General features: G+C 39.0%; 1 protein-coding gene and 2 pseudogenes across 9 annotated transcripts; 2 read left to right on the top strand and 1 right to left on the bottom strand.

Moving 5' to 3' along the window:
• The first annotated feature begins 62,826 nt into the window (after positions 1-62,826).
• ZNF148 (zinc finger protein 148) lies at positions 62,827-212,558 on the top strand. 9 transcript variants are annotated; one of them, XM_055110370.3, is made up of 10 exons: positions 62,827-63,297; positions 106,867-106,950; positions 114,729-114,864; positions 123,121-123,237; positions 124,518-124,866; positions 149,941-150,066; positions 158,950-159,073; positions 160,388-160,471; positions 203,906-204,024; positions 204,292-212,558. In XM_055110370.3, the coding sequence occupies exons 5-10, from the start codon at positions 124,534-124,536 to the stop codon at positions 205,888-205,890; spliced, it is 2,385 nt and encodes a 794-aa protein (XP_054966345.1). In that variant the 5' UTR covers positions 62,827-63,297; positions 106,867-106,950; positions 114,729-114,864; positions 123,121-123,237; positions 124,518-124,533; the 3' UTR covers positions 205,891-212,558. The 9 variants fall into 9 exon arrangements, with proteins under 9 accessions (XP_054966345.1, XP_008948784.1, XP_008948782.1 ...); XM_055110372.2 differs by having other exon boundaries at positions 63,044-63,297; positions 106,872-106,950; XM_057301882.2 differs by lacking the exon at positions 62,827-63,297 and adding an exon at positions 63,637-64,172.
• On the top strand, positions 81,129-106,866 carry LOC134729903 (dnaJ homolog subfamily B member 6-like; annotated as a pseudogene).
• On the bottom strand, positions 125,915-133,856 carry LOC117979746 (deoxyuridine 5'-triphosphate nucleotidohydrolase, mitochondrial-like; annotated as a pseudogene).
• Positions 212,559-223,841: the final 11,283 nt, after the last annotated feature.

Raw genomic sequence — 223,841 nt, 5'->3', positions numbered from 1 at the left:
TTATGGAAATAGTGAGAACAGAACTCCATGGCAAACCACTGGAAACAAGCCCATGGGGATATCAAGTTCTTTTTCAATGAGGCTAATAGTTAATAGTTTATTAAACATTTACTATGCACTAGGCACTACATATATGTTAACTCATTTGATTGTTACGACAAACTCCAAAAGTAGATATTATAGTCTCTATTTTAAGATATGGGAATTGAAATTCAGGGAGAGAGGAAGTCTGTCCAACTGGTCACCCTGCTCCTGGGTGAGCAGATCAGGATTCCAACCTCTCAGACTTGGGTTCTGGTCCGGAACCCAAATGGCCAGCCCTGTTCTACAGGAATCTACCACCAGGTGGCGGTAGAGCCAATGGGCCCAGGAACAACCTCTCTGAGATCTGAAATTAGCCACAAAACTGCCCTTTTTTCCTATAAAAAGTAGCGCTGACTTTTATTGACAGTAACTAAAACTAGATTATTCAATAAAATAAATATTAACCTAACAGGCACATTCCTCTGGGTAAAACGATAATAAAGTAAGCAGACCTTTGAACTTGGACCTTTTAAGCCTAGATTTCATCAATATAATTCCTCAGGGGAAAATCTCTTTTTCTAAGTCACCCACACTTGGGCAATTCTCCCTGATTTTCTGCCCATTCTTTGCTGCCTCTGTCCTCTGCACTAGCACACTCCTAGCAGTAATCAAAGCTATAGGAAGACCTTCAACTGGGAAAGCGTATCAGAATTTGAGGCAAGAAATTTAGAGAGTGGGATGTTGGTGGGCAGTCAATGGTCCCCAGGAGATTCGAATATACCCTTCTAGGGGGCATAGGTGGGCATTCCTGGTTCTGGAGAGAATCTCAGATTCACCATCTATCCAGGCACCCTTCAATCTTCCAGCCTGGGAGGAAGGACGTGCCTCTTTCTTTTCTTCAATCTCCCAATCACATTTTGAGATTTTTCTGCTCCACTTTAAAAAAAAAAAAAAAAGAAGGTTTTATTTTTTAAACTCTTCCCCTTTCCTTTTTTTAGCATTCCTGTCTGTACAAACACTGGTGCTTTGCTTGTCCATTTTCCACTCTTGCTGGGCAGCATCTTTTTCAAACCATTTGAACATACATTCAAATTGTTTCACCATGTTGTGGGTATTGTATTTCAATGGAATTGGAATATGAAAAGGCCTTTTTTTTCTTTTTTTGAGACAGCATCTCGCTCTATCATCGAGGCTAGGGTGTGGTGGCAGGATCATAGCTCACTGCAGCCTCCACCTCCTGGGCTCAAGCCATCCTTCAGCCTCAGCTTCCTGAGTAGCTGGGACTACAGGCACGCACCACCACACCTGGCTAGTTTTGTTCATTTTTTGTAGAGATGGGGTTTCACTGTATTGCCCAGGCTGGTCTCGAATTCAAGCAGTCCTCTTCCCCCGGCCTCCCAAAGCGCTGGGATAACAGATGTGAGCCACCGTGCCCAGCAATTGAAAAGGACTTTTAAAACATCCTACCATGTTTTGGTTCTGCCTGGATGGACCAGTGTTTCCCCCTAGCCCTCCCCCAGCAGTGTCCCAGGCATGAGTTGACTGCCTCCCAGTGCCCTGTCCTCACACTGAAGGGAGGGTCCCTCTGCTCCATGCACAAAGGTGAGCTCCTGACTGGCACCAGAGTTAGGGACCTCCAGGTGGGGCTGGTCCTAGAACAGTAGCCAAGACTGAGGATCTAGGCTGCAAATCAGGGGATTCTGAAGTCACATTCAGGCCTGGTTGGACTCCTGGCTCCACCTCTTACAAGTTCCATGACTTGTCAGTTACTTACCTTTACTGAGCCTCAGATCTTCAGGGCAAAGTGTGGATAGCACCTGCTTTGCAGAACTATTATATTAGATACAATTGGCCAGGTATGGTGGCTTATACTTGTAATCCCAGCACTTCGGGAGGCTGAGGCAGGCGGATCACTTGAGGTCAGGAGTTCGAGACCAGCCTGGCCAGCACGGTGAAACCCCATCTCTACTAAAAATACAAAAAATTAGCTGGGCGTGGTGGCGCATGCCTGTAGTCCCAGCTACTCTGGAGGCTGAGGCAGGAGAATCACTTGAATCCGGGAGGTGGAGGTTGCAGTGTGCCAAAATTGCGTCACTGCACTCTAGCCTGGGTGACAGAGCAAGACCCTACCTCAAGAAAAAAAAAAAAAGAAAAAAGAAATGTTATATTAGATACAATAATGACAATAAACGCATGTCAAGTGTGCCTGGTAGGTATGTGCTAGGTAAATAACGTTGGCTATTGTTCAATTGAGTAAGGGATCTGGGACATCTCACAGAATCATGGAATGTTATTGCTGGTGGTCCCATAAGATCATAGGCTAGTTCTCTTAAATAACCAAATAGCTTGCTTTACCCACTTGAATGAAAACAACAAATTATTTTTTAAGGTCTAAAGAAGTGACTCCATGTTCCCAACACACTAATTATTTAAAATGTCCTTTTTACAAGGAGTGGTCTCTGTTAAAAAAAAAAAAAAAAAAAAAAAAAAAAGTCCTCCCTGGAACTCCTCCCATAGTCAATCTAGGGAACCCTGGGTGCTTCCTAGTCATGGTTACTTCACCTCCCTGAGAAGAAACAAAGAGGCCTAAAAGGCCACTCTTTGTCGTGGCTGCAGCCAACAAGCAGTTGGCCAATAGTGCACCATGTCCACTTGGGAACTGTCTTGAGGGCAGGGACCTTGTCTCCGCAGGAAGCTTCCAGGCTACTGAGACCTGCCTCTCATGCCACAGTGGTTTCTCGGGGCTCAAAATGGGGACAAGGACTCCTCTGCACGGTTATAGTTAGCCTAGACCTAGCCTGGGCTCCATGGCCACAGAGTTTTGGAGACTGAGCTCTTTGAATTCATGCACACACAATGGGTCACAAGCCAGGCCCCAACCAGCTTGAGCCAGTTCTCCCCATGATTCAGGAGAAGGAGCTCCAAGAACTCTTGGCATCACCTTGAAGTGAGAGGCTGTCCCTCACTGCAGTTGCCAGCAAAAACCAAAACGGCCACTCAGTGATGCCACAAGTCTCCCTTCTAACTAAACAGGACCAGCTCACCCCAGGCCAGAGCTGGTTCCTGCCCTCCCAGCACCTCCAAGTCCAATTCCCAAAGCCCCAGAGCGGGTCCTTCCTCTCCTGTCCCAAGGGCCGTCTCATTTCCTGTCCTGATTCCTCTTCCCAGCAGGGCCTCCCATTTCCCTGAGGAGAAACCACCCTCCTGTTACCCTCATAGGTATTTAGATGAGAAAACTGAAGCCTGAGAGAGGAAAGGTAACTTTGCCAAATGCATGCAGCTGGTTAGCAGGTGAAACCACATGTCCTGACACCAACTTTAAGCACTTTCCCCAACCATAGTGGGCCCAGATTCAAATAGGGACATTGGGAGGAAGAGGTATGGGTCAGGGGTTAGAGGTCAGGGGTCAGACAGGTGGGTAAAATCAGGGTGTTGAGGAGAGTGGTGCTGGCAGCTGAGTGAGTCTGCAATTGGTAACGGGTGGAAATGAGTAAGGGCCGATGCCCCCGGGATGCTGGGTTTTCATTTTAGAAGGAACTTCCCTTATGAGCTGTGCAATTAGGTTTTCAATGAATCAGAAATACTTTTTTGAGGATTAGAAGGAAATACCCAGTGCTGGCCCACAGGCTGTAGGGCTGTTTAAAAACGAAAACCAAAACCATAAAGCCCGGGGGCTATGAATTTCAGTCATTTGCACGTGAGCTGCCATTAATTTGTAGATTCCCTTTTAGAGCACTAACTAGGTGCACAAAAAATTAAATTAACTAATTAACACAAATGTCTGCAACTGCTCTCAGGGTGATCACTCACGGAGGGAGCACACCTAGCAACTTTCAGACCAGGTTCTCCTTTTCCCAGACAGCTGCATAAATGTGGGGCTACAAAAAGCCCAAAGATGAACATGAACTCAACAATGCCATCCCAGAAGCCCCCATGCAGATGATGGGGCCAACAGAGCAATATGCTATCAGTGCTGACCTTGCTAAGGCCTGACCCCTCACTCCTGGAAAATCTTAGACCCTTTCTTAGGATACTCTTTCCTTATTGGAACGGGGAGCAGAGTAGAATACCTGCATCAAGATGCTTGGATACAGGTGAGCAATGAGGGAATTTACTACGACTTGGAAGTGGAGTGCCTCGGGGTTGCAGGGTCAGGCAATCCAGCTGCCCAGAGCATTTCATCATAGACTCTGAGAGAAGAAATCTAGAGAAGAGAGCTGTTGCTTGAGGTGCCAGCTCCTTCCACCTTCAGGCGGTGAATCTCCAAGTGTGGTACTCCAAGTGTGGTACTGGGCCAGCAGAATCTGCTCCACCTGGGATCTTGTTAGAAAGGTAAATGCTCAGCCCCAACCAGACCTGCTGACTCAGAAATGGGGTGGGGCCCAGCGCTCTGCGTTTTAACAAGCACTCTGGGTGATTTGGATGCAGGCTCCAGTTTGAGAATCTCTGCCCTAAGGCATCCTGGGGCTGTAGTATTAACAATAATAGTTTTGTGGCTAAGGGTGTGGACTTTCTGCAGACAGATCTGTAATCCCAATGCTGGCTTTGCTTTGGGCGGGTCTTGGGTGAGACCAAGGGTGCAGACTGGAAGGAGGCCCATGCTCTCTGGGTCACACAGACAGATGGGCACCCGACAGAGAGGGCCTCACCTGTCTCATCCCAGTCCCAGCCCTGTCTTCCTACTGGAGAGGTGTGTGACCTTGGACCCCACAGAACTAAGGTCTGGTTCTGTTGTTCTGCAGGCGGGGCCTGGGAATGTGCATTTTAAGAGCTCCCCAGTTATTCTGATGGTCCGCCAACCTTGGAAATTGCTGAGTTATCCTCTCTGAATCTCCGTTTTCTAACTTGTAAAAAGGGGTAACGTAAAAAGGGGTATCTGTAAAGCACTAATTGGGAAAAGGAATGAGGCTGGCAGGATCAGGGGAAAGCAAAAAGAAAAAGCAGATAAGCTATGAGTCTGCCTTTCTTCATGGACCAGGACACACAGCCCTCCTGTGCAGATAACTCACAATCTTGCTGCACCCAACTATCACCAGACACCTGCAAGTTAGCTCACTGCAACGTTGGTGTTATCAGCACTGCACAGCCCTCTTCAGCACACAGCACAAGCACCATCCTATAAAGTCTGCAGCAAGCCTTTATCTCCTTGCAGTCAGTTCCTCTCTTGCTAACTTGCCCATTGCTTTCTTGCAATGTATTTTCATACTTTTTCTAATAAATCTGCCTTTCTTTACCTACACCTGACTTGTTAAATTCTTCTTACTGCCCGCACCGCCAGCCCAGATAGTCACTGATCTGCGACAGTAACAACCCCCCGGGAGTTGTTTTGGGGTTAAATAAAATAGTGAATGTACAGCATTTAGCATTATTCCACAGTGATTGCAAGGGAGCAATAACCAGTGGGCTGGGGGAGTCTCCCAAATACTGGTGGGATCTCGCCCCCAGCTAGTGTCTGGGCTGATACCATCATGAGAAGAAATTCAAGGATGAGTCAGAAAATAGTGAAAATACAGAGATATATTGCAAAGTGAAGGTACACACTCAAGAAAGGGGATTGTGGGCAGACTCAAAAGGGTCACACTAGGAGGTTTGGGATTTCTACCTTTATGGGTTTCTTTAACCAAGCGGTGGAATATTCATGAAAATTCTTGGAAAAAGGTGGAGATTTTTTGAAACTGTGGTGCCACCCATTTTTATACTAAATATGGGTGTTCTGGGAACTGTCATGGCACTGGTGGGTGTCTGATTTGTATGTTAATGAGCAGATAATGAGGTTCTAGGAGAAATCTAGGTCAAATCCAGTGCCATGTTGGGTCCAGTCAGTCTTAGTCAGCTTGGTCCACATGCTGGTTTTCAGTGTTTTATCAGTCCCTAGCTTCTGCAGCTATTTCAACAGTTTCCTTTTGGTTAGTCATGTGAAATTGCTGCCTGGAATTTTCTCCTCTCCTGCGACCACCCTGTATTATAACTTTCTCAGGAGGAATTCCCTGGGTTGTAGCGTGGGGCTGCCAAAAGGGCCTGGGTTCATCCCAGCATTTTTGTGATCTTGATCCACCTTAGCCTTTCAGCCTGTGGGCAAGGAGGTGTGAGGGTTTGGCAACCCTTTTCTTACTGGGAATCTGGTTTCAGATTCCTATGGTAGGTGGGATGGTCTGAGGCCTCTCCAGAAGAGAAGCTTCAAGTTGTCTGACCTAATGACATTCTACAGAGGCCTAGGGATACAGTGCAGGCTGTCCACCAAGCCCAAGCAGGAAAGTCAGTGTTGCTGTTGACTTGAAACATGAGTCAAAATGAAAGGAGAGCGAGAGCAAACATTTGTGGAATACCAGCTCAGCACAGATTCACTCACGCTCTTCATTTCATTGAACTCTCCTAACAATCTGTGAAGTAGGTATAATTATTTATTATCATCCTCCACATTTTACAGATGAAGTCACTGAGGTTCAGAGTGGCTCACCTGCTCCAAAGCCAGGTTCTTTGCCTTACACTGGTGGTGTTCAAATCGTGTTCTGCAGAACCCAGGGCATTTATGTCATTTTAGGGGTCACTATGGGAGGCAGGAAACAGTCCCCAGGTCTCTTCAACTGGGGCATAGCCTCTAGCTAGTTTAAGCCTTCAAATAAAATTCTGCCAGGATTTTTCAGTATTGAAAAAAATTTTGAAAAATTATTGCTCTATGCAATATGCCTGAAGTCTAGCCAATTCTGGACTCAGTGTCACGCGATCTGAATGTGAGGTTCTTGGGACTTCAGATTTAACTGAGGACTAATGTGAAAGATATTTGACATCTAAGTGATCATGAAACAGAGTTCCCATACCTCCTACATTTTTTTTTTAATAACTGAGATGAGGTCTTGCTATGTTGCCCAGTCTGGTCTAAAACTCCCGGGCTCAAGTGATCCTCCCACCTTGACCTCCCAAAGTGCTGGGATTACAGGCGTGAGCCACCATGCCCAGCCAATACACCTTAAATTTTAAAAAGAAAATTTAAAGAACCAGTTCCACATCTTTTGTACTTTGCAGGCATATCGGGGATATAAAAAGGCAGTAGACTGTGGAGAGGGAGAATGCCTTGCAAAGAGATTTCCTTGGAGAGATCTGTGGCCATGCTGAATCCCCCGTTCCCCCTAGTGGGAAGGAAGGGAGGTGCTATCTACTGTGCCTAAAACCTAGTGGGAAAGGCTTCCAAGTGTCAACTGAAAAATGGAGATTCATACATTTGGAAAGGAGAATTTCATTTCTCATAAAGTGTTGCAGCCTGCAGGGTGGCCATGTTGACAGGCCGGGAAGTGTAGCCTCCAACCAGAAGCTGGAAACAGACACTTTGAGGGTGGGAAGAATAAGACAGGGATTTATGCTGACCAAGGTGGCCAAATCTACATATTCAATAAGCTATAGGAGGAGTCATGAATATTTATGAAAGGAGAAGTGTATGCATGTTCAATTGAGCTTCATGCCCCTTCATGCGTCCCTTGTACAAAAAATGTCAGCCTTAGCATGACCTGAGGGTGGAGTTTACGGTCCTCTGATATCAAAATGTGAAGCAGAGGACACAAAAACCCTCTGTGCGTGTCCTCTGTAGACTGGCGAGGTTGGGGGTCCCTTATTAAACAGAAAAGGAGGGGCAGTGTCAGGCGGTTGGTTAATATCAGTAGAGGAGCCTTTTTTTTTCTTTCCTCTAGAAAAACCAGAAAAAAATTGATGGAATCTTTTGAAAGGGCTGGCTTCAGTTTAGCCCTTAGGGAAGAAAACCATTAGGCAGTTAGTGGGGAAGTGGATATAACAAGGCGTGTTCAACCTCCCATCCTGCCAGAGCAGGCAACTCAGATTCCAAAGTTTCTCTGGGGTTCCCTTGGCCAAGAGATGGTTCATTCAGTTGGGGGGGCTTGGAATTTTATTTCTTATATGGGGCTACTTGCAGAGCTTACCAAGTGTTTCAGTTACCTGTTGCTGCAAACACACACACACACACAACTACAAAAATTAGTGCCTTAAAACAATAATTATTGGCCAGGTGCAGTGGCTCACGCATGTAATCCCAGCACTTTGGGAGGCCGAGGCAGCGGGAAGATCACCTGAGGTCAAGAGTTCTAGACTAGCCTGACCAACATGGTGAAACCCCATCTCTACTAAAGATACAAAAATTAGCCAGGCATGGTGGCACACCCCTGTAGTCCCAGCTACTTGGGAGGCTGAGGCACAAGAATCACTGGAACCCAGGAGGCAAAGGTTGCAGGGAGCCAAGATTACGCCACTGCACTCCAGCCTGGGCAACAGAGGAAGGCTCCATCTCAAAAAAAGAAAAAAAAAAAAAAAAAAACAACCAACAATTATTGATTTGCTCACAATTTTACAATTGGATTCAGTGGGGACAATTTGTCTCTGCTCCACATGGTGTGGGCTCCACAATGGCTACCTCACATTTGGTGCTGGCTGATGGCTGGAAGGTTGGCTGGGATTGTTGGCTGAGGGGCTTGGCCCTTCCACATGTGGCTGCCTGGGCTTCCTCACAACATGGAGGCTGGCTTCCAACTGGGAGGAGTGAGAAGCTGCCAACCCTCCTGAGAATGAAAACAAACTTTTAATCTGGGGAATGTGAATCTCCTCTAAACTGTCAGGCCCAGAGAGGCATAGGAATGAGGCAGCCGTTGTGTCCCACATCCCCCTTGAGCTAAGCTGCTTGTAGTGTGGGCTCTAAACTGCCTGTCACCAAAAGTAGTTATAAACTTCTTTATCTTTTTTTTTCTTTTTTCTTTTTTTTTTTTGAGAGGGAGTCCCACTCTGTTGCCCAGGCTGGAGTGCAGTCGCACGACCTTGGCTCACTGCAACCTCTGTCTCCCAGGTTCGAACGATTCTCCTGCCTCAGCCTCCTGACTAGCTGGGATCATAGGCATGTGCCACCACGCCTGGCTAATTTTTGTATTTTTAGTAGAGATGGGGTTTTGCCATGTTGGCCAGGCAGGTCTTGAATTCCTGACTTCAGGTGATCCACCCACCTCGGCTTCCCAAAGTGCTGGGATTACAGGCATGAGCCACCCTGCCTGGCCTAAAAGTAGCTATAAATTAATCTAACAATGTGGCACACTGGACACCATCACTCATACTCTATGGCTCAACAATGTATGTCCAAACACCAATCAATCTTATTTCTGTAAACCAATGAGAATTCCTGACAAGCAGCTTTGTATCAGCCCACTCCTTGTCACCTTTTTTTGCCTTTAAAAGCCTGCTTGTAACAAAGGTTGAACAGAGCTCAGCTCCACGGTTTCTTGGGACTGAGTCTTCGAGGTTCTCATCTTAGCTCAAATAAAATAAAAAATCATATTTTGTGCATCAGCCTCTTCCTTTAGGTCAACACTCTTAAAGGCTAGAAGTGGTGCAGACTCACTTCCACCACATGCTGTTGGTTAAGCAGCCACGGGCTAGCTCAGATTCAAGGGGGGGTGTTATAGACTCCACTTCTGGATAGCTGGGTGCCATGCATGTAACAGAGGGAAGAACTGATGGTGGCTGTCTTTGGAAACAGTGATCACACGATCACACCAGGAGGCCTCAGGTGTTGAGGGGGTGCACAGGAGCCTGGGGCCTGATTCCCTTCTCCAGAGTATGACAGACAGATGAGCTGACTTAAGCTTTGTAGGACAGCCAGAAGCTTGCTGGTATCTTAGGATCGTCTCAGATTTCATTTCATTTCATTGGAACAAAGTGTTAAAAGAAAATCCTTAGCCAAATTAAATTTAACAGAATGTAATTGAGCAAAGAATGATTTACAAATCAGGCAGTCCCCTGAGCCAGAGTAGGCTCAGAGAGACTCCAGTGCAACCACGTGGTGGAAGAAGATTTCTGGACAGAAAAAGGAAAGTTACATGCAGAAAACAGATGCGAGGTACAGAAATAGCTGGATTGGTTACAGCTTGGCATTTGCCTTATTTGAACATGGTTTGAACAGTTGGCCCCCTTTGATTTGATTGGTCAAAATTTGGTGATCGGCACAAGAGTAGAATACAGTCTGCTTACACCTTCATTTAGATTATAGTTCACTATGTCCAGAGAAACCTTTAGGCTGAACTTAAAATATGTAACGAGGCAATCTGAGGCTAAACTTGATTGAACAAATCTTCCCTTTTGGTCATCCTTTCAACCGGGAGAGGATGGCCAAAACTTAAGTCATTGATGTCACTATCACTATTGTGACTGTACTTACTTGGTTTTGAAACCTACTGGGAATTAGTAGAACAGTGGGTTTTATAAGGTGGGAACAAGGACTTCAGGCTTTTTTGTAAGACTTAGAGTAGAGGATACCTCCTTGTGCTGGAATGTCCTGTTTATGGGAGAAAAACAAAATCTGGTCTGTTCTAGGATCTATCATGTTTCCTTAAAGTCTTAGTTTGATTATGTCACATTTAGCATGAATAACTCCATTTTGGTTTGATCTGGTCTGATGGGGCCCAGTGCATGAGCTTAGTCCAAAACAATGGCCTCCCATAATTTTGTTTAAAATTTCCCTGCTTTTGGTCAGGTTCTCACTTAGGTGAGAGTGTGACCAAAACTTAGGGCCTTAGCACCACTCTGTGACCAGTCATTCTGGGTTTCTGGTCTCAGCATGTCATTCGTAGGTTACAGTGCCCTCATGGTCACACAGTTATTTCAGCTCTTGTCATTCCAGTTGAAAAGAGACCACTTGACGTTCTACAGATGGCTGCATGCAAACATTTAAAACTTTTGAGAGAATACAACACACCAGGGAAACTACTATTATCACCATCAGGAGGATAATACCAAGAGTTTAGAGTATGCTCCCTAGCCAATGTTCCCATGAACCAAACCAATTAAAATCAAATAGATCAAAGAATGAGCTAGATAAAGAGTCTACTCACTTTAACCAAGCAGCCTGTTCATTAATCCCCTACAACTAAATCTCTGTAATACCTGATTTATTTCTCCATGGGCAACAAGAAATGTCAGTAATGGCACAGATGCTACTCTGTTTGGCTAGTAGGTAATCTGGAGCAATTCTATTATTTAGCAGAACCTTCACAAGATAATTTTTTTAACTTTTAAGTTTGGGGGGTACACACAAGAGAATTTAAAGTCTGGCCACATGGTGGCTCACGCCTGTAATCCCAGCACTTTGGGAGGCCAAGACAGGCAGATCTCTTGAGGCCAAGGAGTTTGAGATCAGCCTGGCCAACATGGTGAAACCCCATCTCTACGAAAAATACAAAAATTAGCCAGGCATGGTGGCACGTGCCTGTAGTCCCAGCTACTCGGGAGCCTGAGGCACAAGGATTGTTTGAACCAGGCAGGCAAAGGTTACAGTGAGCTTAGATCACACCATTGCACTCCAGTCCGGGTGACAGAGTGAGACTCTGTCTCAAAAAAAAAAAAAAAAAAATCTAGTGTGTAACCATAGCTAATATGGTTTGGATTTGTGTCCCTGTCTAAATATCATGTTCGAATTGTAATCCCCAACATTGGAGGAGGGACCTGGCGGGAGGTGGTTGGATCATGGGGGCAGACTTCCCCTTGCTGTTTTCATCATAATGAGTGAGTTCTCATGACATCTGGTTATTTAAAATTGTATGGCAAAAGTCGATGTGCCATACACCTCACCCTTCTCTCTCTCCCTCCTGCTCTGGCCATGTAAGATGTGCCTCCTTCCTCTTCGCCTTCCACCATGATCATAAGATTCCTGAAGTCTCCTAGCCATATTTCCTGTACAGCCTGTGGAACTGTGAGCCAATTAAACCTCTTTTCTTTATAAATTACCCAGTCTCAGGTAGTTCTTTTTTTTTTTTTTTGAGACAGAGTTTCGCTCTGTTGCCCAGGCTGGAGTGCAGTGGCACGATCTTGGCTCACTGCAAGCTCTACCTCCTGGGTTCACGCCATTCTCCTGCCTCAGCCTCCTGGGTAGCTGGGACTACAGGCGTCCGCCACCACACCCGGCTAATTTTTTGTATTTTTAGTAGAGACAGGGTTTCACCATGTTAGCTAGGATGGTCTCGATCTCCTGACCTCGTGATCTGCCCTGCCTCCCAAAGTGCTGGGATTACAGGTGTGAGCCACCGCACCCGGCCTTAGGTAGTTCTTTACAGCAATTCAAGACTGGACTAATACAATAGCCTTTCCAGTAGAATCTGCTATAGAGCCTATCATGAAGGGTAAATTTCTAATCTTTGCTTCATTTACTCTAAACCCTGGGGAAAAGAGACCTAACAAATAATGCCCATCTAGAAAAACAAAGACCTCCTGGCAATGTCCTCTTTAACCCATGGTGTAGGTTAGGAAGAGTGGATCAATGTTATGTTTCTGACTGCTGATGAGGCAACAAATGTACCATTAAAATTTCTCTCTACTTTGGGCCTTCATCTTCCATCTATCGAGGCATAATATTGTGCATGTATAAAGCTGATTGCAAAATCCTTCACAAATAAAAGTATACCCCATGAGTGCACACAATAGACCACCTTTTCACTTTTGTTGTTCATAGATGCAAAGCAAAGGGAAAAATTGACAGATAAGAGCCTCATGATAGCAGAGAAGTCTTGATTCATGATCTTGGGGAAAAGCTGTCCAAGTCAAGGATGCTGTCTTCTTCTGGGGAGAAACTTCCCTGGTTAGCTTTACCTTAAGGTTTCCAATGGGCGTACAGTTCCAAGAGTGTAGAAGGGCCTTTCTGAGTTGTGAGATAATGAATCCAAGGTTCAAGGTCCTGAAGTTTTGCTGCAGTGTAGATGGCAAGGGCGGTTTGTTTCTGATGTTCTCAGAACCTGAACTCATCTTCAGGTCCTATATTGTGAAGAAGTTGATTGTCCTCAGTCGGAGGACCATGAAAAGCTCTCTTTACCTGGTGAAAATACACTTTGGCATAATGAGCTGCTGTTATAACAGCCCTCTTGCATAGGAAAGCTTTAATACAACCAGAAGACATGCATTGAAAATGACAATCAGGCCAGGAACAGTGGCTCACACCTGTAATCCCAGCACTTTGGGAGGCAGGTGGATCACCTGAGGTCAGGAGTTTGAGACCAACCTGGCCAACATGGTAAAATCCTATCTTTACTAAACATACAAAAATTATCCAGTCATGGTGGCACACGCCTGTAATCCCAGTTACTCAGGAGGCTGAGGTGGGAGAATTGCTTGAACCCGGGAGGCAGAGGTTGCAGTGAGCTGAGATCATGCCACTGCACTCCAGCCTGGACCACAGAGTGAAATTCCATCTCGAAAAACAAAGAAGCAAAAAAAGAAAATAACAATCAGACTGGGCGTGGTGGCTCATGCCTGTAATCCTAGCACTTTGAGGGGCTGAGGCAGGCAGACTGCTTGAGCTCAGGAGTTTGAGACCAGCCTGGCCAACACGGTGAAACCCTGTCTCTACAAAAAAAAAAAAAAAAAATTAGCTGGGCGTGGTGGCACATACTTGTAGTCCCAGTTACTCAGCAAGCTGAGGCAGAAGGATTGCTTGAACCTGGGAGGTGGAGGTTGCAGTAAGCTGAAATTGTGCCACTGCCCTCCAGCCTGGGTGACAGGGTAAGAGATCCTGTTAATAATAATAAAAAGAAAATGGCAATTGAATGAAATCCCGCTATAAATGATTAAATGCCCATCAGATAGCAGAAATGTATCTGAAGTTTTGATTGTCTCACCAGGAATGTGGGTTTGCCAAACCAAATATTGGTTATAAACTATTTCTGGAATTTATTTATTCTTTATTTTTTATAGAGACAGGGTCTCACTATGTTGCCCAGGCTGGCCTCGAAGTCCTGGGCCTGTGATAGTTCCACTTTGGCCTCCTAAATTGTTGGGATTACAGGTGTGAGCCACTGTGCCCAGCCTTTTTTAGAAATTTGGAACAGTCACCACACCAATATCTATATTTAATTTGGATCATTTTATCTCTTCCATGATAAGTCACAAAATGCAGAGATTTTAATAACGAAAGCTTTAAGGACTCAGGAAGGACAAGGAAGCTATCCAGAGTCTCCATGAGTCCATACTTAACACCGGACTTAGGTCCTCTTAATTACCAGTTATTTTTCCAATTTAGGTGCATAGCACTGATAACTGGTAGGTTATCATAGGTAATTTGACTTGGACCATGTAGTTCATTCAAATTGTATATCTAAATAATTTCTGATTTAGTGTGAAAATCTGGCAAAGTATTTTCTTGGTATTCAATTAGTTTTTGTCCTGCTTGGTTTGGCAGCTTCATGAACCAGTCACTCTCTTTATTAGAGTTCTGGGAATTCTTACTCAGTCCAAATGATATGATCTAAAGTTATCAGAAATCCGTATTCAAGAGTGCTTTTCACAATCCTTTCCATCCTTTCATGAACCGCCTTAAAGACTCAATACTCAGCCAGGCACAGTGGTTCACACCTGTAATCCCAGCATTTTGTGTGGCCAAGGCAGGTGGATCAGTTGAGGACAGAAGTTTGAGACCAGCCTGGCCAACATAGTGAAATCCCATCTCTACTAAAAAATACCAACATTAGCCAGGTGTGGTGGCTCACACCTGTACTCCCAGCTACTTGGGAGGCTGAGGTTGCAGCGAGCCAAGATCATGCCACTGCATTCCAGCTTAGGCAACAGAGCAAGACCTTGCCTCAAAAAAAAAAAAAAAAAAAAAAAGACTCAGTAGTCTAGGATTTTGCATGCTTCTGAAGTTTTCAGGAAAACTGCACCAGAAGTAAGCAGTTAACTGTGGAAATGACTTTAAATGGTCATAGTTAAAGACACAATTGATACGGAAATTTGGTTATATCTGTGGCCTACAAAAACTTAACATGATGACCATAAGTATGACTGATAGCATATACCCAGACATATCAGAATTTTAGAAATCCCATATAATTTTGGAACAGATATTAATAGCATATTCATTTAAATATAACTTGAAGAAGATTAAACATCTTTTTTTAAACATCATTTCTTATTTGACAGTGCTTCCCATGTAATGTAATATGGAAAATAATCCTGTTTCTCTCTCTTTTGGATATTTCAGGAACCAACTGTAGCATCCCAAAGTTAGAGGTCAAAAAAGACTTAATTTTGAAGCTGATATTTGATTTTGGGAAGCCTATTAAATATGTCAAAGGCTTAAAACACTTGACCAAGATAGCATCACAGGTCACCGTAAAATAATAGTTATTTATTTAGCCAAAGTGATAATTAAAAGATTTCTTAAAAAACCCAAAACCTGTAGTCTTAGATACAGGAGACTCAGTTTTCTGAACAATAAAAAGACCTGAAAAAGACTGTATGAGACAGAATCTGTCTCTTCTCTTCTTTCTTTATTCTTTTTGCAGTTTACTCAAAGGATGAACAAAAATATTTTATTGTCTTATTAATACTACATGACATTTTTGTTCAAAAGAGAAAACAAAATTTTACTTTTGTATTAGTAAACTATCAATACTAAAGCTAATTTTAATACAACCTTACAAATAAATTGATCAAATCTATTATCTTTTAACCATACAAGATTTTCATAAACGTTTTACATTTTACATTGCCCTCCAAACTTTCTTTACTTATTTAGCTTTATCTATTTTTTACTCCTTTAATTGAAACCTTTTTTTTTTTTGGTTGCCCAGGCTGGAGTGTGATTCTCCTGCCTCTGCCTCCCAAGTAGCTGGGATTACAGATGTCCGCCACCATGCCCAGCTAATTTTGCATTTTTAGTAGAGACAGGGTTTCTCCATGTTGGTCAGACTGGTCTCAAACTCCTGACCTCAGGTGATCCACCCGCCTTGGCCCCCCAAAGTGCTGGGATTATAGGCATGAGCCACTGTGCTTGGCCCCTAGAAAGTAATTTTGAACTGTTTTATATCAGTATTTGTAGAGAAAAACCATTTTATAATTTTTTAGAAAGATGCTTCTTTGAATTGTTATTTATTAAGAGATCTAAATTTATATTTCACTTTTCTGTATCATATTAATAATTCATATAATAATTCATATTTTAATATTTTAATGTCACTGCAACATCCGCCTCCCAGGTTCAAGCAATTTTTGTGCCTCTGCCTCCCGAGTAGCTGGGATTAAGGGATTACAGGCGTGAGCCACTGTGTTTGGCCCTTTTTTTTTTTTTTTTTTTTAAGACAGAGTCTTGTTCTGTCACCCAGGCTGGAGTGCAACGGTGCTATCTCTGCTCACTGCAACCTCCTTCTCCTGGGTTCAAGTGATTCTCCTGCCTCAGCCTCCCAAGTAGCTGGGATTACAGGTGCCCGCCACCACCCCTGGCTAATTTTTGTATTTTTTAGTAGAGACAGGATTTCACTGTGTTGGCCAGGCTGGTCTTGAACTCCTGACCTCAAGTGATCTGCCTGTCTTGGTCTCCCAAAATGCTGAGATTACAGGCATGAGGCATCACTTTTGGCTACTATACCTAAGAGATCCAACCTCTCCCAAAATAGCTGGTAAGCAATCAGGGGAAGCAAGGAAGAAGGCGCATACTGGGCTTGCTTCTGACTTGTAGCTGCTGGTCCAGGCACTAAGAGCACCCCTCCAGACCTCAGAATGGCCCCCTATCCAGACTCGTAGAGGCTCTAGACCAGAAACACAAGCTCACAGTCAAATCAAGCATCTAATAATATTTAACTGATCATTTTGAAGCCATTTTTATTTTACCAACAATTTTAAAACTATATTTACCAAATATTATCACATGTACATAACACATCTAGACACACAAACACATAGAAACAGTCTTAGAGCTGTCATAAAGCTGTCTTTTTTTTATTTGCTGGCTTTTAAATAGCTTTTCTTTTCCCCATTCAGACTATCAATCTTCCAATTATCTGTTTCATTGCCCTAAGCAATTACTAACCAGGCAATAAATTTGCATTTCTAAAGAGACAACTGTTAGGTAAAACAAAAAAATTATATTTCATAAGCACAGAGCTAAGATTTTAGGACTAAATATTATATCATCATTTGCTTAAACCAAGGGAAAAAACAGTGCTTATGTAAAAGTTCAATCCAGACAAGATGGCCAGAAAAGCACCTTACACAAAGGTATGACTTATTATGTAAACTTAAAACAATGGTAAGAGTTTCTAATGTACCTAGGCAGACATCCTCAAAAATTGAGATTTCGTTAATAAATGTAATTTTTTTTTACAAAAGGGTTTCATGATAGCCAATTAAATTCCAGAAAGCTGTATTTTATTTTATTTTATTTATTTTTTTGAGACAGTCTCGCTTTGTAACCCAGGCTGGAGTGCAGTGACACCATCTCAGCTCACTGCAGCCACCACCTCCTGGGTTCAAGGGATTCTCATGCCTCAGCCACCCGAGTAGCTGGGATTACAGGTGTGCGCTGCCACACTGGCTAATTTACTTATTTTTAGTAGAGTTGGGGTTTCACCATGTTGGCCAGGCTGGTCTTGAACTCCTAACCTCATGTGATCCACTTGCCTCGGCCTCCCAAAGTGCTGGGATTACAGGTGTGAGCCACCACGCCCGGCCCAGAAAGGTGGATTTTAGTTCAATAAGTGTTCTTTTTAATTTAGCCACTGTTTATTAGCTAAAATTAACTGAGTTCAGGGTGAAGCCCATTAAGGTATAAGGCAAAAAAAAGCATGCTCTATATCTGGACTCAGTGTGAATAAATCTGAAAAAGTAGCCTTGCCTCTTATAAACATTTTATCTAGATTAGCTTTCTTTTCACCTTTGGGGTGGGATGGTAACTAAGCTAACAGATTAGCAGATTTAATTTTTCTTATCAGCTAGTTGTTTAAGCTTGTATTTGCTTTTTATAAAGAGTCTTTAAATACAAATATTAAAATCTCTTTAGAAGCTTTTCGGCTGGGCGAGGTGGCTCATGCTTGTAATCCCAGCACTTTGGGAGGCCGAGGCGGGCAGATCACTTGAGGTCAGGAGTTCGAGACCAGCCTGGCCAACATGGCAAAATCCCATCTCTACTAAAAATACAAAAATTAGCTGGGTGTGGTGGCGTGCAGCTGTAATCACAGCTTCTCGGGAGGCTGAGGCATGAGAATTGCTTGAACCTGGGAGGCAGAGGTTGCAGTGAGCCGAGATTGTGCCATTGTACTCCAGCCTGGGCAACAGAGCGAGAGACTCTGTCTCAAAACAAAACAAAACAAAACAAACAAAAAAAACCCCAACTCTTTAGTAGTTTCTGCATATCAGTAGGCACCCCTAGATGAGACTACTTTGGGAGGCCTCATTTTCAAATGCACTTCTTCCAGTGCAGTGTTGTTCATTTGTTTCTTCTTTTTTGTTTTTTAGAGAGATGGGGTCTCACTATGTTGCCCAGGTTGGTCTCGAACTCCTCGACTCAAGCTATCCTCCCAAAAGTGCTGGGATTACGGCCTGAGCCACCATTCCTGGCCCAGCCTTGTTTATTTGGAATGTTCCACTGTAACTTATCTTTAGCTTAAGATTTCACCATTTCCTAAGCCTTTGTTGCTTTCAGGGCCTAATACTTATGCATGTATAAGCTGGAAGGTACTCAATTCTTCAAAAATTAAGGATCCAATTTTTACCTAAAATATTGGCTTGGCTCTCAGATTCTCTCAACCAACTTTGTCAATGATTTTTCCTTACCTAAGCATGCAAGAAGAAAGAAACATAGGGGGTAGAACACAAAAATCCCCACAAATTTCCAAAAGCTGAAGTTTACACCACATGCAATATTGCCACTTACCACCAGTTTCTTTCTGACCCAGTCAGACGTCTATAAAAGGCCTCTAACTGGATCCAAGCCAGTTATTGACCAGATACAATTCAATCCTAGACCCAGTCCAATTTCTGTCATGACTTCCAAACCCAGTTTGGATCAGAAATTTGCTCAAACTCAGAGAGCTCAAAACACAAGTTCATGGAGCTTCTGAATCCGAGGGAGAACTTACCACAATCCCCAGTTGCTGTGAGAGAGAGCAATGGACATAGTGGGCCCAGGGGGTACCTCGCTTGGTCACTCAGTGCTCCTAGGGGTTGCTGGAAGCTCTACATCAGATCCCACTTCTGACACCCTCTGTTAAAGGAAAATCCTTGGCCAAATTAAATTTAGCAGATTTAATTGAGCAAAGAGCAATTTGCGAATCGGGCAGCCTCTTGAGCTAGACTCAGAAAGACTCCATCGCAGTGATGTGGTGGAAGAAGATTTTGGGACAGAAAAAAGGAAAGTGACATTCTGTACCGAGGTACAGAAATGGCCCAGTTGGTTACAGCTTGGCATTTGCTTTATTTGAACACAGTTTGAACAGTTGGCCCCCTTTGATGGCCAAAACTGGGTGATTGGCACAAGAGTAGAATACATTCTGTTTACACCTTCCTTTAGGTTATTATTCACTATGTACAGAGAAACCTTTAGGCTGAATTTAAAATATGTAAGGAGGCAGCTTTAGGGTAAACTTGGTTTAACAAAAGGGTAGTGTGAATGTTTCTCATGGGTCAAAAAGTGGGCAAAGGCCAGGTCCGGTGGCTCACACCTATAATCCCAGCACTTTGGGAGGCTGAGGTGGGAGGATTGCTTGAGGCCAGGCATTTGAGACCAGCCTTGGCAACATCGCAAGACTCTGTCTCTTCAAAATAAAAAAAATAGCCGGATGTTGTGGCACACACCTATAGTCCCAGCTACTCAGGAAGCTGAGGCGTGAGAATCACTTGAGCCCAAAAATTTTAGGCTGCAGTGAGATATTAATCACGCCATTACACTCCAGCCTGGGCAATAACGTGAGATCAAGCTGAAGAGCAAACCTTTGAGGCCCACGTAGCAAGAAGCTGGGATTAAAGATGTCACAAGAAACTATTCAGAAATGGATGCACCACCCTGGCCAAGGAATTGTGGAAGAAAGATCCCAGGGACGGGAGTCTCTGAGCAATCTACAAAGCATCCAAACAGAAAGTCAGTTTGAATTCTCTGCGAACCCAGAGAGAGCAAAGCCAGCTGGCCAAGTGGCATGTGACCAGCCCCTTACCTCATCTCCTGCCCTTTCCCTCACTTGGTGATGATGGAAACAGTGCTATGGAAGGGAGAGAGGAGGAGATTGGGTTGGAGGAAGAAGCTGATCGTCACCCCTTTCTCAGAGACAGCAGCATCAACTACAAGTGTCTGCAGCAAGAGAGGGAGAAGCCTTTCCTTCACATGAAGACTCAAGAGTTATTTATATGTAACTATTGAATTGAGACTGTCCTTCTGATATAAAGTGACTGAAAGCCTCTCTATGACCTGAAACTGAGCCTGCTGAGCTTTCATTCTGTAGCAGAAGAAACACTTCCCACCCTGACTCACGTTAAAAAGGATAGTGGGAGACCAGGCGTGGTGGCTCACACCTGTAATCCCAGCACTTTGGGAGGCCAAGGTAGGCGGATCACTTGAGGTCAGGAGTTCAAGACCAGCCTGGCCAACATGGCGAAATGCTGTCTCTACTAGAAATACAAAAATTAACCAGGTGCAGTGGCATGTGCCTGTAATCCCAGCTACTCGGTAGGCTAAGGCAGGAGAATCACTTGAACCCAGGAGGCGGAGGTTGCAGTGAGTCGAGATTACACCACTGCACTCCAGCCTGGGTGACAGAGTGAGACTCTGTCTCAAAAAAAAAAAAAAAAAGGTAATGGGAGGCAAGAAATAGTTTTTTATTTCATCACAAGCCATGCTTGTTCAGCATACAGATATGATCAAGGAATGGTACTACTGCAAACTGTAGACCCAGGACAGCGCATTGCACCCCCACGGCTGGGATGCTGCCACCACCCCAGAGGCCCAAAGGCCACAATGTGAAACCCATGAAACCCTAGGATTATGCAGGTCATTCGTTCCTCTGACCCTTCTTTGCTGAGGGCGGAGAGGCTCACCAGAAAGTTCACCAAGATCCTGGGACAGGATTCAAGGTGGAAAGGATTTTAATTTCCCCGAGGGCCTTGTGTCCATCAGATAGAAACGATCTCCAGCCCTCTGGAGTCTCGCCCTGGCCTGGAGGTCTCTTACATTTCTGCCTGCCTGGGTCTCAGGTCTGAAATAACTGCACACCTCCATCTGTGGGCAGCTGCACCCACAGGCCAAGATCTGGATTCCTGGCTGCTGTATTGACAGCTGTGGTTATGGGGTCAAGCAGATTGAGGGTAGTTGGTAGTAAGGAAATGCCAGATATGTTAATAAAATACCCATGAGAGCAGAATCTATTCCTTGGCATGAGGGATAGGGGCAGCTGGAACATGTGGCTCTAACGTGGAGCTGGAACCTTATCCTCTCCCTAGGAGTCTCTCTTCACCAACCCCAGGCTCCCACACCTGCTTCCTGCTTTGATCCTCTGTCCCAAGGGTGAATATATAACCTTTTTTCTTACCATCCAGACAGTGGAGACAAGGCTACCCTACTTAAACAAGGTTTTAACAAAAGCTTAAGACATACAACTGAGAAGAGAACACAGTGATATGAAAGTGGCAGTCTGGGCTGGGCAGTGGCTCACGCCTGTAATCCCAGCAGTTTAGGAGGCTGAGGTGGGAAGATTGCTTGAGCCCAGAAGTTTAAAAGACCAGCTTGGGCAACATAGTGAGACCCCATCTACAAAAAATTAAAAAAATTAGCCAGGTATGGTGGCACACACCTGGTGTCCCAGCTACTTGGGAGGCTGAGGCGGGAGGATCACTTGAGCCCAGAGGATCAAGGCTGCAGTGAGCCATGGCCACATCCCTGCACCCCAGCCTGGGCAACAGAGCAAGAACCTGTCTCAAAAAAAAAAAAAAAAAAAAAAAAAAAGGAAAATCTGGCTCACAAGGCAGGGCTTGCTTTGTGACTCTCTCCAGAGGTCCCTCTCTCTCTTCTGTACCTCCAAAATCCACAGGCTGACACCAACTTGACTCCCTCTACTAAGGCAGTCGAAAGTTGGGACAATGAGGCCAGTAGAGGGAAGTGGATTCCCCACTTGCAACTTGCTGAGGGCCTCATTTAATGATCCAGGTCCTTAGGTGAAGGATCTCCTCTTCCCAGGGTATTAGTCCTGGAATGACATCACTTCAGGGAAGTCCCACGGGTTGGGCTGCCCCTGTTCCCACCCCCAAGGATTTCTGGATGGGGGTTCTGTGGTATAATATAGAGTATCCTTGGTCTTTGCCTAGATTCCTGTCACAGAGCACCTAAAACCCTTGGAGTTTCCTAACAGGAGTGTCTTTTGTTATTCTTTATTTCTTTTCTTTTTCCTTTGTTCTTCTTTTTTTTTTTTTTTTTTTTGAGACAGAGTCTTGCTCTGTTGCCCAGGCTGGAGTGCAGTGGCACAAACGAACATGGCTCACTGCGGCCTCGACCTCCTGGGCTAGAGCAATCCCTCTGCCTCGGTCTCTCGAATAGCTGGAACTACAGGCACACACCACCATGCCTGGTTAATTTTTGTATTTTTGAAGAGATGGGGTTTCTCTATGTTGTCCAGGCTGGTCTCGAACTCCTGAGCTCAAGGGACCCTCCCACCTTGGCCTCCAAAAGCGCTGGGATTATAGGCATAAGCCACTGAGTCTGGCCCCTTTTTTATTCTTAATGAGCCCCTTTTCATCACACCCATGGACAGCACTCTAAAAGTCTTGCTCATGAAGGATGTGACCTCCAATTTCAGGAGAATACATCTTTCCCCAAATGATCTTGTGCCTTCCATCCAACCTTAAACACCTATGGACAGCCTGGCCCAGCCCTAAATCTAGCCAGAGGAGTTGCACACCAGCCCTCTGCCATTTAGAGCTGCCTTAACCCACCCTGGACTTTTGAAAGCCAAAAGTCCTAGCCAGAGAAAGGGCCAACTGAATAGGGCCTGAGTTTCCAGGATAAATGATTCAATGTGCAGAAGTTCCTAGAGATGCTTGCTCTCTCAGGGAACTTGTGGCAAATGGGGGGTTTCAAACCTCTCATTTAGAGCCTTGTGATTGTAGTGAGGTCAGCCCTGCCAAGTGCCTGCCACCCAGACATGCTCTCCCTGGGACTTTAGGTAGGTCATGACCAATCATGAGCCCTAGAGCTTAAAAGACCCTGTAGCTCTTGCCTAATGTGGTCACCCCTGTCTGTACAGGAAGTCCTACTCACAAATGTTCGCAAGGCAATTTCAAAAACACCTGTCAACCAAAGCTTACGTAGACCCTCTTCTCTATATGTTAGAAGAATATATGATGTTCTATTCCAGGACGTATAACATTGGAAAGAAGCAATTTACTCATCTAGACTTGGAGAGTCTGGCTCAACATCAAATTAAAATCATGATATGTCTGTGGAGGGTGGGGATTAGGTGGGGAGGTCCAGGGTAGCTTGCCGAGAGATACTCAAATAGGGTAAATACAGCCCATCCACCCGGAGCACCAATTTTTTAGAAGTTTTAAGGGGGAAAACACATTTTTATCTATAAACACATTATGAAACAGACTGTAAAATTCACATGAATTTTAAATATAAATTGCAAATTTTCAAAGAAATTTTTAGCTTACAGCTGGCCTTTTTGGGCTACAACCTCTTCTCACCCGCCCCCAGCTGGTGTTCACGTGAGGGTGCTTTTGTGCAAAGCTGGAGAAGCACGGGATGTGAAGGGCCTTGCTGGAGGCAGAGCTCTGCAGATGAACCAGAAGACCGCACCCGAACCCCCGTTCAGCTGCGAGGCATAAACGCCTTCCCCTGGTTAGGAGCTGATGCCTCACTGTGAGCTTGGATGGCAAGTTCATAGAGGCCATCCACATGAATGGGTTTAATGGGATTTCTTTATCAATTGTTTAAAGATAGTCTTTAGCGTCCCTCAATACCCTTTCCAGGAGGATACACAGAATAAATTCCTGCTTGACTTTTAGATCCCAGATAAAACTACTCCCGCAGAAGAATTAGAATTTCTTTGTCATATTGGACAATAAAAATTATGTAACTTACTGTGTTTCTTTGTGCTTCATTGCCAGACATCTTAGAAGCAAATCTCTTAGTCTTTTAATATGTTTGGTCCTGGTGCTGGAAAATGCCTGCTTCTTCTGTCACCTTCAGATGGACTCTGCTTTCCCACTCCTGTATGTCATGTCCTGTTCTGGGCTGTAAATAGCCAGCCCAGGAAGCAAGCAGGGCACACATTTTAACATATATATTTTTTCAATCAACTTTTAAATGACCATGACCAATTTACAACCAAAATTCACAAACAAGGCAAAAAACTATTAACACAGACTCTAAGACAAGTTAAGCATTAAAGAGAAACAGCTGATTTATTTATGTATTAATTAATTAATTTATTTATTTGAGATGGAATTTCACTCTTGTTGCCCAGGCTGCAATCCAATGGCGCGATCTTGGCTCACTGCAACTTCTGTCTCCTGGGTTCGAGCGATTCTCCTGCCTCAGCCTCTGGAGTAGCTGGGATTTCAGGTGCCCACCACCACGCCCAGCTAATTTTTTTTTTTTTTTGTATTTTTAGTAGAGACGGGGTGTCACCATGTTGGCCAGGCTGGTCTCGAACTCCTAACCTCAGATGATCCACCCACCTCGACCTTCCAAAGTGCTGGGATTACAGGTGTGAGCCACTGCGCCCGGCCAGTATTTTTTAAGAAAGGAAAATCTATGCAAATTTACATTGTTTTACTATTTTTAAAAAATGCCGGCTGGAGGAGGTTCACACTCTAATCCAAGCACTTTGGGAGGCTGAGTTGGGAGGATCACTTGAGCCCAGGAGTTCGAGACCAGCCTGGGCAACATAGTGAGACCACCATCTTTACAAAAAATAAAAAATTGAGGTGAACGTGGTGGCTCGAGCCACCTGCAGTCCCAGCTGCTTGGGAGGCTGAGGCAGGAGGATTGCTTGAGCTGAGGATGTTGAGGCTGCAATGAGCTGTGATTGTGTCACTGAACTCCAGCCTGGGTGACAGAGTGGAAAAAAACTTTTTTAATGCTGCAGTGAGTACCTATGTGCATAATTTTCTGATTGGCTCTTTAAGATATATTTCTGGAAGTGAAATTATTGCCCATGTGGTGTGACTATTTTCAAGGACAAATTAATTTTCCATGTCTGTTATGATGCTGTGAGTTGCAAGAAAGGCAGCGTAGCACAGTAGCTAGAATCTGTGGACTCTGGACTGCCTGGATGCAAATTCTGGTTCCACTACTGAGTAGATTTAAAAGCAGACTGTCTACCCTCGAATTCACCTCAGGAGCTAATGGTAAATATAAGAATCTACTCAGCAAAACATAGAATAGAAAAGAAAGAGCAAGGGAATATAAAAACTAGAAAGCATAAAAGAAAATGAAAGAAGCAAACCCAAATAAAACCATTATGAATATAAATGTAGATGAGTTAAACTTGCCTAGTAAAAGACAATGATTCTCAAACTGGGTCAAAAGTCAAATGAGACTGAATGCTTTCTCACCTTCAGTTAACTCACTCTTTATGGCTAGGTGCAGTTGGGCACATCTGTAATCCCAGCACTTTGGGAAGCTTGGGGCGGACCACTTGAGCCCATGAGTTCGAGACCAGCCCTCCCTGGCACCGTAGCAAGAACCTGTCTCTACAAAAATCAAAAGAAAATAGTAAAACAAATAGCCAGGTGTGGTGGTGCATGGCTGTAGACCCAGCTCTCAGGAGGCTGAGGCAGGAGGATCCCTTGAGCCCAGGCGTTTGAGGCTGTGATGAGCTATGATCATGTCATTGCTCCATCCTGGGCAATAGAGTGAGACCTTGTGTCTAAAAAATACAAACAAAACCCCCTAATTATTTACCATAATATCTGGTCACCACGGCCACTCACTGCTTTTATCATGGTGACCAAGGTCATTTAGGTGGTCACTAAATCTAGTAGAATCTTTTCAGCCCTTGTCTTTCTTAACCTCTTGGAAAATATTTGATGCTATTAGCCACACCTTTCCTCTTAACGCAAGCCATTCTCCTGGCTTCTTCTTCTTCTTCTTTTTTTTTTTTTTTGAGATGGAGTGTTGTTTTGTCACCCAGGCTAGAGTGCAGTGGCGTAATCTTGACTCACTGCAACCTCTGCCTCCCGGGTTCAAGTGATTCTCCTGCCTCAGCCTCCCAAGTAGCTGGGACTACAGGCACCACACCTGGCTAATTTTTGTATTTTTAGTAGAGATGGGGTTTCACCATGTTGGCCAGGCTGGTCTCCAACTCCTGGTCTCAAGTAATTGGCCTGCCTCGGTCTCCCAAAGTGCTGGGATTATAGGTATGAACCACTGTACTCAGCCTTACTGGCTTCTTAAAGTTGCATGCTCTCTGGATTTCTTTTCTCTGGAAAAGAAGCAATTGGAAAGAAGCAATTTACTCGTCTAGACTTGGAGAGTCTTTTAAAAGTCTTTTTCCTTTGCCCATCCCTTAAATGTTAGTGCTGCTCCTCAGGGTTCTCTCCTAGGTGCTTTTCTGTCTCCCTGTATATATGCTTTCTGGAAGCTCTCAACCATTCTCAAAGTTTCCATTATAACCCATATACTGATGTATCCCAAGTCTAGAATTCCAGCCCAGACCTCTCTCCTGGGCTCCAGATCTGTATAGCCAAATGCATAATGGATATTTTCATTTAGGAGTTTTGTAGGAACCTCAAACTCAGCATTACCCAGCTGAACTCATAATTTCTTCTATATGTTTCTGCCGTTACTAGTAAATGGCACCACCTGGTTTTCTAAAGTCAGAAACCAGAGAGCCAGCTTTGACTCCCCTCTCCCCTGCCACCCACGTCAAATGAATCAGCCTCTCCTAAATATATTTTTCTAGTCTATTTGCTTCTTTACATTCTCATTGCCAATACCCTCTTCTTGCCCACCACCCTTCCACGCCTGGGCTATTGACTCACTTCCTAATGGTTTCCCTACCTTTAATTATGCTAGGCTATAATCCAACGTCCATTGTGCTCCAGAGATCTATCACAAAAAAACTTGACCATGACCCTCCCATGCTGAAAATCCTTCAGTGGCAAGGCCCTTTCTGAGCTGCCACTGAATTTCTTTCATCTTGAGTGTGCCTTGCTCTCTCTCACATTCAGGTCTTTGAACATGCTGTTCTCCCTCCTTAAAATATTGTTCTGCTTTTTCTTTTCTTAGCTTAACTCCTCTCGTTTTCAGGTTTCAGATTAAATGTCACTTTCTTAGGTTAGGTTTCCTGGCCATGTGCTTCCTTATCACCTGTATTTCTTTTCTCTACCACCCATCACAAAAGTATTGAAATTTCATACTTAATTGTCTTTCCCTGTTAGACCACAAGGGCCATGTAGATGGGAACTGTGTCCATCTTTTTCATCACCATGTACCTTGGCACCTAGTGCTGTGCCTGGTAATCATTAAGTGCTCAATAAACAGTTATTGAATTTGGGCTGGGCACGGTGGCTTATGGGTGTAGTCCCAGCACTTCGGGAGGCCAAGTTGTGCGGACGGCTTGAGCCCAGCCAGGAGTTCGAGGGAAACATGGCAAAAGCCCCTCTCTACCAAAGCAAAAAAACCAAAAAGTTAGCCATACAGGTGCACGTGCCTGTAGTCTCAACTACTTGGGAGGCTGAAGTGGGAGGATTGCTTAAGCCTGGGAGGTGAAGGCTGCAGGGGGCCATGATTGCATCACTGCACTCCAGCCTGGGTGACAGAGTGAGACCCTGTCTCAAAAAAAAAAAAAAAAAGAAAAAAAAGTTATTGAATTCATGGGCACATGCACAAGGATGCACCCTTTTCACATTGCTCATAATGGCAAAAAAGAAAAAAGTCTGGAAAATGCTTAACTTTCTAACAAGAGGGTGTATATAGTAAGTGAAGAGTGATCCTTCATATGTTGAATTATCCATGCAGTCCAGTCATAGAAATATCATGAAAACAGATAGTTAATGACGTGTAGAAAGACGTTTCTCATCTATTGCTGGGAGAAAACAACAGTATTGTATATAAAAATGTATATGTATAATTTCGTTCTATTTTTGCTCTTGCGTTTTGAATTTCCCTTAGAATTCTTCATCTTATCCATCTACTACTGTTCGATTTATTTTGTTCTTTTTCTTCTCTGCTTGTTTTCTTCATATGGCTGACTGCTCATGTTTTATGAAAGACATCTCTTCTTCCATTCTGTTGAAGATGTCAAACAATTTTCCAACATTTTCTTGTATCCTGCAGTAGTCTGCATTTTCAGGAATTATCCCCTTCCTCTTGCTCTTCAAGGAGGAAGGGATTTGTCCTTTCTCCTATTCAGTAGCATTTTGTCGTGGGCTCAATTTTTTTTCTCTTTTTACTTACTTGGCATGAATGAAACAAAATTGTCCAGCTTGGCCCCTCACTCTCTGCTTGGGAGATAATAGCATCCTTTTCTTAGATCGACAGCTTGAGAGGAGGTTGGTGTAAATGGTTCCCAGTCAAACTCTGAGTTCTAGAGGACTCTAATACAGCTTTGCTCGCAGAGGTGGCATCTCCTTCGACACCTACTGCCTGGCTCTTTGATTCTGTGACCCCATATCGTGCATAACAACTTCAACTCCTTTTCCATTAAGAGGAATCAGGGCTTCTAGGGGAAATGGCTGATTCCAGGTCTGGGTAGGAAATACACAACATAAACCTGAATGTCTTTGAATACCAGATAGTGAGGATTATTCATCAAAATGACTCAGGAACCAACTTGAAGGGCTTCCACTGGCCAATGACAGATAATTTGAGTGTCAGTGAGATAATTGCAATGGATTGAAACATAAAATAATTAAGTCTATGCATTCATCATTATTCCCTTCCCAAAACAAAAGCCCTAGTTAGGTTCTGTGAGAACATGTTAGAGGCCAACTCATTATTTTGAAAATTGATAGATAAAGGTAAGAAAGCAAGTGTTTACATTGCCTTTCCTATGTGAACTTTATCACTGAGAAGCCATATACAGATTGTGGGGAAATTTCTCCTTATGGAAGTATTACAGGTGACAAATGAAGAAGGAAGGATAGCGTTAGAACCGTTTTGCAACCCCTAATGTATAATGAATCTAGGCTTTGATCATGAACAGCTACCATCATCACGAAAAAGAGACATAACTAGACATTAAGGGACTCCTGGTGGAAGAAAACAGCAGCATCTATGAAGTAGTCTTGCCAAAAATATCTGACAAACCTGATCAAGCCCCTAGATTCAACTCCCATTTTACAGGAAATTCAGAGGTAGAGGAACATGTTAAACATTTCACCACTAGCAATATGAGTATGCAGTCATCAAAATCCAGACTGTGGGAAACTCTACAGGACAAACAACTTGCTCTCTTTAACAAATAATTTGCCAGGAGAAAAAATAACTCTCTCTCTATATATGAGAGAAATGGTAGAAGGGGAATGTATAGAGACTTAAAAGATTCTCAGGCACAGTGGCTCACACCTGTAATCCCAGCACTTTGGAAGGCCAAGGCAGTCAGATCACTTGAGCCCAGGAGTTCGAGACCAGCCTGGGCAATATGGTAAAACTCCATCTCTACAAAAATACAAAAAATTAGCCAGGTGTGGTGATGCGCACTTGTGGTCCCAGCTACCCAGGAGGCCGAGGTCAGAGGATCTCCTGAGCCTGGGATATTGGGGCTGCAGTGAGTGGAGATCGTGTAGCACACTCCAGCCTGGGCAACAGAGCGAGACTCTTTAAAAAAAAAAAAGATTCTCAATGTATGAAACTTATTTAGATTCTGATTCAAGCGATTAAAAAGTATAGTTATTAAATGAGTGAAAAATTTGAGCACTGACTGGATTTTTTTTCTTTTTTTAAAAAATTAACCTAGTGCTAGCTCGTGTTTTTTTGTTTGTTTTTTTTTTTTTAAATAATATTAAGAAATGTGGCTGGGTGCAGTGGCTCACACCTGTAACCTCAGCACTTCGGGAGGCTGAGGCCGGTGGATCGCCTGAGCTGAGAAGTTTGAGACCAGCCTGGGCAACATGGCAAGACCCTGTCTCTATAAAAAAAAAAAAAAAATAGAAAAAAAAAGAAATTATGTTAACTATTGGGGTGATAAAGGTATTGTATAATGTAAAAAAAATTTTAAAGATAACTGCAAAACTATTTACAGATGAAATAAATGGTACAATGTTTGCAGTATGTTTCAAATTGAACGGGGAGTACTAACTGGATTTAAAAGAAATCAGATTGGCCATGAGTTGATAATTGTTGAATGGGGTGATGGCAGCATAGAGGATCATTATACTATTCTGCTCATTTTGTATATCTGATATTCTCTATAATAAAAAGTTTTAAAAATTGAATTTATAAAAAAAAATACAATAAACCCTTAACACCTGACTCCCGATGAAACACTGCTTCTGTCCCTTTAGTACTATGGAATCCTGCTTACATTCCATGTCCTCAGTGGGTTCGGTTCCCATTTGACCACAGTTTCGTTCTTCATTCAGCGCTTCAATTGCCTTGAAAATCCTTTATATTTCCCATGAAAGAAGTAATTAAGATATTATGTATTTACCTTGTAGAGTGATTCTTACATACATTAGCATTTGAATAACACTTAGATAAACTAAAGGAAGATGCAATACCTTGGAATACTTTCTCCACTTGTTTTCCTGGCACCATTTTTTCTGTTTTCATTAGTAGTATTTTTTTGTAGAGACCGAGTCTCACTATGCTGTTCAGGCTGGTCCCAAACTCCTGGGCTCAAGGGATCCTCCCGTCTTGGCCTCCCAAAGTGCTGGGATTACAGGCATAAGCCACCATGCCAGGCCAACTTTTTCTTGATTCTCCTCTTACCTATTGGCCACTTCTTCACTGCTGGAGTGTCCCAGGGTTTAATCCTAGGAGTCCCAGATTTAAACTGATGAGTCCCAGATTTATATCTTTAGCCCAGACTCAATCCATGAACTGCGGTCTCATTTATCTAACTGCTTACTTGACATGTCCACTTGGGATTCTAATAGGCTCTCAAATTAACACATTTGAAGGAATTCCTAATTTCTGCACATTCCCCAACTTGCCCCTCCCTGAGTGTTTCTTTTTCCTATAAATGCTCTGTCGCCCAGACTGGAGTGCAATGGTAGGAACACAGCTCGCTGCAGCCTCAGCCTCCTGGGCTCAATCAATCCTTCTGCCTTAGCCTCCTGAGTAGCTGGGACCACAGGTGTACGCTCCCATGCCTGGCTAATTTTTAAATTTTTTGTAGAGGCAGGGTCTTGCCACGTTGCCCAGGCTGGTCGTGAACTCCTGAGCTAATGCAATACGCCTGCCTTGGCCTCCCAAAGTGCTGGGATTACAGGCTTGAACTACCGTGCTTGGCGTTGGCCTTGAATTTTTTCAATAGTTTTCAACTAAGTTTGGACAACTTGGTGAGATCCCATCTCTGAAAAAAAAAAAAAAAAATGAGCCAGGCATGGTGGCATGCACTTGTGGTCCTAGCTACTCAGGAAGCTAAGGTGGGAGGATCACTTGAGTCCAGGAGGTTGAGGCTGCAGTGAGCTGTGATTGTGCTGCTGCACTCCAGCCTGGGTGACAGAGTAAGACCCTGTCTCAGACAAACAAAAAAACCCACACACAAAACAACAGTTTTCAAGTGGTCTCCTGGGCTTTCCTTGTTGCCTCCACTGACAGTCACTCAAACCTAGCAACCCAGGTGTGGTGGTTCACACCTTTAATCCCAGCAATTTGGGAGGCTGAAGTGCGAGAATCACTTGAGACCAGGAGTTTGAGACCAGCCTGGAACACAGTGAGATTCTGTCTGTAAAAAATTAGCTGGGCATGGTGGTGTGAGCCTGTAGTACCAGCTACTCAGGAGGCTCAAGCTACTTAGGGGCTGAAAATCCCTTTAGGTCAGGAGTTCAAGGCTGCAGGGAGCTACGACTATGCCATGGCACTGCAGCCTCTGTAACAGAGGGAGATCTCATCTCGAAAAAAAAAAACAAAACACCAAAACCACCCTCCCACAACCAAAAAAAAAAAAAAACCTAGCAACAAATGTGATCTTACATCACATTATGTTGCTCCTCTTCTCCAAATCTGCCCATGTAGATTTTTACTCTATCTTAAAGTAAAATTCAAAGTCTTAAAATGATTTACAAAGCCCTTCAACTTATTGTGCAGTGAACCCCATTGCCCTCAACAAACTACCCCTGTCACCATGTGCCTTGCTATTCTCTGCTTCACTGACTTTCCTCAGCTCCACTGACTTTACTGCTGTTCCTTGAACATGCCAAGAACACTCCCACCCCAAGACCTCTATTTTCTTCACTCCTCTGCTCAAACGTCACCTTATAACCTCCCATCGCCCACAACTACACTTACACCTACACATACACACACACACACACACACACAGTTCTCAGCCCTTCCCCTCCCATTTACCTTGCCTTATTTTTTTCTGTAACGCTTATCCTCTGCTATACTCTACGTTTCTTATTTATTTATTATCTTTTTTCTCTACTGTAGTGTAAAGTCCTTAAGAATAGGAAATTTGTTTTGTTCACTGCCGTATTCCCACTACCCAAAATAGTGCTTGGCATGTAGAGAGAGCCCCAAAATATTTATTGAATGGGTAAATTGATGAAGGAAGTGATATGGTTTGTCTGTGTCCCTACCTAAATCTCATCTTGAATTGTAGCTCCTGTAATCCCCACGTGTCGAGGGAGGGACCCAGTGGGAAGTCACTGAATCATGGGGGCAGGTTTTTCCCATGCTGTTCTTGTGATAGTGAATAAGTCTCACGAGATCTGATGGTTTTATAAAGGATAGTTCATGAGCACACACTGTCTTGCCTGCTGCCATGTAAGACATGCCTTTGCTCCTCCTTCACCTTCCTCAATGATTGTGAGGCCTCCCCAGCCATGTAGAACTGTGAGTCTATTAAACCTCTATTTCTTTATAAATTACCCAGTTTCAGGTATGTCTTTATTAGCAGCGTGAGAATAGACGAATACAGGAAGGAACAAGAAGAAAGCCTAAATGCAAATGGGTAGCTACTAAACATTTAAGATACCCACTGAATCGCAGCAGTGATGGGTGATGGGTGGGAAGTTTGGAAGTGTTCTTGCTCATCTGCAGGTTGAAGCTGCCATGTTGTGGTACTTTCTATGGGGAAGTCCACACTGCAAGAAACAAGGGATACTCACCCCAACCCTTGCACAACTGAATCTTACCAACAACCACCTGAGTGAGGGAGGAAGACGTGTCCTTCCTAGTTGAGTTTTGAGATGACTACAGCTTTTTGAGAAATTCATTTGGGAGACTCACCTGCTCTGTACCTGGATTCCTGTCCCCTGGAAATTGGAGATAATAAATGTATGTTTTTTGTTGTTGTTGTTGTTGTTATTGTTGTTGTTGTTGTTTTAGATGGAGTTTCACTCTTGTTGCCCAGGCTGGAGTGTGCAATGGCACGAACTCAGCTCACTGAAACCTCCGCCTCCTGGGTTCAAGCGATTCTCCTGCCTCAGCCTCCCGAGTAGCTGGGATTACAGGCATGCACCACCAAGCCCGGCTAATTTTGTATCTTTTTTTTTTTTAGTAGAGACGGGGTTTCTCCATGTTGGTCAGGCTGGTCTTGAACTCCTGACCTCAGGTGATCCACCCGCCTCGGCCTCTCAAAGTGCTGAGATTACGGATGTGAGCCACTGTGTCCGGCCTGTATGTTGTTTTAAGCCACTAAGTTTTGGGGTAATTTGTTAGGTAGCAATACTTAATTAATACAGAATTTGGTCTACTGACTGGACCATAAGTTCCTTGCAAGCAGTAACTGTTTACTCAGCACTTGTCAGATGAATATGTTTTAAGTATTTGAATGACTTAGAGTTTTCAATACTCTGCGTCTGCTAGGGGGAGGTTGAGAAAAGCTGCCTCAGGCGGCTGCTAACCAGATGCTACTTTAAATGTACTGTCTGTCTCTCAGCCTTGCCTCTCAGTCCCTAATCTATCATCCCATTGGATTGAACTTCCCAGGGGTTGTGATAATGTGGAACACATTGAAGTTTCCTAAATAAGTGATCACTTTCCACCCCACGTAGGATGTGGATTTCAGAGCTAGGGATAAGCAGGGAGGGAATAATCATACCAATAACAATGGCCCCTTGATTAGAAATTTGAATGCTGTTCCTCTTAAAACATTAACTTGCAGTTAACAATCACAGGTTATTGTTGGAAATCAAGCTGATTGAATATTTCCCTCTTCAATCAAGATGCATATCCCTAGAGGTGTGATCCATAGGGAAACAATCTTCCTAGTTGAATTAATGCATGGATGGGACTTTTCTAGAGCCACCCACGAGGCTAGCATTCAGGTCTCCAGCATTTAATTCCTCATTTTGAATCTCGGGCAGAGATTGTGATAAATATAAGAGACTGAACACATTAACTATTGGGTCCTAGCATCTCATCTTTCCATGTGCACACTGACACAGGCAATACTTACACTGAGCCGTAGTGAATTCCTTTCATCAGAAAGCTGACTTAGCCTCAAAGTAAAAATTCCTTATTGTACCAGTCAGAGACTCACGGAGAACTGCTCAGCTCTGCCCAGTCACACAGTTAGTGCCAGGCTACAGGGGGAGCTACAATTCACTGGGTGTAGCTTCCCCTTTTGTAACCAGGCCCCTCTAGGCGGGTGATGTGACAGCTGAGGAGAAAGAGGACCAAGGCAGAATCTTGTCATCAAAGCCCACATTCTATATTCTAGAAAGGATTTCTACTCTTCATGGGGTGTGTTCTAGGGCCCTGGGGATTGGGAGAATGCAGCTGCTTGGCTTTTTTTAAACTCAAATTTGTATGCTTCTCCAGCAGATGATTGCTAATACTGCTAAGGCTGGACAAGCCTCGTTCTAATTTTTTGAGTTACCAATAGAATGTTTTTGCCGAGCTGCCTTCTTTGAGGATAAGAGGGGCTTGATGATGCCTTACCCAGCTGGGCAGAGCAGGGTGCTATATGACCGGTAAAACTGGAATTGTGCAAGGAGAGGGGGCTTGGCCTTGAAACCTGGGCAAAATAAATGTATTAGAGAGGGGCTCTCCCTGGAGGGAAGTTGGTTAGTAGGGACATTAATATGGTTAGTAGCAGCGAATTCCTGGGTTCTGGGAGGCAGCTCTGCAGAAGGGGACTTTGATGATGCTCAGGCTGAAGGGAGTGGAGGTTGGAGGACTCTGCCAATGAGAGAGGCTGGTAACTTAGAAGGAGATCCAAGGCTTCTTATAGATTGACTTGTCTTTGTTCTGGCCACCTTGTTCCTCCCAGGGTCAATGTGTGAAGATGTCTGCAAGGCCTTCCGCTGGTATCTGAGCTCTTCTTCGAAGCTCTGGGGAAACCAGAATGTGGACATAAATCTTTTAGTTAGTTGTTAAGTGATCTTGATAGTCACTGGAGTTCTATCTGGGCCCTGAGTATCATTTCATTCATTTACTCATTTATTCATCCAATGAATACATTTATCGAGCATCCACTTTGTGTCAGGCATTTTTCTGAGCTTTGAAATTAGAAAGATGAACAAGATCCATGAGGCCTCTGTCTTCATGGGTTTTTTTTTTGTGGGGGGTGACAAGGGTCTAGCAGCATGCAAAATGGTGAATCTGCTGGCTCATGGGTTCCTGCGGGCAGTTATATTTCAATAGTCATGTGGGTGTGATTTTCCCGGTTGACAGCTCTTCTGGAATATAAGCAGCTGCAATCAGCATATCAAAAAGCCTCCCTAATGGAGTGCTGCCTCTTGGCTGAGACTTTGAAAGCTTCAGAGAAAGATGTTTTTGTCTAGGCAGAGGGAAACTGTGTCTTGGCAAGGGGCATCCAAGGGAAACTCAAAACACCTGCAGTTGATTTTAGCTTGAGCAGAAAATCCTACTTTTGTCATTAGAGATGTAAAAACATCCCTCAAACTCCACCCCACTCTCATCCCACTGTGAGAGTTGGGTCCAGTAGACCTGAGACACAAGGTTCACTGAGGATCAAAACAACAGGTTATCAAGAATTCATCCGTTTGTTCCGGAACGATCTTTTGGAATATGATATTACTATGAATCCTCTAGAAACCAAGTAAACTGGCTTGATCTGAAATAGTTTCTGAGAGGAACATGGGGTATATTTGACTATTGCGACTCTTAATTCCTCAAGAACAGTTTCTCACCCCTGGCTCCACATTGGAATGACCCATGGCATTTAAAAAATTATTGATGGCCGGGTGCGGTGGCTCACTCCTGTAATCCCAGCACTTTGGGAGGCTGAGGTGGGTGGATTGCTTTAGTCCAGGAGTTCGAGACCAGCCTGAGCAACATGGTAGAACCCCGTCTCTACTGAAAATACAAAAATTAGCCTGGCATGGTGGCATGCGCCTGTAGTCCCAGCTACTTGGGAGGCTGAGGTAGGAGGATCACCTGAGCCTGGGAGGTCAAGGCCACAGTGAGCCATGATTGCGCCAGTGCACTCCAGCCTGGGTGACAGAGTGAGACCCTGTCTCAAAAAAAAAAAAAAAAAAAAGAAATTATGCAGGAGTCCAATCCCGGACCAATTAAATCAGTGCGTATGAGTGTGAGGCCTGGGCAATTATCTTATTTTTTTCGGAGGCTGTTTGATGCTGATGTGCATCTAGAGTGGGGAACTGCTGCTCCAGACAACTCTAGATTGGAGGCAGGCCTTTTTATTTCCGAGAACAAAGGTAAGTTAAACAGGCGCTTGTCCATGTTGAGAGGACTCTCAATCTAACCAGTAAATTGGTCAATAGGTCTACATTTCAAAAACAAATTTCCAAAGTGCAAGTCATTTTTCCTATGGCTAGAAATCTTTAAAATTGTCAAAGCAAACCTTTATGTCCAAAGCAGCTTTGAAGTTTGAAATTGAAAGCTGGCAGGCTATGTCACCCTGCAGAAGGGAATATTTTAAATTCCTGGAGAGCATGTCAGAATTTCAAAGGATAATAATAATAATAGTTGAAAGCTGACTGATGTCTAGAGCCAAGCAAGCAGCGAGGCTTAACAGGATCATAGTCACCAAAAAATTCCAGACCCTCTCTGTGTCTTCTTCATAGAAATAGGCAATTATGCAGTTGGAAGGCCAGCCTCCTAACCAACAAAAGAATTCCTTCTGGAACATCTCTGCTGGAGGGCCAGATAATCTCTGCTAGAACAGTTTAGGTAAAGAGGCACTTACCATTTTCCTAGAACAGTCTGCACTACTTTAGTGTAGCTGGGTTAGTAAAAGAAAGGTATCCCTTCTGTTGAGTTGAAAACAACACATGTATCTCACCAGTCCTTGTTCTGCCCTAATCCAGAGTTGGAGCTTCTACAACAACCATGTCTAGCCATGTCCACTCACCAATTCTCTCTTCTCTAGCTTGTGTCCTCAGTTTCTCTAACCATTCTTGGCATAAGATGGTTTCCAGATTCCTCACCAGCTGGGTGTTCTCCTAAATCTGTCAATGTCCTTCTTAAATATGATACCCAGAACCAAACACTGAGTATGAAATATCAAATGCATCAAGAAGGGCTGGGACAAGATTCAGACACAGAAGAACCCAGGCTAGCTGCTCTGTAATTAGAAAGGGATCTGGGCCCTGGCCAGGTCAGCATGGGGACCCTGGCATGGGCTAAGATAGACCTCACAGAGGCACAAATCACCCGTGACCATAACCATGTGGTCAGAAAAGGACAGACAAGTTTTAGCACCAATTTGATTATGTTTAACCAAGGATTGGACACAAATGCAACCTTGTAATTTTAGTGCTCTGGCAGGAAGAGCCCCATTGGCCACTTGAGGATGCTGGCTGAGAAGTTGGAGGCTCTCATGTCAAACATAAGTGATATGGGGGCCCTGGGTTGTTTCCAGACAGATGTTAGTGGAATAATCTGGAAGGCAGGGTGGGATTGAGACCAAAAGTGGTGCCCTGTTTCCTTGCCCAGAACATTGGGAAACTCGGTGTTCTTAGGAGAATAGAAAAGAGGCAGAGGTAGTGACCCAAATATATTCATCAAAAGCCGCCCCACTTGGAGAAGGAAGGGGATAGTTGTCTCAGCTCCCTTGCACACCTGCTCTTTTCTTGTGTTATAGAGTCAGGGCTTTAGAGAACGCTCTACAGAATACCGTGTCTGGAAAGAGACAAGTTCAGAGAGATTTCCAAGGGTAGCAGACCAGAGGCAGCTTTGCCCTTCAGAAGGTGAAGGCTACTTGGAGAGCTGGCATCTGAAGGTGAGGATAAAAGCAAGCACATCACTTCCTCATGTTGAGGCCAGAAAATAAGAATCATAATTAGAAGTGATGTAATCATTTTGCTCGAAAATCATTTCTGTGTGTCTGACCAGCAGAATAGGCTTCTTTCAGCAAGAAGCTCAGGGGAGGGTCAAGGTTGCAAGTTGTCACAGGGAGGGGACTCTCTCACGAGAGGGGGCCTTTGTGCCTATGTGGCAGCAGCCGCTAGCTCTTTGTTATTTGGTTTGTCTAGTCCTCAGCACATCACCACATACAATGACTATGATAAAAGACTTCCTGGCTGGGCATGATAGCTCATGCCTATAATCTGAACACTTAGGAAGGCCAAGGCAGGAGGATGGCTTAAGGCCAGGAGTTCAAGACCAGCTTGGGCAACAAAGTGAGATAATGCTGTCTCTAAAAAAAAAAATCCTGATTTTGTGGGTGGTTGATGGCTGATCTGATCTTCTCCTTCCAATGTCACCATCTTCTCTGGAAATGATCTGAAATGCAGAGCAGACATGAGAAGCAACTACAAAAACTGAGGGCTGGAAGTGGAGGTGAGGGGAGGTTGTTTTGTTTTCTTGGTCTGAAATATCTGGATTCTTGAGTTCTCTCATGGCTTGCCTGGCATCTGAAATGATGTGACATTATGGCAGTTGGAAACAAATACACACGAAGGACTTCCATGAATGAATATTTTCCTTTTAGAGAGAAAAAAAAACCAACCTATTAGTGATGCTATTTTTTTTAAACTGGAGGAAGTCAACATTTAGCTTGAGTGGATCCCTACAAGCTCCTCTGACAACTCAAAACAGAAGATCCAGCCATTGCCTAGTAAAATCCACATCTCAGAAATTCCAGGGAACACATAATTCTCATGTTTTAGAGAAGAAGGAAGCAGGTTTGGAAATGGAATCAGTTGAAATGAATGTCAGCCTTCAGGGAATTGTACTGCTCAAGAGAAATTTTAATGTTCTGAACATGTGCAACTATCCAAAATCATGGAGTAGGAAATGTGTTGGTTCATTCATTCATGCATTCATTCACATAACAAATATTTATTGAGGGCCAACTCTGTGCCCACAGTGTCTCTTTGGCTTCCCAGGTTAGAGGCAGCTCTGTCAGGTGTTCTAACTCTGTAGGAGGGAGATATTGCATATTCATTAACCTCCTCCTGGGAGGCAGAGTGCCCCCAGGCGATCAGATGCTAGTGAGGCAGATGGAGCCTCATTCTTAGATTTCATAAGCTCTCAGCAGCCTTCACATTTGGAAACACAGTTTATGGAGGGAGATGATCTCACCTACATGGCAGGGATTGAGGACACCTGAATCCAGGTTTCTTCAACTTTCCTACTCTCTCTCTCTCTCTTTTTTTTTTTTTTTTGAGACAGGTCACCCACACTGGAGTGCAGTGGTGCAATCATAGCTCACTGTGGCCTCAACCTCTGCACCTGGCCAGCTTTCCTACTTTTCACATAAAAATGTCTTTGTATCTTTACTCATTGCCTTCTTCTCTCTTGTTTCAAGAAAGAAATGCCTAAGGCTGACCAAGCATGGTGGCTCATGCCTATAATCTCAGCACTTTGGGAGGCTGAGGCAGGAGCATCACTTGAGGCCGGCAGTTCAAGACCAGCCTGTGCAACATAGTGAGACCCCCGTCTTTACAAAAAAGTGAAAAAATTAGCTGGGCATTGTGGCACACGCCTGTAGTCCTGGCTACTTTTGGAGGTTGAGGCAGGAGGATGCCTTGAGCCTAGGGGTTTGAGTCTGCAGTGAGCCATGAACGTGCCACTGCACCCCAGCATGAGTGACAGAGCAAGACCCTGTCCCAAAGAAAAAAAAGAAGTGCCCAAGGCTAACTTCTCCAACTGAACCTCAATCCCTTCTCACCCAATATCCTTGAAGCCTTGCCCCATCGACTGTCCTCACCTCTCCAGCATCACCTCTTATTTTTTCCTGCTCTCCACAAACAAACCTGCTTCCCTGTTTCTCTTGTACAAACTAACTCTCTATTCTGTTACTTCTTAAACTATCCTGAGTTTCTCTATTTCCAGCAACACCAGCCTTCTCAGATGGTACTTCTTCCCCCTTATTCACTCCATCATCTCCCTGCAAACTTTATAGGTTCACACAAAACTGTAACTCCAAAGGTGACCAATGACCTTCGTGACAGAGAGTTATGTCCCAACATCTGTCATCTTCTTTTAGAAATAGAACCCATTATTTTTAGCTGCATACCAGACTGCCCAGTTAAAGATTGCATTTGCAAGTTTTCCTTGCAGCTAAGTGTTACCATGTATGTAACTTCTGGGATGTCCCCTGAAAAGAAAGGGGGCATGCTATTCACTTTTGCTTTTCACCTGCACCCTGGCTAGAATGTAGAAGGATGTCAGGGACAGTCATTTTTGACCTGAAATAGCAACCCCATGTGCTGAAGATAGTAGAGCAACAAGATAGAAGGAGTACGGGTCCCCATCAATGTGGCGCTTCCACATTATCCCTGAACTATTTATGCTGGGCTCTTGTGTGAGGAAGATATACTGTACACTGTTATTTTGGTCTTTATTACAGCAGCCAAATCTGTATCATTATAGAGTAACCCATATCTTCAACATAAGCTTCTGATTGCCTGTTGCAATGACCATTTCTTAGGCCCTCCTGTCCCTGCAGCACTTGACACTGTGGATTCCCTTCCTCTTCCTGCTGCTCTCCTGATATTGCATAATCCGATTCCCTTCAGTGGCTACCCCAGTGCCATCCCTCCTTTATCCATGGCCCTCTTTGGTAAGCTGATCCCAACTCATTATTTGTTCTTCTTCTTCTTCTTTTTTTTTTTTTTTTTTTTTGAGACAGAGTCTCACTTTGTCACTCAGGCTGGAGTGCAGTGGTGCGATCTTGGCTCACTGCAACCTCTACCTCCTGGGTTATAGTGATTCTCCTGCCTCAGCCTCCCAAGAAGCTAGGATTACAGGTGTGCATGCCACCCCGCCCAGCTAATCTTTTCTATTTTTAGTAGAGATGGGGTTTTGCCATGTTGGCCAGGCTAGTCTCGAACTCCTGACCTCAGGTGATCCACCCGCCTCGGTCTCCCAAAGTGCTGGGATTACAGGCATGAACCACTGTGCCCGGCCTCAACTTATCATTTCAATCCTTTCTTCAGACCTCATTAGCACTACTCCTGGACCAGTGCAAAGACCAGAGCAGTATGGCCTGATGGCAAAGAGCACAGACCGCCCTGCTTGAATCCCGGCTCTGCCACCTAACCACTGTGGGATCTTGGGCAAGTTACTTAACCTCTCCTTGTCCCAGTTTTCTCATCTATAAAGGGAGGATAATAAGAGTACTAATCTCAAATGGCTGTTGTAAAGAGTAAATTAGTTAATGGATATACAGTTTTCAGAACAGAGCCTGGCACCTGGAAAGTTCTATGTAAAGTGTTAGCTCTTGCTATTGTTGGTGTTCACACCTGAGGACGCAGGTCCCAGTCCCTGAACGTGGCTGGCCCAGACGTTACCTTGGAGGCACAGTCATGTCATGGTGCTTTGGCGGCTAGAAATGAGATTGGATTTCTCAGCCTGCCTGATTCCTGATCTCTTCGCTGCTCTGGCCTCTGGCAATTACAAGATGCTTTTCCTCCCCTCTGTTTCAATGACTTTTGGATGCCTCAGTGTTTGTAGTTGCTTCTCATGTCTACTCTGTATTTCAGATCATTTCCAGAGACGATGGTGATATTGGAAGGAGACGATTACCCATCTCTAGTCCTGACCCTTCACTCAAGCCCCACTGCTGCCTCAAACAATCCATGGCCATGGCACCTCAAACCTCTCCTTTGCATCACTGTCAGAGCTGTCCAGATGGGTTCTGCTTGGTTGGTGGATTCGCAGGCCTTGGACTGTGGGGCTGACTCGAGATAATTTCCACACGCCACTGAGCATTTTTACTGGGAAGCATTTCTTTCCTTCTCCTGGATGATCGTGTTATCGGACTTGTATAGATTAGGAGGGAGACCTTTGGTTTCAGAATCAGACTGACCTTAATTCAAGTCCAAGCTACCCACTAGTATTGGGCAAATTATTGTACTCAGAGTCTCATAACACACAACTCACAAATATGTTAGCAAAAATTAGATACACGTAGATAATGCACACAGGAAACGTGGCACATAGGAGGCATTAAATAAATTTTTTCTCTTCTATTAAAAAGTAATGTTTGTTCTGTTTACATTTACTTATATTTTGCATTTTTTTTTCCTCTAAAACTTACACGTGGGGCCAGAGGGTTCCAATTTGCTTGTTGCCCGTACCTGTAGGGGAAGTGAACCTTAGCAGGTTTGGTATACAGTGCAGCAACCCAAAACTATTGAAATTAAATGAATGAATTTATATCAAATTGACTCCAGAAATGAGTTTTTAAATTTTAATTTAATTTAATTTTCGTAGAGATGACCTGGGGGTGGGGGTGGGTGGGTGTGGTCTTGCTATGTTGCCCAGGCTGGTTTCGAACTCCTGGCCTCAAGCTATCCTCCCATCTTAGCCTCCCAAAACGCTGGGCAGAAATGAGCTGAAGTGGCCCTTTAATTTATTTTTATTTTATTTATTTATTTTTGAGACGGAGTAGTGCTCTGTCGCCAGGCTGGAGTGCAGTGGCACAATCTCAGCTCACTGCAACCTCTGCCTCCTGGGTTCAAGCAATTCTCCTGCCTCAGCCTCCCGAGTAGCTGGGATTACAGGTGTGTGCCACCACACCCAGCTAATTTTGTATTTTTATTAGAGACAGGGTTTCACCACGTTGGTCAGGCTGGTCTCGAACTCCTGACTTCAGGTGATTCACCCGCCTCGGCCTATCAAAGTGCTGGGATTACAGGCTTGAGCCACTGCACCTGGCTGGTAGTCAGTTTTTCATATGGTTATACAGAGCCAGCCCAGAAAGAGCTTTGCTTTTTTCATTGTTTTTTTTTAATAGGGATTGTTCCTGAAAGGTAGGTCACTGTCATCTAGCTCTGTTTCTTCATGCTTCTGAAGTCTCATGACCGATGCTTCAGTGGGGAAAGTAAGCAGTTGCCTCTGAAAACAACCACGCATAGATCCAAAAGAAGTCAAACAGGTTCTTGTCTCTTTCACCAAATAAGTGCATGACTTCCTTAATAAAAATAAACTAGCTCCCTCTACACTGGCAGTGGAGGTAGCCTCCAAATATTGTACAAGGTGTACTTATACCAAAAAAAATTTATTGTTGATGTCAAATTCAATTTTAACTGGACATCCTGCATTTTATCTGGCAACTATAACTAGGAAGCAAGGAAAAGTGGTGGTGGTGATAGGTTCTGTGTGAGAAGAAGGGAGAGGAAAACGTGGACGACGTGGGCAGGGCCAGTGCCCACTTGTGAAATAAACAGGATTTTTGTGGACAGACGATTTTAGTAAGTGAAGCAGTGCACTCTTGCTGGGTTTGAGTCCAAGACTCTGTGCCATTGAGGGCTGGTGGATTTTGAGTTCTCTTCTTTTCTGCTTTTGAGATCGTGCCTGACAGAGGTCCCTTTCACCCCACTGTCCTCAGAGAATGAGACTTTTCATGCCAGCCCAGATCTATTTGTTCTCTGAAGAACAAACATTCTGAGAAATGGAACATTGAGAGGAAAAAGAAGAGATATGCAGTGAAATGCCTAAAGTATAACCTAATCTGGGCCAAATGTAGCCCACAGGATCCTAAAATGAGACACGTGGGCACCTCCAGCCTCTAATTACACAGGGAGGATGACGCAGATTGGCTACAGCTTGGGTTGCTAGAGAGTACACAAAACCAGACATTTCTTTTCTTATGGGAAGTGGGGAAGCAGTCACTTTGGAGATGATGGGGTGGAGAGAAGGCACACATTTAATTCTTATCAGCATGAACATGTTTATTTCTACCTAATACAGTTTTAGAGATTTAAAGCATCCAAAATGTCCTGTATTTTATGAAACGAAATAAAGATGAAAGAGCTTAACATTGCTAGTTATTAGGGATAATGCAAATTTAAAACACAACAAGATACCACTATCTGCCTTCTACAGTGGCTAAAATTAAAGTATGAAACAAACAAACAAAAAACCAGACAGCACCAAGTGCTGACGAGGATTTGGATCAATAATGCAAAATGATAGCTACTTTGGGAAAGGGGTTTGGCAATTTCTTACAAAGTTAAACATACAGTTAGCATAGGACCCAGAAATCCCACCCCTGTTGGATGAATAACCCAGAAGTACATCAACTCAACTAGTGAATTGATAAACAAATTGTGGTATCTCTAAACAATGGAATACTACTCAAATGAAAAGGAACAAAGCTACTGATACATGCAACAACTTGGGTGAGTCTCAAAAGTATCACGTGAATGAAAGAAGCCAGACATAAAAGGCGATATTTCATTTACACAATATTTTGAAAAAGGCAAAAAACTATAGGGGCAGAAAGCAGATTAGTGGTTGTCTGTGGCTGGGTGTGGGCGAGAATTTTCTACAAAGGGGTATGAGGGAATTTTGTGGGGTGATGAAACTTTGATATCTTGATTGTGGTGGTGGTTATAGAACGGTATCCTCCAAAACTCATTGAATGCATGCTGTAAAAAGATAAATTATATTCTGTGTAAATTATACTTCAATAAACCTGACTTTTTTTTTTTTTTTTTTTTTTTGAGATAGAGTCTTGCCCTGTTGCCCAGGCTGGAGTGCAGTGGCCTGATCTCGCCTCACTGCAACCACTGCCTCCCAGGTTCAAGCGATTCTCATACCTCAGCCTCCCGAGTAGCTGGGACTGCAGGCATGCACCACCATGCCCTACTAATTTTTGTATTTTTAGTACAGATGGGGTTTTGCCACTTTGGCCAGCCTGGTCTCGAACTCCTGACTTCAAGGGATCTGCCTGTCTTGGCCTCACAAAGTGTTGGGATTACAGGCATGAGCCACCGTGCCCAGCCAATAAACTCAACTTAAAAAACAAAAAACAAAACAAAACAAAAAAAACTAAGGTATTATTTATTTGAGACAGGGTCTTGCTCTGTTGCCCAGGCTGGAGTGCAGTGGTGCAATCATAGCTCACTGAAGCCTTGATCTCCCTGACCCCAGCAATCCTCCCACCTTCCAAGTAGCTGGGACTGCAGGCTTGTGCCACCACGCCCAGCAAATATTTTTTATTTTTAGTGGAGACGGGGGTCTCATTATTTTGCCCAGATTGGTCTTGAACTCCTGAGCTCAAGCAATTCTCCTGCCTCGGCCTCCCAAAGTGCTGTGATTTCAGGTGTGAGCCACCATGCCTGGCCCTAAGTTTTTTTTTTATATATAATATTGTTGTCACCTATATTAATGTCAGCTAATATTTATTGAGTATTTAATACGTACTAGTCATTGGGCAGCATATAACACAGACACATGTGTGTGTCTTTACACATAAGATGATTTAAAATATGTTAGATGATTATTATGTATATTAGATTATTTTATATACACATGGATAGATATTACACTGATTAGCAGATGAAACTAAGGCCCAGAAAGGTGGAGTAACTTGCTCCGGGTCACAGAGGCAGTAAGTGACAGTGCTGGGATTTGAGCCCAGTCTCTCTGATTTCAGAGCCATCACAGCTTGCTGCCTTAGTTCAAAGTGTAAGCATAGACAACTCACATATAGCTAGTCAGGGTTTCTCAGCCTTGGCACTATTGACATTTTGGGCTGGATAATTTTTTGTATGGGGGGTATTCTGTGCATTGTAGGATGTTTAGCAGCATCCCTGGCCTCCACCCACTAGATGCCAGTAATGCCCCTTATGTAACAACCAAAAATATCTCCAGACATTGCCAAATATACGATGGGGCAAAGCAGTCTCCACACCCAATTAAAAACACTGAGATTTTAGTGTGCAGGACTTCCCAAGAGAAGACTCGCATGGAACCACTGAGAATACAGAAGATCCAGATAATAAATATGGTATATTTGGGTAGCTGGGTTGATGACTTAATTGTAGCGCTTGGGTCCTTGGTAAATCCCTAGAAGTTAATTAACTCTGTGTAAAGCTTATGTGAATAAATATTTATGCACATGGACATAGAAACACAAAGATGAAACTATAATGTTTCATGAAAAATACCCATGCCAAAATGCATGTTTTTTCCTCTTTTGCAGTCACCCTGGGAGGCTTTATGCTTCTGCCAGAGGTACCTCATTCCCCAGGATGGTGCCAGGCCTGCCTTTGGGACCAACCTCTGCTTTGAATTCTCTACCTGTGACAAGTCTTCATCCTTTTGGAAACAACTAGAAGTTACCAAGGAGATGAGCAAGGTGGACAATCAAATTAGGTGATCATGTTACGGTTTTTCCCCCAAAGAAGACATGACCGTGAAGAAGTAAGATTGATCTTTCTGTGAAGTTTATTCAATGATTATTGTACATTGGTGATTTCCTTAAACAAATCATACAATAATAATACTAACTACCAGTCCCTGAGCACTTACAATGTGCCCTGTAGTCTGCAATATTCATCTCATGGAATCATAAGAATTATCTGACCTATCACCATACACAAAAATTAACTCAAAATCATGAACTTCCTAAATGTAAGAGCTAAAATCATAAAACTCTTAGAAGAAAAATCAGTGTAGATCTTTTTGACCTTGGATTAGGCAATAATTTCTTAGATACGACACTCAGAGCATAAGCAATTAAAAACATATAAATTGGGACCAGGAACAGTGGCTCACGCCTGTAATCCCAACACTTTGGGAGGCCAAGGCGGGCGCATCACCTGAGGTCAGGAGTTCAAGACCAGCCTGGACAACATGGCAAAACCTCGTCTCTACTAAAAATACAAAAAAATAGCCAGGTGTGGTGGTAGGCGCCTGTAATCCCAGCTACTTGGGAGGGTGAGGCAGGGAGAATTGCTTGAATCTGGGAGGTGGAAGTTGCAGTGAGCCAGATAGTGCCACTGCACTCCAGCCTGGGTGACAGAGCAAGACTCTATCTCAAAAATAAAATAAAATAAATAAAAAAGAAACTACATAAGTTGCTGAAGGTCGTATAGTAAATAAGAGGGGTAACATTTGAAATCAACCTCTAGGCCACTGGGTCTCAACCAGCAACAAGCAGCATCAGCAATGCCTGGAAATTTGACAGAAATTCACATTATCAGATCCTATCCAAGACTTACTGAATCAGATATTCTGGGGTTCTCGAATTGGGGTGGGGCCTAGAATTTGTGTTTCAATATGCCTTGCAGATAACTGAAGCAGCCAAAGTTTGAGAAGCACTGCGCTGTGCTAGGTGATACTGCCACTCAGAGCCTAAACTAAGGCAGGTGTGTTAAAGATGAACGCAGAAGACAGATCGGAGAATTATTTAGAAAGTTAAGAGCTCTGGGGCCAGGTGCGGTGACTCACGCCTGTAATCCCAGAACTTTGGGAGGCCAAGGCGGGTGGATCACCTGAGGTCAGGAGTTCGAGACTAGCCTGGCCAACATGGTGAAACCCCATCTCTACTAAAAATACAAAAATTAGCCAGGCGTAGTGGCAGATACCTGTAATCCCAGCTACTCTGTAGGTTGAGGCAAGAGAATTGCTTGAACCCAGGAGACAGAGGTTGCAGTGAGCTGAGGTCACGCCATTACACTTCAGCCTGGGCAACAAGAGCGAAACTCTGTCTCAAAAAAAAAAAAGAAAAGAAAAGAAGAAGAAGAAAAAAAAAGAGATCTGGGCATGCCATAATCGCAGCACTTTGGGAAGCCAAGGCAGGTAGATCACTTGAGGTCAGGAGTTTAAGACCAGCCTGACCAACATGGTGAAACCCCATCTCTACTAAAACTACAAAAATTAGCCAGGCTTGGTGGTGGGTACCTGTAATCCCAGCTACTCAGGAGGCTGAGACAGAAGAATTGCTTGAACCCGGGAGACGGAGGTTGCAGTGAGCCAAGATTGTGTTACTGTACTCCTGCCTGGCCAACAGAGCAAAAACTTCAACTCAAAAAAAGAAAGTTAAGGGTTCTGTTTAAAAGGCAGCTGGGATTACAGGCATGTGCCACCATGCCTGGCTAATTTTTGTATTTTTAATAGAGATGGGATTTCACCATGTTGGCCAGGCTAACTCCTGACCTCAAGTGATCCGCCTACCTTGGCCTCCCAAAGTGCTGGGATTACAGACGTGAGCCACTGCGCCTAGCCAAGTATGCAGTTTCTCTTGGCCTGTTTCCTCTTCTGTATAATGCTGATACAAGCCTTACCTTTGAGAGTTGTATTACATGAGATTATACAGGTAAAGCTTTTAGCATGTTAAGCCTGGACAAGTAGGGGCTTAATAAAGGGTAGTTTTTTAGGCCCACATCATCTCTTTCCTGGGCTCACTACTGGTCTTCTCCATCCCTGATCATCCCATCCAAGTGATTCGTTTCTATCTCTGACCCCAACTATCTAACTTTCAGCTCTCTTACTTCATTTTGCTCACTGTGCCTGGTTTTCAGTTGTATTGAGGTTTTGGCCCTTTTATTATCTCCCGTTAGCCCCATCTGCTCCCGCACTCTGAATGGGATTTCTCTCCTCTCTGGCTAGACCACAGGTCTGTCCCTTTTGCCAGTGCCATTGATTTCCTTGACCCATATTCTTTGCAGTGCTGACCTTAGGAAACCTTGAGCTTATTGCGGGTATTTGTTGGCCTTCCCATATTCCACCTGAGCTGCTGGATGCTGCTGGAGAAAGTGACGTAACAAGCTGCTCCTTATGGGTCTAATCTCAGAGTCCTCGAGCTGCTCTTAATCTCTTTATTTTCCCTTTTGAATGCAGCCATTTCAAATCTTCTCCAAACTCTTCCGACTTCCTACCACAGCACCTTCCCACTTCCTCTCAGCAGGTGATCTCGTGGTTTACAGAGGAAATAAAAGCGTCTATTGACTTCCTGCCACTTCTTCCATGGATTGACCTCTATCTAGTCTTGTCCTCTCTTCTGCCCCTTTGCCTAATACTTCTATTGTGCTTGGGGCCCCTTTTTCAGTCCTGTGACCGTCCCATACAGCTTTTTTTTTTTTTTTTTGAGACAAGGTCCACCCAGTCACCTAGGCTGCAGTGCAGTGGCGTGATCATAGCTTACTGCAGCCTTGACCTCTTGGGATCAAGCCATCCTCCCACCTCAGCCTCTCAAGCAGCTGGAACTACAGGCTCACATCACCATGCCCCACTAATTTTTTATTGTTTTGTGGAAATGGGGTCCCACTATGTTGACAGGCTGGTCCCGAACTCCTGAGCTCAAGTGATCCTCCCTCCTCAGCCTTCCATAGTGCTAGGATTACAAGTATGAGCCACCACACCCAGCCGGGCCTAGTAGGGGGTGTGCAAATCTTTTCTGTATTGTTCCAATTTTAGTATATGTGCTGCTGAAGTGCGCACTCTACTGCCTTTTAAAAATATTATTATTATTATTATACTTTAAATTCTAGGGTACAAGTGCACAATGTGCAGGTTTGTTACCTAGGTATACATGTGCCATGGTGGTTTGCTGCACCCATCAACTCGTAATTTACATTAGGTATTTCTCCTAATGCTATCTCTCCCTCAGCCCCCCATACCCGACAGGCACCAGTGTGTGATGTTCCCTGCCCTGTGTCCATGTGTTCCCATTGTTCAACTCCCACCTATGAGTGAGAGCATTCGGTGTTTGGTTTTCTGTCCTTGTGATAGTTTGCTTAGAATGATGGTTTTCAGCTTCATCCATGTGCCTGCAAAGGACATTAACTCATCCTTTTTTATGGCTGCATAGTATTCCATGGTGTATATGTGCCACATTTTCTTAACCAGTCTATCATTGATGGACATTTGGGTTGGTTCCATGTCTTTGCTATTGTGAATAGTGCAGCAATAAACATACGTGGGCATGTGTCTTTATTGTACAATGATTTATAATCCTTTGGGCATATGCCCAGTAATGGGATTGCTGGGTCAAATGGTGTTTCTAGTTCTAGATCCTTGAGGAATTGCCACACTGTCTTCCACAATGGTTGAACTAATTTACACTCCCACCAACAGTGTAAAAGCATTTCTATTTGTCCACATCCTCTCCAGCATCTGTCGTTTCCTAACTTTTTAATGATTGCCATTCTAACTGGCGTGAGATGGTATCTCATTGTGGTTCTGATTTGCATTTCACTGATGACCAATGATGATGAGCATTTTTGCATATGTCTGTTGGCTGCATAAATGTCTTCTTTTGAGAAGTGTCTGTTCATATCCTTTGCCCACTTTTTGATGGGGTTGTTTATTTTTTTCTTGTAAATCTGTTTAAGTTCTTTGTAGATTCTGGATATTAGCCCTTTGTCAGATGGGTAGATTACAAAAATTTTCTCCCATTCTGTAGGTTGCCTGTTCACTCTGATGATAATTTCCTTTGCTGTGCAGAAGCTCTTTAGTTTAATTATATCCCATTTGTCTATTTTGGCTTTTGTTGCTATTGCTTTTGGTGTTTTAGTCATGAAGTCTTTGCCCATGCCTATGTCCTGAATGGTATTGACTAGGTTTTCTTCTAGGGTTTTTATGGTGTTAGGTCTTACATTTAAGTCTTTAATCCATCTTGAGTTAATTTTTGTATACGGTGTAAGGAAGGGATCCAGTTTCTTTCTTTAATCTCTTTTTTCTATACATGCCTATCCAATAACTTTTATTTATTCTTATTTTTATTATTTTCTTTAGAGATAGGGTCTCACTCTGTCTCCTGGGCTGGAGTGCAGTGGCACAATCTTGGCTTACTGCATCCTCCACCTCCCGGGCTCAAGTGATCCTCCCACTCCAGACTGCCAAGTAGCTGGGACTACAGGTGGGCATCACTATTCCTGGCTACTTTTTTTTAACTTTTTGTAGTGACAAGGTTCTTGCTAAGTTGCCCAGGCAGGTCTCAAACTCCTGGCCTCAAGTGATCCTCCCTCCTTGGCCTCCCAAACTGCTGGGAGGCATGAGCTACCACACCCGGCCCCTGATAACTTTTAAATGCATTTAAATATCTTTCAAATAATAATAATAATAATAATAAACCGCTATCTGGTTTTGAGTCCATTCCTTCCTGCAGCCACTCTATCACTATCCTTCCCTTTATATTTAAGCCTCTTGAAAGAATTGTCTGTGCTTGCCACCTCTACTTCTTCCATTCTGATTCACTCTTCAGACCTTCATCATCTGGCTTTGCCTCCACCCTCTGCTAAGCCAGCTGTCTCTAAAATAACAAACGCTGCTCCTTGTTGCCAAATGTCCTGGACGCTTGACCACTCTATGACTTTTAACACTACTGACACATCCTCTGTAGGAGGCTGTTTCGAAAGCAGCTCACAGTGATCCCCACCTCCTGGTATTCACTCCCTTTTTTAATCCCTTCCTTTTGTGTGGGCTGAGCCTAGTATCTTGCTTCTAATGACTAGAATAAGACAAAAGTGAGATGGAATGACATAGCACTTACAAGATGAGGTTATAGAAGACTTGCTCACACTTTTCGTGGATTCTCCTTTCAGGTTTGCTCTGGTGAATGAAGCAAGCTCCCATGTTGTGAGGTGCCCTATAGAGAAATCCCCATGAGAAAGATCTGAGGCCCTCAGTCCAGCAGTCCTTAGAAAACTGAATCCTGTCAACAACTGAAACAGTTTGCCAACAGTTTGAAAGAGGATCACTATCTAGAGAAGCCTGCAGATGGGACCACAGCCTTGAGTGACACTTTGATTACAGCCTTGTAAGAGACCCTAAAACAGAGGACCCAGTTAGGTAGCGCAGGACCCTGTACCCACAGAAATAGCATGTGGTGTAACAAGAAATGTATTTGGTCTTGGTCTCTGATTCTTGGCACAGAGCTTCTAAAGCCCTTGGTATTTCATGAGTTTCTTTTGTTATTCATAATGAACACTTTTTGGTCACATCTGAGTTTATATTAATGAGGTAACTTGCCCCTAATAGCCTCAGGATGGGGCTGGTCACCAGAAAGACCAAGTGATTACAAGGTTAGAACTTTCGGGCCTACCAACAGACTTCCTGGAAGAGGCTAGAGATTAAGCTCTTTGAAAACTCTTGCACAACAATAATAGTAGGATGACAGGAGGGTGGTGGACCCCAACTCCACAGGGACAGAGCTCCTGTTCTTGGGATCCTTCCAGACTACACCCCATGTATCCCTTCATCTGGCTGTTCATCTGTTCTGATAAAAAACAAACAAACAAACAAAAAACAACAACAAAAAAGTATAACTTCATGTAGTGAGGCAAGATTGTGTTACTGCACTCCAACCTGGGCCGCACAGCGAGACTCCATCTCAAAAACAACAACAACAACAACAACAACAACAACAACAACAACAACAAAAACTTCAGCCAAATTAAATTTAAAGGAGTTCAATTGAGCAATGAACGATTCATCAATCGAGCAGTCCCCAGAATCACAGCAGATTCACAGAGACTCCAGTGCAGCCACATGGTGGAAGAAGATTTATAGACAAAACAAACAAATAAACAAACAAAAACAAAGGAAATGACATACAGAAATCGGCAGTGAGGTACAGAAACAGCTGGATTGATTACAGGTTGGCGTTTGCCTTATTGGAACCCAGTTTGAACACTTAGTCTATGAATGAAGTATGGCCACTGGGATTGGCCAAGACTCAGTTATTGTAACAGGCACATACTCCTAAGTTAGGTTTTCTTCTTTTTTTTTTTTGAGATGGAGTCTTGCCACGATGCCCAGACTGGAGTGCAATGGAGCAATCTCGGCTCACTGCAACCTCTGCCTCCCCGGTTCAAGTAATTCTCCTGCCTCAACCTCCCGAGTAGCTGGGACTACAGGCACACGCCACCATGCTCAGCTAATTTTTGTATTTTTAGTACAGATGGGGTTTCACCATATTGGCCAGGCTGGTCTCAAACTCCTGACCTTAAGTAATCTGCCCACCTCAGCCTCCCAAAGTTCTGGGATTACAGGCGTGAGCCACCACGGCTGGCCACTCCTAAGTTAGGTTTTCAATTTTGTCTGACTATTAATCTAGGTTACAGTTCATCCACAAGGACTCAAATATAGAAGTATGGAATCTTTCTCAGGCCATATTTAGTTTGCTTTAACAGTACCCTTTATGATAAACCATAAACGTAAATAAAGTGTTTTTCTGAGTTCTGTGCCCCATTTTAGAAAATTATTGCACATGAGGAGAGGGTCATGGGAAACCCCAACTTATAGTGGGTGGATCAGAAGTACAAGAGGCCTGGACTTGAGATTGGCATTTTAGGTGGGAGCAGTCTTGTGGGATTGAGCCCTTAACTTGTGGGATCTGACCCAAACTCCAGGTAGATAGTGTCAGAATTGAATTGTAGGACACCCAACTGGTGTCAGAGAATTTTCAGTGTGGAAAAAACCCTGTACACCTGGTGTTAGCAGTGTTCTGTGTGACAGTGTAGAGAGACAGAGTTTGTTTTATCAGACAGTGAGATAATAAATGTTTTTGCTTTCAGCCACTAAATTTTGGGGTAATTATTTTAAATTTATTTATTTTTGAGACACAGTCTTTCTCCGTCACTCAGGCTGGAGTGCAGTGGCATGATCTTGGCTCACTGCAACCTCCGCCTCCCAGGTTCAAGCGATTCTCTTGCCTCAGTCTCCTGAGTAGCTGGGATTACAGGTGCCCGCCACCATGCCTGGCTAATTTTTGTATTTTTAGTAGAGTTGGGGTTTCGCCATGTTGGTCACGCTGGTCTCGAGCTCCTGACTTCAAGTGATCCTCTCACCTCAGCCTCCCAAAGTGCTGGGATTACAGGCATGAGCCACCACGCCTGGCCTTAAAATGTATTTTTAACTGACACATAATAATTATATATAGTTATGAGGCTGGAATAAGTTTTATACAGGAATAGATAATAAATATACCTCCCTTCTTAAAACTACTCTCCCATGAATTTGCACAACTGCTTTTCATTCTAACTCCATCACTTGCTCTCTTTCCTTTGTGGGCTCTTCTACTATTGCTGTTTTTCAGCTCCTGCTGTTTCCCCAAGGTCTTCTCTTCATCTCTGTATACATTTTCTTGCTGGTCTCATCCATTCAAATGCCATCTATAAGCCAGTAATCCCTCAAGTTTATATCTGTGGCTCTTTGGAGGACCAGACCCATATATTCAACTGCCTAAAGAGAATTCCCACCTGGACATTGCTCTCACAAGATACGGACTCAGCATGTCAAAAAAGGAACTTGTCACTTCCCATCGGACTCTGTATCCTTCTGTGTTTCTTGCCTCAGTAAGCCACAATCACCCGGTTGCTCAAACCAGAAACCTGAGAGTTGTCTTTGTTTTTTCAACAAATATTGATGGAGCACCTACAATGTGCCAAACTGCTTTAGGCTCATGGATAGTGACATTCCTGTGGGAGACAGACAATGAGGATAATCGACTATAATAGTATGTTAGAGTGCTGCACACACACACACACACACACACCCATACACACGTCTCACAGTAAGTGCTGTGGGGAAAAACTGAGCAGGCAGAAGAATGTATGTCACGGTACATGAGTTGTAACATTACGTGGTTGTAACATTAGACCTCTCCAAGAAGGAGACACTTGAAGAAAGAGAGGTCTATGCTATGTGAATATTTGGGAGAAGAGCATTTCAAGAGGGGACAGTGAGTGCAAATGCCTTGACCAGTGCCTTAACTGGGGGTTTGGGGAACAGCAAGGTGGCCAGTGTGGCTGGAACAGAGCGAGACAGAGGGAGATTTTTAGTGATGAGGTTAGTGATGCACCCAAGCCCAGGTCATGGACAGCATTCCTGGCCATTGTAAGGAGCCTGGGCTTTACTCCGAGTACAATAGGAAGCTGTGGAGGGTTTGCAATGGAGAAATCACATGATCACTCTGGTTACTATCTTTAGAGTAGGTTGTAGAGAAACTATTCCTCTTATTTTTATCTCTTAACCCCCAAATCCTACTTTTCTCACTAAACCCCATTTATTTTACCTCTTAAATATATCTTGAATCCATCTAGTTCTCTTAATTTCTATTTTAACTACCTAAGTCAAGCCAACAGCTGCCTTCATTGAATGATTCATTCATTCAGTCATTCAACAAATACTTACTGAGCAGCTATTATGTTCTAAGCACTATTCCTATTCTCTATGCTTGGAACACAGCAATGAAAAAAAATAAAAAAGAAAAGAAAAAAGAAGAGACCAGCCTATGTGGAGCCTACATTTCTCCCTCAGATTTATTGCTTTTTAAAGAACTTCACTTAAGTTGTCTTAGGAACTTATTTGGTTACTTGCTCATTGTATCCTCTCCTCACCAAAGTGTAAATGTTGTGAGATCAGGCACATTATCAATTTTGTTCACCAGCCATATTCTCAGTGCGTAGAATAGCACCTGTTACATAACATGTACTCAATAAACACTAATTGAATGAACAAAATACTGCAACAGACTCCTAATTGGTCTGTTTCCAGTGACTTTTAAACTTTCTTTGACTTTGACCCACAGTAAGAAAAATATTTTGTGCTGTAACCTAGTAACACTTACACACATGCATACATGCTTATAGATGCATATGTAAAATTAAAAGTATTGTTACATGTGATGCCATCTGATTGTATGTGAAGCCGTCTGATAATATTTATTGTATCCTATTATGTTTTACTGAAAAAAAACTCTGCCAGTTACAACTTAAAGAAAATTAAAAACAAATTTTTTTTGAGATGGGGTCTCACTGTGTTGCCCAGGCTGCTCTTGAACTCCTGGGCTCAAGTAATCTTCCCACCTCAGCTTTCCCAGTAGCTGGGATTGCAGGTTGCACAACTGCACCCAGCACAACTTTAAATTTGATTTCAGAATCCACTCATGTGACTTAACCAGAAGTTTGGCAAATACTGTCCTTATCTATTCTCCACAACCAGAGTGCTCTTTCTAACCTAGAAGTATTCTTATGTGACTTCCCTACATAAAAGCTTTCCATGGCAATCTGTCAGCCTCAGGCATTTTTGCCCAAACATCAGTCATTCATGGTTGTTCATGTACCAACTATAATCTAGGTAGTATTCTGTCAGTTGAATTACTTTTGTCAGTCAACCTCATCCTAAGCAAAAATATAAGATAAGCAATGTGTTGCATGCATGAAATAGATCTATCTATCTATATATTTTCTATGCGTGTTCACCCCATTAACTACGAAAATAAAAAAAAAATAGTATTCTGTGTACCATCTAAGATCTTCTTATCATCCAGCCACACTTTGGGAAAGACTGTTCTTGGGATAAAGGAAGGTCAGATACCTCAACTAAGTCCACAAGGCACTCTGGAGCTTGCTGGTGCTTTCCACTGCAGTATCATTTTTTTTTCTTTTTTACCACTTCCTGCATGCATTCATTCGGAACGACTCGCAGGTCCCTGAACACACTGAGCTCCTTTTGGCACTAGGACTCTGCACATGCCATCTCCTTCCTCTGCTCAGGACTCCACCAATACCACCCCTTTCATGTCTCAGCTAAAATGTCATGTTGGGGAAGCTGTCCTGGCCCGGGGCTGCACAGGTCCTCTTCCAGTGTCCTCCTCCAGCGTCCGGTGCTCATCTCTATATTAGAATGTATCACCCTGCAGTGAAGCAGTTTATTCACCTGTTTTACTCCACCAACTGATGGTTGTAAGCTTCTGGCCTAGAAGAGTATTTTATTTACCACAGTATTTCTGGTATTTAGTATAGTCCCAGACATTCAATAACAATTTGTTTGATGAATAAAAGAACAGATGTACGGATTTCTCAATGGACTGAATATCCCTGACACTCAGCTCATTGCCTGACACATACTAGGTATTCAAAAACCATGATTGAGCAATTGAAAGAAGTGAGGGCTCATTCTCACCCTAGCTACATTATCTATTTACTTATTTATTTATTTTTTGAGATAGAGTCTTGCTCTGTCACCTAGGCTGGAGTGCAATGGTGATCATAGCTCACTGCAGCCTCAACTGCCCAGACTCAAGCAACCCTCCTACCTCAGCCCACCAAGTAGCTGGGACCACAGGCATGCATCACCACACCCGGCTAATTTCATTTTTAAAATTTTTCTTGACACAGGGTCTCACTCTGTATGCCCAGGCTGGAGTGCAATGGTGTGATCATAGCTCATTGCAGCCTTGACTTCCCAGGCCCAAGTGATCCTCCCACCTCAGCCTCCCAAATAGCTGGGACTACAGCCATGTGCCACCATGCCCAGCTAATTTTTTGATTTTTTGTAGAGATGGCATCTCACTATGTTGCTCAGGCTGGCCTCAAACTCTTGGGCTCAAGCGATCCTCCCACCTCCCAAGGTGCTGTGATCACAGGCATGAGCCACTGCGCCCGGCCTCCTCCATTAGTTTACAGCTTCTCATGAACTTAGAACATGTCTTAGTCTTCTTTGAACCTTAACACTGTGTTCTTACACAGCTACATACTTTTCTTCAGGAAGTGTAAAATGGTTGCCTTCGTGAAAAATCAAGTAGGAAAGAAAAGGTAAAACAGAGTTAACCCCAATGCTTAATTCTTGTGTCTTTGCCTGTTTTGACCTTTTCCCCATATCTTCCCCTGTGTCCCTCCAAACCATAGTTATTGCACAGCTGATAGGCTTTAGTGCAATCCTGTATCTGTTTTATCCCTTTTGTGGTGCCATTTGTAGCTCTTGGCATGTGGGTTTTAAATAAATATTTAAGCCGAATATTGGCAAGTTAGAAAGATAGTAATGGAGGGAAAATGAACGCTTTTTCTCTGTGTTGAATTACTACATATAACAGGGTAGTTTTGATATACTTTGATGAGCCCAGAATTCTCACATGCTTTTTAATTCAAATCATATTGAGAGTAAAAACAAGAAATAAAAAAATCATTTCTGCATTATATTGCACCATCTTGGCAATAAGCAAATTGTGAGATCTCTGAACACTCCGGGATGGTAAAAATTGTTATTATTTCTCTCTTATGAAAACCCACAACTTTAATACATGAATAGTTAACTTGTCTTCATTCTGGTTAAACTTTGGGAAAGAAGAGGTAGGCACTTGATTCACTGGTGTTGGCTGGATAGAAAGTAGCAAGCATCCTTAAAACAGACCAATGTCATCAGCCTTATAAAATTGTTGAGGCAAAGATTATGCTCAGAAATAAAATATCTGAATAATGGAAGTTTTTTTTGCAGGTTAATTTTTTTCCTAGTGCCATCTACCTATTGCATACCCTTTTTATTCCCCATGGTAAACATTCTGAAAGGTATTTTCCCACCTAAATCACCTCTCTCATCATGTTCTTTTTTTTTTTTTTTTGTCCTTGTGTAGTTTCTATTCTTTTCCTCACCCCAATCCACTTGTAGAAACTGATGTCTTTTCTCTATTGAATTTTATTTTTAGGAAATTTGGTTCAGTGTTACCTTTAGGTTATTTTAAATAGTAATAATAGCAACTACAATATCAACACCACATAGAACATTTAACTATGTGTCAGTTATTGTTCTAACTGCTTTACATTGCCAGGTGTGGTGGTTCATGCCTGTAATCCCAGTATTTAGGGAGGCCGAGCTGGGAGGCTTGCTTTGAGGCCAGGAGTTTGAGATCAGCCTGGGCAATACTGCCAGATCCTATTGCTACAAAAATACAAAAATCAGCCAGACATGGTGGTGCACACTTGTAGTCCCAGGTACTCAGGAGGCTGAGGTGGGAGGATCACTTGAGCCTGGGAGTTTGAGGCTGCAGTGAACTACGATTGTACCACTGCCTTCCAGCCTGGGCAACAGAGACCCTGTCTCTAAAATAAATAAATAAATAAACACTAAACTACTCTATGTTAATATTTAATAGCCATAATATCCCTAAAAAGAAGGTACTATTCTTAGCTCCATTTGCTAGATGGGGCACTTGACAGCACAGAGAGGTTAAGTAACTTAAGATTGCAAAGCCAGTAAGTGGTAGAGTCAGGATTCAAACCCTGACTTCACTTGGCTTCAGCTGCAGAATCTGTGGACTTAATCACCAGACTAACCTCTAGGCACTAGTAGATATTATCCTCATATTATTTATTTTTTCCTTACCCACTAATATCATCCTGGCCCAAGACCTCATTTTCATTCATTCTTATGTATCTTGGGCCTTTCAGTGGTGTCTTCCCTTGTGCCCCTCTAAACCATAGTTATCTCACAACTGATGAACTTTAGTGCAACCTAGTACCTTCTTTAGATGTTTCTAAGAGGTGCAGGGTTTTTTGTCTCAAACTCAAGAAATTACCTACACTCTATATCCTAAGCAGGAGACAGTAGACTATTCATTAGTTTTAGAATATATCAGTTATCTGGGATGCCCTTTGCCCTCCAGCGGAGGGCTAGGTAAGAGAGAATAAACAAAAAAGCTAAGAAATTTCTGGCAAATAACCTTTCACCTAGGTCCCCAACCCTTCCACTTCCCCAGGCCTGAAGCATATCTGAAGCAGGAATTCAGGGGGTCCCAGGATGTCCCAGGAAAAGAACTCCTTTAGGAACAGGAAAAGCCATATTTTTCTGGGTACAGTAGGAGTGACGCAGTAGAGGCAGGTTCTTGTGGATTAATCTGTAGCAAAGCTATGAATTTAGAGTTTTGCAAAGAAAAGGACAAGTTTATCCTTAAGGTAGAACCAGCTTTGACGAATGGCTAGTGCTGCAGGGAGCCATAAGGATAGAGAAGACAGAACTTCCATCTAGTCTTGAGTCTGAGAATACTAGAAAAAAGGAAGGAAAGAGATTACTAGAGGAGGGTCTGAAGACCTGGTGAAGCAGGAAAGAGATGGAAGTACATTCTTCTCCTGGAAGGAGTGCAAAGACCAAGCCTCAGAACTAATTCCAGAGCCAGAAGAGAGGAAAGAGGCCTTGGGAGTCCCTGAGAATCTCACCCATCAGAACAGCGGTGCCAGCCTCTATGGGTTAGGTCACATCAGAGAAGATATACTGGGGGCTATGGGCTTAATCTGGCCCACAGGCATGTTTTGTCTGACATGCTTTTGTGTTCTTAAAAAAAAACAGAATGAGTTGTCAACATTTAATATTTGTGAGATTTCACCCCAAAACTCAGATTCCTGACTTCTCTTGATTTCCTAAATATTACATTCCCCCTTGGAAACCATCAGCTGGAAGTGTCTGTGCCCTTTAGATTTGCTTGAGCTGTGGACCTTTATGTTTAGGTTAAAACATCAATCTCAAAAGTTTACATGCTGTATGATTCCACTTAGATAACATTTTTGAAATGACAAAAGTATAGAGATGGAGAATAGTTTAGTGGTTACTAGAGGACAGGCATGGAGTTGGGAGAGCGGTTGCAGTGCAGAAGGGGATTTGTGAATACAAAAAGGTAGTATGAGGGAGTTCTTTTGTGGTGATGGAACAGTTCTATGTCTTCATTATAGGAGTGGTTACAAGGATCTGTAAGTGAGGTAAAGTTGCATTGAACCACACACACACACACACACACAAAACAGAACACAGGTTAAGAAAATGGCAAGTAATAAGTTCTGAAGTCTATAGTAAACAGTAATGTACTGTTGTCGATTTCCTGGTGTGAAAGTTGTCACAATCAAAATGGAGTTACTAATGTTAAGAAACCCTGACAAACAGAGCTAGGGAAGGCTGCCTACGAAGAGAGGGTTCTTACATTTGTATACCTGATAACAAAAACTATCAAAAAAAGACTGCAAAACCCACAACCTTGCACAAAGGCCATCACAACCTTACATAAAAAAATACTTCTGCAAGGACATCTCCCCAGCAAATGCCTGTCCAACCTCGGACTGGCGTCACCCTTGTTATTGATCTTTGTAGTCAAGGATAATTATTTCAAAACAATTATGTAATCCTTTCCATTTTTTTCCTTTAAACACCTTTGTCTTCCTTTACATCCCTGAATATGCAGTTAACTGTGATGTGTATATTTTCATTGCCATGCTCTATTCCCAAATAAACATTATTTTCTTTTAGAAAGCCTCTCTGTTATTTAGGTTGACACTGATTTTGATGTCTTACTAGAGCTTTGTAAGATGTCACCATTGGGGAAAGCATGGGACTCTGGACTATTTTTGCAACTTCTTGTGAGTCTATAATTATTTCAAAATAAAAAGTTAAAAAAAAAAAAAAGGAAAAGTAAGTAGGCTGAGTACCTACGGGTGGTGTTTAGGGAAGTGAGCAAGAGGAGCATGGAGAGCCAACCTGAAGCTGAGAAGTTTTTCCAGTTTAACTTATAAAGGACCTAAGCTTGCTCCTCACCATCGCTTTTGCTGTTACTATCCCTGTAGTGCTCTTCGTTCTGCCCATTTTAGACAGCTGTTTCTCTATCGCTTGTTAGGCTGCTGAGCAAAGAACTAGATCTATTCCTAATAGCAAACCAATCAATCCTAGCCCATTGGATGTAACCTCCAGGCCTTGAGCCCTTTTCAGTTATTAGTTTTCCCACTGCCTAATACTGAGAGTCGGCTTTCTTGCTGCCAGAGGTGTTTTTCATTATGACGTCTGAATTTGATGCCACTGCAGGTGCTAGAAGTTGCCAGAAGGCTGTCCTCCAGATAACTGTCCCTTGGCTCTAACTTGTGTCATTGTTTTGTTGCAATTAACATTCAGAATATGTGCAGTCATCTTATTAAAATTTATATTTTTTAATGGAGAAAGCACACAGAGAAAGTTGATTGTGGAGCTGTGGTTTACTCTTGCTCTTAGTTACCTGTGTCTAAATTAAGCTGAACCTCTGGGCCTTAGCTATTTCTAAACAGGCATCATGATTTACTAAGGTTAATGCCTGAGGGAACATTAACCTTGCAGACACTAATCTAATTCAGTGTCATCACAAGTGCATAATGCAGGAGTTTGGAATTTTGCCAAAAAGCACTATTCAAATGAACATTTAGTTGGCAAGGGGTGGGAAGGCGGGTGTGGAAAAGGGAAGGAGAACACCAGAAATGGCTCTATAGATATTTTCATGCCTTTTCTTTTCCCTCTCCCCTCAAAGGTTACGTTTAAGTATTGCAGAGAGGAGCTAAATGGAATTTTCATATTATTATGAAGAAATCCCAATGAACGCGTTTTATCCCACGGCAAGTTCCAGATGCTCACAATTACTCAACATTCACTGAGCATCTTTTATGTTATATGGCTGACCTTGTGCTAGGGTGTGTACACAAAGATGAGTAATTGTAAACGATGGCAGTATGCAGAAGCACCTCAGGGCGCCTAATGTTAGCTGACGAAGGCACCATTAAGGAGGTCACAGTTTGGCTAAAGGGCCCCCAAAGGATGAGACAACTGTGTAATCCTAGCTCTATAGAGATCATTACCAAGTCTTTGCCATACAGACAAAGTTTGGGCTTCAGGTGAAATGAGAAGGGCAAGGTTCTGCCCAAGAGGGTCCAGGGCCGGATCTCTTGATCTGTGTCTATGCCCACACCCTGCATCTCAGCTTGCAGACACTAATAGGGTTTGCCAGTTTCAAGGGCGCAGGGCAACATCTTCCGGAAAAGGTGGCATTTGAAGGTGGTAAGAGGCCAACGACTGGAGGTGGCGGCGAAGGGCTAGGTAAGACAGAATAAATGAAAAAGCCAAGACATTTCTGGCAAATAACCTTTCACCTAGGTCCCCGACCCTTCCATTTCCCCAGGCCTGAAACGCTCCCGAATCCCCGAGTCCTCGACTTTCCAAGCGCTGGGCATTGGTTAAGGCTGTAGGAGCAGGGAGTCCCCCGCTCTAAGAGAGTTCCTCAGTTCCGATCTTTTTCAAACGGCTTTCCTCCCAGGCCCAGCCTGGGGGGCCTGCGGCTCGGGTCCAGCTTCCACGGCCACCCTGGGCTGGTGACACGCAGGCGCCGGAATCGAAGCCACGCTGTGTCTTTCCAGCCAGGTCTCTGCGCCAGACGAGGGCGGGCGTCGCGGAGCGCTTCCCGTGTGCGGGGCTTCCCACAATGCACCGGGCCGGCAGTGGCGGCGACCGCGGCGGCGCTCTAGCTGCGGCATGTCTGCGTCTCTACTGCTCTGGGAGGAGGAAGAGAAGGAGGAAGAGGAGGAGGAGGAGGAGGGGGAGGAAGAGGAGAAAGGCGCAGGGGTGGGAGCTGTTGCCGAAGCTGCCACAGCAAAAGTTCTCCCCCCTCCCCCCTTCCCCTCCTCTCAAGGCCCCTAGAAAGGTTGGAGCTGCCGCCGCCTGCAGTCGGTGACCGCGCGACTCGGCGCCCGCCCGCGGTAAAGCGCTCGGCCTGGCAGGCCCGGGCCCGGGGGAGGGCGGGGGAGGGGGAGGGGGCGGCGCGCGGGGGGAGCGCACGGCGGTAACGGCCTGACCCCGGGGGGAGCGAGCCGTGGCGAGGCTGGGGGTGGCCAGGGGGCCAGCCGAGGCCGAGGGAAACGCTGGGGCTGGCTGGGGGACGTGAGGAAGCAGGGCGCGGAGGGTGGGTTGGGGGGTTGAGGAGGGATAATGACGGGGGTGGCGGAGGCGAGAAGGCGGCCTCCGAGGCTGGAGGCGGGTGTCAGAGGTAGGGGAGGAGGTGGGATGTTTGCACGGGGAGGCCGGAGGGTGCTGGGTGTGGGTGTGAAAAGGCTAGGGAGACACCAGGGCTCTGTCCACCGTGCCTGGTGCAGTGCTTTATGCACCGCAGGCCTCAGTCACTGTTGCTGCCGGAGTGTGCTCTTTGGGAGAAGGGAAGGGCAGGGGTTGGAGAAAAGGGAATGCTTGCAGGAAACGTAGTGGGAGTGCGAACAGGGAGAGGGGCCGGAGGAAAGATGCCGGAGAGGTGGAGGAATGCGGGGAGGTGGCTGTGGAGGAGTCTTGAGGATTCTGGGGGGTGTTCATTGTGCAGATACGTTAGGTATTTCATTATGGAAAGAACTGAAGCGTTTCTCAGGGAAGGAAAGAAGGGAGATAGGAGTTCCCGTGAATAGAAAGGATCGCGTTTGAAGCAAGAGGGAGTGCTAAATAGTAGAGAAGATGCAGGGAATGCATAATAGAATAGACAGATGTAGTATAATTAATAAATATTGGCCTAAGTACTGAAGAGTTATTCCAGATGGGCCGGGATGGCCTAGTTCCGAACCTGTGTGGGCTGTTCAGTAGATGACATCTGGTAAGTGTGGGTCTGGGCCGTGGTTGGGGTCACTGAGAATTAGATTTTAGTCTGTAGTTTGGTCTGTGACATTTTAGACGTGCACCAATGAGTATGAGAACCTCTGAAGCAGACCTTGAGAAAGGGCCTGGCCTGTGGGGATTCCTTAGGCTATGGAGCTTCGATTCTAGAAAATTTGAAGTATTAACACTTACCCGAGGTTGGGTAAATACTATCCTGGCAAACGCTGGAATGGAAATTAATTGACTTGGTGGTTTTCTTCACTGCCCAGTTTATCTGATCCAGGAGAATTGGTGCCGTATTATTCAGCCTGGATTGCAGTACACAAGATTATAATTAATGGTGGGGGGGAAGACATGCTTGCTGGCTCTTCTTTAGATACTTCATTTGTAGCTCAAATTAGTTGGCTGGATTGGTTCCATAAATCTGTGGCTGGTGGGAGATCTTCTGCCATTCACAGTTCCTGATGTGAACTGTGAGGGAGTTCTCCAGTGAGAGAATACTCTCATTCAGGCATGATGGTATTGAAGAAAACGTATCAGCCAGCAAAGTGTGGGCCTGCAGAATGGAGGATCTAGAATATCTGTTTTGGTTTTAGGTTGCAAGGAGGTCAGGACTAGTTATCAGAAGGTCTAGGGGAACCTAGGAGACTGGACGACTCTAGAGCCAGGTTGGAGGGAGGATTAGCATCTCTATGTCAGGAAATGAACCAAGCTCTCTCTGGATTTGCTGAGCTCACACCAGACCAGATTTCCAAGAGGGAACTCTGGGCTAGAACCATACTCTTAAAAACTACCCGGATATTATTCACCTTTTATTAAGAAAAAACTATATACAGCTGGGCGCGGTGGCTCATGCCTGTAATCCCAGCACTTTGGGAGGCCGAGGCGAGCGGATCACCTGAGGTCAGGAGTTTAAGATCAGCCTCGCCAACATGGTGAAACCCCATCACTATGTGAAACCCCACCATGCCAGGCTGGTGTCGAACTCCTGGCCTCAAGTGATCCGCCCGCCTTGGCCTCTCAAAGTGCTGGGATTACGGGTGTGAACCCCCATGCCTGGCCAGGTCTTTTTTAAACATAGTATGCTGTACTCAATTTTATTGTCATCATGGCATGAGAAGGCTAGTCTTCCTTCCCTTTTCCCTCACCAGCACTGTATATTATCTGTTCTTTTAATTTTTGTAAGCAGAATGCACTTAAATATGTCATTATTGTCTTTCTACCCTTTTTTTTAAAAATTGTTATTTATTTATTTTTTTGAGACGGAGTTTCACTCTTGTTGCCCAGACTGGAGTGCAATGGCGTGATCTCGGCTCACTGCAACCTCCACCTCCCGGGTTCAAGCAATTCTCCTGCCTCAGCCTCCCAAGTAGCTGGGACTAAAGGTGCCTGCTGCCACCCCTGGCTAATTTTGTATTTTTAGTAGAGATGGAGTTTCTCCATGTTGGTGAGGCTGGTCTCGAACTCCTGACCTCAAGTGATCCACCCGCCTTGGCCTCCAAAGTGCTGGGATTACAGGCATGAGCCACTGTGCTCGGCCTCTACTCTTTTATTATAAAATTGTTCTGAGGGAACTTATAATGAAAAACAGCAGCCCCTGTCTCACCTGCCTATTGCAGTTCCACTTTACTGAGGCTGCTACTTTTAAGCATTAATTTTGTATTTCTTACCATGCTTTTTTCCATGTCTCCAAGTAATGGGCATATAATATTATTTCTTGATTTATCAAAATGACATTATCGGAGTCAGAAGATGTTTATGAATGTGTCATTGACATTATCCCCTTTCTCCTCCTTTCTGACCTTTGATATTTATTTTAGTTATTTTATTCAGTGTGTTTATATTTTTAAATAATATGCTTAAACCTTGATTTTAGAATCCAACAATCTTAGGCTGTATCTCTTGATTTCCCCATTGTATTTTAGGGATTTAGCCTAGGTATGGCTTTCCTGGAGTAGAAAGAACATTGACAATTAGACTAAAAATGCTGGATGAGATGATAAAGAGAAGTTAGGATGGACCTATCAGAAAGACCATGTTGTAGGAACCATCTTTGCAGTGTAAGATTTGCTTGTTAGAGATGAAGAGGAGTTGCTTGACAATGATAGTTGTTCATCTTGGAATTAGTTACCAGATTGCAGTATTTTTTTTTTTTTTTTTTTTGAGACGGAGTCTCGCTCTGTCACCCAGGCTAGAGTGCAGTGGTGTGATCTCGGCTCACTGCAAGCTCTGCCTCCCAGGTTCACGCCATTCTCCTGCCTCAGCCTCCCGAGTAGCTGGGACTACAGGCTCCCACCACCACGCCCGGCTAATTTTCTGTATTTTTAGTAGAGACGGGGTTTCACCGTGTTAGCCAGGATGATCTCGATCTCCTGACCTCGTGATCTACCCGCCTCTGCCTCCCAAAGTGCTGGGATTACACGCATGAGTCTCCGCGCCCGGCCTGATTGCAGTATTCTTTGACAGTCTTCTGGAGAGTTTTAGTGTGGGAAATCTGGAAATGCATTAAAATGACCCTTGAATGTTTTTTGTAGGGTTCTGTGGCAATTCTTTTTTTTTTTTTTTTTTTGAGACGGAGTCTAGCTTTGTCGCTCAGGCTGAAGTGCAGTGGCACAATCTCGGCTCACTGCAACCTCTGCCTCCTGGGTTCAAGCAATTCTCCTGCCTCAGCCTCCTGAGTAGCTGAGATTACGGGTGCCCGCTACCACACCTGGCTAATTTTTTTGTGTTTTTAGTAGAGACAGGGTTTCACTGTAGATGGTCTCGATCTCCTGACCTCATGATCTGTCCGCTTCGGCTTCCCAAAATGCTGGGATTACAGGCGTGAGCCACTTCGCCCTGCCCCCCCCCCTTTTTTTTTTTTTTTTTTGAAACAGGGTCTCACTTTGTCACCCAGGCTGAAGTGCAGTGCGCATGTTCCCGGCTCACTGCAGCCTCCACCTCCTGGGCTCAAGCAATCCTCTCACCTCAGCCCCACAAGTAGCCGGGAATACAGGCATGAGCCACCACTCCCGGCTAACTTTTTTTGTATTTTTTATAGAGACGGGGTTTCGTCATGTTGCCCAGGCTGGTCTTGCACTCTTGGGCTCAAGTGATCTGCTTGCCTCAGCCTCCCAAAGTGCTAGGATTACAGGCGTGAGCCACCGTGCCCGGCCACAATTCTTATGTTTTTATTTTTAGGAGGTAATGGATTGGCATATACATGTGTTTTTTGGGGGGATGTAGTAGGGAGAGATGGGAAATGTGGTAAGAGGAGGATGAGGATGAGGAACAGGGTCTGATGGAGGTGGTGATACATTTTGAGGAGGCTGAAGAAAAGGTAAAGAATTTTGAGGGGGATTTGGATATAGTTAATGTGAAGGAGGTTTACCTTATGGTGATGAGACTAAAATTTTTGTCATTTTTAAGGAAATTAGCATGTTTAAGTCACTAATATGTTGGGAATGTGGTAGGAAAAAACTATACTGGGCCCAATCTCCTCTGTTAGGTTAGAGTCATAAAATATTAGTGTTTTTGAAATTTGTGTATGAGGTGCAAATCACTATGGTGGATGTTGGGAGATTAGAAAGATAATTACTCCACTTCTTTTTGGGAGTCTAAGTAATGGCAACTCTTGAGAGTCTTCCTTACTTTCAGTAGTAACAGTATTCACATGTAGTTTATGTATTGCTAAATTTTGTATTTGTGACAATTATTCTCTTTGTTTTGCAAATGGTACATTGTAACCTGTTCTAGAGCAGAGACTTCCTGTAGTCTCTAGGGAAACTAACAGCAGGTTGATTCTTAAGTGCTTAATAAATACCTGTTGAATGACTGATAGAAAGTAGTGTTCACTGTTAGCGATAATAGTGGGATTGTATGAAATTGCTGAGTACTTTGGGGGTATTGTAGACAAAACTGTGTGTGTGTGTGTTTGACAGCGTGAAGGACAAAAGGGATATCTGGAGAGGACCTTTAGATTTAAGGGAAGAAGACAGACTGGATTAGAATGGAATTGCAGTGGTTCTGTAACAACTTGGAAGAGGTGGGACCAAGGGGTCTCTTCTAAATTTGAAGCTAGTTTAATCTGGAGTAAAATCTGGTCTGTAGCAGGGTGCTGGTTTAATTTAGATTTTTTTTTTTACCTCAGGCATAAATGACTGTTTTAGGACTGTCTGATTTAATTCTTTTTTAGGATAGTAAAAATAACAGATAAGCTTCTTCTCTCAAGGAATTTATAGTATTTACAATTTTTTTTTTTTTGAGACGGGGTCTTGCTCTGTTGCCCAGGCTGGGGAGCAGTGGTGCGATCTCAGCTCACTGCAGCCTCCGCCTCCTGGGTTCAAACAATTCTCCTGCCTCAGCCTCCCAAGTAGCTGGGATTACAGGAGCGTGCCACCATGCTCAGCTAATTTTTGTATTTTTAGTAGAGATGGGGTTTCACCATTCTGGCCAGGCTGGTCTTGAACTCCTGACCTCAAGTGATCCTCCCACCTTGGCATCCCAAAGTAGTATTTACATTCTTTTGAGAGAGAAAGACAGTTGTGAAATAATTCAGTAATGGTATAAGATTTCAGAAAATTGATTTTTAAAAACAAATATCAAAATTATATCTCCAGATAAGAACTTTTATATTTTGGTGGTCATTTTCAGTAGCAGTGTTCAGAATGTTTTTAGAACACCTTTTCTGAATTAACTTCTGAGTACAATTCTATAGAATTTTCCTATTTATTGAGTATCTAGTGTGTGCTGTTGGGGGAAGGGGTCTATAAAGGTGAGTGAAACATGGTCCCTGTTTGCTAGGAGTTCATAATCCCTTCAAGAGGCACACTTTTTTTTTTTTTTTTTTTGAGGTTGCAGTATTCTTTGTCTTCTGGAGAGTTTTAGTGTGGGAAATCTGGAAATGTATTAAAATGACCCTAGAATGTTCTTTCTAGGCTTCTATGGCCTTTCTTTTTTTTTTTTTTTTTTTTTTTTTGAGGCAGGATCTCACTCTGTCACTCAGGCTGGAGTCCGGTGGTGCGATCTTGGCTCACTGCAACCTCCGCCTCCTGAGTTCAACTGATTCTCGTGCCTCAGCCTACCAAGTAGCTGGGACTAGAGGCACATACCAGCATACCCAGCTAATTTTTGTATTTTAAGTAGAGACACGGTTTCACCATGTTGGCCAGGCTGGTCTCGAACTCCTGGCCTCAGGTGATCTGCCTGCCTTAGCCTCTCAAAGTGCTGGGATTACAGGTGTGAGCCACTGCGCCCAGCCCAAGAGGCACACTTTTGTTTGTTTGTTTGTTTGTTTTTTGAGATGGAGCCTCTCTCTGTCACCCAGGCTGGAGTGCAGTGGCGCCATCTTGGCTCACTGCAACCTCTGCCTCCCAGGTTCAAGCGATTCTCCTGCCTCAGTCTCAGAGTAGCTGGGACTACAGGTGTGCACCACCACTTCTGGCAATTTTTTGTATTTTTTAGTAGAGATGGGGTTTCGCCGTGTTGGCCAGGCTGGTGTCGAACTCCTGGCCTCAAGTGATCCACTCACCTTGGCCTCCCAAAGTGCTGTGATTTCAGGCATGAGTCATCACACCCGGCCAAGAGGCACACTTTTAAATAATACATGGTATAATCTTATTCTGAATGGTCTTATTGATGACAGATCTTTTTACTTTGAAATTTTGATTTTTAGAAATGCTGAAGGTTAGTCAATATGAAATAGAGTGAATCAAGAATAGTTTTGCCTTAAATCCAGTTAATCACAGAAACGGGAATAATTTTCTTGGTTGACTTATTAGCGGATTTTGAAAACACTCCCAAGGAGGAAGTTGGAAATATTTTGAACAGGGGTGATAGCTTCACATGTAGTTAGTTAGGCACTACATAAATGTTGGTTGAGTGCATCAGATGGTTGGATGGATGGAGTGAATAAATGAGTAAGTGGTAGCCTTCCAAAGTAACATATTTTAAAGAGGACCATACTGATTTGAATGTGTAAATAAATTTTTTAAAAAACTCATTTTTCTCAGATGAAATAAATTCTGAGTATGTTTGTTAATAATTTTATTACCTTGAGCAAGATAGTTTAAGTTCACAAATGAGTTTTACAGACAGTAAGTGCTGTAGGAGTTCAGGGAATGGAGAAATGAACATTGGCTAAGGTTTGGTGAAATGATTTAAGTGAACCATACTTATATTTGAAAAGATTCCTTAGGGATCTCAGAGAGGAACTAAATAACTCCAAATTCCTCTTGCAGCCCTAAAGTGAACCTAGAGTCTGGATCTATTTTTGTCTGAATGCTTTCTGCCTGTTTCATTTTAGCTACTCCTACTGGTTTGTTCCTTTCAGATTCACATTTGTTGGTAGATGTTGAGCCCCCTGAAACAACTATGGGGTCTGTTTTCCATCTTCGTATAGTGTAACTTTTAGTTGTTCTTTTATGAGCCTGTACCCCACAAATTACTTGGCCTTCATGAGAGAAGAGCATGAGTCAACTTGGCCCTGTTATCCTGGCATTTTCCTGCATGCTTTTCTCACAGCTGCTTTCTGAATTACGGAATAGAATAGACAGAACTGAGGGCATGTGTCCAGTAGACACGAGCTTGTTGAATGAATGAATGAATGAGATATTTGAGATAATTTAGGAGATCTGAATTGTCTATATGTTTTATGTTTCTTTTTCATTTATTCATAACCTGCCTTTTTCTACAAAGGACTTAACAGGGCTGCCAAACTATATGCACTAGCAATGAATTGAAATAATTCAATAAATCTGGTTAAAGAGATGATGAAGAAAAGAAAAATCTGTTTAAAGAATATAGATCAATGTGTATCGGTGTTAGAGAATTAGGAATAAGGTAGAAGATAAGCAGATGGGGAAGGAAAGGTGGTATCTGATAGAAAGCGTGATTCTGAAGGAGGGAAAAGATTACTGAAATATGACAGGCTATCTTTGGAGGAAAGCATGAGAAGATGGAAGGTAAAGAGGATTATTTGAGAGGGCTGTTTTGAGGAGGAAGATGGTAAGGCTATTTGAAGGATAAGAGTCAACAGAAGTTTGGAATATAGTAGAAGTTATTAAATTATGTTGATTTATAACAAGGTTTCAGAAAATGATGGGATGAGCTTTATTTAACAGATAATGCACATTTGTTATATGCAAAAGCATATAATGCTTTGCTGTCAGGAATAAAACCTTTGGGATTTATATTGTGGTAGGGCAGCTGGACTTGTGCACAAATACCTGTACTATAATCACGAATATATCTGTGAGTCACAAATATACCAAATATTACTGAATTTAAAAGGCAGAAAATGCATTTGATTAGGAGAAAACCTGAGACAGAATTTTAAAGGCATAAAAGTGGAATTTTAGCTAGTCTTTGAAGGGATTGATAAGATTTTTTTTTTTTTAAGTTTTGGATTGATAAGATTTTGATTGGCAAAGATTACTGAAAGAGAGCATTCCTGCCTGAGAGATTAGCGTAAGCAAAGGCTTGGAGGTGAGAAGCCCAGGAGATGTGGGGAATGGTGAGTTAGGTTTTAATTTTTAAACTATGACCTATAGTAAGAAATACATGTCACACTTCTATCTAATATATGCATGTATGAATGTTTGTGTGTGGGTAAAACAAGAAGTTTCATAATACAGTAACTGTCCTTAACAGTGGCAGGTGCAGTTGGATGTTATCTATTTTGTTTGACTAAAAAGAAAAAAAGCTGGCCAAGGGGGAAGAAAAAAAAGCTGATTGTCACTCATTAAACTGATTTCATGACCGACAAAATAATTAATCACAATCTATAGTTTGGAACGCAGAGAGTTCATGAATAAGGTATAATACAAGGTAGGAGAGTCAGTTGGGGTTGGGTTGAAAATGGATGGCCTTGAAAGCTAAGCTAAGTAGTTTGTATTTGATATGATGTAGTGTTGTGCTTGGTAAGCAAACAGAAGCTGGGTTTTAGTCTTGGCTCTTCTGTTTATCCACTGTATGATTATGGAGAATTATTTCCTTTCTGAGTTTCCATTTTCTCATAAAATTGATAATCATACTTTCCTGGCAAGGGTTATGGTGAGGATGTGAGAATTAAAGTATGTTAACATATGATTAAAGTATGTTAGCAGAAATCATTAGTGTATAGCTGTTGAACTTTTCTGAGTAGAGAATTGAGCCAAGGACCGTATATTAGATAGCTGGCAATAGCTATACCTTACTGGATAGATTGCGGGTAATGTGGTGGTAGAGTAAGATTGTATGTGAAAAGACCAGTTAGAAAACAAAAAGACCAGTTAGGTGGCTACTGGAGATATTAAGAAGGGCTTGAATTAGTTTGATAGCAGTAGGATTAGAATATGGGAGTGGAATGCAGTTGGAGGTAGGAAAGAGGGGAAGATGACTAGAAATATTCTATTTATTTATTTATTATTGAATGAACGAACGTGAGGCTCTTGATCTGTTGCCCAGGCTGGAATGCAGTTGTGTGAACGCAGCAGCTCACTGCAGCCTCTACCTCATGGATTCAAGTGATCCTCTTGCCTCAGCCTTCCGAGTACCTGGGACCACAGGCATGTACCACCACGCCTGGCTAATTTTCAATTTTTTTTGTAGAGATGTGGTCTCACCATGTTGCCTGGGCTGATCTCAAACTCTTGGGCTCCAGTGATCCCCTCCCTCAGCTTCCCAAAGTGTTGGGATTACAGGTGTGAGCCACCATGCCTGGCTGACTGGAAATTTAGAGTTGTAGAAATATTCAAATGGCAACAGCTGAAATTGGATTATATTTTTGGGTAGTTTAGTGCAGTACATTAGAGTATAGTTTTAGTTTCTTTCATGTAGTAGGTGCTCAATTATTTGTTGAATGATAGAAACTAAATACGTGAACTGTGGGATGAATTGTGAGTAGAAGCAGTGATGGGTGGATATGAGAAGGAGGGTTAGACTGGAGGATACTTTGATGGACTGCCAGAATTTATTCATTCAGGGTATATTTTTATATTTACTGTATGCAATGGACTGCCAGAATTTATTCATTCAGGGTATATTTTTATATTTACCATGTGCAAGGTTCTATGGTAGGGAGTGTGAAGGATACATGTTTATATATGACACAGTCCGTGTTCTTCAGGAATTTATCCAGGGACAAAACATACACATCCATCTATGACACAAGTACTGTGGCAGGTTTGTTCAAGGTTGGCTTTGTGGAGAAATTGGTGCGAAGCTTAGACCTTGAAGGATAAATAAGATAATAGGCAAGAAGGTGAGGGTTGGCTTTCCTAGAAGAAGGAGTGATATGAGTGACAGTGAGCAAAGTTCAGGACATGTTTAGGGGTTGGTGGTCTAGATTAGCTATAATTTAGGGTTCATGTTGAGGAATGGAGGGAAATAAAGCTGGGAAGTAGGCAGACTATCTCAAAAATTCAGGCTAACTTGGATTTTGAAAATGTATTTATTGAGATAAATACAGTAAAGTGCTCCAATCTTAAGGGCACTTAGGTATAAATTTATGTAGCCACCACCCAGTTCAATATACAGGACATTTCCAACTTCCAGAAGGATGCCTCATGTGCCATTTCCAAGCTGATATCTCATCCAACCAAAAATAACTATTATTCTGACTTTTGTCATAACAGAGTAGTGTTGTGTGTTTTTGAATTTTGTATAAGTGGAACCCAATTTCTGTGTCTAGTTCCTTTTTCTCAAGGAGCATGTCTGTGAGTTTTATCCATGTTATGTTTGGCTGTTTATTCTTTTTTCATTGCTGTGTGGTATTCTATCATATGAATATACCACAGTGTATTTATCTATTCCATGATTATTGGATGGTTTCAAGTTTTTTGAAGTCTGAGGAGTTTTGTTTGTTTTTTTCAGGCAGAGTCTCACTCACCCAGGCTGGAGTGGTGCGATGTCTGCTCACTGCAACCTCCGCCTTCTGGGTTCAAGCTATTCTCCTACCTTAGCCGCCCTAGTAGCCAGGATTACAGGCATGTGACACCACGCCCAGCTAATTTTTGCATTTTTAGTAGAGACAGGGTTTTGCCATATTGGCCAGGCTGTTCTCAAACTCCTCACCTCAAGTGATCTGCCCACCTCGGTCTCCCAGAGTGCTGGGATTACAGGCATGAGCCACCATACCTGGCTGAAGTCTGAGGAGTTTTAACTTAAGTCAGTATGCAGTGGAGAACCAGTGTTGATTTTTGAATGGGTAAATAAGAGACTATTTAAGAATACTAATCTGGTGACCTTTCTCTTTTTGTAATGAAGAGAACCTGGTGACTGGGAGACAAAGTTAGGAAAAAGTGTGAAGTAGGCTGGACACAGTGGCTTATGCCTGTAATCTCAGCATTTTGGGAGGCTGAGGCAGGCAGATTGCTTGAGCTCAGGAGTTTGAGACCAGCCTAGGCAACATGGCGAAACCTTGTCTCTACAAAGATAAAAAAATTAGCGGGGCATGGTGGCACATGCCTGTAGTTCCAGCTGCACGGGAGGCTGAGGCAGGAGAATCACTTGAACCCAGAAGGCAGAGGTTGCAGTGAGCTGAAATCTACACTCCAGCCTGGGTGACAGAGGGAGACCCTGTCTCAAAAAAAAAAAAAAAAAAAGTGTGAAGTATTGAGGGTATAAGTTGGGTAGTCATAGTGGGAATAAAAGGAGAGGGATAGCTATAAGAAATACCTCAAAGAAAGAATGGGAAGGTTTGATGGCAGATAGGCTTTTGGGAAACAGTAGAGAAAAAGAAAACTGAAGAAAAGCTCTAGGGCTTTTAATCTGGGTGACTGAGATTGATGGTGCCATTAATAGAAATTATTAGATCACTTAGCAGAACTGTTTTGGGGTTTTAAGACACATTGACCTGTGTGTGAGGCATCAGTACTGGATTGGAGCTAAGAAAAGAAGTCCAATATAGAGTTGGGAATACATACATAGAGTTGATAATTATATAGCTACTAATTCTGGATTTAGTTAGGGCACTGACGGTTATGAAATTATTTGGACTGATAATTGAAGTGTTAATTGAAGTAATAGTTGAAGAATCTAGTTAAAAAGAAATCATTATGCATTCCAATTCTAGTTAAAAAGAAATCATTATATATTCTAATTCCTCAGGAGTAAATTGGATTGTAGGAGAGGGTGATGGTTTAAAGATTATTTTGGGTAGCTGGGGGAAGATAGCCATATGAAGAATGAAAATGTAGAAACAGTGGTGAGGGATGAGACCCTCAGTGGCTGAGAATTATAGGAGGCTCCAGGTCAGACCTTGGGAAAATATCCACATTTGGGCTAGGAAGAGCAGCAGTGATTTCAGATAGAAGAAACAACCAGAGAAGTCAGAGTAGAATCATTACAGTGACATAAAGCAAGGTGGGTAGCTTAAGTGTCATTGCCAAAAAGAGGGTAAGGACTGGCCGAGCATGGTGGCTCATACCTGTTATTTCAGCACTTCAGGAGGCTGAGGTGGGCATATTGCTTGAGCTCAGGAGTTCGAGACCATGCTGGGCAACATGACGAAACCTCATCTCTACAAAAGATAACAAACTTTGCTGGGTGTGGTGGCGTGCACTTGTAGTCCCAGCTACTTGGGGGGCTGAGGTGGGAGGATCACTTGAGCTTGGGAGGTGGAGGTTGCAGTGAGCTGGTATTGCACCACTGCACTCCAGCCTGGGTGACAGAGTAAGAGCCCGTCTCAAAACAAAAACAAAAACAAAAAACGGGTAAGGACTTTGGTGGGGGATCATACGATTTGGAACATAGATTTTTTAGTTTTTTTTTTTTTTTTTTTTTGTGGTCTTCAAGAGAGCAGTTCAGAGACCAGGGTGCATGGTGGTTTACTGAGTGGGTTGGAAGAATATGGAAGCAATAAATACAGGAATTGATTAAAGAAGTTTAGTTTGAGAAGGAAGAACAACAACTCTTACTCTAAAACTGGAGGCAAGAAGTAACAGATGGATGAAGTTACAGCATTTTAGAAGCTGTGAAGAGGATTTGATTACAGGTGGAGAAGGTGTGATTTGAGGGAATTTTATAGAAGGGTTCGAGTATTTGTTGGGATTAGGGATTTAAATATGAAAATGATTTGGATTAGTCAATGAGATGGAGAGTTGTATTTAGAATAAATCTGTTGTGGAAGATTTCATAGCTTTCTGGTGGTGCTTAACACCCAGTGCGTGGGCATGGAGAAAACAGATGGTGAGGATTGTCTATCACTGGGGAGATGCATAGTGAGAATAATGGAAGGTCATGATATTCTGGAGAGGACAGTGTTAAAATGGCTGTTGGACAGGTTTAAATTATATAGGGAGACAATAAAGCCAAGTGGAGGTAAAGAGCAGGTCTACAACTAGAATATAAAGTAGTTGTGGATAAAGAAAAGGGGGGTGGTCTCTGAAGTTACAATCCATTTTTTTTTTTTTTTGAGACAGGGTCTCGCTCTGTCACCCAGGCTGCAGTACAGTGGCATAATCTTGGCTCACTGCAGCCTCTGCTTCCCAGATTCAAGTGATTCTCCTGCCTCAACCACCCAAGTAGCTGGGATTAAGGCATGAGCCGCCATGTCCGGCTAATTTTCTGTACTTTTAATGGAGACAGGGTTTCACCATGTTGGCCAGGCCTGGTGTCGAACTCCTGACCTCAAGTGATCCACCTGCTTTGGCCTCCTAAAGTGTTGGGATTACAGACGTGAGCCACCACACCCGGCCTAGCACTTTTCAGTTGATGGCTCTGTTTTGTTTCTTTGTGGCTAGCTGAAGTGCAGATGAAGGTCTTAGGAGTTTTTGAAGGTCAGGGTGTAGAAAGTTCTTGAGCATCTTTGTTGAAGTCATTGAGAATAATGGCTGAATTTGGGAGCAAGTAGAATTGAAGTTATTGGGTAGGGGAAATAGGAGGGTGTTCTGGAGGTTGGTAGATGTTGCAGAAGGAATGGTTTCAGTGAGTAATGTGACTCCCAAGCGATTTTTTAGTGATAGGATAACAGGGAGTGGTCCTGGGGAGCAAGAAGCAGCAAGTCCTTTTTTATGAAGCTGAAGGAGTAGGAGAATGATATAGCTAGTCATGAGAGAAGCAGATTGTCCAGGAAAAGCCAGGTAAGATGAGACAGGTGGTCACAATAATTGGGCAAGAGTTGATAGTGATTAGAATCATTGAGCCACGGGAATTGAGAAAAATAGCTAGATTTGTTACATTTACCAGTTCTCTTATTATTGTTATTTTTTAATTTTTCAGACAGGGTCTTCTCTGTTACCCAGGCTGGAGTGCAGTGGTCCAGTCATGGCTCACTGCAGCCTTGCCTCCTGGGCTCAAGCAATTCTTCTGCCTCAGCCTTCTGAGTAGTTGGGATTACATATGTGTACCACCATACCTGGCTTTTCTTTTCTATATATATGTATATATATATTTTTTAATTTTTTAATTTTAATTTTTTTTTTTTTTTTTTTTTTAAAGAGATGTGGTCTTCCTATGTTGCCCAGGCTGGTCTTAAACTTCTGGTCTCAAGCGATCTTCCCTCCTGGCCTCCCAACAGTTTGTTTATAAAATAAATAATACTTGCAAAATCATAACCATTCATGTGTAATATACTGATATAAATTTAGCTGAAAGATATTTGTGGGTTAAGAAATGAGACATTGGAAACAAAAGATGAGGTGGAGGTGTATTAAAGATAAGGTAAGCTGAGTATGATGGCTCACACCTGTAATCCCAGTGATTTGGGAGGCAGGGGCAGGAGGATCACTTGAGCTCAGGAGTTCGAGACCAGCCTGGGCAACATAGGGAAACCCTGTCTCTACACAAAAATAAAAAATTAGCTGGGCATGGTGGTGCACACCTATAGTTCCAGTTACTCAGGAGGCTGAGGTGGGAGAATCACTTGAGCCCTGGAAGTCAAGGCTGCAGTGAGCCATGATTGCACCACTGTGCTCAGCCTGGGCCACAGAGTGAGACCCTGTCTAAAAAAATCAAAAAAATACAAAAACCCTGTCTAAAAAAAAAAGACGAAGGTAAAAGACAAAAGATGTTCTATTGTTTGTTGACAATAGAACATGGAGAAGCTGATAGGATCTGGTAAATAGATGGACTGGAAATGAATGAGGAAGTTGAAGTTGTAGGCATAAGAGAGGAGGGAGTAGCTTGCAGCAGAGAAAATATGGAGAGAACATATGGAAAGGGGTTTAAACAGGCCATGGTTTGTAGGGGCGAGGATATTGACAAGCATCATTAAGTGTAATATTTTTATTAAACTGGGAAGTAGGGAGCCCTCGTATTCCCTGGGCTTTTGCAGCCCAGGCCCAGTTGTGCCAGCTGCATGGGCGGGCCTGTGCTGGCGGTGCACTTAGCAGCTGGCGGAGCAGCGTGGAGCTGCATGGTGGCGGGTGGGCTGCCGCCCACTTGGGTCTGTGTGCTCTTGGCCCATGGCAGGGCAGGCAGGTGGGCGCTCGCTGAAGTGAGCAGGAAATAACTGATGTCAGAAACCTATTCTTTCTCTGTGCAAATAAGAACAGTCTATGCCACCCATGATAAAAGGTGGCAGTATGTCATGCCAGCTTTTAAAAAAATATTGTCAGTGATAGAGACATTGAGATCTCTATTTGTGTGCTTGAAAACCACATCATGTTTTCTGTTTGCAAAAACTGGCAAAAACTTGCATAAGTAAAGAGATTCGGGTAAAATGTGGAAGAATGGGGCACATGGTAAGAATGAGATGTCCTAAGGGAACTAAAGTGGACTCTTTACTTTCTTTTTTGTCTATAATGACTTTAATAATCCTGAAGTGCTGGGATTATAGACATGAGCCACTGTGCATGGCCCATATCAGAGTTTTTGATGTTCATGTTTCAGAGAGAGAGAGAGAAAGCATATTTAATGTAGAAACATGAAATGGCAGTGAGAAAAATATGACAAGGCACAAAATACGTAGTATTGGTGTTCCATCCTAGTGTAGCTTTGCTTCAGGATTAGTTCCAGGATTTAGCCCTGGGCTTTCATCACTTTCTTCCTGCCTTAACTTCTACATCTATTTAGCCACCAAATTTAATAATGAAAGATCTCTGGAGACTCAGAGTGTTGAAGGCCTGAGAGGGCCCAGGGTTCTCACTTTGCTCAACTCATGAAACTTGGCTGTACCATCATGTAGCAGCCCTGCCTGATTCAGTCTAGAGTTGTTTCTAGGATGTGCCTCAGACTGGACCTTGTTGAGGGAGAGCATATTCTGAATATTTGGGTGGATTGTGTGGGTTAGGCCAATGATGAGTATCTTAAAGAAGGTGTTGGGAAGGATTATAGTAGACATGGAGAGAAGTGTGTTTTAAATGATAACTATATTAATTCAACATAGATAAATGTCTTCACAATACAGGGGTTTGACCTTTGAACATCTAGGGTGGCATGGAGAAGTTTTCCCTGTAAAATTGAGAAGAGCCAATATCCAAGAGATTAGAATGAAATGCACACTTGCTGTTCTGCAGGCCCCTGTATATGTGTGCTTGTCATATGTACACACCTGTATGTGTAGATACATATAATATTAAAATTTGTTTATTTGATTAGGTTATATAATTAGTTTTAAGGGAAGTGGGACTAGTAGTGGAACTAGTTTTGAGTTATGAATGAGTTAAATGAATTGTTACAGAATATTTGGAAAGGTCATTTTCAAGGTTTTGGAGACGAGCCTAGGAAATAGATTTTTCTGTAGCCATAGGGGCTTCTGGAATAGATGCACAAACTTTGATGGCAGTTTGGGGCAAATTTGTGTAAGTTGGAGAGTGTTAGCTTTGAGGAAATGAGAACAGACAAGAAAAACGCAGTGTTTGAGAAAGTTATTTATGTATTGATTTGGTAGGAGCTGATAAAAATTATAAAAGTTGTGGAGAGATTTTGAATAGCTAAAGTGGGAGATATCATGGAAGTGATTTATGAAGCTTTTTTTTTTCTTTTTCTTTTTTGAGATGGCATCTTGCTCTGTTGCCCAGAGTTGGAGTGCAGTGGCGTTATCACGCCTCACTGCAACCTCTGCCTTTTGGGTTCAAGCGATTCTCCTGTCTCAGCCTCCTGAATAACTGGGATTACAGGTGCCCGCCACCACACCCGGCTAATTTTTTGTATTTTTAGTAGAGATGAGGTTTCACCATTTTGGATAGGCTGGTCTTGAACTCCTGACTTCACGTGATCCGCTCGCCTCAGCCTCCCAAAGTGCTGGGATTACAGGCCTGAGTCCCCGTGCCGGTCCGATTTATGAAGCTTGTTACTTCAAGTATTAGAAAAGTAAAATGGAAAGATGGTTTAGAGAAGATTTCTTTTGGGAACAATATAAAACAGCAAGGCAAGAAAAAACTAAAATGAGTAAATTAGGGTGTGGAAAAGTTAGAGTAAGAGGAAGGATTAAGGCGGAGGCTACTGAAAGAGATTTCTTACTGTCAGGCTGTGTGATAATACAAAGCTGTGTTCTGCAGCGTTTTGTTGGATACTATTGATAACTGGTTCTTTAAGGAAAGGGGCTTAAACAGGCCTTGGTTTGTAGAGGTGAGGATATTGACAAGCATCATTAAATGTAATATTTTTATTAAAGAAACTTGGAAGTAGGGAGCCCTCATATTTCCTGGGCTTTTGCAGCCCAGGCCCGATTGGGCCAGCTGCGCGGGCGGGACTGTGCGGGCTGTGCGGTTGGTGGCTGTGGAACAGCGAAGTGGAGCTGCGTGGTGGCGGGTGGGCTGCCGCCCGCCTGGGTCCGTGCGCTCTTGGCCCGTGGCTGGGCGAGTGGGCGCTCCCTGAAGTGAGCAGGCCCTGGAAGCGGGGGAGGACGGGCTTTTGCCCACCGTCTGGCGAACCCCGCACGCCTCTTTTTGGGGGGGTGTGTGTGTGTGTCCCGCACGAGTGTGCCTGTATGCAGGGACCAGCACCTTCCATGACTTCCTTTTGTGTGTAAGTGCGTGCGTGCGTGCGTCTGTGCGCGTGCGCCCCTCTGCAGGGAGGAGGAGGAGGAGGAGGAGGAGGAGGAGGAGGAGGAGGAGGAGGAGGAGGAGGAGGCGGAGGCGGAGGAGGCGGAGGAGGCGGAGGGGCGCGGAGAAGCTGGCGCACTTGGGGCCTCGGCGGAGTCGTCTGCGGCGGCCGGACCTCCCAGATACCGCGCCTTCTGGGCCTGCCCCGCTGGCGCAGTCAGGACCCCTTCCCTCAGCGGGATGGGAAACTTTGTGAGTGGCTTCTCCGCAGCCACTAACAAGTGTCCGCCAGACAGCGGGGGGGCCGCCGAAGGCTGATGATGGACACCCGTTTTTCTTCTTATTCCTCTTTTACAAATCTTCTGTTGAACTGCATTGTGTTTACAGTTTCATGTCTGTGAAAAGGTCAGCAGGTAACTTGCTTTACTAGACAGCTTTTTACTGGGTATTAAGAGCAAAAAATGTACACCTGTATCCTTATATTTAAAAACCCTGCCTGTCTAGTGGTAAGAACAATCCTAAGACCTTTCCAGAATTGGGCTGTGGGGCAAACTTTTGCTCTCCAGACTTTGTGAAACACCTTTTACGATGCCAGGAAAGAACTACTTGTGCAGTAGAATGAAAGCTAGAGTTGGAAATGCAAAAGTTGAAGTTCTTTCCAACAGCTTGCATTTAAAACAGCTTTTTGTTTTATATAATAATTGTGATTTGTTGAGTTTGCATGAAGAATTTTGCAAAATTAGGCATGGTGTGATTAAACAAGAGCGTTTCTTAATTTTATAGAGGGCAGTGGTAAAGGCACCACTCAGTTTGGAAATTTCAAGTATGTTGAAATGTTGCTATAAATAAAATCCTGTTCAGATATTTAGATTTAATAAATCTAAAAATATATTTGCAGTTGTCCTTTGGGTGCAGGAGGAAGTCCTGGGTTTCTCTGTGCTTGTTTCTGGGCAGATTTTCAGTATTGTTAGCATGATACAGGTATAGAACCTTAACCTGAGTAAATAATTTGCTTGAGATTACCAGTCTGTTTTGGAGCTGGAATAGACTCTGGGTCTCTTATGCCCAGTCTGGTGACCAATCCCAGAATAGACTAAGGAAACTGGGTGTTTGTCTGTTTGGTGGAAAATATGGCTAAGCCAAAAAGTGAACGTGTGAACGTTTACTTTTCTGTTAAAACATTTAAAAGTAATTTCTCCACACTGGATTTCTTTGGCCTTTCTTTAAAAACAGAGGACTTGAGGATATTACCCAGTGGTACTTCTAGTGGGATTTGTACCACATTTACATTTGATTACAACAGGCAGATGCTTATGGTTTTTAACGGGGGGAAGATATGTTTTTCATGCGAGTGTTCTCAGTGGTTAGAATAGGGAGTAAGTAACTTGAGCACTTTTAGCCTCCTTGAAATGCTAGGGAGAAGAGGAATTAAGTTAATGTCATTAATCTCTGTTGAAAACGTTTGGACCTCTTTATTGAGGATTCTTTACAAGGCATGGATGGAATACCTATGGATTTCCCCATAGCTTATATACTTTTATTCTCATTGTTACTACATTAGCCACACACAACAATATTTAATTAATGTTTTCATTAGGCCTCATACAAGAGGGTACCTTTTTCTAGTATGTGAGTTGCAATTTTTTTTTTTTTAAATAGAGACTGGGGTCTCACTGTGTTGAGCAGGCTGGTCTCAAACACCTGGCCTCAAGCTATCCTCCTGCCTCGGCCTCCCAAAGTGCTAGGATTACACATGTGAGCCACTGTGCCCAGCCCGACCTTTTGTTTTGCTGGAAAACATTCCTGTCTTTTCTTATGCCATTCCTCCTATATCACAAAACAAAAACAGTCTTCTTCTTTTTCCCTTGTCTGGAAACCCTGGACATTTTAAATCGAATGCAATAGTTCTCAAACCAGAGGTGATTTTGTCAAACGTCTGGAGACATTTTTGGTCAGCACGCCGAGGGGGTTCCACTGGCATCTAGTGGGTAGATAAACCTCCTACAATGCATATGACAGTCCCCATGACAAAGAAATTATCCACTGCAAAATGTCAGTAGTGCTGATGTTGACAAAACCCTGATCTGATGTACTGAGAATAACATTCTCCCAAATGATTTAAACCTATGAAAGTTATTTGTAATCTAATTGATATCTCTATATCATGTATATTATAAATCTTTTTCCAATGTTGTCATTAGAATGATCATGGGTCAAAGGTTATGAAGTATATATTAGAACATTAGAACACAGGATTGTGGAGCTGGAAGATTAACAAGTGTAACTCCTTCAGTATGTAGATGAAGACATTGAGTTATGGAGAGATGGTGACTTACCCAAGGTTGGACAGATAATGCAGAGCTCAGGTCTCTTATTACCTCTACTTCTTAGTTTAAATCATTGCTGAGGGAAAGGGTGTGGCATCACTTTTGCTTGATACAGATAAATTTAATCAAATTACAATGTTAAATAATCGCATTGTGAGAAATATTGTCTTTCAGTGAATTAGTTACTTTTTCAGATTCACACATATTTTTGAATTCTTCAGCATGGTGTTGTTACCACTGTAAACTTTTCAGTGGTTGCTTTTTAAGAAAATGTCTGAAAAATTTAAAAAGACCACATACAATTTTTAAAACAAAACAATTAAAGTTAGTTATGATAGCTTAGGCAAAATTTTGAATGCAAACTCAACCAGAATTACTGAAACATCTTAGGGTATCTTGAACTTAACACATTTGTTCTGTTGTGTGAGGATCACTAAAGTGGTGAATTATTGTGCTGATTGTAAACCTGTTATAGCAAGACCCCCTAGTTAATTTTAGAAAAAGATAACTGGAACCTTCAGGTGAAATGTAATTGGGGAAATACAAATTGGATATTTACATGAAATATTTTCAGATTGCTTAAGCAGTATCAATGGGGTTCTTTTTTAAATTAATTTTTTAAAGAATTGGGCAACAATTCCATAAAATAGAATAAGTGTTCCCTCAATGGGGTTCTTTTATATTTAATTTTTTTTCCTAAAAACAAAACAAAAAAAGTGAACTGAGTTTTCCAGGCTCTGAATGTCTGAGTATGATTTGTGTGGCCCCAGGAGCAGTGAACATCTCCAAAAAGACAATATGAGCAAAGATTTCCTTAAAAATTTATATATGACATTGAAATTTAAAAAAATTTTGAAATTTAATATTTAAATTTTATGTAAGAAATTTATTTAATAGAAAAAACTTAAAATGCATATTAGCATAAAGAAAAATGGAATCAAGAGAAACTGCTTTTAATATTTTGGTATATGGCTTTCTTATATTTTTATTAACCTTTTATGATGGAAAAACATAAATGATGAAAAATAGAATATTATGAACTCTCATATAGCAATTAATGGCTAAGCTTATGTCATCTGTACCTCCACTTTACCCCTCTCTCCTCTCTCTTTTTTTAGTTTCTATATAGAGATGGGGTCTTGCTATGTTGCCCAGGCTGGTCTCAAACTCCTAGGCTCACGTGATCTTCCCGCTTTGGCCTCCCAAAGTGCTGGGATTACAAGCATGAACCACTGAACCTGGCCTCACATGTTAATTTTTTTTTTTTTAACTTTATTCTGGGCTGTGCACAGTGGCTCATGCCTGTAATCCCTACACTATGGGAGACCAAGGCAGGTGAATCTGTTGAACTCAGGAGTTCAAGAACAGCCTAGGAAACATGGCGAAACTCTGTCCCTACTATATAAAAAAAGGAAAAAACCTTTATTTTGAAAAAATTATAGACTCACAGGAAGTGGCAAAATTAGTACATAGTCCTGTGTACCCTTCACCCAGACATCTTAATAAAGTTCTAGTAAGACATCAAAACTAGGAAATTGACATTGGTATATTACTGTTAACCACACTACAGAATTTATATCATTTTCACTGCTTTTTAAACCTGCACTTATTTTTGTGTGTTCACAGTTCTAGCAATTTTATCCCATATATAAATTCATGTAACTACCACCAAGACCAAGATCCAGAACTATTGCATCATCACAAAGGAAACTCCTCTTGCTATCCCTTTATATTCCCACCCCATTCCAACACTCCTCCTTGTACCCTGGCAAACTGTTTACTATCTATAGTTTTGTTCTTTCCAGAATGACATAGTTTGTTTATGTATGTATACTTTGTATACATACTTTGTTTAGCCATTCACTTGTTAAAGAACTTTTAGTATGTTGCAGTATTTTGTTATTATGAATAAAGAGGTTATGGACATTTGTGTACAGCGTTTTTTGTAAACAAAAGTTTTCCTTTCTTTGAGATAAATGCCCAAGAGTGGGATTGCTGGGTTGTATGGCAAGTACAGGTTTAGTTATTTAAAAAACTTCCAAACTGCTCAAAAATCAGTTGAACATATTTGTATTGGTCTGTTTTGGGGTTCTGTATTCTCTTCCATTGATAAGTGTGTCTGCCTTCCCTCCAGTACCACGCTGTCTTGATTATTATAGCTTTATAGTGAGTCTTATCGAGTAGAGTGCCTCCTCTCACTTCATTCTTCTCTGTCAAGATTGTTTTAGCTCTTCTGGTTTTGTTGCCTTTCCATATAAATTTTAGAATAATCACATCTGTATCTACAAAAAAAATCTTGCTGGGAGTTTGATAGGAATTGAATAAACCTATAGTTGAATTCGAGAAGATCTTTTTTTTTTTTTAATATAGAGGTCCTTCAGTCCATGACCACAGGATATTTCTCCGTTTACTTAGATCTTCCATGTTATTTTGAAGCAAATTCCAGCCATCATATAGTTTTCCTTAAACAGTGTTATTGAGGTATAACTTATATACCATACAATTCACCCACTTAAGCTATACAGTTCAGTTGTTTTCAGCGTACAGAGGCATACAGCCATCAGCATAATCAATTTTAGAACAGTTTCATCACCCTAAAAAGAAACTACCCATTAGCAGTCAATTTCCATTCCCTCTTCCTCCCCGTCCCTGGCAACTACTAGTCTACTTTCAGTCTCTAGGACTTTGCCTGTTCTGGACATTTCATATGAATTGAATCATAAAGTAGATGATCTTTTTTGTCTGGCTTCTTTTACTTAGTGTAATGTTACATGATGTAGCATGTGTCAGCAGTTCATTCCTTTTTATTGCTGAATAGTAATCTATTATATGGGTTTACCACTTTTTTTTGTATTCATTCATCAGTTGTTGGGTTGTTTCCACTTTGTTTTTTTTTTTGGCCATTGTGAATAATGCTGCTGTGAACGTCCATGTGCAAGTTTTTATGTGAACATTTGTTTTCATTTCTTTTGTGTATGTGTATGTAAGAGTGAAAAATTGCTGAGTCATGTGGTACCTCTGTTTAACCATTTGAGTAACTTCCAGACTATGTTTCAAAGCAGCTTTACCATTTTACATTTCTATCAGCAGTATATGAGGGTTCCAGTTTCCCCATATCCTTGATAACACTTCATACTGTCTTTTTGATTATAGCTATGCTGGTGGGTGTGAAGCAATATTTCATGGTTTGATTAGCATGTCTCTGTTGGCTAATGCTGTGGAGCATCATTTCATCTGCTTATTGGCCATTTGTATGTATTTTTTGGAGAAATGTCTTCTGATCTTTTGCCTGTTTTTTAGTTGGGTTGTCTTTTTATTGTTGGGTTTTAAGAGTTCTTTATATGTTCTGGATGTTAGACTTATCAGGTAAATGATTTGCATATATCTTCTCCAATTCTGTGGGTTGTTTTCACTTTCTTGATAGTGTCTTTTGAAGCATAACAGTTAAAATTTTCTTATTGTAATAAAAAATACATAATATGAGACCTATCCTTTTAACAAATTTCTAAGTGTGCAATACAGTATTGTTAATTATAAGCACAATGTTGTACAGCAGATCTCTAGAACGTTTTCATTTTGGATAGCTTAAACAATACCCATTGAATAGCAACTGCGCTTTTTTTTTTTTTTTTTTGAGAAACAAGGTCTCACTCTGTGGCCCAGGCCGGAGTGTGGTGGCACGGTAACAGATTGCAGTCTCAACCTTCTGGGCTTAAACAAGCTTCTCGCCTCAGCCTTCTGAGTAGCTAGGACTACAGGCACCTGCCACCACACCTGGCTAATTTTAAATTTTTAAATTATTTTTGTAGAGACTGGGTCTCATTCTGTTGCCCAGGCTGGAGTGCAGTGGTGCAATCACAGCTCACTGTAGTCTCGACCTCTTGGCTTCAAGCGATCCTCCCATCTTGGTCACTCAGAGTGCCGGGATTACAGGTGTGGGCCACCACACCCAGCCTCAACTCCTCATTTCTACCTCCCCTCATCCCCTGGCAACCATTGTTTTACTTTCTGCTCCTATGAGATTGACTACTTTATCTTAAATCCCTCATAAAAGTGGAATCATACAGTATTTGGCCTCCTGTGACTGGCTTGTTTCACTTATAATGTTCTTAAGGTTCATCCATGTTGTCAACGTTATAGAATTTCCTTCTTTAAGGATGAATAATGTTCCATTGTGTGTGTGTGTATATATATGGACTGCTGCCAGTCAGAGGCCTGTTACAGATTGGGCTGCACAGCAGGAAGTGAGTGGCAGGTGAGTGAGCATTACTGCCTGAGCTCTGCCTACTGTCAAATCAGCAGTGGCATTAGATTCTCTTACATTCTCTTAGGAGCGTGAAGCCTATTTTTAACAGCACAGGTGAGGAATCTGTTTTACATGCTCCTTTTGAGAATCTAATGCCTGATGATCTAAGGTGGAACAGTTTCATCCTGAAACCATCCTTGACCCATTGAAAAATTGTCTTCCATGAAACCAGTCCCTGGTGCTAAAAAGGTTGGGGACTACTGCTGTAGTTAACATGAGTGCAAATATTTCCTCAAAAATCCATGGTGGTGGCTCACGCCTGTTATCCCAGCACTTGGGGAGGCCGAGGCCAAGGCAGGTGGGTCATTTGAGGTCAGGAGTTTGAGACCCACCTGGCCAACATGGTGAAACCCTGTCTCTAATAAAAATACAAAAAAAAATTAGATGGGCCTGGTGACACATGCCTGTAGTCTCAGCTACTTGGGAGGCTGAGTTGGGAGAATCACTTGAACCCAGGAGACGGGAGATTGCAGTAAGCCGAGATTGCACCACTGCACTGTAGTCTGGGTGACAGAATGAGACTCTGTCTCAAAAAACAAAACAAAAAAACCCAAAACCCATTATCAATTCTTTTGGATAAATATGCACAAGTGGGATTTCTGGAACATACAGTAGTTCTATTTTTAGTTTTGTGAGGAACCTCTGAACTTAAAAAAAAAATTATGCACCATTTTGCATTCCTATGAACAGTACACAGGGTTTACAATTTCTCCATCCTTGCCAATACTTGTTATTGTTATTTTTGGATAATGGTTGTTCATACAAGTTCATGTATCTTTTTGGTATAATGATTTCTTTCTTTTGGATATACATCCAGTAATGGGATTGTGGGGTCAAATAGTAGCTCTGTTTTAAGTCTGTTTGTTTTTTGAGACAGGGTCTGGCTCTGTCATCTGAGCTGTAGTGCAGTGGTGAGATCATAGCTCACTGCAACCTCAAACTCCTGGACTCAAGTGATCCTCCTGCCTCAGCCTCCTGAAGTGCTGGGATTACAGGTGTAAACCACCACATCTGGCCTGTTTTAAGTTTTTTGAGAAATCTTGAAGTTGTTTTCCACAGTGGCTGAACTAATTTACATTTCCACCAGCAATATTTAAGTGTTCCCTTCTCTTCACAGCCTCACCAACATCTGTTAGTTTATGATTTTTAATAATAGCCATTCTTACTGGTGTGAGATGGTATCTCATTGTGGTTTTGATTTGCATATTCCTGATGATTACTGATGGTGAGCATCTGCTTATATACCTGTTGGCCTTGTGTATGTTGTCTTTGAATAAATATTTTTTCAGGTCCTTTGCCCATTTGAAAAGCAGGCTATTTGTTATTTTTTGCTATTGAGTTGTAGGAGTTCCTTGTATATTGTGGATTTTAGCCCCTTAGCAGATGTGTAGTTGCAAATATTTTTTCCCATTTCATAAGTTGCCTGGTTGCTCTGTTGATTGATCTGTTTGCTCTGCGAAGCTTTTTAGCTTGATGTAATCTCACTTGTCTGTTTTTACGCTTGTTGCCCGTGCTTTTGGTGTCAAATCCTAGAAATCATGGCTGTGCCATGAAGCTTTTCTCCCATGTTTTCTTCTAGGAGTTTTACAGTTTCAGGCCTTATTAAAGTTTCTAATCTATTTTGAGTTGACTTTTATGTATGGTGTAAAATGAGGGTCAAACTTCAATTCTTTTTCATATAGCTGCCCAGATTTCCCAGTACCATTTATTGAAGAGACTGTTCTTTTCCTGTTGTGGATTCTTGGCACCTTTCTTGAAGATCAGTTGCCTCTGTATGCCTGGGTTTATTTCTGGGCTTTCTGTTCTGTTCCATTGGTCTGTATGTTTTGTTTTTATGCCAGTACCATACTGTTTTAATGTGTTTTGAAATCAGGAAGTGTGAGGCCTTTAGCTTTGTTGTTCTTTTTCAAGATTGTTTTGGCTACATTCGGGGGCTTTTGTGGTTCTGTTTGGGTTTTAGGATTGTTTTTGTATTCCTGTAAAAAATGCCATTGGGATTTTCATTGAGATCGTATTGAATCTGTACATCGCTGTGAGTAGTATGGACATTTTAACATTAAGTCTTCTAATCCATGAACATGGGATGTGTTTCCATTTATTTGTGTCGTCAATTTCTTTCATCAGTGTTTTGTAGTTTTCAGTGCATACAAGTCTTTGCCTCCTTAGTTAAGTTTAAGTATTGTTTTTGATGCTGTTGCTGTTGTATAGCTTTTTTTTTTTTTTTTTTTTTTTTTTGAGACAGGGTCTTGCTTTTTTTCCTGGGCTGGAGTGCAGTGGTGCTATCACAGCTCACTGCAACCTTGGCGTCTCGGGCCCGAGTGATCCTCCTGTCTCAGCCTCCTGAGTAGCTGGGACTATAGGTATGCGCCACCACACTAGACTTTTCTTCTGACACTTTTGAAGCTTCAGCTGTTACTTATAGGTCTTTAATTCATTTAACTAATTTTTTTTTTTTCTTGGAAACAAGGTCTTGCTCTGTCACCCAGGCTGGAGTGCAGTGGCACGATCAAGGCTCACTGCAGCCTTGATCTCCCAGGCTCAAGCAATCCTCCAGCTACAGCCTCCCGAGTAGCTGGGACTATGGCACATGCCACCACGCCCAGCTAATTTTTGTATTTTTTTTTTGGTAGAAATGACGTTTTGCCATGTTGCCCAGGCTGGTCTCAAGCTCCTGGGCTCAAATGATCCACCTGCGTTTGCTGGGATAACAGGCATGAGCCACTGAGCCAGGTCTTTAATCCATTTAGAGTTAATATTTGTATATGGAATGATGAAGGTATCCAGTTTCATTCTTTTGCATGTAGATATTCCTTGGTTCTAGCACTGGTTTGTTGAAAAGACTTCTTTCTCTACTGAATTGTCTTGGTGTCAAAAAATTGGTTCACTTAGCCTGGTGCAATGGGCACACTCCTGTAGTCTCAGCTGTTTGGGAGGCTGAGATAGGAGGATCTTTGAGCCCAGGAGTTCGAGTCCAGCCTGGGCAACATAATGAGACCCCACCTCTATAAAAAGAATACATAAAATTAGGAGGCTGAGTCAGGAGAATCACTTGAACCCAGGAGGTGGAGTTTGCAGTGAGCTGAGATCGTGCCACTGCACTCCAGCCTGGGTGACAGAGTGGGACCCTGTCTCAGAAAAAAAAAAAAAAAAAAAAAATACATAAAATTTAACAAAAAAGATTGACCATAAATTTAGTTATTTAAGTCTGGACTCCAAATTCTATTCCTTGATCTATATGTTTATCTTCATGCCAGTACCACAGTGTCTTGATTACTGTAGCTTTGTTAGTTTTAAAATCAGAATGTATGCATCCTTTAACTTTGTTCTTTTCTTTCAAGATTGTTTTGGATTTTCTTGGTCCTTTGCAATTCCATATGAATTTTAGCATTAGTTTGTCCATTGCTGCAAAGAAAGGTTCTGGGGTTTTGATATGAGTTGCACTGAATCAGTAGGTGATTTGGTGAAGTATTTTCCTCTTAACAATATGAAATTTTTCAATCCATGAACATTAGATGTTTGTTTAGGTCTTTGTTAATTTCTTTCAGGGATGTTTTGTAGTTTTCAGTGTACATGTCTTGTACCTGTTTTGTTAAATTTATTACCAAGTACTTTATTTTTTCCTGCTATTATAAGTGCTTATGATTTTCTTAATTTTATTTTTGAATTGTTCATTGCTTGTGTACAGAAATATAATTGATTTTTGTAAATTTTGCATCCTTGGTGAACTTGTTTATTCTAGTAGCTTTAGTGGATTCCATAGGGTTTTCTATATATATGATCATGTCATTTGGAAATAGAGACAGTTTTTTTTCCCAATATTAATGGCATTTAATTCAGTTTTTTGCTTAATTTACTGTAAATTAAGCAAAATTTACAGTAAGTTTTGGGGATTAGTTCATTCTCACACTGCTATAAAGAAATACCCAAGACTGGGTAATTTATAAAGAGGTTTAATTGGCTGGGGAGGCCTGAAGAAACTTACAAATATGGCAGAAGATGAAGGGGAAATAAGGACCTTCTTCACATGTTGGCTGAAGAGAGAAATGCAAGTAGTGGAAATGCCAGTTGCTTATAAAACCATCACATCTTTTGAGAACTCATTCACTATCATGAGAATAGCATGGGGGAACTGCTCGTGTGATCCAATCATCTTCCTCCCTTGACATGTGGGGATTACAGGTCCCTGTCTTGATATGTGGGGATTACAATTTGAGATCAAATTTGGGTGGGGTACAGAACCAAATCATATCATTTACCTTGCTAGAACCTCTACTGTAGTGTTGAATAGAAGTAGTAGCAAGAGTAGACATCCTTGTCTTCTTTCTGATCTTAGGGGGAAGCACTTATTATTTTACTTTTGAATATGATATTAGCTTTGATTTTTCATAGATGGCCTTTATCAGGTTGAGGAAGTTCCCTTTCCTAGTTGGGTGTTTTTATTGTGTAAATGGTGTTGTATTTCATCAAATGTTTTTCTTCATCTAAGATGATCTGCCAAAAATAAAAGTTTTTGGACTTTGTTCTATTGATGTGGTGTATTATATTGATTTTCAAATCTTAAGCCAACCTTGCATTTCTGAGATAAATCCTACATGGTCATGCATAATCCTTTCTATGTGTTGGTAGATTTGGTTAGTATTTTGTTGAGGATTTTTGCAGCTACATTTGTAAGAGTTATAGGCTTGTCATTTTCTTTTCTTGTGATGTCTTTGTCTTGTGTTGGTAACAGTAATGCTGATCTCATAAAATGAGTTGAAGAATATTCTCCCCAAGTTTTGGGAAGAGTTTGTGAACAGTTGGTATTAATTCTTCATTAAATGTTTGGTAGAATTCACCAGTGAAGCCATCTGAGCCTGCAGGGTTTTTTTTGTTTTTTGTTTTTTGGCAGCAGTTGGGGGGGGGCTTTTAAATTAAGAAGTCAGTTTTATTTAATGGCTATGGGGTTATTTATATTCTCTGTTTCATCTTGGTTGTGTTTTGCTAATGTGGTTTTGTGAAGTTGGTGTCAAATTTAAGAGCATAAAATTGTTTGTAGTATTCCCTTATATTCTTTTAAAACTGCTATAGGATCTGTACTGATGTCCTGTTTCATACCTGATGTTTTGTGTCTTCTGTTTGTCTTTTGTTGTTGTTGTTGTTGTTGTTGGTTTTGATAGAGGCTTACAAATTTTTTGCTTAATTGATTTTCTCTATTTTCCTCTTTTATTTCTTTTAATAATTCCTTCCTTCTTGCTTTGGCTTCATTTTGCTCTTTTTTAGTTTCTTTTGGTAATTCAATTACTGGTTCGACATCTTTCCTCATTTCTAATGTAAGCGTTTAGTGCGTCTGATTGTTGTTAGCTGCATCCCATGTATTTTGATGTGTGTTATGTTTTTATTTTCATTTATTTTTATGTATATTTAAAAATTTTGAGACTTCTGTTTTCATCCATGGACTTTTTAAAAGTGTGTTGTTTATTGCTCTATTTAGAGATTTTCCTGTTGTCTTTCTGTTACTGATTTCTAGTTACTGGTTAGAAAATACACTGTTACCATTTCAGTTCTTTTAAGTTTTTTGAGGTTTGTTTTATGGCCTTGGTGAATGTTCCATGGGTACTTGAAAAAAATGTGTATTCTGCTGTTATTGAGTGGAATATTCTCTACATATGTCAAGAAGACCATGTTGGTTGATTGTGTTATTAATGTAGCCACTCTGCTTTAAAAAATTTATTGTCATGTCTTTCCATTCTTGTGCTTTTAACTTGTTATGTTGCTGAATTTAAATTTCTTGCAAGCAACATATAATTGGGCCATTAAAAAAAAAATCTACTCAGGCTAGCTGAGAGGAGATCCAGAGCCCAGAGCATCCAGGCCATTGCCCCACTTCCCCTGTGTCCCATCGCCTGCCACCTGCATCCTCAGTCCTCTTCCAACTATCTGCTAAAACATGATGGATTACTATGAAGTTCTAGGTGTGCAGAGACATACCTCACCCAAGGATATTAAAAAAGCATAATGGAAACTGGCACTGAAGTGGCACCCAGATACCTGAGAATAAAGAAGAAGCAGAGAGAAAATCAAAACAAGTGGCTGAGGCATGTGAGGTGCTGTAAGATGCTAAAAGATGGTACATCTATGACAGCATTAAATGGTGGCAAAGAAGGATTAAATGGTGGAGGAGGAGGTGGAAGTCATTTTGACAGTCCATTTGAGTTTGGCTTCACATTTTGTAACCCAGATGATGTCTTCAGGGAATTTTTTTGGTGGAAGGGACCCATTTTTATTTGACTTCTTTGAAGACCCTTTTGAGGACTTTTTTTTGGAATGGGGTCCCTGAGGAGGCCAAGGGACAGAGTCATTTTTTCCACATTCAGTGGATTTCCATCTTTTGGAAGTGGATTTTCTTCTTTTGATACAAGATTTGTTTCATTCAGGTCACTAGGTCATGGGGGCTTCACTTCATTCTCTTCCGTGTCATTTGGTGGTAGTGGGATGGGCACTTCCAAATTGATATCAGGTTCTTCTAAAATGGCTAATGGCAGAAAAATCACTACAAAGAGAATTGTTGAGAATGGTCAGGAAGGAATAGAATTTGAGGAAGATGGCCAGTTAAAGTCCTTAACCATACAGGGTTAGGAGCAGCTGCTGCACTTGGGTAACTCAAGTAATTTAATGCGTGCATTTAACAGAACTGTTAAACTATAACAAGCACCATTTGAAGATTAACAGGAACATTTTTTTTTGAACATTTCAAATGAACTCAACTTTCAGTATAATTGTACCAAATCTAAAGTATTTATAGACAGCTCAACAGAGTCCCCATTTGTCATAGACTTCTCAGTTTATTGTTGGTGTGTCCGGAGTTGGTTCCTGTCGGTGGGTTCGTGGTCTCTCTAACTTCAAGAATGAAGCCATGGACCTTCGCGTTCAGTGAGTGTTACAGCTCTTAAAGATGGCACGGACCCAAAGAGTGAGCAGTAGCAAGGTTTATTGTGAAGAAAGGACAAAGCTTCCACAGTGTGGAAGGGGACCCGAGCGGATTGCTGCTGCTGGCTGGCGTGGCTAGCTTTTATTCCCTTATTTGTCCCTGCCCATGTTCTGTTTCTGTGCTATCAGAATGCCCTTTTTTCAATCCTCCCTGCAATTGGCTGCTTTTAGGATTCTGCTGATTGGTGCGTTTTACAGAGCGCTGATTAGTGCATTTTGCAGAGCGCTGATTGGTGTGTTTTACAGAGCGCTGATTGGTGCATTTTACAATCCTCTTGCTAGCTACAGAGTGCTCATTGGTGAGTTTTTACAGAGCGCTGATTGGTGCATTTTACAATCCTCTTGCTAGCTACAGAGCACTGGTTGGTGCATTTTACAATCCTCTTGTAAGACAGAAAAGTTCTCCAAGTCCCTAGTCCCCAGGAAGTCCAGCTGGCTTCACCTCTCATTGGGACCACATAATAGGACCTTTTTTTTTGTCTTTAAAATTGTAAATCTCTATGTGTACTTTGCATTTTTATTAAATGTACTCCAAGGTGAGCCTTGACACGTCAGTGGTAGGAAAAGATTGCATACTAAAAAAAACACGTAAAAGCATGGATCTACTTTTCCATCGTGTTTAAAATGTGAGTCATGTAGTGTTAGTCTGCTGTGAAGTTAGCATAGCCAGGATGAATCTTCTACAGAAATCGTTACATTTCTGGTTTAATATAAATTAAGAATTTTTCTGGTAGTGCGTGAATGTTTGTTTCCTGTCTTCTTGCAGATTACTAGAACCTTTATTTAGGATTCCATCTTGACTTATTTATAATGTTGTTTTGAGTCTATCTCAGCTTTGTAGTGGCTGCTTTGGTTATTATATGCATACATGACTTAGTCTACTAGTATCAACTTTTATACTTCAGCAGAAGTGTGGAAACCTCACTTTTATTTTACCTTTCACCTTCTCCAATTTTAAATATAATTGTCTTGAGTATCAGATGGTGTTATAACTTTTGTTTCCATCATGTAATATGATTTATAAAACTAACCAAGAAAAAGTCTTGTTTATACCTATATTTCTGTTCTTTCTGTTGTTTCTTCTTTGATATTTCAACATTCCTTTTTAAAAAAATCATTTTCTTTATGTTCAGCAAATTTTCTTCAGCCAGTCTTTTATGGATAGGTGTGCTAGAGACTTTTTTTTTTTTTAACTTCATTTGAGAATGTACTTTTATTTCCTTATTATTTCTGAAGGGCAGTTTCACTGGATATAGAATTCCCAGTTGGCAGTTGCATTTTTTCCAATATTTGAAAAATACTGTGCCACTTTTATTTTTGGCCTCTGTGGTTTGAGATGAGAAATCTGGTGTCATTTGAATTGGTGTTCCCTTATGGGTAATGTGTTGTTTCTCTCTGGCTGCTTTCAAGGTTTTTTTTTTGTCTTTAGTTTTTGAATGTTTAATTATGATGTTAGAATGAATTTCGTTAGGCTTATCCTCTTTGTATTTGCTTAGCTATTTGGATCTGCAAGTTAGTGTTCCTAAATTTGAGTACGTTTCAGTTATCATTTCTTCAAGTAGTGTTTGAGCCCCACTCCCTTTCTTCCTTCTTTATGAAACTTTGATGGTGTGAATGTTGGATTTTTTTTTTTTATTGCCCTGTAGTTCCCTAAAGCTACTACTTTTTTCAATTTATTTTCTTCTCTTGTTCAGATTGGGTGAATTCTACTTTTCTGTCCTCAAGTTCAATGATTCTCTTCCCCATGATTTCCATTTTCCCCCCCCCGAAACAGAGTGTGGCTCTGTCACCCAGGCTGGAGTTAGTGGCACGATCTTGGCTCACTGCAGCCACCACCTCCCAGGCTCAAGTCATTCCCCTACCTTAGCGTCCTGAGTAGCTGGGACTACAGGTGTAAAGCCACCATGTCTGGCTAATTTTTATATTTTTTGTAGAGATGGTGTTTCGCCATGTTGCCCAGGCTGGTCTTGAACTCCTAAGCTCACGTAATCCACCTGCCTTGGCCTTCCACAGTGCTGGGATTACAGGCACGAGCCACCATGCCTAGCCCATCTCTGTGTTTTTATTGAGCCCACCTTAAAAATTTATTGTACTTTTTAGTTGTCTTAATTTTTTTCTTTTTAGTTTTTATTTATTTGCTTATTTATTTTATTTACTTTTTTTTCTAGGCAGGAGTGCAGTGGTGTGATCACAGCTCACTACTGCTCTGACCTCCCAGGCTCAAGCAATCTTCTTACCTTAGCCTGGCAAGTAGCTGGGACTACAGGTGTGTGCCACCATGCCCAGTTAATTTGTAAATTTTTTTTGTACAGATGGGGTCTCACTGTGTTGCCCACGCTGATCTTACCCTCCTGAGCAGAAGTGATCCTCCTGCTTCATCTTCCCAAAGTGCTGAAATTACAGGTGTGAGCTACTGCAGCTGGCTTTGCTTTTTTTTTTTTTTTTTCAAATTTTTCTGTAGTAGGTATCTGAAGACTATGCTTCTTTTTTTAATAACTTCTGTTTCTTTGCTGAGATTTTCCATTTTTTCACTTATTTCTGGATAATGTATAATTGTGGAAACATTTTTATTATGGCTGTTTTTTTTTCACTTGTTGCAGTAGAATTTGTTAATATATTGTTGAAACTTTTGCTTAAAAATTCTTGTCAAATTCCAACATCTGATTTACCTCTACTTTGGCTTTGGTTGATTTTCTTTTCTCATTTATGGTATGATTTTCTTAGGTGTTTTTTGTTACATCATGGACATTTTATCTGTTACCTTAGGAGGCTCTGGGCCCTATTTAAATTTTTATTTTAGGAGTGGGCTGTGGTTCTAGTGGCAGTTTAATTTTTAGAGACTTTGCAGTCTACTTGGTTTGTTTGATCCTACTGGAGCTCCCACTGGAAGGGGTTTCCCCATGCTGGGTTTCTGATTGTCTACAGATGGGAGAGGATTATGGTGGGACCCACCTACTGGTCTCTTCTTTTCTCGCCTGTCCTGGTAACTTTGGGCAAGTGAAGAGGTTCTTGGCCCAACCTGAGCCACTTGCTATGGCTAGGTCCCTGAATTTCGCCTACTTGCCTCTCTATCTCTAGGTGGAAAACAGCCTCAGGCCAAATAGGGAAGAAGAGTGCTTCCTGTGGTCTTTATTGTCATTTGGGCTTCCAGTTGATCTCCTTCTCCTGATGTTTTCAGGACAACATCAGAGAGTTGTTGCCATTTGTTTTGGCGGAGGAATGTGACTATCTGAGCTGCTTTCTGTTGCTAGATTGGTGGTTGGGAAATGCCAGGTCTGGATTGTCTTCTTCTATTGGGTGTGAGGACATGAAACACTCTGCTGCTCTTTTGTTTCTCCGTTCCTTGGGTCCCAAATTGGTTTACTGCCTTTTTACCACTTTTGGATTTTCCTTTGCTTGTTATTTCAGTGGTTTACAGTTGTGCTTCGTGAGTAGGGGCAGTAGGAGAACAGATCTAGGCTATTTTATCTGAACTGGAAGTTGAAGTCCCTGTATCATCTCAATCCAGGCAGTTATTTCAGCATTGAAAATAATGGTATATATTGTCTACGGCCATACCACCCTGAACGCACCAGATCTCGTCTGAAAATAATGGTATATAATTATGTGCTTTGTGAACTTAAAATTTATTTTTAATTTTTAATTTTTGTAGGTACATAGTAGGTGTATATGTTTATGGGGTACATGAGATATTTTGATACAGGCATAATATGGTTATGGGGCATCCATCTCCTCAAGCATTTATCCTTTGTATTACCAACAATCCAATTATATTATTTTAGTTATTTAAAAATGTACAGCCTTGTTTACTTCTAAGCATTATATAAAATGTGTGCTTCACTTATAAACCACACTATCTGACACTCAGAAGGTTTTTGTGAGGTCAGTCATATCCAGCTCAAGAGGTTGCTAGGGAATAGATGCATACTGTTTTACTGTGTGTCTACACATAAACAGAATTTTGTTATTTAGTTAATTAAAGTGAGTTTTTGAATTCTGAGCATTTTCTTCAAAGATGTGTTTAATAGATTGTACTTAAGATGTTTCAACTATTCCCGTAATACGTTACTGCATTTTAGCACTCTTAAACATTTTTCAAAAAAAGACTGAAAATCTTGTATTATGCAACTGATTTATTCTAGTTAATAGATTGGAAAAGGTAAGATAAATTGTCGTGCTTTTACATTGCCTAGTTTTCCAATGGAGAATAAATTGGCCCAAAATAAGAACATGTTCACCATACATTAATAGAAGCTAGTGTTTCTGGCTGGGGATGGCGGCTCACACCTGTAATCTCAGCAACTTGGGAGGCTGAGGTGGGAGGATCACTTGAGGGTCAGGAGTTTGAGATCAGCCTGGGGAAATGTAGTGAGACTGCATCACTAACAACAACAACAACGGAATCACTGGGCTCCTTTGCAGCTACTTCTTAGTATTCTCTAATTGATTCTTATGGCAAATCTCAGTTTTCCTAATCAGATTAAAAATGATTCCCTTTGCTCAGTGACTGTATGATTTCTTTTATGTTTAGGCACACCTCTACATTGTGTTCAGTGCCTAGTGTAATTCTGGGCATGTATTCTAGACAGAGTAGATCCGATTGGTTCTGGCATTGAATAAGGTGAAAAATATCAAAAGATGGACTGGAAATGGAGTATGGCTTTTTGTGGCCCACTTACAAGTTTTTAAATGACCATATTTAATTATATTTCATATTAAAACTAGTAATTCCATTCCTTCTTGTTATTTTTGACTTGTGATAGTTTTTTTTTTTTTTTTTTTTGAGACAGGGTCTCACTCTGTCACTCAGTCTGGAGTGCAGTGGCACAATGTCGGCTCACTGTGACCTTTGCCCCCCAGGCTAAAACGATTCTCATGCCTCAGCCTTCCAAGTAGCTGGGATTACAGGCGTGTACCACCATGCCTGGCTAATTACTTGTAATAGTATTTTAACATGTTTTTGATCACAAAGAATTGACACTTTAAAAATCAAAGTTAAATGAAGTGTTAAACTTTAATTTTTAAGTGGGCATTTCTATATTCTTTTCTAGGGTTCCCTTCATTATTACAGTAACTTTATGTAATAAAAATGATGAGTTTTCTGATTGTGTACATATGTACCTATCATTGTAAATAGCATCTTCATTTCAAAATTTATGTCTATTGGTGTTACATTGAACTTTGAAGATGTTTACTTTTTTTTCTGACTCCTAGAATATTGCTAAGAGTAACGTTAAATATATCTTAATTTGAAAATGACCTTACCTGTGGTGTTATGTTAGAGTAGACATTTATTAGGAGGTGGAGGATCTGGTTGATGGCTTTTGTTTTTGATTTGGAGACAGGGTCTCACTCTGTTGCTCAGGCTGGAGTGCAGTGGTGCAATCCTAGCTCACTGCAGCCTCAAACTCCTTGGCTCAAGTAATCCTCCCACCTCAGCCTTCCTAGTGTCTGGGTGGCATGCACCACCATGCCTGACTAACTAAAAAAAAATTTTTTTTTTGTAGAGCTGGGGTCTCACTATGTTCTCCAGGCTGGTCTCAAACTCCTGGGCTCAAGTGATCCTCTCACCTTGGCCTCCCAAAGTGTTGGGATTATAGGCATGAACTGCTGTGCCTGGCCTTAGTTGAAGTCCTTGTCTTGCCACTAAGATGGTGTGTAATCTTCGTTACTTAACCTCTTGAACCTGTTTCATCATCTAAAGAACTGAGACAAACAATAATACTTGCTCAGGTAGTTGTGTGTGAGTGTTTAGGGGGTGGGGAATGAAATGTCGCATGTGAAAGCGCTTTGTAAACTCTAAAGTACTTTATCAGAATATGGTGGTTTCATCTTTGAGAAGATTGTTTCAGAGTTTGCCTGGGTGATCTTGATCATCATAGTACAAAGTGTATCATGATTATTTACAAAATTAATGTTTATTCAGTAAAAACTTATGTAAGAATTAAACAGCTTTTCCTTAAGTTTGGTGGCTTACTAACCTTAAAAACTCATTTACATTATCTGGGGAAGGATTACATAGTTGCTTGTTAGTGCAGCAGCCTCACTGTGATAGGTTAGTTTTGGAATGTTTCTTCTGGAAGCAGGTGATTTAGATTTAAAAGTTCTATCTCTTTAGTAGTTTAAAGTTTATAAAATGCTTATTTTTGTAGCATTGTTTATAACAATGCTTTTGTAGCATCACTTTTTCTAACATAGATGGACAGTTGGTTTCTTGTTTGACAAATGTGTATTTGTTAGTTGATTTGAAAAGGTCAAGGGTAGGTGAAAATTTTCACTTGATGGCTTTATTTTACTCATTTTGCTCAGCCAGCTTCTATATATCTGAGTGCTCCTTTGTAGGATTTTCTTTTTCAGCTAAGTGCAGTAACCACACTAATTGCAAAGTTTTAAAGATTTTTGGCTTGATTTTTTTTTTTTTTTTTTTTTGTGAGAGTAGAAATGGAAAATGGCTTAAGAAGGGTGATTTCTGGCTGGGTGCAGTGGCTCACACTGGTAATACCAGCACTTTGGGAGGCCACGGCGGGTGGATCATGAGGTCAGGAGATCGAGAACATCCTGGCCAACATGGTGAAACCCCATCTCTACTAAAATACAAAAAATTAGCTGAGCATGGAGGCATGCGCCTGTAGTCCCAGCTATGTGGGAGGCTGAGGCAGGGGAATCACTTGAACCTGGGAGGTGGAGGTTGTGGTGAGCTGAGATCGTACCACCGCACTCCAGCCTGGTGACAGAGCAAGACTACATCTCAAAAAAAAAAAAAAAAAAAAGTGATTTCTGGGGTGGTTGGTTTGAGTTTATTGGTTGGTTATCCTTGGGATAGATATGGTTATGAAAAATATACTATTAGGCCATTCAGATATCATTTAGTTCAAAATATATAAAGTATAACTCCTTAGAGGGAATCTTAATAACTTTAAATTTGAAAGCAGTTACTATAAATTTAAAGAACACATACGTCTGTTCTTTGCATTGTCACTCTATAGAGATTCAAACCAAATTCATAGAAATCTCTTGCCTGGAACAAGTTTTTATTCTTTTTAAAACATCATTCAGAAAGGCTCATTAAATCATAAAAGTAAGAACTAATTTAAAAATATAACTTGACTAATGTGTAAATGTATAATGTGTAAAATGTGCTCTAGTTAAAAGATGCTAAAGGACTGTAAGCATTTTTAGTTTCAGATTCTTATGCCATGTGTGCTGTAATTTATCCTTTCATTGCTTTGGGCTTTTGATTTAAAGGGCAGAGGTAGCCTTTTTATTTGGTAGTGCTCATGGGAGCATAAACAGTTAAAAATGTGTAAGCATTACACGTTTCATTGAAACTTTAAAAATGATTTTCTAGAAAGATTACCTTAATTAACCAAGAACTATGTTCTTTATCAATGAATGGCTTTTCAAAGGATGATCATACTTAGGAGTAACATTAAGGTTTTATTTATTGCTTCAGAAATTTATATTCTTGACAGAATTTTTGTGGGAGTTTCTTCTAACACATCTCTTATCTGGATCTTGCTACGTTAATTCATAAAACTTCATCTTTAGCAATCTTACTTTTCTAGGCAAAGATGACAGTTAAAACATAATTTGGTGGGCTAAAAGTATACTCTGCAAACAACATAAAGATATACTTTGAAAATACTGTATCAGTAGAAACTGTCTACATGAAATGTGAAATATTTGAAAACATGAAATGTGAAATATTTGAAAATATGAAAGAAGCTCTTCCTATCTGTTGCAACGTGCATGCAGTTTTTGTAGCTTTTCTGAAGGAGTACTTCTGAAATTTGTTACTAGCATTATTTTTAAACACAGAATGGAAATTAAGTTAGATTGGACTAACCTATTTATGTTGCTAAGAATTACCATGGTGCATTTGATACAGTGTTTGATAAAGTTTATAGTGGACTTATCAATAGGTTGAATCTCTTTATTGTTGAGACAGTCAAGTCTTTTTCTGGAAATTCTAGGTAAGGTAATGTTGCCAAACCCCATTTAGGCTGGTTTTGAGACCAAGTTTCGCCATTTTATTAGGTTTATGTGACCTTGGGTGACTTTTCTACATGCCTTTGTTTTGTTATCTGTGATTCCATAATTAGAAAGAGAGTGTTGTATGGTGGTTAAGCTTCTAGAGCCTGATTTCCTGGGAGGAAATTCCAGCTTTACTAATAATTAAAAAAATACTGAGTCTCTTATGTGTAAGGCACTGTTTTAGGCACTGGGATATGTCAGTGGATAAAACAGACAAAAATTTCTTCTCTTGTGGAGCTTATAGTTAGGGCAGAAAAAAACATGAATAAGTCGGTTGTGTAATATGTTAGGAGGTGGGCAGTACTGTGCAAAATGTATAACAGAATAAAAGGGGGATTGAGTGTATGTGGTGGGATGTTGCAATTTCAAATGGTGTGACTGGAAGAGACCTCATTAACAAGACTTTAGCTAGACTTGTAGTAGCTAAAGGATTTAGTTACGAGGATCTCTCAAGGAAGAGTGTTCCAGACAGAGGAACAGCCACTGCAGTAGATTCTGCTGTATGCTGGAGATTCTGCGACAATAAGGAGGTCAGGTCACTGCTGCTGGAGTGGAGTGAACAAGGGGAGAGGCTAGAAAATGAGGTCTGAAAGATGAGGGTGGGTGGTGGTGGAGGTGGTCGTTGATGGGTGGGGGATAAGCACAGGAGTGCATGTAAGGCCTTGTAGACCCTTATAAGGAGTTCAGGTCTGCCTCTTACTACTTTTGTATTCTTTGGGAAATTATATAACCTTTTAGTTTTGTCATCTGTAAAATGTGAATAATAACAATACTATCTCATAGGTTTGTTGTTTTGATTAAGTGATTTAATACCTGTAGTGTCCTAGGAACACTACTGAGCAGAGTCCAAAGCATATATTCATTGCTTACATATTGCATATATTCTTACATGTGGAATCAACATTAAGAGATCACCTTCTTCCTTTTCTTTTGAAAAGGTAGCAAAGGGAGAGTTAATTGCTCCCTGCTTTGATTTTTCTATGATAAATTTCTTATGCTTCAATTATATCACATTATTATCACAAACATTTACTCTGTATGTGCTTATCATCCTTGCTAAATTATGAATGCCTTTGGACAGAGACCAGGGTATTTTATTATGTCTTAGGAATCTTAATGTGTTGTAAAAATATATCATGTGATAAAAAATGTTGACTGAGTTAATGACAAAAATGTTGGCTTAATTAATAAATTGGACCACCTGCTAGTAAGTATATTGGAACATTGCCAGTCTATCAAAACTAAATAGCGGAAGGGTGGTAGCTAACGACTTCTGCAAAATACTTGTGCATTTTATTTCTGTGCCATAATTATTCAAATTGGTATTAGTAGAAAATTTCCTTAAATATTATATAGGTATACAAGTTTGTACCATGTAAAATGAAAAGTCTTTATGTATATTATTGTGTATCTATTAACATTTGCTGTCATTGGTTGATAGGAAACAAATACTACCTTGATTGATAGCATAGATACAATAAAACTCCTACCTTAAAATACAATAGTTCCCTACTTAACAGTGGTTTGATTTAGGATATTTTGACTTTATGATGATGCAAAAGGCATAGGCGTTTAGCTATAGGCATAAACTTGTGACCTATTGGGACATAACCTCATCATAAGTCAAGGAATATCTGTATATTTTTAGTCTTAATCTGTTTATATCTGCCCAAGTGTTTATAATCAAAGATTATTTAGCCAGAAAAATGTTAAAAGAATTGCTAAGGAGGAATATTCACTGACTGCTGAAGTGGGGGAGTAGGGCAAGGAAAGAGGAAGATCTGAACTGACTTGGGTGGTTGTCCAAGTAATTTTCTATCTGTCTTTTTGTATTTGCATGGTTTCCGTTTCCATCTTAGTAGGTTCTCTTCTCCCCATTCTTGGTTGAGAGGAGTGGAAGAGAAGAAAGGGGGATAGAGGCTTGAAGAAATGAAATTAGTAGATGATGCTAAATGAATTACGGTTCCAGAGACAGACTATGTGACAGGTGACTTGGGGGAAATTGTGGGTTTCCATGGTAGAGGAGTGGTTGTGTGGGAAAGACATTCCAGAATTTCTGTTTATAAATTTATACTTTGAGATTATATTATTTTGTGTGTATGCACATTTCCTTTTCCTTCTTGCTTCACTATTTTATTTTTGTTTTCTTTTTACATATCTAAGTTATATTCTGTGATGTGTAGCTGCAGTAATTTAGTGCTTTCAATAAAATGTGATGCAAGAAGGTGAGTATGCTTTTTGTGAAAATGTTTTCAACGGAATGTTAAGATTTCAAAAACATTTGTCCAGTCTATAGATGTTACTAGCTTATGATGAGATGTGTAATAATATCCTGATTGTGGATTAGATACATCACATCAACTTTTAAAGACTCACAATGTTAAAATGCATAATGTGAAGACATTTTTTTCCCTGTCTATAGGCTTTGCAGTGTCCTTTTCTATTCAATTTTATTCTTGTAATTAGCAATTCTAAAAGTTGAATATAGTAATGTATGTAGCAATATGTGTACAGAATATATAATATTCTAATAGAATAGTGAACAAGCAGTGTAATGCAGAAACAGTTGTTAAAAGAAGAATTTTAGACAAATTAAATTTAGCAGAGTGTATCTGTGCAAAGAACTATTCATGAATCAGGCAGCACTCTGAACCAGAAGAGGTTTGGAGAGCTCCACCCAGCAACATAGGCAGGCAGTATTTATACACAGAAAAAGCAAGTGACAAGCAGAAATAGCTTGATTGGTTACCGCTTGGCATTTGCCTTATATGGACATGGTCTTATCAGGTGGCAGTCTGTAATTGGTTGAGGCTTGGCTACTGTGATTTGCTGAGACTCAGCTACTTGTTACAAAAATATACTCTTAAATTAGGTAGCAGTTTGTTTACATAGTAAGTTAGGTTTAATTGGCTACCTAGAGAAGCAACTTTAAACCTAATTTAATTTAACATAATTTAGCTTTACTTTACCCATTTTTAATAGTGTCTAACAGTAGTATAGTTTTATAGCTTTTATTATCCTTTTGGTACTATTGCTATAGGAGTATGTACTTAAAATAACTTTGCATAGTTGAGAGGAATGACATGTATATGCTTTTGAATGCTTGGCTGCAAAACATTGAGGCAGGCAATTAGGAGCTTAGTAGAAATCAAGTATTTTAAAATAGATTTTTTTTGTTTGTAACTACCTCAATAACAAAGCTACTGACTAGCTAAGTACTGGAAAATTCTAAATTATCAGAAAGACTGTACTGTTTGTAGTTCTTGATAAAGCATATGTAAATACAGCCTTGAATTGATGTACTTGGTTATTTTCTAGAGATTATCAATTTCTAGAAAATATTCTGCTTTTACATTTATGGCTTTTATTGATGTGCAAGGTATTTATGGATCCCTAAACTTGTATTAGGACTGTTACATAAAATGCTTTATCTATTGTTTCTGAATAAAATTATATTTGGCTTGTTCTTTATTTCTGATAATTCAACTTTCAGTCTTCATTACTTTCATTTAATATACCTCGGAAAAATCCCAGTTACATGAATAAAGTGATCTGTGGTCGGCATCAATGCAGTACCAATGTGGAATGTTAATTTTCTGTGTTAGTCTCTGCTAAAAGGTTAGTTATAGCATGATGTTTAAAAAATATCGATGGACCATTTTAGCATTATTAAATACCTTTTGCTTTGAACTTTTAAAATGCTGTTTGTGTTTTCAAAAACTGCATCCTTAATATATTTAGATTTTTTCAGCTGAGGGAAATGTTACTGTAAGAGTTTATCAAGAAATAGTGCTATATGAGTGTTGGAGAGTATCAAAATATGATTTTAGTGAAACACATTTGTGCTTTCCTTCCTATGTTATGATATTTAAGATGATAGTCAAGTTTATTGTCCTGACTTCAAAGAAATCTTAATCCTTCACTGGAAGTTAAGTTTGAAAAAGTCCAATTTGTATGTGAGTCATTGTTGTGATATCATTTAGCATTTGATGGCTCATTGCACTCAGACTAAGTGTTAGTTGTTACTAATTTTATTTACTCTAACGTATCTACCATGGAAAGAATTTTGGTAGACTTAGGACACTTAAATGTAACAGTTTTACCTGACTTCTTTAAGACTATGTTTAATCCTGATTCTTTTGGGGGTTAACCTGTATTTGTGTACTTTTGTAGGATAGAGGGAGGAGGAATCAGCAGCTTGGAAATTCAAGCACGTGATCTGGCGGGATGGGCGTTTGCCTGACGTATTTAATGGAGGTAATTCAGCATTCTTTGAGTCAATCTTTAATTTTTACCTGTAATGGATGCCCATGTTACTACACATACTTACAGTAACTGTTGGGTATAAGTGTGCATTTATGGCCAATATCTTTTCTTTTTATATTCATATAAATAACATGGTATCACTATTATAAATATTATAAATAATATGTAGATATGGACATATGTACATAGAAAAGAACATTATTAATTTTATAAGATGAAGTCAATTATCTTCTCTTAAGATTACTTGCATATCTTCTTTTAGGCCTCATTTCCTTTATGTTAGGAAGGCAAATGATGTTGGTGCATATATTAAACCTATGCTTTTATCTTTCACACAACATGAAAGAAGATATCTAACAGTTTTCAAGGAGTTTACATATATGTCAGTGGCACATACTCATGTCAGTTATTAATGATCATAAAAATTCTTCTGTTTGTTGTATTTTTAATTTTTAATTTTTTAATAGAGACAGGGTCTTGACTATGTTGCCCAGGCTGGTCCTCAACCCCTGAACTCAAGTAGTCCTCTTACCTCAGCCTCCCAAAGTGCTAGGATTACAGGTGTGAGCCACTGTACCCAGCCTGATCATAAAAATTCTAAAATTTCTCTGTGCATTTTAAAATTTGTTTTTTGAGAATTTTTTTTTTTTTTTTGAGATAGGGTTTTGCCCTGTTGCCCAGGCTGGAGTGCAGTGGTGTGATCTTGGCTCACTGCACCCTCTACCTGCGGGGCTCAAGTGATCCACCCACCTCAGGCCTCTCAAGTAGCTGGGACCACAGGCACATGCCACCACACCTGGCTAACTTTTGTGTTTTTTCTTGAGATAGGGTTTTGCCATGTTGCCCAGGCGGGTCTTGAACTCCTGAGCTCAAGCAATCCATCTGCCTTGGCCTCCCAAAGCGCTGGGATTATAGACCTGAGCCACTGCGCTCAGCCTGAGAATTCTTTTTCACCTTGTGGATTGAAATTATTTGGAGTTTCAGCAGCCATATTTTAGGATTTTCCTGTTTTTTCCATATCTTCTGATAATTGTCATGTTCAACATTTTTCACTTCTTTACCCACGTTTATTATAATAGGTGTATACACTTAGGCAATAGAGAATGTTATAACATCGAAAAAAGGCTTTCCAACCCTTCCCCATTCAGTATAATCATTGTATATCCTTCCAGACAATTTCTATACATATACAAGCATTTATATGTGTGCTTATATTTACACATTTTTTTACACAAATGAGATCACACCATATTATTCAGTAATATTAAAAAATAAACTTCCACATTTTTGCAAATCATTCCTTTTCACTTTATGCTGCATAGTATTCTGATATTTGGACATACCATAATTTGTCTAGTTAGTCATCTACTTATGGATATTTAGGCTTTTTTTTGCTATTATAAATGATGATGTAGTGAATATTCTTGGGTACACCTTTGCACATATTTAAAAATATATCTGGCTAGGCGCGATCGCTCATGCCTGTAATCCCAGCACTTTGGGAGGCCAAGGCAGGTGGATCACTTGAGGTCAGGAGTTCGAGACTAGCTTGGCCAACATGGTGAAACCCCAGCTATACTAAAAATACAAAAATTAGCCAGACAGGTGGGTGCCTGTTACCCCATCTACTCGGGAGGCTGAGGCAGAAGAATCGCTTAAACCCAGGAGGCAGAGGTTGCGTTGAGCCAAGATGCCACCACTGCACTCCAGCCTGGGCGACAGAGCGAGACTCTGTCTTTTAAAAAAAAAAAAAAATTTTTTATATATGTAAAATTTTATATATATATAAAAAATTATATATATATATCTGTAGTATGAATATACATATATACATATACATATAAATATACATTCATATGTATATACTACAGATATATATATCTATACATATATTTATACTACAGATATATATGTGTTTTTCCATATCTTCTGATAATTGTCATGTTCAACATTTTTCACTTCTTTACTCATGTTTATTATGATAGGTGTATACACTTAGGCAATAGAGAATGTTATAACATCGAAAAAAGGCTTTCCAACCCTTCCCCATTCAGTATAATCATTGTATATCCTTCCAGACAATTTCTATACATATACAGATATATATATATATATATATCAGTAGTATAAATTCCGAAGGGAAAAATTATTGGACCAAAGATTATGTACATTTAACAATTTGGTGGATAAATTGCCTAACTCTAAAAAGAAGGCCAAATATCAGTAGTCTATGAGAGAGGGGATCTCTCTATCTCTTTGACAACACTAGCTAGTATCAAACTTTTTAATATTTGTCAGTTTTTTGTTGATTAGCTTTTCTTATGAGTGAGTTTGAGGATTTTCTCCATTATTATTGGCCATAATGTGTGTTTTCAGTTACCAATTTGGTCATGTGCTTTGCCCTTTTATGGAGCTCTTTATATATTTGTATATTAAGGAAAGGAGCCTCTTGTCATTTTTTTTTTAAGTTTTCCAATTGACAGTTGTATATACTTATGAGGGTATAATGTTTTTTATTTTTGCTTGACACATACATAGTGTATATTTATGGTAACATACATAGTGTATATTTAAATTTTACACACTATTAAAATTACTGTATATTCAAAATAAACACTATATATTTTGATACATGCTTACATTGTGTAATGATCAAATCTGGCTAATTAGAGTATTTTCATCACTTCAAATATTTACCATTTCTTTGTGAGCCTCTTGTCATTTATTAGACAAATTACTTTTGCTCATCTTTTGATTTTATTATTTTGCCCAACGGAAGTTTTCATTTTTTATTGTTGAATATAGTAATCTCAGCTTCCATGGCTGAGGTGGGCAGTGAAGAACAGTTCTCTGTTAGATTTAAAGGTCTTTATCATTGATTATAGGGGCTCACTTTTCGCTCCAGGTTGTAGCATCTCTGAATGACATGAGTCTCTAACTTATACTTTGACTTTTGCTTCTTTTTCTTTTTTTTCTTAAATTAGTTTGGCCAGGTGTCTTTAGGAAGAAAAAGAGTATACATAAATAATTATCTTTTAAAATATAAATAATAGGTATTGGGACTCATGATGGAAGAATAGGTATACATTCATAATGACAACTACAAAGATAAAATGCCTGAGAGCATATTACTTAAAAAAAAATTTGAAACTGTATGGAAGAATAAGAAAGAGTATTTGAATCAGTTACATTTTTTGATAGGAGGATACATATGAGACTCTTCTTCAAATATATATTTAAAGCTGTATATTTTAAGTATTGCGTTTGCTGCATCCTGTAAATTTTGATATTTGTTTTCATTTTCATTCAGTTAAAAATATTTTCTAATTTCCCTTTACATTTTGTCATTGTTATTTAGAAGTTTGAAGTTTAATTTCCAAATGTTTGTGGATTTCCCAGTTTTTTAGTTGATATCAAATTCAATTCTGGTATGGTTAGAGAACATATAAATGTATTTGTTTGTAAGACAGGGTCATGCTGTGTTGCCCAGGCTGGTCTTGAACTCCAGGGCTTAAGCAATCCATCCACCTCAGGCTCCCGAAGTGCTGGGGTTACAGGCGTGGGCCACGTTGTGCGGCTCAGACAACATATTTTTATGACTTCAATCCATTTAAGTTTAGTGAGACTTATTTTATGGCCCCGCGTGTGGCCTGTCCTAGAGAATGTTTTAAAACTGTATGTATTCTAGTATTGTTTGGTAGTGTTTTCTATATATGCCACTTAGGTATAGTTGGTTGATAGTGTGGTTCAGGTCTTCTCTGTCTTTGCTAATTTTCTGTCTAATTATTCTGTCACTTATTTAGAGTGGGACATTGAGATCTCCAAATATAATTGTTGAATTTTTAATTTTTCCTTTTAATAATGTTAGTTACTGCTTCATTATTTTGGGACTCTTTTTAGGTGCATACACAGTTATTATATCTTCCTGATGTTTTGACTGTTTATTATTATGAAATGTCTTTCTTTGTCTCTATAGTCTTAAAGTCTGTTTTGTCTGATGTTAATATAGCCATTCTGTCTCTTACGGTTACTGCTTCTATAGTATATCCTTTTTTTCCCATCCTTTTACTTTCAGTTTTGAATGTAGGATATGTCTTGTTGACAGCATATAGTTGGAATTTGTGTTTTTATCCTTTCCGACAGTCGCTGCCTTTCCACTGGACTATTTAGACCATTCATATTTAATTAGGGATATGGTTGGATTTACATTTGCCATTTTGGTATCTGCTACACACACACACTATATATATATATATATCTTTATATACATATATATCTATATACATATATAAAAAGATATATATCTTTACATATATAAAAAGATATCTTGATGTATGTATATAAAAAGATATATCTTTATATACATATATAAAAAGATATATATACATATATAAAGCAAGTATATATATATACTCATATATATAGTGTCATTTCACTATGGTTTATATATGATATGATCCTTTATATATATGTATCTTTACATATATACATATATAAAAAGATATATATACATATATAAAAAGATATATATACATATATAAAGCAAGTATATATATATATACTCATATATATAGTGTCATTTTACTATGGTTTATATATGATATGATCCTTTATATATATATGTATCTTTACATAGATATAGGTAGATATCACCTATGTTTTTGTTCCTTTGTTTCCTCTATTGCCTTTTGTGTTAAATACTTTTTAGTGTGCCATTTTAATTTCTCCATTGATTTTTTTAACTATATTTTTAAAGATATTTTCTTTGTGGTTGCTGTCAGGATTATGCATTTTAACAGGCTGCTTATTATCAGTAAGCTAAACTTTCTTCCAATGTAGGTCCATTTTCTCTTCTTTATTGTACTGCTATTGTAATATACATCTGTATATATTATAAACCCAGTAGTACAGTGTCGTGATCATTGCTTTATACATTCTTAGGTCTTTTAAAGGGAGGAAGAAATGAGAAAAATATGTTTATGGAGTGTTTTTTGAATTAATCCACATATTTGCCATTTCTGGTGCTCTTCAATTCTTTCTGTGGATTTAAGTCTGATGTGTTTTCCTTTCAGTTTAATGGGCTTCCTTTAGTGTTTGTTTAAGGCAGGTCTACTAGCAAAAAAAATTTTCTCAATATTTGGTTATCTGGGAATATTTTTTCATTTTTGAAGGATAGTTTTGCTGTCTTCTTGGTTGACAGCTGTATCTTTCAGCTTTTTGAATATGTGATTTCACTGTCTTTCTTGCCTCTATTGTTTCTAACTGGAAGTTAGCCACTAATCTCTGCATATGCTGAATCATTATTCTCTTCCTGCTTTCAAGATTTTTCTCCTTGGGTTTGCTTTCAACAAGTTTGACTTTATATTTTCCTACTTGAAATTCATTGTGCTTCTTAGATCTGTAGATTTATTTTCCTTAGAAAAATTAAATTTGGGGCCAGGTGTGGTGGCTCATACCTATAATCCCAGCACAGGTGGGGATTTGGGAGGCCAAGATGGTCAGATCACCTGAGGTCAGGAGTTCGAGACCAGCTTGGCTAACATGGTGAAACCCTGTCTCTAGAAAAATACAAAAATTAGCCAGGCATGATGGAGGGTTCCTGTAATCCCAGCTACTTGGGAGGCTGAGGCAGGAGAATTGCTTGAACCGGGGAGGCAGAGGTTGCACTGAGCCGAGATTGTACTATCGCACTCCAGCCTGGGCAACTCAGTGAGACTCTGTCTCAAAAAAAAAGTAAAAGTAAATTTGGCAAGTTTTTGGCCAATATTTTATTAATTTTTTTTTTTCTGCTCTTTCTCTTCTTTCCTGGTACTTAAAATGTTGGTAAGCTGAATGTTGTTCCATACATCTTTGAGGCTCTGTTCATTTTACTTCCATCTTTTTCCACTCTGTTTTTCAGAGTGGATGGTTTCTATTGATGTATCTTAAAAGTCACTGATTTTCTTTTGCCATAAATCTGTTGAGCCCTTCTGATGAATTTTTTATTTCTGTTACTGTATTCTTAAACTTCAGGATTTCCATTTGGTTCTTTTACATAATTTCTGCATCTTTGTTGAAGATCTCTTATTTGTTGATTGCAGTTTTTCATAATTAAAAAACTTTAAAACATGAGTTCCTTTTAACATATTTAACATATGTATAATAGATATTTTACATAATATATTGTAACAACTCTGGATTGTGATGAGCCCCTCCCCTCTTATTGTTACTGTTGTCATTTCACTATAGTTTATATATGATACAATCCTACTGAGAAAAATAAATTTTATTTTGCACAAAAGTGTATCTGGAAAAAGAGATATACATGAATATCCAGGAAAATTCTGAAATGCAGGAGTACTGAGAGGTGAATAGTTCTACAAGAATTTGAGCTTTTAAAAAAATATATAAACTGTTGAAATGTTTTTTAAAAAATGAATTAATATTATACTTTCTGAAGTTCAAAGAGGAAATCATTAGTGATATGGATGTAGGTGGGAAAGACTATTTATTCTTTTTGCCTTTGTACCATCATAAGCTAATGTAAAATCATAGGATCTTTCATGTATCATCTGGTCTCCACACTTCTTGTGAAGGAGTGTATGTGAACTATTCTTGATAGATAGGAATCTAATATTTTAAGAACCTCCAGGGTAGGAAATTCCATAAAATCTTTAGTCTGTTAACTATGCTCAGAATACTTACTGTCAGGAATTTTTTTTCCTGTGTATAGCCTATACTCTGTTTTTGTTTTGAATGTGCTAAAAATGTTCCATATGATTTTATCTATCTTTTTGTCAGCTTTTCTCTGTCACTGGTAATCTTGCTGGGAATCTTGCTGATTTTATAACCATAGTCGTTTCTGTTGTTTTTGGCCACTAGAATTTTATGTTGAATTTATATAATAGTTTCTTTTAAGTTTTGGCATGCGTTAGTTCTGTTTGTTTGTAAGGCCTGCCATTGTGTTTCTTCTCTCTTCACTTCATAGACTTTAACAAAGCAGATATGATTACTGTTTGTAAGTAGTTTCTTTTTATTTTTTTTATTATTATACTTTAAGTTTTAGGGTACATGTGCACAATGTGCAGGTTAGTTACATATGTATACATGTGCCATGCTGGTGCACTGCACCCTGTAAGTAGTTTCTTCAGTTTTGTTTTTTCTAACCTTTTAGGTTTGTAATTATCTGAATTTCCTTGAATATCCTGTATCTTTGAGGCTGTAGACTCCACATCTAGGCAATTGTTCTTTTTTCCTTTTTTTTTTTTTTTTTTTTGAGACAGAGTCTCGCTCTGTCGCCCAGGCTGGAGTGCAGTGGCGCGATCTCGGCTCACTGCAAGCTCTGCCTCCTGGGTTCACGCCATTCTCCTGCCTCAGTCTCCGAGTAGCTGGGATTATAGGCGCCGGCTGCCACGCCTGGCTAATTTTTTGTATTTTTAGTAGAGACGGGGTTTCATCATGTTAGCCAGGATGGTCTCAATCTCCTGACCTCGTGATCCGCCTGCCTCGGCCTCCCAAAGTGCTGGGATTACAGGCGTGAGCAACTGCGACTGGCCGGCAATTGTTCTTTATAAGGCCAAGTTTATTTCTCATTTACTGTCTACTTACCACTATTGTATTTTCCCAATTTCAAACATAAAAACAAGTCAGTACATTGGTCATTCAGTCATAACTTACTGTATTTAGAAAGAATTTTCACTTCAGTATTCATACCAATTTGCACATATTATATTTGTATAGTATCTTTTCCTACCATAAATAATGTTTGTTGTGTGTGTGTTTTATTGTAGGAATCGGGTGGCATAAGTGATTAAGGTGGTATTGAGGATTTCTGAAGCCTATGAAAGGTAGAAACTCAACCATGATTTCTTTTTCAACTCTACAGCATTCCTTTCCTTGAAGTCTTCGTTTTTACCTTAGTCTCGGGTAATTTTAATACTTATTTTTCATAATCTTGAATAAATAAGTTTTTTCAAATATAAAGTCATTGTGTTCAGCTGCTAGAATTTTATACTGAATTTATATAATAGTTTCTTAAAGTTTTGGTATTTATATTTGGAAGAAACTAGTTTTTTTCCTGAGAAAAGAAATTTAAATGATGAATAATGATGTCATTTTAGACTCTAACACAACAAAAATGTGTAGTCTTAAGTGAAATTTAATTGAGAGTTATTTTCTTGGTTTAACACTTTTTCTCAACAGGGTATAGCATTTTTTACCCCCTATCCTGAACACATATACACGCATTAAGTTTCCCAGAATTTTCAGAGAAACTGTTTTCACACCGAGGAAAGTTAGACATGTTAGTCAAATTTAATGATGTTTGCTATATAATTTTTAAAATGTGAGAAAACATATCAGTTTTTATACATCTATACATGTTGTATGTATGCCTGCACTAATATAAGGAAGCAGTCTTATAGATAATTCAGTAATCACTTAAGTTTGATATATTAGTATATAGACTTGGCTACTGTGACAGAGGCTTATAAAGGTAGAAATATGTTTATATTTACTTGAAAAGTCTGTGTAAACTATCTTGAGATTAAATGGAGGCTGCAAAATCACTGTGTCCCAGGGCTCCTTTGTCTTGCTCTGCTCTTCTTCTATGCAGTTTCTGTATTGTGGGCGAGGATGGTTACCATTGTGTCTGCTAATAAGAAGAAAAAGAGAAGGGCATTCTCTTTACCTTTAAGAGGAGTTTGTGTATATCACTTTCACTCAGATCCCTCTGGCTCTAACTTTGTCACATGTCACAACCAGTTGCAAAGGAGGCTGGGAAGTGAGTGACTCTGACCTAGGCAGCCATATGTTGCACTTAATTTTTATTACTGCATAAGAAGGAGAGAACAGATTCTGGGGAGATAGCCAGCTATCTGTCACATTAAGGTTTGAGTCAGATTTATTTTCATTAAAAAAAAAAAAATTGCCTCAGGCCTGTAATCCCAGCAGGCTGGCAGGCTGAGGCTGGTGGATCACGAAGTCAGGACATCGAGACCATCCTGGCTCACACAGTGAAACCCTGTCTCTACTGAAAAATACAAAAAAAATTAGCCGTGCGAGGTGGTGGGCCCCTGTAGTCCTGGCTACTCGGGAGGCTGAGGGAGGAGAATGGCGGGAACCTGGGAGGCATAGCTTGCAGTGAGCCGAGATGGCACCACTGCACTCCAGCCTGGGTGAGAGCGAGACTCTCTCTCAAAAAAAAAAAAAGCCTTAAACAGTTAACTTTTTTGTTGTTGTTCTGGAATGAGTCTTGGTTACTGTATAGTATGTATTAAAAATAACCATTAGCAATCTAGGCATAGTGGTATGTGCACAGTCCCATCTCATGTAATTAAAAAAAAAAATTAGGTGTTTAACATTTGTTCATAGTATACAGGGAAATTTTGTTTTAAGAAGTTTTTTAAAAATATTTCTTTATTATGTAAGATTACAGAAACTATAGTTTGAATATTAATGTTTGAATTATTGATATTGGCATAAAATGTAATGGATGCAATGACTAGATCCAACAGAATGTCAGATTCTGCTTTGCGTGAACTTTTTTTTTACCTTTTCCCTCCCCCTCTCCTTGTTAAGATAAATTATAGCTGTTTCTTAAACTGTTTGGATTTCCGTAAATTTGATGTTTTAGTATTTCTAAATACTACTATCTTCTTGATGTTACATTGTTTTACAAAACAGATGATAAGTATTTGGAATGCAGAATATGCCTAGATTCTGTTTTATTTGAGAGGGGCTTCAGTGTGGTATAGAAATGCCTGTTAACTTTGACTTACTCAAATATTTATAAATTATTTTTCTGTGGTGAAAAAATAGAGTTTTTTTTTTAAAGCTTTTAGGTTTTTAAAGTCATATAAAATGATTATTGTTAACGTGTAAGTTTTCTGATTAATACTTGTGTTAGCAGCTGTTTAAATAGATATTTGTTTAAACATCCTTTCTTGTTAGCACTGATCAGAGACCATTTTGTCCAGTTACCATTATTATAAATGATGTTCCTATTAGGATATTTTGAAATAGTAGTACTTTAAAAATTAACATGGTTTAGAAGATACGTTTTATAGATACAAAATGGTAGTTATACAGAGGTATATCTGAAGAGGTCTTTGAATGTACTTAGACAAGAAATAGATTTTGTTTTATTAATAAGAGATGAAGTAGTTTCTGCTCAGATCAAAACTATACTTTTCAAGGATGAAAGCAAATACAAAACTTCTTCAGAATAACAAATAGCAAATTTGTTAAAGGTTCTGGTATTAATCATGGGTTTCATCTCACCAAATGATCTGGAGGCCGGTTGATATTTGTATTTCTAATGCTGATATTTTTAAGGTATAATTTCTCACGGTTAGAAACATAGGTTAGAAATGTTAATATCCAAGTTAATGTAGCTGGCATTCTCCAAATAACAGAGTGCTTTGGATCAGAAGTAATTTGTGAAATCTAGCTTTTTTCTTTTACCTGTTTTCAGAACAAGTTCCTTTGAGTGCTTCTCTTTTGGCTTACAAGTGAAGTTTCATTTTAGATTGAATGGGTTCTGTTACAAAGTCAGGGGAAGAGGTATTACTGAATTTGTGAGAATATTTTAAGTTGGGAATTACTCTTTTTATACAAAAGACGATGATGATTAGGTTCAGAAGCTTGCCTATTATAACCTGCTTTGACTCATAGTTGAAGTTCCATATTATTCAAAAAAGTTTATGGAAAATAATATTACTACCAAACTCAATAAATGAAACAGAAACGTAGGATCTCTAAGTGAGAAATATTTATTTCTTTCGTGCTCAAATGCAGATTAATTAAAGGTAATAAGTGACACATGGATGTTCATGTACATTCGGAAAGGGAACTTGGTGCTTTAAAAAATTTTAGAGCATATAGCACAAGCCTTCAAATCTGTTTTCATTTTAAAATGTACAGCCTTCTTTTTTTGATACAGGTGTATCATTAGGACTGACTGGTTTTACATTTATTAGCCATATTTAGGATTATTTTTAAATTTTCAATTGGAATGGGAAGGTAGAGAGATGTTCCTGGTAAGGCTTTGAGAAAACAGAGGAAGGAAGGTGGCTTAAGAAGATACATTTAAACACATGAAAAAGAAAGAATGGCTGAGGAGAAATTCACTGAGATATGAGTAACAGGTAGAAAATTGGAAAATAGAAAACGTGGAAAGTGTTGAATCCTCCCACAGGAGAAAAGGGGATTCTGTGTCGGAAAGTTCTCCTGTAGTAGCCATGAGGTGGAGTAGTCAGCTAAGGACAGTTTGATTGCTTTGCCAAGCCAAGCAATGATGACAGAAGGCCTTAAGAGCAGGTGGTGAGAGGACAATGAGAGTTCAACTACTTCCTAATGTGTCCAGGGCCTTTTAAAGTCAGGAAATAGTGTGATAAGGTAAAAAGTGCATTGAGTCAGGTAAGTCTGGTTTGAAATCCCAGTTTCCTTCTGAGCTATGTATCCTTGGGTAAGCCCCAATTTGTCTGTTAAATGGGGATATGCTGTTACTGTCTTGAGGGTTATTGTAAATATTAAGTAAGGTAATATATTTAAAGGTGCCCAGCACAGTGTCTTACATCTCAGCACACATTAGTTGTCTTTCCTCTCCAGGTTTTCATAATTTCTGAATTTTAGAATACAGACATAAACATATTAATTTGGAAAGACCTCATTAATTGTATAAAACTCCCATTACAAAAAACCTCAGCAAGCATTTTTTCCCCCAGTTTTTAATTGACCCTTGTAGAACAAGCAAGCATTTTTAAGAGCCTTGTATATTTGATTAAAAATGAGTAGTAGTGCCCAACTTGTCCATTTGTAATGCTTCTGTTAACTTTGTCCTCTGAAGACGAGCCCAGACAGTTCCCCGAGTTTTGGACATAATTGTCAAAAACATTTGTATTAAAAGCCTATGTATTTAATTCCTTATTAAAAGCCCCGACCCAAAACTGTTTACTCTGTTTCAACTTAATATAAATCTATAAAGCTTAGTTTTTAATTACTTACACATAATTGATTAGAAACATTAAATTAGAAGATGACCACAAGAAGAGTCAGCTATTTCTTCTGGTAGACAGGAGAAAGGTAATGGCAGATAATTTACGTTCTTTTTAAGTAGCCCTCTGCCACTAGGCTTAAATGACTAGAGGGTTACCTAAGCCACTGCAGTTAGGCTTTTACACAGCTGAACTAAACACGTGTCAATAGGAAGGATGTTAGGTGTGTGTGGGGGTTGGGAGTGGGAGCCGGGAGGGGAAATTTAATGGAACTGGAAGTTGTGTTGTGGCCCCCTAGATACCCCTGTAGACAGTTTCTCTCGCAGAGGGATGGTGATGAGGGAAGAATAAATCATGGAAGCGGGGGAAGAATGCAGAATTTGAAGTAATCTGCGAAAGGGAGATTTAGGAGAAATTGGCCTGAGTTGGTCTCCTTCCTTTCTCTTTCCTGCTCCGTTGTAGTTTTCATCATTCTCTGCTCTGGGTAACTTGCAGTGCAGAGGAAGGATTGCCTCTCACTCTTAGCTGAATTAGCCCTTGGACATCATTTTCCAGCCTGTCTTGGTTCTTAACAGCGCTGCCATTTTGTACTCTGCGGTGTCAGCTGCCTAAGGTCTCTACAAGATAAAGGGTCTTCACAGGGAGCTCAGAGTGGCTTATTACTCCACGTATTTTCTTTTCTTTCCAGTTGGATAGAGGTTCCTTGAAGCTGAAATTAATTGTTTAGTTTTTTTTCCCCTTCCAAATCAGTCTTCCATGTGAGTAATAAGATTTAAAGGGAGCATTATTTCTTTCCTCCTCTCTTCTGTGTAGTATCCCTAGCCCCTGACTTTCCATTAATTATACACACATTTGGATTAGAAAGCAGTTGGCTTTTTGAGGAGTTAACAGGAAGAGACAGTTAATTATTTACATATTAGTGTGGCTTGATTACCTCAGTTTTCTTTCTTTACACTTGGCTGATCCTCCCTAAAAATAATGAAATTAGAGGAGGGATATGGCATGTGTTAGCTTTTGAGCATGGGACCTTTTGTTGTATTTGGATTTTTGAATATGCAGTGAGGCACATGAGAGCTTTGACTGAGACCACTTAAGAGTTTAAGTGGGAAAGGTTAAAACCATAATGGCATAGAAGGGAGGTGCAAGGACAATAAAAATGTATTTTTTTTGTACTTTTATCTTTCATTATTAAGTGTAGCTTTGTCCTATTCCCTTTTTCCATGGGCCTGGTAAAATTTCCTGGCCAGAGACAGGTTGAGGTATATGATAGAGGTATGACTCACTTTGTCTTTGAAACATATTTTAAAATAACACTAAGTCTTTGTTTTAAAATAAAGAAGAAAAACAAGACCTAGAGTCAATTCTGTTACTCATACCCTGTTAGCTTGCCGTAACATTAAAGAAAGAAAAGATGTTGGTACATGAAAAAGGAATAATAAAAAGTCAAAATTAGTCTTCTTCATGAAGATCCTTTCTTATTTCATTTTCCAAATTCCAGGTAAGTTTCTTACCAGAAAAAAAAAAAATATATATATATATATATATGTGTGTGTGTGTATATGTATCTCTCTCTCTCTCTCTATATATATATATATAAAAGATCTTACTATCTACATAGTTCTCCTTGATTTTTTTTCACTTAATTTATCTTGGAGAACCAGCACATAATGCTAACGTCATTCCTTTTAATGGCTGCATGTGTTCCATTGTATGGTTGAGTCATAATTAATGTAACAAGTCACCTGTCTGTGGATGCTTAAATTTGTTTCCAGTCTTTTCCCATTGAAGGGTTGTAGCAAACATCCTTATACTTACTTCTTTGGTGAATGTCTATGAATAAACCCATAAGGTTGTATACTGTATATCCCTAGCAGTGAGATTGCTGGATCAAGAGTACATACAGTTTTCATTTTGATAAGATATTTCCAAAGCTCATTTTAAAACTTTGTCTTATTTAAAACCTTGTGTCCATTGATATTGGAGTCTGTTTTGGTATCTTAGTACTTGCTGGTATTTTGGGGAAATTTCAGGGTATTTCAAAAACAGTTTCCAGGCCAGACAGTTTAACTCCAAATATATGCCTTAATTTGGGGCCATAGGAATAAGGAACTTAGTAAAAAGGAAGAGAGATTTCTTTTTCTTTGCATGTGGTTGGTTTTCGGGAAGATTTTTGAAGAGGTCATTTGTTTTTCATTTGGAGTATTTCCACTTTGTCTTCACTTTACTACTTCTGTATCAAGGTGTGCTCTCTTCCTGTTCCAGGTCTCTCACTCTAGCACTTTATGCCTTTTTTCCAAAATATTATCTGTCCCCAGAGTACTACTACTTCCTCAATATTTATTGTTTTGGCTTGATGCTAGGCATAAGATTAATTTAAAAAAATCACATCGAGCTAAAAATCTTCTGCACAGGAAAGGATACAGTCAATAAAGTGAAGAGACAACCCACAGAATGGGGGAAAATATTTGCAAACTACCCATCTGACAAGGGATTAATAACCAGAATATATAAGGAGCTCAAACAACTCTATAGGAAAAAAAATCTAGTAATTCAATCAAAAAATGGGCAAAAGATTTCAATAGACATTTCTCAAAAGAAGAGATATAAATGGCAGACAGGCATATGAAAAGGTGCTCAACATCGTTGATCATCAGAGAAATGGAGATCAAAACTGCAATGAGATGTCATCTCACTCCAGTTAAAATGGCTTATATCCAAAAGACAGGCAATTACCAATGCTGGTGAGGATGTGGAGAAAAGGGAACCCTTCTATGCTGTTGGTGGGAATGTAAATTAGTACAACCACTGTGGAGAAAAGTTTGGTGGTTCCTCAAAAAACTAAAAATTGAGCTAGCATACAATCTAGCAATCGCACTGCTGGGTATATTTCCCCCAAAAAGGAAATCAGTATATTAAAAGATAGTTGCACTCCTGTATTTGTTGCAGCACTGTTTACAATAGCTAAGACTTGGAAGCCACCTAAGTGTCTGTGAACAGATGAGTGGATAAAGAAAATGTACATATGCACAATGGAGTAGTATTCAGCCATAAAAAAAGAATGAGATCCAGTCATTTGCAACAACATGGGTGAAACTGGAGATCATTATGTTAAATGAAATAAGCCAGGCACAGAAAGACAAATGCATGTTCTCATTTATTTGTGGGATCTAAAAATCAAAACAGTTGAACTCATGGATATAGAGAGTAAAAGGGCATAGTTACTAGAGGCTGAGAAGGGGAAGGTGGGGATGGTTAATGGGCACACAAAAAAAATAGAAAAAATGAATAAGACCTACTATTTGATAGCACAATAGGATGACTATAGTCAATAACAACTTGATTGTGCATTTAAAAATAAAGAGTGTAATTGGGTTGTTTGTAACTCAAAGGGTAAATTATTGAGGGGATGGATACCCCATTCTCCATGATTTGCTTATTTCACGTTGCATGCTTGTATCAAAATATCTCATGTACCCCATAAATGTATATACTTATGTATATATTTACTCCCTCCAATTTTTTTTTTTTTTTTGAGATGGAGTCCTGCTCTGTCACCAGGTTGGAGTGCAGTGGCTCGATCTCGGCTCACTGCACCCTTCGCCTCCTGGGTTCAAATGATTGTCCTGCCTCAGCCTCCTGAGTAGCTGGGACTACAGGCATGCACCATCATGCCCAGCTAATTTTTTTGTATTTTTAGTAGAGACAGGGTTTCACCATGTTGGCCAGGATGGTCTCGATCTCCTGACCTCCTGATGTGCCCACCTCGGCCTCCCAAAGTGTTGGGATGACAGACGTGAGCCACTGCACCCGGCCAATGTTTTATATATTTAAAACATAAAAATATAGTTATTTTATATATTTAATGGTTGTTTCTAAGTTTTCTTTAGTGATTTGTCTGATAGTGTTCCTGTCAGTTTATTGATCTCTTCTAATTTTTAAGGTATTTTAATATATTAAGGATATGGAGTTTTTGACTGATGTTACAAATACTTTTCACCAATTGATTCTTAAGGATTTCCAAATAAATGGACAGAATAATGAAATTTTAGCCTTAAGAGACTTGTTTCATTTAGTTTTAGTTTGTTTTCTAAGAAATGTGATAAATGAAATTTTTGAAGAGAGCAGCTATTTGGTGATGTATGTAACATCTTTGACCTTTATTTTTATTTGTTTATTTTTGAGACAGGGTCTTGTTCTGTCACCCAGGTGGAGTGCAGTAGTACAGTCACAGCTCACTGCAGCCCCAACCTCTTGGGCTCAAGCCATCCTCCTGCCTCAGCCTCCCAAGTAGCTGGGACCACAGGTGCGTGCCACCATGCCCAGCTCATTATTGTATTTTTATTTTGTAGAGATGGGGTTTTGCCTTGTTGCCCTAGCTGGTCTCAAACCCCTGGGCTCAAGCGATACGCCCGCCTCGGCCTCCTAGAGTGTTGGAATTACAGGCGTGAGCTACCATACCCAGCAATCTTTGACCTTTAGATTTTAACTTTACTACCTAAAGATTTTGAAAAGTGAAATCAGATGTTTTGTACAGATATACTGTATATATTCTAGGTTGATAATACCTGGTACCAGGGAAGAAAGATTAGCAAGTTATGAATTATACATTTGTGGATTTTGCTGTTTATAAGGTTTTTTTGAGCTGTTCATTTCAGTAAAGTTTTCTCTGTTAATGATAACCTTAGTAAAGGAAAGAGTATTTTGATTTCAGTAGTGTGTTGGAATTTAACTTAGGTATTTGACTGCTGAAAACTATGATCAAAGTTGGTCATTGCTTAGGTGATTAATTTGGGAAAGAAGTGACTAAACTGAAATATACTTAACATTTTCATTATGGTATTGACTACTGTAGTGATTTTCTGTGTCTACCTTTGTTTACATTTTTTATTTCATCAAGATAAATTCCAAAATGTAGAATTCCTTGTTCAAAGAATATGTACATTTTTATAGCTTTTGATACGTTTCATAGCATTTGATACCAAATGGCTTTTGAAAATAGTTGATCTAATACATACTTTTATTATCAGTAGATGAGTGTCTTTTTTTAATACTTCAACATTGGATGTATTTTTTAAGAGTCATTATCAGTTTGGTAGATGAAATATGATAGTGCTGTTTAATGGTAATTTCTTGGATTACTGCTGAGACTCTTTTTTATATGCTTAATGACTATTTCTAAATTTTTAAAAATGATTTGCTTGATGATGTTCTGTCAGTTTATTCCTTACTGAATTCATCTCTATTTTTAACACATTTCAATATATTATTAATATATTAAAGAATATGGATCCCTTGACTGATGTTACAAATACTTTTCCCTAATTTGCTTTTATGTCAGGCTTATTTTTCAATAATAAAGTAGTTAGGATTTGATGCCTTTATATGAAAATGAAAATTTGTGTTTTATTCTACCAGCCTTTGGAAACCGATATTGGTATTATAATTTTAAAATTGGAGGCAGTTCCAAAGTACATCAATAAAATCTTTGTATTTGAATGTTCAAATTCTTAATTTGAAAATTTAAAATGAAGTAGTCATATAAAACTAATTTACTATGTTTTGTTGCCAAACTTGGTTTTCTAGGCAGTTATACTTAAGCATGAACATTGACGACAAACTGGAAGGATTGTTTCTTAAATGTGGCGGCATAGACGAAATGCAGTCTTCCAGGACAATGGTTGTAATGGGTGGAGTGTCTGGCCAGTCTACTGTGTCTGGAGAGCTACAGGATTCAGTACTTCAAGATCGAAGTATGCCTCACCAGGAGATCCTTGCTGCCGATGAAGTGTTACAAGAAAGTGAAATGAGACAACAGGATATGATATCACATGATGAACTCATGGTCCATGAGGAGACAGTGAAAAATGATGAAGAGCAGATGGAAACACATGAAAGACTTCCTCAAGGACTACAGTATGCACTTAATGTACCTGTAAGTAATTCCTTTATAAGATATTAAACTTAGAAACATAATTTTTTGTTACGTAATACTGCAAGTCATCGAAGAAATTTCAGAAAATGTTTCAGGGCTAAATAGTGTTCTTGAATAGATATACTAAAATATTGACATAAATCATATTTGAAAGGCAAAATTAAGTTCTTGTATTATATTATTTTAGAAGCTTATTTCTTTCAGGATAACAATATTTCTCAGGATTATTTTGGTATTAAATTTTAAATGCTTAATTTTAAAAGATATTTTATTTAACTTCTAGGTTTCTCCTTAAAGAGTAAAACATTTGAATCTTCAGCGTAACTAGAAAAATATCACACATTCAAGGGTTTTTCCTTCAAATTCTGTAATTCTTGCCTTCTTAAATTTTTCTAATATGCTCCTATTCTCTGTTCTCTTTGTATCCTCCGCTTGCTTGATCTGTTTATCTTTTTAAAGTATATCAGCCCTTTACTCTTTCCTATCTACCCAGACGTCATTTAAGATGTTTCATAAGCACCCATATGTTTTTCCTTCTTCTACCTTTATTTTTACCCAATAATCAGTGAAACCACAACCATCATGTAAATTCTTGTCTCTTCTTTCTATGATATCAAACCTGGGTTCCTTTCAGTTCATCTAACATGTACTTTTTCTTTTGCTTTAGGACTTTAATATATCCTGCTTGAGATATTACCCTCAGTCATACTTCATACCTGTTTTATAACCTCTAGATAGTGCTCCATCATCATCAGCCTGTCACTTCTCTTGACTCTAGGTTGAGTCCCTGTGATAAGGACTTGTGATTTACTTGTACGATGTTTCTCTGATGGATTGTAGACTCCATAAGGACAGGAGTTTTGTCTTACTTTTCACTGTAGTCCAGGTGTTGGCACATGGTGTGAATGAGTGGATAACTACTTGTAGTTGTGCTCTGATACATACATTCACCAGCTTTACCTAGCCCATTGCAGTAACTTTTTCCTCTTTAGCCTGTTGATGTAATGGATTACATTAGTTGATTTTTGAATATGGAAGCAACTTTCATACCTGGAATAAATCCTGCTTGTTTGTGGTATATAGTTCTTTTTAGATGTGGTTGGATTTGATTTGATCATATTTTGAGGATTTTTACATTTGTGTTCATGAGAAATACTAGTCTATAGTTTTCTTGATGTCTTTGTCTGTTTTTGATATTAGGGTAATGCTGGTCTCATAGAATAAATTAGCAAGTATTCCCTCTGCTTATATCTTCTGGAAGAGATTGTAGAGAACTGATGTAATTTCTTCCTTAAATGTTTGGTAGAATTCACCAGTGAACTGCTTTGGGTCTGGTGCTTTCTGTTTTGGAAAGTTATTGTTGATTTGATTTCTCCTATAAATATGGGTCTCTTCAGATTATCTGATTCTTCTTGTGTGAGTTTTGACAGATTGTGTCTTCCAAGGAATTGGTCTATTTTGATAAAGTTGTCAAATTTGTGGGAACAAAGTTCATAGTATTGTTTTATTATCCTTTTAATGTCCAGGGGTTTATAGTGATGTCCTCTCTTTGATTTCTGATATTAGTAATTTGTGTTTTCTCTTTTTTTCTTTTTTTCTTGTCTTAAGACAGTAATTTAAAAAAAATTACTGTCTTAACAATTCCCTTTTTTTTGGTGTATCATTTACTAAGTTAAATTATATAGGGTTTTTTGGGGTCTGTAATTGATGTACATTTGATTTTAAAAAGACACTGTCTTATATCAGGACAAAGCAGATTTACATACAACTGTCAGCAGAAAAACAAAATTTCTGTGTGATCTGAACAGAGGTACTCTTTTCTTTGATCATAAGAAAATGCAGTATTTTTAGAAGGTAAAGCTATTAAGATTACAGAAGTTTTACCAAAATGCTTTAAGCAAAAACTCTTTAAGAAAAAGGTATGAGTTCTCATTTTCTATTCTTGGCATAAATTTTAATTCTTTCTAGTAGAACCTAACTCTTCTGAATGCCTTTTAGCATCATCCAAAGCTTGAACTTCTATTTCTGGATTAAACATTCATTCACAAATGAGCTGTGCAATACGATCACTTTTTCTGACTTTAAACTTTTCTTTGCCAAAATTAAACAGTACAGCACCAACATTTCCTCAGTAATCTTCGTCTATCAATAAAGTGTTTTGCAGCTAAGCCAAACCATGGAGCTACTCTTCTGTAACATCCAGAAGGAAGAGCTATCTGAATGTCCATTTTCCCTAGAGCTTTCTCCATAGGTGGTATTGTATCATCATAGGCACCGTTGAGGTCATAGCCTGTGGCCTGTGTGGATCCCTGAGTCAGGGTTGTGGCCTGCTCAGAGAATGGGGCAAAACGGAGCTGCATGCTGCCTTCCTCTGCAAACCAGCCTGTTTGCTGGGGGTAACGGTGGGTGTCTCTTCAGAGCAGGGCATGGCAGAGTGAAAATGCGAGCAGAGGAGAGAGCAACAATTTTTAAGTGTCCATTTTAGTAGTGCAAACTATATTGACATTGTCGTACAACAGATCTCTAGAACTTTTTCATCTTGCAAAACTGAAACTGAAACTCATGTTCGAACAACTCTGCATTTCCCCCTGCCCAGTGGTAGAGGCTTGCTTATTTTATTGATATTTTCAAAGAAACAGCTTTTGATTTTCTTGATTTTTTTTCCTCTATTTCCTATTTTCAGTTTCATTTATTTCTGCTCTAATTTTTATAATTTTTTTCTGCTTGTTTCGGATTTAATTTGCTCTTCTTTTTCTACTTTCCTAAAGTGGAAGCGTATTCATTTTAGATTTTTTGTTTCTAATATATGCATTCATACTATAAATTTTCCTCTAAGCACTGCTTTAGCTACATTGCATAGATTTTGATAATTGTATTTTTATTTTCATTTAGTTCAATATATTTTAAAATTTCTGTTAAGATTTCTTCTTTGGACTGGGTGTGGTGCCTCACGCCTATAATCTCAGCACTTTGGGAGGCTAAAGTGGGCGGATTACTTGAGCTCAGGAGTTTGAGACCAGCTTGGGCAACATGACAAAACCCCATCTCTACTAAAAATACAAAAATTAGCCAGGCATGGTGGCATGCACCTGTAATCCCAGCTATGTGGGAGGCTGAGGCATAAGAATCACTTGAACTCCAGAGGCAGAGGTTGCAGTGAGCCAAGATTGTGCCACTGCACTCCAGCCTGGGTGACAGAGTGAAACTCTGTCTTAAAAAAAAAAAAAAAAAAAAATTCTTTGAACCATTATTGTTTAGAAGTGTGTTGTTTAATATCCAAGTATTTTGAGATATTTTCTAGCTACCATTCTGTTATTAGTTGTAGTTTAATTCTGTTGTGGTCTTAGAGCAGACGCCATATGATTGCTATTCTCTTAAGTTTGTTAGATTGTATTTTATGGCCCAGAATGTTGTCCACCTTGGTGAAATGTTACGTGCGAGCTTGAAAAGAATGTGCATTCTGTTTTTGTTGGATGAGGTAGTCTATAGATTGCAATAGACTGACATTTTTATTGGACTGACAGTAGCCTGCGCCTTCTCCAGTGTATCTTTCAGATAGTTTCTATAGTGATCTTTCCAAATGAGATGTATACATGTCATTCCCTTACTGAAACTTCCCCAGTGGTTCCTCATTACTAAACAGCTAAAATGTACTTTTTTGCATGGGCAGAAATAGCCGTCATAATCCCGTCCCTTATCCAACTTTTTTTTTTAACTGTAGTTCAGCCCCTTTCCCCACCATTTTATGCTTTAAGCATATCAAATTAATTTAGTTGCCTAGGTCCACTGTGGTTTTTTTCTGTTACTTTTGTTCATGTCGTATATGCCTATAATATTATTTATTTGGCAATTTACTGTTATTCATGTTTCACCTTAAAAGATGTCTCTTTCTTGTGATTTTTCATTATGGTAACTATAATAACTTTGCATTTCTTTGCTTGCAAGACTGTCTTGTCATTATACTTTAAGGTATTTTTTTCTGTATCCTGCCTTTAAATTTTGTGTTCTCAATACCTGGGTTGTAGTAGGCAATCAGATTTTTTTTGAGTGAAAATATACATTCTGTTTTTAATTGAGGAAAAGTTTAAAGTGAAATGTTCAGATTCTGAGTTTGTAGTTCAGAGTTTTGACAACTGCATAAACTTGTATAATCCATAATCCATCAAGATACCAAATGTTTTAGTCATCCTGGGAAGTTTTTTTGTAATTCTTCCCAGTCAATTCCTCCACAACAGTTGTTCTGATATTTTTTCTTCATAGATTGTCATTGTCCTTGAGAACGTCATGTAAATGGAGTTACATGTAACTCTTGTGTCTGGCTGCTTTTGCACAACATGTTTTGGGATTCATCCATGTTGGTTGAATGTATCAACAGTTCATTCTTTTTCCCTATTGATTAATGTTTAGTCATTTTAATTAATATCAAAATTTGTTTATTCATTCTCCTTTTTGTGGTTACTTGTGTTGTCTCTTGCTTTCAATTACTATGAATAAAGTGGTTAGGAAAATTGTTGTACAAGTCTTTTTTCATTTCTCTTGGTACGTGTTTGTGTAAGTCTTATTTCTTGTGGGTTTTCATTGATGGACCTAGTGTCTGTCTTTAAATCAGTGTCACACTGTTTTGATTGCTGTATCTTTTATAGTAAATCTTGAAATCAAGTTGTGTAAGTCCTCCAATTTTGTTGTTCTTTTGTAATACTGTAGTGACTATGTTAGGTCCTTTGCATTTTCATATAAAGTATGGAATCCACCTTTTAGGTTTTTTTTTTTTTTTTTTTTTTAGAAAAGTCAACTGATTCTGATTGAGATTGCATTGATTCTGTATATTGACTTGATTGACAAACCAACATCTAAACAATAATGGCTCCCAGTCCATGAACATAGTACACCTTTACTTTTATTTAGGTTTTCTTTATTTCAGCATTGTTCTGTATTTTTCAGTGTAAAGTTATTGGGCACATTTTGTTAATTTTATCCTTAAGTATTTCATGGTTTTGGTTGGACGCTATCATAAATGGTATGTTTTAAAATGTCAAATTCTAATTGTTACTTTCTAGAATATAGAAATGCAGTTGATTCTTTTTATATTGACTATGTATTCTGTGACTTTGTTATCTTTACTGATTAGTTATAGTAGTTATGTTGTAGATTCCTTAGGTTTCTTCACTATTGTATTGTCCATATGTTTTACTTACTTTCCAATCTGTATCTCTTTTATTTCTTTTTCTTATTGCACTGTCTGGGGCCTACAAAACAATGATGAATAGAAGCGATGCAAGTAGACATGTTTGCTTTGTTCCAGATCTTAAGGGGACTGCATTTACTCTTTCATCATTAAGAATTATGTTAGGGGCTGGGTGCAGTGGCTAATGCCTGTAATCTCAGCACTTTAGGGGGCTGAGGCAGGCAAGGGATTGCTTGAGTTAAGAACTTCAAGACCAGTCTGCACAACATGGGGAAACCCCATCTCTGCCAAAAAAAAAAAAAAATTATCTGGGCATGGTGGCGTGCACCTGTAGTCTCAGCTGCTTGGGAGGCTGAATTGGGAGGATCACCTGAGTCCAGGAGGCGGAGGTTGCAGTGAGCCAACATCACACCATTGTACTCCAGCCTGGGTGACAGAGTGAGACTGTTTCAAAAAAAGAATTAGGTGTAGGTTTTTCATAGATTACTTTTATTAAGTTAAAGTGTTCTTCCTAGTTTGCTGAGACTTTGTTTAAAAAACGTGAGTGGTTTGGGAGGCCGAAGCGGGCGGATCACGAGGTCAGGAGATTGAGACAATCCTGGCTAACAAGGTGAAACCCCGTCTCAACTAAAAAAAATACAAAAAATTAGCCGGGCGTGGTAGCAAGCACCTGTGGTCCCAGCTACTCGGAGGCTGAGGCAGGAGAATGGCGTGAATGCAGGAGGCGGAGCTTGCAGTGAGCTGAGATCGCGCCACTGCACTCCAGCCTGGGCGACAGAGCGAGACTCCGTCTCAAAAAAAAAAAAAACATGAATGGATATTTAACTTCATCAAGTACTTCTTCTGCATCGATTGAAATGATCATATGAATATCCTGTCATTATTCTCTTAATATGGTGAATTATGCTGATTTTCAAATATTAAACAGCTCTTGCATTCCTGGGATAAATCACACTTGGTCATGATGTGTCGTCCTTTTTTCTTGTTGAATTCAGTTTGCTAATTTAAACATTTGTATGTTTATGAGAGATATTAGTCCATGGTTTTCTTTTTTTTTTTTTGGAATAGCTATGTCGTTTTTAGGTATATTGGCCTCATTGTAAATGGGTTAGGAAGTGTTTCCTTCTCTGTTTTCTGAAAGAGTTTGTGTAAGATTGATATTTTTATCATACATATTTGATAGGCTTTACCAGTAAAGCTAATCTAGAGTTGAGTTTTCTTTGTGGGAAGGGTTTTTTGTTGTTCTTTGGAGACAAGGTCTTGCTCTGTTGCCCAGGCTGGAGTGCAGAGTGCAGGTGCACAGTCACAGCTCACTGTAATCTCAACCTCTTAGGCTTAAATGATCCTCCCACCTCAGCTTCCCAAGTAGTTGGGACTATACACACATGTCATCACATCAGGCTAATTAGAAAAAAATTTTTTTGTAGAGACAGGGTCTCACTATGTTTTCCAGACTTGTCTTGAACTCCTGGGCTCAAGTGGCCTCCCACCTCAGCCTGTGGGAAGGTTTTAAATTACAAATTTTATTTAAAAAACATAAGTAGGCTATTCATACTAAACATTTTTTCTTGAATAAGTTTTGGTAAATTGTATTTTCTTAATTGTTTAATTGACCAAAGTTCTATTAATATTTTCTTTTGTTGTTTTAAGGATCAATGGTGATTTCTTTTTTCTCATTCCTGATATTGGTATAATAATTTTTCTTTTTCATAATTAGACGGGGTAGAGATTTACTTGTTTTCATTGTCTGTTCAAATAGTGAAGTTTCGGTTTTATCGATTTTCACTATTCACTTTAACTTTTGTTCATTTTTACTTTTTATTATTTCTTTCTACTACTTTGGTTTTCATTTGCTCTTCTTATCTTAGCTTTTTAAAGTAGAAAGTTTGGTGACTGATTTTAGATATTCATTTTTGACCTAAACGTGTGAAGCTCCAAACTTTTTTCTCAGCATAGCTTTTGATATATTTTTTTCATTTTAATTCAATTAAAGATACTTCTAACTTCCTTTATTTCTTTTTGATTCATGAGTTAATTAGAAGTGTTTTGCTTAATTTCTGAATATTTTGAAGTTTTCCAGATATCTTTTCATCATTAATATCTAGTAAGTGTGGGTAGAAAATATATGCTGTATGATTTCTGCCCTTTTAAATTTATTGAGACTTGTTTCAGTGCTTGGCATATGATCTATTTGGTGAGTGTTCTATGTGTACTTGAAAAGAATGTGTATTCTGGCTATTGTTGGTTGGATTATTTTATAAATGTCAGTTAGGTCAAGTTGTTTAGTTGTATTCACTGTTTCTTTTTTCTTTTTTTTTTTTTTTGCCCATGCTGGTGTGCAGTGGTGTGATCATGGCTTAATGTAGCCTTCACCTCCTGAGCTCAAGTAATCCTCACAACTCAGTCTCCTGAGCTACCTGGTCTACGGGCACACACCACCATGCCAGGCTTATTTTAAAATTTTTTTGTAGAGACAGAGTCTCACTATGTTGCCCAGGCTAGTCTCACACTCCTGGGTTCGAGCGATCCTCCTGCTTTCACCTCCCAAAGTACTGGGATTACAGGTGTGAGCCACAACGCCCGGCCACTAATTGTATTCTTTAACTCTTTTATGTACTCACTGAACTACATGTTCTGTTAGTTACTGGGAGAGAGCTGCTAAAGTCCAGCAGTTAAAGTTTGTTAGCCAAAAGACTCAGTTCAAAATTACATGTTGCATTTAATTGTCATGTTCTTCAGTTTTTGTTAGTCTGGGTTAATTCATCACTTTTGGAATTTATATTTTACATTTATTTAGTAGAATGTCCCTCAGGCCTTACCTGATTTTTTTCCCTCCTTAGGATATTTAAGTTAAGCATCTTTGGCAGGAATACTGTAGAAATAATGCTGTGTTTTCTCACCATTGCATTCTGACAGGCAGCACCTGAGTTTTATTTGCCGTCATTCAGATGATGGTTCACTTTGATCAATTGATACCTTCCAGGCTTTGCTGCTATAAAGTTATTCCTTATCACACTTTATTTATCAATATGGAATTAGGGTTTTTAAAAATTTGCTGGGTTAAAATCTATTACTGTGATTATTTTAATACTCAGTTTGTTTAAGATTTGGGTAACAGAAGCCTTTTCAAGCAGGTTTTATGTTCTTGGACATATCTCGTCAGTCGTTGAGTACTTCTTTGCTTTTTGGCACATTATGTTCTAGGCTTATCTTGTCCTTTTTCTGCTTCAGTTCTGGAGTCAGCCATTTCTCCAAGGACCCCCTAGTTCATTTTAGTGGAGAATGGTATTTAGAAGCCAAGGTCTGGGTGCTGAACATGCTGCTCCTTGCAGTTGGGATATAGCTGCTCCTAGGCCTCTCAGTGGACAGAGCTAGAGAATGTATGTATGTATATAATGATATACATTTACATATAGTGCACATATTCCTTTCTATAATTTCCATATCTATCAATATTGAAAACCATAAGTTCCTACTGCTACCTCCCATTACAAGTCCAGCAGAGTACATTAGACGGTGAGAAACCTGGCTTGTTATCTCAGCATATTTACTTATTTTCTTATTATCCTAACCCCTAATGCAGATGCTCCTAGGCTTGTAAGCCTCACAGGAGTACTTGCTACCCCTGTCCTGCGTGGATACCTTTCTCCTCCTACATGTGCTTTGACAACTTGAACTAGACCTTAGCACCAAGCAGACCCCCTCCTTATGGCACTCTTACTTAGATACATTGCACTGGTCTACATCCACTCTTTGATACTTTCTTCACCCCACTTAGCTTTTGACATGGTGGTCCAGGCTGCCCTTTTCCCACAATCTAGACTCTTCCTTATGCTGCTTGGGCTCCAGCACCTCATGTTGAGCTGCCCTTCTATATGGAGAATCACCTCACCCCGCTTGGTCTTTGACATCTTATATTGGGCCATCCTCCCATGTAGAAGCCCTCTTCCTTCTGTCTGGTATCTGACACCTTGTTTGGCCCCAGCTTATGGCTTTAGACCTGACTGGTTCCTGGAGGATAAGAGGATAGGCAAGAGCAGGAAGGGGAAAAGGACAAAAATCTATCCTTTTACTTAAAAATTTTTTTATTTTAAAATTATATAGATTTATGGAAGGTGGCAAAAATGGTACAGAGAAGACCCCCTGCATCCCTCATCCAATTTCTCCCAGTTGTTACATTTTATATAAATATACTGCAATGTCAAAATCAAGAAATTCACATTGCTACAGTGTATCCCATGTTGAGTACTTTATGCAGCAACCCCTAACCGTTTTTGGCACCAGGGACCAGTTTTGTGGAAGACAGTTTTTCCACGAATGGGGTGGGGGTGGAGATGGTTTCAGGATGATTCAAGAGCATTACATGTATTGTGCACTTTATTTCTATTATTATTATATTATAATATATAATGAAGTAATTATACAACTCACCATAATGTAGAGTCAGTAGGAGCCCTGGGCTTGTTTTCCTGCAACTAGACCATCCCACGTGGGAGTGATGGGAGACAGTGACAGATCATCATTAGGCATTAGGTTCTCATAAAGGAGCAGGCAACCTAGATCCCTTGCATGTGCAGTTCACAATAGGGTTTGAGCTCCTATGAGAATTTAATGCTGCCGGTGACCTAACAGGAGGCAGAGCTCAGGCATTAATGCAAGCAGTGGGGACAGTGTGTAAATACAGATGAAGCTTTGCTTGCTCACTGGCCACTCACCTCCTGATGTGCAGCCGGGTTCCTAACAGGTCACAGCCTGGTGCTGGTCCACGGCCTGGGAGTTGGGGACCCTTGCAGCATGTGTAGATTTGTGTAACCACCAAAGCAATCAAGATTCAGAACTAAGCCAGGATAACAAAGATCTCTCTGGTGCTACCCCCTATAGTCACACCTCTTCTCTTCCTTCCATCATTCCTAACCCCTGAATATCCTTAATCTGTTGTTTATTTCTAGAACTGTGTCATTTTTGAGAATGTTGTATCAATGGAATCCTACAGGATGTGACCTTTTGGAATTGACTATTTTTTTCACTCAACGTAATGCTCTTGAGAGTTGTCCAGGTTGTTGCATGTATCAGTAATTTCTTACTGTTTGTTTTGTAGTAGTGTTGCATAGCATCAATGTACCGCAGTTTACCATTCACTTATTGAGGGACATTTTAGTTGTCTCCAGGTTTTGGTTATTAAAAATAAAGCTGCTATTAACATTTGTGTGCAGGTTTTTCTGTGAATATAGGTATTCATCTCTAGAATAAATACCCTACCATACCCCTATCACCCAGATATAGTCACTCATAACATTTTAATGTATGTGCTTTATGATTTTTTGATAAGCATGCCATACATAAGATCATATTGCTTTTTATGTAGTCTTTTCACTTAACAGTATATTTTGAATTTTTCTCAATTGTGTGTTCTTCTAAAACAACTTCAATGTCTGCTTGATAATTCCATTTTTATGGTAACCCATAATTCAGTCCTTTTATTCCTAATAGATAATGATAAATTTGAGTCCATTCTGAAAATGAATCAATGAAAAGCTGTATTATGCCATATACCAGATGGGCAGAATTTGCAAAGTGTTTGCATAACATTGGTTTATAGTAGAACATAAGAGACATGAGAAATTCTATCCCTTACTTCTTACTTATGGGTTCCTGTTGATAAGGCAGGGAGGTAAAGGGCAGGTCTGGGTTTCATTAATGTACTTTTTTTTTCTTTTCTTTTCTTTTTTTTTTTTTTTTGAGACAGGGTCTTGTTCTGTCACCCAGGCTGGAGTGCAGTGGCATGATCATGGCTCATGGCAGACTTGATCTCTTTGGGTCAAGTGATCCTCTCACTGTTGCCTCCAAAGTTGCTGGCACCACAGTTGTGTGCCACCTTGCCTGGCTAATGTTTACAATTTTTTTCAGAGATGGGATCTCAGTATGTTGTCCAGACTGCTCTTGAACTCCTGGGCTCAAGCGATCCTCCCACCTTGGCTTCCCAAAGTGCTGGGATTACTGGTGTGAGCCACCACAACTGGCCATGAATGTACTTTTATTTATTTATTTTTTTGAGATGGAGTCTCGCCCTGTCACCCAGGCTGGAGTGCAGTGGCGTGGTCTTGGCTCAGTGCAACCTCCACCTCCTGGGTTCAAGCATTTCTCCCTGCCTCAGCCTCCCGAGTAACTGGGATTCCAGATGCCCGCCACCATGCCTGGCTAATTTTTGTATTTTTAATAGAGACAGTGTTTCACCATGTTGACCAGGCTGGTCTTGAACTCCTGACCTCAGGTGATCCACCCACCTCGGCCTCCCAGAGTGGTGGGATTATAGGTGTGAGCCACTGCACCTGGCCGAATGTACATTTTTGAATTGAAGAGAGAACATTGATCTAGAATAGTATGATACAGGTCCCCAAAACTGTAGAAACTTAACAGTCCTTTACTCAAGTGTTTTTCTAGATTGTGCTAAATAAAGCCTTTTAAAAATTGATATTGAGCATGTTAATGATTTTCTTCTTTGATTTGCTCATTCATGTGGAAGGTACAAAGAACTTTATGTTAACTTATTTTGGTTAGTTCAAAGCAAAAAATTGAGTTTTTAGTGTTTTAAAATTATTTAAGTTCTGTAGCCTATGTAAACTCGCTAGTGTTTGGTGACATTTGAAGTATAAGTCATCATGTGTGATAACTGCCAATTTTCAGGATTTATTTTGGCTCTCTAAGTCAGTCACTCAGATTTAGCTCAATGGCACTATGTTTTCAACAGCAAAATATAGGCCAGCTGTTTCTTATTTTAATAAATTTTATTAATAGTGATGGGGTCTCGCTGTGTTACCCAGGCTGGTCTCAAACTCCTGGCCTCAAAAGTGATCCTGCTGGGATTACAGGCATGAGCTGCCATACCTGGCCTAGGCCAACTTTTGAACGTCTACATCTTTCTCATTAGAACTTTGTTTTTTAATATTTTAGACATTTAAATTATATTTTAATAAAATTAATTTTTCAGTTCCTTGGTCACACTAGTCACATTTCAAGTGTTCAGTAGTCACATGTAGCTAATGGCTTCTGTATTGGATAGCATAAAGGATATTTTCATCATTTCAAAATATTTTATTAGATAGCACTATATTAGAAAGCCTCTCAACTCAGAAACAAAATTTATTTCAGCAATTAAAAAAAACTATTTGGCTTATCCATTTTACACTTATCAGACCCATTCAGGAGGATTTAGCAAATCATAAATTTTTATGGTCTTTATTTTTTCAGTTTGGTGGCAAGCATGTTAAGAGGAAGGACTTATGTTCTGTATTAGCAAAACAGAGCAAATTGTAATTCACAGTGATGTATGCTGCATTCATCTTCTAGAAAACTATTGCTTTGTATCACTTGAGTGAAAAGATTTTACAAAGTAGGAACTATCTAAAAAATCATGCTCTAGTCACATAATGATGTAATAAAATATGAAATATTTCAGGCATGTGTAATTCCTTAAAAAATGCTTTAGCATTCATGTAACATTGTTAGTCATGAATTTTTGTGCTATAAAGCAGCATGTATAAAATTGCAGGCATACTGTTGTGCATTTTCGTGTTTATGATTAATTCAGTTAATGACCCAGGAAACTCAAAACATATTTGGCCATTGGTATAAGACCTCTGTTTTGGTTTTTAGTTTTTAAATTTCCTTGAATCCTATCGTTAGTTATACCCAATTCTTAATTACCATTGCATTTCTTTTAAAGTTTATTTGAGGGATTCAGTAGTAGTTTTGGTTTTTGCACTGGCTGTTGGGTCCTTACCTTTTGAAGTGGTTGCATTGTCTTTTATTGGGGATATATGTTTCAAGAGGTGCTTCAAAAAATACATTCAGGCCAGGCATGGTGGCTCTTACCTCTAATCTCAGCACTTTGGGAGGCTGAGGTGGGCACATCATTTGAGGTCAGGAGTTCCAAGTCCAGCCTGGCCAACATGGTGAAACCCTGTCTCTACTAAAAATACAAAAATTAGGCAGGCATGGTGGTGGGCGCCTGTAATCCCAGCTACTCAGGAGGCTGAGGCACGAGAATTGCTTGAACCTGGGAGGTGGAGGTTGCAGTGAGCCGAGATGGCACCACTGCCCTCCAGCTTGGGTGACAGAGTGGGACCCTGCCTCAGAAACAACAACAACAAAACAAACATTCAAATCCTTTTTACCTTAGTGTATTATTTGAATATCATTTTCACAAGTAGTTTAATTGAGCTTGTTTTAAGGAGAATAGATGGTAACTAACTTCAACTCTAGTTTTTTCACAAGATTTTACTCTCATACCACATGGCTCTTTAAAAAAGTGTATTATCTAACAGCAATCATTATTTGGGCAGAAAGCATGGACTGAGTGCTATTCCTTTCCTGGTGAGAGTCGTGTTTATTGCTTATTATTAATGATTTCAACTCAACAGGCAAGTAGATGAATCAGATTATCTCTTCCAGTAGATTGTTTTAGGGAGTTGACCCAACATGGTCTATTTTTCAGTATCCTCACTTGTTCTTAAGGTTGTTTGACCCAGTTTATATCCTTTTTTTCCCCCTTAAGTGGACATGAATTGTTGGTAGAAGATTTCTTTATAGATGACTTTATTATTTTTATTTTTAAATTTTTTACAGAGATAGAAACTTGCTAGGTTGCCCAGTCTGGCCTTGAACTCCTGGCTTCAAGCCAGCCTTTTGCCTCAGCCTCTCAAAGTGTTGGGATTACAGGTGTAAGCCACCACAGCTGGTTTCCAGCTGACTTTAATAACATAACCAGTCTCCTAACACTCTTAATATAGTTCTGTCTGACCTTTGATGTCTAATTGCTTCATCTGGAATTGTGAGACAGTGGTACTGAAGGAGAGTTATGCTCTTAAACTAGTAGTACACCAACTGGAAATCATTTAGGACAGGGTATGTAGAGTCAGCCTAGCTACATCAGTTTCAGAGAGGTCTACTTTGGTGTTTTTATATTTGTATTTTATTATAAAAGGACTACATAGTCATTGTAAATATTAAAACAAGGTAGAAGAAATAATAAAGTGAAAAGTAAAATTTCCTTCTTTCCGATGTCTGTCTACTACTCTAATTCCAAAGAAATAGCTACTAATATTGATACCTTTCTGGAAGTTTTACATTTATAAAGAAACATATTGTGTGCATGCATTTATGTCTAATACATTTTGGATATATAATACATACATTTGGCTGGGTGCAGTGGCTCACGCCTGTAATCCCAGCACTTTGGGAGGCCGAGGTGGACGGATCACGAGGTCAGGAGATTGAGACCATCCTGGCTAACATGGTGAAACCCTGTCTCTACTAAAAATACAAAAAAAAATTAGCTGGGCATGGTGGCACGCGCCTGTAGTCCCAGCTACTTGGGAGGCTGAGGCAGGAGAATGGCATGAACCTGGGAGGTGGGGCTTGCAGTGAGCTGAGATCGCGCCACTGCACTCCAGCATGGGCGACAGAGTGAGACTCTGTCTCAAAAACAAAAACAAAAACAAAAAAACCATATTTAATATAAATGTACAATATTTTGTTTTATTACATAAATTGGATAATGCTATTTGTATGCATTTGAAATTTACATTATTCATTTAATGACGCATCTTGTGGAGATTTCCATGTTATTGCATGTAAAACTGCCCTATTTTAATGAGTGATTAAAGGATATGCCATAATTTATTTAATCACACTCCTCTGTTGATTGACATTTGTTATTACTGGGTTTGTTTAAATGAAATAATTGGAAAGGAGCGTGTGTGTGTGTGTGTGTGTGTGTGTATGCACATTTATAACATTGCTCTAGGTATATGTCTTTTTATTGAAATGTAACATTTATACAGAAAAGCGCACAAATCATAAGAGTACATCTTGATTAAATTTCTCTGAAGTGAACATCTCGTGTAACTGCTATCAAGATCAAGATATAGAATCCCTTTTGGTCACAGCACTCCTCTAGTTCCTAAAGATTACTACCACCCCAACACTTTTGTCATAGTCTATTAGTTTTACCTGACTTTGAATTCGAAATAAGCAGAATCATAGGCACTATATACTAGGTATCTGGTTTCTTTATTTTCATTGTTTATGAGATATACCCATGTTATTGCATGTAATTTCTGTAGAATCATCAGTTGGGTGAATTTCATTTATTCTAGTCTAATAGTCATTTAGATTGTTTCTAGATGTTTGGTATTAAGTGCTGCTGTGAATATTCTTGGATGTCACTTGTGTGTGTATGTACTCATTTCTGTTGGTTATATACTTAGAATTGAATTTACTGGATATGCCTATGTTCAGCTTTAGTACATACTGACAGAAGTTTTTTAAATTGGTTTTGCCAATTTATAATAATTGTTCTATATCCTTGCTATTTGATCTTGTCAGTCCTTTTAAGTTTAGCTGTTTTGGTGGTATGATAGTGGAATTGCAATATGACTTAATGTTTCATTTCACTAGTAACTAATGAAATTGATTATCTTTTCATGTTTATTGACAATTTAAATATTATTTTTTAGTAAGGTAGATGTTCATCTTTTGCTTAATTTTCTAGTAGGTTGTTTCTTTCTCTTACAGATTTGTAGTAGTTCTTTATCCACTGGTTGGATGCATGTATTGCAGTGATCATTTCTGACTCTGGTGGGTCTTTTTACTTTTTTGGTAAACAGGAGTTAATAAGGTTCGATTTATTGTATAAGTCTTTTCCTTTTGGTATTTTTTGTGTCCTTCTTAAGAAATTTTTGCCTGTCCCAACATTGTGAAGATATTTTCCTTTTTTAACTTGTGGAGGCTTTATGGTTTTCCGTTCCCATTTAGATCAGTAATCCACTGGGAATTGATTTTTGCTGGTTATGTGAATTGTGGAGATTAAGATTTAGTTGATAGTTCTGGTTTCTTTCTCAAACTTACCCATAGAGATTTCCTTTCACTTTACTTTGCTGGGTTAGTGTTTCAGTTTTTAGAACAACTTAGTATATTAAGATAATAATATATTTTTTTAATTAATGGTAAGGATTTGTACTAGGACTAGATTTAATATCTTTTTAAGATTGAAAAATGTATAAATTTTAAAACTATAAAGAAGAGAATAAAAATTGTTATAATCTTACTACTTTAGGAAAACTGCTCTTGACATACCATTGCTAGCATTTTAATGTTTCTTTTTTTGTTTTTTTTTTCTACGTAGGTAGTTGTGTGTTTGCATAAAGTTTGCTGTGTCTATATTTGTGTTTGTATAAAATTGTGAAAATGTATTTATCTACATGCCTATTTATATTTATTACTTTACCTTAAACCGTGAGCATTTCATCTTGGTCATTAAAAGTCAGATTTCTAATATTTGTATAATGCCATATAGCTGTATTATAATTTATCTCCCTATTTCTTTATTATTGGGTATTAGACATTTGCACCCTTTTCTTACTGTTATAAATAATACTGTGGTGTTGTATATGTGCTTTTTTGTCATGAGAAAGTATTTCTTCAGTATAGGTCTCTTAAGGCTTTTATTGTATATTGGCCAAATTGTAGTCTACAAAAGATGACCCTCTAGTAGTGTATGAGAGTCCCAACTTAGTATCATTATAAATAATCTAAAGAAGGAAATATGAAGTATAATTTCTAGATTTGTATATTATATTTAGGAAGAACAGCAACAACTGGACTTTGTCCTGGGTGGAAGGTAGAAAAGAAAACTAAAAAATAGCATTGGCTGGGCATGGTGGCTCACGCCTGTAATCCCAGCACTTTGGGAGGCCGAGGCGGGTGGATCTCTTGAGGCCAGGAATTTGAGACCAGCTTGGCCAACACGGCCAACCCTGTCTCTACTAAAAATACAAAATAATTAGCTGGGCGTGGTGGTACATATCTGTAGTCCCAGATACTCGAAAGGCTGAGGCATGAGAATTGCTTGAACTTGGGAGGCGGAGGTTGCAGTGAGGCGAGATTGCACCACTGCACTCCAATCTGGGTGATAGAGCGAGACTCTGTCTTAAAAAAAAAAAAAAGAATCTTTAGATAGGATACTGGGATGATATATTGAAAGGCAGGGAATTTAGAAGGAGGATCTAATGTGTAAGGAAAGATTTTTTTTTTAGGCATATTGAGTTTTAGATATCAAGATGTCTACGTAGAGATATTTTATAGAAATTGCTAATCCTTTGTGTATCCAAGCAATTACACACCTATTAATTGTATGATAATTAATAACTGTATATTCGTTTAGTGCTTTAAGGTGTTCAAGGTGCTTTTCATGTAATCTCTTTTGATTTTCTGATGTAAGATGCATATTATTACTACTGCCAATTAACAGATGAGTTTATTATGATACTAAGTAGCATCAAGAACTATTTCATACTGCTCTGTACTGTAGTTAGTACTTTACAGAGTTATCTTATTTAACTCTGTAAAAATCCTATGAGATTTTCCCCTCCAGGTTACAGGTGAGCAAAGTTCGGCATGATCCCAATTTTAGTTGTTCAACCTCACACACTGTTAGTATTACTCTTTGAAACTGGATTTTATTTCTTTGAATTCCCAAGCCTGTGCTTTTCTTGTTTTGCCATACTACTTCTGGAAGCCAAGTTCACCTAGCTAATAATTGGAAGAGATAGTATTGAAACCCAAGTCTTCTAATGTTTCATCTAAATATTCTTGGCATTTTGTCTTTTTTTTTTTTTGAGATGGAGTCTCACTCTGTCGCCCAGGCTGGAGTGCAGTGGCACGATCCTGGCTCGCTGCAACCTCTGCCAGCTGGGTTCAAGCTATTTTCCTGCCTCAGCCTCCCAAGTAGCTGGGATTACAGGAGTCTGCCACTGTGCCCAGCTAATTTTTGTAGTTTTAGTAGAGACGGGGTTTCACCATCTTGGCCAGCTGGTCTTGAATTTCTGACCTCGTGATCCACCCACCTCGGCCTCCCAAAGTGCTGGGATTACAGGCATGAGCCTCTGTGCCTGGCATTTTATTTTCCTTTAGTAATAATCACTAGGTGTTCTAAAACCACTAGAAGTTTTTTTCTTATTTTGAAAGCAACCAAACTATAGTTCATATATGGAAAAATACAGTATGTTTCTATAAAAAGCATTTTTAAATAAGTTTGAATAATTTAGATTTATTGAAAAGCAGTCCTGGACTGAAAAGTATTTGATCTTAAGTCCTAGTTTTACAACTTAATAACTTGGGTAAGACACTTACCTCCCTGAAATTTTAGTTTGTTTATTGGTAACATGAGGATAAGAAAGAATTCACAGATCACAATCATTAGGATCTTAGTCACTGGATTCAGAAGACTTTGGTTTAAATTTTGTCTTTCTGTCTTAATTACTGTGCTTTTAGGCAAGTAACTCAACCTTCCTGGGCCTTAGTTTTCTATTTTTTTAATGAAAATTCTTAATGTAGTGTTACTGTAGGATTTAATGCAATAGACTATACAGGCTAGAGACCATGTCTTCCCCATGTATTGTATTAATATCTTCAGCACTTAGGACAGTGCATGATAGTGAATGTCTGATAAATCTTAGTATATGCTGAGGAGGCAGAATCACAAACTCATAAAAATGCCATGTAAATGCTGAGTATTTTTGTAGTTAGAAAAATCAGAGTCTAGTTTAACTTTTCATTTTGAAATAATTTTATACTTAAAGTTGCAGAAATAGTAGAGTTTGCATAAACTTTTCACACAGCTTCCCCTAATGTTAAAACTTATGTAACCATATGGTACAGTTGTCAAGACCAAGAATTTAACATTGGTGAAATAGTATTAAACTACAGACCTTGTTTGAATTTTATGTTTCCCTCCAAATACCCTTTTTCTGTTTGAGGATTCAATTCAGGACCCACATTTCATTGAGTTATCCTGTTTTTTTAGCCACCTCCAATCTGTTTCAGTTGAACGCAGACTTTTCCTCATCTTTTATGACCTTTATACTTTGATGAGTGTTGGTCAGTTGTGTTGTAGACTGTTTCTTAATTTGAGCTTCTCTGGTGTTTTCTCATGGTTAGATTGATGCTCTACATTTTTGACTACCCACAGAAGTGATGTTGTATCCCCCTCAGTGCATCATATCGGGGGCACATAATGTGGATAGGTCTTAAAACTGGTGATAGTAACCTTGATCCTTCTTTACTGTGATTATCTGCCAGGTTTCCCCACTGTAGAGTTACTGTTTTTTTCTTTATAATTGACAGATATCTTGGAGGAGATACTTTGAGACCGTTTAAATATCCTCTCTCTCAAAATTTTGCCTACTAACTTTAGCATCTATTGGTGGGCCTTGCCTGTAATGGTTATTACCATGATGTTTACCTAATTGTGATTTTGTCTTTTCCTCATTCCTTCTATATTGATGTTCCTTGTAGCTGTCCCATTTCCTCCATTTATTTATTGTTTTTACTGTTTCATTTTGTATCTGTGGATATGCATTTTATTCTGTGGGTTATAATCCAGTACTGTTGTTGCTTACGTTCTTGCTCAGATTCCATCTTTGGCCATTAGGAGCTCTTTCAGTCTGGGTCTTATGTCCTTTTGACATCCTCTGATCCTTTTTTGAACACTTTAGCTTCTGACATTATGATTTTCTAGAGTCATCTTATATTTTTCCCCGACCCAGCTCTGGGCTCAGCCACTTCTCAGAGAACTCTGGTTCTTTTTTGTTTGGATAATGGCATTTAGAAACTAAGTTCTGGATGCTAGGTGTGTTGGGTGTCGTTGCTTTTCAGTGACCTCAGCAAACAAGCTAGGAAAATACATGTATGTCTACTAACCCACACATGCACACAACATCTATAGTAATTTCTTTATATTGGTAGGGCCCGGGCATCTGTATTAAAAGAGATTGAGTGAAAGAGAGAAAGGGATTGTATAGTTAAGATGTATCTAGATTAGCAGCTCTCAAATGTTCTGGCCGTGGGGTCCCTTTATACTCTTAAAAAACACTGAGGACTCCTCAGAGCTTTTGCTTATGTTGGTTATATATATCAGTATTTACCATATTCAAAACTAAAGCTGAGAAATTTAAAGTTTTATGTATTAATTTGTCACAATAAAACTACTACATGTTAGCATGTAACATTTGTAAATAAAAAATAACTGTTTTCCAAAACAAAAAATTTAGTGAGAAGAGGGAAATTGTTTTACATTTTTTTGATATCTCTTTATTATCTGGCTTAATATAACTGGATATAATGCATATCTGTGGTGACATATATTAAGTCTGTGATGATATCACATTTTAATTAGCCTCTGTAAAATGCCACTGTATACTTTTAAGGGAAAGAGAGTTTTTAAAAGCAGGTACTATTGTGAAAGTAGTTTTGATGTCATGAATGACCTGAAAGGGCATAAGGAACCTTCAGGAGTCCCCATGCTATGCTGGCTGTTTCTTGCAAGTTCTAAAACATCTCTTAATTACCCTGACCTTTTTCTCATTTTCAGTCTTTCCTTTTTTATTCTCCCGACTTTAAACATAAAGAGTTAAGAACCACTGATGTAGATTTACTGAAACTGTTACAAAATACAGGCACATATTACTGGAAGGATGGATCCAGAAGAACTGCTATGAAGAAAAGGAGAGAACTTAAATTAGGTGATTTTATGGAACTTGGAAGACTAGAATTTCCAAGTAGGGTAGGGATGGTCAGCACTGTTTCAGGTAAGGTAACTTGATTTGATCAGTTCATCTAGTTAATCTTTAATTATATAAACTATAAGATGCTGATATAGTAACCAGAGTTTACATTTATAGTGAGAAATGTAATAGGGAAATAGATCAGAATGTTTGTTTCCAACTGTGGCTCTCTGAACCTTTTCGAAAATCAAAGGATAGCTGTGGACTTTCCCCTAACAAATGTAGCTCCTTTCAAAATTTTGCATGCAGTCATGGATCAGGCAAACGGGACAGATATAGTTCGTGATTCACACAGGCCTATCCATCAGTGTACTGCTTCACCTCCCTGTCCTGTTCTGTGACTTTGTGAGCTTGGAATTTGAAGTCTTCCTGTTGTCTGGTTACATCAAACTGTTCTTGCAGTTCTATCTTGGAAATATACATGCAAATTAAATTTAAATCTTAAATTTCTCCTTTTCTGGACTCCATGAATACCCCCAAATATTGCTGACATTCGTTAGACAGTACGTTTACAGTACAGTTAATTGTGTTATACCTTTCCTTTTACATTTAAACTAGTTATACTTTTAGTCACCTTGATTTAACTTGGGTGTTGCCTAGGCAATATTTTGGAACAGGTTCCTTCTAGTGATAGTTAAACACATCTTTTTTTATACGGCTGTGTATACTACTTTTACTCTCAGAACAACCATTTCTCTAAATTTGGGCACAGTTATTTTATCTCTGTATGCTGACTACAGATTATTCTTTTAAAATGTTTGGCCAAAAGAAGGAATATAGTAGCTGGAAAAATTTTGGTCCACAAGAACTTATAGGGGAAATTTCAGTGTGCTTTTAAGAAGAGAAGAAGTAGCTAGTAGTGTCAGGGAGACTATAAAATAGATAGTGAAGCAGCAGAGCTATGAAAATGGGTGGGAATGGAATCAGGAGTATAGGGGAAAACAGAAAGACCACCTTCCTTTTACTCTACTGGGTTGGAAGATGAGTGAGAACACCAAAATTTGAAATTGAAAATTGATAGGAACATGTGACTTCAGAAGTGGAGAGGAGTGAGGGTAAGGTCATATCCTTCTGCCAAGTACCTTAGGTCTTTTCTGTAAAGTGGATCATATAGAATTTTGAAAGCTGAGCTGGGGAGCTGATAATGAATACTATAGGCAACAGTCTGTTGCCAATTCCTCACTGAGGAAATGTTAAGGAAATAGTTTTATATTAATTTATTTGTAGAAGAATACATTGGGAGATGATAATGCTCTAAGTCAGTGAGGTTGGTATGGTTAATTGGAGGGAAGTGGATGTCACTGGGTATGGGTGCAGGATGTTGAGAATGAAGAGAAGAGTCTAAAATGATTCCAAGGAGTCAGTCATCTTGTTTGGAAGGTGGGGAGAGGGGGTAGACCAAAATTTGCAACTGTAGTGAAACATTTATTCATCACATTGTGTCTGGCAACATTATTTTAGGTACAATTTATATTTGTTACATCGCTTATTATCATTATTGAGACTAGGTGAAGTTAAGAAGAGTAGCAAATTTGCAAGAAAAAGTTAAAAGGGGGGATATATGTGCTAAACTTGCAGCTGTCATTGTCTGTTGTTTCATCCCCAAAGCCTGATGCAGTTATTTCACGTTGTCTTTATTTCTCCCTTTGAATTTCTACCCTTATTCTCTGTTCTGTTCAGTTAGAGTATGACACATGTGCTGTCTGTATTAGGTTTTTTTTTGGTAATGCATCAGAACCCTGCACGTACATTTTAAGACCTTTGAAAAGGAAATCTGATATTTAGAATGTGCTTAGTATCTAGAATGGCACTTTGCACATATTACAATCTCAGTAAATGTTTTTGTTATAGTATTTTAGCCTGACAGAGCAGGCACTTAATAGCTGTTGAATGAGAAAATGAATGACAGCTATTATAAGAAATACCAACAAAGAGTATCTTACTTTAAAATATCAAAACAGTATACATGTACATGAAATAGTTAAATATAAAAGTAAGACTTTATTTTGGGGTGAGAAATAAGTCTTGATAAAGCAAGTCATTCTGGAGTTGAGTTAATGATTAGAATCAAAGGAAGAATATTTTCAGTATAGGGAGGACTCTTTAAAGTCAGGAAAATAAAGAGGGAAAGATTGAAAATGAGAAAAAGGGTAATTAAGAGATATTTTAGAACTTGCAAGAAAGAACCGGCATAGGGAGTGGCAAGAGGAGAGGAAGCATGACACTATAGGTCTCTACTTCTGTCTTAACCTGGGGAAGAAGTTAGATGAGTATAGAAGGGAGATATGAAAAGGAAATCATGTCTGACTGCTTCTGTAGTATCAAAGTGGGAAGCCCAGAGGGAGACTGACTCAGTGGATGAGCAGGGGCTTTAGAGTTTTAGGAGAAATGTCTGAGTTTAGTCAAATCTGAAGAAAGAAGGGCAGGTAGAGTGGTGGTGGATGGTGGTGGATGGTGGTGGTGGTGGCATATCTGGACTGGTAATAAGAACAGCATTGAAATTCAGGCCTGCAAATAAGCATGAGGGTACTAATGGGACTAGGTGAAAATCACAGTATTAATATAATCACTTTCCATATATGTGGAAATAACAGGTTCAGATATATGTGTTAATCTTTTTTACTGTTTGCATATAAAGGCTCTTGTTTGGTTTGGGAATGGCAGTTAACAGCAGAACTTATTTATGAATTTATCTTACACTCTTCTTGACACTTGCTAAAAAGAGTTCCTCTTTTTTATTGCCACATGCTACATTTCCATGGTTTATTTGGAATTTACACGCTGACAGAAATGTTTGTACTACTTTTTGGTACTCCTTCAAAGTAGGGCAGAGAAATTCCACAGCTGCTTACATAGTCTGTTATCTTTTCTTGTCTCATACCCATTCCCAGTTATTGTTTTTCAGTAAATACCACTTCAGAGGTGATAAGAGGTCTGTATTCCCAAGTCTTGTAGGTGGTGATTTTACCATCGTATTTTGTAGTCAAAATAATTGATACCAATGAAGCCAGAAGAGTGGTCACTGTACCCTTCTGTAACTTGGTAGAATTACTAGCTAAATAAATAATCATTTACATCATGTTTTTGTGCCAGGGTTCTTGATTTGTGATTCTCACATGGCCTGCATTTCAGGAATTCATGAGAACTTCCACTTTTTATTTTGTCAGTCTGAAATTCCTGGCTTAGGTTGCATTTTTCTCGTGAACCTCTTCTACATAGCTGTTTTCCACCTTTACACTGAATCTGTAAGATGTTCATCATCTTTTGCACCATGCTTTTTAGTGTGTTTCTTGAAAATGTAGCCATTAGCACGTTGTACTTACTGAATTATTCTCAAGGATCTTTACTGTATTTTATAGCCTGAGTTGAAAGTTTCCTAGTTTTAAGGTTCTTGTTTTACTTCAAGGATAGATTGAAAATGTAGCAGTGAGGAGGGGATGACTGAACACCATCAAATCTGATGAGAACTGACGACGGTACTGTTAGTGATCTTAGAACCTTGGTTTTTCTTTTCTTTCTTTAAGGACAAGTAACTCAGAATTAAGATCTGAAAATTGAAGAACATTGTTGAAATCTTAATGTTTCTTCTAGTATTTCTCTATTATGTAGTTAGCATCATGTCTTGTACAGTGTAGCAGCCTAAAATTATAATTGCTTCTATAAACACATATTTGGTGATGGTCTGTTGTAGAGCCCAGGAAAGTACTGGCTGAGATCTTGAGTCATATGACAAAACTGTTGAGCATGAAGATAATTAGATTTTCATTGTTAATTTGTCTTTCTTTTGACAAATTATCTTTTAGAATTTGTGTGGTTTACTTGATATTTTATAAATACAGAGCCCATCTAGAAGTCTAAATACCTCTTTCATTCCCTAGTATTGTGTTGAATTTTGGACCTTAACCTTTTTTGTGCGCTTTTAACTTCAGTATCAGTTTCCTTAAATGTGGGAATGAAATTGATGTTACGATTTCTTGACTTCTGCTTGGTCTTATGATCATCTTTTCCCAGGACGTCTTTGATCTTTTTTCTCAGGTAGATTAAAAAAAAATCTGTTTATCCCTCAATTTATGTACTCTCAATTCTTATTACCCACTGCCTATTAATGAATTCTATAGCACTGTATATAGTTAGCACACACACACATAGATCATCATTCTGGAAGCACCTGTATGTGGGTTTAGCAAAGGATTAAACATAAAATGGCCTTTTGTCACAATGAACTTTTTATTTATGTCTAAAATTGGCTTTTCTTTTTTTAAACAGATAAGCGTAAAGCAGGAAATTACTTTTACTGATGTATCTGAGCAACTGATGAGAGACAAAAAACAAATCAGAGAGCCAGTAGACTTACAGAAAAAGAAGAAGCGGAAACAACGTTCTCCCGCAAAAGTAAGACAATGTATTAAGGTGGTAATCACAACCTCTTAATTCCAACTGTTGGTTAATTCTATAGGCAAGAACCTGGCTGGACCCTAAGGCAGATGTAGAAGTCTTGTGTGGTTTAGTAGGAGGGGGTGCATGCCTGCATGGAGGTGGTGGGCCTTGCTTTCAATTTTTCTGCTTCTCTTTCACCATGTTCCTGACTTGTCTAAAAGTGAACTTTTCTTTTTCCATATCTCTATCGGATGGCATGCATTGCCCTTTCTTCTCATTTGTATTAGTTTTCCTTATCTTTATATTAAGGTTTCAGGAAAATGTAATACCAGTTATTCATCAGGAAAAGATATAGGATCCCTGTTAATAGGATGTAAACTTCATGAGGGCAGGGACTTCATTTTGTTCACAGCTGTATCCTAAGAGCCTGGAATAGGAGACATAATAGATCCTCAGTAAATATTTTATGGGTTAATGAATGGGTTAGTAAATAAACAAGTAACCCAGGCTGAGTGCAGTGGCATGATCATGGCTCACTGCAGCCTCAGTCTCCCAGTCTCAAGGGATCCTCCTGCCTCAGCCTCCTGAGTAGCTGGGACCACAGGCATGTGCCAACATGCCTGGCTAATTTTTGAATTTCTTACAGAAATGGGGTCTTGCTATGTTGGCCAGGCTAGTCTCAAACTCCTGGTCTCAAGCCATCCTCCCACTTCAGCCTCCCAAAGTATTAGGATTACAGGCGTGAGCCACCACTCCTGGCCTGTTTTTTTCTCTTTAGTATAGTGATAGCTGAATGTATACAGCATTTTTGGTATTCCTAGAAATTCTCTGAACTCTCTGCAGCATATTTGCATTTTTATAGTTAACTCTTATTTTTTTCTTCCCTCATGTGGTGAGAAAGTCCTTTTTAAAAAGATCATACTGTAATATGATTTTTTTGATGGCTTTTTAAAAATCTGTGATTTGAAATCATAATCATCATTATTATTTATATTTTTGTATACTTTTGGACTTATTAGTGTGTTGGAGCCAGCTTGAGCTGGCTTGCAAGATTTCATTTGCAAATTAGTTGCCAAAACCATTGGTAGCTTATAATTAGCTATGGTGGGAATATTTACACCCTGGAAATCAGCAAATGTTTCTATACCCCCGATTCCTTAGTTGGTGGTTAAATATTTGCCAGCATACCACTATTTTGGGGACATATAAATATGCCTACAATAGCAAATTTTGAAAAACATAGAGACTAAAATAACCCATAGTTACATTTCCTAGAGATAACTACTTGGATTTTCTGCCATATTCCCTTTCTTTTTTCAAATTTGTGCAGATAGATATGGAGGTATAATATAGAATAAATTAGCTGATTTTTAACACTTGAAATGTAAGCAACTTTTGTGCTTAAAGTTTTTAATGTTTTTTGTAATCATTTATTAGCTACATAATCTATTTCTTAATAGATCATGTTATATTTAATGGTTGTTTTATTGGACATTATTATGTTGTTTGAAAGTTGTAGTCCTTTTGTTTCTGTTTTAAATCATGCTGCACTTAAAATGTTTGAGTATGTATCTTTGTGCACTATTGATCAAAGGGTGTGAACTTTTGGAAAGATTTCTTGATAATGTTACTCTTTTCAGAAATGTTATACCAGTTACATTTCTACCTGCAGTGGACCTGAGGTGTATCTGTCTGCATTCTCACTGGTCTTGAGTGTCTGACTTTGCTTAAGATGGGAGCCTCATTATAGTTTAAATTTGAATTTCTTTAGTTTCTGGTCACACTAAACTTCTAAAATTTTTGTTGGCATTTTATATTTCATGTTTTGTGAAATTCTCCCTTCTTCTTTTCTTCCCTCTCCCTCCACTTCTTTTTTTGGGGCTTTAATGTTTTTCTCAGTAATTTATATCATTTTTGGGGGTTCTTTACATTAATGAACAAATCAAGTTCTTCAGATATAGAATAATACTAGGTTTTATGTAAAAAATTATTTCTAAAATCGTTTGTGATAGTGATTGCTTGTTACTTTGGATTCATTGCTGATCTATGGGGTATCTATTTCAAGTGTACTCTCTTCTTGAAATTCTGACTAAAACCCAGATTATCTTCTTATTGGGTGTTGGACTCTGTATTTGGTGATATGTTCTAGGTATTTGTAAATATAGATTAGGTATTTACAGGCTTTAAGCTATTTTGCTTGTCTAATTTGCGATAAACTCATTATAATGTATCATTTTAGAATATTTCTAAAGGTATTATTTAAGTATTTATATACCTCTGTAGTGGCCAGATGACAGAGTTGTCCTATTCTAAGTATAGTGCGTATAAGAGAATGTTTTAGGGTAGCCCTTTAGAGAATTCTTAGGAAGATGAAGTGACTAGAAACAATATATAGCAGACAGAGGTGTAAGAATAACAAACAGGCCAGGTACAGTGGCTCACACTTGTAATCCTAGCACTTTGGGAGGCTGAGACGGAAGAATTGCTTGACCCCAGGAGTTCAAGACCATCCTGGGCAACATTGTGGAACCCTGTCTCTGGTTTTGTTTTGTTTTGTTTTTTTAAATAAAGAACAAACAATTATTTTTCAATTGTCCTGGCATGTTACATGTAATGGGACAGGGAATGGTTTTGGACTGTTTTTTAACCACTGGTCTGCCATCTCCAGGTGAATGGGTTTTTTGTGTCTGGAGTCTTAGAACTTTAAGATATAACCAGTGAGTAATTTTACATTTTCTCAGGAGTGTATATAAAAATTTATACTTCAGAACTTCTGTTAAAATAATTCATTCTGCTCTTTGGTATGAAGAGAAAGAGAAACTTACCCATGTTTGTAAATCAGTAAGTGTTACTTGTTTTAAATTCCTTAAAAACAATTTTAAGTTCCTCAAAGAATTATGATTTATTATGCCTAGAGGACTCCACTCTCCCCCAGCATCTTTTCAAAATCTTCAAATCTTGCCATTGTGAATATTTTGAGTTTGTGTCACCATTGTGTAGTATTAGATTGGGGATCTGCACAAGAAGTATAACTAATGTGATAGAGTTTTAGTAAAAACATCAGAGCTTATAAACATCCATGTAACTATGGCTGCCTTAAAGTCCTGTGTTGTTATGCCATCTTTAGCTGCCATGGATTTTAAGCAATAATTGCCTTCTGAACTTTTCTCATATGGCAAAGCTGAGTCTTTTTTTTTTTTTTTTTTGGAAAACTTAAATGCAATGGGAAAGCCTGATCATCTTAAGGTAGGTTTTGACACTTGAAATTTGCCTAAATACACTTGGCAGCATGCCTGATGAAGAGGGTAACTGAGCTAGGGAACATCATCTAGGTCAAGCTATTTGCATCTGTTGTGGAATTAGCTGTTTTAAGAAAGTAAGTTTTCTACATAGTAGAAGCTTACACCTTTTAAATATCAAATTTCATTTTATTTTCACCATTTTTTTGGGGAAATCTTTAAGGTGTTGTTTTCCTTTTAAATATAGTGTATTTGAACATAATTCAGCTTTTAATGTCTTGAAGCTGACATAAACATTTTTTTAAATTGCGTATTGCAGTTGAAGCCCTCTAGGAGAACAGAGATTTTAGGGCTCTCCCCCATCCACCTGACCCTGCAAATCCTCACTGCTAGACTTTAAGTGTTATACTGCTTATAATCACTTCACTTCTCATTCCTTGGTGACGTGCTATTCATTTTTACATTGCTGTATATCTGGGTGGCCACTTAACATCACTTTCCTTTGCCCCTTTGAGTCTGTTTTTGGTGACTGTTATACTCTTAAGCTTGAAAACTTCAAATCTTGACACTAGAAGTTTCTGAATAAATGAGGTATTACTACTGGACTTTGGTATTCACTTGTTACATGAATTAGAAGGTAACAGTTTCCATCTCAGAAGGGTTTTAGGAGGATTGTTGGGTTAACATTAATGAAATCTAAGAATTTTTTTCAGTAAAATATAACAATATTATCTAAATCCCATGTTGTATATATTATATAGGTCTTTTCCAACTCCTTAGTAACTGAATGAGAGAGAGGATATTTTTAATTCCTTCTCTTTATTCTGAAATGTATCTCTCTTTTCATTTATTCAACAAATAATTTGAGTGCCTGTTATGTGCCAGGATCTCTCATCAGGTACTGAAAAAAGGAACTGGGTTGTTTGTTGTAACACTTTAGGTGATCTGAATAAAAATTCATTATTCAAAGTTATGCTGAACTGAGGAAGAGCACTTTTCACACATCAGATAGATTATATAGAGAATCCTTTCCCAGCAATTTATTATATATTGTTGGTTCCCAGAAAAGATTTTAGACTTTGGTATCAGAAAGATTGAATTACGTAAAATAAGGAAAATTTAATGAAAAGAAACAGAGAAGTAGATATACCAGACATTTGTCATGCTTTCTTCTACATGTTACCTTGATTTAGGAAGAAGTAGCTTTAAAGATGAACTGATTATAAGACTGAGGATGCAAACAGGAAGTATGGAATAGTAAGAAAATGAAGGAAGAAGATTGGCAAAATAATAGAGTTTTATTTATCTAATTTTCCCAGGAAATTGTGTGTCTTGGATAAATTGTTTTTCCATAGAACTGAACCCTAACTTTGAAAAAAAATCTGATGTAAATCTTTCTTTAGAAAATATCACCTACTTCTTTGCCTAATATTCAGGAAACAGGGAAGAAACAGCCTTTTTCTAAAACCCAGGGTCATTTTGCTGAACATAGTTGTTGTGCCATGCTTATGATACAGTGAATTTCTTGTTCTGGTGCTGTCAAAAGCTTACCATTTAAAAAGGAAATTTGGTTATGAGAAAAATCTAGTACTGAGAAACAATAAAAAATCTTGATGAATGAAAGAAAGTGACAATGTTAGAGTAGGTTATTAACGATGACCAGGACAGTCAAGTTGTCATGATGGGTATTACTCAGGGTGACTTTGTTATTTGTATATCTTTGGACTTGCACTATTTTCCATTTCTCATTGGATTTGGAGAGTAAAGAGAATTGTCACAGCTGTCATTCTCCATCCCCAGTTGCAGTAGAACGTCTCATAATAGGTGAGAAATGTAAACTCTCTTATCTAAGTTGTCTTTTGAGTTTTGGTGGCTTCAAAGTTGATTTTGATTGATTCAGGAATATATGATAAAAACCTATAGTGTTTAGTTTAAAATATGCTTTAATAATTTTAGTAGTACACATTTGAATGTGAAAAATCATGTCTGCCTTTTAAGAAAACAGAACTTTTTCTCAGTGAGGGGTGTCAGGTTTCATTTATTCAGTGGCAGTGATCCTTATGGAGTGAAAAATCTCTGAATTTGAATAGGCAGACCTTAGGGCTTTGCCTGATGAAAATGGGTATATTATTTAAGATAACCTTTACCATATGTGTATATTTAGGTAGCTGGCTGGTAATAGATTTGTCTAAAACAGAAAATATGTCATAATGGATATGAGATTAAGAAAGCAGATTAACTGAGAAATTCCATTTGATACTCAATTTTTTTCTATAAAGTCTTGTTTTAAATTTACTAAACAGATAAGAAAAAAAAATGTAGTGTGTTGAGAATTAGAGTATTACTAATTTCTCCACTTGCTAAAACCTGATTGCTTGGTCTATGTAATATACCATATTTCTCCTGAAGTAGCAATGACAAGGGGCAAGATAAAGCATCTGAAGATGTCTAGCAGGCATCTTAGAATTTAAAATTTTAAACATAAAATTCTTCAGTTGTAATGGTGTCCATATGTTGGGGAAAAAAGAAAAGCAAAGATGTTTTATGGAACCAGTTGCAGGTAAGACTGCTAATCTCTAAGGCAAACACACTCAGCTGGTAGATCACATTCTACTAAAAGATCTTGAAAAGGTGTGAGCAAGAAAAGAAGGCAAGTCTATACCGGGGAAGAAAATTTTGCCTGCGTTAGTGTGCTATTTGTGTTCTGCTAAGGGATTTTATTCTTTGCCTACCCGCTTCTCTCACTACTCAGTTATCTGAAGACTAAAAAATTGAAAAGTAAAGTATTGCTTTTAGCAACAAATTTAAAAAACAATAAAGTGGTAAGCTAGGAGGAGTAATTGTTATGGACAGCAGGCAGCCAGGTCCTTTGACAGGTATAGAGTCTCCACTATGCTCCAGATACCATTTTGAACACTGAGATTATAAGGGTGAATAAAAATCAGTTGGATATATTTAAAACAGGTTACAAATTGGAAGGGCCATTGATGCTCATCTGAGTCAAGATGAGTTTACTCTATGTCCTTTATTACTCTGGCCTAAAGAAAGTAAGGAAAATATAAAATGTCCAAGAATTTGGTGTTTCTGTCTTTGAACTTTAAAAAAGCTAGATTTTCCTGTGTGTTTATCCACAAGGCAGTGGTAGCTGTTTCATCCATAAAATTCACCTTGAATTAAGGCTTAAATCTACAATGAAAGGCAGCAGTACCTCCAGTGCCAGAAAACAATGACCTAGAACTCCTTAACTCTTCATAAAAGGGCTTTGTACAGTCAAGGATTACATCCGTTTCACATTAAGCAACTTGGGCCAGATTTGTTCTTTACAAAGCCTTTCCTTGCAGTTGCTATGCCACAGAAAGCTATTGAAGTGCCATGGTTTTTGGCAGTTGGATTTTCTTATTTGTTATCAACATACATGAAAAAAAAATACCTGGTGCTGTCTTGTTTTTAGTTCCATTTTATATAAGTATTTAACATCTTTTTGTTTGTTTTATGTATAAAATATTTTGAGTCATATTTTAAAAGATTTTGTGTGTTTTCCTTTTGCACAGTGTTAACTTGCTTATTATTATGTGACTTGGAGGGGTTGAAAAAATTCAAAACTGACTGGCCCAGAGATGAAGCTTTCCACTTTCTTTGACTCTCCTCAGGAAGCTGTGACACCCACTTCCATTCTCCTGCCAAATGTTTCCCTTCCATGACTTTGGTGCATAGACTTTGAAGCATTGTTGACCACATTGGCTGTTTGCCCAGAATCCAAATGCCCTGTATAATTTGCATAATAATTACCACTGATCTGCATATAGTATAGGCTGAACTGTCTTCTTGAATTTAAAGTAAAAATGTTTTAAGGATTAAAGCCTTTTTCCCTTACGTACTGCCCTTTTCCCCTTACGTACTGCCCTTTTCTAGGTTTGAGAAGGGGTCATAGCTGTGTGTTTGCAGGCCCTAATCAGTTTCCACAGTTCTTTATATTTATTTCCCAGATTTCTCTACCTTTGTTGGACAGTTTCTTAGCCCCATTCTGTATGCCCACACCTACAGCATTGTTTCCCTCTCACTGGCCATACCCCTCCTGATCAGATCTTCTAGTTTTCTTTGCTGTTTCAGCATAATATTGTGCCTTTTTTTTTTTTTTTGTGCTTTCGTCAATAATGAAAAAGGAATCATTATTTTCACTCTTCCACATGTCTGATGAAAGGCAATTTTTTTTTTTTTTTTTGAGATGGGTATTACTGTATTGCCCAGGCTGGAGTGCAGTGGCATGATGATGGCTCATTGCAGCCTTGACCTCCTGGCCCAAGTGATCCTCCCATCCTCAGCCTCCCAAGTAGCTGAGAGTACAGGTGTGTGGCACCACACCTGGCTAATTTTTGTATTTTAGTGGAGATGGGGTTTCCTCATTTTGCCCAGGCTGGTCTCGAACTCCTGAACTGAAGTGAGCCACCCACCTCAGCCACCCAAAGTGCTGGGATTACAGGCTTGAGCCACCATGCCTGGCCAAAAGGCAGCTTAATGTTGCACATTGAACAAGTTGTTGATAAATTGGAATACATGCAGCCTAAGGTGAGTTTCTCTGTGGTACCATCCAAACCAGGCTCGCAATACTCTTAATCTCAATAAGCCCAGAAAGACAAGGTTGCTTTGTCTCTTGTCTTCCTTCTTTTTACCCACTTCTATTTTTAAAAAAACTGAATTTATAAGTGCTGAATAATTTTCTTATTCAGTACTTATGCCCCAGATGGACCCCATACCCACTTCTAATTTATTTATTTGACAAATATTCTTAGGAATATGTTTAATAATAATTTAGTAGTTGTAGAATAACCATAGTGATCCTAGACTGAAACAGACCATAAATTCTACCATATTGTAACTTGAAAACTTAGTGTTCTCTTTTTTTTTAGTAATAGGTAACCACTTACATGGTTCAAAAAAATGTGTTAAGTGGACAGTGTAAAACTTCCCTCCCATTTTATCTCTTGTCTGCCCAGTTCCCCAGCCATCACAATCAAGGTTATATACTTATGTATATATATCCTTCTCAAGTAGTTTTTATGCCTATGCAAATATATATTCCTATATGTACCTTTTATATACAAAAGTTAGCAAAACTATACACTGGGTTCTAAACTTTGCCTTTTTTTTTTTTTAACTTAACAAATCCTGACACGCTTTTCATATAAGTATATAGAGAGCTTTGTCATTTTATTTCACAACCACATAATATTAAATTGTATTCATTTTCCATGATTTATTTAATTAGCCCCATACTGATTGATATTAGATCATGTCTAAAGGCTTTTTTCCTGCATATATGAGAATTTGAAATTGAAAATATACCTGTGTTCACCCTAACTGAAGACTTAGGAACTCCATCACGCATAAGCATTACAGAGGAGAAGGCCGTGATGAGATCTTACTTAACCAGCTTCCAAGGTTTTATTAGTGATTTTTGCTCATTCTGAGTCACATTGTACTTTCCTACAGTTAATGATAACATTATTCTAATAGTCTTTTCAAGATCATTTAAGAACAAAATATTTCATAATCTGTGGCGACTGTTGTTTGCATTATCTTTTTTTTAAAATTACTATTTAATTACGTTTTAAAAACTTATTTCTTTTGTTTTTGCCTTTTTTTTTTTTTTTTGAACTAGATCCTTACAATAAATGAGGATGGATCACTTGGTTTGAAAACCCCTAAATCTCACGTTTGTGAGCACTGCAATGCTGCCTTTAGAACGAACTATCACTTACAGAGACATGTCTTCATTCATACAGGTATTTCTTGAATTAAAATGGGCTTGTGGCCATTAAAGTTATTATCTTTGTTATTTTCATCTTCGTGTAACTGTCATTCATTCCTAAGACCATAGCTAATCTGGCATTCCAAATCAGAGATTTTATAGGCCAGAATGTCAGAAGGAAACCAGGAAAAACTCTGAAGTGAGAAAACAATTAGCATGGATGTGTAAAATTAATTAAATAGTCTTAATTGGACACCTGTTTGGCTTAATGTGCTCCATTTAGCTAGAGAAATGATTAAAGAATGTATTATTAAAAGCCTGTTTATCAGTGTTCATTTTTTGTATGTGCAAAATGTCCAGGCAGAGTTTAAAACATGGATTTGGAAATCAAATATAAATAAATGATAGCTAAGATAATGAAATTGTAGAGAACAGTATTAAAGATGACAGACCTTTGGGTAAACAAACTAGACATGTAAGATGAAATGAGGAAGAAAAACAGTTATAAGGGAGATTCATTGAACTAGGAAAATAGTGTCCCAGAAGCTAGTAGAAGATAGAATTCCAAGCAGGATGTGACCAACAGTGCCAGTGCCCTAGGAGGATAGAGGTTAGAGAACCAAGAAAAAATCTTTGGAATAAATAGCAAGGAGATCACAAGTAGCTTTTCAGAAAGCAGAGTATAAGGGTTAAACCGCAAGTGGGCAGTGAAGAATTTGACTTAGAGTAGACTACTCTTTTAAGGAGGTGTAGTGAAAGAGAAGGAGAGAAAGTACTAAGGTAGAAGTGTTTCAGGACTGAAACAAGGTTTCTCAGCATAGAGCAGGCCAGAGAATACTTTCCTTAAAAGGAAAAGCCCCAGCAGAGAGAGAAAGTTTGAAGAGACAGGGTCTTTTAAAAAAGGGATGTTTAGAAAGTTCTGAAGGTTCTGAAGAAAATGTGTAAAAGGGCATAAATGGATGGTTAACTAGGGAGAAAACAGGATGGGCGCACCTTCTTCCAGATAAAAAGGAAGAAAAGATGTTTAGGACACGTGAGAACCTGTATTTCTTTCTCACCCCATGATGTTAAAATTCAATTTTAAATTGTTTTATTTATTTCCTTCCCCCCCTTGAATATATAGATCAAATTTAATCTCATTTTTCTGTGATTGTGAGAATATGAATTTTTAAATCCTGGGAAAAAAATTGAGAGGACATAAAATTCTGTTAATAACATTAAAAATTTGTATGGCTATTTTGTAATTTTCCAAAATTTGGGCATCTAAGATTTTTCTTTCCTCAGAAACAGTAACTAAAAACCATTGTTTTATTCAGTAACTAATTTGTGGATGTGAAATTATTTTAAGGTGAAAAACCATTTCAATGTAGTCAATGTGACATGCGTTTCATACAGAAGTACCTGCTACAGAGACATGAGAAGATTCATACTGGTGAGTGTTAACCACCCTTACTAGGTTCATGAAAATGATTATTTCAAATGGAGGGAAGAATTTTTAATAAGTGGCAGTGACTTGCTGCCATTTCCATTGGTTTAGACTATAAATCACAGATTATCTTTTTTCTCCCTTCAATAAATCAATGTTAACTGTTAAGACTTAACTTTAATGTCCAAGCCCAAGAAATTACTTTGAAATAGAGTTGCATAATAACCTAAAATATATGTTTAAAGTCACAAAAGGAAGGAAGATTTTCTGAAATTGCTATTTCCTTAGGTGTTTACTGAACTCAAAATTATCATTAATTAGTCTGGGGTAGGAAGCAAATTCCTGACTCCTAAAGCAGCAGTACAATTCATTCTCTTTCTTTCCCTTTCATGTATATACCTTACCCTTAGACATGTAATCTTAAAAAGTTGAGAACTGCCAATTTCTCAGTCAAGTTATTAATGATTTAGAAATTAAATATTCTAGAGGATTACTATAAAGGAACACATACCGTAAAAACCTAAGTCTCATTTTAGAGCAAATATTTATTTGCATCTATTTTTGCCAATGGTAAAACCAACTTTTATAAGTAACTTTGATTTAGTAGTCTGTTGACTTTGCCTCTGTTGCCTCTAAGCATGTTGAAAAGTGTTTCTTTAGAATTGATTTCCAGTGTTTTGCTTTTTGTGATGGAATAAAAGCAGAGTTGGTAAATTTGTATAACTTTGAATTTTACATTTGAATAGAATTGAGAATTGTGATAATATGAGAATATTGAAAATATTTAAGTTCTTCGTATTTTTCTGTTTTAAGTACTCAAGCAAGTACCTGCCCAGTGTTGTTATTTCGATGTGTTCTCATGGGACCTGCAGTATTTGTGAAAGGACAGTTTGTCATATAGAAACAACCTTTTCTGTCTGATAACTTTTTTTTCAATTTTCTTTGCCCCCAAAAAGAAGCCTGAATGTGTCTGGTCTGCTTAAATAAAACTTTAACTGGGCTGGGCTCAGTGGCTCATGCCTGTAATCTCAGCACTTTGGGAGGCTGAGGTGGGCGGATCACTTGAGGTCGGGAGTTCGATACCAGCCTGACCAACATGGAAGAAACCCCGTCTCTACTAAAAATACAAAATTAGCCAGGCGTGGTAGCACATGCCTGTAATCCCAGCTACTCGGGAGGCTGAGGCAGGAGAATTGCTTGAACCCGGGAGGCGGAGGTTGCGGTGAGTCGAGATCGCGCCATTGCACTCCAGCCTGGGCAATAAGAGTGAAACTCCGTCTCAAAAATAAATAAAATAAATAAATAAATAAATAAATAAATAAAACTTTAACTGTGCAACATGTCTGTATGCTTGGATGTTCTACTTTTTAACAATCATTTTGCACATTACTAGTTTCAGTTTTTTAAGTAAACATATTCATCTCTTTTTATTAGAAGGGGCTATACTAGGCACTGTGGGAGAAAAAACTTTATAGATTTTGTGTGACTTATAGCTAAATTTAAATTCCTATATAACAATAAAACCTGATCAGATACAAATGAAAGTGATTATTTTTGTGTGTTCTTAATACCTAATAGGTTTTGATATTTTACTCATTCATTCAACAAAAATTTATTGAGCATCCAGTGTTTTTCAAGCACCAGAAATAGATAACATAAGGCAGTTTCTTTCTTTGGAGTTTACGTTCTTGTGGAAAAACAGACGTGGAAAAACACACATATAAGCAGGCACAGTGCAGTTAAGTGTTGTAGAATTTTATACAAAATTCTCAAGATACTATTGTGCCCTGAGGAAGAGACACATGTGCTGTCCGTTCTTAGGGAAGGTGTCACAGAAAAGCCACATGAGGCTAAGTTAAGAATATATGTGCGTGGGTGGGTGTGTATCTGAAAAACATATTTTTGAAACAATACTTACCTTCATTGCACTGTGATATTTTGTGTGTGAGTATGAATTCTTTTTTTAAAAAAGTGCTGGTCACAATCCTGTAATCAACTGCACTAGACCATGGGGAATCTTGGATTTAAGCAGAGTATAATGGGTTGTTAATGTTTGTTTAGAATTTACTAAGTACCAGAAAACTGTGTTAAATATCTCATTTAGTCCTCACATTAATCTTGAAAGGCAGGAGTTATTACTATCCCCATTTTATAGATGAGGAGGTAGTAAGAAGTGCACATAAGTCAAGGAACTTTCCCAAATGTATATATCTAATAAATGATGGAACCAAGATTTCAGCTCAAGCCTCTGTGAGTCCAGAGTACACATGTGAAATCACTGGCTATGCAGAATGGGACTAGAAGCAGAAAGTTATATTTGGGCCTTTTTGAGTTTTTCTTGCTCTGTCACTAAGCCAATTATGGCTTAGCCTTCCTATAGGTATAGTAGCATCTAAAAGTGGTAGAAGCAAAGGCTGGAGTTCTCATGTTAGAGAGAACAGTGTAGAAGAAGATAAGGAGTTGAGAGGAACCAGGGCAAAGCAATCACTAGGGTTCCTTAACAAAGAAAAGTTCTTTTGAAGAGAGAATCAATTCTGCCCTATTGTTCCCTCCCTACTAGGTGGAACTGATATAAGGGGATAGTTTTCCCTTCTTTACTTCGTATTCTTGATTCTTTTTATAGATTCCTTTTAAAGACAGTAAAATGTTTTTTGTTAAACCTATTTGGGAATATATATCTAGAACCACAAATAGGTCTCCATCATTTATTATTCTGTTCTTACTGTTCTTCCTTTCATTTTCTAAGTGACTTTTATTTTTGGAGGAGGGTAGTGCCCTGAAGTTTGCCCATGTGAAGGCTTTCTTTATTTGTAGGCCCTTAGTTTAGAAGAATGCATTTAAATAGTTACGGCATTAAAAAAGATTTTCCATATTTTTATCCATTTTTAAATTGTCAAATGAGTAATGAGTCACCTAACCGACCCTCAAAGGTTGGTGAAAACCATCTGCCCTTAAAGGCTCCATTTTCCATACATCCTTCCTTCTCCCTTTAGGTCTCATTATACTGTCTTCTCCTGTTCCCTCAGGCCTCCAAGCCCATTCTCTGTCCCTTTGCAACATAGTTAAAAATCATTACTTGCTTGGTAGCTGTGGCCAACAATAAAGAAACCTGTGTCTTATTAAAACCAAGAACATAGTTGATTTGGTTTCAAAAGGAAAAATTTTTAATGTGCTCTAGACAGGCTATTATTTAATTCCATTTCCTACATTTGGGCTTGTCTATGAAACACCATTTTAGGGGAGAGTACTTTTTCATCCAGAGGCTGATCCCTGAAATTCTGGTTTAAGCTTTATTCCTTTAGACTATGGCACTGAAAACTGCCACATTGTAAATATCCTCAGGACTGCTATTTTTGGCAGTTATGGGAGATTTACCTTTTTTGTGAATATTATATTTTTTGTGAATATTACAGATCCTTTATTTAGGTGATGTTTTGGATGTGAGAGAGAAGATGAGGATTTGAGGCTAAGGTCGAAGATAATTATAATTGATCATTTTGTTTAGGGCCAGGATTACTGATCAAGCGCATATCAAGGTTAAACATTTATCATCATTGGCAGATTTCCTTGTGGATCAAGTACTTTTGTCTGACGTGCCCTTTCCTTGTCTAAGGTGCCTATTTTAAAAATGCATATATAGAATAAATGTTAGAATGGCATATATCCATAGTTGTGTTATTTTCTTCTCACCCCATGAGCATTTTACTCTAAGAAACTGCCAGTCTTATCACCAAGAGGGATTGAGGAGTAAAAAACTTAAGTACAATTTTTAATTTTATTTTTGTAAATTCCTCTAAATAGTAAGCCACAGAATACCTATCCTGATGTTCTGTTATACAAATTATGGTAGCTTTTTAGTTATGCCAGTTTTCATAATTTATTTTTTATTTCAATTAGTAAAAATGTTACGAAGCTATTTCTATAGGGAAGTTTTTATAAATGATTCTCCTCCCGGCCGGGTGCGGTGGCTCACGCTGTAATCCCAGCACTTTGGGAGGCCACGGCAGGCGGATCACGAGGTCAGGAGTTTGAGAACATAGTGAAACCCAATCTCTACTAAAAATACAAAAATTAGCCAGGCGTGGTGGCACATGCCTTTAGTCCTAGCTACTCGGGAGGCTGAGGCAGGAGAATCGCTTGAACCTGGGAGGCGGAGGTTGTGGTGAGCCGAGCATGCCATTGCACTCCAGCCTGGGCAGCAGAGCAAGACTCCGTCTCAAAAAAAAAAAAGATTCTCTTCCCAAAAAAAAGAGATTTTTGAAAAAACTAAATCACTCAGAATTATATATGTTCACTAGGTTTCTTTTTCCATAAGGTTCTTTTTTAAGCCTTTAGTTCTTAGATGTATCCAGTTCTCTCTGTAAAAATATAAAAACACTGGAAAACCTGTCATCTAAGTTAGTGTTCTTCATGCCTGAAAACACAGCAGTCCTCTTTTTCTCTTTACTATGACTTTTATTCACAACTGTATTAAATAGCTGTATTAAATAGCTGAATAATAACAGCATCTTATTTTTGTAAACCAGTTGGGCTAATGGGGTGGGGTTAGAGAGAATGTTGATTTACTCTTGACTAACTTAGCTTAACCCTTTATATTTCCCTTAGTATGGTTCAGTTATCGATAAAAATTAGTTTTCTGCTCACATTTTTCAAGCCCTAATTTATAGTTAATTAGCTCTAATAGAGAAGTCTTATGAAAGAAAATGTTAAAGACCTACTTAGAGTTTAACTCTTAATTTGTGAGGATGAAGGAAATGAATACTGTTTGTGTAACTGAGAATGTTGTGTGCACTACAAGCTCCTGGCATTGTGATTGCTGAAGCCCAGACTGCACTGGCATGGACAGAGCTTGCCAAGGAAGTATTAAGCAGAGAAGTATGGATTGCTGGGACTGACATTTTCTGCTTTATCAAAGCTTTTAGAAACCAATTTTTTTTTATTTGCAAAGCTGTTAATAATTCATACTAAAAGATTGGTTATACATAAAACATATAAAAGCTTAACACTATATATCAAAATATCCCAATAAAGACATAAAAGAGATCATTTATATGTGTGTATATATGTATATAATTAAAGTATGGTGTAATTAAATATATAAATTGATAAAAACCTGATATATATAAAAATATTAAACCATACTTAAAATTTTTTTTGTTTAGGAGGATAGGGGAAGTCATCCAGAAGATTGATTCCATTTTATTATTATGTCTTACAACAGAAATATGGCAAATCAGAGGCTTTATAATGAAAGTTGCCCAGTTTTCAATTAAGTGTATGTATTTTATGTATGAGTATCCCTACCCCTCAAATCTATATAGAATGTTTTTGTTAGTTCATAGCAGCTATATTTAAAAAAGATGTGTAGCATTTGTTTTAACAAGTCTTTAACAAATTGAGACTTGGTTGAAGTGGTCTCATTCTTACATATAGTCATTGAATGAATGAACATGTGAATCATGTGACTCACAATTTGATGAAGCATATGTCAGATTTCCAACACAATGATGCAGACAACCTGTGCTTTAGAATTTCATTGAAATAGACCAGACAATTCAGATTGGTGTCTTCATGGAAGAGATAGAACTTAAGTGATCTCAAGAGTGAATTTGATTTAGGCTTTGTAATCCATGTGTTGCATGGGAGTCAAGTGTCATCACAGGAACCATAGGTAGTAAAGCAAAGGCATGATGGAAGCCAGGACCAGAAAGAAAATCTACAGTGTACTGAAGGAAGTTGGGAATCGTTGGGCGAGAAGAGGTAAACAGATACTCAGATAATCGATTCAGAAACACACACAGGGTAGCAAGTTAAAACTGAGGCAGACAGGCAAACACCCAGACAGTTGCAGATGCTGGACAAGAGGCCAAGCAGTGTGTCATATATCCTGGCTTAAAAGAACCGGAAGGAGGCAGGTACTTCATTGCAGTTTTAAAAAACCTAGCAATTCCTAAGAATTCATGATTATCATAAACCTAGTGATACTCAAGTAAATTTATTGAGTACCTGTTCTCCACCAAGCACTGTAACCCAATACATAAGTTATCTCACTTTATCCACACAGCAGTCCTGTGAGGGAGGGTACTGGTATTCCTGTTTTACAGATAAGGTTCAAAATGATTAAGTCACCTCCCTCAGTGCGTATAACTGGTAAATAACAATCTAGCTCTTCAAAGTTTGTGCCCTTAACCAATATGCTGTTGAAAGGGTAGATCAAGCACCAAGGAAATTTCGAAGTGACATCAACTTTTGGTTTTAACTAGGGAGATTTTTATTTTGTTCAGGTAAGGGTAAAGCCAGTCCTGAACCTGGCCTGTAGCCTGTATGTATGTAGCCTTCTATGCTTCACTGAAACGAAGTCTGTGGGTGTAGGGGTAAGACCGGATTTCACAACGGAGTGGGCAGAGGCAAGATGTGCATGTAAATGGCCATTCTGAGGAAAGCAGGAAGGACGGGGAGAGTGGGGGTGAGGAGATAAGTCTAGAAAGCTTGATTTTGGAATTGCATTGTCTAGCCTTGATGCTAAGCTAAGGAATGTCAGATTTATCTTGTAAAGCATTATAAGATACCAAGGCATTTAACTGCCATGTTAAAAAAAAATACTGTTTTGTGAGGAAAGTTGGAAATTTGGAAAATAAGTTACTGTTAATCATAACTAATATGAAGAAAATTGTATAATATTTAATATTTTTATGCTAAAATATTTACTCATAATTACAAATGTATTAATCAAATTTAGGTATTTAAATTTTTTTAAAACAAATGGAACAACATAGTTAAGCTTTAAGGAATGTAATATTACTTTAGCTTTGGTCAGTTTGAGAAGTAGGCAAAACTTAAATACTTTTTTTGTTTTCAGAGATGAAGTCTCCCTCTGTTGCCTAGGCTGGAGTGCAGTGGCATGATCATAGCTCACTGCAGCCTCCACCTCCTGGGCTCAAGCAATCCTCCTGCCTTAGCTTCCTTGAGTTTCTGGGACTACAGGTGTGCACCAGCATGCCTGGCTAAAGTTATTTTTCACAGTAGTTTCTTATTTTTCTTATTTGTCCATAGTATGGTTTGGTTTGCCTTTTTAAAATATTTTCAAAAACTGTAGAAAATGTACTCTGAAACAAGATAAGTTTCTCTACTCTTTGACTTGTTAACCTGCCTTCCTTTAATGTAGGGCCCCCTGAAAAATTATTTTACATTCTACAGAAGATGAAACATTCATTCAGTTGGGTCTAGACATAATGCTTTGTTTTACAAATTATTTCACACCATGTTCTTTTGGAAAAATACTCAATTACTTCTTTAAACTCAAACTCCTGAAGACCTCAGGATTTTTGAATATTGGAAGCACACCACCATGCCTGGGTAATCTTTTTTAATTTTTTGTATTTTTTTTTTTTTAGAGATGGAGTCTCCCTATGTATCCCAGGCTGGTCTGGAACTCCTGGGCTCAAGTGATCCTCCGATTTTGGCCTCCCAGAGTGCTGAGATTATAGGCCTGAGCCACTGTGCCTAGCTTCAGTGTGCGTTTTTAATTATTCCAGAAAATATACTCAGTTTACTCTTAATTACCTAGGAGTGAATTGATGAGGTCATAGGTTAATTATTAAACTTTTTTTAATTAAAATTTTTACTTTAGATTCAGGGGGTACGTATGCAAGTTTCTTACAAGGGGATATTGCATGATTCTGAGATTTGGGCTTCTATTAATCCTGTCACCCAGACAGTGAACATAGTACCCAATAGGAAGTTTTTCAGGCCTTTCCCCCATTCCTTCTCTTCTTCCTTTTGGAGTCCCTAGTGTCTATGTCTATTGTTCCCATTTTTTACGTCTGTGTGTACCCAAGATTTAACTCCCACTTATAAGTGGGAACATGTGTTTTTTGGTTTTCTGTTTTTTATGTTAATTCACTTAGGGTGATTGACTCCAGCTGCATCCATGTTTCTGCAACAGACATGATTTTGCTCTTTTTATGGCTGTGTAGTATTCCATGGTGTATATGTACCACATTTTCTTTATCTAGTCCACTGCTGATGGTTACCTGTGTTGATTTTGTGTCTTTGCTTTTGTGAATAGTGCTGCCATAAACATATGAGTGCATGTGTCATTTGGTAGAATTTTTTTTTTCCTTTGGGTATGTACCCAGTAATGGGATCGCTGGGTCAAATGGTAGTTTTGTTTTTACTTCCTTGAGAAATCTCCAGACTGTTTTTCACAGTCGCTGAAATAATTCACGTCTACCAATAATGTATAAGTGTTCCCTTTTCTCTGTAGCTTCGCCAACATGTTTTTTTTTTTTTTTGACATTTTAATAATAGCCCTTCTTAGGGGTGTGAGATAGTATCTCATTGTGGTGTTCATTGTTTTTTTTTTTTAAAGATGGTGTTGCTGTGTCACTTAGGCTGGTGTGCGATGGCATGATCTGGACTCACTGTGGCCTCAACCTCCCGGGCTCAAGCGATCCTCCCACCTCAGGCTTCTGAGTAGCTGGGACTGCAGGTGCACACCACCACTTGCAGCTAATTTTTGCTTTTTTTTTTTTTTTTTTTTTTTTTGGTAGAGACCGGGCTTCACCATGTTGCCCAGGCTGGTCTCAAATTGCTGGGCTCAAGCGATCCACCTGCCTTAGCCTCCTAAAGTACTGGGATTACAGGAATAAGCCACTGTGCCTGACCTTTTTCATATGTTGACTGCTTGTATGTCTTATTTTGAGAAGTGTCTGTTCTCATGTCCTTTGACCAGTTTTTAATGGGGTTGTTTTTTGCTTGTTGATTTAACTGCCTTACAGGTTCTGGATATTAGTTTCTTGTTGAATGCATAGTTTGTAAATATTCTCTCCCATTCTGTAGGTTGTCTGTTTACTCTGCTGATTCTTTTGCTATGCAGAAACTCTAGTTTCTTTAAGTCCCACTTGTCAATTTTTGTTTTTGTTGCAGTTTTTTTTGTAGAGATCAGGTCTTGCCATGTTGCCCAGGCTGGTCTTGAACTCCTGGCCTCAAGCAGTCCTCTTACTTTGGCCTCCCAAAGTGCTAGGATTGCAGGTATGAACCACTATGTCCTGCCTGTCAGTTTTCATTGTTGTTGCAATTGCGGGACTTAGTCATAAATTCTTCGCCAAGGCTTATGTCTGGAAGGGTATTTCCTAGGTTTTCTTCCAGGATTTTTATAGTTTTTGTTTTACATTTAAGTCTTTAATTTGTCTTGCATTAATTTTTGCATATGGTGATAGGTAGAAGTCTACTTTCATTCTTTTGGATATGGTTAGCTAGTTTCCACTGCACCATTTATTAGGGGTCTTTTCCCCATTGATTATTTTTTGCCAACTTTCTTGAATATCAATTGGTTGTAGGTGTGCAGCTTTTTTTTCTGGGTTCTCTATTCTGTTCCATTGGTTTGTGTATCTATTTTTGTACCAGTACCATGCTGTTTTGGTTACTGTAGCCTGTAGTATAGTTTGAAGTCCTGGTTTTGTTCTTTTTTGGCTAGGATTGCTTTGGCTTTTGGGGCTGGTTTTTTTTTTTTTTTTTTTTTTGGTTCTATATAAATTTTAGAATAGTTTTTTCTATGTCTGTGAAAAATGATATTAGTAGTTCGATAGGAATGGTGGTGAATCTGTAGATTGCTTTGGGAAGTATGGACAATTTTAATGTTATTGATTCTTCTAGTTCGTTAACATGGAACTTTTTTTCGTTTGTTTATGTCATCTATGATTTCCTTCAGCAGTGTTTTTTAGTTCTTCTTATAGAGATCTTTCACCTTCTTGGTTAGATGTATTCCTAGGGTATGAGTATGTGTGTGTGCATCTAGTGTAAATGGGATTATGTTCTTGATTTGCCTCTCAGCTGAATGTTATTGGTGTATAGAAACGCTGTTGATTTTGTATCCTGAAACTTTACTGAAATTGTTTATCATGTCTAGGAGCCTTTTGGCAGAGTCTTTAGGGCTTTCTAGATACTGAATCATATGGTCAGCAAAGAGAGATAATTTGAGTGTCTCTTTTCCTATTTGGATGTCTTTTATTTCTTTCTCTTGCCTGATTACTCTGGCTAGGACTTCCAGTACTATGTTGAAGAGGAGTGATGAGAATAGGCGTCCTTGTCTTGTTCCAGTTCTTAGGGGGAATGTGTCCAGCTTTTGCCTGTTCAGCATAGTGTTGATTGTGGTTTGTCATAGATGGCTCTTATTATTGTGAGGTATGTTCCTTTGATGCCTAGTTTTTTGAGGGTTTTTATAATGAAGGGATGTTGGATTTTATCAAAAGCTGTTCCTGTGTCTATTGAGATGATCATATGATTATGTGATTTTTGTTTTTAATTCTGTTTATTTGGTGAATCACATTCATTGATTTGCATATGGTGAACCAGCATTGCATCCCGGGAATAAAGCATACTTGATCAAACTGAATTAACTTTTTGGTGTGCTCCTAGATTCAGTTTGCTAGTATTTTGTTCAGGATTTTTGCATCTATTTCCATCAGGGATGTTGGCCTTTAGTTTTGTTTTTTTTTCCCCCGTTGTGTCTTTGCCAGATTTTGGTATCAGGATGATACTGGTTTCATAGAATGAGTTAGGGAGGAATCCCTTCTCCTTGATTTTTTGGAATGGTTTCAGTAGGATTGGTACCAGCTGTCTTTTGTACATTTGGTAGAATTCAGCTGTGAATCCATCTGGTCCAGGGCTTTTTTTTTTTTTTTTCTTTCCTGGTTGGTGTGTTTTTTATTAGTGATTTAATTTTGGAACTCGTTATTGATCTGTTCAAGGTTTGAATTTTTTCCTGATTCAATCTTGGGAGGTGTGTGTTTATAAGAATTTAACTATATTCTCTAGATTTTCTAGTTTGTGTGTATAGGGGTGTTCATAATAATCTCACTGGAGCTTTTGTATTTCTGTGGGATTAGTTATAATGTCACTTTTGTTGTTTCTGATTGTGCTTATTTGAATCTTTTTCTTTGTTAATCTAGCTAGTGGTCTGTCAATCTTGTTTATCCTTTCAAAGAACCAACTTTTTGTTTTGATTCTTTGTATGGTTTTTGGGTCTCAGTTTCATTTCTACTCTGTTTTCTTTTATTCCGTTAGCCTTGGGATTAGTTTGTTCTTGTTTTTCTAGTTCCTTTAGGTGTGATGTTACATGATTAATTTGAAATCTTTCTGTCCTCTTGATGTGGGAGTTTAGTGCTATAAACTTTCCTCTTAACACTGCTTTTGCTGCATTCTATAGATTTTGGTAGGTTGTGTCTCTGTTTTCGTTTGTTTCAAAGAATATTTTGATTTCTGCCTTGATTTCATTGTTTATCCAAAAGTCATTCAGGAGCAAGTTGTTTAGTTTCTAGTAATTGTATGGTTTTGAGGGTTCTTCTTGGTATTGATACCTATTTTTATTCCAGTGTGGTCTGAGAATGTGCTTGGTATGACTTCCATTTTTTTGAATTTATTGAGACTTGATTTATGGCCCAGCAAGAGGTTGATCTTAGAATATGTTCTGTGTGCAAATGAGAAAAATGTATTTTCTATGGTTGTTGGGTAGAGTATACTGTAGAGCTCTATTAGGTCCAGTTGGTCAAGTGAGAAATTAGACACTTGTCCAGAATTTCTGTGTTAGTTTTCTGCCTCAATAATCTATTTAAGGCTGTCAGTGGGATGTTGAAGTCTCCCATTATTGTATGGCTGTATACATCTTTTCCTAGGTTTAGACGTATTTGCTTTATGAATCTAGGTGCTCCAATTTTGGGTGCATATATATTTAGGATAGTTAAGTCTTCTTGTTGAATTGAACCCTTTATCATTATAAAATGACCTTCTTTGTCTTTTTTTACTGTTGGTTTAAAGTCTGTTTTATCTGATACAAGAATAATGACCCCTACTCTTTCTTGTTTTACATTTGTGTGATTAGTTAAAATTAAAGAGACAAATGCATTCATTAAAAAAACAAAATGACTGCAAACACAAAAAGAACAACCTATTTGTTGCTGTTTGAAGACACACAGTATTCTATATGGGCCTATTGTACTTACATAATGGAGGAACTCTACCTTAAAAATCAATCATATATATTCTTTCCCACTTCATCTCTCTTCACCTTAAAAATCAATCATATATGGTCTTGCCCACTTCATCTAACTTTTAGTTCTTTATCAATGGATAGAGGGGGAGGACGTGGAGTTTGATCCACTCTAACTCTAGAGTCCTGAGAAAGTCTAACTTTATCCCAATAGAAAAATCTTGTTGTGCTCTACCTGTTCTTCAGACATTTTGTTTTCTTAAATGATATTTAGGAGAAATAGACAATGGACTTATAGGAACCTGAAAGGTATTATTTTAAAATGTTAGGATTCCGTGACAAATCCAAGGGAGTTTGGCTTATGCAGAAGCCTTTGACAAAAATGCTAGAGACTGGCTGGGAAACTTTTGAGGTGCTGTTATTAAGGAGATGCGATGCCAGGCAAGGCTGAAGAAGCTCTTGATTGTTACAGGGTGAGTGGAGGCTAGCTACTAAAAGCAATACTTGATACTATGCTTTAATCATCCAGACTTCAGCTAGATTATTTAGTAGGAGAATTTGCTCAGTGTCTAACATTATCTAGGCCTTTTCTGATATTAAAAAGTAAAAGATTGCAGTGAAAAAATAAGCAGTAGTAACAGACTATCTTAGCAGAATAAAAGTATTTTTGTTCATTTTCCACCTTGTATTTTATGTGGTATTTTGTATTCGAAAGCTGTTCTTGGAATATTGTGTATAAACTTGAAGTTTACATGAAATCATTACTCTTTTGAACTGAGAGTTAAAGCTACTTACTCTATAACAGCCTGGATATATTCACTCAGCAGCGTTTGGGTTGTAGATCTAATTAATTAGCCATTAAATTTTTTTCCCCTGAAGGAAACTAACTTCTGAAACTAATCTCAGTCTCTCTTTCCCCTGCCTCATTGAAATGATTGTTTAATGATGAGATTTCTTAGGAATACTACTATCATACTCTAGCAAAGTATATTTTATTAAGTGATGAGGTTCTGAAAAAGACCTGAAGACTGAAAATTGAATGAAATGGACATGAAAGGCATTTCAGAGGAAAAATAATTACAGATGAAATTTAATAGTAGTTTAAACAGAAGAAATTGGAGTGAAACTAATATAGGAGAATGGCTTTTAAACTTTTTTTGATGGAACTCTGATTCTCAAATGAAATCCTACATGGTATCAACATCAATAGTCAATTAAAAAACAAGGCAGATGATTTCAAGTGGTTTTCCTTGGCCATTGATGAGTTGACAGATGGTACCAATTACTATGATCTGTTTCTATCCACTTCTGACACCAAGTGTGTGGGTTTTTCCTCATACCAACAAACACTTCTCCAACTCTTTGGACACCAGCCGGCTGTCCTATTATACAGTTTAATTAAATGCTGACACTAACTACTTGGAGTTAGCATCAGATCCTGCAAATTAAGGGCTCAGTCCCACAGGGCTGCCCCCTCTTCGGATGCCAATCACAAGTTTAGGCCTCTTGTACTTCTGACCAACTGGCTATAAATCATGGGGGGAGGGAGTTTGGATAATTTGCTATAACAGTTTACAGAACCCAGGAAAGCGCTTTACTTACATTTACCATTTTATTACAAAGGATTCAGATGTACAGCCAGATGAAGAGGGTCCACAGGACAAGGTCTGGAAGGGTCCCAAGTACCGGAGCTTCTGTCTTGTGGATTTAGGGTGTGCCACCATCCTGGCACTTGGATGTGTTCACCAACCCAGAAGCTCTCAGAACCTCATTACTTAGGGGCTTTTATGGAGGTTAGTAATGTAGGCATGATGGATTGATTATTAACTCAGTTTCTAGCCCTTCTTCCCTTCCTGGAGGTTGAGGAGAATGGGGCTGAAATTTCTAGGCTTCTACTCAAGGCCTTGTCTTTCTGGTGACCAGCCCCTATCCTGAAGCTATCTAGGGTCCCAGAAAGAGTTGCCTCATTAGAACGAAAGAGGCTTCTATCACCCAGGAAATCCCTAGGGTTTCAGGAGTTCTGTGTCAGGAATAAAAGACACTGCTATCACTCAGGAAATTGAAAGGATTTTAGGAGCTCTGTCAGGAATCAGGGACAAAGACCAAATATTAGAACAAAAGATGCTTTTATCACCCCGATCACTCAGGAAATTACTAGAGTTTTAGGAGCTCTTTGTCTGGACCTGGGGACAAAAATTGAATGTATATTTCTTTTTTTTTTTTTGAGACAGAGTCTTACTCTATTTCCTAGGCTGGAGTGCAGTGGCACAATCTTGGCTCACTGCAACCTCAGTCTCCCGGGTTCAAGTGATTCTCCTGCCCCAGCCTCCTGAGTACCTGGGATTACAGGTGCATGCCACCACACCCGGCTAATTTTTGTATTTGTAGTAGAGACAGGGTTCCACCATGTTGGCCAGGCTGGTCTCGAACTCCTCACCTCAGATGACCCACCCGTCTTGGCTTCCCAAAGTCCTGGGATTACAGGCTCGTGAGCCACCGTGCCCAGCCTAAATATATATTTCTTATACTACAATATTACCCTGTTATTTACTCAAGAAGTCAATACTAGGTTTGAAGTGACTGAAGAATTCGTCTCTGTGCAACAACTATAGGCAAGAATAGTTTCAAAATGGAATTATACACTTTAAATGGATGAATGGAATGGTATGCAACTTAAATGTCAAGGTGTTTTCAAAAAAATGAGTAAAGAACTTGACAAAACATTTTAATATAAACTGAAGTGGATCTGCTAAGTTGTGTTACAGCGAATGGTGGGGAAAAAAATACATGTGGAACAGAATAGTTTAGTTGAACTAATTTACAAAGCTTGAGAAATACAAAGCATTTAAAGTTTATGGCCTTTCATGTTAGTATTTGTGACCAGTACTTTGTGAGAAACATTTGAATACATTATGTGTCATTGAACCAATAGTGTCAATAGTGAACTTCATTTGCTCTGGTGGGCTTAACTGTTATCAGTGTTCTGTGAATTTCTGTCAGCTATGGAAGCTGAATGTTCTGATTTACTCTATTATATAGCAGTTTAATATCTTAGAAGTGGTAAAGTCTTATTGGGAGCTTTTGAATGTAAAGCCAAAATTAAACTTTTTCTGAATTAATATCACCAATCTCAATCACTGAAGAATAGCTTTAGAAATTAGCTTCTGCTGAAGACTTGAAAATGTTTCGTAATAAATTCAGCCTGTTATTACAAGGGAAACCAGTGTTTATATGTGAAATTTCTCCCATGATAAAGTTATCTTGACAGCACCTAATATTGAATCACAAAATGCTGTTTTATGTACTTCCTATGCTATCAGAACAAGAAGCAAAATCTCCACTCTCACACAAATAGGCAGTGGATATATTTTCCAAGCTCAAACTACAATTTCGTCAGATTTTGGACCTTGATGCAAGTGCAAAGAAAGTTTTCATATTTCAGAATCCACTTAATTGTGCAACTCTGCCTACTCTTTAATTGGAAGTAGTTAATGTCCAGTGTAATACATGATAAAAGGCAAATATCAGGGATCTAATAAAATTTTCTGTAAATGCCTTCCAAGTGGTGAATAATGCTTGATAAAATCACATTTTCATGGATTGATATCAGTATCTGTCTTTGTGACAAGACGGTTTCAAAGATGAAATGCATAAAATCTCATTGCAGATCAGCATTAACATACATTTACAATTGACTTTAATGATAGGGAATGCTAATTTTGAAGCCCTATAAAAGAGAATTCCAGCGTTTTCATTAGTAGAACTGTATGGTGAAAAGTTATGCATTATTATTATTATCATAGTTTGAATTTCATTAATAAAATTTTTGTGGAAATTGTTTTCTCTCTTATATGAGTTTGTATACAGTATCCTTGATTTTACCTTTTGGTCTACAAAGCTTAATATTATTTACTCTGTGGCCCTTTGTGTTAAAAAAAAAAAAAAAAAAGCTTGTCAACCCCTGTCAGGTTATTTTGAATGCCCCACCCTCTCAGTTCTTAGACCTCTGTTTTCTTGGTGACACTGTCATTTATTCTTCCTCTGTCATGGTCATGTTAGACTAGTGCTCATCAAGCTTTAGTCTTCCTGTGACTGTAGTTTCTTATTTCCCAGGCACTCTCTCCTATCAGTCCTCCTCATGTCGTTTAGTACTTAGGTTTCAACAGTCCTTTGTCTTCACGAGGACCCACAATCCAGTGATTCTACCTCCTTTTCACTATCCCTCATTTTCCTCATATCTTCATTTTCCTTATTTAATTTAAATTGTCATCATTTATCATATTCACTACCTTGCTTACATTCATACCCTTGCCCTCTCATACATAGTACTTACGTTGGCTAAATTACAGCCATAAGTAAATTTAATGATCTTTTTATTCACCTGACTGTGTTACTCCAACAGAAAGCCACAGTGAATTAGGGTCACTTTAGATTTTAAGAGGGCCCATAATGACTTCTGGAAATGATTTCCTTAGTCCTTTCATTCTCCTGCTCATCCAGATTGGGTCTTTAGTTCAAACAATCGGCCAGCTCCACCTGTCTATTGTCGTAATTAAAATTTTATTGGAACAGAGCCTTACCAGTTCCTTAATGTATTATCTATGGCTACGCAGCAAAGCTGAGTAGCTGTGACAGAGATCATATGGCCCCTGAAAGCCTAAAATATTTGCTTTGTGGCCCTTTTAAAAGCTTGTCAGTCTTTCTCCTAAACAGGTGTTTCATACATTCTCCTTTCCATAAACCTCCAACACTTCCCCCACCCTGTATCAATCACTGAGCAAATTGAAGTAATCAGACGAGAAATTCAGTAAGTTTGTAGTACTTCTGCTTATCAATAAATCAGGAAGTTTTGATCTTTTGGAGAAAGATGGGCAAATAGTGATTTATTTTATTTTGCAAAAAAGCTCAGGATTTTTTCCAATGTTTTGTTTAAGTATGTTTAGGTATGTATAGGTAGTTTAAATCTTCGTTTTCCATGAAGGGAAATATGTGTTGTTGACCTCAGACTTCTTTTAATGTACAATTTACATACAATAAGCTTTACCATTTTTAGTGTATAGTTCTGTGCGTGTTGACAGTTTTGTAACTACTACCATAGTCAAGATACAGACTAGTTCGGTCACTCCCCAAGGGTCCCTTGCACTTTTTGAAGTGAGCCCCTCTCCTACCAACACCCCATGACAAACACTGATAAGATTTTTGTCTCTGTAGTTTTGCCTCTTCCAGAACATCGTATAAATTGAATTATATGGTATGTAGCCTTTTGAATCTGACTTACTTCACTTAGTATAGTGCATTTGAAAGTCATCTGTGTTGATGCACCAATAATTCATTGCTTTTTATTGCTGAGTAGTATTCCATTGGGAAAATACCTTGGAGTGATATTGCTGGGTCATATGATAAATGGACAGGCATACCTCATTTTATTGCACTTCACTTTACTACACTTCGCAAATTACAGTGTTTTTTTTTTTAATTGAAGGTTTATGGCAACCCTGTGTTGAGCGTCTGTCAGCATCATGTTTCCAGCAGCGTGCACTCACTTTCTATCTCTGTGTCACATTTTGATAATTCTTTCAATATTTCAGATCTTTTCAGTATTACCTGTTGTGGTGATTTGTGATCGGTGATCTTTGATGTTACTATTGTAATTGTTTTGGGGCACCACAAACTGCACCCACATAAGAGAGTGAACTTAATCGATAAGTGTTGTGTATGTTCCAACTGCTCCACCAACTGGCTGTTCCCTCATTTCTCTGCCTCTACTGTGACCCCATTTCCTGAGACACTACAATATTGAAATTAAGCCAGTTAACCCTGCAGTGGCCTCTAAGTGTGCAAGTGAAAGGAAAATTTGCACACCTCTCACTTTAAGTCAAAAGCTAGAAATGATTAAGCTTAGTGAGGAAGATACGTTGAAAGCCAAGAGAGGCTGAAAAGCTAGGTCTCTTGTGCCAGTAAGCCAAGTTGTGAATGCAAAGGAAAAAGTTCTTAAAGGAAATTAAAAGTACTACTGTAGCCCCCTGACCTCAAGTGGTCTGCCTTCCTCAGCCTCCCAAAGTGCTGAGATTGCAGGTATGAGCCACCGCACCCAGTGCAATAAAGTATTTTTAAATTGTGATAATGTACATTGGTTTTTTTTAGACGTAATGCTATTTTACAGTTAATAGGCTATAGTATAATGTAAACATAACTTTTACATGTTTTACATGCACTGAGAAAAAAATTTGTGTGACTTGCTTTATTGTGATGTTAGCTTTATTGTGGTTGTCTGGAACTGAACCTGCAATATCTCCAAGGTATGCCTGTATGTTTAATGTTATGAAAAATCACCATAGCATTTTCCAAAGCAACTATGCCATTTTACATCTCCACAGTATCTTATGAGATTTCTGGTTGATCTGTGTCCTTGACAGCACTTGGCACTGCTATATTTCATTTTAGTCATTCTAATAAGTGTGTACTAGTATCTCACTGTGGTTTTACTATAAGGACCTAACATGTTGAGCATTTTTTCATGTGTTTATTTGTATATTGGGTAGAGGAATAATGTGTCTGTTCAGCTATTTTACGCATTTAAAAAATTGGATTGTTTCTTTCCTTATTGTTGATTTTTGAGAGTTTTTCATTTATTGGATATGTGATTTGCAATTTTTTTCCCATAGATTGTTTTTCAAATTGATGAAGTATTTTTTTCTCAAAAGGCCTCTTAGTACTTTCCAAGATATAACATCATGCTTAATTTTATTTTTCTGTGCAATATACAATTAACTTCATATTTCTAACTGTAATACAAAATAAAAAGTAAAAGGGTAATGAGTTTACATTAACATATTTTTTTGAAATAGGCAGAAATCCAAAACCAAAAATGTGGCATATCAGTTAGATTTGATTTTTCTTTGTTGAGTTTGGAGCCTAAGTTTTATTATATATTTTAAAGAACATTATGAATTTTTAAATATTCAGTGGGTAATGTAAGTATTCTTACATAACATCTATTTCTTAAAAAATGGGTTAGACTGTTTTAAGTAAAATAAGTTACTTAAAATAAAAGTTTACTACCAAACTGAAGCACTAAAAGATTTAACTTATATCATATGGGTAATAAATTACATTTGGAAAATATTTTAACATATGATTAATTTGTATTTATTCTTACTAATTTTCAGATTCATGCTTTGCTTGTAACAATTAAAATGTAGTTACAGCCAGGTGCAGTGGTGCACACCTGTAGACCCAGCTACTTGGGAGGATAAGGTGGGAGAATCACATCATGAGCCCAGGAGTTTGAGCCCAGCCTGGGTAACATAGGAAGACGCTATCCCCCTTTTTTTTTTTTGAGATGGAGTCTCACTGTCTCCCAGGCTGGAGTGCAGTGGCGCAATCTCGGCTCACTGCAAGCTCTGCCTCCCGGGTTCACGCCATTCTCCTGCCTCAGCCTCCCGAGTAGCTGGGAATACAGGCACCTGCCACCACGCCCGGCTAATTTTTTTTGTATTTTTTAGTAGAGATGGGGTTTCACCGTGTTAGCCAGGATGGTTTCGATCTCCTGACCTCGTGATCCGCCCACCTTGGCCTCCCAAAGTGCTGGGATTACAGGCATGAGCCACTGCACCCGGCCGGAAGATGCTATCTCTTTAAAAAAAATGCAGTTACCACAGTATATATGAAATTAACAGTATGATCTCAGTAAGTGAAGACCCTCATTCACATTAAATAATCTAAAAGTCCATAGTAAAATTAAGGGACCTGATGCTATTAGAGAGAATAGGTTATATAAAATCTTAGAACTACTGTTGTAATTGTATTACAGTTTTTGGTACTTTGCTTGTCACTGACTAGAAGGAACACCATAAAGGTAGGGAAGGTGAAGGAGGCAGAATAGGAAATGAGTAACAAGACAAGAGCAGTTTTCAGAAGAGGAGGAAACAGTTGAGATGAAAAAACAATGAGTATAATACTTATGCAAATATTTCAGGGATTTATGAAGTCATGGTGAACATTAGACATCCGGAAGCAGTTTTTATTAAAAATAAAAATTTTTGAGGGTAGAGAGAAATGGGAAGGAAATGAAGCATTTTCTTATTTTGAAAAACCACAGAGTTGTGGATTTGCCACAAATAACCTAGTCTGAAATTGGCGTAATCCCCTGTATGTGCTCTGGAGAAGAAAGGGTGAACTTTTTTTTTTTTTTTTTTTAATGGAGACAGAGTCTCACTCTGTTGCCCAGGCTGGAGTGCAGTGGCGTGATCTCAGCTCACCACCAACCTCCGCAGCCCGAGTTCAAGCGATTCTCGTCTCAGCCTCCCACGTAGCTGGGACTACAGGTGCACGCCACCACGTCCAGCTAATTTTTTTGTATTTTTAGTAGAGACGGGGTTTCGCCATGTTCAGGCCAGGCTGTTCTCAAACTCCTGACCTCAGGTGATCTGCCCACCTTGGCCTCCCAAAGTGCTGGGATTGCAGGCGTGAGCCACCGTGCCCAGCCAAACCTATTTTAAAAGAAGAAATTATAATCCAGTCCCTGTAATTTTTCATATACAGTGTTTCTCATCCAATAAAAGTTACAGTTCATGCTAAGTGACAGAACAGAATGACAGAAAGCCAAGAGAAAAATAGATAATAAAAACAAACTCATGGGTGATTCAGAGATTAGAGTTATCAGAGTAGAGTTTTTAAACTGTTACTGACATTTAAGAAAATAGTGGAAAAGGTATGGAAAATAGATGAAAAGAGAAATAATTTTACCAGAGAATTGCAGTTTGTAAAAAAAAAAAAAAAAAAAAAAACAAAACTGGAAGTTCTGGAACTGAAAACATAATAACTGATATAAGAAACATTGCACATAAGTTTAATGGAAGATTAGAGACAACAAAAGAGAAGATTAATGAATTGAAAGACATCAGTAGGAAATATCACAGAGAAAATGAAAACAGAGAAAGAGACATAGGACACAGTCTTTACTGGGATTCCTCACTTCTCTCAAGGATAGTACATGACTAGTAGGAAAGGATAATTTACTGCATAGAATGGATGTCTTAGAGCATTAGGGCTTAATTTTTTGTTTTTTTTTTTTGTTTTTTTTTTTTGTTTTTTTTTTTTTGAGATGGAGTCTCGCTCTGTTGCCCAGGCTGGAGTGTAGTGGCACGATCTCAGCTCACTGCAGCCACTGCCTCCTGGGTTCAAGTGATTCTTCTGCCTTAGCCTCCCGAGTAGCTGGGATTACAGGCATTTGCCATCATGGCTGGCTAATTTTTGTATTTTTGTAGAGACGGGGTTTCACCATATTGGCCAGGTTGGTCTTGAGCTCCTGAGCTCAGGTGATCCGCCCGCCTTGACCTCCCAAAGTGCTGGGATTACAGGCATGAGCCACCACACCTAGCCAGGGCTTAATTTTTTTTTTTTTTTTGGAAATGGAGTCTCGCTCTTTGACCCAGGCCACACTGCAGTGGTGCTGTCTCGGCTCACTGCAAGCTCCACCTCCTGGGTTCACACCATTCTCCCGCCTCAGCCTCCCGAGTAGCTGGGACTACAGGCACCTGCCACCGTGCCCGGCTAATTTTTTTTTTTTCTGTATTTTCAGTAGAGACAGGGTTTTGCTGTGTTAGCCAGGATGGGCTCGATCTCCTGACCTTGTGATCCACCCGCCTCGGCCTCCCAAAGTGCTGGAATTACACTGCGCCCCGCCGATTTTTTTTTTTAATGGAATTCTAATTGAGGAAAGCTGGGCATATTTATAATTGGAATCGCAGATAAATACGAGAAAGAACAGTGGCTGAACTTTACAAAATTGATGAAGAATATCAAGCCATGTCTATTAATCCCAAGCAGGTTAAATTTTTTTTAAAAAAACAACCAAGGAGGCACATCATTTGAAACAGCTGAAAACTAAAGACCAAGAAGATTTTAAAGACAGGCAGGGAAAAAAAAGACAAATTATCCTCAAAGAACCAGTAAGAAGAGTGGCTGCTTTTTCATCAGAAATGAAAAAAATGGAATGTCAGAGAAAAATGGAATGACATCTTTAAAATGCTGAAAGCTAACCTAGAATTCTGTACCTTTATGACTAGTTCCCTAACTAGTCATAAAAAACGAAGGTAAAATTAAAATGTTTTCAGGTGAAGAAAAACTGAGTAAATTTGTTCCCAGCAGTCTCACACTAAAAGAAACCATAGTTCCTTAGGTTGAAAAAAAAAGATCCCATATGAAAACATGGAAATGTAGTCAAGAGTGGGCCAGGCATGGTGGCTTATGCCTGTAATCCCAGCACTTTGTGAGGTGGAGGCAGGTGGATCACTTGAGGTCAGGAGTTCGAGACCAGCCTGGCCAACATGGCGAAACCCCGTCTCTACTAAAAATACAAAAATTAGCTAGGCATGGTGGTGCATGCCTATAATCCTAGCTACTTGGGAGGCTGAGGCAGGAGAATCGCTTGAACCTGGGAGGCAGAGGTTACAGTGAGCCAAGATTGTGCCACTGCACTCCAGCCTGGGCAACAGAGCCAGACACCGTCTCAAAAAAAAAAAAAAAAAAAAAAAAAAGCAGGTGGAGACATTAAATCACTAAATATGTGGCTAAACGTAAATGAATATTTACAGACCAGACATTGATAATGTTATTGTGGGGCTTAAAATATTTGTAGTCTGAAAATGTGTAACACCAATAGCAAAAATAGTGAGGCGGGTAAACGGAATTAATGCTCCAAGATCCTAGTATTGTCATGGAAGTGGTAATAGTAATCATTGAAATTAGAAATTAATAATTCATTTCTGTATAATCACTAAAAGGATTATAAAATCTAACAAGATCAAATGGCAGAAAAATGGAAAAATAAATACATGATTGAGTCTTAAAGCAGTAAAGAAAAATAAAAAGAACAAAGAACAGATGGGACAAACAGAAAACAAATAAAGATTTAATCCAAAACAGATTAGAAAGTACATTAAATGCAAATAATCTAAATACTTTCATGTAAAGAGTTAGATTCATATCAAAACAGAACCGTATGGCATGCTTCTTACAAGAGACACACTTTATATGTAAGGATTAGTAAGGCAGAACATAAAATAATTTTTAAAAAATGCTGTGTATGAAACAACCACAAAAAGCAAGTGTTGCTAAGCTAATGTCAGACAGAAGAGAATAAGGCAAGAAGCATTATTAGAAATGAAGGAAACATTTAATAATGATAAAGGGTTGTCTTCATCAGAAGATTTTTCAAAAAATTTTAAACGTGTGTCTGTTAAGCAGAAATGGACAGAACAAAATGAAGTAGACAGATTCACATAGTGGTTACCTATGATAATGTGTTCATCAATAATCAATAGTACAAGAGACCAAAGTATCTGTGAGATAGAATAATCTGTGAGATCTGAATAACACAACCATGACCTGAGTGACATATATAGCCCATGTACCCAACAGTAACCAAGTACACATTATTTTCAAGTGTACATGGTAGGTACATTTGTCAAAAGAGATCATGCATTTGGCCATAAAGCAAACCTCAGCCCACTATCAAATATAAATGGTAATTATTAGGAACATAAATGTGTACATCACTTAGATCTACATAGTCATAAGAAAGGGGAGAGAGATTAAAACTTTGTTTCAAAAATTGAAAAATAAGGTAAATGGACATTCCTAAAATAATACAGTTTACCAAAAGTGAAATAATTCTGTGACTAATTCTGTATATACTAAATGCATTGAATCTAAATTTAAATTTTTTTCACATATCTCCAGGCTCAGGTGGCTTCCCTGGTGAATTCTTCTAGATATTTAAGGAAAAAATAATGCTAGTCTTACTCTCCCAGAAAACAGAAAGAGAGGAAGCACTTTTCAGTTTGTTTTATGAAACCATCATAACTTGACCCAAACCCCAAGAAAGAAATGACAGGAAAAGAAAATTGCAGACCTATTTCTGTCTTATCAACATGGGTTTAAGAGTTCTATGTAGAGTATTAACTGTCAGATCCAGCAGTATTTAAATATAATTTATCATGACAACATCAACTTTTCAAGTATCAAAACTGGTTTAATATTCACATATCAGCAAATCAAATTCACCCTTAATTAACAAATTAAGGAGGGAAATTTTATCTCAGTAGGTAGGTAGAAAACATTTGGTGAAATTTAACGTCTTCCGATTAGTAACATCTTAACTAGAATAATAGGGGACTTATTTTATCTGACTATGTAGCAAACATCTATAACAACTATTGAATTATTTAATGGTGAAATACTAAAATTTTTCCCCCTGAGATTGATGCCGGTATCACCACTTCTGTTCAACATGGTATTGGAGGTCCTAGTCAGTGCAGTAAGGCCAGAACAAAAAAAAAAGTAAAGAAAGGAAACTATCACTCACAAATTATTTTAAATACATAGAAAATTCAAAATAACTTGCAGATAATTTATAGTAAATTCATCAGTTATCACTGTATACAAGGTCAGTATTCAAAAATTAATTGTGTTTTTATGTATACCAATGAATAGAACATGAACATGTTATGATGATACCACTTAAAATAACTTAAAAGGATCAGATAGCCAGGAATAAATCTGACCTGATGTGCAAGACTTCTAAATTAACATTATAAAGAGATATGAAAAAACTTAATGGAATGATATAATGTATTCATTGATTATGAGACTAATGTTAGTCTATCCTACTAACTGATCTATGAATTAAATGCAATTTCAGTTAAAATATCAAATACCAGCAGATGCGTATGTGTCAGAGAGAGAGGGGAGAGAATGGGAGGGGAGAGCTTTCAAACTGATTTTAAAACATATATGGAAAAGCATGGAGCTAAGCTGGATATCAAGATATATTATAAAGCTATAATCATTTGAAACATTGTATAATTGGCACAGGGAGAAACAGAGATCAGTTGCTCCAGAAACAGACCTACATATATTACATTCACTTGATGTACAGTAAAGATGACACTGGAGTGTGGCTGAGAAAGGATGATGTGTTTTTTTGTGGGTTTTTTTTTTTTTTTTTTTTGAGACAGAGTCTTGCTCTGTCGCCAGGCTGGAGTGCAGGGGCACAATCTCGGCTCACTGCAACCTCCGACTCCCTGGTTCAAGTGATTCTCCTGCCTCAGCCTCCTGATTAGCTGGGATTACAGGCATGCGCCACCACCCCCAGCTAATTTTTGTATTTTTAGTAGAGACGGGGTTTCATCATGTTGGCCAAGAGGGTCTCGATCTCCTGACCTCGTGATCCACCTGCCTCGTGCAGGGATTACAGGTGTGAGCCACCAGGCCTGGCAGGATGATGTTTTAATGAATGTTGCTAGGTCTAGGGGGAAAAATTAATCTTGACTTTTATCTTACACCATATACAAAAACCATTTCTGGATGAATTGTAGATCTAAATATGAGGGTAAAATAATGAAACTTCTTTTTTTTTAAATAATGAAACTTCTATTAGAAAACTTTAGAGAATAATGTCATAACTTGGAATGGGGGGAAAATCCTAAACAGGATATAGAAAGTACTAATCATAATGGAAAAATTGGTAATTTGGGTCACATTATTGTTAAGACCTTTTGTTCATTAAAGACACCATCAAGAAGGTGAAAAACCAAGCCTGATGAATATGTACAGAATTTCTACAAATCTGTTAAAGGACAAGCTAGTAGAAAAGTGGGCAGAGTGCTTGAATAGACACTTCACAGAAACACAAAAAGGATATCTAAATGGTTAGATGTATGAAAAGGTATTCAGCTTCATTAACCATCAGGAAAATTACATAAAACTGTACTCTGAGGCCACTTGCATATACCCTGGAATGGCCAAAATGAAAAATACAGGTGGTACAAAGTACTCACAAGGATGTGGAACAGTTGGAACTCTCATACTGCTGGCAAGTCTGTAAATTGGTGCATCCACTTCGGTAATCTGTGGAGACTGAACATACACAAACCCTATGATCTGCCATTTCCACTCCTAGCTACATACCTTATATAATTGCATACATATTTTCACCAAAGGATAAGAACATTTAAGCAGCCTTGTTAGTGGTCACCAAAAACTGAGGAAACAACCCAGATTTCCATCAAGAATCTACCACAATGAATCAATTGTGGTATATGAATGGAATGAATATTGGACCCATCATTGTGGGTTAATCTTACAAGCATAACATTGACTAAAAGACACAAAAGAATATATACTATATAATTCCATTCATGTGAAGTTCATAAGGCAAAATTAATTGTGTTAGAAATTAGGATAGTGATCACTGATGGAGAAAAGGGGTGGAGGTGCTTCTGCAGTGTCTAACGTTCCCTTTCTTTATTGGGCTACTAATTACACTGGTGTGTTCACTTTGAGAAAATTCCTCAAACGGCACTTACGGTTTGTATACTTTTCTGTACATCTATTACAGTTCAGTATGTTTACTTTTAAAATATAGTGAGGGTACCTTCTGTGTACTTTCTATATGCTTTAAATTTTCCTTGATAAAAAGGTAGTTAAAAGAGAAAACTAATTTGTGGTATTAGAAGCCTGGATAGTGGTTATTTTTGAGAAGTTAGACATGCTGATCAGGTGAGACTTCAAGAGGCACTTAGGAAGTGCTCATAATGTTCTATTTCTTGATTATGAGTGCTGGTTACGTGAGTTGATGGACTTTGTGGAAATTTAATGAGCTATGATTATGATTTATTTACTTTTCTCTATGACTGTTACACTCTAGTAAAAAGTTTGCCTAAAATAAGAAAGTAGCGAAGAAAGAAATAATGAGAAGGGTTAGACGAAATAAAATTTGCTGATTATTGGTAATTATTGAAGCTGGGTGATAAGCGAGGGATCTTTATGTGTTCTCTACTTTTGTGTATGTTTGAAAAGATCCATAATGATAATTAAGATAAACTATAGGAATAGAAAGCAGACAATTTGTTCCTGGAGGGGGATGACAGAGAGGAGCAGGAGAAAGGAAATATAGAGAATAAAAGGAAATTTTGTGGTTTAAGATAAATATATTGTCTTGATTGTGATGATGCTTTCAGAACTAACCAAATAGTCAAATAATGCAAAAAACAAAAGCAAACAAAAAACCCCAGAAAACTTAGGTTCAACTTATTCCAACTGCTGTCATCTACCTGGAAGAAGACCAGACACTAGTAACAACTTAATACTTGCTAAATGAATTAATGACTGGGGTGCCATTTGGCATATTATTGGTCTACATTTTTTTTTAACTATAGAAAATATTGAGCATGAGTTTCTTACAGGTAAGTTACAGATTATTTGAAAGAAGTATGTACATGTAATCAGAGGTCCACACTCAGGGATGCTCTGAGATAAGCTATGTCAGATGAATAAGGCACTGAAGCAGCTTTTCTGGAGATGAAAGGCAGCCAGCCAGCGTTGATTCCCAGGCTTGGTTTATTAGCATCATGACCTGGGCAAAACTTTCATCACCTGGTGAGGATAATTTATTCCTCTCCCTAGCCTCATCAAGGTATAATTGACAAATGGAAATTGTATATATTTAAGGTATACAACATGATATATGTATACATTGTGAAGTGATTGCCACAGTCAAACTAATGAACATAACCATCACTTCACATAACGATCTTTTGTGTGTGTGGTGAGAACGCTTAAGATTTACCCTCAACAATTCCATGTTTACAAATTATTAACTATAGATCCCATGCTATATATCTCCAGAACTAACTCATCTTACAACTGAAAGTTTGTAACCTTTGACCAAAATCCTCCCATTCCCCCTTACCATAGCTCCTGGTGACTATTATTCTACTCTGTTTTTTAAATTCTGCCTCTTTAGATTCCACCTATAAATGAGATCATGCATGTTTGTCTCTCTGTGTCTGGCTTATTTCAACTAATATAATGTCCTCCAGATTCATCCACATTGTCACAAATGACAGGCTTTCCTTTTTTAAGCTGAATAATATTTCATTATGTACACACACACCCCCCACATTTTCTTTATCCATTCATCCATTGACAGATGCTTGGGTTGTTTCTATATCTTGGCTATTGTGAATAATGCTACAGTGAATGTTCAGATATCTCTTTAAGATAATGATTTCAGTTCCTTTGGATATATAGCCAGAAATGAAATTACTGGATCATATGGTAGTTCTATTTTTAGTTTTTTTGTTTTTTTAGAAACCTCCATACTGTTTTCCATAATGGCTCTGTCAGTTTACAATCTCGGCAGCAGTGTGCAGTGGTTTCTTTTCTTCACAGCTTCACCAACACTTGTTATCATTTGACTTGTTGATAATAGCCATCCTAACAGGTGTGAGATGACATCTCATGCTTTTGACTTGCATTTCCCTGATGATTTGTGATGTTGAGTATATTTTTATATGCCTGTTGGAAAAATGTGTGGTCTTCTTTGGAAAAATGTATATTCAGGTCCTTTGCCCATTTTAAAAGTAGGCTATTTGTAGGTTTTTGCTATTGAGTTGTATGAGTTCCTTTTGCATTTTGGATATTAGCTTTTCTTGATGGATATATGGCTTGCAAATGTTTTTTCCCATTCCATAGGTTATCTTTTCATTTTGTTGAGCGTGTTGAAACTTTTCAGTTTGACGTCCTACTCATTTATTTTTGCTTTATTTGCTTATGGTTTTGTTGTCATATCTACGAAATCATTACCAAGACCCATGTCAAGGAGCTTTCTCCCATGCTTTCTTCAAGGATTTTTATGGTTTCAGGTCTTACGTTTAAGTCTTTAATCCTTTTTGAGTTGTTTTTTCGTGTATGGTGTACAAGAATAGAGATTTAAGCTTTAAAGAGAGAAATAAGGCAGGTATTCTAGATTGAAATGCAAATTACACCTGCATTTTTAAGATGATACTTTAAGAAATAGACCTCTTGCAGCAGAACACTTCGTGTTCCTGGAACCTGTAGTGCTTGTTTATTCTTTTTAGATATTTAATTGACAGCCAAATCCAGAAGAGATAGCTGCTGAATTTGTCACTAATTCTGAGTCTGATTCTCTCGTTTCTTTGCATAAAAGTAGTGTTAATGCTGTGTGCTCAAATTAGAGCACCTAAACCATGTTTCTGAAATACAGTGTATATGAAATTAAAGTGTAAGTTGCAGCTAGTATAAAAAAAGCAAATCATTTTATTGTGGCAGAATAATAGTGACATCGTATGGGTGGGCAAAAAGCCACAGGACCCTGATTAGGAAAATGATTTTAGTCATGAAAAAAGTATGCTTTCTGAGAGAATGGTCCTTCATCTTTTATACCCTAGTTAATTTTTTTAAAGGGAAGAAAGCCGATGTGCATTTTTACAGTTTTATATGAAGAGTAAGCTGATGATGGGTTTCTTTTAAGGGGACTCAACATAGAGTCATCTGATTTGGTAAGTCCATTATGGGCTTAATGTAGCCTTCACTGCTGAGCTCTTATTATAGGGCACTTGTTTTCAGGAGGTAGCTGGAAATTGGGGGGCTTATATCAAGTTCAGAAATAGACATGACTAATTTAAAATGTTAGAAGTCAGGATACTTTTTAGTAAACGTTTTTAAAAATCTGTTGTACGTTTTGGGATTCTAACTCATTTGTGTTTGGTAAGAATTCACTGGTGCCTACATATCCAGCCATTTTACTAATTTTACATACGTCATATTTAGATGGTGTTTACAGTAACTGCTATTGCTTTAATTTAGGTCTTGTACTGCATAGGTGCCATCATTGGAACATCAATTATTTAGTGTTAATATGCTTAGATGCTAGTACCAGTTGTGTACCGAGTGTATAACTGGCTGATAGAAAAGTGAGATGTGGAAGTGTCATAAATGTATGGTGTTCAGCTTATTTTGGAATTAGGACAATGGTTTTTTTGTTTTGTTTTGTATTTTTCATGTATACTTCCTAGACCAACTCTCAGATCTTTAATTTGTGCATAGGGCTTCCTGAGGATGTTGCTCTTACTAGAGGTAATTGATCAGTTTTCATTGATGGCTCCCTCATAAAGTGGAAGTTTAAAACCTAATCTATGGAAGCCACGAAACAGTTTCCCTCAGCCAGTCATGGTGGCTCACACATGTAATCCCAGCACTTTGGGAGGGCGAGACAGGCAGATCACCTGAGGTCAGGAGTTTGAGACCAGCTGGGCAACATGGTGAAACCCTGTCTCTACTAAAAATACAAAAAAATTAGCCTGGCCTGGTGGTACGTGCCTGTAATCCCAGCTACTCAGGAGGCTGAGGCATGAGAATCGCTTGAACCTCAGGAGGCAGAGGTTGTGGTGAGCTGAGGTTGCGCCACTGCACTCTAGCCTGGTTGACAGAGTGAGACTCTGTCTCAAAAAAAAAAAGTTTTCCTGCTCTCATTTGCTGTTTCATCCTAAGAAACTTGAGAAATAGACTACTTTAAATATTACAGTGTATATAAATGTGTAATTTCATAACTCTGCAAAAGAAAACCCAGAAAAAAGAATTTTTTAAACTTTCTTTTTGGGGAGGGAGGAGTTAGTGACCCCAATCTGTTATTTTACAAAATGGGCAAACATTGCCAATCTTTCTGAAGTTTGAAATGCAGAATTTGAAGTTTCTCACTGCCCTGCATTCTAGGGAAAGAAAACCATTCTATACTAGAAAGGTGTTATTTAAAAAGTTTGATACCCAGAAAAATTAATTATTTCATTAGTTACCATAATGCCTGTGAGTTTTTTGCCACTTTGATTTAACTGACATTGACATGTCTTTGTGTTAGTGTTGCAGCTTCTCAGTTTTTATATTCTACTTCATTGGTTGTAATTTAGTCTCAGATGATTTCCTATAGGATGTAATTTCCTGCATAGTATATGGGTTCTACTTAGCCTGATAAATGATCTTTCCAACCTCCTGGAAGCACTATATGCCAAAGATATTCTGATATTTTCTAAAGTTTTAAGGAAAATTATTGGGTATGTAGTTATTAGTCCATGGATTTATTTTAGTAATTGTCATTGTTTCACCTTTTCTCAAGTTTATTGTTCAGCTTAAGGATATTTTCATTTAGGATATATAGCCCAGACACTGGGTTATAATTATAATCAATATGTAAGTATGGTTATAATTATAATCAATATGTATGTATAATCAATATCTAAGTAATCATTTGTTATCAACCTCCTCATTCCTGTTCTTAATAGCTAACATTTTTTTGAGCTGTTATACTACTGTGCTAGGCTTCTTTCTTAAATTCCTACTTCACATTAATTATCTCATTTAACATTTGGCTCTGAGGTATATTCTATTAATATTTCCATTTTGCAGATGAGAATATAAAGTCGTAGAAGTTTAAATACATGCTTATTTCTCACAGTAAGAAATGCTGAGACCAGCATTAAAACTCAGCTCATCTGGCTGTAGAACCTGTACTCTTAAGTACTATTTTATGTTGCATCACATAATGGTACATGATCTTTTTTTGGTTAGTGTAATAGTTATGATGCTTGTAAATTTTATTGTCTACCCTTTGTAATTTATTAAATATGGATGTTTCCTTGTGTTGTCAAGTATGTTTATTATGCCATGTTAACTTTGTCATAGTCTCATCATTATTTTTCACCCAGATTTTATGAAGACCCTTTATTATTAAAATAATTTTCACATACATTCTGATTAATACAACAGTGGATACCATTTTTTGAGTATTAAGTGCTTTACATTTGCTGTCATAACAAAGAATTGATTTGGGGAAATTTTGTAGAAAAAAATCAGCAGAAAATGATTATGGAGGTAAGAAAAAAGCATGGTAGTTTAGGAATAGAAAGAAAGCCACTTTGATTAGAGCTCAGAAAGCAGAGTGGGGAATTGCGAAGACAGGTCAGACACAAGAAAGGTAGGGGCCAGATGAATAGAGGACCCTGTTTTAATTTTTATTCTTAGAACAGCAGAAGGCCAATAGTATGCTTTAAACATGATCAGATTTACTTAAATAAACAGAGGCTGGCTGTAATGTGGAATTAGAAGAAGATAATAGATCCCAGAGAAACTACTCCTTAGGAGGATGTTATGTGATAGGCTAGACCACAGGATGATGGTGTCTTGACCTTTGGGTGATGACAGTGGAAAGTGGAGAAAAGTGAACAGATTTGATAGGTATTTAGTAGGCTGAATCAGTAGGGCCTGTCAATTGTCCAAATATGGAGAGAGGATAAAGAAAAAAGCTGTACAGTTCTCTCGTTTGTGCAGTTTAGAGGGGAGAGGAGTGCCATTTGTGGCATAAGCTGTAAGTTGAAGATTGTATTAGTCCATTCTCACATTGCTGTAAGGACATACCCAAGACTGGTAATTTATAAAGAAAAGAGGTTTAATTGACTCACAGTTCCACATGGCTGGGGAGGCATCAGGAAACTTGCAATCATGGTGGAAGGGGAAGAGGCAAGTCTTACGTGGTGGCAGGTGAGAGAAAGCGAGCAAGAGCAGGGAAATTGTTTTAGAAAGCCGTCAGATCTCGTGAGAACTCACTATCAGGAGAACGGCATGAGGGGAAATGCCCCCATGATCCAGTCACCTCTCACCTGGTCCCTCTTTGACACATGGGGATTATGGGGATTACAATTTGAGATGAAATTTGGGTGCGGAACAGAGCCAAACCATGTCACAGTCCCTAAGTTTATTGTGGGATATGATGTATTTGAGATTCTTAAGTGTTACAGAAGTGGATATATTATATAAGCAGTTTGGATATGTGGTTTTGGAGGTCTTGAGAGTAATTAAAGCTATGGATAGATGGGCTTCCCTTCATGCCAAAGAGAAAAATATAGAATGAGATAAGCAGAAAGCTTGTTTTGAAGAACTAAAACATTTCACATTTGGAAGGAAGAGGGTGAGCTGGAAAGACCACTGAGAAGGAGCAGTTGGAGAGGTTGAAGGAGTATGGATGTCATAGATGCCAAGGCAAAAGTGAGTTTCAGGAAAAAGAAAGGGATCACTTGAGTTGAATGCTGTTGAGAGGACTAGTAAGATTTCTGGGCCAGATGCGATGGCTCATGCCTGTAATCCCAGCACTTTGGGAGGGCAAGGTGGGTAGATCACTTGAGGTCAGGAGTTCAAGACCAGCCTGGCCAACATGGTGAAACCCCATCTCTACTAGTAATACAAAAATAAGCTGGGCATGGTGGTGCATGCCTGTAATGCCAGCTACTCAGGAGGCTGAGGCAGGAGAATCACTTAAACCAGGGAGGTGGAGGTTGCAGTGAGCCGAGATGGCACCATTGCCCTCCAGCCTGGGGGACAAGAGCGAAACTCCGTCTCAGAAAAAAAAAAAAAAGATTTCTGAAGAGACTTGGTTGTATTGGTGACCTGAGTGTGATTTACAAGAACCATTTTGATATGGTGGGTCATTGCAGCAGCCGGATGGAATGGTTTGAAGAGGGAAAGGAAGGTTTGCAGTTGCCAAAAATCAGATTAGTATGTCAAACCATAGGGAGCTAGATTATACATAAATCTTATGTCTTTATAACTCTCTCATATATAGTTTACCTTAACAGTTACCCATATATTATAGTAAAAATTTTTATCCATAAACAGCTGATTGTGTGCAGTGTCAAAGTTACCAGGGAGAAACATCACATTGGGGAAACAGTCTCACTGGATAACTGTTAGAAGAGAAACTTTAGGGCCCTTGGGTAGGGGAAAATCATCATTTTGTGGGACACCTGGAGATTGTTTTTTTCCTTACCGTGTTATTGCTTTCCTGGATGTAAAAAACATTTAAAATTTCTTGATACTTTTCAGATAAGCTTTTTGTGTCATTCTTGAAATCACTCAAGTGCTGTATAGATTTATCTTCCTTTTCCAGTAGAGAGGCTTTAGCCTTCAAGGGGAAAAATGATAAAGGGATTTTCTCAATAAGGGAATTTTTCATTTAAGTGTTTTTATTTTTCTCAGGAAAAATAGATATCAGTCATTTTATTCTTATTTCAAGAATCAAGAAACAGGTCAGACGTGGTAGTTCATGTCTGTAATCACAATACTTTGGGAGGCTGAGTTGGGAGGATCACTTGAGGCCAGGAATTCGAGACCAGTCTGGACACCATAACAAGACCCTGTCTCTATAAAAAAAATTTTCTTAATTAGCTGGGCATGGTGGTGCATGCCTGTGGTCCTGGCTACTTGGGAGGCTGAAGTTGGGGAGGATCACTTGAGCCCAGGAGTTCACGGCTGCAGTGAGCTATGATTGTGTCACTCCACTCCAGCCTGGGTGCCAGAGTGAGACTCTGCTCTTCAAAAAAAACGAAAAAAGAAAAAAAAAAAAGAATCAGAAACATACGAAAGTACACACATCAGGAATAAGATGTAGAGCCCATTATCACTACTTCTTTTTAATTGTTTGAGAATAATGGATGAGAAAAATAAGTTAAAAAATATTTTTTGCAAGCAATATGATTATAAACTTGGAAAACCCAAGAGGTTCAACTGAAAAATTACTGCAAATAAGTAAATTCATTAAAATAGCAGAAAACCATACCCTTTGTATAGCCACACACACATACGCAGGGAATAGAAGATATAACAGAAGAAAACACTCTTTTCACAATATCAACGAGAAGACAAGCCCAGGAATGAATTTAAGAAGATGTAGAAAATCCCATATGAAGAAATCATTCAAAGCACTACGGAGGATACAAAGGTTTGTGAAATGGGAAGACGTATCTTTTTTCTTCCTAGGTGAAAAGAGTAAACATAGTAAATAATATCAAATTGTTCATAAGTTAACATAAACACTTCAGAGAACTCTCCTCCCTCTAATTCTAGATGAGCTAATTCTGAAATTTATATGGAAAGTGGTCCAGCAGGACAAACGAGAAGAATGCAGAAAAAGCAATGAGGAAGATTAGCCTTACCAACAATAAAGGATATTATAAAGGCTTATGAATTGAAACATTTTGGTTCTGGCTTATGAACAGTCACACTAGTGGAACAGATGAGCAGGTCTAGGGATAGACCCATGGAACTTAATTAGTGTGTGATTATGATAAAGGAATGGTAAGTGTGATCAAGAAAAGCTGAACTTTTCAACAAATGGTGTTGGGGAAACTGGATAGCCATCTGAAAAAACAAAAGTTTTGTCCATACCTCACATTCTGCCTCAAGATAAGCTCCAAATATATGAGGATTTGTTTTTCATTTTTGTTTTTTTTGTTTTTGTTTTTGTTTTTGAGACAGAGTCTCACCCCTTTGCCAGGCTGGAGTGCAGTGGCGCAGTCTCAGCTCACTGTAACCTCTGCCTGCTCCCCGACACCAGATTCAAGCAATTCTCCTGCTTCAGCCTCCCAAGTAGCTGGGATTAGGTGTGTGCCACCACGCTTGGCTAAGTTTTGTATTTTTAGTAGAGACGGGAAATTTTGTCATGTTGGCCAAGCTGGTCTCAAACTCCTGACCTCAGGTGATCCACCTGCCTCGGCCTCCCAAAGTGCTGGGATTATAGGCATGAGCCACTGCACCCGGCCATATGAGAGATTTAATGTAAAAAATGAAACTTAACAGTTTAAACTTATGTGTCTGAAAATATGAGCAGATCGGAGTGGAGAAGTCTTTTCTAAATAACACTCAAAATCCAGTATCCATAAAAGAAAAGATTGATACATTCAACTACATAAAAATGAAAATCTCTACTAGCAAACAACTCTACCCCTACCATTCAAGGGCAGGGGAAAGGCCAGGAAAAAATCCTGAAACTCATTATAGACAAAAGACCAACCTTCTTAATAAAGCTATTTTAAGTCATCAAGCAAAAAACCTGGAACTACAAAAAAGTAGGTGGAAGATATGAGCAGACAGTTCGCAGAAAATGAAATATAAGATGGCTCCATCCACCTCCTGCTGAGATAATGTTTTTTCACCTATTAGATATGTAGTCATCAGAAAGTTTGACAACATAGTGAGTTATAGGGAAATTGTAACACATCCATGGCTGGTGTGGGAGTACAGATTCATAGCATCTCCTGTGGAGATCAGTTTAGTAATACATTTCAAAATCATGAACATATATTTTATTTGTCCAGAAATTCTTTTTATGGGTGTTTATTCCACAAATATACCTGCATATATGTGAATTAATACATTTACAAGTTATCCAATACAAAATCATAATAGCAAATGTTGGGAAATAATAGAGGATTGATTAAATAAATTGTAGTATGTCTTTCCATCAGTGAAAATTAAATAACATCCGCTGTCAGAAAGAATGAGCTAATTCTCTTTCTGCTGCTAAGATCTCCAAAATACGTTGTTGACTGAAGGAAAAAGAAAAGATAAGAACAGTGAATTAAATATGCTATCTTTGTAAAAGAATGAGGGAAAAGTAGAAAAGATTATGTATTCATTTTTACTTATGTTGTGTCAAGAAACCTGGCCAGGTGCATGCCTGTAATCCCAGCTACTTAGAAGGTGGGAATATCACTTGAGCCCCTGAATTCGAGACCAGCCTAGGCAATATAGCGAGACCCTGTCTTTTTAAAAAAAAAAAAAAAAAGAAAGAAACTCTGTAAAGAAACTCGCACAAACAAATAAATGTAGTTACCTTTGTCGGGGCCAAAGATAGGAGGAAGACATTTTCCTGTATACTCTTTTTAAGTGTTTTGATTTTTTTTAACTCTGTAAATACATTCCCTAATCCATAAATAGGGATCCTTAAGTGGCAAAACTTAAATTTTAAAAATATCTAGAATGGCTAGTTTTAAAAGAAAGGAATGGAGATGAGTATAAGAATGGGAGGGAGGAAAAGGGATATGAAAAAAGATGGTACAGTAAAAAAGGAAGGAAATATGTACTAAAGGAGAACAAAAGACAGGAATAAAAAATGAGAACCAATCAAAAAATAATAAATGACCATGGAAGGTGAATTTATGTTTGCATTCATTTTTGACTGAGTTAGCCATCATAATTGCTCTATTTAGTTGGGAGGAGGATTGTTTTTAGCAACAAAAGAACATTTGTACAAATTACTTTTAAGGCGTTAATGTTTCTGGTTTTGTTTTGGTTTTTGGTTTTTGGTTTTTTTTTTTTTTTTGCAGACAGGATCTTGCACTTGTCACCCAGGCTGGAATGCAGTGGCGCAATCACAGCTCACTGCAGCCTCAACCTCCCAGGCTCAAGTAATCCTGCTGCCTGCACCTCTGAGTAGCTGGGACCACAGACGCGTGCCACCACACCCTGCTAATTTAAAAAAATTTTTTGTAGATACAGGGTCCACTGTGTCACCCAGACTGGTCCTGAACTTCTAGACTCAAGTGATCCTCCCGCCTGAACCTCTCAAAGTGCTGGGATCAGTGGCTTGAGGCACCACACCTGGTTGACTTTTTTGTTAAAGGAAATGCCGTAGTGTTGCTTTTAGTTAAATAAACTGTTAATTATTGGTTCATCTATTAGAATGTAGCAAGTAATTTAAACATGGGTTTTCTCCAGTTTATGTATGTATGTGTGTATTTATTCATTCAGAGACGGTGGGTTGGGGGTGTTTCGCCATGTTAGCCAGGCTGGTCTTGAACTCCTGGCTTTAAGTGATCCGCCTGCCTCATCCTCCCAAAGTGCTGAGATGACAGACGTGAGGCACTGCACTCGGCTTTCTCCAGTTAATTTCTTTTTAATTAATCTTGAGCTCCTTGAGGGAAAAAAATAACTTCTCACTTTGCATAGTATCAATTGTATTACCATGCATATTTAAAAATAACGTTACTGAAATATAATTCACAATTTCAGAAAACCCACCCATTTAAAATGTATAATTCATTAGTTTTTAGTATGTTCACAGAGTTGTACAACTATCACCACTATCTGGTGTTTAGAATATTTTTGTCACCCCACAGAAGAAAACCCATACCTGTTAGTAGTCACTCCCCATTCTCCACTCCCTTCCAGCCCTGGGTCACCATTAATCACTTTCTGTCACTGTGGATTTGCCTATTTGGGGCATGTGTGTAGCCTGCACTTTCTTTCTTTTTATAGTTGAGTAATATTCCATTCCATTTTTATAGTTGGATATGTCACATTTTCATTCATTTATTGGTTGAGGGACATTTGGGCCGTTTCCTCTTTTGGCCATTGTGAATAATGCCGCTATGAATACTTGTGCATGAGTTTTTGTGTGAACTTAACATTTTTAGTTGTCTTGGGTATGTGCTTAGGGGTGAAATTGCTGGGTCATATTTAACATTTTCATGGTCTGCAAAACTGTTTTCCAAAGCACTTAATACCATTTTACAGTTCTACCAGCCATGTATGAGGGTTTCAATTCTCTACATCCATGCTTTTGTTATTATTATTTTAGCCATCCTCGTGGGTGTGAAGTGGTGAAATCAAGTGAAATCTTGTGGTTTTGATTTATATTTCCCTGATGATCATGATGGTGAGCATCTTTTCATGTGCTGATTGGTCATTTGTATATCTTCTTTGGAGAAATGCCCATTCAGATCCATTGCCTATTTTTAAATTAGTTGTGTGTTTCCCATTGAGTTGTAAGAGTTCTCTTTATATTCTGGATACACGTTCCTTATCTGATACATGATTTGTAAATATTTTTTATTCCATTCTGGAGTTATGTCTTCACTTTTTTACAACCATACCATGAAGTTTATCATAAGTGTACAATTCAGTGACATGAAGTACATATATAATGTTGTGTAACCGAATAGAAACTCTGTACCCATTAAGCAATAACTCTCTTTTCCCCTCTTCTTCAGTCCTGATAACCACTGTTCTACTTTCTATCACTCTGAATTTTCCTGTTCTAGATACCGCATACAAGCAGAATCATTCCACATTTGCCCTTTTGTATCTGGCTTCTACATTTAGCGTAATGTCTTCAAGATTCACTCATGTTGTAGTATGTATCATAATTTCATTTTTCTAGGTGAATAATACTTCATTCTTTGTATGTGTCACATATTTCTATCCATTCATCTGTTGATGGACACTTGGGTTACTTCTGCCTTTTGTCTATTTTGAATAATTCTGTGATCAGTGTTGGCATACAAGCATCTGTTTGAATCCATGTTTTCAATTCTTTTAGATATGTACCTAGGAATGGAATTGCTGGGTCATGTGATAATTCTGTTAAACTTTTCGAGGAAGTGCCAAACTCTTCCTCAGTCCCAACAGCAGACATATTTCCTAAATGTCATTTCATTTGTGTGTGCGTTTTTTTTCCTTTAGACAGAGTCTTTTTCTGTCGCCCAGACTAGAGTACAGTGGTGTGATCTCGGCTCACTGCAACCACTGCTTCCCAGGTTCAGGTGATTCTCCTGCCTCAGCCTCCTGAGTAGCTGGGATTACAGGAGTGTGCCACCATGCCTGGCTAATTTTTGTATTTTTAGTAGAGACAGGGTTTCACCATGTTGGCCAGACCGGTCTTGAACTCCTGACCTCAAGTGATCCACCTGCCTCTGCCTCCCAAAGTGTTGAGATTACAGGTGTGAGCCACAGTGCCTGGCCTATCTTTTCATTTTTTTGATAGTGTCCTTTGAAGCATGAAAGTTTTAAATTTTGATTAAGTCCAATTTATTTATTTTTTGTTTGCTTGTGCTGCTTTTGATTTTGTATAGGAAACCATTGCCTAACTAAGGTCATAAGGATTTATTCCTATATTATATTCTAACATTTTTATAGTTTTAGGTCTCACATTCAGGCCTCTAATCCATTTTCAGTTAACTTTTGTTTATGGTGTGAGAGGTGTGGGAGTTGGTTGGGGGGTCTAACTTCATTCTTTTGTATGTGGGTATCAAATTTGTTGAAAAGACTATTCTTTCCCCATTACCTTGGCAACTTTTTAGAAAATCAGTTGACCATAAATGTAAGGATTTACTTTTGGACTCTGAATTTTATTCCTTGATATGTATGTCTTGTCCCTAAGCTATTATCACGATATCTTGGTTATTGTGGTTTTGTAGTAAATTTTGAAATCTGGAAGTATAAGTCCTCCTGCTTCATTCTTCTTTTTCAAGATAGTTTTGGCTCTTTTAGATGCGAATTTTAAGATTAGTTCGTCAATTTCTGTTTTAAATCTGTAGATCAGTTTGAGGAGTTTTGCCATCTTAATGTTAAGTCTTCCAATCCACAAATATATAGAATGAATTGAATTGTAATCAACTTACTGATTTTTCTCTTTCATTATCACTTTTGATAAATAACTAACTTCTGACGTTAATGAGCTCTATCATCTACATTCTTTTTTAAATTTAGTTTAATTTTTTTTGAGATGGGGTCTCACTCTGTCACCCAGGTTGGAGAACAGTGGCTGGATCTTGGCTCTCTACAACCTTCACCTCCCAGGCTTAAACGATCCTTCCACCTCAGCCTCCCGAGTAGCTGGAACCATAAACGCACACCATCACACATGGCTAAATTTTTGTATTTTTAGTAGAAACAGGTTTCCCCATGTTGCCCAAGCTGGTCTTGAACTCCTGAGCTCAAGCAGTTCACCCACCACAGCCTCCCAAAGTGCTGGGATTACAGGCATGAGCCACTGCACCCAGCTTTACCAGTTCTATTTCAAAATTTGCACGTATTCTTTCTTCCCCTGTCCAACAACATTACCTGTAATCTCCTTCCCTTCCCATCTTGGTTCCTCTGGATTTTGTTCTTCTGATTGTGCACCATTTCAGCGGTATTCAGTATTGATAATCAGTTTCTCTTCACTGGCTCCTCTGCCTTCAGTCAATTCAGTCTCCCTGTCCTAAACAGTGCTTATTCTGGAATGGATTGCCTCTTAACTATTATTTCCCATCTCCATCTTCTCATTTCTTTCACTTCCAAACTTCCTTTATAAGTGACTTTCTCTCCCAGCTTCCATTGCTTCATTAGTTAATGCATTCATTACCCCTTGACCAAGTGCCTTAACTTTTCGGCCTTCAATATTTCCTTTCTGTAAAATGAGTGAATTGGTCTGGATTCATTGTAGTAAGCCGTCTTTCTAGTCTCTGAATCTTTGGAACCCTTACTTGGAGCCCCATTGTATACAAGTGAGCTATTCTGTACTAATTTTGAGTGGTAAGCTTTGAGCCTGTTGCCACATCAGCAGCCGTCCGTGTGGGCCTCTGGAGCTTGAAAGAGCACAGCTCAAAAGCCACTGGAAACCCTTCAGCTCTAAAATTTGGTAGCTCTGCAGTAATTACTGAAGTTACATTCCTGAAAGTTTTAAACAATTTACTTGTGGCCAAATTAAATTCTCTTCTTAGACACCATTTCTCCTGCACATTTTATAGTATCTAAACACTTAGAGTACTGTTATTTCCCTCCCCACCCCCAACATTTTTTTCCCCTTGGCTTTAATCTCTCTGCTACTGAGCTTAAATTTCAACACTTCTAAGAAACCATTCCAAATTATACTAGCTCATAGTAACATTTTCCCCTTAATAATCCACTGTAATGGTCACTATTTATGCCTTTCATTTGGCACTTAAAATTATCACAAGGGGCAAGGCGCAGTGGCTCATGCCTGTAACCCCAACACTCTGTGAGGGCAAGGCAGGAGGAGGATTGCTTGAGCCTGGAGTTCGAGACAGGCCTTGGGCAACATAGTGAGATCCCATCTGTACAAGAAAAAAAAATTTTTTTAATTGTGTAAGGTACTTTGAACTACATCAGTATAATTTAGGCCTGGATTCTGACCTAAAGAAATATAATCTAGTAGAAGAATAGAGATATGCAAAATAATTAAATATAATTATTTCTTTTTTTTTTAATACTTTAAGTTTTAGGATACATGTGCACAATGTGCAGGTTTGTTACATATGTATACATGTGCCATGTTGGTGCGCTGCACCCATTAACTCGTCGTTTACATTAGGTATATCTCCTAATGCTATCCCTCCCCCCTCCCCCCACCCCACAACAGTCCCTGGTTTATGATGTTCCTCTTCCTTTGTCCAGGTGTTTTCGTTGTTCAATTCCCACCTATGAGTGAGAACATGCAGTGTTTGGTTTTTTGTCCTTGTGATAGTTTGCTGAGAATGATGGTTTCCAGCTTCATCCATGTCCCTACAAAGGACATGAACTCATCCTTTTTATGGCTGCATAGTATTCCATGGTGTATATGTGCCACATTTTCTTAATCCAGTCTATCGTTGTTGGACATTTGGGTTGGTTCCAAGTCTTTGCTATTGTGAATAGTGCAGCAGTAAACAACTCAGTAATTTGAAATTTAAAAAAAGTTTAACTCAATGATTATTGAGTTGAAAGTAATGAGTGCCATAGAAGAGGTACAGATAGAATTCTGTGGAAACTTAAAGATACCTTTCACCTTGGAGAAAAGGACAGAGTATCCCAAAGGAGATGGGTTGGGTCTCAAAGGGAATATAGTATTTGAACACCCAAAGGTGGACATTCCCAATCGAAGGAGCAGCGTGAATCAGGGCAAAAGTAGGAAAGCATGAGATGGTAGGTATTTTGGTTTGTCTGAAAGGGTTACCAAGAGAAAGAGTGAAATATAAAGATGTAAAAGTAAATCAGAATAGACATAGTGTTGTTAGTTGTCTTTTTAAAATGTGTGTATCTTGTTTTCCCAATTATGTTATAAACTTTGAAGACAAGTAGTATGTCTTATACTTTTAACCTCCTACAACAAGGGGTTTGGATATAGTAGTAGTATTTGGTAAAAATTTTGTTAAATGTATGAAAGGGAGAAACAGTAGTTTCCCCAACAAGCATTATTCAAGGTAACTTCTTGTCATACCCTTCTGTTTACTTAGACTGTGGTTTTATCAGTAAAAACTATTTTAGAGCTTCATAGTAGTGGTTCTTTACAGCTTAGAAATCATTGCGGGGGCCAGTGGCACAATGGATAACACACCTGACTATGAATCAGAAGATTCTAGGAGTCATTAGGGGATTTTCAAAAATGGGGGTTATGTGTTATGTGTCCAATTAACAATACTCAGTTTAATTCATTCCCTAAATGATATGGGAAGTGCTGGCTTGAGTTGAGGAAAAGAATAAATATAAACAAACTTAAGACTCTTTAAGTTCTTTTTGTATTTTATTAAATTAGATTTTTAAGGATATTTTCAGGATTCAGATTTTATTTAACCACAAATGTTTTAAAAAAGGAATTGAGTTAAAAAACTGTCTCCAGGAATTGTGTTGTATTGTGCATGGGTAACTTTTTGTTTTTTACTGTTATACAATATTTTATATGATTGAAAAAAAGATTAGAAACATCAGCTAGTCTGTTCATATTGCTATAAATTCCTGGCACTGCTGTTCTTCTTGGAAAGAGGGTATTACATACGCACATAACAAAAAGACAGGAAAATGGACTGTGCCTGTATTCATCCTTTTCTTTCCAATAGCATATGCTAATCCTTTTCATTTTTATAAAGCAAAATATATTTGGCAAATGAAATTGGAAGTTACAACTTTCAAAAGCCATTTATTTTAGAGATTCTTATGGCAAAGCAATTCATTATTTTACAATATTTGTTTTGTTTTAAACTTTCTATATTATGTGCTAGGTGAAAAACCATTTCGCTGTGATGAATGTGGTATGAGATTCATACAAAAATATCATATGGAAAGGCATAAGAGAACTCATAGTGGAGAAAAACCTTACCAGTGTGAATACTGTTTACAGGTAAGAGAGATGGCTTGAAATTCTTCTACTGTAATTAAATTATACAATAATTATAAATTAGATTAGAAAATATTACAACTTAGAGCTATTTGAGGGGCCTTCTAACTCTTACAGATTAGATTTATAATAGAAAATTGGCTCAGTGAATTTGTTTGGAATTATGTATGTTATTGCATTAATATATCTTTATATTAATTGTTTTGTTTCACTTTTTCTTTTCTTGGTTGACCAAAACCACAACCCACTACCATCCTCTGAATTCAACAGTATTTTTCCAGAACAGATCGTGTATTGAAACATAAACGTATGTGCCATGAAAATCATGACAAAAAACTAAATAGATGTGCCATCAAAGGTGGCCTTCTGACATCTGAGGAAGATTCTGGCTTTTCTACATCACCAAAAGACAACTCACTGCCAAAAAAGAAAAGGCAGAAAACGGAGAAAAAATCATCTGGAATGGACAAAGAGAGTGCTTTGGACAAATCTGACCTGAAAAAAGACAAAAATGATTACTTGCCTCTTTATTCTTCAAGTACTAAAGTAAAAGATGAGTATATGGTTGCAGAATATGCTGTTGAAATGCCACATTCTTCAGTTGGGGGCTCGCATTTAGAAGATGCGTCAGGAGAAATACACCCACCTAAGTTAGTTCTCAAAAAAATTAATAGTAAGAGAAGTCTGAAACAGCCACTGGAGCAAAATCAAACAATTTCACCTTTATCCACATATGAAGAGAGCAAAGTTTCAAAGTATGCTTTTGAACTTGTGGATAAACAGGCTTTACTGGACTCAGAAGGCAATGCTGACATTGATCAGGTTGATAATTTGCAGGAGGGGCCCAGTAAACCTGTGCATAGTAGTACTAATTATGATGATGCCATGCAGTTTTTGAAGAAGAAGCGGTATCTTCAAGCAGCAAGTAACAACAGCAGGGAATATGCGCTGAATGTGGGTACCATAGCTTCTCAGCCTTCTGTAACACAAGCAGCTGTGGCAAGTGTCATTGATGAAAGTACCACGGCATCCATATTAGAGTCACAGGCACTGAATGTGGAGATTAAGAGTAATCATGACAAAAATGTTATTCCAGATGAGGTACTGCAGACTCTGTTGGATCATTATTCCCACAAAGCTAATGGACAGCATGAGATATCCTTCAGTGTTGCAGATACTGAAGTGACTTCTAGCATATCAATAAATTCTTCAGAAGTACCAGAGGTCACCCCGTCAGAGAATGTTGGATCAAGCTCCCAAGCATCCTCATCAGATAAAGCCAACATGTTGCAGGAATACTCCAAGTTTCTGCAGCAGGCTTTGGACAGAACTAGCCAAAATGATGCCTATTTGAATAGCCCGAGCCTTAACTTTGTGACTGATAACCAGACCCTCCCAAATCAGCCAGCATTCTCTTCCATAGACAAGCAGGTCTATGCCACCATGCCCATCAATAGCTTTCGATCAGGAATGAATTCTCCACTAAGAACAACTCCAGATAAGTCCCACTTTGGACTAATAGTTGGTGATTCACAGCACTCATTTCCCTTTTCAGGTGATGAGACAAACCATGCTTCTGCCACATCAACACAGGACTTTCTGGATCAAGTGACTTCTCAGAAGAAAGCTGAGGCCCAGCCTGTCCACCAAGCTTACCAAATGAGCTCCTTTGAACAGCCCTTCCGTGCTCCCTATCATGGATCAAGAGCTGGAATAGCTACTCAATTTAGCACTGCCAATGGACAGGTGAACCTTCGGGGACCAGGGACAAGTGCTGAATTTTCAGAATTTCCCTTGGTGAATGTAAATGATAATAGAGCTGGGATGACATCTTCACCTGATGCCACAACTGGCCAGACTTTTGGCTAAAAAAAAAAAAAAAGTGTAAATAATACTGGCACTTTAGAACAGATTAATCAAGAGTGGGGTTACTCTGTGTAAATGGAGTGCTGTACAGATTTAAGAGCAATGCGTAATAACAAGTTAAGCTGATATGAATAGCAAGATAATCCAATAACTGCATTTCGTTTGGTTAGTCAGCATTCTTTGAACTGCCTTACATGTTGTCACCTTTATAGAAGCAATGCATTACTTGTTTTAGATCAGAAACTTGCTATTCCACCCACACCAAGTTAAAAAGGAAAAAAAAAAGACTTTCGCACAATTGTTTCCTAACTGATAACATTGTACATTCTTAGGAGATTAGTAATTGTGTGAAATTTACTCATACTGTTTCTAAGTTTTTCAGCATAGTCATTGCACTTCAGCAGGGAATCTGAGTATACTTTACAGACAGAGTGAACTTAAAAGTTTAATGTCAAGAGATTATGGCTTAAATAAATTAGTGTGTCCTATAGGGGGAAAAAAACCAAGAAACCACCTTTTAAAAAGAATGATATGCCATATACCCTTGATTTTCATTTTGCATTATATTGACGTGTTTTTTTGAAGGAAAAAAAGTAATAAAAATCTGATAGTCTAAGACTCCACTATTTAAAAGCCTAATTACTTTAAAAATATGCATACTTTCAAAACTTTTACCAAAACACACAACTGTTGAAGCAGTCACTTCTCTATGGAAGTATGCATATTGGTGTCAGTTTCTTTGTACAGTTGTACTTAGATATTTTTTATGATTTTTCATGTGCAGGTATCAAGGTTTTGAAGTTTTAGTAAAAGAAATTCTGTAGATTACATTCCCAAGAACATAATGCTTACACAAAATGTATATTCCACGTTTTAAAGCTTAATTGTATTTTACTTTACATATACACTTCAGTTAACATAGAGCACTTAGAATCTATTTGGTATTTTTGATTTCTCAAAGTAAAAAAAAAAATTAGATTTTTAGGTTTGATATGGTTGTGTCATAATCATCTCATAATTGACAATTTTAACTTTTGGCAATAAAAGGAAATTGGGATATCTTTGGAACTGTAAAACCTGGTTTAATCTTTTTCTTTCTAGACTCTTGATAGATTGAATAATTAAACAGTATCCAGAGAAACTAAAGAAATGGGCATTTTAATTGCATATTTTATCTTGAGTTACTTTTTAATGAACACTGCTCATTACAACTTTACAAACCAAAAGTGTTTACTAATTCCAGTAACTACCATTTCTTTTTCAGCTAGATGAGTGATCGGAAAATTTTTGTTGCATTTCAAAATCTAAATAAACTACAGACTTTATCCTTATACCATGAATGTTTTTTTTTAATACTCTGTCTTAAAATAATACAGCATGGTACAATAAATAGTGCTTTTATGTATATATACACACACACACTTTTCTGAAGAATGATGGTTTGAGTTATGTGTTGGGCAGTTTTGATTTTTGGAAGTTATATTAGTTATTGACTCTTTGTTACAACTTTTTCATTTTTACATTTTAAATTTCTGCCATCGTTGTCACAATGCACATCCTGATATAGCACCAGTGAAAATCTAAAATTAATACCCTTGGAAAATGAAAATATTCTTAATTTCCATTTTGACTCTTATACTGGCCCTATAGCTCTGCAGTCTTTGTTTCAATATAGAATATGTTATCCATTTAAATTATTTTTTCTTTTATTTAATGTTATCCGAAGACTGTTCTCATAAAGAAAGGGAAGAAATAACTATCCACCCTTAACATCCTTCATTTATTTTGAATATATTGGTGTTTTTATGATAAGGAATATAAATTATATTTAATGTGGTTTCCTGTATACTTTGGTTATTAAGTTTTGCTTGAAATAGTAGTTTTCCCGTTTGACAGCTTTCTTTGCTGCCAAAGTTTTCAAGAATTTAAGACTTCTTTGAAGTAAATATTTAAGTTCTGCCATTATTGACTCTTAAGATTGTGTGTGTTGTGTTGTGCATTACATAATTACAAAAAGGCTTCATTCAGGTGATATGTTAAAAATGGAACTGTGCTCACCCTAAATAGGCATTGGTATTTTTCTCTTTTGGTGAGAGTAGGCATTTATTTCTTGAGTTGTTTTGGAGCCTGATCAAAAATTTTGTTCATGGAGAACTTGATGCAATTTTGATACAGTGGAGAGGTTTTTTTCGGTTGTTTTAACATCACCAGCATAGTTTTTAGAATGTGACTCTTGCTGAGCATTTAGGGTGAGCTTGGGAAGGAAGGCCTTTGAAAATGGTAGTTATGCAAGCAGACTTTCAGGTGTTGCATTCCTGTTTTCAACACATTTCTTTAAATCTACATAATGGCAGACTTTTCTACCAGGTTATAAGCATTTTTTAGATAAGTGATACTCAGCCAGCATAACTTATTGACTTACCATTTACGTATAGTCATCACTCTCTTACTGTGAAATTCCAAATGCCTACCAGAGTTACCTTGTTCTATCATAATATGACAAACATCTCAACAGTTTTGGATTTCCCCACTTTGGTTCAGAAGGTTATTTAATTTCTATCTGGGCATTAATGGAGAACATAAGTAGCCTTGTGTGCTGCTTCAGATTGAAACATGGAGGATATGAGATATTCTTTTGCAATTCATGTTTCTCATTTCTCAAAGTGAGCACATTGTTCTATAAAAACATGCTGGTACACCCTTAAACTTTTGATCAATCTGAGTGAGGTGTGCTTTTCCTCTTGGGACCTACTCACGTTTGAAGATTGGAAACATCACATTAGGCGAGGTAATATCTCTTGAACATCTTCTAAAGGGTTTTTTAAAACCTTATTCTCACATATTTCATTTGTCTTGAATATTTAAGTGGCTCTTAAACGTTTTGGGTCTACATGCAAATGTGGTACTTAATAAGGTAGGAATCCATCTTCTTAGCTCTGGCTGAGGGTGCCAGCCATCGGTCAGGTCATTTTTATCTCAAGAGGCAGAAGGCAGTTATGTCAAGAATTGTGCTCAGGGCAGGATTTCGTTTCCACAGAGGAGAGACACTTGCAGAGTGCCAGCTAGGTTAGATCTTTTGCCGCTTCTTTCATTTGATTAATTTGGGTTTTTAAAGGGCTGTTTAAAAAAAAAAAAAAAAGGCCGGGAAACTTTAAAAGTAGGCATTACTGTAGTACTGCATTTCTTAGAACATTTTAAACTAGAACTCATTTTTTTTCACAGTATATTTACTTGAAGAAGCACTATAATAATCATTGAGAAGTATTTTGAGTCTGAAATTTAATTTAATTTTCCGTTTCAAATTGCTTTATTTCAGGGAAATAATTTTCCAGTTGTTTTGCTATATTCTGCAAATAAAAACCGTGTTTCCTTTTTTCACTTAAACTTTGGTAGGAAACAAACTAAAGCAGACAAACATTTCTTGTTATGTTTGTTGCTTTCTTTAATCCAATGGATAAAAAAGTAAAACCCTGTAAACATTATTTTATTTTTTTATGCAATACCATGCTGTAAATATGGTTCATCAAATAAGGATGTACCTATGATTGAATCTTTAATTCTGCACAGTTAGAGTTTATATATAAACGTGTCTTGACAATCAAGGACTTTTATGTGAGTCTTCCTTTATGATGTTTATTAATGTTATGCATTCCATTTGTTTTGAAGTGAGTACCAATGTGCTAATTTGTATTGTCTGAAAGTATGTAATGTTTTTACAGCTTGTTTTTAAGAATCTGTAAATATGTACAAACAAATCACAGTACTGCTTTATGTTAGAAGGCATATGATGTTGTACTGTATGTAAGCAATAATACATAGCAGTGCTAACTTTACAAGTAGCATCAGGAAAGTTCTAAAAACATTTCAGAGTTATTAATTATCCTTATTTCATTTAATAATGATTATCTTTAATCAGTTTTTATAAGCAAATTCCATTGTTCCTCCTATTGGAACGTAACACTGTTTACACAGCATAATTGAAGTTGCAGGGGAGACAGGCTAAATCTGACTTCATCTGTACTCACTTTCACTAAGCATTGAATGGCCTTACCACTCTTCTGCAAGATGGAGGAAGACCGCAAAACTTAGTGCCCATCACACTGAAGGAAGGGATGTGGTTTTTTTTCCTGCTTCTGTACTGCTACCTAACTTTGTGATTTGCTTTGGATTTTAATATTTGTTTCTGTTTTAGATTCAAGCCCGTAAGTTTTGAGGTGACTTCAGCTCCATTGTGAAATAGATAGTTCTCTTCATATTTCATAACTACATTTCAATAATTCTAAACTTTCTACATTGATTTTTAGATACTTATTTTTCAAGCTTGGTTTCTCAGCTGATCAGATGAATTTATTCAACTTCAATACAAAGAAAGACAAACCTATTATAGTTTCAAGTGAGTAGACATTATACTGTACAGGACAGCTATTTGAACACACATCACTGCTTTAGAAATAAAACCGCCAATTTATAAATGTATATGACCTACATTTTATAGGAAAAAATGTTTTTAAATGCTAGTCATTTATATAATGTGCTTTGAAGGATTTGCTAGTCCACTTCTGTCACTTTTTAGTACACTGGTATCTTTTATATGTAATGTATGCTTTTTATTATTGTAGCAAAGCATTTCAGTAGAAAGAATTTTGCAACAATATGGGGGAAATTTTTCATTGTTGGATTTGAATTATACTGGATTTTATCTGTGTAGTCTTACTTGTCTTTATTTTAATGCTGTCTGAAGGGAACTTGGTATCCAAATAAAGCAGGTAACCTCATTTTACTTCAAGGGCATACTGTGTAGTGCTGAATTTAATCTGAAAATCTGATGATTTTGAAAAGAAAAACAAGTTTATAAACATTGTACAGAAGAAATTAAATGTGTGATGGAAATCCTGATGGTGGAGCACGTTGAATTTTCTGATATATAGTGTTATTTTCCTGGGATCCCCTATGCCTTCTTTGTATTTCAACTAATAAAGGAAAAACCCTGTCATTAAAACTGGTAAGATAATAGGATATTCTGATTATACAGTATTACTATTCCTATCCCATTTTCTGACCTTTTCTCAATCACTGTAAATTTTTATTTTCTATTTCCTATTGATAATTAAATATGTACATAATATAGACACTGTTGTATAGAACTAAATGAATTGGGTTGCTATGCTTGAGTGGGTAGTGAAATGGAAATATTTGATGAATACTGAGAGTTCCTAAAATGCTAGAGCAAATTTCCGAGGGAAAGGGGGGCATCGTGTGTCTTGGGAAGGTTGCAGCAGGTTGTTTCTTCAACTCCCTAAGAAATCATTGTGAAGGACTCAACTGCAAACTCGGGATCAGATACAAAATGGGTCTTTCCTTCCCCTCTCCCCCAAAAAATAGGAGCACTAAATTTTAAAATCTACTCAGGTGACAGTTGCTTTGCAATGAAACTTATCACATTGAAATTTTCAGTGTTAAATAAAAAGAGATTTGTGATATTTTTAAATATAAACTTTTACATCAGTAGTCAGCAGCCTGACAATTGAAATTTGGTAAGTCGATATATTTTAAAATATTTCGCTCTCCAAATAGAATTGTTTTTAAACAATTGGAAGGATTTTTTGTTTCTTTAAATATGTTTTAATTGTCATTGTAAAAACAAAATCTTGCTTGACCCTATATTATGCCATGAATGAATTGCTGAGCCTTTATAATACAGTGACAGCTTGTTTCATGCATAGTCATGGAACATAGAGATGTTCTTTAAACTGACCTATTGATAAGAGGTTTAATGAGTTTCACGGCTTTCAACACTATTGTCATATAGTTATCTTTGCCATTTGGAGTTTATAAAACCATTTTATGTATTGTGATACTAAAGGAAGTTGTTTTGCTTTACTTTAAATTGAATTATTAGACTAATATTTGCAAATTCTGCATTTTAAATGTGGACACTGGCTGTTTGAAAAATAAAATATAGAATACAGTTTTATGGATAATTTTCGAGCTGAATTTTTCACAATATTCTGAACCAAATAACGAATGGTAAATATGCAAAAATCATGGTGCATAGATACAACCGTAAAGAGAAAAGAATTTCTGTGTGGAATTAACAGTTACACAAATTGGGTAACAATTATCAGGGCCTTTATTATAGCTTTATGTGGAATGTTATTCTAAAATGCAAGAGTCAAATGTTACTGTCATTGAATATTTTAGACTTGAAACGTGTTTATCATAGGGCTAAGAAAATATGTGTTTTTTTCTTTACAGATAAGACTCTGTTAACCCACTGTCAGCATACGTGGGATTTCTTTTCTTTTTTCTTTCATTAGTGGAGATTTGTTTTCATCCATCTACCACCTTGCCAGTACCCTAGCTTGTGACCAGCGGGATGCATTGTAAGAAAGTTGTCTGTGGTTAGGAGTGCAGTCTGGGTCCATGGAACAAATTTAAACTAATTGGCCCTCGCAATGATCAGTCCTAGGACCCTGGCCTTATTATTAGCATGGTGCTTTAACCAATTGTACATAATAATACCACTGATAGTCTACTAATGCATTTCCTAGATCCCAGTTTTTCTTGAATGATTAGGAATGGTGGGGAGAGGGGAGGGGAGATATTCTACATGATACTTCTCCAATCTTCTAAAGATTATAAGAAAAAATAAAAAATTGAAGTCACTTGAATTAATGTGTTGTCATTGAGTCTTACTCGACAATTTATCATGCACAAAGTGATTATGAAGATTTTCCTGATTATATGTTTGGATTGAATTTAAAAATTTTTTTTTTCAGAATGCTGGCTGTTCTGTTTTATTTCTTCTCTGGTGAACCTGATAGGATATAAATTATATTCATATGATGCATAAAGAATGAATGGAGGTGAAAAGTTTTAAGTGAACTAAAGCTAAAATTTGGGTCTCATAATTTTCTTTCTTTTGTCATTTTCAAGTGTAATTAAAAGGAACATTTTACCCAGACATTCACACAGCTGCATATGCATATGTGTAAGAGCTGGGATGTGAAATGTGATATTGTAAATTAGAATGACATTTCAAAGTGATTTTCAAGTGACTGGGAAAACTCAAGTTTAGAAATGGACTTGAATTGTTAGAGAACATTTGAGCATTTGCATATTTACCTACTAATACAGATGAACTTTTAAAGTTGTAACCTTAATTTTCCCTAGCTTCTCATTCTTAATAAGGTTCTGAAAATAAGATGTTGTGTCAAGGTGGGGAAGGGAGCCAAAGAAATGCCTTGCCCAAGGTAGGAACTGTGTTTTCTATTGATTTGAGTCTTACTGGGGCCGACTTCTTTGACCCTGCGTTCATTCAGCACCAATCATCTATTTAATAACAGGCATTGTGCTCCATGCAAATAATAGATGGTTGAGGCCATTAGCATCTTTATTTGACCATGTGAAAGGTATTTATAGTGTTATCAATTGCAGGTTGCAGTATTGTACTTTAGATTATTCAAGCAAACAATGAGTGTTAAGATGTGTTGAGTGCTATGCTGAGTAATCTCATCCCTCAAACTTGTAAGTACATTTATTCCCTTTGTTAGGATAGGATTAGAAAATATAATCTTAATAAATTTCACAAGATAGAAAATATATACAGACTAAAAAAGTGGAAATAGGGAACATTGTTAAAAATTATACTCTACCTAAAATAACAAAGTTAGGGATAGGATTCAAGCCTGGACTGTGGAAATGAGAAACAGACTTTGTTTTGAAGGAACTGACCTACCACAGGACTGAGGTTCACACACGTTAGAGTGAAAATACACTAGAGGGTCACCTGTACCCCACTGCGGGGTTGGAAATGGGTGGTGAGAGATGGTTTCCTGGAAGTGGAGAAATAACGAAACCAAGGCTGATTCGTCATTCTAGCAGTCTTCATGGAAAGGTATTAATATTTTAAACACCTTGAAGTCATATGCTACTTGTTCAATCCTCCCAGACTACGATTATGTTTATGGTACTTCATGTTAAATAACTTCCAGCTGTCCCTTTGTATGATTCTCTTTCTCTTCCTTGGCCATTTCCTTCAAGGTATTTTGGCCTCTGCCAAACTTACCTTTTAAACTTCCGATATGGTAGTTTTCCCTATGGGAAAACTATGGAAGTTTCAGCACCATCACCCTAACGCAACTTTTGTGAAGACAGTATGAGGGTTAAGCCTGATTGCTAGATCACGAAATGGCTGAAAGAGGACACAGCAGAGTAAACGCATGCAGAGTAATTTGAGACTTCACAGAAGATGGCTGAGAGCAGTTTTGTGCATTGTCGGGGGTGGGGGGGAAGGGGAGAGTATACACAGAGTCTAGTAATATGTGTGTAAAAAATAGGGTTTCCTTTTTTTGTGGATTGTTTTATGTTTTTTTCGGGGGGAGGGGGATGGAGTATTGCTCTGTGGCCCAGGCTGGAATGCAATGGCATGATCATAGTTCACTGCAGCCTTGTACTCCTGGGCTCAAGTGATCCTCTTGCTTCAGCCTCCTGAGTAGGTGGGACTACAGGCATGTGCCACCATGCCCCGTTATGTTTATTATGTTGTGTAGAGACAGGGTCTTGGTATGTTTCCCAGGCTTGCTGTTGAACTCCTGGTCTCAAGTGATCACCCTACCTCGGACTAAAAATATCCTTCAAGAAAATACTTCCAAGGCAGCATATCCAATGCTGCATGGGACAGCTTTAAATGAGCTATGCATGTTTTTTGTTGAGGATGATTGTGAGACAGTAGAGCTGTAGTTTGATAATATTCTATAGGCTGCATGGGCAAATAAGGGGCAGTGAAATAAGCAGAGGACTTAAGAGGATTAAATCACTGTTCTGCCTTGATCTATCTGTGTAGCCTCGTTCAAGTCACATATTTTTCTGAGCCTCAACTTTTTCATCTGCAAATTAAGGGTAAAGAATGCCTATATGAATTGCTGTGAATGTCAAATCACTTGAGATAATTTGTAAACTGTAAAGTGCTAAATACATACCCTATTCAGATTTTATGTATTTATTTTCTTAAGGAGGTCTCGCTCTGTTGCCCAGGTGGAGTGTAGTGGCATGATCATAGCTCACTGTATCCTCGAACTCCTGGGCTCTAGAGATCCTCTTGCCTCAGCCTTCTGAATAGCTGAGGCTTCAGGCTTGCTCCACTACGTCTAGCTAATCTTTGTTTTATTTTTTATAGAGACAGGGTTTTTTTGTTTGTTTGTTTGTTTATGTTACCCAGGCTGATCTCGAACTCCTGGACTGAAGCAGTCCTCCCTTCTTGGCCTCCCAAAGTGTTGGGATTACAGGTGTGATTACACTGTGCCCAGCCTATCCAGATTTTGAAGCAGCACAAAAGCAAGATAGAGCAGAGTTGGACAAGTGTATTTACTGTATTTACTGTATTCAGTAAATACAGATTCCAAAGTATTTGGAATCTGGAGGGGGTGGGGTGGGAGATGAATAAGAAAATTAAAAAACAATGTGGAGTAGATTGTATTTCCCATATGCTCTTCTTACAACATGATGTTGGGATTCCTTCAAAAGGACAGTCTATGTTACCTCCCATTGAGCCTGAGTGGACTTTTTAAGTGCCCCAACCAATAGGAGAAATGGTAGAAATGACACTACATGACTTTGTGGGCTAGGTCCTAAAGGCAATAGAGAGCCTGGCTTCCTCACAATTGGAAGCTTCATCTCATGTAAAGCAGAACATGTAATAACTTTCACTTGCAGACAATATTATCTTTCAAAAGACTGAAGAAGATATGAGAGTCTGTCTGGATTTAATTGACCAACAAGGAATAACTAGTTAGTGAGGCAGAAGTGATAGGAATTTTGTAAATAAGTGATTACTTATCTCATAATTTGTGTTCACTGGGAAATGGAGTACAGCGTATTATTTTATAGCACATGCCCTAAACCTTAGAAACACATAATCAAAAAACTTCATTAAAAAACTATGACTCCAGCCTGGGCAACATAGCAGAGACCCCCATCTCTCAAAAAAACTTTTAACACCCAGGTGTGGTGGTGCACACCTGAAGTCCCAGCAACTCAGGAGGCCGAGATGGGAGGATCATGTGCTCAGGAGGTTGGGGCTGCAGTGAGCCGTGATTGTGCCACTGCACTCCACTCTGGGTGTCAGAGTGAGACCCTGTCTCAAAAAAAGTATGATTTCATTATCACATACACTGAACGGGATGGAACATTCTGGACGAAGTCTAAACAACACTGACATACATTGCCACAAATGAGAAACGATAAGCAGAAGTGTCATCCTACAAAAGTAAGGGAATATACTGAGGTGGAAGTCCCCACTTTCTCACTCCTAAGCTATTGGTTAGTCAGGAACGGGAACCTGGCTGACCCATGAGGCAAAAGCAAAATTATGGACAATGAGGTTAGGATGTTGGAACCCCTTTTTTCTCTCTTCCTTTTTTTCTCTTACATTATTTTTCTTTCACTATTTCTGTCCCTTCTTTGCTATTATTTTTATTTCTTTCTCCTGAGTGTCTATACCGTAATCACAGGTATACATTGAATAGAAACAACCAGCAGATGCTATGTGATGAGTTTTGAAGCCCTGCCTCTCATGCAGGTTAGGTTTATTTGTTTTTTTTTTTTTTAAGTATTCATATTTCAGGAACATTCAAAACTAAATTGATCATCAGGAGAAGATTGTGAGACCCCTTGGATTAGATTGTAAGCTTCTTAAAGGCATTAAGTTCAGAGAGCATAAAGCTACCTCACACAATGAGCAAGTGTGAATGAATGAACAATGCTAGGGGGTACAGGAGGCATTCGGAGGGCTATTTGAAGGTATTAGAAGTATGGTGGAAATTCAGTGGCATTAAGGTGATGCTGTCATCCAGGAGCCTGGAAATGCCAGAATTCTGCACTCAACTACAACTTGCACTTGCCATAACCTTCAAAAAAAAATTCCGTAAAGTGGCACACAAGAATCAAAGGCCAGTGGGAAACAAGGCACCCTCTTAATACAATATGTGCTATGCCCATTTCCCAAACCCTAGTATAGAAATGAGCTAGAGGATGTGGCTGGAACTATAAGGCCTCTAGAGCCACTTCCTTCCCCTTGGCACCTTACCACCTGGTGCTGACCGGGGCATCTCAGTATATGAGAATCGAATGAATAAGGAGTAGGATGGCCAGGACTCATCAGTGAGCAGGTGGGCCCCAGCCCTTTTCTCACTGCTGCAGTTGCATAGGAGCAAAGAAAAGAAGAAGCAAAAAAGAGACATGTCCACATGTGAGGCTTAGTAATGGAAAATGCTCACTGCTGGATGGGGTTCAGTAAGTATTCTATGATCTAATCAATCAGGCCACTCCTGGAGGGCAGGGCTTGTGAATATTTCTCAAATTCTTTGGAACCCTCCCTCCCTTTTCTACTACCACAGCCCAAACCACCTTCAGGTCTTGCCTGGGTTTCTGTAAGTTCCTGTACATGCACTCTTCTTGGCCTCTGGTTCTTGCTCCACATAACAGCCATGCGTCAGAAGCTTCCCAGTTGTTACTTGGAGAAACATGGCATTCCTTACCTTGGCCCTGTGAGGTCATCTGCTGCCCGTAGCCCCCGCCTTCCCTACAGTAAGGCTCTCATTCTCTCTCCTCTTTCACCACTGGACTGCTTTCAGCTTCGGATACTTGGTCATGTCCTCTTGGGCTACAAAGGCACTATTTTCTCTCTACACTCCATTAAACCTCCTACTCCCACCCCATGCATCCCTTGGATTTCAGCCCTAGCATCACTTTCCCAGAAAAGCGTATCCTGATTTTCCTGATTAGGTCACATTAACCATTTCAGAATCTCTCTCATCACTCTGTACAGTTTCTCTAGCCTCTAGATGGCTGTTTGTAATGTGTGAGCATTTGATGAATGTCTGTCTTGCCCGCCTGCCTGGAGTGGTCTTGCTTCCCACTCTGTGTTCTGTGTTGGCCACAGTCAGTGAGCAACAGATGTTTGGTGAATGTGGTTGAAGGAGGGGATGCAGGCCCCTGAGTTATATCCAAGGATGGAAAGAGAAGCTTGCCAGTCCGGCAGAAGAATCACTCGCAGGGAGTTTGAGGCTCTGGATAACTGCCATAAGACCAGAAAACTGGACATGTGATTTTCAAAATGGGAGGGAAAATAGTGGATTGTGAAAACGAGATAGCTGATCTGGATTTCAGTCCCCAGTAAAATTCTAGAATGTTCATAACCACTCTGCCAGGTAGGCTCGGCAGGTCTTAATCATTAACTCCATGCTACAAGTAAGAAAATGGAAGCTTAGACACATTGGAGACCGTGGGCAAGGTCATAGAGTGAAGAGGGAGAATCAGGTCTCAGATCCAGACCTGACTTCTCTCATCTACACTCTAGACAGCCTGTCACTGGGTCTGCCGTAGATGGTATTTGAGGAAAAGCTAATGCTAATCACTTTGTTGTCACAGTCTAGTGAGGCTGCCACTGTCATCATAAAATAATCTGGACCCTGTTTCTCTGGCTCTTTTCTGCATCTACATTTTGTTTTGTGCTCCCACCAGGTCCCAGCCCATGACAGATGCCAGGTGGCTGATAGAGGCAGAATGACTTTCTCTTGTCAGGGCAAACCCCCAGAATCAACAAATAGCCTAGATCCTGGAGGAGAGACCTGTCCAACAGGAGCTGAACACCCGACACCAGGAAAGCTGCGGCCCCTCCCTCTCCACTCAGTCTTACCAGGGAAGCCAGAGGAGGAGACTGGCCTGCCCCAACTTCCCTGGGAGCCAGGCTCTCTCAGCCTGTGTGAGGGCTTGTGCTTTGTTCCGGCCTGCATCTCCCGAGTCACCCCCTCCCAGCTCCCCGGAATGCTGGGTGGCCCTCTGGCAGGACACCCTCTTGGACCTGGGGCTCTTGGAATTGCATTTCAAAGTCCGTGAAGAAGGAAAACTTTTTTCTGTTTTATCTCTTCACCTGGATTAAAGAGGTTGCATTGTGCAGAGGAGAGAGCCTGGCATTGGAATGAGACCTATGTTCCAATCTCGGCTCCACCCTCAGAGCCGGCAAACCCTTGTGAGTGTGTGCAGAATTCCTGTGATTTTTTTAAATACGCAGGCTTGCCCTAGGGAGGTGCATCACAATGACCAACTAAAACATATATATGCAGTTTATATAATTACTCTCTTTAAATAGTAAATTACTTGTGCTGCCTTAGTGATATATCCACCTTCTCCCTGTCATTGAAAATTGTAACTACAATAAGACACCACTGCCAACAAGATGTATTCCATCTCTCAGGTGTTTTGAAGAGGGGAAAAAATACTATCGGGCTAGAAATCTCATGATTTTCAAACCTTGGCTGAGCATTAGAATCATCTGAGAAGTTTAAAGAAAATGCTGATTTCTAGGCCCCACCCCAGACCAATTAAGTAATTAAGTCAGAATATCTGGAGGTGGATCCCCCAGGTATTGGTATTTTCTGAAACCACCCCTAGGTGATTGTAAAATGTGCACCACACTAGGTGAGCCACCTCTCGAGGCACTTTTGACTGTGGTTCCAGGGCCTAGGCTGTGAGATAGATATGTTTTTGTGTACATACCTATTCACATCATGACTTAACGTTTTCAACCCGCTTTCCCATTCCTATTCTGGTTGACCTTTTCGGAGCCCTGATCTCCCTCCAGGGTTCAGACTTTCTGACAAATGACGCTATCTTTCAGGTTATGATTTTGTTGCCAGCCTTCACACAGATGGCATTTCTCAGCGCCAGCCACTGGAAGGAAAGAGGTGAGGGAGCATCTGGCCTCTCGAAGTGCTGGGATTACAGGCCTAAGCCACCACACCCGGCCTTAAATTCACCTTTTCTTCTATTCAGTAACAACTCAAGGTCAAGGTGAAGCACACAGTAGTGAGCCTATTGCTTTGTGTGTCTCACCCAGCTCAGGCAGGTGGATCACCTGAGCTTGGGAGTTCAAGACCAGCCTGGCCAACATGGTGAAACCCCATCTTTACTAAAAATACAAGATTACCTGGGCATGGTGGTGCATGCCTGTAATTCCAGCTACTCGGGAGGCTGAGGCAGGGGAATCACTTGAACCCAGGAGGTGGAGGTTGCCATGAGCCAAGATTGTGCCATTGCACTCCAGCCTGGGCAACAAAAGCGAAACTCCGTCTCAAAAAAAAAAAGTGAGTTTTAATAGCAATATTATTATTTATATATATATAACCGGGCTTCAAAAACAGTGAATTCAAACAATGAAATAAATAGAAATACTTTGAAGGGAAATAAAGTGTTTTTTTTTTTTTTAACCTTGGTTGGATGCTCTAGGTATTCACTATCACTGCGTAACAGATTACCCCAAACCTTAGTGGCTTACAACAACAACAATGATTTATTTTCTCTTCTGGGTTCTGTGAGTCAGGAATTCAGACAGAGCCCAGCAAGCACAGCTTGTCTTTGCTCTACAATGCCTGGAGCCTCCGCGGGCGGCTGGAATCATCTGCAGGCTTGTTTCACTCACATGTCCAGTGGTTGACACTGGCTATTGGCTGGAACACCAACATGTGGCCTCTCCATGTGGCTTCCTCACGACATGGTGGCTGAATCCCAAGGGTAAGTGCACTGACAGTGAGGAAGCCAGGCTCCGTATTGCCTTTAGGACCTAGCCCACAAAGTCATGTAGTGTCATTTCTGCCATTTCTCCTGTTGGCTGGGGCACTTAAAAAGGTCCACTCAGGCTCAGTGGGAGGTAACATAGACCCTAACTCCTTTTGAAGGAATCCCAACATCATATTGTAGGAAGAGCATATGGGAAATACAATCTACCCCACATTGTTTGTTTTTTAATTTTCTTATTCACCTCCCACCCCACCCCCTCCAGATTCCAAAGTAACGTATGCTCATTGCAAGAAAAAATAAATAAATAAAAATCCAGAATTGACTGGTTTGGTGGCTCATGCCTATAATCCCAGCACTTTGGGGGGCTGAGGCAGGAGAATTGCCTGAGACCAGCCTGGGCAACAGAGACCCTGTCTCTACCAGAACAACAACAACAAAAATTCAGAATTTATACACGAAAGTCTATACTCACTATCTCAATCTCTCCCTGGAGATAACCACTATTAACAGATTGATGTGTTTTTTTTTTCTTTTCTTTCTTTCTTTCTTTTTTTGTTTTTTGAGATGGAGTTTTGTTCTTGTTGCCCAGGCTGGAGTGCAATGGCGCAATCTCGGCTCACCGCAACCTCCGCCTCCCTGGTTCAAACGATTCTCCTGCCTCAGCCTCCAGAGTAGCTGGAATTACAGGCATGTGCCACCATGCCCGGCTAGTGTTTTTGTATTTTTAGTAAAGACGGAGTTTTTCCATGTTGGTCAGGCTGGTCTTGAACTCCCGACCTCAGGTAATCCAACCGCCTCAGCCTCCCAAAGTGCTGGGATTACAGACATGAGCCACCGCGCCCGGCCATATTTTTCTATACAAACCACATATATATGTGTGTGTGTGTGTGTGTGTGTGTACACTGCTTTTTAAAAAAACAACACTATACATTATTCTTCGACTTGCTGTGTTTGTTCATTATTATGTGATGAACAGAGTTCCATGTTAGCATGTATAGAAACATTTAATTCTTTGCTTCTTTTTTTTTTTTGAGATGGAGTCTCGCTCTGCCACCCAGGCTGGAGTGCAGTGGCACCATCTCAGCCCACTGCAACTTCCGCCTCCCAGGTTCAAGCAATTCTTGTGCCTCAGCCTCCCAAGTAGCTGGGGTTACAGGCACGCGCCATGATACCTAGCTAATTTGTTTTGTATTTTTATTAGAAATGAGGTTTTTAGAACGAGGCGGGTGGATCACCTGAAGTCAGGAGTTTGAGACGAGCCTGGCCAACACGATGAAACCCTGACTCTACTAAAAATACAAAAATTAGCCAGGTGTGGTGGCTGGCGCTTGTAATCCCAGCTACTCGGGAGGCTGAGGCAGGAGAATCACTTGAACCTGGCAGGCAGAGGTTGTGGTGAGCCAAGATCATGCCACTGTACTCCAGCCTGGCAACAGAGTGAGATTCCGTCTCAAAAAAAAAAAAAATAGGAAATGGGGTTTTTATTTTTTGTATTTTTATGAGAAATGTTGGCCAGGCAGCTGGGCACAGTGGCTCATGCCTGTAATCCCAGCACTTTGGGAGGTTGAGGGGGCGGATCACGAAGTCAGGAGTTCGAGACCAGCCTGGCCAACATGGTGAAACCCCGTCTCTACTAAAAATACAAAAATTAGCTGGACATGGTGGCAGGCGCCTGTAATCCCAGCTATTCAGGAGGCTGAAGCAGGAGAATCGTTGGAACCCAGGAGGCAGAGGTTGCAGTGAGCCGAGATCATGCCATTGCACTCCATCCAGAGCGACAGGGTGAGGCTCTGTCTCAAAAAAAAAAAAAAAAAAAAACAAATGTTAGCCAGGCTGGTCTCAAACTCCTGACCTCAGGTGATCTACCGGCCTCAGCCTCTCAAAGTGCTAGGATTATAGGCGTGAGCCACTGCACCCAGCCCAGAAACACCTAATTATTTCTAATGCCAGCTGTCATAGTATGGCTGTACCGTTTATCTAAGCAGTCTTCTGTTGATGGACATTTAGGTTGTTCTCATTGTTTAAAGTATTACAAAGTAATGATGCAACAAACATGCTTTTCCTAGTTCATGTAGGGCAGTATCTTAAAAATGGCAATGTTTAAAGGATATGCAGGATACTATCTCTCTCTCTCTCTCTCTCTCTTTTTTTTTTGACAGAGTCTTACTCTGTCGCCCAGGCTGGAGTGCAGTGGCATGATCTCAGCTCACTGCAACCTCTACCTCCCAGGTTCAAGCAATTCTCCTGTTTCAGCCTCCCGAATCACAGGTGCCTACCATCACACCTGGCTAAATTTGGTATTTTTAGTAGAGACAGTTTTTCACCATGTTGGCCAGGCTGGTCTCGAACTCCTGACCTCAGATGATCCACCTGCCTCAGCCTCCCAAAATTCTGGGATTACAGGTGCAAGCCACCTCGCCCAGCCAGGATACTATTTTTCAACATGAGGTTTTTTTTTTTGTTTTTGTTTTTTTGTTTTTTTAAGGTGTTATTGTTATAAGAAAAATCTACATTAAGCAGGATATATATATTTTTTTCTTTGCAAAGGGCAGGTTTCTGTAGCCTTAACATGAAGAAAATAAACAACTATATTTGTTTCTGGGTTTAGAAGATGCTTATAAGCTTTGAAGGGAACTTCTCATTTATTTAGAAAATGACGAGTGACAGGAAGTAGGTGGTTATAAAGCGAGAGGTGGATTCCCCATTCTAAAGTTTTTAACTCAGGCTGATATGGAATTGAATGCAGATTCTTCAAAATTCATGTTGACACTTAGAGGGAGACTCATCGGAAGGTGACAGCAAACAGGAAACCAGCTTGAGGCAAAAAAAAAAAAAAGAGAGCAGTGTCATGTATGACCCACCAAAAGTGAATAAGAAAAATGACTCTGCTGATCATTCTGATGAATCTGTGGAAATACAGTCAGCCCTTCATATCTGTGGATTTGACCAAGGCAGGTCAAAAATATTTGGTTAAAAAAAAAAGCATGGTTGCAGCTTTTTTGTACTGAGCATGTACAAAGTTTTCTTCTTGTCATTATTCCCTAAACAATACAGTATAACAACAATTTACATAGTTTTTTTTTTGTTTGATTGTTTGTTTTTTTTTAAGACAGGATCTCACTCTGTCACTCAGGCTTTAATGTAGTGGTATGATCATGGCTCACTAGAGCCTCAACCTCCTGGGCTCAGGCAATCCTCCCACCTCAGCCTCCCAAGTAGGTGGGACTACAGGCATGCACCACCATGCCCAGCTAATTTTTAAAATTTCTTTTGTGGGGAAAAGAATAGGCTCTCACCATGTTGCCCAAGCTGGTCTTGAATTCCTGGGCTCACGTGATCCTCTCACCTTGGCCTGGAGATTTGGAATTTTTGTAATT

The sequence above is a fragment of the Pan paniscus genome, chromosome 2 (genome assembly GCF_029289425.2).
Source record: "Pan paniscus chromosome 2, NHGRI_mPanPan1-v2.0_pri, whole genome shotgun sequence".
Classification (NCBI taxonomy): domain Eukaryota; kingdom Metazoa; phylum Chordata; class Mammalia; order Primates; family Hominidae; genus Pan; species Pan paniscus.
Note: the sequence above shows the minus strand (reverse complement) of the source record. Positions and strands in the feature narration are given on the sequence as shown.

Coding starts and splice junctions, on each gene's coding strand:
- ZNF148 (XM_008950536.7), top strand. CDS start 124,534: ATGAACATTGACGACAAACTGGAAGGATTGTTTCTTAAATGTGGCGGC. Junction 150,067..158,949: donor AACAACGTTCTCCCGCAAAA/GTAAGACAATGT, acceptor TTTTTGAACTAG/ATCCTTACAATAAATGAGGA. Junction 160,472..203,905: donor ACATGAGAAGATTCATACTG/GTGAGTGTTAAC, acceptor ATTATGTGCTAG/GTGAAAAACCATTTCGCTGT.